Source organism: Ochlerotatus camptorhynchus, unplaced genomic scaffold (assembly GCF_037179485.1).
Source record: "Ochlerotatus camptorhynchus isolate MF236.1 unplaced genomic scaffold, CSIRO-AGI_Acam_v1.1 ptg000002l, whole genome shotgun sequence".
In the NCBI taxonomy this organism is placed as follows: domain Eukaryota; kingdom Metazoa; phylum Arthropoda; class Insecta; order Diptera; family Culicidae; genus Ochlerotatus; species Ochlerotatus camptorhynchus.
Window position 1 is genome coordinate 1045868 of NW_027040494.1, and position 246633 is coordinate 1292500.

The following is a 246633-nucleotide window of genomic DNA, read 5'->3' on the forward strand; positions in this document are numbered from 1 at the left end:
AAATTTAAACAGCACTTTTCAGTTCTAAATATTACCTTAAAATTTACTAAGCGATACGTGAATAATCTACATCCTTTTATACTAGCAACCCTGCAATCTAATGCTATCGTAATTTTCAGCAATTTCAGGAATGCTCACGAGACCCCGACATTGGCTTGAAAACTTACTGCTGGTTCACAGCATCTTCCAAATAAGCTGAAAAGTTATTTATTTTTTAAACCAAATGTTAAATTCAGTCCTCTATATCTGTAATACTTCGAAACTTCAAGTGCACAAATATCAGCTTCTACGACACGTGCAACATTTGAATTGTTACTCCACGTTTGCTGCACTGCAGCATACATGAAGTAGCAATTTCAAATGAAATAAGGCACTGATTTCCGAGATTTGTGTAAATGAAAATTCGAAATGGAAGTGCATGTATAACCTACGTGGCGACCATCTGTGCACTCTACAAGGAATCACCTTAATTAATACTAATATTACAAATCCATCATCACCATTTTGGCGAACGGTACTACAATAATTATTAAATAGTCGTTATGACAGCTATCCATACAAAACAATCCGTTAGAGAAACAAAATGCATAATTTGTCAGGTTTTTAAACAAAAATCACTGGATAACTGTCCAAAACACAGTTTTAATGTGTGAAATGCAGTGTCTGTTAAATTATGTAAGTGTTGTTGAACGTTTGATATATCTAGGCATCGAATTGAAAAGATTTGTTCCTCTAAATTATAACGAGTTTTGTGAATCATTATTTAAATATTTATTTATCATATCTACACACCAAAAAATTCTGAATTTTACTGGCGATGTAAACATCCATGCATGCAAACATTCATTCATGTAAACTTCCTTTTCATGTAAACTAGCAGCTTGCAAGAAATGTTGCAACTAAAAGTGGACAGTTGCACACAATATTTGAAATATAGCATGACATGTCTCATAAATTTACACGTTCTTTAATCTAAACTTGTATGATATATGACGCTCCATTTATGTGCATCATAGTAACGGAAATTTACACTACTTTTTTTATCTGTGTATGAAAGTAATTTTCTCATTCAATTCGGTCCATGGGAATTTTTGATGAACAATTTGGGGATAAAAAGAGGATAGCAATCAAATCCGAGAAAACTTCCAGGAGAACTTTGAAGAGAGGTCGAACTGGAATGACGCACAATTTTGAGGAGTAATTTAAAAATGAGTAATTCAAAGGGAATTTTGGATTGGATTAAACGAATATTCTAAAAATATGTTTTTTCCTTGCTTTGTTTTCCGTGCTAAGCACCAATGCTACCGACGCCGGGGAGGCAGCTCCCACACCTGAACCCTACCACCGGCGGCACAGACTGGGATTGAACCCAGGCCTGCTGGGGTGAGAGGCCACGCTTACCACTACACCACCGGCGCCGCTTAATTCTGTAAATAGTTTCAATAGATTTTACGCAGCATTTCATAAGATTTCTTATGAAAGTTTGAAGGTAATTCCTAGAAAAATTCCATGAGAATTGAATTCTAAATATAGAGGATAATTGAGGCAAATTTCATTTGAATTCCGAGAAGAATTACAAGGAAATTCCGGTGATAAATTTTAGTTGCAAGGAAATTATGTGGAGTATTGCAAAGAATTAATGAGAATTCCGCCAGTCCGCATCGTGCTCTCTTGCCGTGCGGATCTATTTCCTTTTTGCTTAAGGAAGTGTTACTACTACCTAAAGCTACAAAAAATTTAAACAGCACTTTTCAGTGCTCAACCTGTAAAAAAATTTCTACCTTGTTCAACTCTTATTCCTCTTCGATCCTTGTTTGGACCCTACCTGAGATAATCCTTCTTGGATATCGATTTGGAAAATTCCTCTTCGATCCTTCAGATTCTTATAGTAATCTGCTTGGAAGTCGATTTGGATAAAAATTTACTGCCGCCATGGCGCCTAAACGCAAAAGAAAGGGGCAAACTCTTGACCCCCCTTCTGATGAAATTAATTTGAGTAATCAATTTGATTTGCTCATGGATGATGAGAATGATCCATCATCCAAGAAAAATTCTAGTAAACTTTCCCGGCTTAATGCCAAGAAGGAAAAGATTCCCCCTATTGTGATAACCACTTCCGATTTCCATGCTCTTCGCATGGAACTTTTGAACTTCGTGAATGTTAAGTTTTCTCTACAAATTGGACGTCGGGGTGAATGCCGTGTATTGGCTGAAACCTTGGACGTATTTAAATGTCTTCTCAAGTATCTTACTAAGAAGAAGCACAAATTTTTTACTTACGACACCAAAACTGAACGTGTGTTCAAGATTGTCATGAAAGGACTGCCCAGTGGTGAATCCCTGGATCAGATCAAAGATGAACTGGCAAAATTACTTGGAGTTGTGCCACTCCAAGTAATCAAAATGAAAATGAAATCCCGTCCTGGCGATTCGCGCAACGGGATTTCTAATGATTTTTATTTAGTTCACTTCAAGTCTAGTGAACTAAACAACCTTAAGGCCTAAGAAAAACCTAGCCTTATGCTCCATGTCCGAGTTAAGTGGGAACATTTCAGGAAGACTGGAGGAAATTTCCAAAACCTCACTCAGTGCCGTAAGTGCCAGGGTTGGGGCCACGGAACTAAAAATTGCTACATGCCAGCTAAATGCATGAATTGTGGTGATTCCTCTCACGCAAAGGACGACTGTCCTGTGAAGGAAGATCCTAAGAAATTTAAATGTTCAAATTGTGGTGAAAACCACAAATCCAATTTTTGGGAATGTAAGACTCGCAAAGCGATCCTACAATCTCGTTCTAACCGTCAGGTAGGAAACGCTCCACGTTTCCGACCAGGTACAAATTCCTCTGCTGTTAACAACGGTCAGCGAGGAACAAATTCTACATTCGTACCCGTAGGTACAAATATCACCCCTGCTTCAAATTTTTCATCTGTACCTACTCCCCTCGCTGCTAACAATGTTCAGCGAGTTAATGGAGCTACCTATGCTGCTATTGCAGCGGGTAGAAATCAAAATACTAACCAAAGTAATTCTAACGGAAATGTTGACAATTTTGACTTAGGAAGCATTACTGCCCCTAAAATGGAATTTTTACAGAAATCATTAATTGACATGATTTCTGATATGCTTAAATCTAACTCCATGTTTGATGCTATTCAAACTGGAGTAAAATTTGCAAATAATATTGTCATGACTTCAAAATTCAGTAATGGATTTAAAGCATTAAATATTGTAAATTGGAATGCTCGATCTCTTAGAGATAATGAAGACGAGCTATTTAACTTTTTGAGAGTTCATAACGCCGTTATAACTGAAACGTTCCTTAAACCTGACCTTAAGGTTAAGAAGGACGCAAATTATTTGATTTATAGAAATGATCGTCTTGATGGACCCTGTGGTGGCGTTGCCATCATTATTCATAGACGAATCAAACATAAAATTCTTTCTTCGTTTGAAACCAAAGTTTTTGAAACTTTGGGAGTTTCTGTTGAAACAAAATTTGAACAACTTACGTTTATAGCTGCCTATTTGCCATTCCAATGCGTAGGCCAGAAAAAGAATTTTCTTAAGGGTGACCTTCAGAAACTTACCCGTCATAGGTCTAAATTCTTCATTATTGGTGATTTTAATGCAAAACGACGCTCATGGAATAATGCTCAAAGCAATTCCAATGGTAATATTCTGTTTGATGATTGTTCTGCAGGTTATTACACTATTCAATATCCAAACAGTCTAATATGCTTTTCTTCAGCAAGAAATCCCTCAACTATTGATTTAGTTTTAACTGATTCATATCGACTTTGTAGCCAATTGGTTACCCATGCTGACTTCGGTTCTGATCACCTTCCAGTAACTTTTGAAATATCCCAAGAAATAAATTGTAATCCCAACAGTTCAACTTTCAATTACCATAGAGCTGATTGGGAGCAGTATCGAACATTTATGGAATATAACTTCGATCCAAACATTCCTTTGCAAACCAAAGATGAAATTAATTATGCTCTTGAATCTCTGACTACTTCTATAGTTGAAGCAAGAGCTGCCTCAGTACCAAAATGCGAGGTTAAATTCGATTCAATTATAATAGACGACGATCTTCAGCTCTTGATCCGTCTTAAAAATGTCCGTAGGAGACAATATCAAAGAACACGCGATCCTGCCATGAAAGTTATCTGGCGGGATTTGCAAAAACAAATTAAAAAGCGATTCTCTGCCCTGAGGAACAAGACTTTTGAAAATAATATTGCTAAATTAGACCCGAGTTCCAAACCCTTTTGGAAACTCACAAAAATTTTGAAAAAACCTCAAAAGCCTATTCCAGCGCTTAAAGAAGGTGGTAAAATTTTGATCACAAATTTGGAAAAAGCTCAGAAACTTGCTAAGCAATTCGATAGTTCCCATAATTTCAGTTTGGGTCTTACTAGTCCTATTGAGAATCAGGTTGCTCGGGATTTTCTGAATATTTTCTCTCGGGAAAATATTTTTGATGATTCCTGGGGGACTGATTTGGACGAAGTAAGGTTTATAACTAAAAAGTTTCAAAATATGAAAGCACCAGGTGATGATGTAATTTTCTATATCCTCATCAAAAAACTCCCAGAGAGTACCTTGTCTTCCTTGGTAAAATTACTTAACAGATGTTTCCATTTGGCATACTTTCCTGATAAATGGAAAAATGCAAAAGTTGTTGCAAAATTTTGAAGCCGGATAAAAATCCAGCTGAAGCTTCTAGCTACCGCCCAATAAGTTCGCTTTCTTCAATAAGTAAACTCTTTGAAAAGATAATTTTAAATAGAATGATGCTTCACATCAATACGAACTCAATTTTTGCAGATGAGCAGTTTGGATTTCGCCATGGGCATTCAACTACTCATCAACTCTTAAGAGTTACCAATTTAATTCGTTCAAACAAATCTGAAGGCCACTCAACTGGAGTTGCTCTTCTAGACATAGAAAAAGCATTCGACAGTGTTTGGCACGAAGGTTTGATTGCTAAATTGAAAAAGTTTAATTTTCCACTTTATGTTATGAAATTAGTTCAAAATTATTCAACTGACAGAACTCTGCAGGTAAATTATCAAAATTCCAAATCTAATTGACTACCTGGTAGAGCAGGAGTTCTTAAGGGTAGCATTTTTGGGCCTATATTGTATAACATTTTCACTTCGGACCTCGCTGATTTGCCTCAGGGTTGCCACAAATCTTTGTTCGCTGATGACACAGGCATTTTCGCTAAAGGAAGAAGTCTTCGTGTTATTTGCAGCAGACTGCAGAAAAGTTTAGATATTTTCTCTTCTTATTTACAAAAAATGGAAGATTTCTCCCAACGCTTCCAAAACTCAACTTATAATATTTCCACATAAGCCTAGAGCTTCGTTTTTGAAACCTAGTAGTAGTCACATAGTCACTATGAACGGAGTTCCAATTTCCTGGTCAAACCAAGTGAAATATCTTGGATTAATACTTGACCAAAAATTAACTTTTAAAAATCACATTGAGGGCATTCAAGCCAAATGTAACAAATATATTAAATGTTTGTATCCTCTTATAAACAGGAAAACCAAACTTTGCCTGACGAATAAACTTCTAATATTTAAACAAGTTTTTAGACCGGCCATGCTTTACGCTGTGCCAATATGGTCTTGTTGTTGCACTACCAGGAAAAAAGCACTTCAAAGGATTCAGAACAAAGTTCTGAAGATGACTTTGAATTTGCCTCCCTGGTACAGTACTACTGAGGTACATAGAATTTCGAATGTTGAGACTTTAGAACAAATGTCCAACAAAATAATTAATAATTTCAGGCAAAAATCGTTGCAATCCTCAATTGCAACGATTAATTCCCTTTATACTTAGATAAGATTAATTTTTAGTTTTTAATTTTAAGATATCAATTGTTATACTGACATGCAGGTTAAAAAACCTGTTTAAAATACTGAATTGCCAAGACATGAACAATGTAAAAACACTTAGATATATATCATAACAATTAAGGCTGGTACGTTACTGCAGTAACTGGAGCACCTAGGTCTAAATGAAATGTAATTTATTTTGAATTTGGAACAAATAAAGAGGTAAAAAAAAAATGAGAATTCCGAGCAGAACTAAACCGAAATTTCGATGGTAACTCCATCGAATTCTGAGGAGAACTTACAGTGATTTTTTTTTCAGAAATGCAAGATTTTTTAATAATATGAACAGCATTGCTGAGTGAATTCAGAGAATGTTCTGCAGAAGATTTTCATGGAGGAAATTACACGGGAATTCCATTTCGAGGATTATGGCTTTTATTTTACACAGTAGTTAACTGTCATAACATAGTACGCCTGCCCCGGTGTCGTGAAGCGAACTTGTACGCAACATCGCCACACGTTTTGCAGGTATGGTATTATGGCTGTAAATAAACACAGGTATACCTCGATTTTACATATTTCGATTTAACGCAAATTATTTATTGATGATTTTTATTCTTGATTTGGCTTAATTAAAAGGATGCGAAAATTTAAATAGGTATATTTATATGCTTGAAAACGTATTTGGGTAATTCCGCGCCAAGTGACCGAGAAAAAATACAAAAGTGAAACTGACCTCTTCCGATTTGGACAAAATTTAGAAGAGATGTTTATTTTGTTCTAACTTTTATGAATCCAAATTTTTGTGCCGATTGAAGCACCCCTTGGTCCAGAGGAGCATTTTCTATATTTTCGTGACAATTACTTTCTTTTATCAATATCTTCGGAAAAAATAAACCTTCAATTAACATCTTCGAGTGTTTTTTATGAGGTAATTAAACAAGAAATCTAAATATGATTTTATTATTTTTTTTACAGTATTGCCAAGTTTTTTTTTATATTTGCGATTCAACCAATGAATACCAGCGCACAGTGAAGCCAGGCCGGACAATAATCATAAAGTCAACTTTAAGTTTTCATATTTTTTATATTTTTTTCTTTATTTTACTATGTTTGAACTTGCAGGTACGAAGTTTGCAGGTAAATCAGATAACACATGAAGCTTCTAGATATTTTTTTAGCTTCTAAGGTATTTAAATTTTGCAAAAAATCATAATGCAAAAAAAAACATTTGAGGTTTGTCACGTATTTGTTGATTTTAAATATTAAATATCTGTACACCAAAAGATTGTTTTTCATAGCAACTTTTCTCAAGAATCCATCAGAGCATTTGGATTTTTTTTTTTGAAATTTAATGCATTAAAAGTTACACTCAGCTATAGCGTAGTTTTGCGCCAATTTGCGCCAAGGTATCAAATTTGATGTTTTCTATATTTTTTATGATACGCAAGTCATTTTGTCAAATATATTTGTAATACATCTAAGATGTTTTTTACCAGCGTGACACTTACACTGAACATTTAGTGCTGAATTAGAATATGAATGAAAAATTAATGTATCATATCAGGCATAACATTTGATAACGGCATAAAAGCATTTGTAAACAAACCTTCTACGGCCCTCCACACGCGATCCAAAGTACGCTCACGCAAACCAACAACATCATCGGATAGGGGCAACAATCACCTTCCCGAAAGTGGTATTGGTTTTCGTGGGCGTACTTTGGTTTGCGAGTAAAGGGCCTTAGAAAGTTTGTTTACAAATGCTTTTGTGCCGTTATCAAATGTTATGCCTGATATGCTGTTTATGTAAAGTAAGATAGAAAGAACTTAAATTTTAAAACAAACTATATTGTTTTTTTCCTTTGGATGAAGCACCAAATTTACTTATCGTTGCTACCTCCCCACCCCCCCGGGCTACGCTCATGGTGAACACTGATTTTAAAGTGACCATCATCTTTATTTTAAATCACATTGCGCTCTGCTGTTGCAACGCGTTGTGTTGACTTCCGCAAAGCAAAAGAATTTACGTTGTCGTTCCCCAGCTAAGCATCGATAGAGTGTACAAACCATTCTATTCACAGTGAGCAAAACAGCTGACTGACGTTCATTTATAGTTTGACAACAAAGTCATTCAGTAGTGTTTCTCGGAATTTAAATGCTGAAATGGGTTCCAATCCTCTGGTGGGTTATTTTATGCAATGAAGTTATGTTTTGCTTACCTTTTGTATTTTCCAACATTTAGAAATTTCCTTAAAAAGAAGAGATATCTTGGAATCTACGTATGAAATATCAGATACTGCAGAAAAAAGGAAGTCGATCGTGAAGTTCATTCGTGATCGGGTGAATTGCGATGTTGAAGCTACAATCAACCTGTTCTGGCGTAAATGCCAGCGTCGCTGGCAGAAAACTCAACGCAAATTGGACCGAGCTAGTCAATAATGACTGGCTCGAAGATGTTGTAGTTTTCCAAGGACCCTCTTCTTCACCCGGTATCACCAACAAGCGAGGACGGCCAGCAAAAGAGTCCGACGAAAGTTGTGATCGTAGCAAGCGCCGTAAGACCGAACTTCTGTTGGTCACTCTACACAGTGTGCCAAAATCAAACTTGGGCACCCCCGGGCGAAGTCATTGGTGCTGTTTGGCACTCATGGTTAAAATTTTTATGATCTGTAAAGCTACTGGCAACACTGAACTTTTTCTGCGCTTGCGAAGTGTGCATGTGTCAAAATTTGTTATTTATGTTAGACAAAAAATCCTGACAAAAATGTAAGCACTTTCACGGATTACCCGGAGTTGCGATAGTGAAGGTATGATCACAGACAAGCAGACATAACATGCTTAAGATGTTAATCGAAATCGCTTTTAACGGTCAATTTAAATGTTTCCCACCGCTTGTGGCGCACATAACTAATTTCTTTGCGATTGACGTTTACACACTACAGCCATCTGTTGAGTGTATTGCCCATCACAGTGTATACGACAGATAGCGGTAGGGTTTACAATGATAAATGTTCAATGTGTTGTGTCTGTTTGTCTGTGATATAACATTGAGGTAACGTTAGGATAAAATCAAAACATTGAGAAATATAACGCATCACTTTCAGGAATACTTCACTTCGCAACCGATGAAGCATTCTGACGACCATATGAGTACCCAAGTAACCATTTAGTCGCAATATAGCTTGTATTTACTCAGTGGTGTCCAGTAACCTCACTTTTTACCTGTGCACCAACTTTCAAAACTAGATCTAATGCCATATTCATACTTAAAGTGAAAAATACACTTAATCTTCTAGTTTACTCAATATCTATCCATTGCAAGCAATATTTTGATAAATGTTTATGTTTTGAGAGTTGTTGCACAGGTGGATTGACGTTAAGGAAACACCATTGTATTAACTTGCTTTGCTTCAGTATGGTTATTTGGGGAATCGGATGAAACTAACATTTTTTGAAACTAATCCGTTTCGTATTCAATTCATTCTCTTTTCACACTTTGCATATAACACCAGGGTTACTTCAACTCACTTCGCTATAAAAAATGTTTTTCGGAATTATGGAACCATTGGATGCTATTATGAAAGTTTGTACTTGTCAGAAACAAGAAGAGGTTGGAAGGTATGTATCTGACACATAAAACCTGTCAATTTTGCTTTCAGTACGTCACAATCAGCGAATTTATGACTCGTGAGCGTTCACTCAGAGTGAGCGCTCACGAATCGCAAAATCGCTGATCGTGACGCACTGAAAGCAATAATGACAGGTTTAATGAGTCAAACACCTAGTTTACAACCTTAGCTTGTGACTTACAGCTACTAACAATCATTATAATATCTAATGATTTCATAATTCCGAAAAACATTTTTTTATAGCAAGTGAGTGGAAGCAAGCCTGTATAACACCATCTCATACTAATCTCTACATTGATTAAATGAATCATTCCGAGTGCTCGGTGCACCAGCGACTTAACACGCGAGCCTTATGCCAGATGACATGGCAATACAGTAACAGATGGTGGACATGAGATCGACCACACCAACCAACGAGGAAGAGTAAACATTGAAGCAGGTACGGAAATTAGTGCGGATTTATCTTCCACGGAAAACAAGAAAACCCCGGAAAAGTGTAACGTCGTGCGTTTATTTTGTTTCAATTTTTAGTTTAGTTTAGAATAACTATGGTTAGTATTAGAACCTTGTAATTAATTAAGAATTTCAATGCAATTAAAAAAGAGTCACTTCTTTCCAATGCAATGTAGCTAAAAGCTTCGTGATACGTACATTTGATGGGATTTTTATGGCAAGATAAAAGTGAACTTGTAGATATGAAGCTTTTATAGCAAGCTAGCAGATGTAGCTTTTGTTTATAGATTGGGAAATACGTGAAAGAGATAGGATTCAAATGAACACTTGAGTAAAATGGCTAAGCCGAACAATAAATGAACGGTGTGGTTGACGTTTTCTCTCATAATCGCCTAGCGCCTCTACATTGGTGGTGCATAGAAACAGCATATAGGAGAACGTCAAAAAGAGTGTTGTGAGCAGAAATGTTAGCCGTTAGAAACAACTTGTTTTACACTTGAAATTTTTTATTCTGTATTGTTTTTTTCAAGGATCCTGTAAGTGTTCAGTAATATTTTTGATGAGAAAAATGGAAAATTAGACTAGAGCCTTAATGGTTATGATCTTCCGAATTTTTTGGGTGCAAATCAGTTCAAATCTGAGGAAAATCGTAAAATAAAACAATTACCGATAGAAACTGGCACGATGTTCAATGAAAAATGCTTTAATTTGCGTTGTGAAAAATCGTTATTCTCATGTAAACAAACGGTTTGGTTGAAGTTTTCTCTCAAACTCGCGTGGCGCACTCTACGTTGGTGGTGCATTAAAAAGGCCTGTAGAAGAGTGCGCAAGCCGATTTTGAGAGGAAATGTCATCCAATCCATTTGTTTACATCATAATGACGACTTTCAAAACTCAAAATATGTTTATTTTATTGCACAACTTGCAAATTTCCATCGAGAGTGGTCTTATTTGTCAATTATCTACAGATCTGAACTGATTTACAGCTCAAATAACCACACATTATAAATCTGGAAGATCATAACCGCTGGGACAATTTTATAAATCTTAATTTTTCTCATCAAAAATATATGGAAGTACCAGCCGGATCACTGCAGACCCGATACTGAATACAAAATATTCCACGTGGATGATGATTTCAAGCACCTGCGGTGGATAAATTAATCAGGAAAGGTGAATTTTTTTTTCCACTTCCTATGCTTCACTCTTTTCAGGGTTCCCCTATTTACCACTAGAGGCTGAATCAATCGCTTAGTTTCTATTGGATTCGCCTATTAACAAATACCATAAATGAACTGTAAACTGAACTAAACTGATGGGTAAAATATCCCACAAATAGGTTGGATGATACCCCGAACACTTCGTTAAGCTCTCTTTTATGGTTATTTTTATTAGGGAAGGTTGTGGAAAATATTTCCACTTTTTCTGATTAATTTATCCATCATATGAGAAAAATAAGATTTATAAAACTGTTCCAGCGGTTGTGATCTTCCGGATTTTTAATGTGTGGTTATTTGAGCTGTAAATCAAAACGCCTTTTTAATGCACCACCAACGTAGAGTGCGCCACGCGAGTTCAAGAAGAAACGTCAACCAAACCTTTTGTTTACATCAGAATAAGTATTTTCCCCTACGCAAATAACAGCATTTTTCATTCAAAATCTTGCCAATGTCCATCGGTAATTGTCTTATTGAACGATTTTCCACAAATCTGAACTGATTTGCACCTTAACTATTCACACACAAGAAATCCGGAAGATCAAAAATATTCCTGATCAGGATCTTTTCAAAAACGTTACAGAATTAAATTTTTCTACTGTAAATTAAGTTTTGCAGCATCTCAGATGAATCAATGTATCAGGAAAAGTAAAAAAAAAAGTGTTCCGCTTCCTATGTCTCAAGGCAAAAATGTATGCTCACAACACTCTTTTTGACGTTCTCCTATTCACCACCAGAGGCTGAATATATCGTTTAGTTTCTATTAAAAAGGCCTATTCAGATATGTAGAAAATCGTAAAATAAGACAACTCCTGATGATGTGCAATAACATATACATTATTTTGAGTTTTGAAAATTGTTCTTTTGATGTAAACAAACGGTTTGGATGACATTTCCTCTCAAAATCGCATAGCACAAAGTCTTCATTCTTCTCAACAAAAATATATGGAAGCACCAACCGAATCATTGCAAAACCGATACAGAATTCGAAATATTCCACGTGGATGACGATTTCAGGCACCTGCGGTGGATAAAGTAATCAGGAATGGTGAAAATATTTTCCTCTGACTATGATTCACGGTGAAAATTTCCATCCTCATCACTGTTTTGAGGGTTCCCCTATTCACCGCCAGAGGCTGAAACGATCGCTTAGTTTCTATTGGATCCGCCGATGTTAGGAAAAGGCGAAAGGGAAAAATGGTCCGCTTCCTATAGACTCTTTTCATGCACCATCAATGTAGATTACGCTAGCCGATTTTGAGAGGAAATGTCTTCTAATCCATTTGTTTACATCATAATGACGATTTTCAAAACTTAAAATAATGTACATTTTATTGCACAACTTGCAAATTTCCATCGGGAGTGGTCTTATTTTTCGATTATCTACAGATCTGAACTGATGTACAGCTGAAATAACCACACATTAAAAATCCGGAAGATCATAACCGCTGGGACAATTTTATAAATCTTAATTTTTCTCGTCAAAAATATATGGAAGCACCAGCCGGATCACTGCAAACCCGATACAGAAAACAAAATATTCCACGTGGATGATGATTTCAAGCACCTGCGGTGGATACATTAATCAGGAAAGGTGAAAGTATTTTCCTGTTCCTATGCTTCACGGTGAAAATTTTCAACCTCATCACTCTTTTGAGGGTTCCCCTATTCACCGCCAGAGGCGGAAACAATCGCTTAGCATCTATTGGTTTCGCCTATAGGCTTTTTTAATGCACCACCAATTAGAGGGCGTCTGGCGAGAGGCAGCGTCAACCAAACCGTTTGTTTACATCAGAGTGAAGATTTTTCACAACGCAAAATAAACGAGGGGGGCGACTCTATCTACAATGCAGGAAAAATTGTGTTTTGCTGTGGTTAGCTGCACGCACGCTGAGTAGATAGAAAGAAGATTGATGATGATTCTGAAGATTTCCTGCAAAAAAATGATGTGCGATGCAAGTAGATGCGAGAAATGAAAGAAGATTTTTCGAAGATCGATTCGCTAGTGTGAGCATCTATAATTGAGATTTAGATGTGTCGCCCCCCCTCGAAAATAAAGCATTTTGCATTGAACATCTTGCCAATTTCCATAGGTAATTGTCTTACTTTACGATTTCACACCGATCTGAACTGATTTGTACTTCAACTATTCACACACTAGAAATCCAGAAGATCATAACCACTAAAGCACTATTTTAATTTAACATTTTTCTCAACAACAAAATTCGTGAACACCAGCGGGATCCTTGCAAAAACGATACAGAATCAAATTTTTCGACTGTAGATCAAGTTTTGGATCATCTCGGATGAATCTATTTATGAGGGAAAGTTAAAAAGTGTTCCACTTCCTATATCTCACGGCAACAAATTCTGCTCACAACACTCATTTCGACGTTCTCCTATTCATCACCAGAGGTTGAATCGATCGCTAAGTTTCTATTAAAAAGGCGTATATAGAATAGTGACGTTTAACGTATGCACACTAGCGGGTGCATCGCCGTGTAAAGTTGTTTATTATTTTCCTCTGGCTAACCTAGAAAATGTATGAAATTAGATCTATCACAATGAGTTTGACAGCGATTTGTTATGTATTTTCCTCGGATTTTTTCTAACACGCTCTCACATATCGCACCAATACAACAGGACGTGAAAATCTATGTCTCACGGCAGAAATTTCTGTTCACAAAACACTTTTTGACGTTCTCCTATTCACCACCTGAGGTTGAATCGATCGCTTAGTTTCTATCAAAAAGGCGTAAACCATCCCGTGAAAACATCATCAACAAAATCATCATCACTTTCATAGTCCTTCTATTCTCCACGGGGGCCAATCGCGGCTACTGATATGAGTCATGTACTTTGCGCTCACGGCATATAGTTACAGTTGAATCACAAACGAAGTGACAGACGGAGCGGCTCGAAAACTTTGGTGACGAACCTGCTATTGTAATTTTTCAGTGTACCACATGGCAACACCACTACCAACAATCAATTCGAAACTAACGATTTCAAATTGGCTCACTACTTGACTAGCCTATTGGTCCCATTATAGTGGCAACACTTCTACTGGATTGTACTAGAATGTTTTGGTTCTATCTCTTTCACTCTACTCAAAACTGAAATGCATAACAAAAAATGACAAAATGGTACACTCTTTGCACACTGTCAAAGATCATTGCACACAAAATCAACTTTTTTTCAAATCAAAACAAAAATACTAGCCCATCTGGTGGCTAATGGCACAAGCTTCTAAGAAAATTCTATTACAGCAAACCACATTATTTTCATTGATTTCTTCGTCAGTTAGTCGTCTGTCGCTTCGTTTGTGGTTAAATGAAATCTCGCGTGCATCGGAGTTGTGAGTATGGTTGATGCTGATGTTGCACACTATGCAGTGGATTTAAAAACGGGATTCTGGCTAAATATGGGACGCCTACGACACTACGATCATAGAGGTAACTCTAAGACTAGAAGGTCCCGAAATAACGTGCTCAACTTTTTGGCTCAGCTCTGGTACTCTCTTCGGTCCCAAGCTAATCGATTCACCCCTCGAAACATAGGAACATCCACTAACCCCTCATTTTATCGGTCAAACTTTCATAGCAAATCAAAACAAACATTGTGTAGTAGTAAAACTTCGACTAGAATGGGGTACGTTAATCGTTTGCTTGGGACCAATAGACTAGTCAAGTAGTGAGCCAATTTAAAATCGTTAGTTTCCACAGGTTGCTACGATCTCGGTTCGGGTTTTTGCTGTTTTCCAGCATTTGCCTCAAACGGACTTATGCGGTTTCTCAAATAAATGAATCAAATGTAGAGTGAATTTTCAGAGTATTCTAAAGGGAACTCCTTAAGTGTTTGGAACTTTAATTTGGCGTCTAACTGCCCAATAGGACGTTCACTTACTACTAGTGCTAGTAGCGCAAAGGAGGTAAAACATTGAGTTTGTGCTATCCAGCACTACGTGGCAGCAAATTCGTTTGTATTAATTTCAATCATGCGCATCACTCTCGGATAGTTCCTACTTTCCAACCCGCATAAACGCGAACCATAACTTGACCTTACCGAAAATGGTTTTTTTTTTTCCTTTGGTTTGTTTTTTCCGTCGATCTTGTTTTCCGTGCTGAGCACCAATGCTACCGACGTGCCAGGAAGGCAGCTCCCACACCTGGACCCTACCTATCGACCCATCAACTCATGAACCGGGGACCAACGGCTTTACTTCCCATCCGAAGGAAGACGTGATCAGAGATGTTATGCCTCAGAACATCCCGGCGGCGCCGACTGGGATTGAACCCAGGCCTGCTGGGGTGAGAGGTAATCACGCTTACCACTACACCACCGGCGCCGTTACCGAAAATGGTTAAAAATTGTTTATAATCCCTGCTAAACTTTAACTGAAATGGTTATGGAACTTTACATAAACGTTTGTGTGATAAAGTTTTAACTTTATGTATTATGGTTATTTGTAAGTGAACCTTACAAATAATGGGTTGTTAAGAACAATTACCATTCAAAATAGTTGTTTTCTCCGTACATTTTCGGAGAGAGGACTATATTAGAACCTTTATACTTATGGTTTTAGAACTTTAATGGTAATGGTTATGGTAGCCAGTTATCCAGCCAACAATTTTGTTCACATTATTGAATTGTTGCTCTGCTATGTGAATCTTTACTTGGTAAAAATAAATCGTATAAAGTGCATAAAATTCAACTATACGTACACATCTGGAGGCCTTATGCGTGCATGTGGAAAATTAATCCTACATTGTACGATTTCATATGATTCAATACGGTACTTTATACAACTCCATATATAACTTTATATTGCATCGAATATGGTTTCGTACACACTAATCCAGGCCTCCGTCGTTCGGTAAATTTTGAACTACAGAACTGTTCGGTAAATGTTTAAAAATCAGCAAAAAATCCAATTATTAAAAAAATTATCCCGAACTTGTACAGAAGTTGTTCAGTTTACCCCATTTATTGATGAAAAATAAAATTTATAAATTTTCTTGATTTTTCACGTGTAACGGTCATTTGAAAATTTTACCGAGTTGTTCTGCTGTTAAAAAACCCGGTAAATTCATACCGACTTCGGTGATCTGAATTAAGTGTGTATATGCTAATATCTTATGTTAAATGTTATTTGTACGCCTTTCAAATTACATCTCTAAATTATGGCAGACCAAAAAGCAAAAAGCATGAAACAAATACCTTTTAAATTAACCTTAAATTGTTTACAGTTGGTGGTACCTGGTGATATTGATTTGAGTATAGGTTGGAAATTGAAGTTTAATGAGTTATCTTTTGAAATGATGAACATATTTAAAGCTTTAAGTCAATATTACCTGCAATACCTAGTTTCGAACCAAAGATCTTAAGCTCCGTAGTCGAATATTTAAGTCCTTTAGCTGGTGCATTTTGGACACCTGAAAACTTTTTCAATAATTTCGCATGTGTTTATTAGTGTTGTGTTTGGTTATTTAAAAAAAAATAGGATCGAAAGAGTTTCCAAGATTACCGCGAGTGAACAAACCGGGTTTTTTCTTCCTTCGCTGCCGCCGTGAAACGTTGCGAAAAAGCAGATCTCCGCTGAATTTTCTAATGTACGCTGTTGAATCGTGTCCGTTTGGGTTTAGTTACAAGTGCATAACGATCCGGAAGCCGGAAATTACAAAATAAGTCCAGGAGGTAACGGTGATATCCAGTGGAAGTGGGTTAAAATCGAACGTGCAAATTTTCTCCTGCAAAGTGCTGCTGCCTGCAAGCCAAAATGGGCACGTATCTATCGGAACCACTCACAACGAAGGATTCCAGCGAGGAGGCAACTGATTTGCTTGCTTGCGGTTCCAGCTCGATGCAAGGCTGGCGGATCAGCCAGGAGTAGTAGTTTCTAGTGAAAGAAATGATCTCCATCACATCACTAAACATAACCACGAGCAATGACGAGGAACTACATCCCAAACCCCATGATAAACAAGGAGCGGATGCATCCAACGAAACTTTTAAGCGCAAAAGAATCATTACCAACATAGGAAAAAAATCGGTAAGTTCCTTCCATTACATTATTTTATGATTCTTCAATATTGTACAAATATTTACACGTTACACACAACTACACATAGTAACTCGGAGCGTTTGGTACGGTATGTCTACGCATCCTTCTACCCCTGTAGATTCAAGAAATGTTCCCATTCATTTCCAAGAATCATCTTTGCGGCAAATACAACGCAGTAGGCCTGCTCGTATTGATGTTTTTATCATATGAAGACCAACAATTGAAATGGCCTTAAACCCATTTCGTAAACAAACCTTGTAAGGCCATTTTCTCACGAACCGAAGTCCGCAAGGCAAACCAACATAATGAACAGGTAGGAGAAATTCTCCTCTATCCGATTGTGGTTTAGGTTTGCAAATGTAGGTTTCGGTTCGCGAGAAAATGGCCTTACAAGGTTTGTTTACAAAATGGAGTTAAGGCCATTTCAATTGTTGGTCTTGATATCTCAGATATGCTATAAACATCAATTAAACAAGAAAAATGATTAGACCTCATCTAACCTAATCATTTTCCAGGATGCTTTCTCGTACTGGCTGCGTTTGTATTAGATTAGATTAGATTAGATTAGATTAGATTAGAAAGATCTTTAGCTCCGTAGTTCTGCTGCGATCCTCGCTAGCATATGAGCACGTATTCGTGATTAAATCTAATTCGATCTGGTATGATATCATTCCTCCTCTAGCTGAAACTGCTTAGAGCAGTGCAGTTTGCATTATACAATCTTGTTCTGCATGATATATGACTTGTTATCTTATATAATTTCAACTGTACATGAACTATGCTAATTTGCAACAAACATGGTTACCAGAGAAACAGCAATGAGTATAAATTTGGGTTTGGTTGGTTGGTGTGAAGTGCTCGTAATATCTGGAAGGTAGGTGATATTTGAGCAGAATTACACTTACATAGTTGAGAGAAATTATGTATTGCAAGCCCATTCAAAGAGATATGTGTTCCAATGAGCGCATACGACGATGAATTTCACTTGGAAACCTCAATATTTCTCAGCTCCGCATCTACTTTTGGAAACACCATGGGTCTCGTATCTGAAGAATATTTCCCCTTGGTTGTGCATTTAATCCATATTTACCGTTTATCCCGTTTATCTAACGCTTTTTATAAATTCTCGAATTTTAAATGAAATCCGGTGGTTATTTATGAGTACTCGAGGATCCAAAAGTAGCAGTAGTTCTTGTATCATTGCTGAAAAAAAAATCCTCAGCATCAGCATCGCTCCAAAGCATATTTCGATAGTCATTGGCTGAAGGTGAGGAAGCTCATGAATATTGGCAACAATTGGCTGTTACTTTTTGTTTGTTATGGTCCAATATTTTGTTTTGACAACTAACCATATGACTGAAACTGATCTTATGTACACATACATATATGAAATCAACAACATTTTTAAAATACAACGCGTTAAATAATTCCTTATTGACATCAAACGAGCTCATATATAATTGGAAATTGGAATTTGGACAATTTGGAATTGCATCTTATGGAACTTCAACTTGATTTGGATATTTATACGATTTTAAATGAACATCATTTGTGGTTTGCTGGGTAGGTTCATTAATAGTTTTGTATATCGGTCAGCTTTACGTGGAATATATTGCGAATTGGTAATCAGTAATTTACAGGCAACCAATTCGCGATATATTCCACATAAAGATGATGGATGTTACAAAACCATATATGAACCTTACCGTATGAAGAAAACAAGAGTTTGGAATGGTAATGGTTCTTAACAACCCACTTTTTGTAAGGTTCATTTCCAAAAAAACTTAATAGGGTAGAGAACTACTTCGGCCTAATCGCCCATTTTGGGCCTATCGAGCAGAAAACATTTCATAGTTAACAAGTCAATTATGCGTCAATGAGAACGCGCGGTATGAAAGTTTGCACCCATTATTCCCAAAAACAAAAGAAGCGCTCCGACCGAATTAATTTTATCTTCATCCGATAGGCCGAAGTGAATTCATTGGCGTTTCAATGCGTTAGGTCGAGTTTAAAATTCGTACACGGCGAATGAGAACGACTCAAATTTGAGTTTAGTTCACTCATAATCGTCAAAAGTGCAGGGAGACAGGAGATCAACTATCCGTCGTGATTGGATGTGCGTCGACTTAGCTCCCATTTTTACGTTTGTTTTGAGCGAATTGAGGTGTTTCAGTGCTTGTGGTTCTAGTTAAATCTAGGTTTCAAAGGCTTTATTGATCTGGTCCGGTTCACAAAGTTTAAAATCGTTCACAGGAGGTGTTTTATTTGTAAATTTTACCTAACGCATGCTGGAAAAAGTTCGAAGCGAACGAAGAATGGAAGTGCTACAGTGTGTATGTGTGCTATGTAGCAATCCCGTAGTGTTAAAGTTCGCGGTGTGTGTATGCTTGTTTCCTGTGTAAAAAAATGAAATGGAAAATGGCATCCGAATTGATGCCTTGTCGTGAATGAGATGGCTATGGTGAACGAAAGAGTTCAGGTAGAGGTGCGAGGAGTGAAAGAGAACCTCAGTCAACGCAACGCCTTGAGGAATGTGGCGAAACAAAAATGTAGCTGCGAGAACACACTTACAGACAAAGCTAAGTATAATCATACATTTTCAGAAATTATGCACAGTGGAACTGCAATAATTGTATTTTTAATTATTTTTATTTTGTATTTAAATTTTGTTTTCTATGGGAATTATACTTTCATTTTGGGTGTTGAGGTTGTCGAGATGACCTGTAGTTTTGTCCAACTTTGCGGGACTTATATTGATGAGTGATCAATGTTCATTCGTTTATTTAGATTCGCCTTATAAAATTTCAGTTTCAACTCGCTTCATGCCCTCGGGGTGCCGTTTCACATGGTACAGGTGTTGGTGCTTACCATGTTTATATTCTAGACGGGGATGTGTTAGAGGATGGACGGCGTGGGAAACCATTGAGCAGTGTTGCAGTGTGCGTGTGAGGAGCGTTCGGGCGGGTTTTGTGGTGTTTAGAAAGACGCAACTAGCTCTAGAAGCAATGGTGGACGAAAACATCAATTCTAGACCAACGATTGAGGTGTGAGCGGTGGATTTAGTCGTGGGTTCTCGAGGGTCTTCTGCTTTTGTATTTTTCGAGGAGGCATAGAAGTGGATTGAACCTTAAAGCGTTTAAAGCGTGTAGTGGGACCACTTTACTACACGGAATCCGCAAAATACGCAAAAAATGACTATAAAGTACTTAATTTTTACTATGAGGTATGCATATTCGGGGAAGGCGGGGATACCCCTAGAATCTGGGTATTTTTATTTTATTTATTTTTTACGCCTCTTATGAGTGTCTCTTGCTTATAAATGAATAACTTTTATTCATTTGTGTACTAGCAGCTACTCATAGATGCGTGAGATTTTAGTCATTATAAGAGAGTTTTTGCGGTTCCGTTGATTATGGAGAAAATGGTTAAAATATAACTCGGCTAGTTGCATGTAAGATTGTGTGTAAGCGACAGAAAAGCGTAAACTAACCCAGGAGAGTACGAATGAGATGCTCCATGAGGAACAAGCATAAATTTACGATTCCAGATGTTGCCAGATCAGCTGAAATGTGTTAAAATTTATCATGAATTAATTTAAATTAATATTTTTCAATCATGATGGTCGAGGTGGTCACTTTGTTTTTAGTTTTATGTTTTGATGCTATGATGCTAAGTATTTTTCATAATCGTATTATCTCACTAACTAACTTTATTTCAGGCGTCAGCAGTGTGGATCAGATTATGGCAACACGTATCCAATGTATTTTTGTTGTTGGTGCTCGGTACCTAGCGCTCTATATATTTTTCTTTCAATGTCATATTTTAAATGCTACTATATAATATTAAATCATATGACATAAGTCTATTCCGTATTCCATGCTGTTGATTCTTTCGATTGAATTATCAAATTACAGGATTTAGATTCATGACTTGCCCTAAATGTGGATCCAGACTCTTACTACATACTTCAACTTAATCTATATTAGTTGGAATATTTATATTCATATATTGTTTTGCATTACTTATGATGTCGGTATTGATAATATTTTTTACATTATTAAATTATATTCAAAATATTTATATGTTTTACATTTTTGAAGTATGCAAATCTTTGATGTAATACTTCAGGTCCAGTTGCGATTATTGATGCACCAGTTTAATGTATAATTCTAATGTTAGGTTAAACCACTCTTCTAAATTATCGGGTTGTGGCATGCGGGATGTATGGATTTTAATTATTTAAGTTTGCTTTCAGCTCTTCGATGATGAAACACCTCTAGGATTGTATTATAATATTTCATTTGTATTATTGAATTTTGCATTTATATTATAAATATTCACTTTTTCAGCTAAGAGATGAACTACCCTACAGAAGTTAAAGTAAAGTTAATGTAAAGTTTAAGTAAAGTTAAACAAAAATTAAAGCTAAGTTAAAGTTAAGTTAAAGTTAAGTTAAAGTTAAGTTAAAGTTAAGTTAAAGTTAAGTTAAAGTTAAGTTAAAGTTAAGTTAAAGTTAAGTTAAAGTTAAGTTAAAGTTAAGTTAAAGTTAAGTTAAAGTTAAGTTAAAGTTAAGTTAAAGTTAAGTTAAAGTTAAGTTAAAGTTAAGTTAAAGTTAAGTTAAAGTTAAGTTAAAGTTAAGTTAAAGTTAAGTTAAAGTTAAGTTAAAGTTAAGTTAAAGTTAAGTTAAAGTTAAGTTAAAGTTAAGTTAAAGTTAAAGTTAAGTTAAAGTTAAGTTAAAGTTAAGTTAAGTTAAAGTTAGGTTAAAGCTAAGTTGAAGTTAAGTTAAAATTAAGTAAAGTTAAGTAAAAGTTAAGTTAAAGTTAAGTTAAAGTTAAGTTAAAGTTAAGTTAAAGTTAAGTTAAAGTTAAGTTAAAGTTAAGTTAAAGTTAAGTTAAAGTTAAGTTAAAGTTAAGTTAAAGTTAAGTTAAAGTTAAGTTAAAGTTAAGTTAAAGTTTAGTTAAAGTTAAGATAAAGTTAAGTTAAAGTTAAGCTAAAGTCAAGTTAAAGTTAAGCTAAAGTTAAGTTAAAGTTATGTTAAAGTTAAGTTAAAGTTAAGTTAAAGTTAAGTTAAAGTTAAGTTGAAGTTAAGTTAAAGTTAAGTTAAAGTTAAGTTGAAGTAAGTTTAAAGTTAAGTTAAAGTTAAGCTAAAGTTAAGTTAAAGTTATGTTAAAGTAAAGTTTATGTTAAGTTAAGTTAAAGTTAAGTAAAAGTTAAGCTATAGTTAAGTTAAAGTTATGTTAAATTTAAGTCAAAGTTAAGTTAAAGTTAAGTTAAAATTAAGTTAAAGCTAAGTTCAAGTTATGTTAAAGTTAAGTTAAAATAAAGTTATAGTTCAATTAAATATCATTTTATATTCTGTTTATACTCACGAGTGCGTGTGTGTGCGTGTGTATGCGTGCGTTTTTGTGTTTGTGTACCTATTATAAATCACTACAATCAGCATTAGTTTACCAAAAACGATCCCTGCTGCTGCAAACCTTTCCCCACATCCAACATCCCAGTGATTTCTCGTGGAAGCGCAGAGGATTTCTCGGTTTCCTTCACAGCGAGTATCACGTCAACACATTCCTTCCCATTCCCTATTGGACCTGCATTCGGACACGGCCGGCGCTGGTATTGCTAAATATTAGATCTTCAGTTTTTACACATTGAGGATGAATGTTAGTCCCAAACATCATCTGTTGGTTCTCTGTGTAATTGCAGCTGATCTGGTAATAACAGAGTAGCAACCGTGGGCGGTCAATAATGCTAATGCTAATGCTAATAATCGTCAAAAGTGCAGGAACTCAGCGATGAGTTAATTTGCCTCATGTTTTCCCAGGTTTTTCCAGGATTTTCCAGGGAAAAATTCCCGAATTTGAGAAAAGTAAAGATTGGATTCACTCAGTCTATTGGTACTACTCCGAGACTGAATAAAATTTCCGTCAATTTCCTCATTTTCCGGCAGATATTTTAGGTTTTCCACAGGAAACCATGGGACAAATTTTACTCATCGCTGAGTTCCTGCACTTTTGGCGATTATGAGTGAACTAAACTCAAATTTGAGTCGTTCTCATTCGCCGTGTAGGCCGAGTTTGGCGTCAAGAAGCAGCGTTAGACTTTCGACAATATCTCAACGATTGGTTTCTCTTTATCAAATCTTACGGTACGTACGAAAAGGTAAATAAATTTGGAAGCCATTAATAATAATAACATTCCGTTTGGTGCTAAGCTGCGCTAGATTATGAAATATTAAGGGCGGGTTGTGCTTAATAGGCCGGAAATGGGGTAGTTAACCCTACATAAGGTTTTAACCTTTATCACACGGACGTTCATGTAAAGTTCCATAACCATTTCAGTTAAAGTTTATCAGAGATAATAAACAATTTTTAACCATTTTTGGTCATGTCAAGCACTGGTTCGCATTTATGCGGGAAGCTCACGGAAGAATGCTTGACTAACATTTGAAAGGGGCGGAAGTGCCAAAATGTAAACAAACCATATTTTGCCACATATAGACAGAACAGCTCACAAACTACTCGATAAACACGAAGAAGCAGAAGAAAATATCACTTCAAATAATCAAAAACGTTGTATTTTGTGGCGTATTTCCAATTTCCAACTCTATGAAGCATCTGGTTGTTACGTCTTGCACTAGAACTACGAATTATATTATTTTGATATCCCAAACGTATCTAATCACGCCCGATTCGTTTCGAATTGCTCCGATTGATATTTCACTTGTAAACAACGAACAAAAAGAAGACCAAAAAAATCTCCGAACGTAATTCCATTCTCACAAAATTTTCGATTGAAGAACCAAGAAAAATCAACAAACAATAAATCCCGAGGTTGTATTTCCACGGCGTAACACCAGTGCACAGTGGTCCAGAATGCAGATTTAGGTGGAATGATATGTTTTGAGCCTGAAATTAAAACTTTAGACTAAAAGTCTATTCTACAAAGTTGTTTCTTATAGTTATGCCCTCATTTTTATGACAATGAATTCTAGGGTGGTTCCTATTATCATTAAAATCAAAAATCTAACTTATTTTTTTGAATAAGTTAAGGTATACATTCTCCGGCAAAGTTATAGCTGAGCTAATTTCAAGCAACTTTGTACAAAACAACTTTTTCGTATCTCTTAAATTGGCCGATTTAGAGCTATTTTCTTGAATTGAGTTAGGATGGCTCTAAAAAAAGCAGTTGTTTTGCTCTAGTTTTCTTATTTCGAATTTCTCAGCAAAAGTGTCTTGAAATAACTTTTAGATCATAAAAAGGCACAAATTTTTGCCGCACAAAGCTTGTCAATATCTTTCGCCGATCAAGAGTTATTGACGTTTTTATACTAAAAATATGCACTTTTCAAATGTTAATATCTCTGGTTGGAGCAAACAAAAAAAAAAAGTTTTTTTACGGCATTTGAAAGGGCGTATGTTATTCTCAATAAAATGAAAAAATGGAGGTATTTTATTTTTTAAACTCGTATAAGGGGGGCGACCCAGTGTTCACTCGGCTGTCGACAAAAGCAGGCCACTCTCGATGTGTGCTACGCGATCGTCAGCAACTCGGCAGCAACCATTGTGTGGTCCTCCTCATTGTTCTTCATCAGCAGTTCTTTCGGTCGATGCGTCGTCGACTTTGGAAAGCAACCGTTTCGTGATGAGTGTGTGAGTGCTGACCACGTTTTGCGTCCATTGCTGCAATGGACGCGCTCTGACCCTCGTTGGCGTACAACAATTTGCCATACAATGAAACTACTGGAAGCGGCTCCAGTTCTGATGGAGGAGGCTTTTTGGATAGCGGAAGATAAAGTGTTTATTGTGTTGTACCTTTTGACTATAGTTTTAAGATGTATTGTATAGTGATCAAGAATCCTCGGCTCTATAAAGTTAATTCGGTTGAGCCTTATCAAATAAATAAATAAACACAAATAACGGGGGCGACACCGGCGTAGTGGTTAACATCCATACCTCTCACGTCAAAGTCACGAGTTCAAATCTCACCCCGGACAAGTCACGAATGACCCAAGAGTGTTAAAGTGACTATAATTAAAAAAAAAATCGTATAAAATTTATTTGAATTAATTAATATATTTTACTATATTCGGGTATATCTTTTTTATTAGAAGAGATACAGGTAACAAATTTCGCTGTAAAACATTTGTCTGTAAGAGTTTTAAAAGTCTCTACAAGATGACTTTCATTAGAAATTTAAAACAAAATAAATATTGGCAAAATATGGATTTCATAGGACCACTCTAATGACAAATTTAAATAAAATGTGCTAGTACATTTGTTTCAATAGTTGGACATTTAGTGTCTTCGAAGAAGTTTTTGTTCTTAAAAATTCCTTTCTTTTGGTGTTTGCAAACGTCAGGGTGGTCCTCAAATAAGGGAATTTTGAAAACTAACTTTTTTTGTTTTACAAAATAAAAACTTGTGTTTTTTGAAAAAGTTGTAGCTTAGTTTATTGCGAGCAACTTTGTTGAAGAAATTTTTTTTTTCTATCTTTTAACGTTCTCATTTTAGAGCAATTTTTCGGAGTTGACCTAGGGTGATCCTGGAAAAAAAAATAGTTTTTTAGCACTAACTTTTTTTATTTGAAATTTTTCATGAAAGTCATCTTCTAGATACTTTTAAAACTCTTTAAGGCGAATGTTTTATAGCGAAATTTGTTGCCTGTATCTCTTCTAATAAAAAAGATATACCCGAATATAGTAAACAATATTAATAAATTCAAATAGATTTTATGCGAGTTTAAAAAATAACATGCCTCCAATTTTTTTCATTTTATTGAGAATAACATACTCTCTTTCAAATGCCGTAGAAAAACTTTTGTTTTGTTTGCCCCAACCAGAGATATTAACATTTGAAAAGTGCATATTTCTAGTATAAAACGTCAATAACTCTTGATCGGCGAAAGATATTGACAAGCTTTTTGGGGCAAAAATTTGTGCCTTCTTAAGATCTAAAAGTTATTTCAAGACACCTTTGCTGAGAAATTCGACATAAGAAAACTAGAGCAAAACAACTGTTTTTTTTTTAGAGCCACCCTAACTCAATTCAAGAAAATAGATCTAAATCGGCCAATTTAAGAGATACAAAAAAGTTGTTTTGTACAAAGTTGCTTGAAATTAGCTCAGCTATAACTTTGCCGAAGAATGTATAACTTTATTTTATTCAAGCAAATAAGTTAGATTTTTGATTTTAATGGTAATAAGAACCACCCTAGAATTCATTGTCATAAAAATGAGGGCATTACTATAAGAAACAACTTTGTACAAGAGACTTTTAGTCTAAAGTTTCAATTTCAGGCTCAAAACATATCATTCCACCTAAATCTGCATTCTGGACCACTGTGCAGTGTTGGCAGTTCAAAGGGTGGAAGATCCGGGGGGAAACAACGTGTAAGAAATTAACGTATAATGTTTTCTTCGCAATTTCATGGCAAATTTTTTTTTTTTTTTTGTTGTTAGGGGCTGTCCATAAGCTACGTAGAAAGTTTTAGGGGGGGGGGGACAGTTATCCACGGCCCATACAAATTTTATTTTTTTTTGTATGGACAATTGTCTACGCAGGGGCCCTTAGTCATGCACGGTGATAGACTACACTATTAACTATATGTCAAGCTAATATAATGATCCAGAAAATGGAAAGTCGAGAAATAGGATTAATTTTTAGGTCATCAAAATTTGGAAGCGATTTTCTCGATATTGTGATTTTTGATTTAGGCCCTTTTCAAATTTTTACTCTAGAATGGTAGTAAATAACGAAGGAAATGTATGTAAATGTGTTGTTTTCTTGCTGAAAACACAAGCATTAAAAATTTCCACTATTGTATTGCCACTTTTCAATAGTTTTTTGCTTCTGAGTATGCAGGATTATTGGTAATATTTCGCATTTAACTATGGCAGTAGTTTTCACTTCTTTTAGTTAGCGTTTATTAGGCTGCCAATTATAAACCAATTCTATCCAACGTTTTAAAATTAATTTTCTTTCAAAAGTTTATGAAAACGCTCACTTTCAAAATTCGAAACATGGTAAAGCTTCAAGATTAGATTTGTTTCATCAAGATTTTATCATTCTGAAAATCATTACCTGAAGCAATAGGAGCTGAGAGACTGATGTATTTTGTTTCCTCGGAACAGAAGTACAATGTTGACAATTCTTCATCTTCCAAAACGTGTAAACAGTACTCTTTCTGACCTATTAGAGAGGCCTCCAAAGAACGCACGTAACCAGACTGCAGAAAAAAACGATGTGCCAATTTTATAATTTGCATATGATTTTCAGCAACGCTTCACTTACCGCATTCATGTTCCACTCGTTAGGTTTAGCATCGAATAGCGTACAATCTCCACCGAAAACTGCCATAAAAATGTTGTCTCTTGTAGTCAAGTCCACCTTTTCTGCTACATCCGTGTCATCAATCATGTCAACAACCAACGCACCCGTAGCATTAAAACTACTGCACGTGGGAAATTCACCGCGATATGAAATTTCATCTAGCTGGCAGCACAACCAGACGCAGTTTTTCACCTGGCAGACACACCCTCGAGTATGCTCTGCAACCGCAATCTTTTCTCCCGTCTCGTCGTAGCTGTAGTTAACCATCGCATAATTGATCGGATCGTAATAGACTCCTCCGTGTTTAATTCTTCCACTATAATCGCGTTCACCATCGCTGATGTTAACGGAATGGAGAAACTCACAGGGCAACTCATAACCTTTGGCTCTCGCATGAAACGACGCCGTCGATAGTAGAACGAAAACACACCAAATCAACACTATTTTGGAAGTCACGACTGCAGTAAGAAGCACTGCACAGAAAGAGCACCATCCAGCTTATCCAGTACAGCAACGACTGAAACGCGTTGTTCAACAATTCGTTTAAAATCGGTATGAACGTGCAAAGCATCTTTATCACATTCAAACGCATTTGACGATACATTCTCTAGCCTTATGAATTTTGTATTATGATCAAATGGATGTCTGAAATGAATCATTTTTCGTCATGCCTATACTAACTTTAATATGTTAGTTGAACTCCTGATGAGGGATGGATGCCCACATATATGTGCATGAGTGTTTTTATTTTTATATTATGTCACGCAATTGCACTTACTTAGCATAATCAATACTATCCCGCGGCTGTGCACCCACTTGTGTGCTTCGAGAATAATGTACTCCTTTGAACGCTTAGCTCTAATCTGTAATTGTAATCAGAAGGAATTTCCTTGCAAAAACTAACTGCGGAGTGAATTCGGTTGCTGCACAGTAGGGGGGAACATGGGGTGAAATGCATCCCTGGGGCAAAATTACTTTTTTTTTTAATTTCAAATACATCTCCAAAATATTTCTACGATCAAAAAGACCTGTAATTCGTGATTCAATAAGTTCAATAAGATTTACAGTACTTTTATTAAAACTTCAAAGTAACAGCATTAGATGGTTACATTTCTCCAGTTCGAACGAAATCTCGAACCTTCCTCTTGAAGGAGCCCATCAGCGCCCGCACGGTAGAAACGGACACGAAATCAGCGCATTTATTCCATTTTGCCCGCATTTGCTGGATGTTCTTGACTGCCCCGCCGCTTCGTCGACGTCGCTGCTTTGAAATTGCCCAGTATTCTTCGATTCGTCGAAATTCCGGGCAATTCGAAGGATTCATTAGCTTGGGAACAAAATCGATCTTGTCGGCAGCATACCACTCCAGAACCTCCTTGGAGTAGTGGCAACAGAGTTATTGTACACGTGCATCGATCGCGCGTGATAGAGACACGCTTTCTATCAGATCTTAGGTGCCTGGTACATTTCGAGACGAATTATTTCGCGTCTCTTTTTCGTTCCTACGTGCCTCATTCGTGTCACATGTGCTGTGACTCATGAGTCAAGCTCAGCGAGCTCCAGGGAGATCGGCAGCGTACCTACGTCCTGCGTGCATGCTAAAAGTGGCTGGTTGGTGATAAAGAAAACAACGGAGAAAACTGTTGATCGAGTAGTCATGTCACATTCTCGAGTTGCTGGTACAGCTGATTGATTTGAATCAGTTGGTATTCAGTTTTTGAATGTTTAGAAATTGCGGTTTTAGAGAAGTATTTCAAGCGGAAGATTACGAACCAATTACCGGCGGGGTTATTTGTTACCGATCCATGCGCACGGAATTTTCATCGTTCAAAATATTGATTTTGCTCCACCAAGTTCAAACAATTTCAAATCAGCTCCTGATCATTCTCACAAAATTAGATCTCATTAGGATGCGAACTCATTCTGCACTTGGCCCTTTGTAGTTTATGTAGGAATTGAAAAATTGAACGTTAGGATAATTAGCTATAATAGGACATAATGGGACAAACAATCCAGGCTGTTATGTCATAGAGAAAGATGCAGTGTTGCCCTGAAAGCAGTCGATCAATCCTACCAGAAAGTTATCAACTTAGAAATTAATTAATAACTAATTTTCTTGACATTCAATTGAAAAGTGGTTTTCAACAAAGTTGTAGCTGGGAAAATTTTACGTAGGAGGGGGGGGGGGGGGGCGATGGACAACTTTTCTTAAAGTAATTCCCATATAAACTTCAAAGAGCCAGTGCAAAATGAGTTCGCCATCAAATTAGCACAATATTTGGGATATTGATCAGCCTGATTTGGACCGATTGAGCTTGGTGGATCAAATTGAAACCATTATATTATGAAAAGATACTTTGCAGCTGGCAGCGAACCAATAGTTCAGAGAGCCCTTTAAAACAATATCTTCGTTATTGGAATTGATTCGAGTAACTTCATCCAGCTGCAATTTCAGCCTTTCAAGCTGTAGCCGATAACATCACTAGTTAATTCAAACATGTACTTAAATTTGAGAACTGTTCAAATATATTTAGAAAAAAAGCATGCTGTGTTCGTCCCATCTAGTAAAGATTGTACCGTTTTAAATCCACACACACTCACTCATATTGCTCTAACTATTGATCCTTTTGATGAGAAATAAGAAAACTCTATTGAAAGTTTTGGGGTGAAGCCAACATATTTGTCAATCTCAACAGTCGGTATCTGAATCGAAAACCATGTTTTCCAAAATGTTTATTAAGTAGGCTGAATATCTTTGAAAGCTCTGCGGAGCTGAAGGACTAAGCAAATAGTGCAATGGAGATCTAAATCGGATTCCTATATTTTTTGCTCGAAACGCATCGAATCTCGACAGATCCGCAAACCGTTTCTGCTGAGGATGCAGGGCTTCGTTTTTGCATGCTTTATCGGTCTCCTGAGGGCACGTCCATTGTCACCACCTCTTCATGCACTTTCTTTAATTGTAGATTTTTTTTAAGTTCACCTAACTTTGTAGAAGCTAACCGAACTTCAGTGAGCTTCATAGAGTTTCATCGAACTACTACGGTAACTCTTTTTCTACGCACCTGAAAAAGTTATATGACAGCTACACTTCATACACCTTGCAGCTCGATATTAATCATGTTTTGATGTTTTTGCCATCATCCACATCCAAAGGGCCAGTCACTTTCGAATGTATGGGAATGGTAGGAAACCATTTGGAAATGCATGAAAATTTTCATTTTTTATTCATTATCGTCTTTATGGGCAGTTTTAGATGCACAAAAATTGAACGAGTACATTACTATGGTGATAAGGTAAACACTCGTTTATTTGTTTCCTTCTGTGAAAGCATGTTTAGTCACAAATTGTGGAATTTCTGATATTCTCCATACTGCAAAAATGATTTTCCTACCACTGAAGGGGCGACATCTCTCGGATCTTCAGTATAGCTACTACTCAAATCATATAATTAATTGACAGTATGGGCTGAATGAGGCTATTCATGCTGTCGCTAATGTGATTAACAGCGCCTATGCTTTGTTTGACACTAATGTTCCGCTAACTGTTTTAACTGGAACACTGACCTGATTTTGAATGTTTCTTTGGTATTATTTTTACATTTTGTTTTATGCATTAAGGCAAACATATGTCAGATAAATCATGAGCTAAATTTAGTGAAATTATTTGAAGTTCTGAGTTCATGGAAAAGTTCATAAAACTTCGTAGAAGTGGCAACTTTATACAAGCTAAGGGATCTCCGTAGAAGTTAATTGTTTGATGTCAGGAAACCTCTTTACTATTCAGTGACCTTTTTCATAACTTCAAAGCACTTTGATGAAATCTCACGGACTCGAAATAGTTCAGATAATTCCGCACAAATTTAGGAAATTTCTTAGATTTCATAGAAGTACAGGGCATTTCGAAAAAGTTCAGGGAATTTCGTAGAGATAGTCGACTTCAGTGATTTTTGTTTCAGTTTAGGGATCTTTATAGCGGTTTGTCAGAAATCTTAAAAAGCTCAATGAACTTCCTGAAGATGCATAAGTAACAAGATATTCTTTCATATATGCCCCCTAGACAGTCAAGAAGTATTGAAATACCAGCATTAGCTGATGTTCTTCTGATCTGAATTAGAGAGATGCTAAAAAACAAGGATGACTTAAGAATGTGGTTAAGTTTTTGAATATCATATTTTTTTCAAATGGATCGATCAACTTTCAACACGGTATTTTCCAAATGTATGGTTTAATACATTCTGGCAATCCGGCGAGCGGATGCGACGAGATTTTGAATCATATTCCGGTGCTGCGCCGATTCTGGTGGCAACATAGTGATTTGATTGGTTGATCTGTTGAAGGTTGTACGACTTTCTGGTCAACCGTTTGTTGTAGCGTTGGTATACAAAGGCAAGGTCGCCCATTATCGAACCGAAGAGGTTATTTCTTCTTAGTGATTAAGATGCAATAGGCCTTGACGTCTATGTATAGTTGACTCAGAAGGCACCTAGATCGTACCGTGCCAACCAGAAAACAATTTGAAGGAACGGAACAAAAGGTCGGTAGACTTAATAATTGGAATTGTAAATATATCACTGCACTGGTCTACATGCTCATCTGAGTTAAAAAAAAATTCTGCATAAAATTCTTCCACCCATTGACTTATCATAACATTGCTGCATTCGTAGCATTCCGATATAATCTATTCAAATTACGTAACATCCATTCTAACAATGCATACCAGTTGTGTTGTCGATGCATGGTTAAATTACGTTGAACATTTGTGAACGTTTTGCAACGGTCAAATCCCCGTTCTAAACAATACACTTTTTGTAGAATTTGTGTCCATTACATATTTTGAAAATAACGTGGCAAAAGATGTTAGTCATGCAAGTGCATTTAAGTGTTGAACCGGAAAAAATAAACAAAGAATATTCTAATTGACCGGCAAATAAATGGCTTTGGCTATTAGAGGATTTCAAGAATAAAAGCACTGCAAACATATCAAGCCCAACAATTGAAATGGCCTCAACTCCATTTTGTAAACAAACCTTGTAAAGCTATTTTCTCGGAAACCGAAACCTACATTCGCAATCCTAAACTACAGTCGGGTAGAGGAGAATTTCCCCTACCTGTTCATTCTGTTGTTTTGCCTTGGTGGACTTTGGTTCGCGAAAAAATGGCCTTACAAAATGGAGTTGAGGTCTTTTCAATTGTTGGTCTTGATATGCTACTTTTCCTCTAAAATAGGAATGGTTTGTGGTAACGCATATGAAATGACGGTCAAAGCAACCAAGTTTCAACAGCCTGTATTTCGTTTACCTACACCTTCCAGAACTTCGAGCGCTGCAGTTCTAACATTAATCGTAGCACATGAGATGAGGCACATGAGATCAGCGCGAGCCTCGCGCACGCCAGGATTGTTGGGTGTCGCATTTGTTTCTCGCTCGTATCTTATTCTCGCGTGTTTCTTTCTCTCTCGTCACATGTTGTTTTCGTTGCGACGGGAGACGGTTTGTTGAGAGTCTCGGCAGCACATTTTTGCACGCACGAGGAAAATTTAACTCTGAGTGGCAACTAGCCAAATCGGGCCAAAAATATGACTTTGCCCCTATGCTTGCGGATGAACGGCAATACACGCTTTTTCAGGCATTCTTCGATGTAAACTTGGGATGTCATCGTCGAGGATGTGACGAATGGTTCCATTTTCAGGCCACAACTGCAAATCGCTTGCCAAAGCATGGCCTTTTTCGTGAACTTATCAGCAAACATGAACTTGAATCTTCCCGGTACATCTCCACGTCCATTTGCGATGTAAAACTTTTGACCGGGAAGCTGCTTAAAATCGAGTTGACGTATGTTTCGTCATCGATCAAAGTACAGCCCTATTCTTCGTCAAATCACGGTCGTACAAGAGCCTTGCACGCTTTTTGGAATTCTGCTTCATGTGCCGGTTCGGATGTTTACTGGCTTTGTACGACTTGTATCCTTCCCTGGCAAGGATGTTCCGCACCGTTTGAAAGTTGGCGTTGTACTTTCTGGCCACATCTCGAATCGATAGACCAGGGTTGGCTTTAACGCACCTCAACGCGCGCAGCTGACGATCCCTGGTTCCAGTTTTTTTCGTAGGTCCACGGATTCCTTTCCACACTCAGGGTTTCCTTGTAGGTTTTGAGCACTCGACAAACTGTTGCTTTCGGCATCTTTAGCACTTTAGCCAGCTTGGAACCGGACCACTCCGGATTTTCCAGATGGCACAATATTTTTTCTTCTTTCGAGTTCCATTTGTCGCTATTTCTGAACGCGATCGACTACTTTGATCAAACTTGCACTAGTTGTTCTCTATAGAAGTGTAAACAAAGCACTGTCATAGATTTTCGATTCCCAACACTAGAGACGTGCTAGCAGCGCGCAAGAGGCGTACCAATTTACACTTAGTCAGCCTTTCTGAGACATTGACCGAGCAATGGTGAATCACACATCCTCGAAAAAGGTGCATTTTACCCCAGCAGCTCTTACTTGTGCTGCCAAGTTTAATACGATATGAGTTCTCCTATTTGCGTCATGCTTTTGCTCCACTCTCAATCGTGAATAACGTCATAGCATTAAAATAAAAACCGTTGCGAGCGGTGCATGAGCCATTTTTATCAATTTTGATTTGTTTGCATAAACGGCATCATAATGCTAGGATCTACTAGCATAAATCACAAAAAAAATGAAGTTTGGAATTTTAAATACATGTTATGGACAATTTTCAATGTTTGGTTCATATCGCAATGGGCATTTCGATGCGAGGAAAAGTGGTACATGTCCATTTATAATTTGACTTCATTGGATTAAACGTGAAATATCACGTGATCCTGGCCATCAGCGTTGCCAGATATACCGATTTATCGGTATTTATACCGATTTCCGAACTAGATACCGATATACAGATAAGGTTCCTCAGAATACCGATTTTTGAGGTGTGATACCGATTTATACCGATATTTTTTTTAATAATCAAAACGATTATTGCCTGCCCGCGCTAAGAATTTCGGAGGAAATTATTGTGTGAGACTTTTGTCTTTACAATTCTAAAAAAAATCATCTTCAAAAATGTCGTATGGATACTCTTTCGATTAATGTTTCAATTTCCTCACCGTTTTTGCATTCCGTGAATCGATAAACAGTCGATGGCTCTTTCTGGTAATTTCGGGGGAATCAGGAAATACTTTTTAAACATTATTTAACTTCCTGGATTTTCTCCCAACTTTCCTCTGGAATTTTCTATTTACGATTCCTCTCGGAAACTTATTTCGACTTCCCTTGGAAGCTTCTTCAGCCTTCGCTCGAATGATTCTTTCCGGAACTTCAGGGATGCTTCCACATTTTGATTGCGGATCCACTGCGGAAACTTCAGAAAAGTCCAGAATTTTGAGTAAGTTTCGATTAATTAAAGAATGTTTTAATAACTTCTGTTAAATTTCTAAAACCCGGTCCAGCAAACACCAGTGAGCTTAAGGAAACATCATAAATATTTTGGATACTTCTCAAGTTCAAAGAACTTCTGGAAAATGTAATGGTTTTCAGAACAGTTCCATTAGTTTCAGGAGAATTAAGACAACTTTAGGAAGCTCCGAGAACATCAGGACAATCAGATCAGATCAATAAATTTCAAGGAAATCGGCAATTTCCGAAAACTTCAGCAATGTTCCGAGGGGCTCATTATCACATTGTGAAAACATGTTATAGGAAGTTTCGTGCTTATTAATGGCGGTGCAAATTAGAAAAATCGGGAAGATCAGAGAACTTCAATGCTGATGTTACAATTCAAGATAATTGTGAGAGCGCATAAGACATTTCGTAATCTTCAAGAAAGTCTAGAGACCTTCAAAGTTGATTAGAGATATTCCGGTAGTCTCATTATAATCAGGGAAGTTCCAAGTATTTCAAAGATGATCAGAGTACTCCAAAACATCCCAAGGAAATATGGAATATTCCTAAGTACATTTCAGGAATGTTCCAAAAACTTCAGGGGCATTGCGGGGTCTTCAGGGATGTTTTATGACCATTTGGAACATTTCCGGGATCATTAAAACATCCCCCAAAAGCTGTTTCTTTCGACTGTTTCGTTAGCGCTCTGGCTTCCGCCTTTCTCCAGATTTTTTTTTTCCAATCTACCTTAGGAAGTTTCTGCCAGCGTCTCCAGGAAGTTTCTTCCGTCTTCTCCAGGAAGTTCAATTGAACTTCTCCTAGAAATTTCATTCGTCTAGTTCTGGAATTTTGTCCAGTTGGTTTTTTACTTCTTTTAGAAGGTTTTTCCGAGTTTCTTCTGGCTTCCCCTGGAAATGGCTACTTCTGGAATTTATTTCCAATTTCCAAAACTTTTCTGTCTTTCTTTGAATGTGAAATCCGATTTTTTTTTCTGAAAGTTTCTTTAAATTTCCGCCAGAAGTTTCTTAATTTATGTCTTGGAAGTTCCGCGGATGTTTTTCCGACTCCTCTCAGAACTTCCCTCAAATTTCCTCCAGGAGAGCTTCTTTCTTCGTTCTCTGGATATTGTTTTCAGCTTCCTCCAGAAGCTAATTCAAGCATTCCCGGAGTTTTCTTCCGGAATTTTCCGATCATAGTCCAAAAATTAAAATTTTCGTTTTCAAAAACGGCAAAAATATAAAATTTATTAAAAAAGAAAATACCGATAAATACCGATTGTTTAAAACCTTTGATACCGCTAAGCTTTAAAACATTCTGGCAACGCTGCTGGCCATATAGAAGGTTGTTATCTTTGGGAAAGTTATTCAGTAGATCAAGATCTTCCGGATGTTGGGAAGATTGGTTCAGAATTTTCTCACTACGTGGCGGTACTGTGCTTGTGAACTTGATGTATAAGATGTGCCTCGAGATCTTGGCCATCTAGGAAGTTGGCGTCTTCAGCTGTTCTTGACGTCAGTTCCTTTCAGATGGTGTAGATAAGAATTATTCCACTACTAGGCATTAGCGTTCATGTAAACTAGGTATAAAAGCTTAATTGTGAAATCTTGATCATCTACAAAGTTGCTGTCTTACGAAAGGTTTTTCAGGTGCAGTGCTGTGTTTCTAAAATTTGAGCTAAGTTGTCGCTGTCCGTCCGCCTCATGAATTATGATTTTTCCGTGGATTACAAATGATGCTACCAATCCTAAAGGATCAAAAATACTCATAACGAGTCGCAACATCTCCCGTTTTGTGGGAATCGTAATACCGTCCACCAGGTCTCTCACTTTCTCACAAAACTGCAACGAGAATACGAAGACGTCCTTTTTTTGCAACCACGCCATTCCCAGCACGCGCTCGAATCTAGCTTCCTTATCCGGCAACATGACTTTCGATTGCTTCAGGATTTCCTCTCCTAAACTGTCAAGTGCGGTTCTGTCGCTTGACATCCAGTTGCGGATATGGAATCCCGCGCGCCTGTGCACCTCGATAACTTCCTTAGCCAGTTCGAACACTTCTTCCGCTGTATCGAAACTGTCCACGTAGTCATCCACATATTGTTTCTTCTTCACTGCTGCTGCTCCTCTAGGTAGCTCCCGTTCATGCTCTGATACGTTCATGTACTTAATGTACTGCGAGTGCGTTGGAGAACAGGCCGCTCCGAATATTGCCACATTAGAGACCATGATGGTCATCGGTAAGAGTCCCTGTAGGGGAACAGCAAAGCGCTGCGGTCCTGTTTTCTGATCAACATTTGTAGAAACATCTTCTTGACGTCTGCTGCTACGGCAACTTGGCGTTCCCGATACGGAAACATTACTGTGTATTACTATTGCTTTGTGAAGAAATCGGACTGCTCCGATTGCCGGTTGCGAAAAAAGAGAATTTGGAGCATCATCGCCGGTGACAGTTAGCGGTGACGTACTAGCTTGCATTGCCTTGTTTAAGTACTAGAAGAGCGTCAAAAGGAATGTAGTAGTAGACAGTTCTTACTGCCCAGGGGTGATACAATAGACTACAATGAAAAACTTGTTTATGATTAATAGGGTTTATTCAGCATTATTCATTCCTCAACAATTACTGACAGAAACGGCGTCAAAAGATCCGGTCCTTTGAGCAGCATTGAGCTCAACGATACGCCTTCCACTTTCGCTGCTGTATCCCAGATTTCTCTTACTTTGCCCGGTTTTTTCTCGACCATGTTCACAAAACCATGTTCGTCGTAGGTCGAATTCTTCGACTTCCTCCTCCGTTGCTTCGTGTATGTAGCCCTTGGATTTGAAGTCGAATATTTGTCGACGGACGCTGTCACATAGGTCTGGATTCCAGGCCAAACGTTTTTCAAGACATTTGAAGCGTCGTTCGGCCATAAGCCTGCTGTCTGGAAACTCTACATAGTCATGCTTCCAGAGCAGGCCTGTTTCGTACCTAACCAGTCTAACCGTCGCGTATTTTCTTCTAGAATCTTGTAAGTGCGCTGTTCTACTCCTTTCACAGTTGCTACAACCGCTACACCCAGACTCTCGATGTCGAAGAAATGCCGAACGTACTCGTGAAGATCAACATTTGTCGATTCAGCATTCATATAAAGTTGTCTATGCAGAGTATTAGCTTGTGGCTTCCGCAGACTGCCGCATACTGCCCAACCAATTCTGGTCTTCGTTTCAATCGGCTCGTTTGACTTGCCCTGCCGCAGTTTCAGTGTAGCTAGCATATGAGCATTACTCAGCCCAATAAGTATTCCTGGCGCAGCGGATTCGAAACTCTTCACTGAAAGGTTGCTAAGATGAGTGAACCGTGTTGCGAGTTCTAAATTCCCTCTTTTTTTTTCCTTATCAAATTCTCTAAACATGTGTATCAGATACAAAGTTTTTTTTTATTTGTCTTCCAGAACATTTTTATTAGGCACAAGCTATTTAAAATTTCACGATGTTTTACCCCTGAAAATGTTTATCAATATTTGAATTTTAAACTTTTTTTTTTGATTTTAATTTTTTGTAAATTTTAACTTAAACATGTTTGTCAGAAGCACTAGTCATTTCAAATTTAAGAATTTTTTTCATTCAATTTTTCCCTAAACTTGTCTAGCAGGGGCGCTAGTCATGTCAAATTAAACATTTTCAATTTTTCCATGAACTTGTCAACCGCGCCCCAAACCACTTAAAATTTACGATTTTATTTATTTTATTTTTATTTTTCTAAACTTGTCTACTAGGGAAATTATTTCAAATTTCTATTTCTATCAATTTTTCCCTGATTATGTTTGCCAGGGGTGGAAATTTTTTTAAATGTGGGTACAGCACTTGTGGTCGATGTCACCGATTTGAGCCAAACTTGGCCAAAACACTTATTTTGGCATTCGGAACAAACGCCTTTTTTATTTTGCTCTGAAGTGCTTAGATCCCTCTCTGCTACAACCCTGGATTTTCTAAATTTTTTATAATTTCATCTTTCACAAGAGATTACTACAACCAAATGAGCTATTCGTGATCTTAGAACAAAAATTTGAATCCTCATGAATGTGGGCGTCTTAGTGGAATAACTGTATAATGAGAGAGAGAGAGAAGAATTGGTATTTTCCATTTAAGGACCCACCGGAATGAAAAAATCTGAAACCTGACTTCATTGCACGTTTGTGCATGAATTTTAAAAATCATGATTCTCATTGTAATCAGATATAGTCTATTCCCTTAATTGATACCTAAGGTTAATTTGAGCCCAAATTCATGGCTATCTGCCCACTCATGCAAAAGAAACTCTCTGGAGAAAACTAGTGAAAGTTATTATTTTTTTATTTTAAACCATACCCCGCTTCCTTGTAACGGTTATAAAACCATAATGGCTAAAAGGATCACCTAATAAATGAGTCTATTCCCTATTCTATACCATACGTTTTAATCGATTATTAAATGTTCGAGCATATTCGCAAAGAATTTTGAGAAACTCACGAATGAATTTCAAATACGAATTTATAAAAATCATAGCCATAATGGCAACCATGCGGCAACATAGATTTGTTGCTTGCACAATGTGCTATCCATAAGATTAAGGTCTAAATCAATATTTATTCCTAGTTTGAAAAATACGCTGCACATATTCATATATATTTGATACCCTTTCTATTGAAATACTGTTCGAATACTCAAAACTAATTTTAGAAACATTATGTATGAATGAAAAGTCGAAGTAATGTTTCTTATTGAAACGTAATAATTTGGACGATTCATTTATCCGATTATGTAATGTGCACATTTTGTTGCTTCACTGTTAGACCAAACATTTGTAGTGTTCACAATACACAAATATGTCACTCGAACATGTATATGCAAAACTAAACTAAAAATCATACATGCAGGCGTTTCGGAAGGACTGTTTGTTACTTTCGGCACTATTTTCCTTTTATCCTTAGATACTAACTCGTTAATCAATTGAAAATGATAAGAAAAGTGTTTTAATCTTTATTTTAGAGATTTTTAGCCCAAGGCTAGTTCATCTCTAATCCGTAAAATTTATTACTTTATAGTTTTATTGTAGTATGCCTTGATTTTTCTATATATCAATATTTTTTATGTAGCAAAATACTGATTGTTAAAATATCAGGTAGTCAAAGACTCACCGAATGGTCCTAGGAACATCCATAAAATAAAATACTTCCTGTATTTGGTTCTGATCATTATGCAATGTAGTAAAGCACTGAATTTATATTCATCAGCTGGTATTAGACTCTGAGTGATAGATTAGATTGTAGTATGCGTTGATTTGTATCTGTAACTGAAAAGTATAAAAATGCTGATTTTTGACCTGGTCATACTGAGTGGTCACCGGATGGTCTCCTGGAAGATCCGGATCATCCTGAAAATTAAATACTTATTGTATTGGATTGTATTATGTACACCACAATTCGTCTCTATGTAATTAATAATGTAGCAAAATGTTAAATTTTTAAACATTAGCTGGTGCTCTCCTTCAGTGATATTTGGGTTGGAATATATTTAGTATTCAGTATTTTTATGACCAACAGAATCCTCCCGGTACAGAACCTTGAAAGATGGTTCATATGGCTTTTTCTGAGAGTTACAAAAGTTTAATTTTTATTGAAATTTTAATGAACGATCTGCACTTATATTTGGGATGAAATAAATTTAATATCAGACTGAGGAAGTTTTGAAATTGTGGGTGTTTACATTTTGCAAATTGTGGTAGCACAATTCAAAAGTTGCTGCGGTTTGGAATCAAATTTTTTTTTTTTTTTTACTTAGATGCAAGGGGACGCAGACATGTTTTCTACAAATTTACTGGCTTTTCTGATCAAAATCCAAATTCTATTTATGAAAAGGTTTTCTAATATCTTCTTGACAAGTGGAACTGAAGGGAAACATTTTCATGAACAGAAATTCGGTTTTGAATGAAAAAAAACTGCTTTTGACATTTTTTTTTGTGTTCAGCACGGAAAACAAAATCGGCGTAAAATAAATCCAAGAAAAAAAAATTTGTCTCACGAATTAAATTATGAATGCTGTAGAGAAAAACTGTATGAAATAAGGTATACTGAAATAGAGCCGCACCCATCAACCAAAAGAATTTCTAAAGTATCCATGTACCATAGAGCAGGTATATGATCTTCGAAAGGTCTTTGGAAACATCCCTGATAAACGTACACTTGCTATAATTCCTAAAATACATGGTTGGATTTTTTTAATTATTAGGGGTCTTCAGAATTATAATTAACTAATTAAACATATCCAGATACCACAGTGCAGGTCTATGATGTTCTTTAATTTTTGGAAAAAATCATAATCCTTCTTTCTTGCGAGAATATCTAAAAGTCATGATTTCATTTATTGAACAATTAGAAATCATCGGAATGATTACAAATCAATCAGGAAAATAACCAAAATAATCAGAGACCATAGTGCTGAACGTCTTTGAAATAAAAAAATCGTGATCAACCTACTCTTGGGAGACTTTCTAATATACATTGATTGATTTATTGAACAATTAGAGGTCTTCTGACTATTAAGTAACTAACCATAAAAATCAAGACGCCATAGTGCATGTCTATAACCTTCTTAAGTTCTTTGGAACAATTTCTGATCAACCTACTTTCTTGCGAGAATAGAAAATAAGATTAAGATACAAGATTTGCTTTATTGAGCAATTATAGATGTTTAGAGTAATTACTAATCAACCAGTAGAATTACCATGATAATAAGAGAACATAACGCTGGTCTATGGTCTTTTAAAAGTCTTTGTAAATTTTATGATCATCACCTCTTGGGAGAATTTCATAATTGATCAACCAACTTTGGCGAGAGAGTGAGAGAGATATTAGATTAGAATAATAAGTAAATAACCAGAAATATAAAAAAATACCATAGTCCAGGTCTATGATCTTCTAAAGTTCTTTAGAATAATGTTGATTAACCTTCTTTCTTGTGAGAATGTTCTTTTTCTTCGCATTTCAAGCTTATTGCATATTGCATATTAGCTTATTGCGTTCTCTCATCTTAGTTTTCTAGATGCACTTCCACAGTTATTAATTGAGAGCTTTCGATGCCTGTACCATTTTTGCATTAGTATAATTTTGTGTATATTGTAGCATCATACTCTATGCCAAGGGAAGTCAAGAAAATTTTCAACCCGATACATTCCTAGATCGGACTGGGAAATGGAACCCAGCCACCTCCAGCATGGTCTTGCTTTGTAGTTGCACTTTTACTGTCTGAGCTAAGGGAGGCCCGTTTCGAGAATATCTTAGTGTCATTATTTGATTTATTGATGATCTATGGAATGAAAACCAAATAACCAGAAAAATTGCCAACATATTCAGAGACCATCTTTCAGGTCTATGATCTTCTGAAGAAATTTGGTCAAATTCATGATCAACCTATTGTACGATAATGTCTAAGATGCTTGATTGGATTTATTGATCAATTAGAGATTATCAGAATAAGTACTTATCAACTTGAAGATTTCCTAAAATATTCACAGAAAATTATGCTGGTCTATGATCTTCTGGTTTATGAATAATTTCTGATCAACTTACTATTTTCCGAGAGTATCGTATAGTCATGATTGGATTTATTGAACATTTAGAGATCTTCCGAATAACTATCATTCAGCCAGAAGAATTTCTAAAATACCGAGAGACCTTAGTGCAAGTCTATGATCTTCTGAAGGTATATGGAAAAAAAAATATCAACCTACTTACTTGCGTGAATGTCTAAAAGACATGATTTCATTTATTGGAAGATAAGAGATCTCCAAAATAACTACCAATCGATCAGAAGAACTACGAACTCTTGCGAAAATATCTAAGATTTATTATTTGATTTATTGAACAATTAGAGGTCTTCAGAATAATAAGTGACTGACCAGAAATATCCAGACACAAACAAACATCCAGAGCAGATCTATGATCTACTGATCTTCTTTGAAATAATTTCGGATCATCCTTTTTCTAGCAAGAATATTTAAGAGATATGATTTGATATATTTAACAATTAGTGATCTTAAAAACAATTAATAATCAACCATAAAAAATGACAAAATATTAAGAAAACATAATGCTGGTCTACAGTCTTCTGAAGGTATTTGAAATAATTTCTGATGAACCTTCCTTTTTGCGAGAATGTCTAAGAAGCATGATTTAATTTATTGAACAATAAGAGATTTAAGAAAAAATATCAATCAACCAGAATAATTTTCAAAATATCCAGAGACCATACTGCAGGCCAATGAATTTCTGAAGGTCTTTGGGAAAAATCCTGTTCAACCTTCTCTTGGGGGATTTTCTTACAGTCCTAGTGTGATTTATTGAGAAATTAGAGGTTTTCAGAATAATTAATAACACTTGGAATATCCATAGACCTTAGTGCAGATGGATGCAGATCAGGAAGTTCTTTGTAATAATTTTGATCAATCTACTTTCATGCTAGTATATCTAAGAGTCATCATTTTATTTATTGAACAATAAGAGAGCTCGAGAATATATTCCGAAACATCCAGGTCCATGATTTTCTGAAGGTCTTTGAAACAATTCCTGTTCAATTTATTCCAGATATAAGGAGGAATCATCAATCCATCAACCAGGATGAGCAGGTGTATGATCTTTTGAAGGTCTTTAGATGCATTTCCTTCCTTTATATGCAGATAAACCTACTCTTGCGAGAATTTCCAAGAGACATGACTGGATTTATTGAAAGAGGTCTTCATAATCATAAGTTACTAGCCAGAAATAACCAGAGACCTAGTACATGTTTATGATCTTCTGATGTTCATTGTAATAATAATTGCGGATCAACCTACTTTCTTGCGAGGCTAAGGATTGTTCAAGTTATAGAACGAACACACACTACCAGCCCCATTTTTTTATTTTACTACTTAGTTTAATGCTTTCATCGGCAAGTTTTAAACTCTTCTTATAAGCAACAAAGCAACAATAATATACTATATTTTTGAAGCAGAATATTTGAAACACATACAATAAATTTCGTTCTGATTATCAACATTGTCAACATACCTTTTATCACATTTTGTTCTAATTAAATGATCTGACAAATGTAATGGTTATTATTTTGTACCTAAAGTGTATAAAGTGGATCTCATTGAAAAAAAAAATGAAAAATAACCTTGTTCATTTACGCAAAAAACAAAAAGGGTTAAATATTTGTTATAACTTAAAGCAATGAATATATGTTTTTATCATAATCTATACAAATACTGATTAAAAGAATACGGATGCAGAGAAAGATTAAAAATTAACAGACTATTTTTGGTAACCGTTTTATAATATGAAAAGTTCTTATCTAAGAGCCATAATGTCAGAATAATTATCGATCATATAGAAAAAGCTCCAAAATATAATGTACAAATTGCGTTTCAATCTTCTCTTGGGAGAAATACTAAGAGACAAGATTTTATTTATTGAACAATTAGATATCTTCAAAATAATAAGTAATTAATCAGAATGCAGGTTTATGATAATCTGAAGTTCTTTAAAAAATTTGCTCATCAACCTTAATCCTTGCAAGAATATCTAACAGCCATAATATCATTCAGGCTTGCAGCCATTCGTTTGCTATAAAACAAATGTTTTTCGGATTTATGGAGTCATTACATCATATGATATGATGTATGATGACATGATATGATGATATTTTGCACATATGAGAAACAAGATGAGTTTGTAAAGTATGTGTTTTACACATGAAACCTGTCAATTTTGCTTCCAGAGATTCATAATTTGATAATCAATGATTATTAATTACTCATGAAGAGTGAATTTTCACCGATCATAAAATTGCTGATTGTGACTCTCTAAAAGCATAATTGAAAATATTCATGTGCCAAATATATAAATTACAACTTCTTCTTGTTAATTACAAGTATAAAATCAATTGATTTCACAATGCTGAAAAACCAGTTTTTATAGAAAACGAATGGCCACAACCCTGGTAAATATGCTCTCTTCATGAAGAATGAATGTTCAACGATCATAAAATTGTGCCTCTCTGAAAGTGAAACTGACAGGTTTCATGTGTCAACCACTTATTATACAATCTCTTCTTTTAACTGACAAGTGCAAAATATCTTCTGAAGATTTAATGATTTCATAACACCCACATGGTATTATAAATGGTAAATTAATAACAAAAACCTTAGCCAATATGTTACTACAAAGCCACCTAGTTATTGTTAACATGGTTTTCTGAAATATACAGATCGATCACTTCCTCCATATGGTGTACCAGCCATTATCAATTGACCATGCCTGTCACGTCAGCAACAGGAAATGGGATATTAATCAATATGATATTATAATATCCAATCTCTTATGTAAAGCATGGTTCATAAGAATTATTGCATAACCTTAATATGTCTGTATCTGTATAAAGGTATGAATTATGAAACTTGAATCCCCCATCAACCATAATATTCACCCATCACTAAATTCCCAATATATGTTTTACCCCCGAATGTATATGCAAATATGTTAGTGCAACATGTAGAGAATCGCACTACATGTCGCAATACATTCCCTTGATGCCAGATGATTTTTTTACAAATTCACCAATTTTCTCATTCCGGTGGAGCCTTAATTCCACTACTTTATTTGCTTATCCTTGACAGATACGCGTATTTCGTCTACAATGTGCAGAATTCTTCCGTGTCTTGTACTAATACTCGACTGAAGAAAAACATCGCATTTACCGAATATATATTAACACAGGTACAGCAATTGATTGAATAGCGCAGTGCTTTCACACTCAGCCTAGGCAGTCAATATAATTTTACACTCTGTAGAGAAGCGCTGGGTTGTACTCTTTACATGCATGACAAGCCGAGCGGTATACCTAGAAGTGGTTCCTTCCGATACGAGCTACTCCATAATGGCCATACGTTGTTTTATGTCAATTCGTGGTGTTCCTCAGAAAATCCTTACTGACAACGGAACGTATTTTACTGGAACCAATCAAAAGCTGAAGAGGATGGTAAAGGAGCTTGACCAGCAGCAGATAGACGATACAATTAGCGTGAGAGCCGTAGAGTGGTCCTTTATACCTCTCCAGGTGCGCCTCATTTTGGAGGGTGCTGGGAGCGTTTAGTGCGTTCGGTAAAAACTGGCCTACGTGCTGTGCTAAAGGAGAGAAACCCTACTGATTTGTTTCTGCGAACAGTATTATACGAAGTAATGAACGTTGTCAACAATCGACCATTGACACATTTGTCAGATGATCCTCATGATCCTGAGCCGTTAATGCCTAATATGTTATTACTTGGACGAAACAACCATTTGCAGTACGATCACGATTTTGATGAAAGCAGTTTGGTGACTAGAGCCGCCTACAAACATGCACAAATTTACGTTGACTGTTTTTGGCGTAAATGGGTTTCCGCTTATCGCCCAGAATTGATCACACGACATAAATGGAAAGACAAACGAAACTACTACGAGTACGCGGTAGGTGATTTGGTGATGGTCATCGTGGATGCTGGCCCAAAGGTATTATCGAGAAGGCTTATCATGGAACCGATGGCAAAGTTCGGACAATGAAGATACGCACTTCAAGCTCAACGTACCTTAGACCGATAACGAAGATAATTCTACTGCAGGCCCGGAGGATGTTGGAAACTAGTAAGCCATGAGCAGATGAGATGTGTGGTCATTCAAGAGAAATCGACGTTCAAAGTTATTGTTTACGTTTCGAGTTATACCTTTCTGACATGTTTCCCCAGATTTATTTTCCGAGAGTTCCGCGAAAGAGTCTGCCCCTCAGGGTGGCCAGATTATTTTTTTCATTATCGGTAGCTTCTCAAAACTTTTATCGGTAGTTATCGGTAGGCCGTCTGAAGAAGGCTTTCCTGATACTTGAAACCTTTGTGAGTGGAGGGGACTGTCCTTCAGTTCTTCTGCTTTAAACGTGTCGAAATCAATATTTGTTATTATTTTAATGCTAATTCTGACTACAAGGAAAACAACACATAGGTATGGAACATTTTTCAAGATTACTAAAAATCTGTGATTCTCGGTAGCAAAAGTGAAAATCGGTAGTTTTTAACCTTTTGTCTGTGAATCGGTAGGCATCCCGAAAATCAGTAGGACTACCGATAAATCGTTAGGTCTGGCCACCTCGCGCCCCTCATCTACAGACATATCTAGATAGAGCTGGAATTAGGGCGTAACAGCCTTTGTAAAAAATGACTTCCCTCGTTAATTTCTAGGAATTCAAGGCACACCTACACAAACCAACATATCCATCGGGTAGGGGAAGTCTTCCCTTACTCGCTGGTTATGTCGATTTGCCGGGGACAGCCATGAATTTCGAGAAATCATCGAGATAAGTGATTGTTTACAAAAGCTGTTACGCCCTAATTCCAGCTCAATCTAGATATGCTATGGGTGAGAAAAGAGAATTGTGAAAGTCCCTGCGCTTGGACCAGAGAGCGTATATGGCGTAGTTGTGCCAGGTTGGTCGATGCACATTTCGATTATGAGAGGGTGATTGCAGGTTGCCCAGAGGTGCCTGAGTGAAATGCAAGTACTTTCAATGATTATCCGACGTTGTGATAGTAAAGATGTAGGGTTACGGTATGTAATGTGGGTCTAGTCCTTTCATTCGGCCTATCACGCAAATAAATAATTAATTAAGGAATATTACACAAAAAATAAGGAAAATATTGATCACTGATGGTTGATAAATGTGTACCACACACAAATCAATTTATATCACAACATTTCAATACATTTTCAGCTCTCGTAAGTAATAAAACTGGTTGAGAATATCACAATGTTCGGAGTTTTTAGCCGCCATGACTTATAAGGTTAAGATGGGAAGGTTGACTGACGATCATCAAATGGCCTGATTATGGCATTTATTGATTGGAATTACCTGATAATACACACTAGACGTAAAACTTACAGTTGCTGTTTGAATATTTTATGTTTATTTTAATTGTTTAACAACGTTTTCACAAGTAAAACATGGACCCAACTTTAGGGACACATTTCTTTTCTATGTTCCTAACTATGGCCCATGAAATTCATTTGACAGCATATAGCAATAAGAGTAACGTCAACAATGTTGTTTTGCATTTGGATGATAAGGAACGAACAGGAAGGGAGATTTTTTCTGCCAAACCTGTATAATGAACATCACAATGTTCTGATTTAGATATTCTGCGGTCAAAAGACGATAAGCGAAATTTTTAATTTTTAATTTTTAAATTGAGTGATTTAATGTAGTTTTCGTAAAATTTTCTCTAAGAAATGTTTTGAGGAATGAAGAGCATTAAGTTAACAGTGATAGTGATAAAAAAAAATACATCAGAAAACGTTACCAAGAGCGTTTTTTTGAGGATCAAACAAGATAGGACGAAGTTGCATCCATAAATAGACCCAATTTGGGGACAATAGACCCATATTACATACATTTCCCTGGTGAGTTATTGTCTCAAAAAAAGTAAGTTTTTCAACTTTTCGTGGTTTCTGGTAGCAAACGACATAATAAGCATATCTAAGCATACCATTTAGCAGTAGAATATCGTTTGCAGGTAAATTCATTGATGAGTTATGATTAAAAACGTAATCGATGGCTGCATATTAGACCGAGGTTAGGGACGTATACCCTATAACCATATTCTCGTTACGGCTGCCCGAGCAAAGTCTGAGATCAAATTGAAATCTAAATTTGTTGTTGTGATTTCACTGATAATAATTGCTCAGGTTACTGTCGTTTTGGTCGTTTTAACGGTTAAAATATCAAAATTGAGAGCAAAAAAATCTTCCTGTGACATCACTTTGAAAACTATTTCTGCTATCAGTGAGAGCAAACTGAAAACTCAATTTGATATCATTTTTTTCCTGTTGATAACAAAACAAGTATTCAATTTGATGTTATGCTAAGGCAATGAAAACAAACCCGTAACAACATATTTTTGAAGAGCAAATGTACAGCAAAATGAAATCAAAATTTGGTATCAAATTTGTCAATTGCGTAAACTGAAATCAAATTATGATTTCAGTTTGATGTTGATATCAAAACTTGATTTAAATTTGCTGTCATTCTGATGCTGAACTTTGCTCGGGTGGGTTTGATATACAGAAACCTTATTATTTGATTTGGTGTGGGGGATGGGGTTAGGGCTAAGACGGGCATATGGGTAATAATATTACGTTAGGATAAAGTTGAAACAATGAGAGATGTATAGCTTCAATTTGGGAAATATTGCAACTCGCAACCGATGAACCATTCTGACGGCCCACATTACCGTGCAGGTGCCGTGTGTTGGCAGAGTCCAATATTGGACAGTTTGATGTTTATAAAGTACTATCAGTTAAAACTGTGTTTTTGAGATTAATCTCTCTATATTCTTTGGTGTTTCCTAGCGGATAATCAAGTTGGTATTTGTAGTGAGACAATTTCACTGATGCAGAATATGGTAACTTGGGTATTCGGATAAAACTATTCCTTATACTTATAAAAAAATAAAAACAAAACTAATCCTGGTTGTATTTCTTTTTCGTTTTTTATGCATTCCGGGTGGTGAGTGAACATGATGAAGAAGAAGATGGCTTTATCACAAAGCCCCGTCTCGGAAGGAGTGTATTGTTGATGGACCTGGTCTACGATTCAAGATTGGTTTATGTGATGATAAGTATCACACAAAAGGTAAAATAAGTAGCACGATCTTCATCTAAACGTAGGTATTATTGACAATAATCATAACAATTGACTCGTATGTACATTGAAATACATATATGAAAGGGAAGGAACGGTCCAACAGCCCGATTGAAGCGATTTGGACGGGGAGAGTGGGAATGCCAACTCCCGGTCGATAACATTTCGTGAATAAAGGGCGGGCTCTTCTCCCCACTCATTGGGGCATCTTCCTGTTTGGGGGCTTGTCTTTTTGACCAATTGGCTGATCAAGTTGCTGGAAGGAGATACTTTGTTGTTCCGTAGATGCGTATAGGCGACTTTGCATATCGATCTACCCAATCCGTTTTTGGCCCTTCATACAGTGACATGTTGAGGACAATCAGAGGTTATTAAGCTTGATCAAGACAAACAGACGAGAGAGCCCACTGCTGTCGCATTTATTTTCCGTGCTACAATGGGTGGTAAACCACTAACATCATATCATCACTTTCGGTATCAATTTCGGTCAAAAACACTTATTTTTTCGCAATAATAGTTGCAAGCGATCCAACATCAACACCGACCGTGCCGAGCTCTTTCACGCACCTAAACATTTCGTTATTATTTGTATGATCACATTTATTCAACTCCTCTGCAACACATTTATGAAATTTAGGTGAGAAAATTGTATGTATATAGTTTATTATTAGAGTATTTTCAGCGTCTCCTGTAAGATTTACTCTAGTGGATTTCGCTCGCAATGGTTCATAATATGTTTAGATGGGTTGGTAATTCTAAACAATATAATGGTGATATAGAATAAAAATAACCTCAAGCGAAGATGAAATGCACATTTATTTAAGGCTAATTGCAATACGTGTTTCACAAACAGGACGTAGAATAATTACTTCGGTAACTAGCATTATTTTTAATATATCTGCTCTAACTGTAAAATGCACAATCTACAACGACGTATATTAAAAAACCAGCACGGAAAAGGATTGACAATACCTTATTGGTATTGACGGTCAGAAGGTCCTTACAATGATTCGAAAAAAAATATGTACAACCTTGCTGTATCTAAAATGCTTTCTCAGAAAATATTTTCCATCGTACTTAAATTTAGGAAGCTACCGTATCTTATAGAATACGTCCCATCTAACCGGTTCAGTTAAAACTAGCTGCGCTAAATGCTTTGTACTAGTAGACCTTAACACTTCTCATATCTTTGGTTATCTTCCAACATCGTTCCAAATATGTACCATCCACACAATTCAATTCGCCAGCTCACTCTCTTCGGTGGTACGATCGACGCTGACCGACCTCGGTACCAGCAGCAGCTGCGTTTCCACGTTCAACCGAACTTGTTGAGCTTCAAGCGCTTTTCCGAGGTGTCCAGCACCGTTGGAGTTGGAGTCGGAGGTGCCGTATGCTGATCCAGACTTACTCGATGTACCAATGGTCTGTCCATTTTGGAACCGTTGAACGAGGACGTCACTGTGGTGGTCGTCGTACGCGTGCTGGAGCTTGATAACGACATTTCCGCTTCGCCCAACGGAATCCCGAACCTGCGAGGTGGTAGCCGAAGGAGGATGGGAAATGAATTAGTGAATTTTATCTTGGCGGTTCAAAGCATTGACAGAAGCTTGGGTTAGCAAATGGCAGAGTGTACTTTGCGATAGGTAAAATTGAATGATGAAAAATTGTAGACTGTTTGTTAGTAAAAACCAGATGGGATCGTTTTTTATCATTCAAAAAAAATTTTTGAGATAATGAAATTTAGACTTTGACCGTGATAAATTTTTAAATGATATGATTAGAGTTATCAATACTTTGTTTTCATGGATTTTTGTATGCCAAAATCGATCATTTAATCTATTATTTTTCATCATTGCATTATCTAAAAACTACAGATAGTTCACAAACCAGCATGCTTTAAAGAATGTTGAAACCGACCAAGGCTTCTAAGCTCATGTAGAAAGTTCTTAACCCAAGTAGCCACCAAGCCCGGTAAATATCCCGATAAGGGCTGTCTTTGCAATATACGGCTGATTTACGTATTTAAATGTTTAAATCAGCATTATATTATGCTTTTTGCATTAGTGGGCTTGACGGTTACTCGGGAAGGTCCAGCAGCTTAAGGTGGTTAAGATGCGAAGTTCATACGAATCAAAATGTTAAGTCAGTTCAGCGGAATTATTAGTTGATTGCCAAGCCAAGCCAAGTATTACGTAAACCAATGTAGAAATTGTTGCGGCTTAAATCAATCATTGTTAAAGAAAGGCAAGCAGTGCTTGAAGTAAACTACTACGTGCAACCAGTAGTGATCAAAATTAAAATGTGCTAAAGCGATACACACCCGTTCAGATGGAAATAACAAGAATATTGTAGCTTGTTATTATTTCGGCAACCGATTTATGTAACAACCGTATTTACAGGGTGATTCAGAATAACCGTCACCGATTTCACAATGGGTATATGCAATTCTCTATGTTCAAGTATTTTTGGTTTAAAATGTGTACAAATATCAGCTTTTATTTAAAGAAGGATTTGAAATTTCATTCGTTTTCGATTTCAAACAGTCATGTACATACACACTAAGATTATTTTACCGAAATCTGTGAAATTTTACCGAAATCTCAACAGCTGAATGTTAGGTAAACAGATCGGTGATTTTTTCACAGATTTCCTGTGATTTTTCAATGAATATCTTTGAAAAATCACAGGAAATCTGTGAAAAATCACCAAACTGTTTACCGAGCGTTCAGCTGTTGAGATTTCGGTAAAATTTCACAGATTTCGGTAAAATAATCGTAGTGTGTACAAATTGAGCATGCCATAAATCTGCATAAATTCGTGTGTTATCTTTTAGAAACTGAAATCTCATCGAAAGAATGAAACATTTATTTTTCGCATCATTATAGAGGTGAAAAGGAACCATGCGTGGAAAATCCGATCAATATCAGAGCTTAGATGCATCACCAGGACTCCAAAATGTGATGGAACTAAAACGTGCATGCCAGCTGTAGTTTATGTTCGTGACAAATGTGGCTGGTAATTAAAAGTGAAGGGAGAGAGAATGAATTAAAGTATGCTAAGTTGAAGGTTATATATGTAGTATATCTGGAATATACTGATGTCAAAAAATCATGCCAGAGTTCGATCGTTACGATCATTTTTAAAAGGTACAGTTATTCCGAATCACCCTGTAGAATTCAGATTCCGGATATGGATAAAATAACAAAAAATGATTCAAAAAATCTTCTTCTATCAAGATCATATTTCTAACCAAGCTTGATAGAAAATTTTCATTAGGGTATATACTAAATAAAGTCTGGAACGCGCAAAAATTGGTCATCTTAAAATTGGTGTATTTCTGTTAAAAAAGCATAAAAAATCTTGAAATGCTGCATTTGGAAGTTGAGTGTATATACAATGTTTGCTATGATGAGTTTTCACCGTTTGCTCTCCAGTTTTGAAAATGACGTCTGGATGTGACCAAATCGACCAAGAAAAACGTTTTAAAAGTGTTCAAGCTGTTGACCGCCAGGAAGCCTGAAAGCGGCATTAATCGTAATCCGGACGTGGCAGCGACGACGAAGAAGATGGCGGTGAAATATAAGCGGAATCATAACCTCTCCGTCCGGGACGTCGCTGGCAAGCTCAATGTCTTCCATACTACTGTGCAGCGGGCCAAGAAACGAGCCGGGTTGTCGACGATTAAGAAGGTGAAAGTGGCGAACCGAGATTACAAACAAAACACGTCGGCAAAGCAGCGGTCCCGAAAGCTTTATACGAATCTGCTCACAAAGTTCGACTAAGTCGTCATGGACGACGAAACTTATGTGAAGGCGGCTTTCAAGCAGCTTCCGGGACAGGAGTTTTATACCGCATCAGGAAAAGGGAATGTGGCTGAAATTTTCAAAACCATCAAACTATCGAAGTTCCGGAAAAAAAATATCTCGTCTAGCAGGCCATATGCACGTGTGGTAAAAAAAAACGGCATTTTCATTACAACGGGAACCATCAATCAAAAGATCTACGTCCAGGAGTGCCTGGAAAAGCGGCTGCTACCATTCCTAAAGCAACATAATAGACCTGTGCTGTTCTGGCCGGACTTGGCGAGCTGCCACTATGGGAAAAAGGCAATCGAGTGGTACGATGCGAACAACGTGGTTGTGGTACCCAAAGACCTCAACCCTAAAAAACAGCCCAGAACTCCGCTCTATCGAACGGTTTTGGGCCTTGGTCAAACGGAATCTCAGCATAAAGGGTGATACGGTCAAAATTTGGTCAAGGGAAAACGCGTGTAAATCGGTGAAATCGTTTATATAAAAAATCAAATTAAATTTCTTTTTCAAGTTCAATTAGTATAAAATTCAGGAAAAATATTCAGTTAGGCTTCCGCTTTTCCAAATCCGAATTGCCGGGCCTTACGCTTGACCCCTGCCATCAGATTTTGTACAGCCACCTTGTCCACCTTCTTCGCCGCAGAAAGCCAGTTTGCCTTGAACTGCTGCTCGCCCTTAGCAGTTTTTTTGGTCTTCTTTAGGTTCCGCTTGACAATAGCCCAGTATTTCTCAATTGGGCGGAGCTCTGGCGTGTTGGGAGGGTTCTTGTCCTTGGGAACCACCTGCACGTTGTTGGCGGCGTACCACTCCATGGCCTTTTTACCGTAATGGCAAGATGCCAAATCCGGCCAAAACAGTACGGAACAACCGTGTTTCTTCAGGAAAGGCAGCAGACGTTTATTCAAACACTCTTTCACGTAAATTTCTTGGTTGACAGTCCCGGAAGCTATGAAAATGCTGCTTTTCAAGCCACAGGTACAGATGGCTTGCCAAACCAGATATTTCTTTGAGAACTTTGACAGTTTCATGTGCTTGAAAACATCTGCTACCTTTCCCCTTCCTTTTGCCGTATAAAACTCCTGTCCCAGAAGCTGCTTGTAGTCGGCTTTGACGTAGGTTTCGTCGTCCATTACCACGCAGTCAAACTTCGTCAGCATCGTCGTGTACAGCCTCCAGGATCGCGCTTTGGCCGTCGTATTTTGTTTATCATCGCGATTTGGAGTCACTACCTTCTTGTAAGTCGATAGTCCGGCTCGTTTTTTGGCTCGATGCACGGTTGTAGACGATACACCCAGCTTATTTGCGGCATCTCGGAGAGAGAGGTTAGGGTTTCGCTTGAAACTACCGGCAACTCTCTTTGTCGTCTCAGCGGCTTCCGGTTTTCGATTTCCCCCCGATCCAGACTTCCTGGCTGTCGACAAACGTTCCCCAAACACTTTAATTACATTTGTAACGGTTGATTTGGCAACTTTTAGCGATTTTGCCAACTTTGCGTGCGAGTAGCTCGGATTTTCGCGATGCACGAGCAAAATTTTGATACGCTGCTCTTCTTGCTTGGACGGCATTTTGACAACTGAAGAGTGAATTCCAAAATCAAAATAGGAGCAACATTCTACACACACACACCTTCAAAATGAGGGGTGTTCAGGTTTTTTAAATGCAAAATTGAAAGAAATACGTCAAGTTGGTATTGACCAAATTTTGACCGTATCACCCTTTAACTAATAAATCCATGGAAAACGAGCAGCAGTTTAAATCTAACTGGCGTTCGGCGGCGAATAAGGTCGATGAGATCACTGTGCAAAATTTAATGGAGGGGTTAAGCGGAAGGCACGGCAGCTCGGATTTGGCAAACCAAAAAAATAAATTACCATTTTTTCCTTTCAAAATATGTAGTTCAAAAAAAAATAAGAAGATTTTTGTGATATGAATTTTGACTGAAAAAAACGATTTTTTTGTCGACCAATGTTTGTGCATTCCAGTCTTTACTACTTTTTTAAACTGAATTTTTCGACACAATTTTTGAGAATTTTATTTGATGAGTGATTTTCTATTTATAGATTGTCATGAAAATAATAAAATAGTCCACCTCAAGAGTTTTCAACGCTGCACATCTCTATCTGTGCCGAGTTCTTTATCTGTGCCAAAAGCTGGGTCTTGCATTGTACCAAACGTGCCGAAGTATGGCAATCAAGGTATCAATCTCAGTATCCCATGAGTTTGGCATCCCTGTAGTTATAACTTTTGAGATTTATTTGTTTACAGTTTCAAGTTCTCGCAGATGAAAAATGGAAAATATTGAGAACATAAATTTAAATATTAAACGAACTCGTTGCCATTCATCCACTTCAAGGAAGTTACACTCGAAGTTCAGCCCCTCTGTTAGAAGGAGAAGTGTGAGTGATGACAGAAGCTGCAGCAGGAGAAGAAAGTTATTAACTGTGCGTCGTTCTGGCAGACGTTTGCTGAAACCAAGTACCCAACCGACCCGTGGAAGATTCGCTGTATTATCACCATGCTACTCCGGCAATGCTACAACCTAGACCTGCTGTAGCTTCCCAGTGCCAGTCGTGGTTGGGTACTTTATCTGAACTTACTTCACCTTTTTTATGGTGAAATGAAACTACTTCGTCCACGGTTTAAAACTTTTGAACAGGAGACCTATGAAACCGCAGAGGTTGGTCATTTACGAAAAAGATCCCCTTCTTTCTCATCGTGACTCTCAGCTTTTTACTTCTAATACATCTACATGTATTTACATGTACACATCTTCCATCGAATAATTTCTAAAAGCATCCAAATGTCGGTCCAGGAGCTCGATACTGGTTGCAGTCGTTTGATGACTACCTAAGGGCTGTTCATTAATGAAAGTAGACACCTGTTTCTCAAAGGAAAATATACCGATTTCACGTGAGTTTGAATGTTTACTTCTAATTTCTAAAGAACGTTCGGACTTTTCTCTTGATACCGCCCATTAGATTCTACACAACTGTCTTAACTTTTCGTTGTGCTGGAGACCAAATTTTCTTGAAGCAGTCAAAAGAGCTTGCTTCTCTTCCATCTTTCTTAAGATGCCGTTTAATTATTGCCCAGTATCTTTCGATAGGACGCAGTTCAGGTCAGTTTGGGGGATTTTGGAATTTTTCGACCAAATCGACTTTTTTCTTCTTGAGCATCTACAACGTAGCAGAAGCATAGTGAGCAGATGCCAGATCCGGGAAAAACATGCTTTCGGTAGATGGGTAGCAGCCGTTTTTTGATGCATTCTATTCTGTAATTTTCACCATTGATTGTGCCCATTGTGAAATACGAAGACTCTTCAAGCCACAGGAGCAAATTGATTGCCACACCAAAACCCTTTTGACGTAGGATTACATCTTTAGGCAACATATTGGGGGTGCAATTAAAGAAAAAAAAACAAAATCGACCGCGTTACGAAAAGTGGTCAGGTTTTGACTACCTATAACTCTGTCAATAGCGGATGGATTTTAATTCTAAACAAGCCAATCGAAAGTTAATTTTTCTATGCGTCAGCTAAAATGAATACTTTATCAATTTTTAATAGGTCACTATTGAAAATTACACAAATGTCCAACTGATGCAATGGTGATCAAAATTATCACCTATTGCCTGCAAATAGTGGTTTCCCTAACATAGTCGCCAAGTATTGATACCAAGCACGTAATCTTACTTTTCTTTAATTGTTCGGTTCTGATGTATCGCACATCCTCAGGCACATCTGTCCTCTGCTCAGCGTTGATAAATTACGACCCGGGAAGTGTACTGGAATCCAATGTGACGTACGTCTCGTCGTCCATCGAAAGGCACCGGTTCGGCTTTTGAAGGAGAACGTCATACAAGTTCCGTGACCGTATTTTCGAAGAAGCTTTCTGTGAATCCGTCTTTTTGGGAGATTGTTGCTTCTTTTTGATATTGTTACGTTTTTTATATGTCCATTATTTTTAGAAATTTCACGAACGGAACTCGGTTTATGCGATTTCAAAAGGCGAACTACTGCCAGCTCCTTTTTTGGTCCGATGCCCCCTTTCTGCACCCCGATTTCGGGAAATCTTTAATAGAACACGTTTCTCCAAACTTCTTAACAATCTTGAACAGATTTATTGCACTTCACGCTTTTTACCAATTCTCGAAATGACAACTTTTCGGAAAACCATTTGTGCAGAATTAATCTGCGAGTTGATAAGATGATCCGACCCATCGTTCGAAATTTCTCACTTTTTTCTGGTGTGTTGCCAAAATAATCAATGTTTTTACACACTGCGCAAAAATTCACAATTTTTCGTTACGTTTTAACCCTACATCATGGATAAACAGGTGTCCACTTTCTTTAATGAACAGTCCTTACTTATATCTGCTTGTTGTTCCTTCATATTTTGGATCCTCTTGGTCATGCCGGAAACACATATTAATCTCCGTGAAACTGCTGGCGGTTCCGTTTGCCTTCAATAATACCGTGCTTAAGATTGTCTCTGTTACCTCCGGTGTGGTTACCTTTACAAGTCTGATAGCAGCATATTTTTTAATACTGTGAATGTGCGTAAAGATACTGTGAACCGGTTATCACGGGATCCACTGACTCCACCAGCCTCCACAGTCATAGTTCGGCACCGGGCTGTTGTTGATATCGTACATTAGTGCTGCAGTCGGAAATGCATTCTGCAAATCTCGTTGCCCATACAATAAGCTCTCGGTCTAGATGCAATGGCCATCTGGGGGTAACACGTATTCTGGTCTATTTTACGTGGCGTTGTGACTCTGTCTAATTCGTTTGGATTTCCCAAAAATCAAAAATTCTTTCGAAACTATGGGCTTTTGTCAAAAGCCATGTGGAGAGAATTATCCCGCAAAGGGCATATACACACGGAGGGTCTCGTCAATTATACAATCTATTATTACTATTGTAACCCATTTCGCTGGAAAACCGACAAAAAAAATAAAAATAGCACTGACAACAAAATTTTCCTTTCTCCCTTACTTTGAAGTATACTAAGTAGTAAACCTTAGCAACGATTGGCAAAATGTCAACACAAAACAGTGATGCCATTTTATATTATACTTGTCGTGTGCCATGACGCGCCGATCAGCGTGCCACGATGTGTTTCGGCACGGTGTGCACAGTTGATTACCCCTTCCCTCACACTCCAGCACCATCCTTCAAGCTTGTTTAACAGATAACCCTTTTGCAATACAAATCTGATATACGTCTGATATTAAACTTGGAAACCGCACCAGATTTTTAAATTGTAAAAAGTACCCGAATCGGGCTGTTAGGGCTATCGGGGCTTCGTGATTACTTTTGTAAAATGCCGCCGGAATTCGAACCCAGAAGTACATGTTTAAACTGATTTTTTCCAGTTTGTTTGGACGCATCCGGTCAAACAGTAAAGAGCCATTAGATCCGGAACTGAAGCGTTGCGGCAAAGTGACATCTATTGTCTAACTGTCAAGTTTATGTCAACGCAACGCAAACGGATCTAATGTGGGTGGCCCTTAAGCAATAAACACACAGCGTTTTTCACGACAGGCTTTTTATAAGTGATTGATGCGTGTCCGTAGTGTTCACACGGAACGATTTATTTTTTCATCAATTGCATCTAAATCCATCTACTCACACCTTTTTGCAGGAAATCTTCAAAATCAATCTTCTCTCTATCTATTAAACGTGCGCGCATCTCACAACAGCAAAGCTGAAATTTTTCTGCATTTTAGATAGAGTCACCCCTTTCGGGAGAAAAACGGAGTCGGAAATAAGTGATATTTCGAATCGCAATGGGTTTTCATGAACTTGACAGAAGCTCTATGAAAATCTCGAAAGTTCTATGAAAGCCTCGGAAGTTATATTAACTCTTCAGAAGCTCCATGTACTGCTCAGAGGTTCTATTAAAACATCAGAAGTTTTTTGAACTGCTGGGAAGTTGTATGAACTGCCCGGAAGTTCTCATAAATTCCTTTGGATATTGTTTTCAAGACTGATCAGATATTGTTTTGAAGATCTTCAAAAGTTCATCAATTCAAGTTCTATTCTGTAAAGATCCATGGACAGCTCGGAGGTTCTACGATTACCTCGGAATTTCTATGCTCACCTTGTAAGTTCAATGAACATCTCGGAAGTTCTATGAATTGCTAGGAATTTCTATTAAATTTTCAGAAGTTCTCTGAACTGTCGAAAAAAGTGATTTTGGATACCCTTCTCGAAGCCATCTTGGAAGAAAATTTTACCGTTCGTACACGCGGTGAATCTTAATAATCCCACTAAGAACCGATACGTTTCGTGGCACGTTTCTCGGTGTCATGTACACGCCATATCACGGCCTCCTCGGTCGGGAAACGGGTATCTTCAGAGCCTTGGTGACCCCAGATTGCCCGTTCTAACCCGGTAACGCCGTCGCTCGAGATTCTGCCCGCTCGTTGAGGAAAGTCGGCGATTGAAGAGCTAGAAGTCGGAAGTCAACGTGGGACAATCAGAAGATTCTCTGTGAACCGCCCTTGTCGGTCAGTCATCGGAGCCACGTGGGAAGAGTGAAGATCGTCGTTTGCCGAAGTGAACCCTAATGTGCTAGGAGGTCCAGACTGTACCACGTGAGTCACGAAAGCCCGAACTAAGCCCCATTCGGCCCCGAGAAAGCGCCAAAGGGCCCTTAACACACGGACGTAATCCCCATCCTGGTTGCGGGTTGTTGCTGAGACCCTCACGCCATTTCGGTCGGCTACACACGGTTGTGGAGCGGACAAGCGGACGCTAGGGAGGTGTCAGCTTAGTGAGGTCCGGCGGGTCCGCCTCCGCTTGCCAGTGCATGATGCCGATGTGCTTCTCCCCCTTCCGTGAGCATCCCACCATCGAGTAACCAGCAATAGGTATGTCGCTAGAAGGACTCTCTCTCTCTCTCTCTCTACATTTGCATGACGTCAACGGGAGCTGAACGGCCGCATCGTTCCCTTTACCCTATGTCCCCTCCTTTCCCTTCCTTCATGTATATTTAAATAAAACAAAAAAAGATAAAATTAATGTGAACGTCTCCTTATTTCTTAATTTCTGAGCCCTAGGTGCATGAAAGTCGGTTTCCAGTTATTGTTCATTTGGTGATTGATCCACCTTGTCCCCCGACGAGTCTACCGATAGTACGTGGGTAGCCGGCCCGAGGTTAAGAGAGCGTTGAGCTAGCCGTTTCTTTCAATTTTTAAGTTCTATGACGAGCTGATTGCAGACAATTTTTACCCGTACCCTTCTTCTTCTTCTTCTTGTTCACATTTCAAGCTTATTGCTTATCGCTTATTGCGTGCTCCCAACTTAGTGTTCTAAATGCACTTCCACAGTTATTAATTGGGAGCTTTCGGTGCCTGATATCATTTTTGCATTAGTAACGATTGCATTTAAAAAATGAACAAAAATTGTAGATTTTTCATGGGTTTAACTTCACCCGCACTGACGAAACTACCCATGCAGCATCAATCATAGTAACCCATGAGTCAGCAGACAAAATTTGACAGCTCTATCAGTCGAACTCTAACCGTGATGGCAAAAACAGTGAAGCAACTCCGTTCAAAATTGTCCGCGTTCAAATAACGGGACCCCGCCGCGTCGAAAATGGACATCGTGCGGCACTTTGTGGACGCCGGGTACGCCCGATCCGGCATCTACAACATCTTGGCACTATTAGGTAACAATCAGAGCATCGAAAGAAAGCCCGGTTCCGGACGGCCGACGACTCTGAGCGACAAGAAGCTCCAAAGGATGTTGAAGAGGAAGACCGAGGGAAAAGTGGCCACATCGCTTGGCCGGGAGGTCAGTGCAACCGGCCAAACAATGAAAAAGTACCTGGCGAACATGAACATACATGTAAGGAAGCGGAAGCCAGCGGCAGCGGCTGAATAAGATGGTCAACTCGTTTTTCCCGGCGAATCGCGACGTGGCGGTGGTGATGGACGACGAGACCTATCTCACCCTGGATGGCAACGACTGGCAGGGCACTTCGTATTTTACTTTCCCCACGAAGGAAGTGAGCTCCGAGGTGAAGTTCATTTCACACACCAAGTTCGCCAAGAAGGTGCTGCTGTGGCTGACAATCAGCGAGAAGGGGATGTCAAAGCCACTCTTCTTTCGCTCCGGACTGGCCGTGAACGGTGAAATTTATAGTACGAAATGCCTGCCTGAAGTTGCGTCGTTCATCAAGAAATACCATAAGGGTTAAGACGCGGTGTTCTGGCCGGATCTGACGTCGGCCCACTACTTGAAGCGATCGTTGGAGGAGATGGAGCGGCTGAATATCGATGTGGTACCCAAGTCAGCGAACCCGCCCAACGTCCCCCATCTGCGTCCCATCGAACCTGAAGCGTAAGATCTGCTCCAACAATTTTGTCGCGATAAATAAAACGAAGAAAGAACTCAAAAACTTATTCCGGTTAACTGTCGGAAGGCCGCTCGCAAGTACAATTACACTCTATGCCCAGAAGACTGATGCAAAATTTGAAATTTTCGCTCCACAGTGCTCAAACGGTTCCAAATTGGCTCCTGATTATCCTCCCAAAATTTGAACTCCTTTAGTAAGAACCTGACTTGGCACAAACCATTTGAAGTTTATATGTAAATTATTATGGGGAAACCATAATTTTGGTTCATATCGATCTCAAAACTCACCAGTTCACTCTGCTTTAGAAAATGAGCGCTTTTTGAAAATTTTCTCAGCTACAAATTTTTTGAAGACCACTTTTCAATCAAATGTAAGGAACAAAAGTTATTAATGATTCAAGTCACTGATGTCTAATGATTATGCTCAATCAACTGTTCAGCAGCCAACATCGGTGTTTATGGCGCGTAGAATAGAGGACAAAAACTACTATGTCACACTGCAGAATACAGTGTTGCTCACAGAACAGCTGCTTGATCATGCCACAAGATTATCAATCTCTTAAACAATTAATAACTATTTTATTTGACGTTTGGCTGAAAAACCATTTTCTGCAAAGTTGTAGCTGATAAAAATTCCCATGAGAATAGCAATAGAACTTGTTAACAGTACAATATGGAAAAGGCTAGAAGACAATGAACAAAAGTTTGGTTTTCCCATAGCAATTTCCATAAAAACTGCAAATAGTTTGTGCCAAGTCAGTTTCTTATCAAATGAGTTTAAACTTTCAGAGGCTAATCAGGACCCGATTTGAAACCGTTTGAACACTGTAGAGCGAAAATTTCAAATTTTGCATCAGTCTAATGCCCAGGGAAGTCGTGAAATTGTCCAATCCGAAAAATTCCTGGACCGAACTGGGAATCGAACTCAGCTACCTTCCGCATGGTCTTGCTTTGTAGCTGCGCCTTTACCGACTGAGCTAAGGGAGGCCCCGTTACCCGTACCCTACACAGTTCGAAAAAGTAGCGTAAATTTGTGTTCAATATGGAATAATGGAGCGTCACATATCATTTAAGTTTACATTATAAATAGTGTTAAGTTCTGACATTGCTTACAAGCTACTCCTTTGCGTGAAATTAAATACAAGTTTACGTGAATGAATGTTTACATCACAATTAAAATGCAGAATTTCTTGCTGTGTAGTTTTAATTAGAGGGAACTAAATTACAACCCATAAAAGGAGCGCATAGATTTGAGATGAACGGGAGCGTAATGAAAAATTAGTTAGTAACACGCTTTGCTGGTGACTGAATTAATCCAGTAAAAATAAAATACAACAGCAATAGCACACCTGTAGTCAGCAAACCGATTCGATGTACTGGCAGTATATTACTACTTCCTTTGAATCACGCGCAAATCTTTTTTTCAGATTGTATCCAGAAGAAGGCAAGGCTATTCACCAGAACTACTGGTTTGATTTCAAATGTCAATACCGTATGCGTGATAATGTTTGCACTATCGTACAAATAAGGTTCCCGTTTCACCTATGCATACAATGCCTTGGTTTTCTTTGCATGCACGTAACCTATAGCTTATACCGTAGTAGGCTGTGTATAAAAGAAAATGATTTACTTAGTTTGACAGTTGCAGCATGACAACTATCCGCAGAGGTGAAAAGAAAGGACAACTATCCGCAAAGGTAGCCACAGGTCGTCCGAGGTCAGCTCGAGTTCCGAGGGTTATCGCTGCTAACAAAAGGAAGATTCGGGTGAATCCAGTGCGTTCAATAAGGAAAATGGCAAAGGAACACGGGATCAGTGACTATACGGCACGGAAGATCGTAAAGGAAGATTGCGGGGCGAAGTCGAGGGCACGGAAAAAACTCACATGATTACCAACCGAATCTGGGAGCTACGAATCGAATGATGCAAGAAAATCTTGAACTTCCTTAAGCGAAAAAATCCGGTAATCCTGTTCACCGACGAGAGCATGTTTACCGTCGATCCCGTATCAAATTCAGGAAACGACCGGTATATTAGTTCTCTTTCGGTAAAAGACGTGGTCGACGAGCACAAGAACGTGTATCTGACCAAGCATCCTGCTAGCGTTGGTGTTTGGATTGGTGGCTTCCGATGACAAAAAAATGGACCCGGTGTTCATTCCAGAAGGTGACACGGTCAACACGGAGGTCTACATCGGAATTTTAAGTAAGTATGTTCTTCCGTGGATCAAAGAACAGTACGGTCCGAAGCCAAATGTTGTATTTCAACAAGATGGGGCTCCGTGCCACACCTCGAATCGCACTCAGAAGTGGTTGCAGGAACATCTTTCGTTCTGGGCGAAGGATATGTGGCCGCTATCCAGCCCCGATCTTAATCCGGTGGATTACTCAATATGGCGCGTCATGAAGGCCAAGGCCTGTTCTAAACGCCAATCGAGTACAGCAAGCCTCAGATAAACATTGACCCGTACCTGGAGAGAAATGGATCCAGACTACATTAACCTGCCGTGCATTCCGGCAGCGTGTGGAAGCCGAAATTACAGCAAATGGAAACTCGATCGATGATTAAAATAGTTTAAGACTCTGAGAAACATCTCCCCTTTGAATAAATAAAAAAAAACTCGAAAACGAAATTTTTGAGATTTTTTTAATTTTGACATTGCTCGATGGTGCAAACATTATCACGCATACGGTAGATAGTATTTCATACTGATTTTAAAACAACTCAGAGATTTACAAGGTAACATTAATAGTATCATATTATTAAATAAAGCACTAGGAATGGGAAAGACAATGATCAGTCGATTATTTATAAGGAACAGTGAGAGTCAGCATCTGAAAAGACTAGGGATAAGAGCTGAAGTAATGAACTCAGATCACCGAAACCATAATTCGAATATTGTTACTAAAGTTACAGAATTACCTAACGATTGCATAATCCACAAAAAGCCTTAAAACCTATATTGATCGATCACGGATGAATTAATGAAGACAATTTCAACTATCAGTAATCCAATTTGATCGTGTGAGATTATCGTGATTGAAGATTCCCATAGAAGTGGCGAATCCACAGCAGTAACGAGGTTAGTAAGCATTAAATATCCCTACAGTAACAAGACAGTGTCACGGTGTCTCTGGTAGAATAACATTATTGTTAAAAAAAAAATCAGTATCGCTGAAACACCCACCAAACGAAATCTTAGGTGCCCATATTTCTTCAAAATTTTCTATCGGGGGCTTAGTTACTTACACTTCTATCGGGGGCTTAGTTAGTTACACTGAAAAATACGAAATAAATAAAAATTGTTCAAGGCACCCCCCTCCCACCCGATAGAACGTTTCCATACTAGTCTCATATGAAAGAGATGACCCCATCTTTCGTTTGGTGGGTGTTCTAGCGATACTGATTTTTTTTAATGAGGAGATTAGAAGGAAAGGGGTGTAAGTGACTTGGATCGACTTTCTCTTTCGTTAAGAATTCAGCTGCAAATGCATTCCTTGATTCGTGTGCCATTCTGGTTGCTAGATGAGAACCTCCTTTATCAAACTATATCAAAAGAGAAAGTCGATGAAGAGAATCGATCAAAGACACTTACACCCCTTTCCCCCTCAAATAAGTTGTTCTTCCAGAGACACCGTGAGTACAAGGAGATTGAAATTGAAAAGTATTCCGTCAGTAGAAAACTTATGTTATAAAGGGAAGACTATCTACAGTGCTCGATTATGTCATGGCCATGGGTGAGAGACATTGACTACCTTAATTCCGCTTATTAGTAGCTTCGACCAGTATGCATTGGTAAGTGAATGATAAGTGTAACGAAAGAGCAGTTTACCTAAGCCGACGACCGCGAAATTACGACCAGAACTGGAGATACCAGTCCTGCTAATTACATTAATTTGGCAGCACACCTTAATGGTTTGGCAGGACCTGTTATAAATCATGCTTCTTTCTTTCTTCAATATTGTCACAAGATTGCGCTAATAATTAACAACGATGTCTCAGTCTTTTGCGTTACCATGTTTGTCCGCGGGAGGAAACACGTCCTCTCCATGACAATGCCTAGGGTTCGTGTAGCGGACTCACAGAAGTGCTACACGGTGATTAATTTGAAGAAAAAGGAGAAAACAAAACAGAACGATAAAAATTATGACACTACTTTGTCAACCAGACTAGTCGTTGATCCCCAATTTGGATGATGTAAGTTTCCGTGTAGCGGGAAAATTAGATAGAAAATTAACAGAAATGACCGCATTTATGAAAAAGAGATCAGCAAAGATTATCTAAACTGGCAGCACTGTTGATGCGGTGATGCAGAGCAAGGAGGAGAAATTTTCGCATTCCAGAGTAAAACACGTGCTTAGAAACAAACTGTCGCTACATACATACTTTTTGTAGATAAGTCGTTTGATTTTCTGCTTCCACACGAACAGCATGAAAATCAGGAATCCTTGCATGCAGTTGCAGATGTCCGAGATGTAGAACATCCAAGCGACGTTGTTCACGGCCCACGAGACCACCTCCAGGGACCAGGTCACTCCCATCACGATGAACAGTCGCAGGTATAGGCCGAACCTAAAATGACGGTAAACGCTATATTAGGGTTAGTGTGCAAAGCCATAATCATTATCAACGGATTGAACTGTAAATGTAACAACTGTGACGATGAAGTGCAAATAAAACCGTGACATGTATAAGTAATTATTTGAACAAGTCGAGTAGTTCAAGGACAATAAGAGAGGCGATAAAATCAAACCAATTGCTGTCGGTAATCAGTAGTGGCTGGAAAGCGTTTTTTTTATTGCCATGAACTTCAATAGTTTAGCGATAAAACATGGGTAGACATCTGGCACTGCAGTTTTATTTGCTGCGAGCAACATCTATTTGTTCGCTAGCTTGATTGCAATACACGATTCTGTACTTTCATAATAGGGTATACGTCCCTAACCTCGGTCTAATATGCAGCCATCGATTACGTTTTTAATCATAACTCATCAATGAATTTACCTGCAAACGATATTCTACTGCTAAATGGTATGCTTAGATATGCTTATCATGTCGTTTGCTATCAGAAACCACGAAAAGTTGAAAAACTTACTTTTTTTAAGACAATAACTCACGAGGGAAATGTATGTAATATGGGTCTATTGTCCCCAAATTGGGTCTATTTATGGATGCAACTTCGTCCTATCTTGTTTGATCCTCAAAAAAACGCTCTTGGTAACGTTTTCTGATGTATTTTTTTTTATCACTATCACTGTTAACTTAATGCTCTTCATTCCTCAAAACATTTCTTAGAGAAAATTTTACGAAAACTACATTAAATCACTCAATTTAAAAATTTAAAATTAAAAATTTCGCTTATCGTCTTTTGACCGCAGAATATCTAAATCAGAACATTGTGATGTTCATTATACAGGTTTGGCAGAAAAAATCTCCCTTCCTGTTCGTTCCTTATCATCCAAATGCAAAACAACATTGTTGACGTTACTCTTATTGCTATATGCTGTCAAATGAATTTCATGGGCCATAGTTAGGAACATAGAAAAGAAATGTGTCCCTAAAGTTGGGTTCATGTTTTACTTGTGAAAACGTTGTTAAACAATTAAAATAAACATAAAATATTCAAACAGCAACTGTAAGTTTTACGTCTAGTGTGTATTATCAGGTAATTCCAATCAATAAATGCCATAATCAGGCCATTTGATGATCGTCAGTCAACCTTCCCATCTTAACCTAATAAGTCATGGCGGCTAAAAACTCCGAACATTGTGATATTCTCAACCAGTTTTATTACTTACGAGAGCTGAAAATGTATTGAAATGTTGTGATATAAATTGATTTGTGTGTGGTACACATTTATCAACCATCAGTGATCAATATTTTCCTTATTTTTTGTGTAATATTCCTTAATTAATCATTTATTTGCGTGATAGGCCGAATGAAAGGACTAGACCCACATTACATACCGTAACCCTATATATATAAATATAAGATTGGCGTTTCTCAATCGATGGGTAGGCTGTCCGCAAGAATTCCGATAATTTTAAAAGTTTATGCAAAATACTAAGATTAAATCGTGATGGGATAGTCAAGCATAAGCTGTATACCAACAGCTCCATTAGTTACGCGACGATTTTTAGAATAAAGAATCAAGAATCAAAGTGATAGACAGCAATCAATTCCAAACCTGTCAAGGAAGAAGGGGCTCTCATACCGTAAAAGGCCTTAAATATTTTGTCGTTTCAAGACCATTCGGGAGTGTCTATTTTGCCGTTTTCACGGTTACATAATGCCTTAATATTAGCCACAGCGAGGAACAAGTATGAAGAAACAAGGTCGTTCAGGATGACTCAAAATTGAGACTAAGTCCACTCAATTTCGGAAAAAAAGTGGATTAACGTAAAAGTCAGTTGAATTTTCCGGGCTATGCCAGAAAAAAATTATTTGATTATGAGAAAATCGACAGAGGATTCACTCATTCTATTAGTATCAGGGTCCAACAAAGTCATTTTCCAGCGAAAATCGTCAATTGAAAGTCATTCTGTCTTCTCTTCGAGCAGAATAGCATCAATAGAACAACTTTCGATCAGTTTTCATGCTGTTTGGTTTGGCTTGACTCGTGTTCATTTCGTCTGTCATTGTCAAATAAACTTACTTTCGTATTGAAGCGAAGCTGTTTGATCCAAATTTTGCTGACTTTTTTGTTTTAGCGCATCCGCATATTTCTGTGCACGTCAATGTAAAATTTATCATTTTCGGGTGGTTTGTTTTGGCTTCCATTTGTTTCCACCTATTGCCTTCACTTTTACTCCGAACGAGAACGAGAACAAAACGTGATCTATAGAAAATGTACACAACAGTACGGGTGTCACATGCTGCCGAAGTTTTTTTTTTGCTTACGGCAGACGTTTGCGTGTTTTAGTAGCTGGAAATAAAATTGAAAGCAGCTGAGGTGATCCGGGAGAACTTGTGATCACATTTCGCTTCCATATGTGGGTGTCCAACGACATGCCTTTCCCTGCTGCTAGTGGATCATATGCCATGCGCTCATGGCATCTTACTCGAAGCAGGCTGCGAGTTAGTGTCATGCATTAATTATATCACGCCAAATTGAGGAAAAATTTGCCCCCCAGGGAGAAGCTGTTCTGTTTTTCGTATACATAATATAAAATCTTACACCCCCTTCCCCCTTAGAGCGTGACATAATATATGCATCAACCCTAAGTTATGGATTGTCACCATAATTATCTGAATCTCTCACACAAACTACCCTGCCTAAGTTTAACTCACTGATATTAACTAGCAGTGATTTGGTATCTGCTAGCATATAAAACATCAAGTCAAAGTCGTGGGGTGTGTGGCAAATGTCGATGATATTTTGAAATGCTAGCAGATGCCAAACCTCCGCCACATCAGTGGACGCCCGGGCAAAGGAAAGGTGCCCAGTTTTGTGGCGGCGGTGCGGCATCCACTAATATGTCAAAACATCATGACGACATTTCTTCACTCCTCACGACATCGATATGTTGTTTTATACCACACAGCCATCAGTAAAGTCTCAAAAAGTCTTCATGATCTTTAAGAGATCGAGCCTTCCTATTCAAAATATTTCATGATTAAAAATCCATTGGTGTATTTCAAAGTCATGATGATATTGTTCGCAAACTTAACTCCAGTTTGAATAAAAATCATCAAACATGGAGATAGTTTTGAGCATGTCTGTAATCATGGCGATTAATGATTTCTGTAAAAAATTCATTTTGGGAACAATAATGCTACCAAGTCAAAATCATTAACATTTCCGTTAGAATTATGTTTTCTAGAATTTTTAATTCGATATGTACTCTGATCAATATCAGCATAGGTAGCTCTATGTACTCGCTGAACATGTGGTACCTGGTTTAGAATGTGGAGCGTTTCCTTCCTGTCACTTAGAACGAGATTGTAAGATCACTTTGCGAGTGTTACATTCCCAAAAATTGGATTTGTGTTTTTCACCACAATTTGAGCATTTAAATATCTTAGGATCTTCCTTCTCAGGACAGTTATCCTTTGCGTTAGAGGAATCTCCACATGCATTTAGCTGGCATGTTACATTGTTTTGTTCCGTGACCCAATCCCTGGCACTTACGGCTCTGGGTGAGGTTTGGTAAATTTCATTCATTCCTCCTGAAGTGCTCCCACTTCACTCGGACATGGAGCATAAGGCTAGCTTTCTCTAAGGCCTTAAGATTGTTTTGTTCACTAGACTTGAAGTGAACTAAATAAAAATCATTAGAAATCCCGTTGCACGAATCGCCAGGACGCGATTTCATTTTCATTTCGATTACTTGGAGTGGCACAACTCCAAGTAATTTTGCCAATTCTTTTTTTTTTTGATCTGATGCAGGGATTCACCACTGGGCAGACCTTTCATGACAACCTTGAACACACTTTCAGTTTTGATGTCGTAAGTAAAAAATGTATGCTGCTTCTGCTTGAGAAGACATTTGAATCCGTCCAAGGTTTCAGCCAATACACGGCATTCACCGTGACGGCCAATTTTCAGTGAAAACTTGAAATTCACGAAGTTCAAATATTCCGTGAGAAGAGCATGGAAATCGGAAGGGGTTATCACAATAGGGAGATTCTTTTCCTTCTTGGCATTAAGCTGGGAAAGTTTACTAGAGTTTTTCCTGGATGATGGACCATTATCATCATCCGTGAGTAAATCAAATTGATTGCTCAAATTAATTTCATCAGAAGGGGGATCAAGTGATTGCCCCTTTCTTTTGCGCTTAGACGCCATGGCGGCAGTATTTTTTTTTATCCAAATCGACTTCCAAGCAGATTACTATAAGAATCTTAAGAATCGAAGGTAGCAGTAACACTTCCTTCAGCAAAAAGCAAATAGATCCGCACGGCAAGATAGCACGATCCGGACTACAAATTTTACAAATTTGAACAGTGCTCTTTGAATTTGTTACAGCTTTAGGTAGCAAGGGATGGAAAATCATATATTTATTTCCATTTCGTCAAGCCAGTGTAGACTACATACAATGATTATTACAATGTTTACTTACATACTATACATTAATTCTATTCTGTTTTAGCTTAGTTTTTATTTGCTGCTTGGACATAGTGATGTCAATAGTTCCGCAATGCAAATTATATAGGCGCATCATTCGATTGATTGGGCTATTTTTTGCATAGTTTGTTCTGTACGATTTTTTTGAAAATAAATTCCGTGTTCTAAGATATCGACAAGGTGTGTAAAAGTTTAATTGTGCGAGAATTTCTGCCGAATCTATGCGCATTGAAATAATGTCGTTGATGAAGAAAAGCATTGCAAATTGGTGGCGCTCTTTAAGTGTTTGTATATTGATGAGCATGCAGCGCGCTTCATAAGATGGCAATGGAAATGCAGTCCAATTCAATTCACGTAAAGCATATAAAAGGAATTGTTTTTGGACAGATTCTATGCGTTCTTCGTGTATGGAAATGTATGGATTCCCAGTAATTTTTGCAGTAAATGGCATATTTGAGAAAAAATACACCAGTTAGTTATTCTAGCAATGAATTTTGTGCGATTTATTTTCTTTCGCAACATATGGAAGTTGTAAGTAAATTTATTCAAAAAAATTGCCTTCCCTTTCGACGACTGTAGTTAGACGCTTCCGGAAACTGCAGTATGCACGTTTTAAAATGTTTCGATCCATAGATGTCATCACTGCCTTGATTTTAGCTTTTAGCGACTTAAGTGTGGTATGATGGGTTCTATTGGTATCCCGTTGGACGACGCCCTATACAAAATAATCCAACGGATTGATATCGGGACTGCTTGGGGCAAAATTTCTTCCTCCCAAATTTACGAAATATTTTCCGTAAGCCATTTCTGTGCTTTATTAGCAGTATGAGCAGGTGCTCCGTCTTATCACTTTCCCAAGCCTTTTTTTAATATTATACACTGTTCTTTCAGACGCATTTACCGACCGAATTATTTCTTTCATGCATACTCCGGCGCGCAACAAAGCGACAACGGCTGACAAATTGCTCTCTTGTTTCGACATCTTTACGTTTACTCAACATTGTTTGTTTAAATCTTACACCTAACAGTATAAGCTATCCAGTGCTGCCAAATATATCTAAATCATGATGTACAAGCATGAGAAATTACTATTTGAAATTTACTGCAAAAATTCGTCACGCACCCTGTATGTGGTATATAATAGCTTAATAGTGTATGGGTCTTCGAAATTATGACTGAACCTTTTGATGAAGCCTAGCATTCTGTTTGCTTTTCTAATGATAGTATTATAATGTTCTATAAAAGTTAGTTTGGAGTCTAGGATTACACCTAGATCTCTTACAATATTGCTTTTTTCTACTATTTGGTTGCCTAATGATATTTCAATATGCGGTGTTTCAATTTTTCTGCTAAATGCTATTGCAGTACATTTTTTTATGTTCAGTTTAAGTAGACTTTTACTACACCAGGTGTGGAATATATTGATTTCATTCTGGAATTCTTCTGCATCGCTAGAATTACTTATTTCCATAAAGAGCTTCATGTCGTCTGCATATACAAGCAATTTTATTTTTTTAAGTATGTAGGAAATGTCGTTTATGTACAAAATAAAAAGAAGTGGGCCTAAATGAGAACCCTGGGGTGCCCCAGAGGTGACTGAAATTGGTTCTGAAAGTTTATTTTGAAAGCGGACTATTTGTTTACGATGTGTTAGGTATGATTGAAGCCAATTCAAAAGTCCAGGCTCCATTCCTATTTTCTGCAATTTGAGGATTAATAATGGTATGTCGATGCGGTCAAATGCTTTACTGAAGTCGGTGTATAGCGCTTCAACGTGCTTGCCACTGTCCAACGCTTTAATAATGAAAGATACATATTCTAGAAGATTAGAGGTAGTTGAGCGACCTTTAAAAACGACGTGCTGTTTACTTGTAATTAGATTTTTCACCTGCTTAAAAATATTGCCGTTTACGATTGATTCAAAAAGTTTTGGAATGCAAGAAATAATAGCAATTCCACGATGATTTCGAATGTCTGATTTCGCACCTGATTTGAAAATAGGTACCAAATAAGATGATTTCCAAATTTCAGAGAATTTTCCATTTTTCAGAGACATGTTGAAAAGACGCTCTAGAGGAAATGCGAGTTCTTCAGAAAGGTTTTTCAAAAATATGGGTGCGATGCCGTCAGGTCCAGACCCTTTCGACGCGTTTAAGTTTTTTAGTGCATTGAGGACTTCATGTTGAGAAAGTTGGTTGACAGAGATGTTTTTAGAAATTTCAAGAATGAATGCAAAGAAATCGCGGTCACGATCTTCTTCGGAAATTTCGTGTTTGCATAATTAAAAAAGTTCTTAGGACATGATTTGACTTCATTTTCGACTTTACGGTTGTAGTCCTCATATGCAGAGTTGATGGCTGTATTTAATTGGTTGCATAAGTTGTGATAGTTTCGCAAATTGGTTTCAGTTTTTTCTTTTTTGTATAGTTTATGAGCTTTCTGTTTTTTATTCTTTAAATTTTTCAGTTGTGGATTGAACCATGCGGGTAGTTTATTGTTTTGTGTTCGTCTTCTTTTTTTTTGATGGTACAGTTTCTAAAATTAGGCTTTGAAGAATTGAGTGAAATTTTTCTACTTCAGTATCGACATTTCCTTCAATACTTATTAAATTTTACCAATTTATTGTACATAGTCTACGTTTGGCTTCTTCGTAATTTGCTTTATGGTATTCCGGCACTTCCTCGTATTCCCAGTCGCTGGAGGAAGAAGAATTTTGTACGAAGATTGAGTATTCAATTGTTGTGTGAAACACTTCATTTTTCCATAAAGGTGCTAATGATGTATCCACACAGAAGTCTTCAGTACAATTTGTAAATAAAAGGTCTAAAAATGAGTTTTGTTGTTTTTTTACATGGTTAATTCGATTAAGACCAAAATAAGATATTTTGTCGAATAATAATTGTAATGTTTCGTCTTCACCTATGACCGGGAGTAAAAATGGTTAATTTTCAATGTCTGTAATAAAGTCTGCGTTTCGTTGATTGAAGTCGCCATAAATATGCAGTTTTACTTCTGGTTCCATATTTGACATTATAGTTTCAACAATTTGAATAAATAGTTCAAAAGACTGCTTGTGGGCATGTTTAGGTGGAAAATACACAGAAGAAAAAATGTGTATTTCACCGGCAATAAGTGCTTTGACCCAGACATTTTCGAATTCCTTGTGCTTATTTGTTATGATTTCTTCAGAAGTAAAGTCAGCATTGAGGGCAATGAGCACTTCACCACCAGACCTTTTATTACAGAGTTGAAAATTCCTGTCGTGCCGGAATACATTAAAATTGTTTCCAAAAATGTCTTCGCTTCTGACGCTTTCGTCCCAGCTTGTTTCAGTTCCAAGAATGATTTGAAAAGAAGAAGATAGAATGTTCTGGTGGATTTCTTTCATTTTAGCTGGACTTTTCATGCGATTGAAATTTTGGCAATACACCAAAATTTCAGTCGCATTCTGTTGAGGAAGTGAAGAGATTTTTGGAGGGTCAGTATTACTTACATTAGCAGGGTCTACCTCATGTAGAGTGTCGTCATTCGATAATAATAATTCCCTTGCATGGGAATAGTCGTCGTTACTTCCTTTAGTAGAGTGCGTCAGTGCCGTTGAAAATTTTGAGGACTGTAAAATTTGCGAGCGGCCTCCCTAGTTTGCTGCAGTCGTTGTGTGCGTTCACTCTACATTCATTTCATGCATTCATTTACATTCATTTACCTCTAACTTTTTTCATCAACAAAATTCCTAATTTCAAATAACAGACTGTAGTGGTAATCTTTTATACGATAGATGGAGTAGATGGAAGCATAGAGTTGATAGTTCCGTTAGAGTACGGCAGTGTGAAGATTGTATATAGATATTAGATAAGCGAGCTAGGACAACTTTTAAGGAAGGTACAAATCGGTTTTTTCATCTCTCTTTACCAAACTCCCCCTTTGGAGAGGGATGCCTTCCTTCAAATAACAACTGAAGTGCGGTAAAAAATCGGTAGAACTGTTTCAAACACACAGTTGGTACTTGAGCGGGTCGGTTTTCATCTCTTTTTGCCAGTGGTGGCGGGGGTGGACACCCCTCACCAATTGCATTCGACAGGAAAAGTAAAAAAATTTAATGCAACTAGTTATGAATAACGTCAACACAGGTATCAATCTTCATGATTTTGCTGCTCGATATCTCCAGAAACATTTTCAAAATCACGAGTTGCGATGGTCATCTTAGAGCAGGTTCTGGGTTTAAACTTCATGATTTTGCTTGACTATGGCAATGGAAGTTCAATCAGGTCCACAGCTTGCTCCGGTTACCCTGGGAACCAACTCCGGTCGGTAGGTTGTGGCCCATTTGCATTCATTTCGTGCATTCATTTACATTCATTTGCCCCAAACTTTTTTCATCAACAGAATTCCTCAAAATGTTGTATGGAACTTTTGTAGGTTTTGCTATTGTTAACAACTCAAATCCGTATCTCTTCTGCATGACGAACCAGAGCGAAAATAAGCCACTACTGTTTTTCAGTGAATGTATTTTACATTCACTGAAAAACAGTAACAAGTTCTGCCCGAATTATGGGCAAAAGTTGTAGCTAATAACAAAATCTACTATAGCTTTAAAAAACATTTTGCGGAATGCTGTTGATGAAAAAAGTTAGAGGCAAATGAATGTAAATGAATGCATGAAATGAATGCAAATGATTTTCCATGCCTGGTTGTGGGTGCCCCGGGGGATTTGATCAATTGGGGCCATGACCGGAACCATATCAATATTGGTGTCAAACCTCATGGAAGTTTATCAGATTCACTGTCTGCTCTGGTTATCATGGAGCAGGTTCTGGGTGCTCCGGGGGATGTGATCAATTGAGATCATGACCATATCAGTATGGGTGTTAAATTTCATGATTTTGCAAGCCCATGCCAATGAAAATTCGATCGGGTCCACAGCTTGCCCTGGTTACAATGTAGCAGAACTGAGCGCCCCAAGGAAGTGTAAAATTGGAGACAAGACCGGAACCATATCGTGCTGTGAACTACCACAGTATATTACATTGAATCGTCCAGATGCAGTAGCGCCAATAGCAAACTGCGGTGGGTTCCCCAAGTAGCACATGTTGTCACATAAAAGTTGCTGCCACTGTTTTGTGACCAAACTATGTGTCGTAAAATCATTACAGCAACCATGAAGGCAACAGCAATGCAACCATAAAGCGCAAGATGCGAGTTTAAATGTAACCAATTCAATGTTACAAAACTAGTTACACAGCAGTAACGAAATAACAATATTGGATTACATTCAATCATAAATAAGTAAAATTGTAATTTCGGCGATGAATATTGTTTTACAGAGTACTTTTATGGCATAAACATTTTCAACCAATTGATAACATTAGATCGGCAAAAGGGAAAAAAAGACAAAAAGGTTAGGTTAGGTTACACTGTGTCATCATTGCGACCAGATAAGTCGGATTTTATCTCAACATCGTGACAATCTGATGCATGTAGTTACCAATGACCATTATGTGACATTAATGTGTCCTGTTAGTTAGAAGGTCTTGACTTGCTATGTAATTGCATATATTTCATGGTAACCTTTATGTAATCATTGTGTAATATTTTCCTCTTTCACTATTATAAAAAGATGCTACAGGTGCTGCTTGGGTCAAAACTCAGTCATCTATATTGGACGATTCAACTCACTTTTACTAGTAGTAGAGCCATTGAGCCTAAGAACTAGTAGTTGTAGTATTAGTGCCTTTCATCGTAAATAAAAGAACGATTAACATTGTCTTTCTTTCGCTCTTATTATGCTGAAAGGCAAAGTAAAGGCCACTGATTATTAGCAAGTTCTAGACGACCAGGTATGTGAACAGAAGATTCAATTTGGTTACTAAACAAATCAATTTGTTGAAAAACTACTAGGTGCTGCCCATGATGCAATCAGGGATGGAAAATCATTTACATTCATTTCGTGCATTCATTTACATTCATTTGCCTCTAACTTTTTTCATCAACAGAAATCCGTAAAATAGATTTTGATATTAGCTACATCTTTTGTAAACAACTCAAATCTATATCTCTTATGCATCATGAATCAGAGCGATAAGAACCCACCATTTCTTTTCAGTGAAGGTAAATTGCATTCACTGAAAAACAATAACATGTTCTGCCAGCTCTATTTTATCATGCATAAGAGATTCAGATTTAAGTTTTTAAAAAAAGTTGTAGTTAATATCAAAAGCTACAAAAGTTTCATACATCATTTAACGGTATTCTGTTGATGAAAGAAGTTAGAGGAAAATGAATGTAAATGAATGTACGAAATGAATTTAAACGATTTTCCATCCCTGGATGCAATCCATCTTCCCGGGAGGAGACGGAATCTTTCAAGATGACAATTGGCCTCATCCCCTGGGTCTCAATTGACTACATCACTCGGGGCACCCAGAACTTGCCCCAAGATAACCATCGCAGCTCGTGATTCTGAAAATTCTTTTGGAGATATCGAGCTGCAAAATCATGAAGATTGATACCTGTGTTCAGGGATGGAAAATCATTTGCATTCATTTCGTGCATTGATTTACATTCATTTGCCTTTAACTTTTTTCACAAACAGAATTCTGTTAACTAGTGTTTTAAGCTTTTGTAGGTTTTGATATTAGCTACATCTTTTGCAAACAACTCAAATCAGTATCTTTTATGCATGATGAATTAGAACGATAAGAACCCACCATTGTTTTTCAGTGAATGTAAGTTGCATTCACTGAAAGACAATAACATGTTCTGTCAGCTCTAGTTCGTCATGTATAAGAGATTCAGGTTTTAGTTATTAACAAAAGTTGTAGTTAATATCAAAATATACAAAAGCTTCATACAACATTTTACGGTATTCTGTTGATGAAAAAAATTAGAGACAAATGAATGTAAATGAATGCACGAAATGAATGTAAATGATTTTCCATCCCTGCCTGTGTTGACGTTATTCATTACTAGTTGCATTAAATTTCTTTACTTTTCCTGTCGAATGCAATTGGAACCATAAAATTTAGACTTTGAAAAGTTATGATTTGAATTTTGACAAAATTTTGCCTTTCTCATCATTTTGTCTGCCTCCTGACAAGTTTATTTTACGTGATTACAGCAGCCAGTTTGCCTGGCATAACTGATAATATTGTTGTTAATTCTCTCAGCGGGTCAGTACCCAAATAACCAAAAGTTCTGATAAAAGGCTATTTGTGGCTTAAGCAGCTTAGTTGAAGGTGGTCTATATAATTCTAAGCAGCCTCATTTTTTAATCGTTATAAGAACTTGAAAGTTCCGGTACCATTATTTAAGAGCATTCTAATCAGCTTCTGGCGGAACTTGGACGGAACTTTTAGAAAATAAATTAAAAAAGGTTTTTGTCCTCTACACCAATTCTGTATTTAGTTCGCACTTATATGAAAGCTGTTTCTAAAGGCAGGTATTAATTTGAATTGATTTATCAGCATTAGTAGTAGAATTGGAGCTGTTTGAAGAATTAAACCCAGTCCTTCTTCGTTAGAGCCCCAGCACGGACCGCTACGTCATCTGAAATATATTAAAGTGAGCTGTTGTCCCGCCTACTGTTGGAGTTTTCAGCGCCAGCTGGCTGACTTGACTACGAAACATAACATGATGAATTTTAAATTGGTGTTTGCCCGCATGGTATTCCAACACATTTGTGGCGCAGTGGTTAGCATTCGTAGATTGCATTCCGAATACACGGGTTCGAATCCAGGAAATTACTTTTTATTTTTTTTTATGTTTGGAAAGAATGTTGATTCACTGCATACATATAAGAACTATTATTTATTCGGACCACTGATCATTTCATATTTTAAACATTAAATTTTGTTACTAATAAAGACTTGTGCGGATTGCTTCATGTGGCTTGAAAGTTCTGTCGGAACTTTATTCGAACTTTATATACCTTGAAAGTTCTATCGGAACTATATTTGAACTTTATGGAACTTGGAAGTTCTGTCGGAACTTTATTCGAACTTTATGGAACTTGGAAGTTTGGTCGGAACTTTATTTGAACTTTATGGAATTTGAAAGTTCTTTATTCGAACTTTATGGAACTTGAAAGTTCTGTCGGAACTTTATTTGAACTTTATGGAACTTGAAGGTTCGGTCGGAACTTTATTTGAACTTTATGGAACTTGAAGGTTCGGTCGGAACTTTATTTGGACTTTAAGGAACTTGCAAGTGATTTTAATCGTTGAATGCGTAATTTTTGGTTACTTGGGTTACTTGCCTCCTTTAAAATTTCATTCACGAATTCAAAATCAGGTGATCAGAATCGTCTCGTAAAATTGTCTATTTTGCCCAGAACATACACCGTATGAAAAAATCATGTTAATTTCTGCGATATATAGCGCACACCCTATTATCGCATAAATCAACAATGTTGTATGCAAGCTTGTCGCTGTTTATGCGAAATATAGATCAAAATTAAACGAGTGGAGATTTTATGCAAATATCAAAACTTCAATCAATTCTGAAATGGACTTCAAGTCTCCGCGTACATCGTACGGGTTAGGCAAAAGATGTGCGTCTATCTTCAAAAATTGTCGCATTAATGGCTCTTCGCTCATTTTCAACTTCTATTCAATTTTCATACTGCCGTACTCTAACGGAACTATCCATCTACTCTCTTCTAAAAAAAAATAATAATAATAATAAATTATCACACTAAAGCTTCATGTTAGCATTTCCAACCAACTCTGAAAATCGCTAACTTCGCGTATGAAGTAACATAAAAACACTTTGAAGTTAATCATGTTGTTTAGTGCAGTGCAGTGCATTGTAGTGTAGAGCAGAGTTAATTACCCACTGGCTGTTATGTATATCTTAACATAAGACACATTGTCTATTGTTGTACTATAACAAAAACATGAGAGGCATTTCTTAAACTGTTGTGGTAGTTTCAAATGGTTTTCCTAATATCAATATAAAGTTATTAATAAAATTTCGTAGGCCATAATTAGAAACATGTCTCAAAATGACGTGCCAATAGTTAAAAAGCACAAATGAAATTATCAGGTTTTTTTATTACCACCGCAGTGTAGATTTTCGTCAGAGCAATAATATGGCAAGATCATGGCGCCTAGAAATCGAAAAATATGACAATTTCACTGTACCTTTTGTTTGATAAAGAGCAATAAATGTTTTAAATTTGTGATATTAGTTTCTCATTACTGTTGTATATTATTGCTGAATGAATGAGCTATTTGCTTGATAGGAAAAAGGGAGGGGCTAGGCTGACATTACACCCTTTAACCCTAGTAATCGATAATGACGACTGGGTTTGAGGAAATCGTTTATTTCATGGAAACAGTGATACAATTATCAGTTTTTATTTAAAAAATGCACAATTGGAAAAGTATTTATTAAAGCAGATTCGTTGAGGGTTATTTCCTATCGATTGGTATATTTGGATTTGAATTTCATCTATAAATGACAAAGTTATAAGCCTTCAAAACCTAACACCTTTTCGTGACGGTCCCGGTACCTTCCCATAAGACGTAGTCTACGTCAAACGTATTTACCTTTCAGAGGACAGCACATTGAAAGATATGTTTTCACGTGCTATTGCCAGTTATCACTGTTCTAAATTAGTGCTAGAGTGGAATACAGCAGGTGATGTCGATTTGAAAGTTTTCATTAAAAGATAACTTGCACGTATTTAAACGCTCCAAAATGATAAATGATGTAAGCCAAACAGATGATTGACGCCTCAAATGTAAGTGATTTTATTCAGCATTCAAATGAGATAGACCAATAAATTAAACATTTTGGTTATCTTGAAAACACACCACGAGTGATTCTCCTGGTTTTTGAGCAGAAAAAAATTATGTTATTTCAAGTTCCGTACACTAAAACTTTGAAACGTGTTGATCAATGATGAAGACTTTTGCACCACCTACTCTACTATTTTAAAATGCTGCTGCTGCATTCAGAAATTAGAACGGATTAAAGCAAAGTTTGTTTGAGTTAGCGGATGCATAGACTCTTAAAGAAAAATATATTTTGCGCCACCAGGCACAAATAATGGATTTCCATAAGAGTCCCAAAAGACACACTTGCCGTGACTAGCAAATCAACACACCCTTCAAAGACGGATCGTACAAAGCTCTTGAGCGTTACCATCCGAAGACAGCAAGCAGTTCACTCTAATCAGCTATCTAACAGCTATGCAAATTTATGTGGGCACACCTGCCGCAACATGTCACCATCTGATTAATCATCCCCAGAGCCTATAATGTGTCACGTTTTCCGCTACCGCAACTGCGGAGAACCTTAGGAACTTTCCGTATGAGTTTCCATTATCTGCCCTTTCATTGTACGTTTCGCACTTACCTATCTCGATCGTTGTCCAGCTTTGAGTGGCGCTTGGAATCTCCACGCCTCACCATGGAAGTTTCCCGTTGGATTTTGATGATTCGCGTCGCGGTAATTACGAAAAAGACTACATTGGCAAGCACCAGCAGCAACAGCGGCAGGTACAGGTAGAAAAATTCCACATATTTGTCTTCTGTAAAACGAAAGAAAGTGCATTGAAAATCCATGGCCTTTTGGAAGAAAGAGAAACATTACCTGCTACTAGACAGCGCGTAACACCTATGCTAGGCCTATAGCTCAAGGGAAGCAGTTCGGTGTTATCGATAATTAGAGCAATTGATGTCAGAAGCAGCGGACAGCCCCAAGCATACAACGAGTACAGGGCAAACTTTTTTCGCTCGGTACTTTTGGCACCACGGACTCCCCTGTAAAGAGTAGACCAGATTCGAACAGTGAAACATTGCAAACATTTCAAAACTCACGCACCTGAAAGTCCAGTAGATGTCGAAGGACATCACGTTCAGCCAGAAGAAGCTAACCATGAACCAAAAATACACCATATATCCGAGAAACATGCACGGCAAGGACTTTCCCTCAAAAATGGCCATCTGAACCAACGACAGAACCGTGTAGCCAACGGCCAATCCCAGAACGTAGCACATCAGCGATTTTCCGTGCATATTTCGCAGCTCCGGAATGCAGGCATAAACGAAGAACGTGACCAGCAGGAACGGAACCGACAGAAGCATTCCTAACGGGGACCGAAAGTAAATGGGAGCGATAAATAACATACAATTTAGATACTAATCATCATAGTGATAACGCGCCAAAACTAGCGACCGACGACGACGACGACGACAGCGTGGGCGGTGGCACTAGCAGGTTTGCGCCCGTTTTGGATTTCCATCATTTTTTTTTTTTGGTTTTTGGGGAACGCCCTGATGGCGCCATATAGCATGCTGTGCATTGGCCGTGTTGTTTCGACTAATTGGCTTATCAGCATGACCTATTGATGATGTGGATTACAGACGGTTTGATGGTTCACCTAATGGTTGAGTAAACAGTGGCAATTCGATAGGTTTTCAATATTGGCTGTTAACCGGCGATTATTTCCTTTGCGCAAGGATCGTCATCTATTTTGGGAGGAAGGTCGATTATGCCACACATTTGAATTGGTCCTGCGGCGATAAGGAACACTGGACTGCTGGACATTTGACTGCACGATGAACGCAATCACAAAATTTAGGGCTAACGTCAAGTGGAAACTATGTTATGGAAGTAACCACATTTTAATCCATTGGTAATGCAGAAGTAGTTGAGTACATCATCTTCAATGCCACGACACCATGATTCTAATACCATGGAATGTATTGCCATTGTCGCATATTAATCGTAATTAATCAATCAACTCATTAAAAACTCTGTTCGGTTGGACTCACTAAGAACCATCACACTCAGTTTGTGCGAATTTTACCCACGCTCTCGCTCTCTTTTCTGATCATACTATCATTGGAACATTTTTTGAAAATTCAGTCCGAACCGTAAACACTAGGTCCACAATCAGTGTTGCCACATTTTTCCTATTTAAATCTGTATTTTCACGGTAAAAAATCTATTTAATCTGTATCTGGCTGACAAAAATCTGTAACATAATCTGTATAGATTCTTTAATATGATCTTAGTGCGGATTTTCGTAACCTTCCTTTTCAAAGTTCAGAAAGAATTTGTCCAAAGCTTAGAATCTTGCTTTCTAAAGAGTTAATCTATATAAATTTCTCCAAATTCTAAATTAGTGATTTGTATCTTTTCTAAAAATACTAAAATTCAAGTACCAGTAGCGAGAAACAAACCTGCTAATTTTTTAATGAAGTAACAATCACATTTCCTTAAAACTTGAATTTTTATGTCCAAGACTACGAACATTTTATCTAATCATTTGTATTTTTTCAACTGAGCATTTTGAGAAAATTAAAAAAAAATAATTTTAATGTTCAATGTTTCATTTACTCAAATTCTTCTTATAAAATCAAATTTGTTAGATGGAAATGATTTGAATTCGCTTGTTGTTGCTCGAACCATTATATCTAACTGTACTCAGTATTGATTGTCAGTAAACACCGTATGATTTTGCCATGTTCCTATCATTCCTATAATCAAAAGGTAGCCATATTGATTTCCAATGGCATAGAGAATAGGTCCAGCAGTGAGCATTTGTCGTCTCTTCCATTCTCTCCCTGTTCTTATGTAGCGACGAGTGTAACGTTAACTCGTCCTTACTTCAGAACTGCGGGAGAACGAAAGAGACGACTCATTTGGTTTTCTAGTCCACGCGGAGAAAAAAAAATAAAGGGTTGTGTCCTATACACGACCGCAGTATGACGTAGAACCACGCAAAATTGATGTATGTCATGCATTTTTGACTATTATACTTTATCTTAAATTTTTCAAATATTTCAATGTTTCGGTTATGGTTCTCTTTTTTTTTTTCCTTGATTTGTTTTGCATGTATAACTTTTCCAAGTTCCTCATTTCCTCATTGTGATAGGTGGTCACGCCATGATCCACCTTGATCCGCTGACTTGCTCCTACTTGCTGCAGGACCAAGTGCCACGCCGTCCGAAGCAGTAATGAGCAGAGGCATAACAGCAGCGCTGTTTTATATATTTTCAGGTTCAAGCAGAACGATGTACAACCAAATGGTACTCGATTATGACGACTGGGTTAGGGAAAATAGTTTATTTCATGAATACAGAGATAAAATTATCATTTGTACATTTGTCTAATGTTTTTTGTGGAAATATGACAAAAATATTTATTTCAGCAGATTTGTTATGTAATATCCTATCGATTGGCGTATTTGGATTTAATTTTCATCTATAAATGACAAAGTTACAAGCATTCAAAACCTAACACTATTTCACCGCACATATTTTTTGATTTGCACCCCAGTATAGTCGACAAAGACGTAGTTCTACGTCAAAATACTACCCAAAATTTGAGTTCTTTTTACTTAATATTGAGTTCAGCCTCTCACTTGCACTCTTTATTGTTCGAATCTTTTATTTTCAAATTTCCGTGAATGAAACTTAATTTTGGGAAGAATATACTTAAAAGTAAGTATTGTTTTGCTGGTGTTAAATGGAAACTACTTCATCTAGATAGAGCTGGAATAACGACGCGTGATATTGGAACAAAATATCATGCTTGATATTGAATTTACAAGCTCCTTTGATGTCGCGAGACTATTCACAACGTGCAAAACTCAAACGGAGAGTTGACAAGACACAAAAATCATTCCGTTGCACATCGTTTTCTTAGAAAGAGAAAGTATAGCATGCTATCTCTTTTTACTGTTCACCCATGGCAGACACGAAGTGACTGCTGCCAGCCGTTATGGAAGTTTCAGTTGCGTTCGGGTTTAAAGCAAGGCGCCATGATACGACGAAGTAGCGCGGCTCCCTATTGGAAGCTAAATAGTATAAAAGTTACGCTAAATCGCAACTCCCCGTGCCGACGCAAAGGTCGGTAAAAAGGGAGAGAGTACAGACTAAGTATAAAAATGATTTATACCTGCCATAGTATAAAATCAAAATATGCTTGCAATGCATACATACGGTTTATTCGAGGGAATGTATTTTCTGCTTCTTTTTCGTTTAATGCTTAATATAATTGTTTTCAAATCAAAATTAATGTTTTAATTAAAGCAAAAGCATACCATAAATTATCATTATCGAAACCCAGGTTTATCATTACCCGCCGTTTTGATCTTTGATAAGCGGCTAAAACTTGGGTCCACTGGAATTGTTATATGCAACGCTTTGGCCGTTAAGTCGAACAGATAGAAGAAATTACTGTGCATCAGCAGTTTATCGGCTAATCGATACAGGGTTGCCATTGATGGCATGCTCTGATTCCACTTCCGGCAGGCTTATATGCTTCTTTCGATCAATGAGCGGACGATGTTTGTAGAACCATTTGAGAACGTTATCACCTTCAACGTGAACTGAAAAACGACTACGAGTGCCATCGTGTTTGACATTGTCACATTCTTTAATTAATCGAAACTTACTCAAAATTCTGGACTTTTCTGAAGTTTTCGCAGTGGATCCGCAATCAAAATCTAGAAGCATCCCTGAAGTTCCGAGAAGAATCATTCGAGCGAAGGCTGAAGAAGCTTCCAAGGGAAGTCGAAATAAGTTTCCGAGAGGAATCGTAAATAGAAAATTCCAGAAGAAAGTTGGAAGAAAATCCATGAATTTGAATAATGTTTAAAAAGTATTTCCCGATTCCCCCGATATTACCAGAAAGAGCCATCGACTGTTTATCCATTCACGGAATGCAAACGATGAGGAAATTGAAACTCTAATCGAAAGAGTATCCATACGACATTTTTTTGAAGATGATTTTTTTTTTAGAATTGTAAAGACACAAGTCTCACACAATAATTTCCTCTGAAATTCTTAGCGCAGGCAGGCAATAATCATTTTGATTATTTAAAAAAGATATCGGTATAAATCGGTATCACACCTCAAAAATCGGTATTCTGAGGAACCTTATCTGTATATCGGTATCTAGTTCGGAAATCGGTATAAGTACCGATAAATCGGTATATCTGGCAACGCTGTTGGGAGCTTAGGTGTGGAAAGATTTATTATGTATTAATTTCTCCGTACATAGAGACATTTTAAAATTGCATAGAAAGATTCAAAGCTGCATCTAAAATCTCTTGTACTTGGACGTGGAGTTCAAAACATAAGTAAGCGGATGAATTATTTTACAGAGATCTTCGTCTCAGTGTTGAATCATTTACTTTTAACAAGATATCGTGAAAATCTGGAAAGCTCAAAGAATATTAATAACATTAACTTTTCAAAATTATTGGCGCCCTCAAAGCTATGAAGCGCCCCCTTTTGGTAGGCGGGCCCCTCAAATGAAGAGGGCTGCGCACGCCAGTGGTTAATTGTGACAGACTAGAAGACTAAATTTTGACAACCGTGGCGGAGTTCTGTTTGGAAACCGATCCATCAATAACACCGAGATTTTCGAACATTGAATCTGTCACTTTTGAATTGTCACTTTTAACCACGAGTTAAATTTAACTCGGCAATTGGGTTACAGCCTTAGTGTTTTAAGAGCACTTACACAGTTATAAATTGAGATCTTTCTCGCTTGTACCATTTTTACATTAATTTTATAAATCATACTATATGCCCAGAAAAATCGAAAAAAATTCCAACCCGAAAATTCCTAGACCGAACCGGGAATCGAACGCAGCCACCCCCAGCAAGATCTTGCTTTGTAGCTGCACCTCTACCGACTGTGCTTAGGGAAGCCCCAGTGAAACTTATCAATATGAAAACAGTGGTATATGCTACTACCAACGGTTGTAAGCTGGAAGGTGTGGATTCTTAAGCAATAATTCCTATAACGATCATACGGCAAGATAAAGAGCACAGAAGTAAATATTTTGGTACCCACGAAAATCGACCACCTTTGCTCAGTAGCTAACGATAAGAAGTTTCCAAGAACTCGTCAAAACTCATGACAAACAAAATTGTTCAAACAAATAACAGGAAGCTACAAATGCCTCATATGTTGCCGCCACAATAGGATACTGAACCAACTGAGGCAGAGCCAAGCAGCCGTTATGTATCGATAGTCGTTTATCGGCTGAATCTTTTAAGCGAATGTGGGTGCCATTACCACGCTCCAATAATAGCTTACTTGTATCGATTTCGAATGGAAAACTTATTTGCACATTAATGACACTTTTTGAGCCATTAACACACGCGTTTCTGTTTTAATGCTTCCTCACCGACAATTAAATAATAACGTCCAACGTCCAATAAAACGGCTATTTAAAGAAACCGCACTGGACGATCAGAACTCCCAAAGTCGTAAACACTTGCTAATAAATATACAATCTTCCACCACCCGTAAAACAGTGTTGATAGCTCTCGCATAGGTGGGGGTAAAATAGGCACGTACTTGTTTCGTCAGGTTAATATTAAATATCTTGGCAGTGGCTTCATAAAACCGTCGATTTAGGCGAAAATCATACCCAACATCAGCAGTTCCATTTCAAACGACGAATTTTTTTTTTTTTAATTTTTTGATCGACCTTCTACGATTGTTTTGAAACTTTGCACAGTTGTTTGTTATTGTCCAACATGCCATTTTACATATTTCAATCAATCAATAGAAAAACATATATCTTGCGAACGATTTGTTTGATTGAGATGGTGTCTTCGAAGAAGTTGCGGACAAGTACTGTGCCTTTCAAGAAAAAATACACCTTGTAAAATTTTTTTTTTGCAAAACAAATAAAAATTATCAACAAAAATAAAGTTACTCAAATTGCATATTTTTTATATTTATTTTGTAGCTTAGATAAAGAAATACCTATTGACATTGAGTATTTGCTGGGCAAATCATACATAAAAAAGTTATGAATTATTTAAAAAATAAGTATTTTCCAAAATACTACCGATAGTTATCGAATATCTTTGATATTGTGTTAATTTTAAAACACCTTAAATTTACAACAAAAAAGCTCGAAATGCTTGAATTGCCCAAAGTTGTTATTTTCGAGATCCTCGTAGGTTAAAATTCACTTGTCGCATAATTTGAGTAATTTTCACTCTTTTGAGATGTTATTCGTGAGTGTTCAATCTTAAAAGTATTTTTAACAAAAAGCCAAATTAATTTCCTTAAACTTTGCTGTTCACAGTTTTTAAATCATACGCATGAGTTAAGATATAATTAATTATGGGTAAGAGACGATATTGGAAAAATGTATTTTTCTGTTTGGCTCCATATACGGCTAGCTAGTTTAGCTAATTAATTATATCTTAACTCATGCGTATGATTAAAAAACTGTGAACAGCAAAGTTTGAGGAAATTAATTGGGCTTTTTGTTAAAAATATTTTCAATGTGTTTTGAAATAAAATTCAGCATGAGACATTTTTATTGTATTACACTCAATTCTGTAAAGCGATTTTTTCGTCTCTATTTTTAATCATGTAATCTCAAATTGCTACCAAGTGTAATGCAACATGTTTCAAAACATAAAAAACCAAGAATAATATGATGGAATTAAAACATGTGTACCCATCCTGTATAAGGGCAAAATAAAATATAAAATAGCGTAAAAGCATAATTGAGTGTTATTTAATTACAATTTAATTACCAATAATCATAGCCTACTTAGATGCCACGCTTGTATTTGCGTCGAATCATTTTCTTTTTTTTTTTCATTAGACTTGATATAAAAAAGATAATTTTGCACTAGCTTTCGAAAGATTCCGAAACATAGGGATGCGATTTTTTAAAAGCTGATAAAGATTCCTTTAGAAAATGCCAAATTGGAAGAAAAAAATTATCTGTTTTTAAACATCATCAGAAAGAGCTTTGTTTTCTGAGCACAACGATATTTTTTCGATCCCACAGACTTTTATCTCAAGTTTTAAATCAAGATTTAATGCAAGATAATAACTTCACTGTTTGACACTCAACTATCAAATTAACAGCTCGCTCCCATACAATGTCCCACCGAGGGGCGCTAAGATGGTGATTTTTGCGAATGTAATCGCTCTATTTAAAATTGTTAGAAGACACGGTTTTTCGAAGGTGCCATCAACGCCAATTGAATTAGAGTGTGAGCACCGAAATTACGATTCGCCTTGATATGAGTGGTCCCTTTCGGTCCCCCGTTGTTTGGATGGAAGATGGACTTTGACGTCAAACTCCGTCATCCGTTTGATCGGTCTTTGTCATGAAGCAGGATCTAAACTCCATTGATGATGATGATATTAAACTTCTTTCGGTTGCTCTGCTACAGTCAACACTCCATAACTCAATGATCCCTTCAATGTCAATGTTCATTTATTTTAGATTTTATTAGATCATGAAGTTTCCATTTTGGATCTTGTATTTATTTAAAAATGGTGTCGTTGACATTTTCAACAAATTGTAGCACGAAAACGTCACTTCTGAACAAAATGACGGGATTAGTTGAAATAGCGATGCCAGTGGTGTAGTGGTAAGCGGGAGTGCCTTTCACTCCAAAGGGCCTGGATTCAATCCCAGTCAGCGTCGACGGGATTTCTTGGGTCCATGAGTTGATTTATCGATAGGTAGGACAGGTGTGGGAGCTACCTCCCTGGCGTATTCAGTACGGAATACAACCCTAAGATTCTAATAAGTTTCTTCAGTTTTCCTGAAGCGATCTTGTTTTCCGTGCAGAGTACCAATGCTACCGACGCCAGGGAGGTAGCTCCCACACCTAGACCGACCCATCAACTCATGAACCGGAGACCAACGGCTTTACTTTTCCTCAGATATGTTATGCCTTAGAACATCCCGGCGGTGCCGACTGGGATTGAACCCAGGTCTGCTGGGGTGTGAGGTAATCGCGCTTACCACTACACCACCGGTGCCGCTGTCTGAAGCTCTTTGATATTCATTCAATTTCTAGAAATTTCCCTTAAATCAATCGAACTGCCCTTAACCTGTCGGTTCTTTTCTGAAAGAACTTAAAATTGCCCGTAGTTCTGGACATTGTTGAACTTTCGAAAATTCCCTAAAAAAACTTCCTGTAAATTCTTAACAATTTCAAGAAGTTCTTATTCTTTAAGGTTTTTTCTAATTTTAATGAAACTACCGATAATTTATCAAAATTTTCCTGAAGTTCTCGCGACTTCATTTAAAATACCGCAATTTTTCTGACGAACCTCAGACTTTAGAGATTTATGGACTTAATTATTGGAGAATCTGCAAAGCTCCTGCATTTCTTTCAGAACTTAATTGAACGGTTCTTAAGTTTTCGAATTTTTCCAGTTCCAGAAAATATGCTTGCAGTCAATCAAAATGTCACTGGTCTTCATCTTAGTTCACGTGCTCTTCCTGAAATTTATTTAACAGCCTGTATTTTTTGGAATTTACGCTTAAATATCTCAAATTTCTGAACTTTTCTGTAACTCTTGAAACTTACTTCAAGTGTTTAAAAAATCTCTGAATGGTTCGGGTATTCTGTAAAATCCTTGCCGTAACGCTGAAGTTTTCAAAATTGCTCTAATAAGCTTCTACTTTCTTGATTTTTGCTGGACTTCCCAAATTTTCTCTGAGCTCTAAAAAATAGTATAATTTTCTAGAAATTATTCAATGCGGTCTGAAATTCCTCGTTGCAAAATTGATCTAGTAGGCAAAAGACGGCTAACAACTAAAAAAAAAAAAACACAATACACTGTGAACACACCCACAGTACACCCCTAAACGCTGGTTTTTTTTTTTTTTTTTAACTCTTTATTTGTTCCAAATTCAAAATAAATTACATTTCATTTTAACCTAGGTGCTTCAGTTACTGCAGTAACTTACCAGCCTTAATTGTTATGATATATATCTAAGTGTTTTTACATTGTTCATGTCTTGGCAATTCAGTATTTTAAACAGGTTTTTTAACCTGCATGTCAGTATAACAATTGATATCTTAAAACTAAACACTAAAACTAAATCTTATCTAAGTATAAAGGGAATTAATCGTTGCAATTGAGGATTGCAACGATTTTTGCCTGAAATTATTAATTATTTTGTTGGACATTTGTGCTAAAGTCTCAACATTCGAAATTCTATGTACTTCGGTTGTATTGTACCAGGGAGGCAACTTCAAAATCATTTTCAGAATTTTGTTCTGAATCCTTTGAAGTGCTTTTTTCCTGGTAGTGCAGCAACTAGACCATATTGGTACAGCGTAAAGCATGGCCGGTCTAAAAACTTGTTTAAATATTAGAAGTTTATTCGTCAGGCAAAGTTTGGATTTCCTGTTTATAAGAGGATACAAACATTTAATATATTTGTTACATTTGGCTTGAATGCCCTCAATGTGATCTTTAAAAGTTAATTTTTGGTCAAGTATTAATCCAAGATATTTCACTTGGTTTGACCAGGAAATTGGAACTCCGTTCATAGTGACTATGTGACTACTACTAGGTTTCAAAAACGAAGCTCTAGGCTTATGTGGAAATATTATAAGTTGAGTTTTGGAAGCGTTGGGAGAAATCTTCCATTTTTGTAAATAAGAAGAGAAAATATCTAAACTTTTCTGCAGTCTGCTGCAAATAACACGAAGACTTCTTCCTTTAGCGGAAATGCCTGTGTCATCAGCGAACAAAGATTTGTGGCAACCCTGAGGCAAATCAGGGAGGTCCGAAGTGAAAATGTTATACAATATAGGCCCAAGAATGCTACCCTGAGGAACTCCTGCCCTAACAGGTAGTCGATTAGATTTGGAATTTTGATAATTTACTTGAAGAGTTCTGTCAGTTAAATAATTTTGAACTAATTTCATAATATAAAGTGGAAAATTAAACTTTTTCAATTTAGCAATCAAACCTTCATGCCAAACACTGTCGAATGCTTTTTCTATGTCTAGAAGAGCAACTCCAGTTGAGTGGCCTTCAGATTTGTTTGAACGAATTAAATTGTTAACTCTTAAGAGTTGATGAGAAGTTGAATGCCCATGGCGAAATCCAAACTGCTCATCTGCAAAAATTGAGTTCGTATTGATGTGAAGCATCATTCTATTCAAAATTATCTTTTCAAAAAGTTTACTTATTGAAGAAAGCAAACTTATTGGACGGTAGCTAGAAGCTTCAGCTGGATTTTTATCCGGCTTCAAAATTGGAACAACTTTTGCATTTTTCCATTTATCAGGAAAGTATGCCAAATGGAAACATCTGTTAAATAATTTTACCAAGAAAGACAAGGTACTCTCTGGGAGTTTTTTGATGAGGATATAGAAAATTCCATCATCACCTGGAGCTTTCATATTTTGAAAATTTTTAGTTATAGACCTTACTTCGTCCAAATCAGTCCCCCAGGAATCATCAAAAATATTTTCCCGAGAGAAAATATTCAGAAAATCCCGAGCAACCTGATTCTCAATAGGACTAGTAAGACCCAAACTGAAATTATGGGAACTCTCGAATTGCTTAGCAAGTTTCTGAGCTTTTTCCAAATTTGTGATCAAAATTTTACCACCTTCTTTAAGCGCTGGAATAGGCTTTTGAGGTTTTTTCAAAATTTTTGTGAGTTTCCAAAAGGGTTTGGAACTCGGGTCTAATTTAGAAATATTATTTTCAAAAGTTTTGTTCCTCAGGGCAGAGAATCGCTTTTTAATTTGTTTTTGCAAATCCCGCCAGATAACTTTCATGGCAGGATCGCGTGTTCTTTGATATTGTCTCCTACGGACATTTTTAAGACGGATCAAGAGCTGAAGATCATCGTCTATTATAATTGAATCGAATTTAACCTCGCATTTTGGTACTGAGGCAGCTCTTGCTTCAACTATAGAAGTAGTCAGAGATTCAAGAGCATAATTAATTTCATCTTTGGTTTGCAAAGGAATGTTAGGATCGAAGTTATATTCCATAAATGTTCGATATTGCTCCCAATCAGCCCTATGGTAATTGAAAGTAGAGCTGTTGGGATTACAAATTATTTCTTGGGATATTTCAAAAGTTACTGGAAGGTGATCAGAACCGAAGTCAGCATGGGTAACCAATTGGCTACAAAGTTGACATGAATCAGTTAAGACCAAATCAATAGTGGAGGGATTTCTTGCAGAAGAAAAGCATGTTGGGCTGTTTGGATATTGAATAGTGTAATAACCTGCAGAACAATCATCAAACAGAATATTACCATTGGAATTGCTTTGAGCATTATTCCATGAGCGGTGTTTTGCATTAATGAAGAATTTAGACCTATGACGGGTAAGTTTCTGGAGGTCACCCTTGAGAAAATTCTTTTGCTGGCCTACGCATTGGAATGGCAAATAGGCAGCTATAAACGTAAGTTGTCCAAATTTTGTTTCAACAGAAACCCCCAAAGTTTCAAAAACTTTGGTTTCAAATGAAGAAAGAATTTTATGTTTGATTCGTCTATGAATAATGATGGCAACGCCACCACAGGGTCCATCAAGACGATCATTTCTATAAATCAAGTAATTTGCGTCCTTCTTAACCTTATGGGCAGGTTTAAGGAACGTTTCAGTTATAACGGCAATATGCACGTTATGAACTCTTAAAAAGTTAAATAGCTCGTCTTCATTATCTTTAAGAGATCGAGCATTCCAATTTACAATATTTAATGCTTTAAAATCCATTACTGAATTTTAAAGTCATGACAATATTATTTGCAAATTTTACTCCAGTTTGAATAGCATCAAACATGGAGTTAGATTTAAGCATATCAGAAATCATGTCAATTAATGAATTCTGTAAAAATTCCATTTTGGGGGCAGTAATGCTTCCTAAGTCAAAATTGTCAAAATTTCCATTAGAACGTTGGTTAGTATTTTGATTTCTACCCGCTGCAATAGCAGCATAGGTAGCTCCATTAACTCGCTGAACATTGTTAGCAGCGAGGGGAGTAGGTACAGATGAAACATTTGAAGCAGGGGTGATATTTGTACCTACGGGTACGAATGTAGAATTTGTTCCTCGCTGACCGTTGTTAACAGCAGAGGAATTTGTACCTGGTCGGAAACGTGGAGCGTTTCCTACCTGTCGGTTAGAACGAGATTGTAGGATCGCTTTGCGAGTCTTACATTCCCAAAAATTGGATTTGTGGTTTTCACCACAATTTGAACATTTAAATTTCTTAGGATCTTCCTTCACAGGACAGTCGTCCTTTGCGTGAGAGGAATCACCACAATTCATGCATTTAGCTGGCATGTAGCAATTTTTAGTTCCGTGACCCCATCCCTGGCACTTACGGCACTGGGTGAGGTTTTGGAAATTTCCTCCAGTCTTCCTGAAGTGTTCCCACTTCACTCGGACATGGAGCATAAGGCTAGCTTTTTCTAAGGCCTTAAGGTTGTTTAGTTCACTAGACTTGAAGTGAACTAAATAAAAATCATTAGAAATCCCGTTGCGCGAATCGCCAGGACGGGATTTCATTTTCATTTTGATTACTTGGAGTGGCACAACTCCAAGTAATTTTGCCAGTTCATCTTTGATCTGATCCAGGGATTCACCACTGGGCAGTCCTTTCATGACAACCTTGAACACACGTTCAGTTTTGGTGTCGTAAGTAAAAAATTTGTGCTTCTTCTCAGTAAGATACTTGAGAAGACATTTAAATCCGTCCAAGGTTTCAGCCAATACACGGCATTCACCCCGACGTCCAATTTGTAGTGAAAACTTAACTTTCACGAAATTCAAAAGTTCCATGCGAAGAGCATGGAAATCGGTAGTGGTTATCACAATAGGGGGAATCTTTTCCTTCTTGGCATTAAGCCGGGAAAGTTTACTAGAATTTTTCTTGGATGATGGATCATTCTCATCATCCGTGAGCAAATCAAATTGATTACTCAAATTAATTTCTTCAGAAGGGGGGTCAAGAGTTTGCCCCTTTCTTATGCGTTTAGGCGCCATGGCGGCAGTAAATGTTTTATCCAAATCGACTTCCAAGCAGATTACTATAAGAATCTGAAGGATCGAAGAGGAATTTTCCAAATCGATATCCAAGAAGGATTACCTCGGGTAGGGTCCAAACAAGGATCGAAGAGGAATAAGAGGAGTTGAACAAGGTAGAAAATTTTTACAGGTTGAGCACTGAAAAGTGCTGTTTAAATTTGTTGTAGCTTTAGGTAGTAGTAACACTTCCTTAAGCAAAAAGCAAATAGATCCGCACGGCAAGAGAGCACGATGCGGACTGCCATAAACGCTGGTAATTATGGTAGCAGTACTGCCTGATGGGTGGATGCTACCTACAACAACCACAGAAAAAGGCCTATTCGCCAGTTTCCGAGGATTGCAAGTCTATATGCTCGGTCACTTGCTTGAGCTCCAGACTCGACTGCCATATTTGAATAAAACGGAAAGCTACACCGTCATTAAATTAACGAAGCCACACAATAAGGATGTGAATCAAGGCTCCACCGATGGTATTCCCGTCGTAACACGTGTCGGCGTGGAACCATCTACGTCCCGGGGAACCAGACGAGTGCAATCTGCACAATAAGCCGTTCGACGTACACGGCGCAATCGGGGCAATCGGCACAATTGGTGCAACCATCCCACCAGATTCGGAGAAGCCAGCTCCGCGTAATCGACGCGAACGGCGCAATCGGGGCATACGGCACGATTGGCGTGAACGACAAGGAAGGAGACAAAAGTCCGTAGCATCCAACCAGGCACGGAGTCCTCGTGCCAGCCGTGACGGAATCAGCTAGCTAACGTTCATCGACGGGCCCGACACTGACACCGCACACAAACTAAAATCGTGAGTAGTATACTTAAAAGGAAAAGATAGGGCTGTTAGGGACCGTTAGGGCTAAAATAGCAATAAATCGCCGTCCATAAGCAAATTATGTGTCTTGGTTTTTCCTCTAATTTCGCAAGCCTCGGCTGAAAGAAGCTGACCTTGTCACTTGTGGGCTGAGTGGGCGTTACAAAAGGGATTGTTACACGCTAATGATTTGAAACTGGTGTATCTTTGCTATCTTTGCTTCTACTTGTCCAAATGTTGAAAAAAACAATAGGTTGCCTATTGTTGTTACGATCAGTAGTACAGCGTACCAAGAATGATAGAAATGCGTAAAAAATGACAAAATATGATACATTGACCGATGAATATGTACGAGATAAGAACGCTAATTTCATTACCATAACAACAAGCTTGTTGATCATTGTCATAAGAACCACATATTACTGTTTTTTAACGTTTGGATAAATACAACTAATGTTAGAGCAATGCAAGTGAAAATCAAAAATTTTCCATACTAATTCACCTAAATCTCTATAAAAGCTTCAAAAATCATTGGCACGACCTGTAAACCTTCATCAATTTTTATCATTGTTTGCACAGGCTCATATTGTGGGGGTTTGAATTGAACTGGAGGACTTTTGACGTAGGATTACGTCTTTCGGCAACATATTGGGGGTGCTATTTCAAAAGACCAAAATCGACCGCGTTACGAAAAGGGATCAGGATTTGACTACTTATAACTTTGTCAATAGCGGATGGATATTTATTTTCAACAAGCCAATCGATTGGAATGTCATCTACGAATCTGCTCAAATGAACATTTATCAATTTTCAATAGGTCACTGCTGTTGTTATAATAATGAAAATTATCAACGATTGATTGCAAAAAGCACATTCCCTAACACGGATTTTAAAACCGAATTCACTCCGGTCTCACCGAACGGTGTTTATTCAATACGTGTGGTGAGTGGTGGTGTCCGATCGTCATCATCATCAGCAGCAGCAGCAGTGCTTTCGACGCGAGCACAAGCACGAGCCTGCAGCCCACTGAGCGGTCCATTCACCGAACAAGGAGGAAGAAGTTGCACCACTACTGAACGGATTCAGCAGCTCGTCGTGAGCCGCTGTGGGCCATCTATGCCAAGCGCGTCACCCTCTTTCCAAACAACATACAGCTCGTCAGCCTCAGCCGTGTTTAACACCCTAATAGCTCAGCATTACTAAACCATTACGACCAAACGGCATACATTATTGTTGTTTAAGAGTTAATTTGCGTTGAACGTTCGCTCGTCTTGCTGCCAGCCAAAGCTCATCGATAACTTACCCAGCAATCAAACGTTTGTGGTCAAATGCGTAACAGTATTAAAGTGGTACATACAAATTCTCACAATGACCGAATACCACATGACCATGTCAATTAGCCAGAAACGCTTCAAATTAAGGTAAAGCTTTCTCTAGGATGCTAGAAAAAAGCAACAAAAACTCGAATTTATATATATATAATATGAATATGAATATCTCGCGATTGGAAAAATTTAACAAAGAAATTCCTCCAATCAATTTTAGCTTTTTTTTTTATTATCTTGGGGAAATTGATTTAATTTCGACCTAATTTGGGCCCCATAAATTCAGAAATCGACAAAATTTTCAAATTGACCAGAAATATCCAGTAGTACCGTCCCAATGACGCGTTCATCCGTTCATCTAGATAAAATTACATAGTTGAAGATGCTAATTTCAAATAACAGACTGTAGTGGTAATTTTTATACGATAGATGGAGTAGATGGAAGCATAGAGTTGATAGTTCCGTTAGGGGTCGGTTTTCATCTCTTTTTGCCAGTGGTGGCGGGGGGGGTATACCCCTCACCATCCCTCTCCAAAGGGGGAGTTTGGTATAGAGAGATGAAAAAACCGATTTGTACCTTCCTTAAAAGTTGTCCTAGCTCTCTATTCTAATATCTATATGCAATCTTCACACTGCCGTACTCTAACGGAACTATCAACTCTATGCTTTCATCTACTCCATCTATCGTATAAAAATTACCACTACAGTCTGTTATTTGAAATTAGCATCTTCAACTATGTAAATCGTTGACTTCACGTAGAAGTAATACTAAAACATATAGTCAAAGTAGATAAAATTGATAAATAGCAGATTTTTAGCGATGGGCCCAATCTTAGATCCATAGGTCAACATTATAGCCATTTCCCCTATGAATACTCAAAAATTCCGTACGTTTTATGCACGAAAATGCGTAATTTGTCATCAGAAAACGAGGCGTTTCCGTGATAGGAGAAATTGGTTTCCCTAGCACAGTCGCCGAGTATTGATACCGAGCACTGAACATGCCAGACGGTACCTATCTTTATGCCTTTTGATGAAAATTTTAAGCCCCTCATATTAAGAGAATTATTAAGCCAAAACAAATTTTTTTTGCTGCCTAATTCTCTCAATAGAAGGGGCTTAAAATTTGCATCAAAAAGTATAAACGAATAAACGTCCGGTATGCTCAGTTTCTGTGATTGATGTATTTTCCCTAATACATATTTCATTTCCGCACCGCTATCTTCTCCAAGAACATCGAGGAAAAAATTCCACAGCATTGTTCTAAACTGGCTTCCAAGCTTCTACCCCATCGGTCCTTTTAAAACCACAAATGACTGATAAAAGAGTTCAAGTAAGAGCTTCTATTCAAGACATATCGTCCAGGAGACCGACAGAGCACTTCAAAAACAGAACTCTCACATTGCTTTCGAATTTCAACCTTTCGAACTTTTTCACTGATAAAGAGTTAAGAAATCAATTTAATATTTACTATGCTTTGCTGAGACATAAAAACTACCTTTCGCAATCCTACGTCAAATCTACGGACGTTTCTTGGATACAACCTATAACTTTTTTTGCTTCTCAAGTATTTTCATCAATGCGACCATTTTCCTGATCTTTAATTCTGTTTTTCCGTTCTTGATTTTTAAATTCATATTCATATTTTTGTTGTACCCTGACCAATGAAAAGCATACCTCTTCTATGATTGACATTTTCACCCTCTTTTAACACCCATTATCATTATCTACTGATTCGAGCACTGTAATATATGTTGAATTATATGCATCTGAAAATGGTTCTCAATAAAACTTGGACCGAAAGTCCGTTTCACAATTCCCAAAATTCGTAAACATAATTTGACGTATTTTAACCGTTGCCAACTTGTCCAGCATATATTTCAGTATACCAAACAAATATTTTTTTCCTAGATTTGTTTTCTGTCGATCTTGTTTTCCGTGCTGAGCACCGATGCTACCGACGCCATGGAGGCAGCTCTCACACCTGGACCCTACTTATCGACTCATCAACTCATGAACCGGAGACCAACGGCTTTACTTCCCTTCCGAAGGAAGGCGTGATCTGAAATGTTATGCCTCAGAACATCCCGGCGGTGCCGACAGGGATTGAATCCAGGCCTGCTGGGGTGAGAGGTAATCACGCATACCATTACACCACCGGTGCCGCTGAAATCAAACAAATATAGCAACATAGAAAATCCCAAAAAACGTTTTACTATTTTGGCTAGATTTCTGTTCTAGGTGCAATAAATTCTAATTTTACGAAATTTTTATTATTTTTAGCTTTTGCCCTCATGCATGATGATAACAGCAATTTTAAAACCACCTTATATTTCTTTGATTTTTTAGATTTTTTTTAATAAGTTGCATTAAATTTGGTTGAAAATTGAGATCACACGAATTAAGTGTACTCTTCTGTGCGATTGGGTAAAATTAACAGATATATGGGACAAAGATTTTGCAAATGAGATAAATTTTAATATTACTTCTAATTTCAGGATTTTTAACGATGCTCATTCATACATAAGTAACTAGTTGAAATTTACCGAGATTTATGAGTAAAAACAAATTTCCAGAAAGTCTGAATAATTCTGAATACTTTATGTTTTTTTTCAGCTGAGGCCTTTATCAAATGTTATGCGAATATTTCAAGCATACTATCCAGCTCCTAAGGCATCCCTTTTAGCTACTTCACTACCAAATAATCATCGGAAAATGCTTTTTCCAAACTTACCATTGAATGTCCATTTTACCTCCTTGCCTGTTTACCTTCACCTCCAAAAGCAAACTAAACAAGAAAGCACTTTGAGATTAAATTAAAAATGATCAAAATTATTAAACTTCTAGGTTAAAATCTGTCCGTAACACCAATGAACGTTAGTAAACCCCGCATTATGTCGAACAACGAGATGCCCAGAATACACTTATTTTCCCCATAAATAACGTCATTCTCCTTAGGCTGCCCATTTTACCCCTACGCTTTCACTTTTCAGCAAACGTTCTTGAGGCATGTGGAATCTCTTACCCATTTGTGGGTGCGTTGGTTTTGTTGTTTTCCCCGCAAAACCTTGTGTTTATTTATGCTAGTATTGAGCCAGTGTCTGGTATGTTGATAGAGAGAAAAGGAAGCTAGCATAAACAGATCGATTGGTTGCCAGTGATCAATCAAGGAAGCAATCAGCGGCCTGGTGGGTGGTTTTTTTACGACTCTATTCGTCAATTAAAAGCTAATAAGACTGGTTCACAGTGTTTTATTGTGAATTGGTGTAATCTGTTATCACAGACAATGACAATCCCAACCGACGCAGAATTCGGGAACCAAATAATAATGAGGTATGTTACAAACTACAAATGTACAGTTCATATTGTTGCTACTGTATTTAAGTTTTGAAATTACGCTTTCATAATGTCTGTGACATCTGGGCCGTCTTAACTACCCTTGGGGCCCCTGGTCTACCACTGAATAAACTAAATCTTTTTAAGACTCCTCACTCTTGCGAATTTGTTAATAGAAGAGTTGATATCAATTATCGTTGATAGTTTGTACTCAAAATTCATGATCAGTAACCAATAAAGTCTGGTTCATAGCATCCCTTAACTTATGTTTCACTCATTTTAATCTATGATGAGCAGAGGTTGATCATCATTCAAATAAATATCCTGAGGACTATTTTCACATTTGGGAAAACCAATTTCTCAAATAGCAATTTTGGTTTTATCACAGCCTTGTTGCCCATGATTATAGAATGCTTGACCTTCATTAAACTTGCAATACTACATGGGTTTCTTCCATTTATCAATAATTAGCAAAACTTAATTTTTTGAAACATACTATTGAGAAGGATATTGTTTATGGCTCGGAGCCGGGGCCCTGGCTTTAGCCCACCATCGCCCTATCGTTAATACGACACAGCAAGACCTACATACTGGTTCCAATGCGTGCACTATTGACACAGACTAAATGCCAAAACACGAAACCCTACGCATCCCTACGGTTGAGTAAACTAACCGTGTCTAATCGAATCGACACCCAAGATCAAACGGAGTAATATCCAGTTTCATTAGCCAAGTAAACATACCATTACGTGTGACATATATTTGCCAGAGTACAAACATATTCCATCCATAAAAAGTAGAATGCGCAGTCGTCGCCGTTGCCGTCGTTTTCGTAGGTACCTAAGCCTGTCGTAAAAAATGTATATGCTCGCCGCTTGCCAAATATTACCAACCTATCGGATATAGTGCGTACTTGAACTCCTCCTGCGTTTCAAAGCACACGAACGGCATGACAGGTTCCGAGAGATTGTTTTGCATAAAACAGTATCGGTTCCTGGTGTACAGTTTGTCATCGTAAATGATGCTGCCATTCTGAAAAAAATGAAAATGAAATCGAAAGACACGGAGATTAATTACCAGTGGAGTGGAGGTGGTGACCTGAAAATGATTTAAACAGTATGTAAGTTTGTAGGTTAAGATTAACGAGCGCCATATGCAAACATAAACGATTATCCAAAAATATTATTCAAAGTGTATCCTTCGAGTGTCCAAATATGAAATTTGCAATCAAGAACTTCCACATAATGTTCAACTTTGGCCATCAGAAATACAAGAATTTTAAATGTATGGCATTTGGTCGATCGACTGAAGTATGATAGTGGTTTGCTTTTAACGAATTCGTTTATTTTTGGAACTGATTTCAATCCCGATAAAAAAAAAACGAATTACCTATTGTATTTTCCTCTGACCATTATTTCCACACTCTTATCAGAGATCTAATGCAGCTATCTTTCCATATATGCGGATTCCATGTACAGTCAACTCTCCACAATTCGATATTCTATAACTCGATATTTTCAATAACTCGATGAACTCGGTGGTTCCTTCATTTTTCCATGTATCTTAATCTCCATAAGTCGATATTTCCACAAGTCGATGTTCGATGGTAGTGTTGTTTTGATTCTATAACGCGATACGTCAAAGCCAGAGCTTCTGAACTGTGTGATTTTGATATGAAAATCAAAGAGACATTGAAAACATTATTGCTGGTGGACATTAGACCTGTTCATTTTAACTGAAATGTTCGGGATGCACCGGGTCCACCATGATTACTGTGATGTTGCATCGTGGTTTACGTTCTCTTTAATTCTAACCATTCCACACGGGAAAAAATCCGATTTCCTAAATGCGAAAAATGACTCATGATTTCATGAACAAAGCGTATTTTCATGTTATGAAAATACACCATGAATAATATTCATGATATCATGAGCAACTTTTGCGTAACGCAGCAAACATTCCCAAAATCATGAATCATCCGATTTCAAATCATGATCTAAAATTCATGGGTTTAACTTTTACCAAAAAAATGTAAAAAGAATAGAATAAAGCATCAGACTGGATTCGAACCAAGAACCTTGAGATTATTAAACCCATTCTTTGACCACTAGACTATCAGTACTTGTATAAGACGGAAGACAAAAGGCGTATAAGAGATACCTATGTAGTGCGGTTTATGAACACGGTTTGCCAAGTACGTGTAACGCTTGTAGCGGCCTTGATTCCACTGCATTATGAAATTATGAATTTCCATGACGAAATCATGAATCATTGTTATGATTTCATGGGATGACAAGTTTTTCCATTTCATGATTTCTTATTCATGAAAATGGAATCGGATTTGTTTCCGTGCAGACATTGCTCGGTTTCCCCCTGTGAAAATGGAGCTTTAACCTTTCGAACGATGCACTTTACATTATTATTCTTAAAATCTCGATTATTGGTGGCTAAATCGAAAATATATGATATCATTGGTAACTATGACCCTTGTTACAATTTCTCTGAATCGAGAGAGGAAACTTGTATGTGGATTACTCCTGCTCCAACTACTATCTCACCTCGATAGCTCCTGGGCTAAAGGTTCTACCAGGTGTCCACAGACTCGGGATTAGAGACTACGAGATTTCACGACTTCAACATATGGCATTCATACATTCATATAATAGCCGAAACTTACTTGAGAAAATAATACGATGCGGTAACCATAGTATAACGGCATAAGACATACAACTCACAAATAAAGATCAATGACGTATTGTATTCAGGTACTTCTCCTAACGTCCCTATCCATCCTAACCTTTCATTTTCAGGGGCGTCCCCCTTAATCCTACACCTCGCAAGTATGCCGCTGAGTGCCGCTTCCGTCTGCTGTTGGACAACGCTTTCCAATGGCGTGGTCGATCGAACGCCTTTGAAAATCTTCAAGGCTGGGCCTAGCCGCCCCCGACGTAGTCGAGACCGTCACCGACCAGTGCTTCTCGGTACGAACTGCAAAGAAACTAAAATGCAGAAGAAAAGGCCCTTGGAAGGCCTTTTCTGTTCGCGTTTTGGTGATCACAAACGTCTGTGCAGTTTTGTAGCCTCGATGTGTATTCGCACTCGAGGAAATCTGCGTGTATAGGTGATCTCGTGATATCGTTAGCGTCAGCGAGTGATGGCGATTTGAGCTTTTCGTGCGTCGGAGATCCTCGACGAGATGAGGGATGCCACCCACGATTCCTGTTCTAGTGTGAATCTGGAATTCTCGCTTACGCCGAACGATTGTTTTCGCCGTCAGTGCGTCGTACCGAGGCCTTACAGTTTGCTACCCTCGTGGTGAGCTCCTTCCAGTGGCTAGATTGGCGTAGTTCCACTGTTGGCTCTCGTCGATTGGTCTCGGATGTTGAATCCAGTGGGTGTTCGGAATTTTCCTGTGCTACGGTCCGATATTTTCGACGCACAAAACGACACACGTTCTAACGTGCAGCCGACTGCTAGCAAGCGACTACTTTTTCTGACCGGATATTATTATCCAATCCGAGAGCTGGTGGCGATCGCAGCTGATGGGAGTCGCAAAGTTTGCGTTTTGGTTGCCGCTTCGCTTGCAAAATGCTCATAATGGTTACGCCCTTCCGAGCATGCGTGAGATGTCAAATATTTTTAATTTACAATATGGTCCACTTCCCGAATTTTCATATGCTTCTGAAAAGACGCAACAGTAATACTAACCGGTGGAAACTAACGATTTAACATTGGCCACTTTTTGACTAGCCTATTGGTCGCAAGCAAATCGATTAACGTACCCCATTCTAGTCGAAATTCTAGTACTAAACTATTCTTATACTACAAATTTTTAAAGAATAATGAGGGGTTCGTGGATTTTCCTAGGTTTCAAGGGATGCATCAATTAGCTTGGGACCGAAGAGAGTACTAGAGCAGAGCCAAAAATTTGAGCACGTTTCTTCGGGACCTGCTGAGTTTAGAGCTACCTCTATGATTATACTTCGTTTAGGCAACAGCGTAATGCAATATGATATCAAGAAAGCCTATACAATGTGATATCAGCTATAGTCGGAACGTACCATTAGCTTAAAGGCAATCCGAACAATTAAATGCAGAGGTAGATTATATCTTTATATGTAACTGACAGGAAGCAAACAGTCAACACGCTAAGAAACGTTAACTTAAATTAGGGTAATTGATTTACACGGCCATTCAGAAACAGTATTAGCTTTCCCATGCAATCTTACACACCTACGCTGACTTCCTTGACATTATACTCCGTTTAGACTAATATTGATATCACGTAATATAATATTATATCACGATGGCCTATATTACGTGACATCAGTTATAATAGTAACGTACTATTAGCTTAAAGGTGAACCGAACAAATAAAGGCAAAGGCAGATTATATCTTCCATCCCTCTTTTCATACAAGATTGGCAACTGACAGGAAGCAACTTGTCAACATGCTAAGAAACGTTAACCCAAATTGGGGTAATCGATTTACACGGCCACTGAGAATGACTCAGAAAGAGTTCCACTCAAATGTATCGAGAAGTTTCTAAAAACTGTGGGAACTCAGCGCTGAGTACCTGCAGATTTTAGTTAGCTACTAGCATCTTCCATCAAAACAACAACGATAAAGTAAAGTGTTGTGAACTCAACCTGGTCTGGAAAGGTGTGAAATAGAAGGGCTGAATGTATTTTTTTTTCTTTTGGTTTGTTTTCCGTCGATCTTGTTTTCCGTGCTGAGCACCAATGCTACCGACGCCAGGAAGGCAGCTCCCACACCTGGACCCTACCTATCAACCCATCAACTCATGAACCGGGGACCAACGGCTTTACTTCCCTTCCGAAGGAAGGCGTGATCAGAGATGTTATGCCTCAGAACATCCCGGTGGCGCCGACTGGGATTGAACCCAGGCCTGCTGGGTTGAGAGGTAATCACGCTTACCACTACACCACCTACACCGCTTAGGGGCTGAATATATTGGTGCATTTCGTTTTTCACTCGGCTTGCATTCCGCTTCGCACGATTCGTTTTTACAGTTCGCTCAATCAACCTTGTAGTGACGTCATAACGCTTGATTTGACAGGATAGGAAATTTTATATGGATTAGAGAATGTCTGTATGTTAACAAAAGATATTAATTTTCTTCCATTGAATGTTGAGGTAATTTATTGAGTATTGTATTATCACACTATATACAATAATAATAAATCTCAATCCTAGATGCTCAACAAATCTCACACTAGCGAATCAATCTTCGAAAAGTCTTCTTTCATTTCTCGTATCCACTTGCATCGCGCATCATCTTTTTGCAGGTAATCTTCAGAATTGTCATCAATCTTGTTTCCTGCATCAGAGTCGACCCTTTCGCCTGCCGGTGAGTTTTTGCTCATTTTCAAAGGGAAGAGTTATCATAAAAATTTAAAAAAACACCTTCTTCTTCGTCTTCTTCTTTCCTATACATAACGCCGGTCTCTGTTTGCAATCTAGTGCCAATCACCGACGGACATCGATTGCCAGCCATTGACGGCAATCGAATGCGCAGGAAGGCAGCTTCCACACCTGCGTAGTATATCGCACCCATTCAAACACACATGGGAAGATGTGATGTTTATGCCTCAGAAAAATCCCACATACCTCGGCTGGGATTGCACCCAGACGCATTGGAGTGAGAAAGCAGTCACGCATACTACTACACCACCGGTGCCGGCCATTGAAAACGCCAGCTAACATTTCCCGGGGACTTTACAAAAGCGTATAATCAAGCGCAATTATCATGTAAACATATTTTGGATTTGTTTTACTTCATATTTCACAAAGATGCTTTCGAGTGTTATTTATTTATTTATTTGTAATTCATCTGACATATGTGGTCTTATTGAATATGAGAATACATTTTCAAAACACCTACAAAATTGACAAACTAGTAATTCTATTTTTAAAACGACCAGAAGTTTCACCGAACTCAAAGAGATCCTCCACCACCGAAAAAGCTCGAATCATCGACGATATTGGTTCATTATATCCAAACAAAGTACGGTGTAATCTGTCCTGTAGTAGTGACCGCTTCCGAAGAGGACGCACGGAAGTCCAACATAGAAAGTAGCCAGGGAGAATCGACTTCACCATTTAGCAACTTCGCCACGAATATCGCCTGTTGTAGTCTTCGCCTTCTTTCAAGGATGTCCATACCCAACAGTCTACATCGATCGGGATAGGCAGGGAGGTTCAACGGATCGCGCCAAGGTAGATGACGCAGTGCTAGCTGGATGAATCGTCGCTGGACACGTTCAATCCTTAAGATCCAGGAAACATCATTTGGAGTCCAAACAACAGAAGCGGTTTCGAGAATTGGCCGTACCAGCAAGCAATACAAGGATCTCAAGCAATATGGATCCGTAAAATCCTTTGCAATTTTCGAAATAAAGCCCAACTGTCGATTCGCCTTGGCAATTATCGAAGTGTAGTGAGACTTGAGCGTCAGTTTTGGATCCAGCACAACTCCGAGATCAGTAATCACTTCCACTCGTATAAGTGAAGTACCCTTGATGCGATAATCGAACAATATCGGTTGTTTTGAACGATGAAAGGTCATAACAGAGCACTTCGGTACGCTAATAATTAACTTGTTCCGATGGCACCAGTCAGAAAATAGGTCTAGAAGATGTTGCAAACGGTGGCCAATAACTAAATATATTTTCAGGTCATCGGCGTAGATGATCACGCAGTCCAAGCCTAATTTCGAAGCAATGTCGTTGAAAAACAGTGTGAACAATAATGGTCCCAAGTTGCTTCCTTGGGGAACACCGGATGTATTGCAGAAGGTCGAAGAAACACAGGAGTCAAATTTAACGCGGAGTTTCCTTCCCGTTAGGTAAGAGTTCAGCCAAGACACTAGCTTAGAGCATGATCCGAGACGTGACAGTTTAGCCAACAGCACATTGTGATCGATCTTGTCGAAAGCCGCCTTCAGGTCAGTATAGATGACATCAACTTGAGTTGCTTTCCATAGCAGTTATGCAAGTGTTGGTGAAGCTTAGTAGATTCGTCGTGACCGATCTTCCAGGCATAAAACCTTGTTGAACGGTAGAAATATAGCTGTGCGACTGACGTATAATAATATCGCTGACAATTATTTCAAACAGCTTTGACGCAGCTGATAAGCTCGTTATTCCTCTGTAGTTCCTGACGTTTTTCTTGTCACCATTTTTGAAGACGGGAAACATAAATGACTGCTTCCATACCTCAGGAAAAACCCCTTCATCGAGCGACCGGGTGAAAATTGCAGACAGTGGCTCAGCTAAGTCAACAGCACAGCGGCAAAACAAAATCGATGGTATACCGTGGGGACCAGCAGAAAGCGAACTTTTCAACTTTTTGGCAGCAGATATGATCATTGCAGGAGTAACTACATATTTCGACAGACTAATGAAGTCCATGGGAATGTCTAAAGCAGCAGACTCAGCTTCGACTTCAGAGGCAGGAGTTTGGTCAAAAACAGAAGCAAAAAATCTGGCAAACAGTTCGCAGCTTTCAGTAGAAGATTTCGCTTCGACGTCGTCAAAAATCATGTTGCTCGGTACAGATGAACTTTTCCGCTTACTATTGACGAACTTCCAAAAGCTTTTTGGATTTCTCCGAAGATTACTCTGCACTCTCATGACATGAGCCTTGTACAAAGCTGAATTCAAATTGCGATACGCCTTACTAGCACGTTGGAATCCAAGCTTGCTGTCAGACGGCTGTAGAGCACGATGCTTACGTTGTTTGGCATTTTTCTCACGTTTCAACTTCCGCAGCAGTGGCGTACTCCAGGCAGGCGAAAATGGACGTCTAGTGGGTGGAACATTCCTCTGCAACCACTGTTGAATAATAGAGCAGAAGTTTGAAGCCATTTCATTAACATCCTTACAATTCAGACAAGCCCAGTCAATCGTAGAAAGGTACTCTCGAAGCATGCCGTAGTCAATCTTGCCAAAATCAAGAGTAGGCTCACAGTCAACATGGTGCGGATCATCAATCTGGCACCTGGCTTGAACGGGAAGAAAAATTTCCAGCGGAGGATGGTGCAAATCTATAGGCAACAGTGCAACAGCAGCCTCATTTACGGTTACCCCACAGTTGGTCGAACAAAACATTAGATCAAGCGTTCGATCAGAATGGTTACGAATCCAGTTAGCTTGATACAAATTCAAACAATCCATTCCATCAATCAAAGCAGCACTTACTGGAGGTACAGTTGACGTTGCAGCCAGAAACACCTCGCCGTCTGCATTCTGCAACCACTGTAGGCGGGGCTGGTTGTAATCACCACATATCAGCACCTGGTCATCAAACGAAGCGCTGTCACACACTTCACGAACGGAGGCCACATGTTCATCTATCAGCTCTGCATCACGGCTACGGTCAGGAGGGATGTACACAGCACCAATCAGCAAACGATTACGACCAATAACAGCATCAACAAACACCTGTTCCAATCTTTCACCGTGGCGCGTCTGAACTTGAGTACAACGGTAACGGTGATGGACTGCAATCAGTACACCTCCAAAGCTCGATTTATGACTGTTCCTGCGGAAGCGATCACAGCGAAATACGGTGAACGATGATCCGAAAATTTGCAGAGAATCGCTGCAATCATTTAATCCAGTCTCTGTCAGTATGATGACGTCGTAATTGCACTCCATAACAGCCAAAAGCAAATCGTCAATTTTAGTCCTAACACCTCGGACGTTCTGGTAGTAAAACCATACATGATCGACTGGGGATATACCAGACTGCAACATAAAACGGTTGAGTGTATGAGGAGACGAATTTACAAAACAATACTCGCCTGTGATGGGAACCCTAGGGTTCCCACCGTCCGCAGTACAGAGTTCCAAATTGGTGTTCGATCGTTGTCCACTGGCTAGTTCAAAGTTTGGCGAGAGTTTTTTTGGCTGGTCCACAAATTCCCTGAATACCAGCCGTCCGGCCAAGTCGACGAAAGGAGCGCACGTTGTTCTAACGATGGATCCAGACCGATCTTAAATGAAACGAACGACATGTTCGAGACATCTTATGACGTTGTCAACATCGTCTCCCGCAATGTTCACATTTTTCCCTATACGTGAGGGCTAGATCTCCACACCATAGAGGTAACTCTAAGACAAGAAGGTTCCGAAGAAACGTGCTTAACTTTTTGGCTCAGTTCTGGTCGGTCCTAAGCTAATCCATGCACCCTTCGAAACATAAGAAAATCCACGAACCCCTCATTTTATCTGTCAAACTTCCATAGCGAATCAAAACAAACATAGTGTAGTACTAAAATTTCGACTAGAATGGGGTACGTTAATGAATTTACTTGAGACCAATAGGCTAGTCAAGTAGTGAGCCAATTTGAAATCGTTAGTTTCCACCGGTTGTCCACACTGTTGTGGACTGGACTGCGAAGTTTAGAGATTTTCACGTCCGGTTGTATCAAAGAAGAATGCTACACTGATAAATTTTCAAAGATTGTTTTTAGGTGTCCCACAGGGATGCATGATGATATGTTCTATGTCAAGCTAAAAAAAATCATCCAGAAAATGGAAATTCGGTAATTTTCAGGTCATCAAAATTCGGAAGCGATTTTTACGATATGGTTATTTTTGAATTCCGCCCTTTTCAAATGTTAGTCTAGAGTTAATGATTACTTGGCATGATATAACCGATTAAAAATAATTGATTTTTCGGTTCGTTAATCGATTAATCAATTATTCGAATTAAAATCTCACACCACTAGATTAATGTGAAACGTCATTTTGACATCCACCATCAATGTGAAATATTGTAAGTGTCGTTCACAAATAATGAGAAAATTAGAAAGCGACCGGGGCTTATCACAAATGACGTCCCTACGATAACTGAAAAAATACAAGTGCTTACCAGTTGGTTGTACATGCAAACATTTATTTGTACAACATAACATTTAAGATAAGACATAATTAACAAAAGTACGCCACAATACTTGGTTTGCCGCTGCTACTCTTCATCCTCGGTCATGCCCAATACTCGCTAGATCACGTTCTATCTGGTCCGCCCATCGTGCTCTCTGCGCTCCACGCCTTCTTGTGCCAACCGGATCAGTAGCGAACACCAACTTTGCAGGGTTGTTGTCCGGCATTCTTGCAACATGCCCTGCCCACCGCATCTTTCCGGCTTTGGCCACCTTCTGGATGCTGGGTTCGCCGTAGAGTGCAGCGGGCTCATGGTTCATTCTTCGCCGCCACTCACCGTTCTCCTGCACACCGCCGAAGATCATCCTCAGCACACGTCGCTCGAAAACTCCGAGTGCTTGCAGGTCCTCCTCGAGCATAGTCCATGTCTCGTGTCCATAGAGGACCACCGGTCTTATTAGCGTTCTGTACATGGTACATTTGGACCGTAGTTTCTTCTGGAGCCCGTAGTAGGCACGACTTCCACTGATGATGCGCCTTCGTATTTCAAGACTCACATTGTTGTCAGCCGTCAGTAAGGATCCAAGGTAAACGGATTCCTCCACTACCTCGAAAGTATCTCCGTCTATCGTAATATTACTATCGTAATATTAAGACTAGAAGGTCCCGAAATAACGTGCTCAACTTTTTGGCTCAGCTCTGGTACTCTTTTCGGTCCCAAGCTAATCGCTTCACCCCTCGAAACATAGGAAAATCCACGAACCCCTCATTTTATCTGTCAAACTTTCATAGCGAATCAAAACAAACAAAGTGTAGTGCTTGAATTTCGACTAGAATGGGGTACGTTAATGGATTTGCTTGGGACCAATAGGCTAGTCAAGTAGTGAGCCAATTTAAAATCGTTAGTTTCGTATTGATTGACGAATCCTGTCATGTTCGGTTCCGCCTACTAGCATGTACTTTGTTTTTGAAGCACACACCACCAGTCCGACCTTTGCTGCTTCGTGTTTCAGGCGGGTGTATAGTTCTGCCACCGTTCCAAATGTTCTTGCGATAATGTCCATGTCGTCCGCAAAGCACACAAATTGACCGAATTTCGTGAAAATCGTACCCCGGCTGTTGAGCCCGGCTCGTCGCATTACACCTTCTAGAGCGATGTTGAAGTGCAGGCATGAGAGTCCGTCACCTTGTCGCAGTCCCCGGCGACATTCGAATGAATTGGATAGTTCACCCGAAACCCTTACGCAGTTTTGCACACCGTCCATCGTTGCTTTGATCAGTCTGATCAGCTTCCCAGGAAAGCCGTTCTCGTCCATGATTCTCCATAGCTCTGTGCGGTCGATACTGTCCTATGCCGTCTTAAAGTCGATGAACAAATGATGCGTTGGGACCTGGTATTCACGGAATTTACGATGAAGATCTGGTCCGTTGTCGATCGGCCGTCGATGAAACCGGCTTGATAACTTCCCACGAACTCGGCCAATTTAGTTGATAGACGACGGAAGATGATCTGGGATAGCACTTTGTAGGCGGCATTCAAAATGGTGATCGCTCTGAAGTTCTCACATTCCAAATGGCAGATTACCCGCTCCTTCCACTCCCCCGGTAGCAGTTCTGTTTCCCAGATCCTGACTTTCATCCGGTGCAGGCAGGTTGCTAACTTTTCAGGGCCCATCTTGATGAGTTCCGCTGCAATACCATCCTTTACCAGCTGCTTTGTTGTTTTTGAGCTGCTGAATGGCATCATTAACTTCCCTCAGCGTGGGAGTTGGGTCAGTTCCGTTTTCTGCTGCACTGACGAAGTCGTTTCCTCCATTGCGCTGGTCTCCCGGTCCTACGTTCTCCTCGCCATTCAGGTGCGCATCGAAGTGCTGCTTCCACCTTTCAATAACCTCACGTCTGTCCGTCAAGAGGCTCCCGTCCTTATCCTTGCACATTTCGGCTCGCTGCACGAAGCCGTTGCGGGATGCGTTGAGCTGCTGGTAGAACTTTTTTCTCCCGAAAGATGCGGATCTGCTGTTTCCGCTTCTGTTTATACCGTTGCACGTTCTGTCGGGTTCCATGCTGCAGCATTACCGCCCGCGCTGGGTTCTTCTCCTCCAAAATCGCTCTGCACTCCTCGTCGAACCATTCATTCCGTCGACTTCTTTCCACGTACCCGATGGTGCTCGCGGCTGCGTCGGTGATGGCCTTTTACTGTACTCCAGTAGTCCTCTAGAGGGGGTACATCGAGCTCGCCCTCCTCTGGCAACGCTGCCTCGAGATTCTGCGCGTATGCTAAGGCGACATCCGGTTGCTTCAGTCGCTCTAGGTTGTACCGTGGCGGGCGTCGGTACCGTACATTGTTGATGACGGAAAGTTTTGGGCACAGTTTGACCATCACCAGGTAGTGGTCAGAGTCAATGTTAGCGCCACGATAGGTCCTGACATCGATAATGTCGGAGAAGTGCCGTCCATCAATCAGAACGTGGTCGATTTGCGATTCCATCTCTGTAGTGATCTCCAGGTGTAACGATAAGGGAGGCTGTGTTGGAAAAAGGTGCTCCGTATGGCCATGTTCTTGGAGGCGGTGAAATCGATGAATCGTAGGCCGTTCCCGTTCATCAGCTGGTGGGCGCTGAACTTTCCAATCGTCGGTCTGAATTCCTCCTCCTGGCCTAACTGAGAGTTTAGGTCTCCTATGATGATCTTTTTTTTTTCTTTTTTTTTTTTCCTTTATTATAGAGATTTTTAGCCATAGGCTAGTTCATCTCTTCCTATGATGATCTTGACGTCGTGGCTTGAGGAGCGATCGTACTCGCGGTCAAGATGCGCGTAAAATTCGTTCTTATCATCAGTGCATCCGGAGTGAGGGCTGTACACGTTTAATATGCTAAAGTTGAAGAATCGGCCCTTGATCCTCAACCTGCACATTCTTTCGTCGATCGACCACCAACCGATCACGCGCTATACTATACTATACCAGTTGGTTGTATTGGTACGATATGTGAGAGCGCGCTAGTGAAAATCCGAGGAAAACCGCTGTCACCCTATTTCTCACAGATCAAATTTCATAAAATTTTTTAGGTTAGCCAGAGAAAAATAATAAACAACTTTACACGGCGAGCCACCCACTAGTGCGTGCCTTAAACGTCACTAATCTCTATGCGTTTATGTGATATCGGTGGCAAAAGTAACGCAAGATGTTGTAAGTAATTTATAGTCTAATTTTTCACAATACTGAGTAAAATTATACTCAATTATGAGTTGTTTTCGATAGCCTTGTTGAGATTGAGCTGTCAACTGCTAAGCGCTCAATTTACAGTGTACTAGTCAACTTTCGTGTCACTAGTGGCGCTAGTGTCAAGGGAAAATCATGTCTTGGGGATAGAAGGAGAGTGGACCATACTGTACCATCAAAAAGATTAAAAATTAATCAAAAATTATTAAAATACAATCAAAAATGATTAAAATGTATCTCGGTTATTTGAAGATGAACATTGTACAGCTACTTTTCATAAAAGTTTACGTTCTACAACTTCACAACAGCAAACCTCTATCTTAGGAAAAAAAAAAAAAAGTTCGTATCGCTGAGCCATCTGGCCAAAACATGAACATGAAGTTCACCTGGAAAAAAATAATTACGTTTTGTTTATTAAAAAATATTGGAAAAGATTCAAAAATCTTAAAAAATCGGCTATTTTTTATTTTTTTAAAGAAAATTTCAGTAGAAAAACATGTTTTGTAAGTCATCGTGGCAAAAACTTGGCTTCAAAAGCCACAAAGCATAGAGTTTTCTGTTTTGCTGAGAATCCAATTTTTTATTTTTTTTTTTTTTATTGTTAAGTCAAAAGTTGGTGAAATGTTGAAAAATATTTATTAACAACGTATTTTGGTCAAACCAAGTAAGGAAAGTTCCAGAAATTGAGAAAAACTCATGGAAATATTTTTGTCCGCCTGCTTGTATGAAAATCTTCCATAGTTCGGCACCGGCATTTCTCAGAGTTATCTCAACTAATATGCTACAATGAACAAAGACAGCGGCGCCGGTGGTATAGTGGCAAGCGTGACTGCTTTTCACTTACAAGGGCCTCGGTTCCATCCCAGTCGGCGCCATAGGGATTTTCTGAGGCAAAAATCTCTAATCACGCCAATAGGTAGGTAGGGTCCAGGTGTAAGAGCCGCCTCCCTGGCGTCGGTAACATTGGTGTTCATTACGGAAAACAAGATCGACGGAAAACAAATCAAGGGAAAAAAGAAACAAAGATAATTATAAGCTTGTTTCTGGTAGAAAAGCGGCCAAAAAAACAATACATGTTTTTCTTATGAATGCCTCTACCTAAATCTTTTGCAAACATTTGCTGTGTGCGGTCACAGGTCAACTCTATACGGTTAACCTGTTGGTATTCGCCAAATATCAATATACGATATACAGTTGTATTTTCCAACTATATATTCGCATTGTTTGACCAACAACTTCCTTTTGTCATTTTGAGACCCAAATAAATCACAGCGTCACACAAATCATCAAAGTGTGCCTAAACAACGCGATTAACGCAAACATGCATGGAACACCCAGTGGCAGAGCTACCGTCTACCTACCAACCGCATCACGCGGCAAACGATGCGGTGACGTCTGCTAAATACGCCGACCGGCTGCGTTTACGCCCATAGGTGCGGTTCAGCTTCAGTAACTTCACTAATTGAACAACGAACGCTGTTAACACACGATAAACAGTTGTACTCACCCGTCAACAGCCGGTTGCTCTATTAAGTTTGACAAGCCGATCGATTTGATTGGAAAACTGCCGGCGTCTGACTTTCTTCACACCGACAGCCGGCTGTCGGCAGAACTTACGCACTTCTGCCAGAAATAAGAATTGATTTGCCGACAAGAGTGAAATGGTTTGATGCCATTGCATTTGAACAACATTTTAGGGTAATACAATGTGGCTGCAAGGCAACTATAAATAGTGAAGCACACTCAAGCTAAACTCATCAGTTGCATCGACCGTTTCAAACAATATAGTTAGTTTTGCAGTAATTAGATCCCAATCAAAATGCTGAAGTTATCAGTTGTTATCGTAGCTCTGTTTAGTTTGAGCATTGCCTACAAGCAGCACAGTTATGTGACACATGTGAAACATATTCCATACAAGAAGTACGCGGGGATGGAAAGCATCCAGGAAGAAGGTCAGCAAGGCGGAATGGAAGGACAGCAGGAAGGTGAACAAGGAGAAGGGCAAGAAGGAGGAATCATCATGGGAGACGGTCAGGAAGGGGCCGATTTAGGAATGGAGATGGGTGCCGGTGAGGGAATGGGAGAAATCGGTGGAGAAATGGGTGTTCAAAATCAGATGCAAGGAGGACACCAGCAGGATGAATTTGGTCAGGATTATTATACCTATCCAAAGTACAAGTTTGAGTATGGAGTTAAGGATTACCACACCGGAGATGACAAGAGCCAGTGGGAGATTCGCGACGGTGATTTCGTGAAGGGAGAGTACAGACTGGCCGATGCTGATGGTACACACAGAATCGTCAGGTATAAGGCCGATGACCACAATGGATTCCAAGCTGAGGTGAAGCAGATTGGCAAGGGATTCGAACATCATGGAGGGCAGGACGATGAACAGGGAGACATTGGCGGTGGGCATGCGTACAGCTACACCAAACTCAAACGGTACTTGTAAACTACTGTTACATTCTTAGATTAACAACATTCGTAGCAATATAATAATTAGAATAGATAAAATTTAAATAAGACAATAAAATGGAAATTGCATATATTATGAAATCACATTAACCATTTCGAGTTCTTCAGATTATTTGTACCTAACCCACTTAAGAAACACTTAACACTTAATAAAATTGATGGTTCTTGGATCATTGATGATTTATTATTTTGAGCAGCTTAACAGATAGCGCTGAATTTGACATTCTGTTTAAGATCGCTAAGTGGTTTGGTACACTTAAATCTTGATTTGCGAATCAAACCAGGGGTTTGTACATCGAATTAGTGCGTAAAAACTGGTTATTTGGAATTTATATTTATATAATTGCATATTGTTCAGGGATAATAAACAGCTCCTTTGAAAAATAGAGTATTTAGTAACTCTAAAAGTATTTTGCGTCTGATATTAAACTAACATTGCAAAATTTTATTAAAATTATGGGTGCTCAATTCGACCCTTGTGGACATTATGCCCCGATTCCCAAGCATGGTAAAAAAAAATTGAAAATATTCTTCTTCATTCCTTTATTTAACGCCGGTCTCTGTTCCGCAATCTACCAATCACCTACGGACATCGATTTTCATCCATTGACGGCAACCGAATATGCAGGAAGGCAGCTTCCTCACCTGCGTAGGATATCGCACCCATTCAACAACACATGGGTCGGGACCAACGGCTTTATTTCCCTTCGTAACCACACGAAAGGGCGTAACCAGAGATTTTTATGCCTCAGAAAAATACCACCATGCTTGGCATACACAGATTTGCATACCAGCGGCTTATTTGTTAACAGCCTTTCAATCAGTTGTTGAAATTAGATTTTCCTTGAAGTAATTGATAGAGAAGGATAATAGTTTACTATAGACATGCAAAGAGTAGATAAATCTTAACTTTTGAATCAACACCATTGAATTTTTAAACTAAAAGTACGAGATGCAAGCATTTCTCACTTCATTTTGGCAACGCAAAAACAAAAGCTGATTACTAGAACTAAAAGCTACTATTTTTAAAGTAACTATAACAAGCTTAAGCTCTATTCTATTGACTGTTGAAAAAATAACCATATTTCGTCTACTGTGTGCAAAGTTATTAGCAAATGACCAAAAATGTGCATGCCAAGCATGAATCCCACCGACTTCGGTTGGGATTAAACCCAGACCCATCGGAGTGAGAAAGCAGTCATTCTTACCACTACACCACCAGAACCGGCATTTTTGACGTAGGATTACGTCCTTATTGTGGTGCAATTTAAAAAAAAATGTAGATAGGGCTGGAATAAATGCGTAACAGTTTTTGTAAACAATGCTTTCTCTCGATGATTTTTAGGAATACAAGGCATGCCCATGCAAACCAACATTACCGTCGAGTAGGGGAAGTCTTACCCTACCTGATGATGATGTTGATTTGCGTAGGCGGGCCTTGACTTTCAAGACATCATCGAAAGAAGTCATTGTTGAATAGATTTTTCTCCTTTAGTTTACTTAAATCTTTGGTTTTAATTAGTTAGCTAGGTTCCGATTCAACACATTGTAGTTTCATTTTTATACCTGTGATCTTGATTTTTATACCTAGGGGATAAGTACTTAAGGAGTTAGTTTTTGAAAAGTTCTTTAGTGGGAATGACACTGATGAAGACTGCACATTGTAGTCGAAATACGTATCTGTCATGGATACCTAAATTAATTAACTGGAATTAAATGGAAGATAACCATTTTTTTATTGCTGTTTTATTTAAGCATTCCGCTAACAACCCAATTTCATTACTTCATTAAGTCATTGTTGACAAAAGCTGTTACGCCCTAATTCCAGCTCTATCTTGAATAGACTGCATTACGAAAAGTGGTCAGGTTTTGACCACATGCGGATTTTGTCAATAGCGGATGGTTTTTAATTCTAAAATGAAACCTTTATTAATTTTCAATAGATCTCTGCTGAAAATTACACAAATGTCCAACTGTTGCAAATTTTCACCGATTGCCTGCAAATAGCGCCTTCCCTTACACAGATTTCAAAACCGAATTCAATCTTGTCTGATGTGTGGTGGTGTCTGATCGGCCGTCAGCAGCAGTGCTTTCGCCTTGAAGCGTTGAACAGTGTACACAACGAAAGGCTGCCCGCAAGCAGCGAGCTGCAGCCCACATGACCGTCTATTCAATAAAGAAGCCTCACCGCTACTGATCGGAATCCATCTTCGTGAGTCGCTGTGCCAAGCGACCTCGTTCAAAACAACATACAGCTCGCCAGACTCACCCATGTTGAACACCCCAATAACTCAGCATTACCCAACCATCACGACAAAACGGTTCTTTTCAGGACCACCATAAATAATTGTTGTTTAAAGCTGGGTTTAGACAGGGCAAGTCAATTGATCAAATCAGTTGAATTAAACTGACTTGAACGCGAATTGAACGTGTAAACCATGCCATTCAACTGACTTGATCAACTCACTTGAACTGAAAAAGTTGAACCAGGCTCAACTTTTCAAGCCAATTGAAATCAACTGAATTGATCAAGTGACTTGCCTATTCTAAACCCAGCTTAAGAGTTAATTTTCATTGATCGTTCGCTCGCCTTGCTGCCAGCCACATCACCCCCAAAGCTTGCTAGAACAGGCGAGTACATAATTAATAGCGCAAATACGATGTCTGATGCCGATCCAAATTTCAGCACCTTGAATGCCGCCGAATCAACTCTCGTACCTCGGAGCCCGGAACGCAACGTAGAAAGCCTCGTGGAAGCCCCTGATCCCTCCGTCTCAGTCCAGCCATTTGCTGCCGCCGCTCACCATAGTTGTTCCGGACCTGTAGTCGGATGTGGAGAGGGGGTCTTCCAACCCAGTCACTATGGCGAGTATCCGTATGGTATTGTTAATGTTCATTCGCTGCCTGATGCTTCCGTGATTTCTAGGGAGAACAGACGTTCGATTGTAAGCCGCAAGCAGGACATCGTGATTCTCTTCCAAAACGCCGGCGGAATGAATTCTGATGTTGACGACTACCGGCTTGCTGTATCGGATCGTTGCTATGATGTGATTGTCCTATGCGAGACGTGGCTCGATTCACGAACGCTTTCCAGCCAGGTGTTCGGATCCGATTATGAGGTTTTTCGTTGCGATCGGAATCCAAACAACAGCCGAAAATCTACTGGTGGTGGCGTTCTTGTGGCTGTCCGTTCCGGATTGGAGGCGAGAGCAATCGAAAATGAATCGTGGAACAGTGTGGAACAGGTTTGGACAGCCATTAAACTGGGCGATCGCCCATTATTTTTGTGCGCATTGTACATGCCACCAGATCGAGTTCGTGATCTTGAACTCATCGAGACTCACTGTCAATTAGTCTTCACAGTAATGGAAAGAGCGACTCCAATTGATGAGCTATTCATTTTTGGGGTCTTTAACCTAGCAGGCGTTTCGTGGAGACCATCCCATAGCGGCTTCCTCTATCCAGATCCAGAACGTTCTGTATTTCATGCAGGAGCTATCGGCCTTCTCGATAACTATAGCGTAGTAACGCTTTCTCAAATTAACTACGTAGTCAACGAGAACAACCGTAGTTTGGACCTCTGCTTCGTGAGCACTCAGGACAATGCTCCGTTCATTTCCACAGCACCTTGTCCACTAGTTAAGCTTGTTCCGCACCACCCTCCTCTGATTGTCACTGTTGAGGACAATCTCGTTCGTGATTTCGATAGTCTTCCTGCTGCGGTTTCTAATGACTTTCGAAAGGCCGACCATCGAAGCATTGTAGATGTGTTGTCAAACATGGACTGGGAGAACATTCTCGATCATGAAACTTTTTCTCATATCTTGGCATATGTCATTGACAGACACGTCCCGAAAAGAATTCAACGCAAAGACTCTCACCCTCCCTGGCAGACGATTGAGCTGCGTAGGTTGAAGTCGATCAAAAGAGCAGCATTGAGAAGATTTACGAAGTATCGCACGCTTCCTCTGAAACATCACTACGTGAGGCTTAATCACGAGTATCAGCAAGCCAGTCGTCGATGCTTTCTGCGATTTCAACGAGGTATTCAGCGTAACCTTAAACTTCACCCGAAATCCTTCTGGAACTACGTGAACGAGCAACGCAGAGAATCTGGCCTCCCATCGTCAATGGAATTGAACAGTGAAGTCGCTTCCACTCCGCAGGATATTTGTCGCCTTTTTTCTGTCAATTTTGCCAGTGTGTTCACTGATGAGAGACTAAGTGACGACCATGTTTCACTCGCAGCCAGGAACATCCCACTAAATGGTCAAACGCTGAGTGTAATTGATGTCAACGTTGAGATGATTTTTAACGCTGCAACGCAGCTCAAATCGTCCTTCAACCCTGGACCCGATGGAGTTCCGTCCGTGTTTTTGAAGAAACATATTGCTTGCTTGTTAACTCCACTTCACCGTCTATTCCAGATGTCTCTCTCCAGTGGTATATTTTCATCCTTCTGGAAATGTGCACACATGTTTCCTGTCCACAAAAAGGGAAGCAAACGAGCCGTGGATAACTATCGTGGAATTACATCGCTGAGTGCTGTTTCGAAACTATTCGAGCTTGTTATTATGGAACCGTTGCTCTCTCACAGCAAGCAGTATCTGAGTGCTGATCAACACGGGTTTACTGGCGGTCGCTCTACAACCACCAATCTGCTATGCCTCACATCCTACATTACCGATAGTATGACTGAACGGGTACAGACGGACGTTATATATATACCGATCTATCCGCGGCATTCGATAAGTTGAATCATGACATTGCGATTGCTAAACTTGACAGGCTTGGGGTGAGCGGTAATCTCTTGAGTTGGTTCCGTTCGTATCTTACTGGTCGCCAACTTATGGTTGCTATAGGAGATTGCAAATCAGCTAGCTTCTTTGCCACATCAGGTATACCGCAGGGAAGCCATCTGGGACCGTTGATTTTTCTACTCTACTTCAACGACGTGAACCTAGTTATCGAAGGACCTCGATTAGCATATGCAGACGACCACAAAATATTTTTACGAATTTGCTCGATCGCTGACTGCCACAATCTTCAACATCAGCTTAATGTCTTCGCCAGTTGGTGTACTTTAAATCGAATGGTAGTGAACCCAGCAAAGTGCTCTGCCATAACGTTCTCACGAAAAAAGCAACCGATTGTATTCAGCTATGACCTGCTTGGAACGACACTCGAACGCGTGAATCAGGTGAAAGACCTGGGTGTGGTGTTGGATTCACAGCTAACATTCAGGCAACACATTCCTTATGTCATCAATAAGTCGTCTAGGACTTTAGGATTCATCTTCAGGATAGCTAAGAATTTCACCGATGTCTACTGCTTAAAATCTCTTTACTGCTCCCTCGTACGATCGACGTTTGAGTATTGTTCTGCGGTTTGGAATCCGAATTACAACAATGGTGCCGAGAGAATCGAATCTGTTCAACGTCGCTTTCTTCGTTTTGCGCTTCGTAGACTGCCCTGGAGAGATCCGCTTCGACTGCCTAGCTACGAGAGTCGCTGCCAACTGATAAACCTTGAACCTCTCCGGATTAGAAGGGACACCAATAGAGCTTTGATTATCGCCGACACTCTACAGGGACGAATAGATTGTGAGGCTATCGTAAGGCAAATTGACCTAAACGTGCAACCCCGACCACTCCGTAACAACCTCATGCTGAGACTGCCACTGCGTCGCACGAACTACGGGGCATATGGTGCGATTTGTGGACTACAGCGTGTGTTCAACAGAGTCGCATCTGTATTCGACTTTCACCTCACATGTGATGCGCTTCGTCGGAGATTCTCATCTGTTTTCGCCGGCCGCAGTGACTGATAGAGAAAATTAGTGTATTTCCATTTATGTTTTTTTTACATTCTGACCATGTTGCTTTGTATTTCTTTCTGTGATTATTTGACATGTAATTTTACTATTATTATTATTATGATTAGTATTATTAACATCATTTGGGCTACAGCCAGCCTGTTGATGTATGGCAACAATAAACAATAAACAATAAAGCTCTTTGATTATGTACCGCAACCAAACGTTTGTGATGAAATGCGTCAAATATTGAAGTGGTACACAAAAATTCTCGCAATGACCGAATACCACATGATCTTGTCAAATAACCAGAAACGCTTCGTAAGGTTTTCTCCAGGATGCTAGAAAAAACAAATCTCGAATTTATATGATTGATCGCGAACATCTCGTAATTAAGTCATCAGAAAACGAAGCGTTTCTTTGGTGGGAAAAGTGGTTTCCCTAACACAGTCGCCGAATATTGATACCAAGCACTGAGCATGCAACAGCTTTGTCTTGCGATGAAAATTTTAAAATACGAGAATTATGCCAAAAAAAATCTTGCCGATTTCTCTTCATAGAAGAAGCATAAAATTTGAATCAAAAAGCATAAACGTTGGTACCGTCCGGTAGGCTCTGATTCTGTCATTGGTGTGTTTTCCCTAATAAATATTTCATTTCCACATCGCTATCATTTCCAAAAACATCGTGGACAAATTTCCACCTCATTGTTCTAAACTGGCTTCCAAGCTTCCAACCCATCGGTCTTTTTCAGGACCACAAATGACGGATAAAAGAGTCAACTCTTTAGTACGAGCTTGTTTCCAAGGCATGCCGTCCAGGATTAGCTTGTACTACATGGACATCGACAGAGCACCTCACAAACAGAACTCTCAAATTGCTTCCATATTTCAACCTGTCGAACTTTTTCACTGATAACGAATTAAGAAATCAATTTAGTATATAGGGTAAATGTCGGATTTGGCAATACCTTAACCTATTATCGTCAGGGGGAAAAAATGTCCTAGAGTTATCAAATTTGGTCAATAGATGCTCTGAAACTCAACGTATCCACATGCTTAAATTGAGCTCTCAATGACGTTGTTTACACCCTGACGATAATAGAATAAGGTATTGCCGAAGCCGTCATTTACCCTACACACAAAATATAAAAATTGATCTATTGTATATTTTACACTTTTGTTTTAAGAAGTGGTTTGTTTTTATTGAAATAAAAGTGAAATTTTTTAGTATGAAAGTGATTTGTTTGATTTAACCGTGTCGGTTCTGTTGTCGATTTAAAAGTGTTTTCTTTTAACGTGAAAATTGTAGAACTGTCAAATCGTACAACACAACCTCAATATCACATATTTCGGGTTTGACCGTATGGAATTCGTTGTCTCTTTCGTTCCTCTGCTTCTTATTTGATATGCAGTGTATGACATCACATAAGCTGGCTCATAAGAACAGTACATATAGGAATGAAAGGGACAAACAACTCACAGTGCCCATACACGCGAGTCGTTTTGGTCAGCGTTGGCTCACATTTACAAGTTGCGTGTCCTGTGTAGTGGTTCGTGCCCGTCGATATAAAAACTGGATGTTTTCGCGTTTCGGATGTTTTAAATGTTGCCGCTGTTCGTTTGATGATTCATAGTAAGTAAATATACATTCAGTACAAGATTAAGAGTAGAAGTGAAAATAAACATGATACCTCAGCCAGAATTTCTGGACGTTGAGATGTATGAAGAGGAAGCCGAAGAAGAAGAAGATGTAGGTGAGAAGGAAGAGGTTGAAATTTCTGGAATCTCTAGATGATTCCGATTTCTCTGAAGGAGGATGATCCAAGCTTCGATACATTAGCTGGTGAGTAATATTAATAAATAATTTTGAACTTAGAACATAAAAAGAATAACTGACACAACCTTTAAGACAAAGCAGCCATTGACAAAAAATGCATAACCTTATTTTTTTTTCTTATTATTTTTCTTTTACTTCACAGTAGATGACACGCCATCCGGACTCCGACCATCAGATCCTGTTATTATCAAACAACAAACTCAAATAGGGTCCGAGCCCATACCGAAAGGTAAGTAGCAAGTTATTTTTGTACACCTAGACTGTAAAATTTTCGACGATTTTTCTCACATTCGAGCAGATTTTTTAGGAAAATACCTGAAAACTATCTCAGTCAGTCCAATAACGACATATTGGCGAATTTGAGTGAACAAAACTCAAATTTGAGTTGATCTCATTGGCCGTGTAGGCATAAAGTTAAAACATGAAAAAAAATCCAATTTCTATTGATATTCAAGAGTAACTATGCAAATCGACGTATCTGATTTCGTAAACAATCACTTCAATCGACGATTTGTGGCAACTGCTAGCTCAGTCACAGAAACTAACAACACCAGATAGTAGGAGAGAGATTCCCCTTCCTGATGATGGTGTTTACGTGGGTGAGTTAGCAGTTAAAACAAATCGTCGATTGAAGTGATTGTTTACAAAATCAGTTACGTCAAATTGAATAGCTACGCTTGAATGTTTGTTTTGCATATGCGTGGTAAGCCAAAAATCCAAAATAAAAATCGATCGAGACATGTTAAACCTTGCAATAACTCTTCTAGAAATTTGGATAGATTTCTATTTCCCTTTGTATATTGTTTTAAATGTTGTTATTTTATATTCTACAGCTGAACAAAACGTATCCACACCAGTCACTGAAACGGCCGTGGCAGCTCCTGAGTCATTTCACCGATTGGGGCTGCATGAGGCTGTGGAAACATTAATCAGTTCTGTAGCTCCAGGAACCGTTCCCAGTAACTTCTATCCCAGAACGTCTGAGATGTCAACGGATCCATCTACTGGTTCTCCTCTAAAACAGATCTTGACGATTGAATGGAAACTGGCTCCTAGTATATACGTATTGTTGAAAGGTAATCTATATTTTTTTCACTTATATCAATGTCCTTAAAACACGTATTAAGGGAAAAGTCAATTTGTATGCCTGTATCACAGAAAAACAGACATAACACTCGCAAGTTGTTCATCGAACAAGCATTTAACAATTTAAAAGTGTCGTAGTTGGTAGTACCACCACCTATGGCGTGCATAGTCAATTTCCTTCAGTTTGACGTTTAAACACTACCGCCATCTGTTCAGCGTATTCTGATATATCTTGGTATTTTTAAAAGATAATTAGATCATTCCATGAACTTCAGCAGAACTTCCCTGAACTTCAGCAGAACTTCACTGAACTTCGGCAGAACTTCTCTGAACTTCGGCTTGACTTCCCTGAACATCGGCATGAGTTCCCTGATTTTCAAGAATGGAAATGAAAGGACTTTCCTGAACTTCAGCATTTCCCTGTTTTGATTATCCTAGACTGAGAAAGCCATATAAAAGAAATCTCCAGTCGGCAAATCTTATCAATCACCTCGGCAGGAATTCCCTGATCTTCGGCAGGATTTCCCAGAAATTTGGCAGGACTTTCCCGAAGTTCGGCAGGCCTTCCCTGAACATTGGTATGACTTCCCTGAAGTTCGGCAAAGCTTCTCTGAACTTCGGCAGAACTTCCCTGAACTTCGACAGAACTTCTCTGAATTTCCGCAGAACTTCCCTGAACTTCAGAAGGACTTCCCTGAACTACGGCAAGACTTTCCTGAGCATTAGTAGAACTTCCCGGAGCTTGGAATCTTTAAATTGAAGTTGTCATTTCAGTAGTAGAACTATTATAACTATACAAGAATATTGTGTTTACAAATACGGTCAAAATTTTGATTCTTCTCATTTTCCTAATTTACAATGTTTGTTGGTATTGGTGCATTTTGAATTTGGGTGTGGTTCGAATGGGTGTGGATTCAGTATCAACGGAAAAGCATTAACTTTCACCTTAATGATTATGAGAACCTGTAATTCCAAAGTTTGTAACTGATGTTATGATGATGTTATTATTGCTCTCTAAAAAACTAGAAAGATTTTGTTTCGGGCAAGTTACCAGAATCTTTCGTCTAGATTGATGGTAGACTTAAGGTTCAATTTACTTTGATGTATTTTTTAAAAATTCAAAAGCAGTTTTTTTCGACGCATTATTTTGGATTGCAAAAAGCTTGCGTCATTTTGTGTAAAATATCAAAAGGAATCGAATAGTGCGAGCTTTTTGTAATCTGACATAATGCGTCGGAAAAAATTGCTTATGAAATTTTCCAAAAAACATTAAAGTAAATTGAACCTTAAAGTGACATTTGTATCAGTTAGATCAATAAATAATTTTTTGAGAGCAGTTTCTATGTTTTCACTGCCTTGAATGTAAAGTTAGTCAACAGGAAAATGTTTAACAACTTGTTGTGTCTAGAACCAAATCATAACCAAATTTTCCATAAACTCGTAACAAAAAGTTCAAAAATTTTACCATAAGTTCTTCATTCTACGATTTTTGTCAGTTTTCAAGTATCCATGATTTTGAACAGCTCAACATTTTTTATTTTTTATAAGTTTTAATTTGAAAACAACGATGTTTGAGTTTTTTTTTATGTTCACTTAAAATTATAAAAAAAAAAAACATTTTTTGTTTATTTTTGACGGAAAATCTTAATTTTTCTAAATACTATACTCAGGGCTGGTAGCGAGTCACTTTTTAGTGACTTGGTCACTTTTTTCAAGCCAGTCACTTTTTTCAAGCCAAGTCTTTAAAGTCACTTTTTCTTGTAATCAGTCACTATTTTCAACTTTTTTAGCGTGAATTTATTTTAAGATTGATCATTCTTTGCTTTGTGACGTTTAGTCGTCTTTCTCTATCTACAGGGTGTCTACTCATCTTTCTAAATAAAATTACCTTAGTTTTTCAGAACTTTAACGGATAAATTCCAGACTTATAATAAGAAATTTGCTATTTTTTAAAAAACATGCTTTTTTGTAGATCAAAACAATAGCAATTTACCCAAACGTTTTAAAAGCATGGCAATCAGTTTTAAAGAAATAGCTTTACAATCAAATCCATTGAATGTTGAATTTAACACTTAATTGATTTCTCAGTTTATAAAGTTAAAAAAAAAACTTACATAATTTGAGTAAGTCCAAGATCTAAAAATATGCAATCTATTCCATGTACAAGTACTAGATATTGAAAATTTTCAAAGTGTCAGAGTTCACGAAATAAAAAATGATTTATTTCAAGTTCGTAAATAACATTAAGAAAGATTAGAAATCTTCATTGCAGTCCATTAACTTCACAACAATTGTAGGAACTTTGGAGAAGTTCTAAGGAATGAAAGGAAATGCTGAGAATTTCAGTGAAGTTCCATAAACAAACTGCGGGAGCATAAGAGAAGTTAACACGCTAAAGCTGGAAGCTTTAAGACCCTCAAAGCGGTTCTTTAGCTTCCTAAATTTCCAGGAACTTTTATGAAGTTCGTAGAATTTCAGATAACTTCACAGGTGTCAAGCAAACTTCAGAAATATAGAAAACTTGAGGGTATTGTGCAAATTTTTAAGAAGTTCTAAGCACCTCAGAAAAGCTAGATCTAGAGATCTTTGGGGAATTTCAGATTTTAAGAGTAGTTCCCGTCTTTTGGAGCAGTTTTAAAATCTATAATCGTAAATTTAGAAATTCAGGATAGTTCCATGATGTGCCGAAAAAAAAAATCGAGAACCTTCCGATTCAGGGATGTACAGAGGCCTTCAGAAAAATTAAGAAAACATCGGAAACATTGCAGGAACTTCACAGAAACCCAAATAATTTCAGGGAAATTTGAAGGTTTTTTCGGGAAATCCATTTATTTTCGAGCTAAACTGAGATCCTCAATAGAATTTAGAGCATCGGGAACATCAAGACAGATTAGAGAATCACAGGACAGTTAAAATAATTTCAAGGAATTGTAGAAACCTTAAAGAAGTTTCGAGAAGCTCAGAGAATTCCCGGAAACTTCAGCAAAGCTCCAAAAGAATTTCTGGAACGTGATAAAAATTATATGAACATCCGGAAAACGTGAGAATATTTAAAGGATGTTATATCATGGAGAATTCAAGAACTTAAATATGCGAAAATTTAGCTTAGTTGATTAAAGAACATCAACGAAGTTCCATTAATTAAAAAAAATGCGAGAACTTTAAGCAAGCTTCAAGGAAATCCAGAGAATTTCTAATACATTTAGATGGTTTCATAATATTCAGCGAAGTTCCGAGTACTTCGACGACGATCAGATAGCTTCAGAATAATCCCATTAACTTAAGCAAATTTGAAGCGACTTACGTAGTTCCGTGGAATTATGGGGTATTCCAAGAATTCTATGATTGATCCGAAAACGTCAGAAGCGTCAGGGAATTATGAATATGTATCAGAAAATTTGAAGGATTTTCAAACAAATTTAGAGAACTTCAGGTGAGCATAGAAAAGTTCAGGGAAAACTAATGATAAGTAATAACTATTATAATACTTCTGAAAAATTGTCAAAACTTTTTTTTTTAATTTCAGTAAAATTGTGGGTTTTTAACAAAAATTCTGATAAATTCAGGGCAGTCTAGATAACTTTGAGAAAATTCAATAATGGTTTAGGCAGTTTTAATACCACTAGGAAAGTCTAGACTATTGAAAAAGTTTTAAATTAGTAACAATTATTTACGGGAAGTTTCATGAACTTCAGAAAAATCTTGAGAACATCAGAGAAAATCATAGAACTATATTAATTATGTCGGTCTAATTCCTTGAAAATTGCGGGAGCACAAAAGTTCCACAAATTTAGAAAAAACTTTGAAATCTTCACAGAAGGACAGTGATCTTCAAAAACGTTTCGAGAACTTCAAAGAAATCTATGGAGCTTAAAAGGAGATCCGCGAACTTCAGGAATTTGTATGAAGATTAGCAAAATGCTGGAGCATTTGAAAGAAGTTTTTTTAGCTTCGGAAATTGGGAAAATATCAGGTGGAGGTCAGTTCCATTAGTTCCAGAAAATAAGTGAAAATTTAAGGCAGTTCCCAGATTTTCAGATAACTTCAGACACACTAAAAATTTAATTCTTCCCATTAGCTTAGAAGCTCAGTGAAGCTTAAACATTTTTAGGTTACTCAATTAAATTCAGCGCAGTACAACAAACTTAATGAACTGCAAAAACCTTAGAGAAGTGTTGAGAATTTCAGAAAAGAACAGAGAACCTCAGAGCAGTTAACATTAGAGAAGTCACATTTTAAAGAAGTTTAGAGAACTTCAGTGAATTTTTGAACCTTTAAAGGAGATCCATGATTGTTAGAAAAATTGAGGAAACTTTAGGAAGTCCTATGAAGTTCAGGGAAATTTAGGAATTTAATGATAAGTTTTGTGAGCATCAGGCTAGTTTCTCAAACAAAAACGAACTGCAAACCAGTTTCATTTGGGAACCACAAATTTGGGAACTTCAAGTAGTTCCAAAGACCTCAGAATAGTCCATTCTGATGTGCATTGAAATATACCTCAACATTTCGATGAAGCTTCGAATTCAAATTTCTTTTAGTTTTCCTCGGAAATATCTTGAAATTCGTCACAATAAGAAACCCTTTGGAAAGATTCTCCGAATATACATTGAATTCGTTTCAGATTTCTGTTTGAATCTCACTCCTTCCCTTGGAATTCCACTACTGAAAGTCTCCTAACAATTCATTGGCATTTCTCCTCACAAATTCTTTAGAACTCTTCTCATAATTTGTTTGGCAAACTCTCCTGAATTTATTTTCTGAATTCCTTTGAAGATGTTCTGGAGTTATTCTCATATTTAATTGTAATCCTCCTTTTAGTACTTTAAAAAAAAAAATCCAAGGACTTATGCCGGATTCGTTTTTTCGCACAAACTTCATGAAATTATCCTCAGAAGACCCTTGGAATTTTCCTCTGAAAGAGTTGCTCCTCAGATATTACTAAGAGTTTTCAATCCTTTAAATTTGTCGAACCTCTTAACGGAATCCCTTTATGAAGAGATTTGAGTGTGTTGGTTTATTTCCTTTAAGGGGGTATTCCCAATCTTTTGCCTTTTTTCGGCCTGTTTTTCAAATAATTTTTTTCAAGGGAAATGAATAGTAATGCGCCTAACTCTTTGGGATTCTTGTTTATTGAACATTAAAGTTTACAAATAAATTTTTTTCGACACAAAAAAAGACATTATTGACGTCACAAAATGGCGGCAAACAGACCCCTGTTCGCCGCAAACGCCTGGACGGGCGAAGACTTTTCTTTGGACCGCTTCATCTGAAACAGATTTCGTGATGAAATTAATAATCTGCATAAGATTCTCTGGAGCTTCTCCCGTTGGCAGCAAAAAATCTTGCAAATTAACAAAATGGCGGCCATATGAAAAAACAGGCGATTTTTAGCCCGCTTTTTTTCAGCTTTAAGGTGCTTCAAACAATGTTAAATGTTAATATTTTTGACTTAAAGTGGGAGAAGCTCCAAAGAATTTAATAAGGAACAAAATGCGCAAAGATTCAAGTCAATATCTCTTATAGTTTCAGAGAAAAATCTTCGCCCGATAAAAAAAATGTGGTTTTGAGAAAAACGCGTTTAAAGTTTTGACTTTAGTTAAAACCATTTGGGGGTTCTTACCATTAGTCAGCTATGCCTGGACACCGAATTCGCTGATCGGAAAACGGCTTGGGGGGATGAAAGTATATAGTCTAAAGTACAAAAAAACGTGAAAAAAAAAATTTGATTTTTTGAAAAAAAAAAGATCGGGAATACCCCCTTAAATTCCGTTATAATTGCTGTGGTGTTGAGTACTTGGCACTGATGAAGTCGGCAAGTAGTAGACGAAATACGCGTATCTGTCAAAAGATAAGCAATTATAACGGAATTTAAAGGAAGTAAACCAACACACTCAAAGCTCTTCAGAAGAGCTTTCATTAAAATTTACTTTCAATTCAATTCAGGGGTTCTACTCAAAACTATCAAGCTTCACAAGAAATCTGAATTTCCCCAGAACTACCTTGAAAGCAGATTGCATTTTATGTTTTTCTGGAAGATTTTTTTCCCCATAACTCGAAATGAGGTCCTAAGAAATTTTAATAAAATTCCGCAAGTTTTTAAAACTGTGCATGAAATTTGACTCGAGATTCTTGAAAATTTCTTGAAGTATTATCGCTTTTAAGTCCAGAACTAGTTCATATTTAAAATTTCTAGGAAATGCATGTTCAAAAACAAAACAAAAACATTTCAAGTCTCGTTTTTTTATTTATTACTGAAGATTAATCCACTCTATCCATGTTCAAAATGTGAATTAAAATAACGAGAAAAATTAAATGCTTGCATTTTAAATTTTCTGTAAAATATCCTTAGTAATAAAAATTTCCTGAGGTTTCCCAGTTTTCCAGGTTTTTGCAGATATTAGAAACCCTGACTAATACCGTGGGTTTGGTCATAAACTTTCTATTGAATCTTTCGCTTTAAGGGTCATATCGTACCTAGGTGTTATGAGATATTTATTGAATAAGTCTAAAACATCAAACATTTATTTGGTGTGCCATCAGAACAACTACTTTTCTTCTCTTAGGTCACTTCTAATTCACTATTTTTACATCTATTTGGTCACTTATTTCATCAACACGGTCACTAAAATCACTATTTTTGACAGCAGTGATCGCTACCAGTCCTGTATACTGGAAAAATGCAACAGATAAAAATGATCACAAAATAAATCATTTTAAGTTGGATATTGCTGAAACTTTCAGGGAATAAATAAACACATAAGCTACGTTTTGGCAAAGTTGGTTTATTCAACCTCCTCTCTTAGGCTAAATTCCCGAACCGTAGACTTAACTCTACCCATCAAATCATGTGTAACACTTGCGCCATCTTTCTTACACACTTTCATCCACTCTTTCTTAAAATCCCAGTCGTTTTCGAAGACCTTCCCTGTTTTCCGGAGCTTGCCCTTTACAATCGCCCAGAATTTTTCTATTGAGCGAAGTTCTGGCGAGTTTGGCGGATTTGTCTCCTTTGGCATAAAAATAATATCGTTGGCTTCGTAACACTCCATCACCGGTTTCGCATAATGGCACGATGCCAGATCCGGCCAAAACAGTTTTTCTTTAAAGTCCAATCTATTCTCTACAACTTCTTCTCAGACACAATGTTGATACAATAAACGGTTTTAGAGTTAACATTTTTAGAAAAATTCAAGTGTGAAAACACATACGCCCTTTTCTAAAATTAGTCTTGAGTCAAAATGATCTCGTGATCTGTGAAAAAATCATAATCTCCCATACTGAAGACATGTAGAAAGTTTCCTCCAAATCGGAGGGGCTCGTGCCAAGTGTTTTACCACTAGGGTGGTTCAAAAGTAGGGTGGCCACAAACAATGCAATCTGATTATCTCCGTTATTAGCACGAATCGAGACATACTGTAGAACAATTGTTAGCATGGTATGAAGCCTTTTTTCACCCTGTTTCGGATTGACCATGGCTATCAGTCACCCCAGCCACTGGAAGCATACCACCATAATACGTTGTGTGGAATTCAATATGCCTTCGATGTGGTAGTCGACGTCTAAGTGACTTGAAAGCAAACAGAAAAATAGTAGTATATCGATCAACCATCTGAGAGGTCAGTTGAAATGTTTATTTGACGTATTTTTGCTGTCATCGTCAACATCAATCACAAGCAACACAGTAATTATGAATTTCAGTGGAGAAAATGAAGTTCAGCTGATTCGAACGTTATCTATATGTTTCCCAAGAAATTAGCGTTCCCAGGAAACGGCAATTGTGTTGAGAGTCCCAGGTAATTGTTCCCGGGAATAGAAACTCTACTATTTCCCTGCTTGATAGGTATTCTCGTAGAGTTGCCACTTTTTGATTCGGATCGTTTATAGTGTAATGCATATCATTTATTTTCTAGAGGATACCAATTTCCTGCTTAATATCTGAGCTATCTCAATAATGAAAAACAACCCATATCAGTACTTACCCTAGCTAATGACCATTTATCTCCCGGATGGTCCAGCTCGTACACGTGCTGACAGGGTTTTCCATACAGAAACCCGTACATATTGTGCTGCGCCAAATCCACCAGCTCGAATTTTCGCTGCTCGTTGTACAAACTGGTGTTCAATAGTACCTCCATTTTGACATCGAAGGGTTCACATTTTCTGTTAAACAGCATTGTTCCCCGGGGGCAGCACATTCTAACGCACAACCGCACCGCGCAAGGACATCCCCGGATGTACTCCTGTACGTATTTTTTCGTGGAAAAATTTTCGTAATCGTAATCAATCGTCCTGTAGTACTTTGGTTTGTACAGGATGCTATTGTGAATGATGTTGCCCAACGCATCGCGAATTCCATCGGTAATGTTGAGCGAATCCATGAAATCACACGGCAAACTATCACAGCTAATGTACTTCACACTGAAAATCGCCAACAGGGCACACACATATTTTGCATTGATCTTCATTTTGATTCTCTCTTGCTTGAATATACTGACTGACACACTTTTTTTAACGGGAAAGGTCTTCCAAAATGACACACTTTCTTTAATCACATGTTAAATGACATAACAAGACATCGCATCCCACGCCCTGCAGTGGGGTATTTGTACGTTTATAATCGACTAACAAGCTCCGTCAGCTAACCACCGCATCAAAAAAAATCTTCTTGCGATACAACTTTATGCGAAGAAATGTTCGACCGTCTAGTCCTAGGTAGTCGCTGACTGTTGTGATGAAATGCTGGAGCTAATGCTGAAAAGAGATACAAGACGATGGCTAGCATTAGTGTACCCACTAAATAGATGAGAGGAAAATTTGAAACAACAAGAAGAGTCGCAGCCGGCAGCTTTTACGATCCCACAGCTCTAAAATTAACCGAAAACACGTGAAATATTTGCAGCTGAGTTTATTTGAACAACCGGAAAAGTTATATTCGAAAAGCTATCAAGACCACGCCGGAATAGTCAACCAGATTTTCGGCTTTCGAGTAAACAAACTGTCTTTAGTAGGTGAGAGGCAGCTGGTGGCAGTATAGACTATGCTTTATTACTAGTGTTATATGGCATCCGAACCGAACCACTAATGCAGAACGATGCTGAAAGATCGGCACCAGGTGTTTTAGTCACCGAATATCGGTAGCAGATTTGTTCGACGCCAAACGCGTTTCCCAAATGCCGGTCTGGTCTGTATTATATTCGTTTGAGTTTGAATTGAAATTGAAACTCGAACGGTCTTTGGGATAACAAATGGCACCTGTCCATATGCCGTTTATGTCGTGCCTTGACGAAGAGACATCAATCCATCAGGTGAATTGGAAGGAATAATGATGGGTCATCGCTAAAAAAAAAAAGCCTTCAAATGGTGGTCATCAGAAAAATGTACGGTCAACATAACAACCCCCTGCTCCCCACTACTTTTTCGATCTGTATTGAGGTCCACATCAAGTGTGCCAAATTTGGACGAATATGGCTATGGTATGGATATGCGGAAGAATTTGATAGTTTGTATGGGAAAATTAATGGGAAACGGAACAAAACTATTCATTTGATTGTCAAAAATTCAAAAATTGCTCAATTTTCACAAACCTTGTACTTAGATGGGGAAAACTTGCAAAACAACTTGGGATCTATTATTATTTTAATCAATCTGCGATCCTTAGAGAATATTTTGAATCATTAGCTGAGCTATTGAACAATAGAGATCTTCGAAATATTGTCTGATTAACATGTCACGCCTTTCTAGAAGACTTTATAAAGGTTTTTGATCAAAAGTAACTCTGTGCAAAAAAATCCTTATAAACCTGCTTTCTGAAAGAAATATATTAGGAACAAGATTTGAAAAACTGGAGGATTGGAGATCTTCAGAATAATTCCTGATCATCCTGATGTCGTGAAAAAATATCCATAGGACTTTTTGAAGGTCTTTGATCCATTGAAGTTTTAAGAAATACTTCCTGATTAACTGCAAGATTTACTATCTTGGAGACATGATTTGATATGATGAATAATTCAAGATTTTCAGAATGAAACAAGATCAACCAAAAATCTTCACAAAATATCCAATGGACTTTATGCAGGTCTTTGATCAGCTAAAAGTCTGTGAAAAGATTGCTGATGATTCGGCAATCCTGATAAACTTTCTGAGAAACAAGGTTTGGATTATTAACCTGTTATAGATCGTCAGAATAACACCTGATCATTTTCTTGATAACGTATCCAAAGTACTTTATGCTGGTCTTTGAAAAATTGAAGGTTTCTGGAATAATTTCTGACTATGCTGCTATTTTGCAAGAATATCTCAGAGACATTATTTTATCTATTGAACAAAGGGAGATCTTCAGAATAATTCCTCATCTTTCCTGAAGTCTTGCGAAAGGATCCAGAAAACGATATGGAGAACTTTGATCCACTGAATATTTTGGAATATTTCCTAATCATCCTTCTTTCTTGAAAGAAAATCTAAGAAATGTAAATTAATTTATTGAACAGTTGGAGATCTCCAGAATTTAACCGGATCAGCGAGAAGCTTTGACAAATTATCCAAAGAACTTTTTGGAGATCAATGGAGGAGATAGCAAGCCGTGCTTGTGACCGAACGTCACGTTAATTTTTGCTGTACTAATTTTTTTTCTCTACTTGGGTGTTGCTTGAGTGATTTTTTTTAAGGATATCAAGACTATGGCTCTACTACTAGAAGTCAAGCAAATAGAGATCTGAAGTTTTTGAAGTGTGAATCTGAACCATGACGTCTGAGCAGTGATACTCAAATTGGATAAATCTGCTGTGATTTTTGTCTAGGCTGGTTCCACATTTCCTTTGTGGTTCGTTTTCATAAGGGTTGTACTGCAATGGCTGCTTCTGAGTCCCGGGAAGCGTGTATTTTTACAAGTGGCTTTGAAACCAACCACCTTTGAGTTCGGACGCGCGTTCACAGCGTTCTTGTATATATTTTACCATTCAAACTTTATTTTATTTTTCATACCTTTTAATAACTGACCCGTGCGCGAGCCCCGCGTTAGCATTTTCAAGTAGCAAATTTTTACTTTTTTTATCACCCGACGCGAGTGCAATGAAGTGCGGTATCGTGAATTGCGTGCAAAATGACAATCGTTTCCTATGGCGCTGCCATGGTGCCTGCAATCGGACTTTCCACGCAGCTTGCGTAGGCGCACAGCGGAATCATGAAGAAATTTTGCGGACCTTCATGCTGCCTCTTTGCCAAGACTGTCAGGAAAAGTTCACCGCTGAACTTAACATGAAGGAACTGTCCAAGTCTTTCCAAAATATCACGGAAAACATCGGACATACATTGGCAGCAAACCACAAACTCCTCATGAATTTCAAAAGCCTAAGCGCGACTCATGACGAAACGCTCGACCACATTGAGAAAATGCTTGTCGACGTAAAACAAGCCATTTCAAACCTCGCCAGCAGCAGCAAGACTAGTTCCACTGAAATAAAAAGTAAACTGTCAGCACTTTTGGACACACCTCCAGCAGACGCCTGTATCGCTGTAGAAAAGGCGGTCAACTCGGCAGCAACAGCAGCAGTAGAAGCCATCACATCAACAACAACAGCAACAGTGCACTCAATTGACCTAATTCCACAATTAATTATGGAAATTAAGAACGACTTAGCGGACTCAAATGCTATTCTAGCTTCCGATGTAAAAGCACATATGGAAGAAATGGCAAAAACCTTTTCTGAAGCAGCACATACTGGCAATCCAATTGCATGTAACAACATAGAAATTGAACTGCAGAACGTCGGTGCCGAACCAGCCCCCAGCTGGCGAATGCTAGGAAATAAAAAAATATGGAAACGCGACTGGGCTGCATTTGACACCAAACAGCGTTCCCGTCGCCTTCAGGAAAAAGAAAAGGAAAAAGCCAGACGTAGGCGAAAGCAACGAAAGGAACATCACCAGGAAAATTCATATCAGTACAACAACAAGAACAAAACAAACAACTACAACAATAACAACAACAGCAATAATAACACCCCCACCAACAACAACAACAACAACAACAACAACAACAACATAAACAACAACAACAACAACAGCAATACCAACAATCATAGCAATGGAATAAGAACGTCGACACTTATTAACTCCACACATGCACATACGGCATTACCTCTGGACAAAGAGCTTTTGGCTGCTGCACGTATACAATTTTCTCGTCCACCAAGCACAGACAATGGACTAAAATTCATTAACTTCGAAAAAGGGGAAACTATTCACCCTTATCGCGCCGAAAGGCCAACCGGACATGAACACCCTCCAATCCTGGATCCAATGCGTCCGCCTATAGTCAGACTCACGGAACAGTCTGCAATTGGCGACCGACGCTTTTTGAAGGCACGGCTGCGGGACCCCAAAATTATGGACATTGTGCGGACTTATCTTTCATACTTGCACGAGCAGCCACCTTCAGTATGTATTCGCGGAATCACTAAAACTAGTGCAACTTTAATGCTGGCAGCAGAAGGACTACCAACGGAAACAGCCCTTTTACGCGAAATTTTCCTGGACGTTCACGAAGAACTCGGAATTCCACGCACCGAAGCTTTGGCAGACCTGAATTCACACCGCGCTTTCCTACTTAGTGAACGCACACAACGACTGCAGCAAACTAAGGAGGCCGCTCGCAAATTTTACAGTCCTCCAAATTTTCAACGGCACTGACGCACTCTACTAAAGGAAGTAACGACGACTATTCCCATGCAAGGGAATTATTGTTATCGAATGACGACACTCTACATGAGGTAGACCCTACATGTGCTCATTGCCATCAATGCTGACTTTACTTCTGAAGAAATCATAACAAATAAGCACAAGGAATTCGAAAATGTCTGGGTCAAAGCACTTATTGCCGGTGAAATACACATTTTTTCTTCTGTGTATTTTCCACCTAAACATGCCCACAAGCAGTCTTTTGAACTATTTTTTCAAATTGTTGAAACTATAATGTCAAATATGGAACCAGAAGTAAAACTGCATATTTATGGCGACTTCAATCAACCAAACGCAGACTTTATTACAGACATTGAAAATGAATCATTTTTACTCCCGGTCGTAGGTGAAGACGAAGCATTACAATTATTATTCGACAAAATATCTTATTTTGGTCTTAATCAAATAAACCATGTAAAAAATCAACAAAACTCATATTTAGACCTTTTATTTACAAATTGTACTGAAGACTTCTGTGTGGATACATCATTATCACCTTTATGGAAAAATGAAGTGTTTCACACAGCAATTGAATACTCAATCTTCGTACACAATTCTTCTTCCTCCAGCGACTGGGAATACGAGGAAGTGCCGGAATACCGTAAAGCAAATTACGAAGAAGCCAAACGTAGACTATGTACAATAAATTGGCAAAATTTAATAAGTATTGAAGGAAATGTCGATACTGAAGTAGAAAAATTTCACTTAATTCTACAAAACCTAATCTTAGAAACTGTACCATCAAAAAAAAGAAGACGAACACAAAACAATAAACTACCCGCATGGTTCAATCCACAACTGAAAAATTTGAGGAATAAAAAACAGAAAGCTCATAAACTATACAAAAAAGAAAAAACTGAAACCAATTTGCGAAACTATCACAACTTATGCAACCAATTACATACAGCCACCAACTCTGCATATGAGGACTATAACCGGAAAGTCAAAAATGAAGTCAAATCATGTCCTAAGAACTTTTTTAATTATGTAAACACGAAATTAAAAAGCAGCCATTTTCCTTCGCGAATGAATTTGGATGCAAATGTAGGTGAGAATTCTTCTGAAATTTGCAATCTCTTTGCAAATTTCTTCCAAGAAGTATACACCACATTTTCCGAAGAAGATCGTGACCGCGATTTCTTTGCATTCATTCCTGAAATTTCTAAAAACATCTCTGTCAACCAACTTTCTCAACATGAAGTCCTCAATGCACTAAAAAACTTAAACGCGTCGAAAGGGTCTGGACCTGACGGCATCGCACCCATATTTTTGAAAAACCTTTCTGAAGAACTCGCATTTCCTCTAGAGCATCTTTTCAACATGTTTCTGAAAAATGGAAAATTCCCTGAAATTTGGAAATCATCTTATTTGGTACCTATTTTCAAATCAGGTGCAAAATCAGACATTCGAAATTATCGTGGAATTGCTATTATTTCTTGCATTCCAAAACTTTTTGAATCAATCGTAAACGGCAATATTTTTCAGCAGGTGAAAAATCTAATTACAAGTAAACAGCACGGCTTTTTTAAAGGTCGTTCAACTACCTCTAATCTTCTAGAATATGTATCTTTCATTATTAAAGCGTTGGACAGTGGCAAGCACGTTGAAGCGCTATACACCGACTTCAGTAAAGCATTTGACCGCATCGACATACCATTATTAATCCTCAAATTGCAGAAAATAGGAATGGAGCCTGGACTTTTGAATTGGCTTCAATCATACCTAACACATCGTAAACAAATAGTTCGCTTTCAAAATAAACTTTCAGAACCAATTTCAGTCACCTCTGGGGCACCCCAGGGTTCTCATTTAGGCCCACTTCTTTTTATTTTGTACATAAACGACATTTCCTACATACTTAAAAAAATAAAATTGCTTGTATATGCAGACGACATGAAGCTCTTTATGGAAATAAGTAATTCTAGCGATGCAGAAGAATTCCAGAATGAAATCAATATATTCCACACCTGGTGTAGTAAAAGTCTACTTAAACTAAACGTAAAAAAATGTACTGCAATAGCATTTAGCAGAAAAATTGAAACACCGCATATTGAAATATCATTAGGCAACCAAATAGTAGAAAAAAGCAAAATTGTAAGAGATCTAGGTGTAATCCTAGACTCCAAACTAACTTTTATAGAACATTAAAATACTATCATTAGTAAAGCAAACAGAATGCTAGGCTTCATCAAAAGGTTCAGTCATAATTTCGAAGACCCATACACTATTAAGCTATTATATACCACATATGTAAGGCCAATTCTGGAATACTGCCACCTAGTATGGAATCCATACATTTCCATACACGAAGAACGCATAGAATCTGTCCAAAAACAATTCCTTTTATATGCTTTACGTAAATTGAATTGGACTGCATTTCCATTACCATCTTATGAAGCGCGCTGCGTGCTCATCAATATACAAACACTTAAGGAGCGCCGCCAATTTGCAATGCTTTTCTTCATCAACGACATTATTTCAATGCGGATAGATTCGGCAGAAATTCTCGCACAATTAAATTTTTACACACCTTGTCGATATCTTAGAACACGGAATTTATTTTCAGAAAAATCGTACAGAACAAACTATGCAAAAAATAGCCCAATCAATCGAATGATGCGCCTATATAATTTGCATTGCGGAACTATTGACATCACTATGTCCAAGCAGCAAATACAAACTAAGCTAAAACAGAATAGAATTAATGCATGTAAGTAAACATTGTAATAATCATTGTATGTAGTCTACACTGGCTTGACGAAATGGAAATAAATAGATTGCTATTCTGAAAAGTGGCATAGCGTCTTGTTGCAGTCTAGGTGAGATCGTTCTTTTTATCGTTTTTTGTCAGTTTGTTCTTTGTTTCCGTGAATCCATGTTTGAGGTTGATCATGTGCCCACGGTTTGAGAAGGAGTAGACTGTGCGTGTGATCGAACGTGACGTTTTTTTTTTGTGGAGTTTTTTTAATCTATAATCGGTAGATGATTTGGTCAAAAACAGGCCCAGGAGACGATGTCTAGTTTGTCAGCGAGTTCATTAAGACAGAAGAAGTCCTGCGAGAGATGCGTCTCATTGTATCTATTTCTACCTCCCTGTTATTTCCCGCTGAGAAGCTGATCCGAAGACAAGTAGAACCTCTATGAGGCGTCCCATCATGAGTTCCATCATTCATCTCAGCATTGAGTCGCTGCGCTGAACCTGACAATTGGCCACGAAAAGGCTTGCCAATGCACATAAACTAAGAAAAATTAATGTAAATTTAGGTGCTCTGCTAGCGACATATACGAACGTAAATTTTAGCATAAATTTGAGTCATAACAGACGCGAAATATAACTCAATCAAACTGCACACTTAGAAATAACTAAATTTTACACGTGACGTAATCCATCTTTGACTTAAAAGCTTAGACGTAAACAAGCATGTCATGTAATATTAAGTGCTCCGAAACTGAAAAATGCGTTGCTTGACAAAAAATACGTTTGATAAAGCTATATTTCACGTATTTTATGTCTCAAATTTATGTCAAAATTGATGCTCGTATATGTCACTCTCAGAGCACCTAAATTTACATCCAATTTTCTAAGTGTGTGGGTACGTAATATTACATGACATTTTTGTTTACGTCTGATCTTTTATGTCAAAGATGGACATTTTTATCTCAAATCGAGGGAAGACGCTCAACTACCATAGACCAGACTAGTCCATGTTGATCTTCGTCAAGCTTCATCTACAATTTGGACTTCTACATCAACACATGTCAAGCTGCCTTCAGGTTCAATTGGCTAAACTTGGTGAATTCGTTCCATTTTTTAATTTTTATCTTTTCAACCCAGTAACGTTGGGAGATCACCTTTTTGTGGTGCGTTACTGGTATTAGATCTACCACCGAACCAGTCGTGATAACTTCAAACTGGGGAATCAGGATTTTTTAGTAATCAGAGGATCACATTTTATTTCTTGTTACTTTTTATGACTTGAGAATAGTGACAAGACTCGGGTAGTGACTACCGCCATTATGCGTTTCTATTTATATTGTATATTTCAATTCAAAAATATTGTTTATGTTCATAGAGTTTGCATAATCCTTTTTCCTTTGTCCTTCTCCTTTTCCTTCCCCTCTTCTCTTTTCAGAAAGCGAGTAATGGCGCTATAGCCATAATCCATAAAAGGCTAGAACAAGAGTTAGTGCTCATGTCCCAACCGTCAGAAGAAAATGAACATCACTTAACCTTTCTAGCTTTGATGCTTCCAACGTCCAACCAATCATATAATTACCAAAATTGGAACGTACGGTACGAGATGTCCACGTTTCTTCCATTTATTAAATTCTGAAGCATCGTGTTTAAATCTTCGATTTAAACAGGCCCAATGTTTTCTGAATCATCTTGCCCCTTAAATTTAAATTCTGCACAGTAAGCCTGGCCGTTTTGACATGTGTGACGCATCTTCGACGTGAAACATATATTAAATAGACAAGAAGAATGATGGAGGTTTATCCATCATTTTCCAGGATGCTTTCAAGAACTGGCTGTGTTGGCATTAGATTAGATTAGAAAGGAGATCAATGATTAACAGAAGTTCTTTGGAATAATTCCTGACCAACCTAATGTCTTGACAAAAAATCCAGAAGATTTTATGGATTTCTTCGACCATTGAAGGTCTCAGGAATAATTCTGATTCATCCTGTTTTCTGAAAGAAATATCTTAGATACATGATTTGAAATACAGATTAGTTTGATATCTACAAAATAAAACCAGATAAACTAGTAGTCTTGAATAATTCTCCGTTTTGTGATTCATGGTCAACCTGCATGACAAGATAATCATTAATCAACCAGAAGAATTGCCAAAATATCAAGAGAACATTATGCAGGTATTTGACCAGCTGAAGGGCACTAGAATAATTCCTGCTTTCCGAAAAATATTTGAGATTTGAAATACTGGATAGTTGGAGACCACCAGAATACAAACTTTTTGACCTCAAGTCTTGACAAAATATACAGAGATCATCCTTTGGTTTGTTTTTTTTCCGTCGATCTTGTTTTCCGTGCTGAGCACCAATGCTACCGACGTGCCAGGAAGGCAGCTCCCACACCTGGACCCTACCTATCGACCCATCAACTCATGAACCGGGGACCAACGGCTTTACTTCCCATCCGAAGGAAGGCGTGATCAGGGATGTTATGCCTCAGAACATCCCGGCGGCGCCGACTGGGATTGAACCCAGGCCTGCTGGGATGAGAGGTAATCACGTTTACCACTACACCACCGGCGCCGTTACAGAGATCATCATATGGTATCTGAAATAATTCCTGATCAACCTACTACGGTACGAGAATATCTAACAGACATGATTTAAAGGGTGATACGGTCAAAATTTGGTCAATATCAACTGGACGTATTTCTTTCAATTTTGCATTTAAAAAACCTGAACACCCCTCATTTTGAAGGTGTGTGTGTGTAGAATGTTGCTCCTATTTTGATTTTGGAATTCACTCTTCAGTTGTCAAAATGCCGTCCAAGCAAGAAGAGCAGCGTATCAAAATTTTGCTCGCGCATCGCGAAAATCCGAGCTACTCGCACGCAAAGTTGGCAAAATCGCTAAAAGTTGCCAAATCAACCGTTACAAATGTAATTAAAGTGTTTGGGGAACGTTTGTCGACAGCCAGGAAGTCTGGATCGGGGAGAAATCGAAAACCGGAAGCCGCTGAGACGACAAAGAGAGTTGCCGGTAGTTTCAAGCGAAACCCTAACCTCTCTCTCCGAGATGCCGCAAATAAGCTGGGTGTATCGTCTACAACCGTGCATCGAGCCAAAAAACGAGCCGGACTATCGACTTACAAGAAGGTAGTGACTCCAAATCGCGATGATAAACAAAATACGACGGCCAAAGCGCGATCCCGGAGGCTGTACACGACGATGCTGACGAAGTTTGACTGCGTGGTAATGGACGACGAAACCTACGTCAAAGCCGACTACAAGCAGCTTCCGGGACAGGAGTTTTATACGGCAAAAGGAAGGGGAAAGGTAGCAGATGTTTTCAAGCACATGAAACTGTCAAAGTTCGCAAAGAAATATCTGGTTTGGCAAGCCATCTGTACCTGTGGCTTGAAAAGTAGCATTTTCATAGCTTCCGGGACTGTCAACCAAGAAATTTACGTGAAAGAGTGTTTGAATAAACGTCTGCTGCCTTTCCTGAAGAAACACGGTTGTTCCGTACTGTTTTGGCCGGATTTGGCATCTTGCCATTACGGTAAAAAGGCCATGGAGTGGTACGCCGCCAACAACGTGCAGGTGGTTCCCAAGGACAAGAACCCTCCCAACACGCCAGAGCTCCGCCCAATTGAGAAATACTGGGCTATTGTCAAGCGGAACCTAAAGAAGACCAAAAAAACTGCTAAGGGCGAGCAGCAGTTCAAGGCAAACTGGCTTTCTGCGGCGAAGAAGGTGGACAAGGTGGCTGTACAAAATCTGATAGCAGGGGTCAAGCGTAAGGCCCGGCAATTCGGATTTGGAAAAGCGGAAGCCTAACTGAATATTTTTCCTGAATTTTATACTAATTGAACTTGAAAAAGAAATTTAATTTGATTTTTTAAATAAACGATTTCACCGATTTACACGCGTTTTTCCTTGACCAAATTTTGACCGTATCACCCTTTAATGGACATTTAAAGATCTTTTAAAAAATATCTTATTCACCATATGAATTGCCAAACTATCCAGAGAACATTATGTAGGTCCTTGATCATCTGAAGGCCTTTGGAATAATTCTAGATCAACCTACTTTCATGCGAGAATATTGTATAAATAAAGAATTTTTGAACCCTTTCCACTCTGATGATTAGCGATGCGTGATGAGGTGCCCAAACGGAAGCCGCGTATTCCAAAATATATTACGAACTAGGGCGCAAAACAAAGTTTTCTGGGCATATAGGGGAAAAGTTGGCTTAGGCAATACCTTAACCTATTATCGTCAGGGGGGTAAACAACGTTCTTGGGAGCTCAATTTTGGCATGTGGATACATTGTGTTTCAGAGCAACTATTGGCCAAATTTGAGTGCTCTAGGACTTTGTTTACCCCCTGACGATAATAGGTTAAGGTACGGCCGAAGCCAACTTTTCCCCTATATATATATATATATATATCGGTGATCTGACAGGCAAGGTCATGAATCAAGGACACTCGCTCCAGAGGCACAGGTCCAAATGTATGTATATTGGTGGTTGACAATGGTGCACCTACTTGTGAACGAAATCAATTTACCTATATTTACATTTGTACCCCTTATCTCATTTGGTACGTGATATTAAAAGAGATACTCACACCTCTATGGCTGACAATTGAATGTCGTTTATTTTACGGTTTTAACTTAACCTAAGCTTTTCATTTACTTGAGCTGGAGGCGCTTAAAGTCGCTATGTACTAAATTAACCAATCACCGATCAATACCTAATGGAGAAGGCTCAAATGAAATAAAAGAGAGAGATAGGGAGATACTGCATAGTCAGTGCATAAGGCGCCGCATACGGCTTGGAAACAGCCATGGGATAATTACTCTGTAAACTGGTATTTTTGTTTGTCGTGAAATAATGCTTGGGAAAATATTTATGCAGCACAACGACCGATTGCAACATACCAGTGCAATGGGTCGATAACTGACGAAGGTTAGAGAACTTGACTCTTCAGCATAACGCAATGTGTGTTCTGCTAGAATTGTCGAAGGCAAAAAGGATTTGATGACATGTGAAATGCACATGTCACACATTCATCTTATTCTCATTACACCACAGCAATAGTTCGTTTTTATCGTTATGTAGGGCGAGGCAGTCGAGAACGGTCGTGATGACTCTGTACATCTTCAAATCATCGGCAAACAACTATTTGAAAGAAGAAATACGAGGGCACATATCGTTCACGAAAAGAGCAAACAGCATTGGACCGAGGACACTACCTGGTGGCACACCTGATGTAACGCGTGGAGATAATCGAAACGAAGGACTTTCTGTCTGTCAAGTACGAAATTATCCACTCAGTTAACCAAGTAGGGAATCCCATGACTTTTAGTTTCTTCGGTTGCGTACAGATGCGGTACAGTGTCGAAGGCTTTTGAAAAATCCACGTAGATGGCGTCAATCTGTTTCCGGGATTAAACCTCTCGAAACAGTGTATTAGTGTAGCACAGTAGATTTGTAGTTGTCGAGCGATGATGGACAAATCCATGCTGTAATTCCGATTTTACTGGATGAACCGCAGTATAGAGAGCATTGTGGACTTATAACCTAAATACCTTGCTTATACAGCTGAGAAACGATTTTGTCATAATGTCTACTCTACGCGAATGAAACCATGAAAATTTATTATTGAGTTAGGCCCTAGGACCACAAACAGGAGCATTATTACCATAACAGGCTCACTTAGACTATATATCGCAGAAATTTACATGAATTCTACATAAGGTGCACTGTTTCCCCTCATTAGACCATTCGACCTTTTATCCTTTTGACATTTTGTCTCTCTTTGGACCATTCGACCTTTTGTCCATTGTACTTTTTTGTCTCCATTCTATGTATTCGAACTTTTGTACATTCAACCTTTGGACTCTCTTTGTATCATTCGACCTTTTGTCACCATTCGAAGTATAGTTTATTTGGCTTTAAGTGCTTCTTTTGGCCCCGTAACGTGGGTAGATCACCTTTTCGTGGTACGTTAAGATCTACCACCGATTCCTAGTCTTGTCTACTTCAAACTAGGGGAACAGGATTTTTCAGTAATCAAAGGAACACATCTTAGTCCTTGTTACTTTTTATGCCTTGTTGATAGTGATAAGTCCTCGGGTTGCCTTGACCGAGGATGATCTTGAAACAAGGAAAAAAATGAATTAGTTAGTCTTCACATATGTGATTCCTAATCTTCTATTCGTTGTTCCCTAGTTTGAAGTGGTTAAGACTAGGGTTCTGATGCATGGTCATTATCGGTGTCATTGCTTGTTTTTGTTGCTAAGGAATCCAATTTTGATTGACAAAGGAGCGCGCCTTTGGAGAGTGTTTCAATACTCCGAAGGGTATAAATAGCGGGACCTTTCAATTAGAATCGATTACTTGCGATGAAGACAAGAATGACAACTGTATCAAAACCGAATACTTCATCATTTCTCAATAGTGATGGAGTAATACGACATGAACTTAACTAAGGACACGGGATATACTACAATAGATCAAATTACTGGTCGGGCGAAAAAAAAATTACTATGGAAAATTTGGCCGAATGCCATTTCACCGAACGCCATTTCCCCGAAAGCCTTTGTGTTGCTGAGTTTATGGAGAGCAGTCACCCCCCCCCCCATGCACCCCTCTGGCTACGCCTATGTATGTCAGTTAACAACAACACAATTAAACAGGTCAATGAAAAAAAGTGCAGGTTTTCAATCAATCTGTTAAAAGGAAACCAATCAATGCAGGAGAACTAACTAGAAGTAAAACAAGGGAAAAGTGATAAAAATTGCGAGTTGGAACGTAAGAGGCGCAAAACAGAATCAAAAAGGGAGAAAATTGATGAAACATAAGATACATATGACATAGAAATTGCAGTACTGCAGGAAGCAACTACCCTGGAAGTAGACAAACACACTGATAATCAATCACTGGTATAACATTTGATCACCGACAAACCGACATGAAACTTAAACTTAACTCTTGATCGGGAATCCATAACTGCCGATTCAAATGTGCAGCGATCCCACCTGTCAAAACCATAGAAATGTTTTATCTAGATAAAAATAATGTGTCCAAAATGGATTAGACACGAACCAACTCATAAATTTTGTACGCGTGTTCGTGGCTAGGATAAATATTTTCCACGAACACGGCGGGAGATGTCAGATTTGTGCTTTGATCAGAAATTTATTTTTAATTTGTTTGATCATTCATGTCGGTTTGTCGGTGATTTGATGGCGGCACGGGGGCATTTGTGGACGAACTTTCTAGGGCCCTTTACACGCGAGCCGGGGTGTGCCCACGCAGGCCGATACCACTTTCGGAAAGGTAATAGTTGCCCCTATCCGATGGTGTTGTTGGTTTGCGTGGACGTACTTTGGCTCGCGTGTGAGGGGCCTTGGAGGTTTTGTTTACGGGTGCTTTTGTGCCGTTATCAAGTGTTATGCCTGATATTTGGTCAGTGAAAGACAATGAGATAAATAAATCAAGGGGTTCAGCGATTTTAATCAAGAAAGGATCAGCCATAAAAATTAGCATATTAAAGAAACAAAAGTAGGTGTGGTGTAAACTATGGATAAGAGGAAAGAAGCTTGAACTGGTTAATGTGCATGCTCCCAATGATAAACAGAATACGCTTTTAGCTACTCTGAGAGATTTAGTATCAGACCATAAATACAGGAGAAGCTTGTTGGTACTAGGAGATTGTAATGCTCAATAAGGGTTTTTTAGCGGCTCCAGTGGTGTGGTGGTAAGCGTGAATACCTCTCACCCCAGCAGGCCTGGGTTCAATCCCAGTTGGCGCCGCCGGGATGTTCTGAGGCATAACATCTCTGATCACGCCTTCCTTCGGAAGGGAAGTAAAGCCGTTGGTTCTCGGTTCATGAGTTGATGGGTTGATAGGTAGGGTCCAGGTGTAGGAGCTGCCTCTCTGGCGTCGGTAGCATTGGTGCTCAGCACGGAAAACAAGATCGACGGAAAACAAATTAAGGAATGATTTGTTTTCCGTGCTGAGCACCAGTGCTACCGACGCCAGTCAAATCAGATTAATAGTTAATACATATTGCAATGGGAAGTCTCTAGGTTCAGATATAGTTTTTGTAGAATATTTAAAAAATGCAGATGAGAAAGCAATAGATGAGTTGGTTAGAATTATTGAAATGGTTTGAGTGGAAAACAAAATGCCCTCAGATTAGAATAAGTCAACGCAGATACCCATCCCAAAAAAGTCAGGAAGCAGAACATTTTCGTAGAATTTCGCTATGTAACGTAGCATACACAATTTACGCTAAATGGATAGGTAATCAGCTTCGATGATTCACAGGAGAACCAGGATTTCATCAAGCTACATTTACTAGAAGTAGATCAACAGATGACCACATATTTGTAGTTAGGCGGGTCATGAAAGAATATTGGAATGCGGGGGAAGATTTAATTATTATAGCGTTAGATACATGTAAGGCATTTCATACTGTAAAAGTGCAAACTTTAAGAGAAGTGTTACTTTGACGCGAAGCGCTATGGATTATGAGATGATCGATGGAGGGATCGATTTTGCTTACTGAGCAGAAAATCATGGATTTAACCCCAAGCTCTTCCACAACACAATAAATCTCCACCATCATTTGTATATTTGATATTGAACATTAACCTCGGAAATTATTTGCATATCAAGCGAAAACGTAGTCCTGTATTGTCGCGAAGCGTTATGGTTCTGAGATGCTCGATGACCCTGGAGGGATTGTTTTTGCTTACTGAGCAGAAAATCATGGGTTTAATCCCAAGCTCTCCGTCAAGACTCTTAAAATTCATGATCACTAAACAAAATTAATATGTTCTTTCGATAGCCGGCTATCGAGAGATTAAATAAACAACAAATAAACAATACATACTTCTGGTTGCATCGCCAACTTGAGGTGAATCCTAACCGAATACCCTACCCAACCCTCCAACTCCGTAGCACTTATGAGGGTGTCGCTAAGTCGGTGGCCTCTCGTTAAGTAAGTACTACATCAACATTTCCTTCCCTATCCCTAGTTATGGTAAAGATTGGCGTGTCCGGGAATAGCGACAGTCATGCTTCTGTTACTCTTGTTTAGATTGGAACCAATGTTTACTCCCCAGCATTATTCCTGAAAGTAGTCTAGCTGAGAATTTCAGAAGAGACGTGAGTGTCGCTAGTATCCAATCTACGAAGTATATCACAACAACGCTAACGCTTTGGGCCATTCGACCTTTTGTCCCTATTTGAACTATCCGAAAATTAGACACCTTCTTACCCCCTTCGATCTTTTGTTTCTTCGACCTTTAGTCCTTTAGATCTTTTGTCCTTTGACCATTTGTCACGCAACCAGAATTTGAATTAATCATTTCAGGTTTACTGTGGTTTCTTATTTACTGTTTTGTTTTCCACTGTTTTTTTAGTTAGATGAGCGCAACGACGGGCAAGGGCTATCCAGAAGACACTTACCCGTCGCTGCCCAAGTAATAATTTTAGTTTTATGAGGGTTCAGACGATCATAATTTAGACTTGTAGAGTGCTTTAAAACTATGATTAAACTTGCAATGTTACTTGGGTGCACTTCTCTAAATAAAAAAAAAACACGGGAAGAACAGTGAATCTGAGAACGTAGTAACCCTACAATGAGTATTTTACTTTTAGCATATTCTGATTCTTGAGTTGTCTGAGTTAACCCGCACCCCCTCGGTATTAACATTATTGGCGGTAAGCTCCAACTCGGATTAACTTTTAATACCGTCCCTGTTTGTAAGATCTGCAAAATGGTTGCTTTGAGCCGTGTTGATTAACTCTGATGTCGACATCAAAGCAGCCAGACATTCTTGATCGGGATTTAATCCGAGGATAATACCGGTTGGAGCTTACAACCATAAATCTAGATTTTCAAAAATCTGGATTACATCACGCGTTATCCTCGGTGGAGCTTAAGGTGAAAGTGACCCAGTGAGAAAATAAAAATTTCAAAAAGGATTTTCTTTCAATTTGCTCACTTTCACTTTAACGCCATAAGAGGAGGTGACGAATCGTCTATTCCTGCAATACGTGGAAAAGAGCAGTGGTAATATTGCACTTCCGATTGAATAAATAAAATAGCACTACCTAGCAGCCGGATATGCGATAACGAGTTTTTTATTCATAGAATTTTCCCCTTGCGATGTGATGGGGTGAATGGGGGTTCAAGTAATCGACCTAAGTGTAAAGCAAATGTTTAGAAACTGGGGATTTTCATTGGTTTTGCTCAGATATATTGCGCGTTTCACACCAAATTGGACTAATAAGCGCGTTTTCTCTTATTAAAAAGTGTGATAAAACTGCAAGTTTACGTCTAATCGTCTTGGTGTCTTCGGTGCACTTATTTCTTATGATGCAAGCAATAAATCAAAACGATTTGACGGAAACGTGCACTTTTATCACACTTTTTTGCATTTTTGGGACAGTCCAGTTTCAGATTCAATCAGCAATAATACATTGTAGGTCGAATGATGTTGAAAAAGAACGCATTCTTACGCCCTGGAACAACAAAAATATTGCATTTGAAGAAAAAAAAAATAAAATATACCCAACATGGAAATGTAAGTTTCTAGTACAGATTTGAATGAAACATATACAGATTTTCTAATGATTCACCACGTGAACAGAAACTGTAATATGGTTGTCGAAAGGTTTTTTTCTCAAAAATTTGATAACAGAATCATTTCATGGAGGTTTTAAACGAAAATTGTCATTCTTTAAATTTTGTTTAGTAAACAAAATTTTCCTTTCAAATCCGTAAAAAAGATATGATTTAATAAAAAAAAAGGATCACCTCAGATCATGTATCAGAACACCAAAATAGCCGACTAGTTTCCATATGTCACACCTTTTGATACCACACATCGACTCTTCCCAAGGAAATCACTTTGAAATAATTTAAATATTGTTACCCGGGTTATAAATATATTTACTCTGCATGCATTGTTCAAATGGTTTCAAGCTTGAATCTGTCAAACCTAAAACGGTAAGCATTTGTAAGAGTAAACCAAACATACAGGTCGTTGTCTAATCCAGCAAATAGTTCTTCGGAGACTTCAAGTTAATAATCCTAGCTAGTGGAGAGACGTTTACAGTGTGCATTCCAGACGGTCCTGGTGGGAATGCTAAGAAGCAGATTTAAAAGGATATATGGTAGAGAACTACTTCGGCATAAGCGCCCATTTCGGTCATATCGAGTAGAACCATCAAATATATCAATGGATTTTGACATGAACGAACCAATCATACAATGGAAGTATTTCACATTGGCCCTTTGCCCAGGACACTTAACCTTATTTATAAATCAGAAGATTCTAACCACAGGCAAACAAACGTAACTCTTTGAATAAGTTTATCTTGAAAACATTGTACCTCAATAAATAGGACATCATTAACGTCATCTCTCGGGCTTCTCACGGGATAAAAGCTTGGCTCCATGTCGCTAACAATGTTGCATGCAAGGTAAACAAAATACATAGAAACGTCAAAGTGATCCGATTCCAGCGCTGCAGTGAGCAATTCAAATCAATCGTTAAATGCGTGAACGATGACCCACAATTAAGTGCTACGTCTGTTTGTTTGTGCTCTAACGTTCAGTGATATATTTATAGATCAGTTACATTTTTGATTACTGCCGAGAAACTACACACTTAGAAAAAATCATGTAAATTTAGGTGCTCTTAGAGTGACATATACAAGCGTCAATTTTGACATAAATTTGAGTCATAACAGACGCAAAATATAGCTCAATCAAACGTACTTTTCGTCGAGCAACGAACTTTTCAGTCTCGAAGCACTTAAGGTTCAATTAACTTTGATGCATTTTCGAAAAATTCAAAAGCAGTTTTTTCGACGCATTATTTCGGATTGCTAAAAGCTCGCGTCATTTTGTTTCGAATAGCAAAAGGAATCGAATAGTGCAAGCATTTTGCAATCTGAACTAATGCGTTGAAAAAAACTGCTCTTCAATTTTTCGAAAAAGCATCAAAGTAAATTGAACCTTAATATTACATGACATGTTTGTTTACGTCTCATCTTTTCTGTCAAAGATGGATTCCGCCACGTGTTAAATTAGTTATTTCTAAGTGTGTAGAGCTAAAAATTTGTACATGTCGTTCTAGAAAATGATAATCAATTTAGTTCGGAATTATCAATTATTTGCAAAAATCTAATTTTATCAACTTTTATAGAAGGAAGTTCTAGAGGTATGTGTAAGATTGGAGGATGCAGTCTTCTGCAATGTTGTTTAGATAACGAAGCTCTCAGATATTTTTTGTATGATACCAGGTTACTTAGAAGTTACAGACCTCCAGAATATCAAACCACTCAAGAAAGATTTCTGAATATTTTCCAAACACTTCAGGGTGATTATGTGTTATTCAGAAGATCTTGAACTGTCCAACAATTCAAGTCACATCCCTCAGATATTTTTTCCATGATACCTGGTTGCTCAGAAATTATTTTACAGTATTTCAGGACAAGAACTTCTCTGAATATTTTCTCAAAGCTACAGAATTACCAGGTGCTAGTCTGTAGATTGCTATTCATCAATTCATATCACGTCACTCAGATACTCTTTCGTGATACCAGGTTGCTTAGAAATTATTCTACTGAACTTCAGGGTATCAAAGGTCTCAAGAAGTTCACTGAATATTTTCTCTAGACTTCAGGATGATCAGGAATTATTTTGAAGGTCTTCATCTGTGGAACATTTCAAGTCACGTTTCTCACATATTTTTTTCTTTATTGCATCAGAATATTAAAGATCTCAAGGAGATCATCTGAATAGTTTTTCAACACTTCAGAATGACCAGAAATTAGTCTAAATGTCGTGAACTGCCCAACAATCCAAATTACGCGTCACTCAGATAATTGTTTTCAACATACCGGGTTGCTCAGAAATTATTTTAAAAATCTTCAAGATATCAAAGATTTCATGAAAGTCCTTTTGAATTGCTACAATCGGGTAAAATAATATTGTTAAAAATATTGATGTGGGGAGTAGGGCCAATAAATTGTAGTGAAATAACGGCCGATTCAAAGTGGGGGGCGATCGGTTTCGAAATGTGTGGATCTTGTGTAAGGGTTGTATTAGTAGCTATTTAGGAGATAGAACTGAAAGCTGCCTACGATCGGGGGCGGATGGAGAGAAACGCAACACCACGGTCGATGAGAAGAGATAAGAGAGAGCCCGACGGTCAGTGGATTTAGTGAATAAGTCGTGAGCCCTCGTAGAAGCGACAAGGAAAGTTTGTAGCGTGTGGTGTGAAATTTTAGTCCCCCTCGCCATCGGTCCAAGCCACGCGGTGTGTGAACGCTTTGTTTTCTGGACCGCTAGGAGACCTGACCATCACCTGTTACCCGGCCAAGTTATCCGGTCATCAAGGGGTCCTGAGTTTCGGACCGCTTGTAATTCAGTCCGACGACTTTCGACGCCGTACTGCCGCTCCAGGTTTAATCTATACCCGGCTTCACGGTCAGCCCACTATTAGTCGCCTCTGGCTTATTCTATCGTCGGCCGAATCAACCTGGCACCGGCCAAGTTACCCGGCTATCCACGAATCTGCCCGGTCAGTCCGCCAGCTTGCCAGTCGATGATCAGTCGGACATAAATCGCCAGTTCTTCGTAGTAGGTCCGCCATTGTTCGTCGTCGGACCCTGCTATTGCAGGTTGACTACCCCATCATCACCCCGGCAATCCAAGTTTTCACGTTGCCCACCCGGCAGCCGATCAGCACCCGATATACCTCCCGGGCTACCTGAGTCGCCGTTCAGAGCCAGGATTACCGGCAAACTCGCACGGGCGTCTACCATCGCCGTATCCCGGTCAGGATCGGTCAGACCACCTGCTATCATAACCGCTTACCGGCCAGATTTAGCTGACCCACCAGCCGATCACCGTTCGATACTGCCCCACCACCACTGTCATCGCCGGCCAATTAAGTACAAGGTAATAAAAAAAAAACATAATTTCCGGTCTCCTCACATCCGAAAACTCTCCCACGCCAATACGCCATGAGACTCGGAACCTACAAGGGACTTGAGTGCCCATCCCGGGAGCTGCCGTTGGTTAAGACCAGCAGCTTGGGGCTTTTGGGAGTTTCCTTCAGGGACTCAGTGGTTCCGGAGCTGAAAGAAAATTTTCTCAAGACTCATGAAGAATTTGAACTGTTCAACAATTCAAGTCACGTCCTTCAGTTTTTTTTTTCTAGAAAAAATAGCATAGAAATCATTCCAAACCCTTCAGGATATTGAAGATCTCAAAGAAATCTTTTGAATATTTCAAGACTTCAGGATTACCAGGAATTATTCTGAAGATCTTGAACTATCCATCAATTTCAGTCATGTATCTCACAATTTTTTTCGTGATTCCAGGTTGCTCAAAAAGTATTCTGTAGACCATCAGGATATCAAAGATCTCAATGAAGTTCTCTGAATATTTTGATTTGCAGTTTAGCGACATTGCAGTCAATCCAATTGTTTATAAGATAGTTTGAACACACTGAGAGAAAAGCACATATCATCGGTAAGAGACGTGTATCTGAGCAAACTGGTATCATGAAGAAAACAAAATGTCTGAGAGATTTGACCTCGATTGCTGAACAGTTTAAGATCTTCTGAATTAATAATGATCATCTTGATGTCTTGAGAAATTATTAAGAATACTTTTTCGAGATCTTTGATAACCTGAGGTCTTTGACAAGATTTCTGATCAACCTGATATCAGCCTCCTGCCTTGAGTAAAAGTTTGCGATTTTCAGAGTTGGTTGGAAATGCTATCTAACATGAAGCTTTAGAGTGATAATTTATTAGCAAGAAAATGGTCTTAGAAGAGGTTTATGACCAAGCCAAGCGCACACTTTTTTGCCTGTTGTTTTGAAGGCATACTTCGAATTGTGTGTTTGGCTTGTACTGTCGCATTAGTGGCCCTTCGCTCATTTGCAACTTCTATTCAATTTTTAATACTGCCTCACTCTAACGGAACTATCTACCCACCCTCTTCTAAGACCATTCTCTAGCTAATAAATTATCACACTAAAGCTTCATGTTAGATACTATCTAATAGATAGCATTTCCAACCAACTCTGAAAATCGCAAAATTTTGCTCAAGGCGGGAGGCTGGTTGATCAGAAATCATGTCAAAGACCTCAGGTTATCGAAGATCTCGAAAAAGTATTCTAAATATTTTCTCAAGACATCAAGATGATCATTATTTATTCAGCAGATCTTAAACTGTTCAGTAATCGAGGTCAAATCTCTAAGACATTTTTTTTCCATGATACCAGTTTGCTCACATATTATTCTGCAGACCTTCGGGATATCAAAGATTGCAATGAAATTCACTGAATATTATCTCGAGACTTCTGAATGACCAGGTATTATTCTGAAGATCTTGAACTCTCCAACTATAACATAAAGTTGATGAGCTTCCTGAGAGTTCCCTGAACTTCAAATCTTCTTGGAAGTTCGTGAACTTCTTGGCTGAGTAAGTTATTCAATTTGTGCAATTTACTACACAAATCCATACTACGAATATACCATTCCACTTTAGACAAGAGGCACAAGTATCGGAAACGGATACTGCTAACATACAAGCCAAGGACCTCAGGTCCAAGAGTAAGACCGTAGCTGGAGACCATAAATATTCTAATCCATGTCCGAGCTGGGTCGAATATAGAAATAAACTCCAGAACGCCTTTCCTAGCCAAGATAATGTGAAAAAAATCTGTTATACTCTTCAATATACAAAATTGAATCCGAAAAAAATGTCATCTAACAACAGAAGATAACATACAGCTAATTAAATATTAAACATACGCGAATGAACTCACCCATAAACGGACGTTCTCTACTGTATGAAAGAAATTGACTGCGTGCTCTCGAAGTTTTATCCTCTCTCTTGTTGCCTACCAAATCGAGGATTATCATATAATCCAGATTTTCGAAAATAAGGATAAATTCGCGTATTATCCTCGATGGAGCTCACCGCTACTAATGTCTTCAGCAAAGTTTCTTGTTTTGATATTTTCTAAAACTTTTCTGGTAACACCTATCCTGAATATGAAATTTTTGAATAAACATACTTTGGATCACACTTCTAGAGGGATTAACCATTGATCTGTCAATGTCACCAAAAAGGGCTCTTTATATCCAGAAACTTTCTCGAAGACACCACTTGTTTAAAATGCAAGATTCACGATATACTGGCTTTTGACAGCCTTTTCGCAGTTTTGGACCACTGTGCGGCGCACAGTGGGATGAAATAAAAAAGTGGGACATGGCCATTTGCGACAAAACTATTGAGTGTAGCATTTTGATGTCTTGTAGAGTGTTTCTTCATTTTTTGAATACTTTATTTGAGTGGTGAAAATTTAATCTGATTTATTGTGGTTTTATAACGGCAATAAGCAATCATTTTAGTTTAAATACAGCATATAAAAGTGCAAAACATTCTTGATTAGCAGTTCAGCTTTATGATGTTTTAAAAACCTCTCAAAGCCTGACGAGAAGATCAGAAAGTGTTTGGTTTTAAAAATGAATTTAATGCAGCAATCTATCCCTTTAAAAAAAACTGTTGAGTAAGTCAATCATAAACCTGCTCGGTATTTGTTTTATTAATGTCACGACAAAATATTCATTAGAGGTGTTTTGTCATTATAAAAGCAATTATAAAACCGTTCGGTTTCAAACGGGATCAAAAAGCATATATTGATGCGTTTTGGTGTCAATGGAAAGTATCACAAAACCTTCCAATGTTAAGAAATAAAACTAAAAAGATGGATCCGCCTACAGACAGAGAAAAAAACATAACCGCGTGGGGCTTTCAAACGCAGAATCACAAGGAAATGCCACAGGATAATCGGGTAATAATTCTAGCAAAAATCGGTCAACAACAACGAAGTGAATACGGCTTACGAAGCACTAGAAGCCGTCAAATTAGACGCTTAAAATTGATGGGAATACACAGCATATTTCCAATGGTAGCCTTCTCCAGACATAACGTTGCGATGATGATCCGAATAGAATCAGTGCCAAACTGGGACTGCGGAAAACTGCTGACAGGGAACTTTAGAAGCTGTCCGTCAGCTGAAAATTGACTGCCTTCCAAACCATAGCAACGATTTCATCCAAGCAAGCGCACATAAACTTCATCGCATCATCCGGAAGACGGAAAACTTTTCGGAAACGATTGAGCGCTTCCACCTGTTCCAAGTTACGTATGTAGATACACTTCCTGAGTAACTGTTTCCAATAGATGAATCGCCCTTATCAAGGATATCACGCAACTTGTTGATTCGACGCTGGAGTAGAACATCGTTGCAATGATCGCACAACAAAACTATCGGAAGATAAACGAATTTTGACGTCTAACTTTTTCCAGGCAACTTTGCCACCATTAATGCCGTCATAAAACTAAACGGAATAGGATCAAGCAAAATGGCTTCAGATAAAAACAATTCAGTCTGCAAAATATCTTCATAAAAGCCGCATTTAAATGTTTGCATTTGTTAGCGAATTCCAGAAAGCAAAACAGCTTTTCACAAATGGCTTTTGGAAAATTAATGTGCCATCGCCAGTTTGTTATTATTTCATTTGCATTTTAACAATCTTCGTTTTTCAAGATGTTTTTTCTTTTGAAATAACTTTATTCTCATCGATTCATCAATGAGCAGTAAATCATCAAATTGTCTCGGCTGGGAGCAATGATTAACATAACAAATAACTTTATGTTGTTTCCTAAATTAAAAATAATTAGTGAAGTCAAAGTTTTCCGAAGGCGGACTTGATTTTTTCGATCTTGCCAAGCACATTTCACATTAGATTTAATCTGTCACCTAAAAATAGACCACAATATGAGTTTCGATAATTCTTTCACTTTAATGATGAGGAAATTTATGAGGATTTTTGACAGATTCATTTTTGAACAATGAATTTGAGCAAGATCGGACGATATTTATGTATTCCTTTTTATCTTGATTGATGCTTTATTTTTAGTGCGCTCAGCAAGCGTCAAAGGCAAATGGCACAAGTATTGGTGCTAAATGGCTTTAATTGTACTTTTAATAAGGATTTCAAATGGTTCCCAATGCATTCGTCATATGACCTTTTTGCAGCAAGTCATGTCTCGATAATGCACTCTTTAGAACCTTATTCAGGATGGACAATACAGATTCTAGTCTTAATGAGGTTTTGGTGGATGTAACAAAGGCAAAGCTATCTTGACCAGGGTTAGTATAGTATAGTATAGTATAGTACAGTACAGTATAGTACAGTACAGTACAGTATAGTATAGTATAGTATAGTATAGTATAGTATAGTATAGTATAGTATAGTATAGTATAGTATAGTATAGTATAGTATAGTATAGTATAGTATAGTATAGTATAGTATAGTATAGTATAGTATAGTATAGTATAGTATAGTATAGTATAGTATAGTATAGTATAGTATAGTATAGTATAGTATAGTATAGTATAGTATAGTATAGTATAGTATAGTATCAAGCGCAAATTGAAGAAATGTGGCAAAACACCATCTGATTTGGAGAAGTAGTGGAAAAGGATGATAGATGAGGTTGACAGTAGGTACATGATGAGAGGTATTCCGTGAAAAGTTCCGAAATTCATCCGAAAAGCTGACGAATAATTTTTGTTGTATTTTTCCCTTAAAGTTAAATAAAAATCCTACAAAATGATACCTTTAGCGTTTATGTACTTTATTTCCCCTTGGAGAAATGACCTATTTTGTGCGGCCAAATTCTAAATGGAACAGACTTTATCTTGACCACGGTTTTATGAATGTTGTTTTATAAAAACCTTGTAGTACTTCATAAACGATAAATGTTACTTGGGATAGCTAATAACTGAAACTGCACATGAGTGTCAATTGACAGTTGGCAACGGGTTGGTACTCAGTTCAATTCACAAGGATCAGACAGGAATTTCCAGGGTTATACCCCGTTCACATTACAGCCTATATCACGTAATATAGGCTGTCTTGCAATGAGCACTCATACATAGGATTTCCAGTGAAAACTAGATGAATGAGTTCTCATTGCAAGACAGCCTATATAACGTGATATAGGCTGTAATGTGAAAGGGGTATTATCCTTTTCCTACGAGTAATCAATTTTTTTTTTGCTAGGATCGCTAACACAATTTCTTAAAATTTCACTGCTACGCGTAACACTACCAAGCACCCCTTTCCTCCCCCTCAACCAAGTGTTACAACTCATTTCTACCATCCTCTCTGTTCCTATTGCGTTGCGCAAATTGCGTACAATTGTGTAATTATACAAAACCAGACACTGATTAAACCTACATAGAAAAAAACAAAGCACGAAAAAGTGAATAGATATCTATGGACATCAAAGTTCTTCAAATTTGTGCGTCATTTGCATACACAATTGATCACTCCTGGAATATTTCAAATTGTAAAGAATCTTAAGAATAAAAAAAAACAGCTTCAACCAAAGCCACAAGTTGCCAGTCGCAGGTGAGCGCAAAGGTTAAGAGCAAAAACACGGAAGATCCAAACTAGTTTTCTACCAACCGATCAAGGTGATGAATTTATCATCGTTGTATTTCGATTAACTGGTTTTCAAAACTCACATTAGCTTCTATCAAATTGGCGGCTTCCACTTTCGTACGTTAACGAGATCTGATTGAAGTCCTGAATGACTGATTTTTCTTTATCACGGATGTACTACATGACTGAACAAATCACTCGTTAATTACGACGATTTAAAACCTTTTGCCACGCGTAATCGGCTGAGTTCCATTCATCATTCCAATCGCCATAAAATGAGCAACGTCAGATACTGAACTGTTTCGCGTACCACTTGGATCCTGTTTTTTCGTAATATCTTCACACCTCTGTATCGGAGTAGGTTCAACGCACTTTTACCTGAATCAAATATAAATCCACTTAATGCAATTTACCAGCTAGATTTTCGCTACTACTTAGTCAATCAAGTTACACAAACACTGACTCTAAAGATTCCATTCATCTTAGTAAAAACGCTTGATAAGTAACGTCGTATCTTATCGTGTATGGCGCGTCGAGTCGATTTCTTCCAATACCTAACGCTATCGATAAGCGAGCTTCCGTTCGCTCTGGCCTGGGACAACCGAAGGCTAGAACGAATCAAAACGATGCAACACCATATCATGGCTTCACCTCACACCGTGGCCTACATAGCTAAACAAATCATTCTTTATCATTTCGACGATGTCTCTTCCCATATCCATTCAATTGTATTGGGAAAAAAAATCCTGCCGATAGGAGCGCCATCCGTCGAAACGTGTTTCATGTCAATTTATACATTGGAAATCTTGACAATCCGGTTTCGGAAAAGAATGGCAACCGCTCACCTCAAAGGTGCGGGATAAGAAAATATTTAGTGGGATTGGTATGATTGTTGAATTCCACTAAGCAAAAAATATCAACTCAGCTAGATCACGGCACTAATGGATGAGATGTTTTTTTTTGGGTTTTCACCTGAAGAGCTTGAACTCAAGAGCACATTGTTGAAGAAGTTCAACGTCGTTTTTTGCAAAACTGTGCGACAGCAAACTACCAACGAGATTTGAAGCCGTAGCACAGAGGGACGGATTTTATACGCATTTATTTTAACACCTCATCATGATTGAACGTTTAGCACATTAAATCAGCTTTTTTCTTCTTCTAGAAACTGGTAGAATTGAAAAATTGTTAGCATCCAAGTTGTTCAGCAAACGTTTACTTTCAAACAATTTATTGTCAGTTGTTCCAAGCTACTGCCCATAAAAGCATATCAGTCGCATCTGGAAAAACAGCAATTCGAGAAAAACGCTGTTGAAAATTTATTTCTCCGTAGACTTTTATGGATGGGACAACCTAGTTTTGGTATTTTTCACGATATTTTCTGAACAAAACATGTAGCTTTTAGTGCGCAGTGTAAATTCCATATGGGACTGTTATGCTTTTATGGGCAGTTTAGGAGACCACAATTTGGCGGATTTCTTATTGCATAATATTTGAGTAATTTATTGAAAAAATCATCACCATAATATCCCGAAATCTATTGAAATTAGCGTCATAAACGTATTCCCAATATGCTAATCAGGATGCAAGCCCATGTGCCTTATTCTTGTACTGTTCAATATCACAAATATCAGTCAGCAATAAGTACACTGTGTTTGCTTACTCTCCGGTATCATACTAGTCTGCCATCACCAACGAACCAAGCGCAAACCATTTGAGCAAACAGGTAAGCAAACGCATCCCTCCCACATTTTGCGGTAAATATGTATAAACTTGAAATTAGCCCAACCACAGAGATTGTTCGGCTCGTGTCAGTCATGAGGATGATTCATGCTGGAATTTTCGATGCGAACTTGTTTGATCAAGTATTTACGTCGATCGATGCACACTTCAATTTCAAAACATCTTCTCGCATAGCAGAAGACAGGAAAGGCCATCAAATTGTCATGTTTCAAACGAGTCTGATAACGCACCCGATATCTTCACACAGCCACCGTACAACATCGGTCGTAGCCTAAAACAGTCTAGTCAGTTTCTTGGGAAAACCGTCCATAATCTCCCGTAGCTTTTCACGAACAGTAGCATGAAATAAGTGGAGGATCTGCCAATTTGTAACGTATGACTCGGAACCTGCGAGACTTTGACCACAGAATACGCTTCCTGTATCAGGAACGAGTGGCTTAAGCGCCACCTCCGAAGAGGACCACTCATCAAGGTTTGATTTGTCCGGCAAGAAACCCAACCTCAGGGCGAAACTTACTTCCCTGCGCTTTGATTAGAGAGCGTCGTTGTGCCATTTCGAGTATGAGAGGGTGATTGTAGTTTACTCAAAAGTGGCTGAGTAAAATGCAAGTACTTCCAATGATTACCCGTAGTTGCGATAGTGAAGATGTATCCCCATATTCTCGTTTATGTCCGGGCGTGTTTGTCATACAGAAACATTTTTAATTTATTTTGAGTGGGGCTTGGGTATCGCATGTGGACGGCCACCTGGGTGATAATATTAAGTTTACCTTAGGATACGTTAGATTCAGTTTGAGAAGTACTTCACTTCGCAACCGATGAACCATTATGGGGCTACCACACCGTTACATTACCGTTTTCCTTGATTTTTGTTATGGCCACTTTAACACTCTTGGGTCATTCGTAACTTGTCCGGGGGAGGGGCACTTTCTGAAATATTTCAAAAGTATAATTCCCGTGCCAACCCAAATAAACCTATATGTGTAAAAATAAATAACATAAGAGTGTTTTGCGGAAAAACCCGCCATTATCGCACCCAACGTCAGTGCCTATACGTAAGCGTACCGTATGCGTGATAATGTTTGCACCATTGATCAATGTCAAAATATATTTATTCAAAGAGGGATGTTTCTCAGAATCTTAAACTATGTTAATCATCGATCGAGTTTCCACTTGCTGCAATTACGACCTCCACACGCTACCGGAATTCACGGCAGGTTCTAATAATGTAGTCTGGATCCATTTCTCTCCAGGTACGGGTCAATGTTTGTCTGAGGCTTGCTGTACTCGGGTGGCGTTTAGAACAGGCCTTGGCCTTCATGACGTGCCATATTGAGTAATCCAGCGGATTAAGATCGGGGCTGGATGGCGGCCACATATCCTTTATCCAGAACGGGAGATGTTCCTTCAACCACTTCTGAGTGCGGTTCGAGGTGTGGCACGGAGCCCCATCTTGTTGAAATACAACATTTGGCTTCGGACCATACTGTTCTTTGATCCACGGAAGAACATACTTACTTAAAATCCCGATGTAGACCTCCGTGTTGACCTTTTCGCCTTCTGGAATGAACACCGGGTCCATTTTTTGCCATCGGAAGCCACCAATCCAAACACCATAATGCTAGCAGGATGCTTGGTCAGATACACGTTCTTGTGCTCGTCGGCCACGTCTTTTACCGGAAGAGAACTAATATACCGGTCGGTTCTGGAATTTGATACGGGATCGACGGGAAACATGCTCTCGTCGGTGAACAGGATTACCGGATTTTTTTTTCGCTTAAGGAAGTTCAACATTGTCTTGCATCGTTCGACTCGTAACTCCCGGATGCGGTTGGTAATCATGTGAGTTTTTTTTTATCGTGCCCTCGACTTCGTCCGCAATCTTCCTTTACAATCTTCCGTGCCGTAAAGTCACTGAACCCGTGTTCCTTTGCCATTTTCCTTATTGAACACACTGGATTCACCCGAATCTTCCTTTTGATAGCAGCGATAACCATCGGAACCCGAGCTGACCTCGGACGACCTGTGGCCACCTTCGCGGATAGTTGTCCTTTCTTTTCTCGGTCTAAAACCCTTTTGACGGTCCAACGGGACACTCCCACGGCGATTGAAATCGACATTTGCGCGTGGGACAAATCACGAATACGCTGCCACTTCGTCATGGTGCAAATGTCAAACTAAGTAAATAATTTTCTTTTATACACAGCCTACTACGGTATGAGCTATAGGTTACGTGCATGCAAAGAAAACCAAGGCATTGTAAGCACAGGTGAAACGGGAACCTTATTTGTACGATGGTGCAAACATTATCACGCATACGGTACTACGACGCGGCTCTTAAAAAAAGGAGTAACAGGTGTGATAATATCACTTCAGGCTAGAACTTTGGTTACCTCATGCAATGGTTCATCATAGAGGGGAAGCTCAGTAATCCTCATCGCATGCTCATGACACTATTCCGCCACGGCATGAGCCAACGATGCCCGTCCTAAACCAACCGTCTCCAACGCTCCTCTTAGAAGCATAAGATTAGGCCCGCCCACAAACGTCCAGGTTAAAAACTGAAATTAATCGCATTAAGCAACAATTGAGACACATTTTGGAGATTAGCTTGGTGAAGTCTTTGATATCGAAGAATACATCGAACAGGAGTAATGCGTTGCATCAACCTCGGCCTCAGGAACAAGACGTGGAAGAGCTTCAAAACCTTTCTCGGATTTGAGCGAAAGAGGAAAACGTCGCATCATCGATAATGAAGCAGTTGATCATAAAGTCAATACCGTCGAAAAAACATTGTTATTAGCAAGACGGACCGCTTATAACCGAAAGGATCTGAATCTAGTTAAAGTTATCTGCACACTTCGAAAGAATCATGTAAATTTAGGTGCTCTGAGAGTGACATATACAAGCGTCAATTTTGACATAAATTTGAGCCATAACAGACGCGAAATATAGCTTATTCAAACGTACTTTTCGTCGAGCAACAAACTCTTCAGGCTCGGAGCACTTAATATTACATGCCATGTTTGTTTACGTCTCATCTTTTATGTCAAAGATGGATTCCGTCACGTGTAAAATTAGTTATTTCTAAGTGTGTGGGCATATTTTGAAAATCCAAAATAGTTCTAAAAACAATGCTGACTCAATTAACTGATCAACGGGGAATGATGTCAGCAGAAGAAGCTTTTAGTCTACTTATCAAAGATGGATTGAGTAGATTTATATATTAACTAATGCTTAGAGAGGCACCTTCAAGATTTCCACCTTTCGATGTGATCGGAGCAGTGAAAAAAAAAATGTGTGCCCTCCCTAGTAAATTCATCAAAGAAAGTGCATCGAAAGTATTCGATTCTTCAGGCCATTCATACTTGAATTTATCAAGGAGAGTAAAAAAGTAATTCAAGCTACTAAACACACCATTAGAAATACCTAATCTTACACGTGACGGAATCCATCTTGGACATAAAGTATGAGACGTAAACAAACATGTCATGTAAAATTATGTGCTCCGAGACTGACACGTTCCAAAGAACGTTTGATTGAGCTGAATTTTGCATCCATTATGACTCAATTTATGTTAAATTGACGATCGAATATGTCAATCTAAGAGCACCTAAATTTACGTTATTTTTTCTAAGTGTGCAAGATGTAGATAAGGAAATGAGTGAATTAACGCCAGTGAAAATTGAACTTTCGAACGGCAATACTCGTTGATTTCGATTTTGTCCTTAGTACGATAGACGGAAAAGTCCTAACTTGTATTACTGGAAATTCATCGATATAGAATTCTAGATAGAGCTGGAATTAGGGCGTAACAGCTTTTGTAAGCAATAACTTCTCTCTTCTTCTGAGATTTCCGCTAATCGATGGATATGTTGCTTTATGAAATCATCGAGAGAAGTCATTTTAACCTTAAGGCCTTAGAAAAAGCTAGCCTTATGCTCCATGTCCGAGTGAAGTGGGAACACTTCAGGAAGACTGGAGGAAATTTCCAAAACCTCACTCAGTGCCGTAAATGTGGTGATTCCTCTCACGCAAAGGACGACTGTCCTGATAAGGAAGATCCTAAGAAATTTAAATGTTCAAATTGTGGTGAAAACCACAAATCCAATTTTTGGGAATGTAAGACTCGCAAAGCGATCCTACAATCTCGTTCTAAGCGACAGGTAGGAAACGCTCCACGTTTCCGATCAGGTACTAATTCCTCTGCTGAGGCATTCCACGAAGGTTCGCAAATTGATCCTGACCGATCATTTCCAATTAAGCTGAAACTTTGCACAGTTGTTCCTTTTGAGTAAAGATGCCAATTTGTTTTATCAGTTCTTCAAATTGAATCATGACTACTTTTTGAAAAGGGCCTGTGTAAAAATAGTACTAATGTGTTTAAAAATATATATTGCCGAAACGCTTTGTTCGATTGATTTGGTGTTCTCAGCAAAGTTGTAGATATTATTTTGGCAATTGTGTAAAAAATAGACACTGTAAAAAATTTTGTTTGTTTCAATGAAAAAAATTATATTTATTATTAAAAAAGTTAATTTCTCAAAAAGTGCATTTTTTTTTATTTTTGTTTTAAGTCTCATTGAAGCTCATAGAGTATGCTACTAACTGGCAAAGTTTGGTGATGGTGATAAGTTATGATTTTTTGAAAATTTCACGATTTTTACATTTTTATTTAAAACACATGTTTTTCAACCGTGTATATTTTTGCAAGTTTGAAGCAAACAATATGAGCTTCAATAAGGTATAAAACGAAAATTTTCAAAAATGTACGTTCTGAGAAATTAACTTTTTTCATTGAAACAAACGATTTTTTTACAGTGTATATTTTTAACATTATTGCTAAAATTATATCTACAATTTTGCTCAAGAAACCAAATCAATCCAACAAACCGTTTCAGCAATTTATATTTTTAAACTCATTAGTACTATTTTTACACAGGCCCTGTTAGAAAAGTAGTCGTGATTCAATTTGAAGAACTGATAACACAAATTGGCATCTTTACTAAAAAAGAACAACTGTGCAAATTTTCATCAAAATCGGAGCCGACAAATTAAAAAAAAATTAAAAAGTTCGTCAATCTGTAGTGAATTGCTCTGACTGTTAACAACTGTCAGCGAGGTACAAATTCTGCATTCGTACCCGTAGGTACAAATATCACCCCTGCTTCAAATGTTTCATCTGTACCTACTCCCCTCGCTGCTAACAATGTTCAGCGAGTTAATGGAGCTACCTATGCTGCTATTGCAACGGGTAGAAATCAAAATACTAACCAAAGTAATTCTAACGGAAATTTTGACAATTTTGACTAAGGAAGCATTACTGCCCCTAAAATGGAATTTTTACAGAATTCATTAATTGACATGATTTCTGATATGTTTAAATCTAACTCCATGTTTGAAGCTATTCAAACTGGAGTAAAATTTGCAAATAATATTGTCATGACTTTAAAATTCAGTAATGGATTTTAAAGCATTAAATATTGTAAATTGGAATGCTCGGTCTCTTAAAGATAATGAAGACGAGCTATTTATCTTTTTGAGAGTTCATAACGTGCATATTGCCGTTATAACTGAAACGTTCCTTAAACCTGACCATAAGGTTAAGAAGGACGCAAATTATTTGATTTATAGAAATGATCGTCTTGATGGACCCTGTGGTGCCGTTGGCATCATTGTTCATAGACGAATCAAACATAAAATTCTTTCTTCATTTGAAACCAAAGTTTTTTAAACTTTCGGAGTTTCTGTTGAAACAAAATTTGGACAACTTACATTTATAGCTGCCTATTTGCCATTCCAATGCGTAGGCCAGCAAAAGAATTTTCTCAAGGGTGACCTCCAGAAACTAACCCGTCATAGGTCTAAATTCTTTATTATTGGTGATTTTAATGCAAAACATCGCTCATGGAATAATGTTCAAAGCAATTCCAATGGTAATATTCTGTTTGATGATTGTTCTGCAGGTTATTACAGTCCAACATGCTTTTCTTCTGCAAGAAATCCCTCAACTATTGATTTGGTCTTAACTGATTCATGTCAACTTTGTAGCCAATTGGTTACCCATGCTGACTTCGGTTCTGATCACCTTCCAGTAACTTTTGAAATATCCCAAGAAATAATTTCTAATCCCAACAGCTCTACTTTTAATTACCATAGAGCTGATTGGGAGCAATATCGAACATTTATGGAATATAACTTCGATCCAAACATTCCTTTGCAAACCAAAGATGAAATTAATTATGTTCTTGAATCTCTGACTACTTCTATAGTTGAAGCAAGAGCTGCCTCAGTACCAAAATGCGAGATTAAATTCGATTCAATTATAATAGACGATGATCTTCAGCTCTTGATCCGTCTTAAAAATGTCCGTAGGAGACAATATCAAAGAACACGCGATCGTGCCATGAAAGTTATCTGGCGGGATTTGCAAAAAAAAATTAAAAAACGATTCTCTGCCGTGAGGAACAAAACTTTTGAAAATAATGTTTTTAAATTAGACCCGAGTCCCAAACCCTTTTGGAAACTCACAAAAAATTTGAAAAAACCTCAAAAGCCTATTCCAGCGCTTAAAGAAGGTGGTAAAATTTTGATCACAAATTTGGAAAAAGCTCAGAAACTTGCTAAGCAATTCGAGAGTTCCCATAATTTCAGTTTGGGTCTTACTAGTCCTATTGAGAATCAGGTTGCGCGGGATTTTCTGAATATTTTCTCTCGGAAAAATATTTTTGATGATTCCTGGGGGACTGATTTGGATGAAGTAAGGTCTATAACTAAAAAGTTTCAAAATATAAAATCTCCAGGTGATGATGGAATTTTCTATATCCTCATCAAAAAACTCCCAGAGAGTACCTTGTCTTTCTTGGTAAAATTATTTAACAGATGTTTCCATTTGGCATACTTTCCTGATTAATGGAAAAATGCAAAAGTTGTTCCAATTTTGAAGCCGGATAAAAATCCAGCTGAAGCTTCTAGCTACCGCCCAATAAGTTTGCTTTCTTCAGTAAGTAAACTTTTTCAAAAGATAATTTTGAATAGAATGATGCTTCACATCAATACGAACTCAATTTTTGCAGATGAGCAGTTTGGATTTCGCCATGGGCATTCAACTACTCATCAACTCTTAAGAGTTACCAATTTAATTCGTTCAAACAAATCTGAAGGCCACTCAACTGGAGTTGCTCTTCTAGACATAGAAAAAGCATTCGACAGTGTTTGGCATGAAGGTTTGATTGCTAAATTGAAAAAGTGTCTATATTATGAAATACTAAGTTCTTTAGTGGGAATGACACTGATGAAGACTGCACATTGTAGTCGAAATACGTATCTGTCATGGATACCAAAATTATTTAAGTGGAATTAAATGGAAGATAACCCTTTTTTTGCTGTTTTATTTAAGCATTCCGCTAACAACCCAATTTCATTACTTCATCAAATAACTGTCAACAGCCTCATTTATAAAACGGACACACACATAAGGTCACAACTTTTATAGAATTTTTAAAAATGGGTGTAATATTCAATTGCCAGAGGATTCATAAATAAAACCCTTGCGATCTTATGTCCAATGGAAAACTATGATAACTATAATAAGTTACAGTGATCTAGTCCAACGCATAAGTTTGCCTTCGTATTACTCTAAACCACATTCTTATTCCGTTTTGTATCGAGTGTATCGTCAGGCTCGGGAATATAACGTTCCATTAAAATGCTCACGTGCAAAGTACACAGCAAAAAATAAATTTTAATATTACATCCAAGAGGATGCACTTCAATCATGTCGAAAATCTCATGTAATTTTTATGGCCACAACAATAAACAAACGCAGTAAATGCAGCGTAATGTCCGTTCATGCACTGTATTAATGATATTTTTTTCCTTTTTGGCAAGTAATATAACACCATATTTTCAACACGATTGAAGTGCATTCACTTTGATGTGATATTAAAATTAATTTTTTTGCTGTGATACTTCAACACCGTCGTGTGTGGGAATCGGCTGACGAAGATAATTTTATTTATTTATTTATTCATCAATCAATCAAATCGTAGACTACATATTAACATTAGAACTTATGTTCAATGACTTCTCAGGATTCTGAAATATATCTTTAATTCTGTTGAGGGCATATTTCGGTCAATCATTTCACAATTATGATTATAAACAGTCATCATCTGATTTACCGGTCCAAATTTAGCGTAATTGGTCCGATGGCGATCTACTGCTAACAAGTGTCGATTGCGTAATTGTCGGGAAGGTGCATACAAATTTAACCTTGACAATAGATCAGCTGAGTCAATGCGTTGCGAAATGATATTGTTTAATAAAGAAATCTTTGCGTAATCCCGACGTTCTTTCAATGTGTGAATGCTGATCAACAAGCAACGTACTTCATATGACGGGAGAGGAAAAGCCGTCCAACCTAACTTACGTAGTGCATATAATAAAAATTGATTTTGGATTGACTCTATCCGTTATTCATGCTTTTTCATATAGGGTGACCAAACAACGCTACAATATTCTAACATTGACCTCACATAAGCAAGGTAAAGTGATTTTATTGTATAAGGATCTTTAAAGTCTAAATCTCTTACATTTTCACATTTTTGAACATTTTCATTACCTAATGTAATCCTACGAAGATTTTGTTTGTTTAGTTTTCTACTGTACGTTGATTACATTTTTAAATATTTAGTTTCAATAAACTTTTACTACACCATCTGTTATAAATACCATGTATTCCACTCTGAAACACATTCATACCGTTATCGCGTTATATCAATGCGATAACGTGATAAAACATTGCCAACTGGTTTACAAGAACCAAACCATTCCGGCCAGCAATTGTACTCAACAGCAACAATGTACCAGTACTTCACCCAAGAAGAAGAGTTAACGATACACCTACAAAATTCGACCTTCTCCGAGAAGGATGTTTCATGGAAAGGTATTTTTAGGTAGGCCATTCCCATTTAGTTTAGAGTATCGACCGTAGGCCACTGGCATGCGTAAACAGAAACTGATAAAAATATACACACTGGCAGGTAACACCTCGACAGGAATCTTGAATTAGACTGCTTCACGTTCATATGCAGGCAGTAATTGCTGAGTCATCAACGACCAATGAGGTAGGATAGGAAGCATGCAAAATGGATTGAATGAAACTTGTAGATACAAGCAAAACAATACTCAAGCATTGTTGAAATTTGTTTCACTTTAACCATATTCACGTTAAAAGCAATTGACATGATTCATGGGCAAAATTTCATCATTCATCAAGGTTTCGTTTGAGGCTGTATTACCAGACCGCTTTATTTTGGACCTCCAGGTAGAGTGACTAAAGCTAATTGTAATTAGTCCGTAATGATGTTTACTCGAGAAATGGGAATGAGAAGATTCCTTGCCCCATAGCGAGGGCAGAAACCGATGTAAACTCGACGGTCTGGAGGTTTGTATACATACATGACGATTGGCGTTTGCTTCGGGTGAAAAACGACCAGCAAAGTGGGCGCCAGAATCACGGGAAAACAATGAGCTCAAAGAAAAATGGTTCGATTTTCCAATGAAACTTGCGCAAGCCGATACGGTGGATGATAGATCTCAGATGCTCTGGATACGGCTGCCTATGACGGAAATAGGAGCCAGTTTGTGTTTTACTACCAATGATTCTCAAAAGTTGAAGCAATCGTATTTTGGGTGAAAGCTCGATGACGTCATGTAAAGATTCGGTTTCTGGAAACTTGCAAGTATAGCAGCTGATTCAAATATATCGAAAACGTGTGAAAATTCGAAAGTGTGAAAACCTACATGTGTGAAAATTTTACAACCGACGTGATTTGGAGGCAAGTGGATCACTTTTGGATCGCTCCCAAGTGTGAGGAGGACTGGATATTCGTCCTGGATCATTATTTTTTTTTAAACAGACTGTTCGAATCAAGATAATATGGTGGGTGCTGGAATAACCGACCCTGAGGTGTCGATGAGAAAATGACCCACGGTATTTCAAGATGAAACATATGCCATCTTAGAATGTGTGGTAATTTGCATAAAATTTATAAAAATTCAAATATATGCATTTGCTCAGATAGTCCCTCCCCTTGGCTAGTTTTTGCATCTTGCTGTTGGTGGGCGGGCTTAATTTCATGCTTTATAGTGGAGTGTTGGAGACGGTAGGTTTATGGCCGGCGTTGCTGGCTCATGCCGCGATAGAATGGCGCCATGGGCAGGCAATGGGGATTACTAAGCTTCCCCTCTCTGATGAACCACTGCATAAGCAAACCAAAGATCTAGTCTAGCAGTGATAGCATCACACTTGTTACTCCTTTGTTTGAGAGCCGCGTCGTAGTACGCTTACGTATAGACACTGACGTTGGGTGCGATACTGGCGGGTTTTGCCGCAAATCACTGTTATTTTTTTACGGAGATAGATTAATTTGGGTTTGCAAGGGAATTAAACTATTGAAATATTTCAGAAAGTGCCCAACAGTGCTCCTTCTATTTACGTGACAAGCTTTAATTGTTGTTTTCATTGTAATTTTTGTAATTTGACCATAGACTGTTTGGTAACAGGACATTGTCCTTTTAAATATCACCTGAAACTCATTGGTAAACTGCATGAGAACAAATGTCGCTTTTGTAGCTTAAAGAGTGAAAGCTCTGAACAATGGTTATGTGACAATGTTTCACTATTTCATAAACGATGCAGGTAGCTTGATAAGGCTCTTATGGAACTTTGGGAAATCTGGGCTGCTGCTCCAAATCAGGTAATAAATTTCATATGAAAGTTTTGGCATCAATAAAAAGAGGATATACTGCAATAGATGAAAGTAATGGTCGCGGTGGTCTACACACCGGAAAAAACCATATCACGCATAGCCACGGACCCCCGCTCTGGGCTCGCTTAGATTGGTATGTGTTCTCGTTTTTATGATGGCTATGAAAAGATGCTGCTCAGGTAGAATCTAATGAAGCTCAATATTTCTGGTTCGTTTCTAGATAGTGATTCCGAGTGTTCAGTGTTCAGCAAAGTTGGAGTATGAGTCAAGAGCTATCCAGAGTTGCCATGAATGAAGTGGAATTCAACCAGTAGATGCTCGAGTAGAATCACGGTATCGTTTCAAGGTAGCGACTTAAAATGTTTACCATAGTTACAATATGAGTCACTGAGGAAAATACTGAATCACTTCCGGAAAGTTAGGAATCTCTTCGAAAAGGACTGAATCGCTTCATAAAGTTTCGGAATCACTTCGGTAAGTACTGTAAGTAAGTACTGAATCACTTCAGAAAAGTTTGAGGTCACTTCGGAAAGTTCTGCATCATTTTTTTGTAGTGCTAGTTGATTGCACGAGTGGTTCGGTCGGCCTATTAAAAGGTTCAATCGAATATTTAAACACAATGTTTCAGAATCCAACAACAGGATGAAACGTGGACATCTCGTACGGTACATTTCTGATCACGCCTTCCTTCGGGAGAAGTAAAGTAAAGCCATTGGTCCCAGGTTCATGAGTTGATGCGTCGATAGGTAGAGTCCAGGTGTGGGAGCTGCCTTCCTGGCGTCGATAGCATTGGTGCTCAGCACGGAAAACAAGATCGTCGGAAAACAAATCAAGGAAAAAAAGTACATCCAAACAATTTAACACCATCATCTTATAGATCAAACTTCCTTTATTGAATGGCAATTTTAGTTTAAGTGATAGTGTTTTAATTCTCGAGAATTTTGTGTTTAAAGCCATTGCTTACGTTGGGTAGCTCCGCCTATTTCAACTGTTGGCCCAGAAATATTTCCGAGCTACCGTGTGTGCAGCGAGGGTACCGAATTGAATGAATGAACATGTTAAAAGGCAACAGAAGAATACGAAAACATCACCAAGGGATAATCCATAAACAGAGTAATTAGTGCTTTTACTAGTTTTTCCCTCGTACATTCTAAGTCAGAAATATAATTTCGTTTATCCACTCATAAAGCACTTAGCGGAAAACCGATTAAAGATTTTTGTGACTAAGTTTGAGTAACCCAAAAAGTGGTCCTCATAAAACTCTCAAAATGTTACATTCCCTGGAAATGGTCCTATAGTCCATTGAATGTATTGTTTTGTATCAAAATATTGAATGGAAGAACCATTCATCAATTAAAGGCCGTGCGTGCTCTCTCTGAATGCATAACGAAGCTCTATATTTACGGTTTCACTGAGTTCATTCCAAAGTTCAAAATGTTCTTTGGTCAGCAGAATCGATGTAAATCACGCCTCACTGATTTTCCACCCCTGTCTATGATAATTAAAATTATTACCGATTGCTTGCAAAAAGTGATTTCCCTAAGACGGATTTCAAAATTGAATTCCATCCCGTCTGTGTTTATTCAATCACCGCGTGATGAGTTGTGGTGTTCTCGAGTACACAACGAAAGGCTGTTTGTAAGCAGCGAGCTGCAGCCCACATGAGCATCTATAGAAGGAGGAAGAAGCCGCACCGCTATTGATCGGAATCAGTAGCTCTGCGTGAGTCGCTGTGGGCCAGCTATGCCATACTAAAAAGTATAAACAGAGAGAACCATCGACAAACCGACATGAAACTTAAACTTAACATTCGCTCGAAAATCTATAACAGCCGATTCAAATGTGCAGCGATCCCATCTGTCAAAACCATAGAATTTTTTTTATCTAAAACCAACTCAAACATTTGTACGCGTGCTCGTGGCTAGGATACACATTTTTCGCGAACACGGCGGCAGATGTCAGTTTTGTACTTTTATCAGAAATGTCATCGTTATTTGTAAGGTCATTCATGTCGATTTGTCGGTGAGAGAACCATTGGCTCAAATTCCTATTCCTACACAAAACACAAGATCTTTCTGCAGTTAACATTCCTTATTAGAGATTTGAATAGATTTTTCTCCTTTACTTAAATCTTGGGTTATTATTAGTTAGGTAGGTTCCGATTCGACATGTTGTAGTTTCATTTTTATGCCTGTGATCTTGACATTTTTACCTAGGGGATGAGTACTTAAGGGGGCTAGGTTTTTGATAAGTCTTTAGTGGGAATGACACTGACTGCACATTGTGGTCGAAATACGTATCTGTCATGGATACCAAAATTAATTGAGTGGAATTAAATGTAAGATGACCCTTTTTATTGTTTAAAAAAAAATAAGATTTATTATATATTACGACCACTTAGTCCTACGTCACCATTGCGTACAACCCTTGTAGGGCTGTCCCTTGATTTTTCTATAACAGTTGAAGATCTTCAGAGCTTTACAACCAGAAGTCTTGAAAAAATATCCAAAGAACTTTACAGTTATCTTCGTCTATCTGGAGATTCTTCGAATATAACCTGCTGTTTAGGAACGATGTCTGAAAGAAATATCCTGTAGCCTAACCTACGCATAATTTTTTAACAACATCTGCAAAATTCCCTTAAGTTTTACAAAATTTCTTCAACTTCTTTGAAGCTCCCTGAATTAATTCAAAATTCCATATTTTTTCCATCTCTCTTAATTCTACGATTGTTTTTGAAAAGCTCCCAACATTTAAAATATTCATGAAAATGTGGATACTTCTTTGAAATTTAACGAAGTTTCCAAAACTTCCAAGAAGTTCCTTGAGCTTTTCAGAAGTAAGATCTCTGATAAACTGCAACGAAGTTCCCTAAACTGAAGCGAGGATCACTGAAGCTCTAAGAATTTTGCTAAACTATTTTTAAATCTTCTACAAAATTCCCTGCACTTATATAAAGTTTTATGCAGCTTCTCAAAATGCTACAAAATTCTCAAAACTTCAACAAGGTTTGCTGCACTTTTACGTTTCTCGATGATTTTCCACGAAGTTCCACGCACAAAATTTCTTGAACTTCCTCGTAATTCCCTGAACTATTACAAGCTCATGAGGCTTCAAAAAGTATCTTGGTATCGTATGAAGATCCCCGAACAATAATAAGGTTCTCTGAAATTAAATAATGTTTAACTTCTACAAAACTTTTCCAAAGCTCCCTGAGTTTCTACGATGCTCTATTAAGATCCCAGAATTTATACTAAGTTTCGTTAATTTGAACGATGTTCTCTGAACTTTTAAGAAGTCCTTACAGTTCTACAAATTTTCTTGAGGTTCAAGAAACTCTCTGAACTCTTGGCCAATTTGTAGACCCTGAATACGTCTTATTATACTATCAATTAAATGTCGATGTAATATAAATTATCGAATCAAGTCTAGAACATTAATAAAAGTAGACGTTCATAAAAATCAATACCAATAGAAAGTAACCTTGACAAAATTCCGGTGTGTAAAAAGAACATGCAAAATTCCTTGTGGGGCCTAGATAATTCTGAAGGTAGCCTGGCCCCCTTCCCGATCAGAAAGGCACAACAAACTTATAACAACTGGAGTTATTTATTTAACAAAATTTAAAATGTAACAAAATGTGTTATAAATGTGTCAAAAATCATAACAAAAATTCGTCTAGTGGTAACAAAATTATAACAGACGTTGATATGATTATATCAAAATTATTACAAAATTAAATATAATCTATTGCATTCAAAAATATACATCTATAACAACCGGTGTAATAAATTAGATATAAAATTTGCCATATTTTTGGTTATGCCATTTCGATTTCACTTTTTTTTAACCTTAGTCAAATAATTAATTGGAATTCATCAACTGTAAGTTATTTAAATTAATTAAGAACCATTTTCTTGGCTTCTTTTTCCATAATATGTCAGAATTCGCTTCATAATGTGTAGTGTTTCATCAGCCAAAGATTTTGCAGCAGCTGGTTTGTCTCCCCGATAAATGCGGAGTTCCAACAACTGATCTGAGAGAAAAATTAGCTGTTTTAGTAATTCTGAATGAATGAATGAAAAATTAAAGTTACCTCGCACATATTTCACATCTTCCACATGGATTGTTAGAGGACCTTCCATCAAACCATGAGATTCCTATGGTGATGGAATTTCATTCATCATCTGGTTCAGAAGCAGTAGGCAGCCAATCTATTTCGGATCGCGGTCGGTAGAGTTTTCTGATGACGAATCAGAAAAATCGGAAGATTTTATACAAGCAGAATTCTTTAAAGGATACGATGAACGATGTTCCAGATCGGTATTTATTATCTTATTTATTCAAGGTAGACAAGACTGAGAACATCCTATCTTTTTTCAGGAGCCTTCGAGTTACAATAAATAGGCAAAATTTCATGACAACATTCGTATCAAAGACATAATGTTTATGGCACTGAATTTTTACATAAGGCACAAGCTTACCCAAGGAGGTTTGGAAGACTTTATGAAAATGTTGAATGTTTTCACGATAGGCAAAACTTTTCCCGAAAACTTTACCACTTTTACTTATGCTTTCCCAGCTCCGAAAGGGTTTATTTTTGTGTGAATTGTTATTATTGGTATGTCGTCTTCTTGTTCAATAATGACAGCACACTAACAACCTATTTAATTTTAAGATATGAAGCTGCTCTACAACCTGAACCTCTATGCCCTGTGGAAAACTGTGGATCAATTAAAACGGACTTTTTTGTTACTTTTCCCATAGAGCAGCAGATCAGATAATCTTTTTTGAAATACTCCAAAGAGATAGCTGAATACGAGACACCGGTTATTACTGAATAAATTCGCGATTTAAGCCGTTTATGATTTAAACAATCTTTGACAATCATTCGAAAATCTTATCATTTCTTACTATTTATACACATGATGATCGTCTAATAAATCGTCTAATCGTCTAATGATCGTCACTTAGAAACAGAAAATAGTGAATAAATTTATATTTTGGAATCATTAGTACATATTTCATGCATTGATAGTAATTATAACTGACTTTGTTATAATTCTGATATGATGAGAAACTTCGCACAAACCACTTTTCCCTAATATATCAAAATATAACACACGTTGATATAAATATCAACCATTGATATAATTGTGTTATATTTTTGTTATGCCCTTCTGATCGGGTTTGCACCCCCGTTAGCTACGCCAATGGTCTTACTGAACTATCATTGTTAGAATCTGCGCCGCAGCTAGAAAATCACTTAAGGTGCCCTGATGTAAAACTAGTACGTATTTATGCAACTTAAACAGTATTACCCTAGGGGTATCCCACTCTAAACTTTGTATTTTTCGCTTTGTACATATAAAGTTCTTATTGATATCTAAGATACCAGGAAATACTTAAAAATACTTAAGAAATATTTAGTGTCAGATTGTTACCACCGTTGCTAGACAAATTTAATTTGTTTGTTCACCCATAATAACAATTCAGCTGTGGAAAAAACAGTGCTTGGAATATTTACATTCTGAAAACAATATGTTTTCTTTTCAATAGTGCTACTTATACCTTGAGCCATATGTACTTTGATATTTTTACAAGAATTGCGCTTATTTCTACACCTCTATAACGTATGGTAAAAACGAGTATTTTCAACCAAGGCCCCTAAATATTTAGGAAACAAATTGCCGCCGTGGCTTATTTGCATTATGCCTGATATCACTGATCGTATCATCGGAATCTTTGAATCGTTTGCTCATTCTGTTTTAATTCATTCGTTTCCGTTCCCGATTGGGAAATTACTTCATTGTGTTATAGATGTATTTTTCGTCCGTTAGGATCATGACCGTGTAACTTAGGACAATTAGCTTAGGATTGAATCTGAATCATAAGTTGTGCAAGCTATCCGCACCATACTTATGGAATTCGGAGTGCCACATCTCATGCACACTCAGTACACTTTAACAATAAAATAACTAAAGTTTTAACTGCTGAGCACTCAGCGGTCATTTCAGTCAATAACTTGTCACACAACTGCAAGAATGTGGAGAAATTCAATGGAGAATAATTAAATAAATGGTGATAATTTGATATTATTTTATTTATTAAAATTCATTATAATTTATAAAAGGTAAGGAACCTACCGACAGACAGACGCGAACCTGTAAAACATACACATGGGTATAGGTCAGATTTACAAATTCAAATCCGGCAAAGTCATTCCCAACAGGGAAATGTTTCTAAACAAATTTAGCACCTAGACCGAATTCAATTCCTTCACAAATGAGACGTCTGTGACAACTTTGGGTTCCCCTCATTCGAGATAATTTCATTAAACGTCTGTTCATTTCTTAACCAGTCCGTTTAAAGTATCGCATTATAAATACTTTTTTTTCCTCCATTACTTCGCTCTTGGTAGTGGATGGACTTCTTTGCAAAGTATAAATGATTTGGATTCGTCAACCATTGCTTCATCTTCTCCTCCTTCAGCATATATCGGAAGAAATCCTTGAAAAGCATGCCTGAACATAATCAGCTCGAAACATAGGTAGTGCCAAATCCATGTAACTAAAATGTTGGTGTCACAGGTTGCATCCTTCTGACTAACACCCAGGACAATACGATCCAGGGTAACGTATGAAGACGTGTCCACATTGAATTCTGAGGGTTACTTCTTTGTTCTTCATGGGGACATAGAAATGAGCTTCCTCCTGCAGCAACTCGCCACTCGCGGTGTCCAAAAAACCTTGGAGCTGCAATCATGCAGAAAGAACATGAAATCAAACGCAGTATACCCAATAGCTTAGAACTTACGTACACATCAAGGAACTGCTTCAAGCACTACCAACACATTTCTGTGAGAAACAACAATAAACAACTGCACTAGCAACCGGTCACTATGTGAACATAAGGCAAGATTTAAAATACTTAAAAATACTTAAGAATACTTATGAGCGATTGGAAAATATTTAATGTTTCTTAGAGCTAAAGTTTAGAGTGGGATGCCCCTAGGTATTACCTAAAACATTTTGTGTATCGAAAAATAAAAACCGAAAACATTGAGGTGAAATCTGCTTTGTAATACCGTAAAATTATCATATAATTTCATACAGTGTAACCAAACATGCTGCTAGATTTCGCTTCCTTTATCTCACTTCTAGTTCCAAATGGCAATAAGTGAAGACCACTTCAATCAATAAAACAAATAAATAAAACAGTCACACTTTGATCGACTTCTAGCGTACTCGAAAAAATATCCAATCATTGTCTTTGATTCAATAAAATAATACATGTTTTATAAAATATCACTACTACACTTCCAAATTAGAAGTCTTTTGACACATATTGGATATTTCTCCCACATCCGTACGCTAGAAGTTTATCTAAATCCTATACGTAAATCACCAATAAAAATTAACATACATCATTTCCAACTCAATTAGCAATTCCACTAACATTCCAATGTATCCAGATTAAAGCTTCTAATGTTGATAGAACTAGCATTTCTCAATCATGAATCCATGACGATACAAAGTCGCGATCACGCGCCCCATCCGACGTAGGCCCCTCTCGATAACCATCATAATTACCTGCTTTGTTTTGTTCTGGAAATTCTGTTCTGCGAAAAACCCACACCGACAATCTTTTCACACAGCACTCAAGCGAGATCCAAAATCAGCAAACAGGAAACCGGAAATTTATACACGGCCAACACAGCATATCACTTGTTTGATGAGATTCTTGGGGTCAAAAACAATCAACTTATCAACAACTGGTTTATGACCCGTTTAGCTGCTATTTAATGACAATCCCATTCATCCACTGATGTAATTTAAGTACGTTACAATCTTTGAAACTGGTTGCGCGCCTGGCTCACTCAGTCCTCGATGAAAGACCTACTCTATTGAACACTTATTGGCTCATATCGTCACTCTCTGGAGGTGGAATGATGTATGAATTTTGCACTTTCAACACCGGCAAAGCAAACTCGTTTGCAAACAGTTAACACACTTTTTTTTATTATTTTCTCCGGCGAGCGATTGGGACCGCTAGAGCTGTATTTTCATTCATAACAACCACCAGGAAGAAGGGTGGTTCCTTTCGCTTCACACCTTCCTGGACGATGCAGAACAAACACCGTGTATTTCTTTTTATCTGCCTTCTTGCAACACGCTGCAGCACGCGAAGAAGAGTTTTTCACACGTTGTTGGAACACTCTTCTCTTCCTGTTGGTTTAGGATACCAAACAGATTTAAAACCGCGCCGAAACTACGTTACAGATCCCTCAAAGACACTACACAGAACAAGAGATATCTATTTGAAGCGAGCTATCGCGGCCAAGCAACCAAAGACAACTGAACAACAATCTGTTGCTGCTTTAGCTACTACCCAAAGGTGGAGACTCTCACTCTCGACTGTGGAACTTGATCGGGGCCCATGGGCCGATATGTATATCCGTTTGCATGCAGGGGAGAACGGGGTCGCCTGATATGCGAGTCGGAAGCCGGTACCAAATGTCCGATCAGGAATGAATTCAATATGGAAAACTGAAGTATTACAGAGTGTTCCATAATGGATGCTACTGACAGGCCTGTCACCAGCGTTGCCAGATTTATCTGGATTTTCCAGATTTTTAGTCGTCTTGCCAGGTACACAGACAGACCACGTATATGTTACACATTTTACCAGATTTTTTAAACATGCTTTAAAAATATCACTGCAATTCATTTACCATCTAATCAAAAAATAAAAAGCCAAACTGGCTACTTTATTAAAGTCCATCAACGTTGGACATTATTGTAATTTTAAGGTAATTCTGAAAATAGTTCACAGTGAAGTGTAAGGTGAATTCCTTGTAAAATCAAACGAGAATTTCAAGCTAATTCTGAGTAGAGTTCCATCCATCTTTGTGGGCTTCGTGGTCGTGCGATTTCACCCGTCGTTCAGGCGTAGTGCGAGTGCCACGAAGTGAGGGTTCGATTTCCGCTCCAGCCGGTGCAAAATTTGACTACCTGAAAATGTCCCTACTGATCTACTGGTTCTGGGTGTGGTGTGTTGTCCGTTGTCTAGTGTTAAATATACAGTCTGTGCAAATTCTGGTTGAAGATGGTGTCAATTGTCTTGTCAACGCTGATGACAATTGCATGGAAATTTGTGAATAAAGGAAATACAATCCGGAAGAGAAATCATAGAAAATTAGTATGATGAAACTTAAGGAGAATGCTGATACGAATCGTGAGAATAATTTCAATTGAATTCTGGCCAATGTTTCTATGGAGATTCATTTTAAGACATTTCAACGGAATTATGCGCAATTTCTGGGAAACATTCAAAACCATTTTGACAAAGTACTTGAATAATAAGGAAATACTGAGGAAGATTTCAAAACAATTTTTACCTACAAAGCAGTTCAAAGGGAATTATCAGATGAGTCTGAGAAGAGCGTGGTGGTTATTCTGAAGAGTGTACCAAGGAAATTATTATTATTTTTTTTTTCGAGAATTTCATAGAGAAAAATTGACACAAAATTGTGCCAATTCTTGGGAATTATTACCAGTTTGAGGGAATTGTGGAATTGGAGATTGATTTATAAGAGATTACAAGAGGTAATGCGAAGAACTCCTATAATGTAACTGGAAAAGTTTGGATATTATAAAGATTATTTTAGGGGAATATAGAAAAGAAGTATGATGGTATTCTAGGATGATTCAAATGGAACTAAAAAAATGGTGAAAATATCCTGTGAAGAGTTCTAAGTAAATTCAGAATAACAAAAAATGTCATGATCGGGAACCGAGGAAAATCCGGAATTTAGAATTATTTTAAGATCCTGAGATTTCCAAAATAAAGCTATCAGACTTTCATTTTAGTAATTATTAAATTAATAATAAGTAAATTATTCTTTGGCATAAAATTATTCGTAATGGTCATGCGAAAAGTGGAATAACCCGTAGTTTAGGTAAACTGTGTGTGAGTACCACTATGATAGACTTTGATTCCCATTTCAGCCAGGTGAGTTTTGCTTCAAAATAAAATTGCCTACTGGTCTACTGGGTGCTGTGCGTTGTATGATGTCAAGAATTAAATTTTAAATCTGAACCTCAGGGTAATATTAGAATTATTATTAGGGGTGTGTTAAAGTGACTATAATAAGAAAAAAATTAGAATTATTAAGAACTAATAAAATCTTTAAATACTGGAATTGCAGCAAATAGTAAGGATCGATTATTATTAGTCAAAACAAATCCATCCCATGAAATTTGCTTGATTCTTTGCTTTTCATTCTTTTTAAAAAAGATACAGTTTAAAAAACAAATCTAAACATATTTTCTGCAGTATTTTATCCACATTTGACTAAATTTTTGAAATGCTGCGTAATGGATATTTGGATGACTTCAGCAATGCTAACAAGTTATTTGATTTATATAATTAATTTAAACAAGTAATTCATAACCATTCTAGTACTTTAAATAAATTCCAGGTGATCATACTGACCGATTTTTACGGGAGATTGGCACATAACTTGGATTTCAATAGCATATTACTTCACGATGCTATCGTATCATGAGTTATGAATTTTCAAAATACAGGATGGTCGGGAAATCCTAAAACTTCATAAAAAATCAGCTAAGAAACTTGTTCCAGTAACTCCCGGTATCGAAATGAACAACTTTTATCATACTTTGACTATATGTTTAAGTATTATTTCTACGTGAAGTCAACGATTTACATAGTTGAAGATGCTAATTTCAAATAACAGACTGTAGTGGTAATTTTTATACGATAGATGGAGTAGATGAAAGCATAGAGTTGATAGTTCCGTTAGAGTACGGCAGTGTGAAGATTGCATATAGATATTAGAATAGCGAGCTAGGACAATGTTTAAGGAAGGTACAAATCGGTTTTTTCATCTCTCTTTACCAAAACCCCTCACCACTCCTCTCCAAAGGGGGAGATAGATGCTATCGTATAAAAATTACCACTGCAGTCTGTTATTTGAAATTAGCATCTTCAACTATAAAACTTTTATCATGTATGTACAAAAATCGATAGCAGTGGCATTAAAGCATTTTAGAACGTAACTAGGACCAAGAGATGTGCATATGAAAGAACAGCCAATAAGGCCGGAACAAACCTCAAGTTTTTCTTTTGTCAACCCCCCCCCCCCCCTTCTTCAAAATTTTGGAATATCACAAAGGATTATCATGCACCAGCTGACTTTCATTTGTGTTTTTCATGGCTTTTACGCAACTTTGTTGTTGTCTTATCAAGCAGCACTTCTAGCATAGCATCTGTACTCAAAATCCTCCATGATAAATCCTAGAATTGGAATGAAAGTTCAAAGAAAAACTCAAAATAAAATGAAAAAGTGCATCTTACTCCCGGGGTGCGTTATGTACTGTTCTCCCCTAGATTTATTTGTCATGCACTGGGTCATCTGTCATTCGTTTTTGCGCGTTTTCTTGCAACGTATCTCGTACAGAACAGTCATTCAGCTATACAAAGTGTCAAAATATTTCACGGCGGTGTGATCTCGTGTTTTAACTCTTGCATCTCGAGTCGAAGCTTAGATTCAATAATGATTAATTGTTGTTACGTTGTTGTTTACAAACTTTTATTTGTAACCGACTTGGGTAGAACAATATTCGCGTTCGGAAAGCGTCGTATGACAATATCACGGAACATCACGGACACCTGGAGCTGCGCCGATTTGGCTTCCCATCGATACACTCGTGTATGGCACGGATCAGACGAATAACAGAACAGGATCGAGTATCGCTAAATCAGTTGGGTATGGATACTCGCTTTGTTTGATTTTTTTATGTTTTAGAATATAACCTTGCTATTTTAAGGTATTTTTACATAAATTTGAACTAGACCGGTACGGCATGCCAGGTTCTTGAAATCGGATCAGCCGGATTTCATCGAACATCATTCCAAATCTTGTTTGGCAACTCACTAGGTAAGCCGCCTTCAATTTGATCGATCCCCTTGTTCGCTGCACACATCTTCGTTTTATTTCAGTCGGTTCGCTACCAAGAACCATTTTCATTGGGTCGTTATCCGACATTGTTACAATATGCCCAGCCCACCGTAGTCGCCCGTTTTTCGCATTTGATCTAAATTTCTTAACTTACAAACAATGATTCAATTCTTTTCTACAGTGATTCAACAATTTCCGAGCTAAATCCAATCTTTTCAAAATTGGTTTAGAACTGAGACCAAATCCGAAATTTCTAATTGAGGTGACACTTTTCAAAGCAGATTCAAAGCTGAGTCTGAACTTTTTTGAAGTGAGTTCAAACTTTCGAATAAGTCATCAACAATGTTTCTACCTGAGTCTAAACTTTTCTGTTATGTTATTCAATCCTTTTCAAAGTTGTCAAAGCTTTCCTTAAATGATTCCAAATATCCCGAATCCAAGCTTTAAATAATTGGTTTCGCATTTTCTGAAGTGAGGCAACATATGCTGATTCATTCCCTTTCGTAAATAAATCCAAAGTTTCCTGCATTGATTCAACTTTTTCCTAACTGAATCCAAACTAGTCAGAAAGGGTTTGACATTTCCTAAGTGATTCTCAGTTAACTGCTTTGGCATTTGGTAAGGACACAATCTTGTTTAGGTCATCTAGTTTTTCTTAAAGTGTAGAAAGTTGTCCGATGCGAAACGACACTTTTTTGAGCTTAAATTTTCCAAATGGAGTCAAACCTTTTCTGAAGTGCTTCCATACCTTCCTTAGGGAGTCCAAAATTTTCTGTTGAGTGATTGAATTACATTTAATGTTAGTCTGAGCTTTCCTGAAGTGATTTAATAACTTTGAACGTGGATTCCGGTCCCCTAGACCCCTTTCTCGTTCTTGTGAAATGCACATTCTTCCAAAATTAAGCTGATATTTTAAAGAATGTACCTTCGTGTGGTAGATTTTTTTAAGCAACCACAATTGTTGTGAAAACTGGGTTTACATCAACAAAAGTACGTATTTTTATTGAAATTTGCCAAGTTGGATTTTGGCTCCATCCTTTGAAAAACAGGCTTGGATTTTAAAGACTAGACCTATGTAAGTTCATTGGTGATGGTAGATTTTTTTGAAGACTGGTCGAACTTCGGTTCTATCGTTTGAAATTTGTGCTTGGATTTTATAGAATGCAGCTTGCTGAATCCATGCGTGAAGGTTGAATTTTTAATTTTTTGAGAAAATCGAGTTCTCAAAAGCACGTATATTCAAAAAAATGTGGGTTTCCTGTTCAGTCAAGTTGAATTTCGGCTCCTTCCTTGGAACATAGGCGTGGATTTTTAAGAATTGCTGAATCCATACGTATTTTCGTAGGTTTATAGATTTTATGGAATGGAACTTGCTGAATCCAAACGTGAAATTTAATTTTTCTGCTCTGCCGAACTCAGTTTCGGGTCATATCTTTGAAAAATAGGCTCGTATTTTAATGAATGAACCTTGTTGAATCCATATGTGAAGGTTGAACCGGGTTTGTGATTTTATAAATTTAATTATAAATTTTATTTTTTTTTTTATAAATTTGGGTTTCCTTTTCAGCTAAGTTGGATTTTGATACCGTTCTTTGAAAGTTATGCTTGGATTTTATAGAATGGACCCTGCTGAATTCATACGTGATTATTATTTTTTTAAGCACACACAAAGACAGGTTTGTATTGACAAGAGTACGTATTTTTCATAAAATTTTGTTTTTATATTCAGCCAAGATGTATGTTGGCTCCTTCCTTTGAATATTAGGCTTGGATTTTGTTGAATAGACCTTCCTGACTCCATGCGTCAAGTTAGATTTTTTTTTAAGCACGCACAATTGTTGAGAAAACTGGGTTTAATTTTACAGAATAGGTATTTTCAAATCAATTTGGGTTTCCTGTTCTGCTTTGTTATATTTGAATAAGAAGGATCTATCGAAAATAGAACTTTTTTTTTCGAGAAGAACTATTACGTTCGTGGTATTCCGCTTGATGGTTTACCCGGAATTTACCAAAACCCAAAAATTAGTTGCTTTGATCCTATTCATCTACATTATAACCAATGGCCTTCCTTGAAAGGATACAAAAACTTATGTCTTGTTGATAACCCATGTGTTACACATAATAAAGTCAACATTTGTGGCTCCTGTTATGCATTAGTGTCAAAAACCACAGCTTCAAAGAAGTATAAGGCTAAATCGAAGGCTAAGAAGTAATGTAAACGTTCGAAATACACAGCTTAGATGTAATGTAAACAGAGTTTTGAATGTTTTATTATTTTTTTTTTTTTGGCTTTCTTTTTATTCCCTCCCCTCCCTCCTCCCCCTCGACTGGTGTGAACATTGAGTGACAAAATAAAAACTTCTGATTTGTTCCAGCCTAATGGGAACAAAAAAAAATATCATCATGCTTAGAAAAATAAGTTCTGGGAGATGCAGTGCCAGATTTAGGATTTGGGGGGCACCTTGTGGTTATCCTTAAGGGGATCCCATAATATCTGCGTTCAAAGTTGGAATTTTGAATGCGCCATCTTGATAAGAAAAAACCTGAATTTATCCACCTATGGTGTGATCAGACCCTTCTTACTTATTCAAGTTTAGTTATTTATTGTCATTATCAGTGACCAAGCCCCCCACCCCCGTGTCTTCCAGTGACGCTACGCCACTGCCTGGGGGTACCCGGAATATATCCGGGTGTAGTCTATTTGGTGAGGCTACCAAACACCTTATCATCGTATTTTAATGTGATTTAATGGGTTTTAATTCAATTCATATTCAAGCAACTTCCCCGGGGTACCCGGAACATGTCCAAGTGTGTCCAATGTGGTCTGGAACACTTAACACGACTTGCATTGATCTTATTTTTGAATTCTGTAGTAATTTGATGTGTCGCATGATGGTTTTGATACGTTTTCCGTTAAATCCAGCGTGAAGGCCCATATTCACCGGATCTTATTCCGGCCATATCTCCGAAACCGGTTCACCGATTCCAAAACCAAAGTTTGTCCAAATCGGTTGAGCGGTTGCTGAGAAACGTGAGCGCATTCATTTCGTTACATACACACACACATACACACATACACACATACACACACACACACACACACACACACACACACACACACACACACACACACACACACACACACACACACACACACACACACACACAGACATGTTCCGATCTCGTCGAGCTGAGTCGAATGGTATATGACACTCGGCCCTCCGGGCCTCGGATCGATAGTCGGTTTTTCAAGTGATATCTATACCCTTCTTTGTAAGAAGGGTAAAAACGTCCAAAAACTGAACAAAACGCTGAATATAATAATTAAAATCACACCAATATTAATTTTAATTATTTATTTATTCATCTGACTTATTGTCGTCTTAATGAATGTGATGGGAAAAAGCGTTAAAACACCATATCTTTCCACAATACAGTAGAAATATGGCTTCAAATATCAACTGTAGTCAAAACATAAAAACTTATAATTCAATCGCCTCCATTAGACATCCATCATCCGAAGCAATCCTCGGCTTTCAAAACAACGAATCTCACTAGGTCCATTACCGCAATTCAGTCAGTCTACGTTTAAATATTGCCACGGTAGAGTTGAAGTCGAAGGCGATGTAGACTTCGTTGAACCTAGCCGACATGAAGCGGACTGGATCATGAAGGAGCTCCGAGGCTCAAGCAGCAAAAAGTTCCGTTGGTGAAGTAATCGTTCAGGATTGTAAAGGTTTCGGTCCTCACCTTCCTTTCTGAGCTTTGACAGAGTTGATTTTATGTTTAGAGGTACCTCAAGAGAATTACGCACTTCATCAATCGTTCGCAGTACCTCTGCAGCAGTGTTTTGCTCCCTTTCAAGAAACTTGATTTTTTTTTCACTGAAAATGGCCACCAGTGAGTGCGTAAAAAGCAAGTTGCATTCACTTAACTCATCGTGGACAATTTGTCGATAATTTTTGGTGCAGAATTCGATGAACAGCTGGCAGAGTGTTTTACTGTGAGACTGCAGGCTACGATACTCGATTTTTACGAAATCGCAGAATTGCTTCAACTCAGCTGTTCTCACGGTGTAGATCGAAAGGTAGTTGAAAATTTTTTATGACAATCGAGTCCATGTCAAAAGCTCCCAACTGATAAAGACCGTGGTGAAGGGTATTGGGCAGAACGTGAACAGGGCATCCTACACCAATAATATTGGAATTGAATGTCTGTTTCAGTAAGTGAAAGATGTTCTCCTTTCGGTTAACGCCACCAAAATTCGTATAAGAGTTGTCTCCACTGAAAGCTTCTAATTTGGTGCTTTTTGGACACATGATCAATTATTTCAGTGATCGTTCCAGCTTTCTCATTAGCCACTTCATGGAGATCCAAAATCCTCAGTTGAATGTCTAGGGAATAGCTTTATGGTTTCCATGGTTGCTCCCGTCTGCACTTACACTAACGAAAGGAGTTCCGGAGAGTTCTTTCAAAGTCGATTCGGGGGCAACTTGAAAACTCTAGTATATTTCCAGTGTACCCCAAAAATATCGTGCCGGTGGTTCTGTCAAACTCATGAATATATGAATTGCCTTCTGAATAGGACGAATACGGAAATGATGTACAGTAAATAAAATGCAGGTTTAAATTCATCTTGCATAATCAGTTTATGAAACTCATTTGATTATTTGGGGTAGCCTCGTATGTCTTTGAACAGTACGGAACCGAAACATATGATTTGTAAAACGAAAAAATGTGGTTGTTATCCAATTAATCGAATCACATTGAGCGAGGATACTTTCGGTGTTTTCGAGACTTTTGCAGCGAGTAAGAGTGTAATAACAACAATAAATTCGAAACTAACGATTTTCAATTGGCTCACTACTTGACTAGCCTATTGGTCCCAAGCAAATCGATTAACGTACCCCATTCTAGACGAAATTCAAGCACTACACTATGTTTGTTTTGATTCGCTATGAAAGTTTGACAGATAAAATGAGGGGTTCGTGGATTTTCCTATCTTTCGAGGGGTGCATCGATTAGCTTGGGACCGTAGATAGTACCAGAGCTGAGCCAAAAAGTTGAGCTCGTTTCTTCGGGACCTTCTAGTCTTAGAGTTACCAGAAGTTACATAGGTACAACTGAAATATAACTCACTAATAAAATTTTAAAATGAGTTATCATGATTCTAAAACTGAGATATGAAAACATGTTGTATATAAGTCTGGCAAGTTTTCACCAAATACAATCACTTATAAATGTTTTATAAACAGGTTATTGAGTCTTCAAATACTGAAGTATAACTTCAAGAAAACAAGTCCCTGTCGGAAAGATTGAATATTTCACAAATAACGGGTATAAAACCAATCCTCTGGAACTGTCATTGCTTTTTGAAGCCGCTACTTATGATAGTGGGGGCGCCGCTATCGGCATGAGTTTAAGCTACGTAAATACGTCCTGTGATGCGGCACACGCGGCAAACATATTTACCATATTTGAAAGTTTTACATTTATCGAAAATATGTAAATGTAAAAAAATGGATTTGGAGACGACTATCTTTAGCAAGATTTGACCATTTTTCCACTGATGCCGTAACGTTGCTATGACAGTTCAAACTATCGCATACGATGATGATGATGATGATGATGATGATGATGATGGTCCCACCTCTTACCCCTACAAAGGTTTGAGCTGGACGATTTATCTTTAAGATAATTGAATATGACATTTTAACCAGGTTGGCAAACAAAATCGAACTGGTTTCAGTTACAGATATAAATTCCCTCTAAAGTTTACAGTTGCTTCACAGCGATATAAATGTGGAAAAGCTCAGGCGTCCACCTCTTAGTTTGCCTTTTTGTCCACCTAAAATATTCATAAGTATTACAAGCAATCAAGAGTTAATGAACAATCAACAAAGCATCCTATTACACTAGCAACCCCGCAATCTGATGCTATCATAATTTTCAGCAATGTCAGGAATGCTCACGAACCCCCAACATTTGCTAGAAAACTAACTACTAACTCAAGGTATCTTTCAAATAAGCTTCAAAATTGCATTTTTTTTTTATCAAATGTTAAATTCAGTCCTCTATATCCGTAATACGCGCGCGAGGCTCAAACCTTTGTAGACTACTTTTTTTTTAAATTAATCTACTATTTAATCATATATTAAAAATCCATCATCATCCTCGTGGCGAACAGAAATAGTTTTTGCAGAGCTACAATAATTATTAAAAAGTCGTTATGACAGCTATCCATATAAAATAATCCGTTAAAGATAACTTCGTCAAGATACATAATTTGTCAATTCATAAAAAAAATCACTGGATAACTGTTCAAAAGACAGTTTTAACGTGTGAAATGCAGTGTCTCTTAAATTCTGTAAGTGTTGCTAAACGTTTGATATGTCTAGGCATCGAATTGAAAACATTTATTCCTTTAAAATATAATGAATTTTGTGAAGCACAAGTCAAGAAATGTGGTGTTCTTATTACAACCGCGTTTCTAGTATTATATCTATGAAAGTCTCTTTCAATTCGATCACACAAATATCGAGGCAGCAAACCGTTAACTACTTTAAAAATGAACACCATAGTCAAATATACAATTCTTTGCTTCACCGACAACCATTGTAAGGCGTCTAACATCAAAGTTGAGGAAGTGAATCTATTACATCTCAAAATCAAACGTATTATTTTACTCTGCAAGCGCTGTAATCTCGATATTTGTGTTGCATTGGACAGAAATAAAATGGAAGGGCAAAAGTCAAGATGAGGAGAGATGATTGATTTGTATAGCTGTGTTTTACTGGCAATAGTTAAATCGTTTTTCAGTCGACATAGAATTCCATACTTCTAGGCAATTTTCTTGATGACATTGTCAATGTGAGAGTTGAACTTAAGTGTATCATCAATAATCACGCCAAGATATTTAATCTCCCGAACGCGATCAATAGTCTCATCATCAATTACAACAGAGACGTTCTCATTTACTCGATTCCGCGAAATTACCATAAATTTAGTTTTACTTGTATTCAATTTCAACTGCTTATACTTCAACCATCTACTTAGAGAACGCAAATCTTCAAGTGTAAAACGGCATCATCTAAATCCTTAGCTGCAATGAATAACACAGTATCATCTGCAAAAAGATTAATGTCGCAAAATCGTAAAACACGTCGCAAGTCATTAATATACATAATAAATAACAGTGGCCCTAATACACTTCCCTGGGGCACTCCAAGGGTATTCCCCACGGGACTGGAAACAGAATCATTAAAAACAGTGCGTTGAGTTCTGTCAGACAAATAGCATTCAAACCATTTATATGCAGTACTCGTAATTCCAAAGCGCTTGATTGATCTTAACAATAAGGGCCTAGAAATTGTTTCAAAAGCGCGTCAATACCGAACTTTAAGCTAATTTATTCTAGTTATAATCGAATTTCCATGCGGGTTTAAAAAGGGCTAATTTATGTTTTCGAGTCCTTATATACTATGTCCTTTTCGAAACCGGGATTTCTCAATATGCTCATGAATTTGTTACTTTTTGTAGCTCAGATCCGATATGGCTCTACAAATAAGAATTCGAACATTTGTAACGTTTAAACATTAGATTATTATCCTTCGTGAAGGATGAACAAAGAGGGAAAATTAATCTCAATCTACATGCGCAGATCTGTAACGTGTGGGCGTGTTTATCCTACTCGAGCGCATATGCATCCTAAGTATATAGTTCAGTCAGATTATGTAAGCATGCTGTCGTTGTTTTGCCCTTTTCATTTATTTTCCTTGGCCTTGGTATCGACATCAGCTAAGACTTATGCAACTATGCGGGTTGATCCTAAATTAATTGCCTCGCGGTAACAATGAACGATGTTACAAGTGTTACTTGGGTCCTCAAATCCAGCTTTAATTATATTTTGTACTGTCAGATACAAGAAGTAGTTGAAAAGTATGCATTTGACACATAAAACTAGACTGAACATAAATTTTCGTTAACATAACGATTTTGATCACTGCGACCAGTACTTAGATCTATTGTGATATATTACCCGTTTTAATATTGCTTTATCAGCATGTCGTAACACCATTTTATGAAGCGACCGACATAGACTGACCGAAAGCATTTTCCCAGTCAGGTATTACATTTCGAATGAATTGCACTACTTGGCTGGGAACTGAATTCCAAATATCAAAGGGTTCTGTCAGCCCCTTATCCAGAAAAATACGCCTCTTTTTGTAAGATTGCTGTACAAGAGTATAGCAGGTGTTCAGAGTTTTCTATGCCACATAATCGACACATGTCATCTTGAAGTTTTTCTATTAGGTTCAAGTGATATTTACATGGACAGTGCCCTGTTATTAAACCAGTGTAAATACTGAGATCTTTCTTTGATAGTAAAAGAAGTTTGCTAGTCATTGAAATGCTCGGATTAATAAACCGTTTCGACTGTCTAGCAATGAGAGTGTTGTTCCAATTGGTCTCCACTTTCATTTTTTCCCATTTCTTGAACTCCATTCTAAGAGAGCAAGCAGAAACTCCACATAATGGTTCTGGTCCTATAAATTGTTGAGATGATCCAAGCCTAGCTAGTGTGTCGGCTTTCACATTCCCTTGAATTCCACAGTGACCAGGAACCCAAAATAAGTTCACTTGGTTTTGGCGGGCCAATTTTTGGAGTGACATTGCACATTCCCATACATGTTTAGAATTACATGTTGCTGATTTCAAAGCATTTAGTGCTGCTTGGCTATCAGACATAATGCAGATATTCGAATGTCTATAATTTCTACGCAAGCAAATTTTAGAACATTCAAGAATCGCTTGGACTTCTGCTTGGAACACGGTAGGGCAGTGACACTTCCGTGATTTCGATTAAATTCCCCAATTCGGTAACGTCCAGAGAATGATGGAATGCACATACGAACCAAATCGTTCGATCTTGTAAATTATCGGCTAAGATTGAGGTAGAAACAAAAGGTTAGTTTGAACAGGAATCACTAAACGGTAAGAAATTACTCACCATCTAGCATCGTGAACAGGTCGGTTTAGAGATATTCCTTACATAACTCAGGAGACCATCGTGTTGATCGCCCTATCTCAGGTAATAAACCGTATTCAGCACCGGGTTCGCGTGAGGAATTTTTGCTCTATGATTCTCCATGATTAATCTTCACCAACAGCTGCAGAGCGTCATCGACGCAGGGGATCGTGTTGATAACAAACAACACCGTCACAGATTGTGTCGAATTGAAAAAAGTCGCTTTCTTCACAACCGTTGCAATCTCATTCACAGATAAAAAATTAATCTCACTGGCTATTAATTCGTAACGCAAACCGAATCTGATAAAACCAAAAACGAATTGTTTCGTATTACACGCGTGCTAGTAGCTAGTATGCACCAGAGGTTTTCGAAGGTGAACCAATAGTTTCGTAGAATTTAAGAATCCACGAATAATGTTTAAATGCAGTGCACGAAAGTCAGTTCGTATATTGTACGAATTATTGATATGGAGCCTGCCAATATGTAATATGAATTTTCGTACAATTTACGAAACAAATGTTTATTTTACGAAACTCATGTTAACGAAATGCTCTGCAGAAAATCAGCGAAAAAAAAATATTTTCAGTGTGGTCAATTTCGCTTTCAGAGAGTCACAATCAGCGATCAGAGTGAGTCATAATCATATATAAACATCTTTACAGCGGAGTGAGTCAAATCAATTCCAATCGTACTAGAATATTTACTAGCCTTTCGCAGAAATTCATCGATTCATTCGAACACCGTTCTCCCCTATATCGCAATCAACAGTCGGCGACACATACACCGATAATGACGGGCGTTAAACTTTTTGGGATTCCCTCTATCTCCAGACCGGTACTAGAGGTATGTAGGTAGGCATGCAGAGTCAGCAGCGCAACAGCCATAGCAACGGCAAAGTCAGAGAGTGGTTGTTATTTAATTTGCCTGTGTTTCTCTCGCTCGGCCGAACCCTAATCGCTTCGTCGATTCAACGTCGTCGTCGTCGCCGTCCGAGCATTCTAAACAGTAAACACAATACTTACGGATGGGGAAGACGCGGTAACCAGACACTCATAAACCAGGCAATTGAGCAGTGTGGATATCATATGATCGTTTTCAGATCGGCGGGCGTGAGAGAGGTGGTTATTGTTTACACTTGCCGAAATTTATTACAAACAAAGAGAATCCAAATCTACAAGAATTTAGTGCGGAGTGGGAATCTTAACCCATTTTTACTCGTGGAAGAGGATCGAAGGAAAGAGTTTTTATTTTGAAATCTAGTAAATAGATGTAATTTATGGAAAATATACATGATTTTGAAATAGAAAAATTATACGAAAGGATATAAAGCCTTCAAAATAAATTACACACCAACTATCAGGGTTCAGTAAACTCAACACTTTCCACTCCACTTAACAAATGTCGGCTTCTATACGAAGAACAGCAAACGCATGATTGTTTTTCCGAAAACGCTCAATTTGCATGGAAATCAGTTCTCCCACTGCCCACCCGCATCATCGTCAACTTTTCAATTGAATTTCCCCTTCTTTTTTTTTCGTCTTCTTCGTAATAATTACGTTCCAACAGGAATTTTACGCCTGCCGTCAACCTAAAGTTCATTGAGCAATTTATAAGTTGTTGATTGCGAGATTTCTAAGCCTGTAACAGTTTTTTCTTTGTGTGGCAACCACAGTGATACTCTGTGCCTCTAAATATATCCTAGTCTGACTGCACTAAGGGAAGCCCCCGTTCAACCAGTCTTAGGGGACACTGGGCAGGTTTTCAGAAAAATTTCCACGTGATTTTTTCATCAGATTATGGAACCAATATATTTTTGAGAACAGTTCGTATGTTTTCACTTTCTTAAAGCCAGCATGCAAATTCTAATATTTCTAGGAAATTCAATCAAAACGTACAACTCAAAGCTATAAATAAGTAGAATCAATTAAAATCATTGAATTCGTGCTGATTATTTTGATTGTTTCTTTGGTTAGGGGAGACTTGATTCCCCAAGGCTAAGAAACACTTAATCCTTAAAACTCTGTTCTGATCCTCCAGAATGTTCACACATTCGATCACGAGATGTGTGTAAAAAAAATATTCAAATAAACGGCATAAGGGATCAAGTATCTCCTAATTCTTAAAAATGCAGTTTTAGACATATTTCAGAAAAAATAGTTTTGAGAATTTATGCATCACATTTTAGACTTTTGAGTATTTAAAAACTTACAAAAGATACGTTCCTGCGAACCTGTCCAAAAACCATAGCTGATATATATCCAAACAGTCCAAACAGGGGGTCAAGTGTGCCCTCTCTCCCCTACTGTTCAAAAGGAAACTGGGAAAATTCCAAGCAGCGCAGTGGAAGATAGTCATCTGTGAGCTTCCAGTAATTCACATTTACATTTTTATTCACCCGCGCTGATCAACGTTCACGCCACTCATTTACTCCACCAGCGAAACTTTAGATTGTTTATATGTGGGAAATATTAAAACTAGTAATTTACATTTGTCGTGATAGAGCAGTGAGTGTTAGATTATTTTATTGTGAACAACTAAGGTCAGCAAGTTCCAGCTTAATTATTGCATTGATTGAATTTACTGATATATTCGGTTATTACCATGCGACGACGCAAAGTGCAAAAATAGCCTAATAATTCCCAAATTATTTTTAGTCGATTTAGATCGTTATCAGTTACTATTAGAATGCATCAAAATTAAAGAAATGATTTGAGTATACGATACCCATTCAAAGCCAATGACTCGACTGTTTCTGTGAACAGCTTCACCAACAGTTTATTTCACCTGATTATCAACCGTCGTGAAAATAGTGGCAGAAACCGGTTACCACATCGGAGTGAATATTCGACCAAGGTCGTACATATATCCATTCTATTAAACCAAGAATTTACTTCCTTTTGAAGATGCAGATTTTGGAAAACACATCAGCCACACAAAATAAAACGCGTGATACAAAATCGATCCAACTACTGGCACCGGTGGTGTAGTGGTAAGCGTGATTACCTCTCACCCCAGGCAGGCCTGGGTTCAATCACAGTCGGCGCCGCCGGGATGTTCTGAGGCATAACATCTCTGATCACGCCTTCCTTCGGAAGTAAAGCCGTTGGTCCCCGGTTCATGAGTTGATGGGTCGATAGGTGGTAGGGTCCAGGTGTGGGAGCTGCCTCCCTGGCGTCGGAAGCATTGGTGCTCAGCACGGAAAACAAGATCAACGAAAAACAAATCAAGGAAGAAAAAAACGATTAAGTCACTTAAACGCCCTTGAGTCATTCGTGACTTTTCCGGGATAAGACTTGAACTCGTGACTTTGGCATGAGAGATATTGATGGTGACCGTTCCCTGATCTAACACAGTTCTTAGCATCATTATTCAATCATATGGATGAATAGCGACAAACAAAGATAATATTCAGCAGCGAAACCGGAAATTTTAAAGGTCGTCGACTCCAAGGCAGATTTTGACTTTTTGCAGTTGAGGACGACATTAGCATCAATGCCGAACGGAAGCGATTGACTCAGCATGGAGATAAGTGGAAATGAATTCATCGTTCGGCGTAGATTCAATCAAGTGGACTGCAGTCCATGATGTATTAAATCAAGCGCACCCTTAATCAGCCGAGTATAATTTGACTAAAAAATGATCGATTTGAAATCGATTCAGATGCAAGGACGACAAAATGTATGTCAGAAAGTCCTATTGTAAGACGCAACACTCTGAGTAAAATTTTGCAACGTTGCATCCAAAACTAACTGTTACATCATGAATGTTGTAGGGTCCTTAGAGGCATGAAGTAGTTCGCCTCCTCGTGGTGTGCCCTAAAAACGCTAATTATCGAACCCAAGGGAGAGATATTGCGGCTAAACGAACTACCGCAGAGTAGGGACGCTGGAACCCCATCCAGCTCGTCACAGGAGGTTGAGAAGCCCTGCACAAACCCTCGTTGTGCAAAGGCAGGAGTGACGCCGGGTTCTTAGAGTGCTTAGCACACGCAGCTGGTAAGCGGTCACATCTGTCCTAAGCTGCCCTGTTGGACAGTTGGCTGGCTATCACGTCTGCTCTAGAACTCGGGCGAACAACGAACAGCGAAAAACAAGAGGAAGGCCCTGCACAGCTGCTCACTGTGCAGTAGCGAGTGTCACGTCGGACACAACACTAAGTGATGCGCCATAGCGCAACCGGCCCCCTCCCATGACGTAATGCTTTCGGGCGGTTCCGGGGAGGGCAAGGGCCTAGAGCACAGGGTATGGTTTAGTGGGTCGGGAGAGCTATTTCTCCCATCCCCACACCCTGAGTTATCTTCTCAGGAGTCTGGGAGCAGATTCCTCCCTGTATAAAAAAAAGGATCATTAGGCCGGTTGCCATTAGGCCATCTATTATCAGTCGGAAATCCACTAAGCCGAATGGGTAATTATTAGGATGGGTCATCATGATCATTTTTTTTTCAGAAGTCCCAAACAACTATACAAAATTTGGGGACGATCGGTTTTAATCCGGCTTTCCGCATTGCGTTTGAAATTTGTATGGAAATTGGTATGGGAAAACCTACTTTTTTGCATCTTTATAACTAGGGACCACCATTTTGCTCAACCACGCATCTAAATACGTCGAAGTGCCTAACAACTTTGCCAAAGGATGTATTGTTCTAGCATGCCTCAAAAAAGTTATAGCTGTTCATAGATCAATGTTTCGAATTAAATGCCAAAAATCCCTTTTTCTGCCAACACTGCCGGTGTACCAATGAAAGACAGACTTCAAACTGAAATAATTTCGAAGTTGATTATTTTATCGGTATGGTACGTTCTGGTTAAATATTCCAAAACAATAGATCTATCTCATATGCGTAGTCGAAGGGTGTGTCTCTCATATCAATAGAAGTAAAGTTTCAAAATGAAATAACGTCAGAGTTTCTTATCTTATCGATTTGGTATGTTCAGATGAATTATTCAAAAAACAAAATTCAACATTCAATGTGTGGACTTTAGGTAGTGATGAAACGTTGCTAAAACTATTCCACAGCCGCAGTCAGTTATGAGCAGAAGGAGGACGCACATCTTTTGCCTGTAGACTTGAAGACATACTTCAAGTCTCCGCGTACATCGTACGGGTTAGGCAAAAGATGTGCGTCTGACTTTAAAAACTGTCGCGCATTAATGGCCCTTCGCTCATTTTCAACTTCTATTCAATTTTCATACTGCCGTACTCTAACGGAACTATCCACCTACCCTCTTCTAAAAATCATTCTCTGGCTAATAAATTATTACACTTAAGCTTCATGTTAGCATTTCCAACCAACTCTTATTTTTTTTTCAATCTCATAGGAATATTAAGGGAGATAGTTGGCCGCCTCCCCCCCTTCACTCATATAAATGGAAGTAAGGCTTCAAACTGCAATAACTTCGGTGTTTCTGATCTTGTTAAGTTGGTATGTTCAGATGTATTCAAAAGCATGAGCTACATGAGGGGGGCTTACCCCAAGTAACATTGCAAGTTTTATCGCGGTTTTAAAGCATTCTACAAGTCTAAATCATGGTCTACAGAACCCGCATAAAACCCAAATTGTTACTTGGGACTCTATCCTTTCCACCCCTCACTTATATCAATGAAAGTAAACATAAAGACTAAAACACTTCGGAGTTTCCCATCTCTCGAGTTGTTTTGATGAGTTATTCAAAAAACATTTGCTCAATCTCATAAGAGCAGTTTGAAAGCGAGTACCCCCCCTCCCCTTACTCTTTTGGTGCAATACACAAATGTCATTGGATTGTAATGATTATATTTCATTTAAAAATATTCTACGATTTCTCAATGTAGTCTTTTCGATGCTGTTCTATCCCCTGAAGTAAATATTGCTGTTGACAACCATCAAGGAAGCAACTCGTTGTATCGCATTGAAATAATCTGTATCATTCTTCTTCTTCTTCTTCTTCTTCTTCTTCTTCTTCTTCTTCGCATTTCAAGCTTATTGCATATCGCATATTAGCTTATTGCGTGCTCTCAACTTAGTGTTCTAGATGCACTTCCACAGTTATTAATTGAGAGCTTTCGATGCCTGTACCATTTTTGCATTGGTATAATTGTGTGGCAAGTCCAATCATACTTCTATGCCCAGGGAAGTCGAGAAATTTTTCAACCCGAAAAATTCCTAGACCGGACCGGAAATCGAACCCAGCCACCTCCAGCATGGTCTTGCTTTGTAGCTGCGCCGTTACCGACTGAGCTAAGAGAGGCCCCAAATCTGTATCATTACTCCACTCGTTTGCCGGTTTTTGCATGAAGCCGGTCGAAATTTCGAAAAGAAATCTGCACTGTTATAAATGACGTTTTACTTGGGAGTCCAACTGAAACGTAGCCCACTTAAAGTTAGCCCAACAAGCGAAATCCGACTGTACCTGTGTCTGAGACGAAACTGGTGAAGACAGTTTCCGTTTTCTACTGTTTTTTGGTTTTTGGCGTACGACTACTTCTGTGTTTTTTTATATGCGGGTGGCCCGAATGGTAGCTTAATATTTCAAATAAAAGCTTTATATAAAGTCAAAGTCAAAGTCTTTTTTAACACAGTTTTTTTACGCGGTTTTTACACGGTTAGTGCCGCTGTGTCGCGATTTATAGGTACATTTTTAACGATTTCTCGACAATCATACAATCTATCGACTTGATTCCAAACACATTATCCGTTTAAAGCTATAGGTAATTGAATGGCATCCTTTAAACAAACCACAGTTTTTTGTGTAAATACAGAAATTTTAAAAATATGTCTATGTGGACCATAGCATGCCATAATTACGAATGGCATCAAAATACGATTTTTTAAAAATTTTAAGCATGAGAAAAATCAAAATCTCGGTAGTTTTTTTTACACGGTGTAAAAAAACCAGAGTGTACTAAAATGTTATGTTTGTGCATTCTTTTAGGCAAAATAAAGTTATTATCAAAAGCAGATGTCCACCTTTTAAAGTGAACAGCCCTTTTTAGAGAAAAATGGCAAAGAAGATGTTTTTACCCTTCTTACAAAGAAGGGTATAGATATCACTTGAAAAACCGACTATCGATCCGAGGCCCGGAGGGTTTAGTGTCATATACCATTCGACTCAGCTCGACGAGATCGGAATATGTCTGTGGATGTGTGTGGGTGTGTACGTGTGTATGTGTGTATGTGTGTGTGTATGTAACGAAATGAATGCGCTCACGTTTCTCAGCAACCGCTCAACCGATTTGGACAAACTTGACGCCAAATGATAGATCTTGGGGTCCCATTGAAGGCTATTGAACGGTTTTGGAATCGGTGAACTGGTTCCGGAGATATGGCCGGAATAAGATCCGGTGAATATGGGCCTTCACACTGGATTTAACGGAAAACGTATCAAAACCATCATGCGACACATCAAATTACTACAGAATTCAAAAATAAGATCAATGCAAGTCGTGTTAAGTGTTCCAGACCACATTGGACACACTTGGACATGTTCCGGGTACCCCGGGGAAGTTGCTTGAATATGAATTGAATTAAAACCCATTAAATCACATTAAAATACGATGATAAGGTGATTGGTAGCCTCACCAAATAGACTACACCCGGATATATTCCGGGTACCCCCAGGCAGTGGCGTAGCGTCACTGGATGACACGGGGGTGGGGGGCTTGGTCACTGATAATGACAATAAAATAAATAAACTTGAATAAGTAAGAAGGGTCTGATCACACCATAGGTGGATAAATTCGGTTTTTTTTTCAATAATGGTTAACTATTGATCGTTCTCCAAGTTGGAACATTATGAAGCCTGCAGATGAGTTTGCATTGTACTTCATAGATAAAATCGAGAAGTTTTTTTTTTTCCTTTGGTTTGTTTTTTCCGTCTTGTTTTCCGTGCTGAGCACCAATGCTACCGACGTGCCAGGAAGGCAGCTCCCACACCTGGACCCTACCTATCGACCCATCAACTCATGAACAGGGGACCAACGGCTTTACTTCCCATCCGAAGGAAGGCGTGATCAGAAATGTTATGCCTCAGAGCATCCCGGAGGCGTCGACTGGGATTGAACCCAGGCCTGCTGGGGTGAGAGGTAATCACGATTACCACTACACCACCGGCGCCGTTAAAATCGAGAAGTTAAACACTCATGACTATATTTGTAAAGAACAGTCTTCCTTTCTAATAAACAGGTAAGGTTATGTGTTTTTTTTTTCTGAAAATTATTCATTTATTATTCAGAATGCTGCTCAGAGTTACAACTGAAATAACTCTCAGGCAACAATTCACCCTTCTAAGGTAGGACAGTAAAATTGAAAACGTTAGGTTTATGATTATAACAGAGGTATTGACTTACGACACAATAGCAGTTCAAATGCTCATTTTGAAATTGATAGAACTCTCGCATACAGGCTTTCACAAATTGACAATTTTCCAAAGGCTTAGGGAGCATTTGCGCTTTTAAATGATACGGAACATAGCTGCCCAATACAAATGAAAAACATTTCGGCGCTTTTCATTCATCTGACTGAACTAAAGCAGCACCAGAATAACGTGATTTCCGTTTTATTGCATCAGTTCAAGAACAAATGTTATATTTTCATCGCCATAGGTAATAAAGTGCATCAAATTTATGAGTTTATTCGTCTCGGTTGTAATCATTTTCAAAATAGCATGAAACAAAATATGATCGTAATGTGGCCGAATCACGTATTTACATACAATGTTTCACGTGGCAACGCTTGGTACTTAGAAGGGGAGTCGAGCGGCGTCGATTTTTTTTTGGAAGATTGAACACTCTGGATTCAGCAATACGGCAAAAGTTCACAAGTTCATTACTTGTACACGGTCGATCAGACCAACCTAAAATTGAGTCGGGTGGACTCAATTTCTTCAAACTGAGATTTTTTTCAATGTGATTAATTTCCCGAGGTTTTCAAAATATGAGGAAAATCGATAAAGGTTTCACTCAGCCTTTGAATATTGTCCTAGAGTGAGTTTATCACCGCGATTCCACAACTTTTGTCCGGGGAACGTCGCGTGAAAGTGGAACTTAATGAAGGCCTAAGTACTTTTTCGTAGTTTTTAGTTTTCGGATTTGAAAGATCGTCGGTTACAGTGGCCTGCTTACTGAGCAGAAAAACGCGGTCCCAGGTCCTTACATATCAAAGAGATTTATGGTAAAATCGCTTGTGTATCGTGTATTTTGCGAAACTCGTTGTTGTCGTTGGTTCCGGGTTTGAATGGATACACAAATTTGAGCAACGGTATTATGTGATATGAGGGGCTCGGTGGCCTTAGAGCAACCGTTTTTGCTTACTGAGCAGAACATCATGAGTCTAATCTTAGGCCCATCCACATTCAAGATTCGTCAATCGTTTTATTTGTTAATATGACTACATGGTAATAACAGCAACTCGGTGATTAAAAAGGTGCTCGTCTGCCTAGTGGCAAACGTTTTTGCTTACTGAGCAGAAGACCGTGGGTTTAGTCCCAAGCTCCTTCGTGTTATATGATCGTTAGGACATCAATTCAGCTTATCGTGTACCAAAACGAACCCTGCTGCAAACCCAACCCTCTTATCCAACATCCCAGTGATTCCTCGTGGAAGTGCAGAGGTGTTCTCGGCTTCCATCAAAGCGAGTGTCATGTCAACACAATCCTTCCCATTCCTTTCTTGACCTGTGTTCGGACGTTGCCGGCGCTGGTATTGCCTAATATAAGATCACCAGTTTTTACACATTGAGGATGATTGCTAGTCCCAAGCATCGTCTATTGGTTCTCTGTGTAATTACAGCTGATCTGGCAGTAACAGAGTAGCAACCGTGGGCGGTCAATCAAGCTCAAGCTCAAGCTCAAGCGATTCCACAACTTTTGTCCGGAAAATTCAACTCACTTTTGAGTAAATCCACTTTTGACGAAATTGAGTCGACTCGACTAAATTTTTAATTTGGTCGAAAGTGTATTTTTGCCACTACAAAGTGTTAAATGCCGCACTATGATGTGAAGGACATAAAAACCACTGGTTTGTGCCCAGCTATTGTCAGGAATTGGCGTAGAACCCCGTTAGTTTGAATAGCTATTAAATCAGTTTGAATCGCAATTAAATGGTGCACATAAAGGTTGAACACGAGGGGGACGACTCTATCTACGATGCAGGAAAGATTGTGTTTTGCCGTGGCTAGCTGTGTGCACGCTGAGTAGAAAGAAGATTGACGATGATTCTGAAGATTTTCTGCAAAAAGATGATGCGCGATGCAAGTAGATGCGAGAAATGAAAGAAGATTTTTCGAAGATTGATTCGCTATACAGAAAAAAAATTCTAAATTTTAACTATCGCCTAAAATCTCTCTTCGTTTAATTTTGAGCTATACTTGGCATAGACAGCGAAATCGTTTACAATCTTGCATACACTATTGCTCATTTATGCGATATTGCGCTTAAATTTACATGAAATATCGCGTAAATTTATGCCAAATCTAGCCTTAATTTTATGTGCGCTATATCTCGCAGAAATTTAAATGAATTTTTTGAACGGTGTAGTTGGAGATTTGTTAAGCATCTAAACTTGAGATTTAGATGTGTAACCCGCCTTGAACACGAAAAAATCTGGACACGAAAATCTTGTTGGGGTTTAAAAATACGTTTTATTTTTCACAGTTCAATGTAACAGCTGTACATAAGATCTGTATCCACATTAGTCCGGACACCTTCAAATCACTGTAACTTTTGAAATATTGCACGTAGGAGTGAAAAATTTCGTTAAAATATAGCTGGGAATCATTGATGAAAAAGACTATGATTGGTGTTTACATTCCATGTTTAGTATTCAAGATGGCGTATTGATAAAAATGCTTCTCAATGCGTTTGAGAATGCACTTTCAACACTAATGCGTTGAAAAATGCTCGAAAGAATGTGAGTGTTGTTAACCATTTTGGACTGACAGAATGTTTAATGCACGTGCATAGTAGGGTAGGGAACTACTTCGGCCTAATCGCCCATTTTGGGCCTATCGTGCAGAAAACTTCAAATAAATCCATGATATCAGAGTTAACAAGTCAATTATGCGTTTGGTACGATACTTTAGTTAATAAGCAACCGAACGAAGTCAATGAGAACGCGTGGTATGAAAGTTTGCACCCATTATACCCAAAAACAAAACAAGCGCTCCGACCGAATCATTTTTTATCTTCATCCGATAGGCCGAAGTGAATTCATTGGCGTTTCAATTGCGTTTCAATGCGTTAGGCCGAGTTTAGAATCCGTAGGCCGAGTTTGGCGTCAAGAAGCAATGTTGGACTTTTGACAATATCTCAACGATTGGTTTCTCGTTCAAATCTTATGGTACGTACGGAAAGGCAAATAAATTTGGAAGCCATCAGTAATAATAACATTCCGCTTGGTGCTAAACTGATCTAGATTAAGAAAGCCTAAGTGCGTGTTATGCTTAATAGGCCGGAAATGGGGTATTTAACCCTACGTTTTAATGTGTGTAGTGGTGACCACGGTGGCGTTTTGAATAGCTCAACTAACAATAACGCAAACTGATCCTTAAATCGCATCGTGGCACATCGATAATAGCAATTTTTCATTTTATTTATTAAATGTGTGCTGTCCTGGCAGATACTCTGTCAAAATTCCATAAACAGCTGTCATTCTGTGCGTAAAACAATTTATATACGATTTTTTTGCTCTCTTTCACTTCAACGGAAAATCTCATAAAAATCTGTCACTTTGCGAGAGAGAAAAACAGTGCAGCCTACACACATAATGTTTTCTACTCAACTAAAATCATAACAAATGCACTTTAAACTCAAAATACTAATTTTTTTGTGTTATACAAGCCAAAAAACTCATTACTAAAAACGGCAATGCGTAACTATTAGTAAAATGCGTATCTTAATGCATCATTGCGTAGTAATATACACCAATACATAAATGCGCCATCCAATGCTTAATAAAATGCTCCAATGCGTACATCCTAAGGTTACGGCCAGGGTAGAAGCAATTCGCGATGCGATCGATGCGGAAGCGATCGATGCGGAAGCGATTTTTATCACGACTTGATAGCCAGAGTGAACGCGATCAGAAGCGATGTCGTGCAATGAGATGCAAACAGGAGTGGCCCAGAGAATTTGTCGTTGCTTTCTTTCTCCCACTGATCACATGGGTGATGGAGCTTGACGTCACATTCCGTCAACGATTAATAGAGAGAAAGAACGAGCGAGACGACGAATTCACCTGTTTACCGCTCATTGGATGTCTTCATATGTCAATGTCATTGCCAACGCACTTCAGTTTACAAGTTAATTGAAATTGTACAGAAATGGATTTCTATCAGGATTCTGATGAAGAAGATTTCGCTTCTGATTCTGTGCAACGATATTTTTTTCGAAGATGATCGAGAGATATGGGTACACCCAATCAACCGGAAACGGCAAATATACGGGGAATATCATCATTTATATCCAGACTTGATGAAACACAGGTAGTAAGTTTTTCCAGGAAGTTCTATAAAGTTCCTGCAAGTTCTTCCAGAAAGATCTGGGAAATTCTGGGAACTACCTAGAACTTCCTGGAAATTCTTCTAGGAAGTTCTGGGATGTTCAAGGAAGAATTTCCAGGAAGTTTTGGGAAGTTCTTGTTTGTTCTTTCATGAAATTGTAGAAAGTTGATTTCCTGAAAGACCTTTCCAAAAAATCCTGAAAGAACTTTCCAGAATTTCCAGTAAGAACTTTTTAAAACTTCCTAGAAGAACTTTCCAGAGCTTCTTGAATGAACTTCGCAGATTTTCCAGGAAGATCTTCCCAGAACTTCTGAGAAGTTTTCAGAACGCAAACCTAATGATGACGAAAAAAAACTTTAAAGCTTTTGAGAATGGTTGAAACTTTTGAAAAGTTCGTAAAGGATTTATGAAGCATGTAGAATTTATGAGGAATTCATAGAGGTACTTCCTGAATATTGGAGGTTTTATTTATATTTGTGTCATGGATTGAAAGTTAAAAACCATAACATTATCCATTCTCGTTTATAATATATTCTAAAATATCTGACTACACTAAAAAAGAACAACATCTTCATCGCGATTGTTCTCAGCCTTTTTCTCAAGCAGTTCAAGCTTCATCCCTTCGATTTCCAGCAGCCGCTCAGCGTGCTGCCTTCTCTCCGAAGATTTTTTGATTTTTTTGGCCGGAGGTTGCAAGGGTTAGTCCGAAGATCCAGCGATAGAAGGGTCGGCTACTTCAAACCACCCTTCTGTTTCCTCCAATGCCTCCACTTCGCCATAATCGATTTCATCGTCCTGGGTGGAATCTTAAGGTTTCCGGTTGATTTTCTGGGTTTCCTCTGCTGCAAGAACTGCATGCTGGTAAAATATGACCAAGTGCTGTGGCAGGTTTTATCTCTTGCATCACCGGATTTAGGTACCGGCAGCTTGCGCAGTTCCCTAGCGTAGGTATCTCGATTCATTTGCTGAAAATACAATATCAATTAAGAATTACAAAAAGAGTCGAATCAGCCATGAAAATACGTGCTGCTATAAATAAGGCGAATGCACCAAATTTGTGAAGTTTGCTCCCCAGTACACACTCAAAGATAAAGTAAATCAAAAAAGCTTAAAAAGTATGCAGATTCCCGCTTCACCTCATTGAGTCCGAGCCATGATTACTTTGGCAGTAGTCATGCATGATTAAATTCGATATAATCTTTCCAGTATTAAATTTTATTCTTTTTCAATACTGATATATAATCAAAAAAGATTAAAATTCAATCAAAAATTATTAAAATAGAATCAAAAATGATTGAAATTTATTCAAAAAAGATAATCTTCAATCTAATCAACCATGATTAAACTGGGATTAATGTCAGATGCTTATTTTTTAGAAAGAGATTATTAATTTTTAATCGTTCGATATGATTAAACTGAGTTCAATGCCAAATTGATTAAATTTCAAGCAAAATGGGAATAGTTTAATTTATCAGTGCAGCGAAAATAAAATATTAAACTTACCGGGAATCGAAAACTCCTTCTCGAGTTCCTTCCACCCTTTCTCCATCAGAACACGGTACCGGTATTTTCGGGATGTTTGATCCCACAATTCTTCCCACAAGAAAATAGCACCGATAAAATATTCTGCATCCATTCCGGTGGTAGCAGGTTCTGTTTCCGCCATCGTGAATTCAGAATTGATTTTTTTTTTTTTAAATTTAAATTACGAGAAAAAAAACTGAAATCTGTTTGCAGAAGAAAAAAAACATAAACGACTTTTCGCGCGGAAATTGAGCGACAAACCTGTGCATGCTGCAGTGTTTGGTCGCATGGTAATCGCTCATCGCATCGCATTCGTTCGCGTTGACCGTGGCATGTCAGGCTTGTTATTGCTTTGTTTAAATGTGCGAAGGCCGGTCGCTTGTCAAAATTCGCATCGCGTCGCGTCGCATCGCGAATCGCGTCTACCCTGGCCGCCACCTAACTAACATCCTAACTAACATCCTACCTAAATCCACTGTTCACGGTGTGCTCAAATCGTTTTTGGAACGTTTAACGGTCGAGAGGAAACCGAGAAGTGATAAAAATATTGGGCGTGCTGATCCTGTCATGGACCGAAAGGTATATTGAAGGGAAACCCGAACCTCTCTCTTCGAACGGTGGCTCGTAAAATAAGGATATCACCTGGTTCTGTCCAAAAATCAAAACAGAGTTTGGGGCTGAAGTCGTATACAGTAAAAACAGTTCTGAATCACAACGACAACAGAATTTGAACAGAATCATGCCATTATGCTAAAACTGTGATGCAGTGGTATGAAGCAAATCAAGAGAATATTGTACCAAAAACCGCCAAATTCTCCCGAGCTATGTCCAATCGAGAGATATTGGGCTCTGAACTAGCGGAAGCTTTCTGGAAAGAAACAAAGAATCAAAGATATCAAACATTTCCAACAAATTTGGACAAAAATGGCCACCACGGTATCTGAGGAGTCTCTACAAACCCTAATGGATGGAGTTAAGCGTATAATTCGAAAATTTTATACAAATACCGAATAATTATGTTTTGAATTCGTGAGTTTTTAAATCATATCCCATGAATCTGAAATAAACAACTACAATCAACTACTACAAATATAATGCGAAATGTGTGTTTTACTTAAGTTTTTATGTGTCCGGATTATGAAGGATACAGACCTTAGTAGATTTGATGCTTATTGTAAAACCATTGTTTTGGACCGAAGGTTTTTCTTCGCCATCAAAACGGCTGCCAAAAGGGCCAGTAGAATGGCTACACTAACTTGCACTTATTTTTGCTATCTTCGCTCTTTCACTAGAGCGCAAGACTTGCACACATCGATCGCGCACCGTTGAAGGAATTAAATAATATTCTGCTTTCCCACTTTGCACTAAAGTCGCGGACAAGCACTAAAACCTAGCGTTACCATATGGTATCCTAAAGGAGGACATGTCCTCCTTTTTCAGTAATTTTTCTACATCCTCCTTTTGCCCGAAAATGTCCTCCTTTTTAATCCTTGCATTTTTTTTTTTTCTAGATTTATGAATATGTATAAAATTGTTTTCAAAGAGCGTTGTTTGCAGAGCTTATTTATTTAATTATGTCGCAACCTCATCTAATCTAGCAAACGTCATTCGATCGTGGGACTAGAAGTATACTATAGCTGTCAACCGCCCTACATTTAGGCTTCGGTCAATTGGGTGAATTTTCACTTAAATTTGACAGATGGAAAATTTGCAAATAAGCCTGCTATTCTACCAGACTTATTTCAGACAGACCAAGAATCAATTTTGATAAACAATTTCTCGAAAATCGGGCGGTCAACGACAGAGGGATTTTCGAACATTATAATTTATTTTCGAAGTGTTAGTGAACATAAATGAAACATAATTTTTCTGAATTTTTACTTAAATTTGACTTTTCGAAAATAAATTACAATGTTCAAAAATCTCTCTGTTGTTGATCGTGTGATTTTCTAGAAGGTGTATGTCAAAATTGATTCCTGGTCTGCCAGAAATAAGTCTAGTGCAATAGCAGGTTTATTTGAAAATTTTCCATCGGCCAAACTCAAGTTGAATTTCATCAAATGGAACACAGATTGTTCCCAACATGGGTTCGATTTTGACGTTCTGGTTCTATGGGATTTTAGGTATTTCAAGCATAACATTTCAAATCGACGAATCTGATTTTGTAAACAATCACTTCAATCGACGATTTGTGGCAACTGCTAGCTCACCCACAGAAACTATCAACACCAGCTAGTAGGGGAAAGATTCTCCTACCTGGTGATAGTGTTTGTTTGCGTGAGTGAGTTTGAAGTTACGACAAATCGTCGATTGAAGAGATTGTTTAAAAAAGCAGATACGTCGATTTGAATAGTTACGTAATATCAATAATAGGAATTTTTTGTATAGAACGCTAAGCGCGCCTCTTCGCTCCCACTATGGCAGCGACATTAGAGTCCCATGCTGAATCAATTGCTAAATTAACAGGTTGCTTAGATGTTCCATGTTGGGATATGATTGAAACATCAGCGATGACATGTATCCTGATTTTGGTACATGATAAAAGTTGGAATGGTTTTAAGGCTGTAAAACCGTAGTTTTCGTGCAAAGCAGCTGGACTAGATCATTCCCAAGTATCAAACTGGATTATAAATGCTAGTTTGATGCATTTTTCAGAAGTATAACGAGAAGATGAATTGACTTGATAACGACTACAAGTTATGAACAATCTCAATTAAACCTTTGCATATTATTAAAACGTTGAAATGTCCTCCTTTTCATGTTTTTGATATGGTAAAGGGTGATACGGTCAAAATTTGGTCAATATCAACTTGACGTATTTCTTTCAATTTTGCATTTAAAAAACTTGAACACCCCTCATGTTGAAGGTGTGTGTGTGTAGAATGTTGCTCCTATTTTGATTTTGGAATTCACTCTTCAGTTGTCAAAATGCCGTCCAAGCAAGAAGAGCAGCGTATCAAAATTTTGCCCGCGCATCGCGAAAATCCGGGCTACTCGCACGCAAAGTTGGCAAAATCGCTAAAAGTTGCCAAATCAACCGTTACAAATGTAATTAAAGTGTTTGGGGAACGTTTGTCGACAGCCAGGAAGTCTGGATCGGGGGGAAATCGAAAACCGGAAGCCGCTGAGACGACAAAGAGAGTTGCCGGTAGTTTCAAGCGAAACCCTAACCTCTCTCTCCGAGATGCCGCAAATAAGCTGGGTGTATCGTCTACAACCGTGCATCGAGCCAAAAAACGAGCCGGACTATCGACTTACAAGAAGGTAGTGACTCCAAATCGCGATGATAAACAAAATACGACGGCCAAAGCGCGATCCCGGAGGCTGTACACGACGATGCTGACGAAGTTTGACTGCGTGGTAATGGACGACGAAACCTACGTCAAAGCCGACTACAAGCAGCTTCCGGGACAGGAGTTTTATACGGCAAAAGGAAGGGGAAAGATAGCAGATGTTTTCAAGCACATGAAACTGTCAAAGTTCGCAAAGAAATATCTGGTTTGGCAAGCCATCTGTACCTGTGGCTTGAAAAGCAGCATTTTCATAGCTTCCGGGACTGTCAACCAAGAAATTTACGTGAAAGAGTGTTTGAATAAACGTCTGCTGCCTTTCCTGAAGAAACACGGTTGTTCCGTACTGTTTTGGCCGGATTTGGCATCTTGCCATTACGGTAAAAAGGCCATGGAGTGGTACGCCGCCAACAACGTGCAGGTGGTTCCCAAGGACAAGAACCCTCCCAACACGCCAGAGCTCCGCCCAATTGAGAAATACTGGGCTATTGTCAAGCGGAACCTAAAGAAGACCAAAAAAACTGCTAAGGGCGAGCAGCAGTTCAAGGCAAACTGGCTTTCTGCGGCGAAGAAGGTGGACAAGGTGGCTGTACAAAATCTGATGGCAGGGGTCAAGCGTAAGGCCCGGCAATTCGGATTAGGAAAAGCGGAAGCCTAACTGAATATTTTTCCTGAATTTTATACTAATTGAACTTGAAAAAGAAATTTAATTTGATTTTTTAAATAAACGATTTCACCGATTTACACGCGTTTTCCCTTGACCAAATTTTGACCGTATCACCCTTTAACCTTAATAAAATCCCACTTTCGGACCTTGGATCAAGGAAATTTGTCTTTAATTTTGTCGCGCACAATCAACCGTGTTTTCACGCTATGAGTTAAGTTTGGTCTCATTGTTTTGATCGGGTTGACCAATGTCCTCTCATCGATCGGGTAATCAAGTGTAAACTATAGTCGCTATATTCATAGTCTGGCGGATAGAATTTCGATCTACCGTAAAGCAGAACCAATTCAATATATTTTAGACCAACAATTGAAAAGGTACTATGAACTTTTATAAACAAAACGTTGATTATTCTTTCCTAGCCAATCGAACGCTAATTACCGGCATCGTCGGATAGGGGAAACTTTCGCCAACCCAAAGATGGTGTTAGTTTAGGTAGGCGAGCCTTGAGTCACGAGAAAACGGTTTCCGAAGTTTTGTTCGCAATAGCTGATGTACTCTTTTCTATTGTTGGTCGTGATTTGCTCGATTGGTTCCGCTATTTGACAGCTCAATTGGTTCCCGTGATTCTATCCGCCAGACTATGAATATAGCGACTATAGAGTAAACTTGTGTTTGTACAATGGTATTCGTTATCACTTTATCAAGATATCATCTCTTATCACACATGCATCTTTAGGGTAGGTTTGGCAATCTTTGACTTACGTATATAGAATTTAGATTTAGGTTTACGGTAAGGCCTCAACAGTACCCAATCCTTGTTTTGAATGACTGAGCGTACATTTTAGATGGAAAAATGCCTCAATTACATGCTGTGTGAGCGAAGGCAAGCGTTGTTTCAAGAATTAATTCATCAAAAGAGATGAGATTCTAGGGCAAGCGTTGTGAGTCACCTGTTTGTGAGTGACTGATTTTTTTTTGTTGGCTCTTTCATTGCCTCGTTCTTTACCGTCTGGTACAAACGGTCTGGACAGATCAATGGATTAAATAGTTCAGTGCTTTCACACTCAGCCTAAGCAGTCAATAATTTTGCGCTCTGGTTCTCACTGGTTTGGCTGCCAAATTCCATTTGCGCTTGAAATCCTTCAGGTCAATTGCAGTTCTACCCTTTTCTTGAGAATGTGCTTCACAATTGACCAGTTTTCCTCCATTTGCCTTAGTTCCGGAGTATCAGCCGGATTAATCTTCTTGGGAACCACTGTGACGCCATTTTCGCTGTACCACTGTGTGGTGGAATTTCAATGGTGGCAGCTTGCCAAGTCCAGCCTGAATAGGCAATCCACCTCATGCTGCACCAGAAAAGGCAGTAGTCTCTTCCGTAGGCACATCTCCTGGTAAATTTGCTGGTTCATGGTCCCAGAAATTAAGAAAGATTCGCTTTTCAGCCAACAACTGCAGATTGCTTTGCCAGACAAGGTACCTTTTGAGACATTTCGAATACTTTTTGACCTTACATTCCTCCGGGGCACTCTTCCGGTCAACCGGAGGATAAAATTCCTGTCCAGGAATTTGATCGAAAACTGCCTAGAGTGGATTGACTGGGATTTTCGTTTCGAGCGTGCAGGATCGAATCGCAACGTGCTTTATTCATTCATTTCATTCATTCCTTTATTTAACGTCGGTCTCTTTTTTCCCTTTTTGGTGCATACCTGTTGGTCCATATTTGCTATGAACGTCGGTCTCTGTTCCGCGATCTAGTTCCAATCAGCGATAGACATCAATTGCCATCCATTGACGGCAATCGAATGTGCAGGAAGGCAGCTTCCACACCTGCGTAGGATATCGTACCCATTCAACATACATAAGCAGGGATCGAGGTAGTTTTATGACAGGTGGGCAGGAGCTCACGGTCTCCCAGTGTTGGTGAGTTCTTTGCCGTTAATTTTCACGAAAAGTTCACTATTTTGCCATACAGAAATTCAAAACAAAAAAATGTATGGGCGAATTTGGACAGTTTTTGACTTGTTTCATGCTGGTCACAAATGTCGTGCCAAACTGATTTCCTACGCAATTAATCAATCTTTGATGTGAATTTCGCTAATAAACACGATGAGCATTTCTTATAGCAAAACTTGCCATAACAAAATGGGCATCGTTCATTTTAGTAAACAAACTAACACTTCTTCCTTGTGTATCACCTTTGTATCAAGCGCCTAGGGCAGGGATCAACAGCTTTACTTCCCTTCCGAAGGAAGACGAGACTAGAGATTGTCATGCCTCAGAAAAATCCCACCGAACTTATCCTGACAACCAATACCTACTGTCATTCTATGCACTCTTAGTTTGATTCATGGAAATTTTGATAAATTTTACTCAAAAAATGGCTTAATGACAACGTATTTAATGTGTCCGGATTTTTTCGTATTCAATCTTTATAGAATTTGTTTAACTGGTACCCCTACACTGGTGCGCAGTGTTCGGAAAATCATTCTTAAATCTCATTCATTGAACCTCCCTGCGAATGCGTTAAAAAAATCACGCTTGAGATTGTTATGCATATTCACGAACTCACACTCACAACGCCGAAAAATCATTCCAGCTTTAAACTCATAAAAACCACTCAAACGTCAATTGATAGCATGCCTATGCATGTTATGTTAGTTTTCCAACAACTGATGCACTAACAATAGTAATAAAAATGAATAACACTAAAATATAAAGCAATAGGTTTTTGAACCTGAAAACTCATAGGTGATTTTTGCGACGTTGAATTTTGCTAGGCAGAACTCATACGCGCATAAACTCATGCATGAGATTTGAGTTTTTGAGTTTTTCCACTTTACTTAAGGCACCACTCAACGCCACTAACGCCATTGGGAACCTCTGTAGAGGCATCAGTTGAACACATTCTAAAGGAACGCCGTTTCATAGCAATGGATCAATAAAAATACTGAGGATTTGACAGAACTGTGTTGTGGCTACCACAAAATTTTACATTTGATCATCCATATACAGTAGCGCCAAACGCATGCTGTGGTGGGTTCAAAACTTGACCATCTAAATTGATCAATTTATGCTGTTCATACTAGCGGGTAATGGTTTTCCACAATTCCTGTAAATTGAACTTTGCTCGCTTTCTACTCTCTTTATACAATTTTCTCACTGCCGTACTCAAACAGAACTATCAACTCTATACTTTCATCTCCTCAGATATCGTATAAAATTACCACTTTAAGTCTGATATCTGACGTTATGCATCTCCAACTATGTAAATCGTTAATTTCACGCATGGAGTTATACAAACATTATTAGTTAAAGTATCTTATGATTCCATAATACCTTAAATGCTTATGCGAAATGAATGGCAGTAACCTTGCTTAAGAACCACGCACAATCCGGATCTAATCCGTTGCGACAAAATGACTGCTAACTGTCTAACTGTCAGATTAGCAATAACGGATCAGATCTGGATGCATTGCGCGTGGTCTTTAGTTTTGTTTGCCAAATCTCGGTGAAATTGACAGCGTCTAGCAGCTCTGCAATAAGGTTTACTGAGCAAAAGTGACATTTGGTCGCTAAGTCCCCCAAAAATGTTCAGCTCAATTTAAGTAAGCAGCTGTCGTTTTTCGCTGAGATATCAGTAAAACATATTGCGAGCTGCTTTATGTGCTAAAATTACTTAGATTTGGTAATTTAAACTCAATAAGTGATTTTTTTTATAAAAATCGACTGATCCACGGTTGAAGCACAGATAAACAGACGTAGCTTTTGTTACCGTTTGGATACTTTGCCCTATGGAAAAGAGCGAGCACTCAACCGAACGAGACAGCAATCCACTAGTATACTGCTGTTCGGTGCGCTCATGGCTGAGAAGCATGATAGTATATAATCAGTAATGATTGATCTAATGTTTGCTTATAATTAATGATATTATTATTCATATTGTTGCTAAAACTAAACAGTGAATGAATAGTAGAGCACTAAAGGCTCATTCATATACTTAAAACAGATAGGAATTAGGGAGCTGAATTACATGAACTCCAGCATGAACGGTCGAATTAATTATATGATTTGAGTAGTAGCTATACTGAAGATCCGAGAGATGTCGCCCCTTCAGTGGTAGGAAAATCATTTTTGCAGTATGGAGAATATCAGAAAATCCACGATTTGTGACTAAACATGCTTTTACAAAAGGAAACAAATAAAAGAGTGTATACCTTATCACCATAAAAATGTACTCGTGCAATTTTTGTGCATCTAAAATTGCCCATAAAGACGATAATGAATAAAAACTGAAAATTTCCTTGCATTTCCAAATGGTTTCCTACCATTCCCATACATTCGAAGTGACTGGCCCTCTGGATGTGGATGATGCCAAAAACAACAAAACATGATTAATTAAATACAGAAACACACCAACTGTTATACACCTACACTTAGCATACAGAAAACAACACCCACCACCCGGATCATGAAGGAGAAGGGAAATTTGGAATGGAACTAATGGATCAAGAAGGAAAGGGACATTTTGGGAAAAGGGAAATATATGGTCTGCTACCGTTCCGAAGAATAGCACCACCAACCAACCTTTGAGTTAACAAGTTCACCAAGTTGAAGAACAAAGTTTATAAGTTCACATAGAGTAATAAATAGTGAACATTCGAATACGGGTGGAAAAACAAAGCTGCCTAATCCTTTGAAACCGTAGAATCAGGTAGGAAAATATAAAACGGACTCCGAAAGCATAACCATCAATCAGACCCTTTTCCTATTTCCCACGTGCCCGCAGGACCCATTGAGTTTTACCTTAAAGCCGGGTGTAAAGCCTGAGTGAGGCCACGGTCTGTGAAATCAGCCCGAGAATGCACTGGCCAGGTAGTGCTCGATCGACCGGCTATACGTACCAACGAGCCGACGTTCAACCTTGGTAGGAAACCAGGTACCGCGAGGAGTACGCAGTGACAGAACCTCGTGCCATCCTGCACTGATACCACTGTCCGTGGCAACCGTGCTATTCATCGCACTCATCCAGCAGTCCCCTGCGTCCAGCGCAAGTGACACCGACGCCGCCGACGTGCAGCAATATCAGCGATCATCCGCTCGCACTCGTAGCCGCCCCGTCCGATTCCCCGCAGCAGAGATCCACGTGCCGGCCGGCCCTTACACACAAACACACCCCCAGAATTTGTAAGTAGGTTTTAATTAATAAAAGTTAATTATAACACTCTTCATTCTGAACCATCTTTCACGCCTTTAACAATTGGTCAATTTAGATGGTCAAGTTTTGAACCCACCATAACATGCTTTTGGCACTTCTGTATATGGACGATCAAATGTAAAATACTGTGGTAGTCACAGCATAGTTCTGTCAAAACCTCAGTATTTTCATTGATCCATTGATTTGAACATTAGCATTTCCGCGAACTACTCACCGCAGCACCGGCATCGGATCGCTTTGACGTTTCTATATGATCTCTTTACCTAAATGCAACATTGTTTATGAATTTGTGGGCTAGCTTTTGTTTTCCGCGAGAAACTCGAGATGCCGTACAATGTTTTCAAGAAAAACATATTCAAAGAGTAACGTCAGTTTGTCTGTGGTAGAAGTTTTTTTTGTAAATAAAAACTTTGCGGAACTCAGTTATCATTGTTATTATACATTAATTAAATCTTAAAACTAGTGTTAAGGGAATTGTGCCGAATACTCGCGGTAGTCACGAGGTTAGCGGAGATTTAAAATCTTATGGATGGGGAGAGGGAAAAGGAGATTTTAAATGTGATTTATGATAAAAATAAAGTACACTGCAAAAAGTTTTCACTTAGTTTCTATTAGGAGCAGACATAATATTTTTTCCAATTACAAAAATAATTATTTTTATCTGAATATCACATAGCATAAGAAATTCTATATGAGAAATCATATAGATTTCATTGGACACATAAAGCTCATGTGATTTAGTGGTGCAATTTTCAATAATGGGATCACATGAAAGTTATGTGAAATTCACATGGATATTTTCCACTGGTTATGTGATTTATGATAAAAATAAAGCAGAAGTGTTGGAGTCAATTCACAGTGCACAATCAAATAAGCGTATAGCAGAACTACTAAACACACCTTAAAAAGTACCACAGTATATTGAAATACACTGTGAAATTATTCATACACCCAAAACAAAACGTCAAATATTTGTTATTCTTTCTCTTTCCATCACATCCATCACACTTCCCATTCAAGCATACAACGTTAGAGCAAGAGTGATCCCTCTCCCATTCATTGCCGTCTACCGAATGAGTCGATTGTCAATTCCCGTCGTGTACGTTGCTCCGCTGTTGTCCGTCGCACTGATAAACAAAAGCATCATTTTCCGGAAGAAAAACATGCATTCCGGTGTAGAAATGGTGCTCCCATAGTGTAAAGTGAATCGGGAAGATGTAATTACGTATCGTGGGTGTTGGGAATCCAGTGGAAAAGGTGAATTGGGTCGGATGAAAATCGGACAATTTTCATTCAGCATTACACTTGAGGAGAGCTGGCGAAAAAGAGGAACGACCCACCGTCGTGGTATTGGTGGGCGTGTGTTGCGTGAAAACAAATACAAACCATACCACGCTGGGTGGTTCGGTGTGAGTGTGGAGTGTATCACAACATAATGTTTCGTGTTGGAGAGTGAGAGCGTGTGTTGGAACCGGCGCTGCGGGGGTGGTGGCATGCTGGAATGGAGGAATAACAGTGGCAGCACTGCTAGCAATCAGTTATCTTACCCAACGATCGGGTGGCCCCTATGCATCAGTGGTGGTTGTGTACTGTTGATAATGAATCCATACAATGATGGCAATTTGATCACTGTTTAACGTTAATATTGAAATATATTTCATCCGAAAAGGGCATTGACCAGCTAATGGAATTAAACATAGAAGCTATGTCTCACACGATAACTTGTCATATTAGTTGTTTTGTTTATTTTTAGGAAATTTATGAAATCTCAAATTTGAAATTGTCGATATGCAGTAAAAATACCACTTCCAAGGTAATGACAACATTTGTTGAAGCCCTTCAATGGGTCGTTTGAATGATGATATTGTAAGCTATTGAACGTTAGTAAAATAAAATTGAAATGTATACACAAAAGAGTTCTTTTTTGTTCATAATAAAACTCATCAAAACAATCATTGGAGTTCCTTGGTGATACACTATACAAAATTCTCATGAGATCTTAAATAGAAAGGTTATACGCCACCGGGACAGCTAAAAATGGAAGGCATTTTGATCAATTTGCTCCCGGATTACGGTACTGAAATTAGTAAAGTTCAAAGGAACATATCTTAGTCTTTGTTACTTTTTATTATAGATACTATAGATTCCTTAGATAAGCGGAGGAAAAGTATAATGTAGCCAAACGAGCATGACGTCATCATGGTGTTATTTGAGGGAGAAGTATTGTAATATTATGAGCACAAAACGCTTTCCACACTCCATATTCCGATTTATTTCGTGGACAACGGAATAAGGAAAGATAAAGCAAACCATTCTTCGATACATTGTTGCAAAGATTTGCTTTGGACTTCATTATGAACCTTTACGCACGAAACAAAACAAAACTGCACAACGAAGAGGTCTATGATGGCATGAACTTTTTTCACGGATGCCAGTAAGATCATTTATTTTTCATGGTTGCCAAAACAACTTTAAGTGCCATAGAATCTATAGTATTTATACTTTTTATGTCTTGTTGATAGTGACAAGACTCGGCTTAGTCCACCGAGGATGATCTTGAAACAAGGAACACATGAGTTAGTTAGTCTTCATCTAGGTGATTCCTTATCTTCTATTCGTTGTTACCTAGGTTGATGTGGTTAAGACTATAGTTCTGATGCATGGTCATTATCGGTGTAATTTCTTAATTTTGTTGCTAAGGAATCCAATTTTGACTGACAAAGGGCGTGACTTTGGAGGGTGTTTCAATACTCCGAAGGGTATAAATAGCGGGATCTTTAAATTAGAATCGATAAATGCAAGAATGACAACTGTAAGAAATCGAATACTTCATCATTTCTCAATAGTGAGAGACCTCTTTGATGGTCTGTAACGATATTTTTTCGGATTTGGACGACATTTAGGCTGTGTTCCATTTGGTGAATTTTTCACAGATGGAAATTTTTTAAATAAACCTGCTATTGCACCAGACTTTTTTTTACCGATCAGAAATCAATTTTGACAAACACCTTCTCGAAAATAGGAAGATCAACAACAGAGGGATTTTCTAACAACTTAATTTATTTTCGAAGTGTCAAATTTAAATGAAAATTCACCAAATCAGTGTCAGCATTTCAAAGGGGCTTAATTGCTTTTGTAAACAATAGCTTTAGCCATCGATTTCGCGCGATAAAAGCTCACACACGAAAATTAATGACACCAACAGGTAGAGGAAAGATTCATCTACCAACTAGCATTGTTAACATGGAGAGGGGAGCTTTAATATGCGAGAAATCAACGGCTAAAGCCATTGTTTACAAAAGCAATTACGCCTCTTTGATATGTTGACACTAAAATGGAACACAGCCTTACTTTATAGTCCATTTTATCTGATTGAATCGCAAATCAATGCCAGATTATCATGTTTTGGGGTGGTTCTATCTACGATGCAGGATAGGTTGTGTTTTGCTGTGGTTAGCTGCGCGCACGCTGAGTAGATAGAAAGAAGATTAATGATGATTCTGAAGATTTCTTGAAAAAAGATGATGCACGATGCAAGTAAATGGGAGAAATGAAAGAAGATTTTTCGAAGATTGATTCGCTAGTGTGAGATTTGTTGAGCACCTAGAATTGAGATTAAGATGTGTCGCCCCCTCGCATATTTTGATGTTATCTAAAACTTTCTAGAACTTATTAGACTGATCAAATATGAATAAAATAGTGAATAACTAAAAAAAATAGTTTCGAGGAAGTCTTGCGAGAACACCAATCATACTTTTTTAGGGTTAACATGTCAAAAATTGGAGATTTTTAAAAAATGTCTTATAATTATGAATTTTACAATTTTGTCGGTGGAGGCGAACCAGCCCAAGGCTGAAAGATTCCCTAATAAAGATAAATAATAATAATAATAATAATTTTGTCGAAGACAAGAACCAGTTATCTCAAAAATGCAGAAAGTTATAATTTGGTTGTGTAATACTAGCTTAATAATGGTGAATTTTTCAAGAGATTCGGAAGAACATTTTAAGCAACTTCGTAGAAGACACCTAACCTTCAAAAAGGAGAGAAAAAGGTTTTGCGCGTCTATTTTCAAAATGGCCTTCCCGGAAAATCGTATTTCCATATGGAGACTGTTGGAAACGTTTTTTTTTTCAAAAGAACTCCCAGCAAACTTCCGGATAAAGTTGGAAGAAACATCTGGTGGAAGCTCTGACAGAACCATGGTACAAGACGTACGAAACTTTCGCAGGAAGTCAGAAGATACTTTCAGGGCAAGACAGTAGGACTCCTGGTGAAGAAGAAACTTCTGGAGTAAGTCTGAAAAAACTCACAGATGGTGTCGGAAGAAGCTTTAGAAGGAAACCAGAAGCACTTCTGAGAGGGAGAAGTCGAAAGAAATCTCGACCAGAAGTTGGAAGAATCATCCGGTGGAGGTCATAAAAAAAAACATCTAAACTGGAACTTGCTTCTGTGGAAATATGGAATAAATTTCCCGGGAAAATTGGAAGAATGAGACAATAAATTCCGGGAGTATTCGGAAGACATTTTCATGGGAAGTCATAAACTTCCAATTTCAAAAATTTTCTGAAGATTGGATACTAAAAACATAGGGGAAATGCAGGTAATGTCGGCCTAAGTGTCCCTAATTTGGGCCCATACATAAATTCAGCAATCGACTTAATTTTCAATAGCAACCAAAAATATCCATTAGTAACGTCCCAATAACGCGTTCATCTAGATAAAATTTATAAATAGCAGATTTTTTGCGATGGGCCCAATCTTAGATCCATAGGCCAACATTAGAGACATTTCCCCTATGTAACATTTTTAAATGTAAATGCTTTTAGAGAAAACTAATATTACCTAATTTTGTTAAAAAAAAATCCGTATTTATGGCACCTCTGTACGAGAGTCCTATATTGACCTTATATTGCAAAAAAAGCGAAAATGCTTGTTGAATATGGATCACCTTCAATTGAGAGATGCCTGGTGTTTTCGGTACTAATTGCATTTTGTTAATATTTTTTCATGCCTATCGATAATAGACATTATGTGAGGAAAATACTTTTAATTAAGATGCACATGACAAATGAGAACGAACCAAATTTGAGTTTAGTTCAGTCATAATCGCCAAAAGTGCAGGAACTTAACGATGAATATATTTACCTCATGATTTTCTGTGAAAAACTTCAAAAATCTGCCAGAAAATGAAGAAAATTGACGAAAATTTTACTCAGTCTATGAGAAGTACCAACTGAGTGAATCCAATCTTTACTTTTATCATATTCGGGATTTTTATCCTGGACAAACCTAGAAAAAGCTGGAAAAACATGGGGCATATTTACTCATTGCTGAGTTCCTGCATTTTATGTGATTTATGAGTAAACTAAACTCAAATTTGGGTCGTTCTCATTCGCCGTGCAGTTGATCTACAACATCCTAAACACATTTCACTATCGATCGCATTCCGCATATTTCTAAAACTTCAATCGAGACTGAATTTCTCAATTACCTACTATGTATTTCGCACAAAATTCATCCCAAGCAAAGTAAACCCACCATAATCGCCAATAATGCTGAAGCATAGGGGCCACCGCCAACATAATGGACTATGTATACCGTATCGCATGCCGCTCATGTTTCTCATCTCGTGCGGATTTTTGTTTAGCAGCGGTAGCAGCTTGGCGACATCGACGAGAACGAAGCACGACAGCCAGGAAGGCGGCAGCAGCAGCAGCAGGAGTTTACCGACTACCACTCAGATCGAACCAAAAGTGCGCGCCAGTGTATGAGTGACTGAGGAGAACCATGCTCATGGCTTGCTTCCACGGCAGTGCCAGTGTATGTTGGGGGGTAATAAAAAATTAGAAAAGCAGTTAGAGGAAAAGCGGAAAAAGGCACCTCTGGTGTGGAAGTTCTGTTGTGTTTTATGGCAACAAAAGAGTCGTAAAAAAACATCTTGCGTCTTCTGGTGTGCCGGAGTGGAAGAATCATTTCTCGGTGCGTGCGCGGCAGAGAACAAGGAAAAGTGGAACGCAGAACGGTTCTGGCTGGCGTTCCTAGCGAGGAATTATGTTAGCAGCTATTTATATTGTGACAGTAGTGTTTTGTTTACATCACCAAGTGACGTATGGAGCGACGGCAGGCGCGCTGGATGTGACGAGTAATGGGTAAATACATTTTGAATGATACTTTTTCTTTCGGTCAGTTTCATTGTTACGTGAAAGGTGTATGGTTGTAGTGTGTTCACGCCTTCTCACGCGGATGAATGGTGTGAGCATGAGCTGAATGAACAAAATGTCAAATAGTAAACAATGGCAAAACTTCATAGATTTTATTTTATATTCATAGGAAATTATTATACAACCTTTACGACATGGATTACTTTTAATCGTCATAACCTCCGTCTCGGCTTTTCCTACTCCTATACTAGGGAACACGCATAAATAACGCAAGAGAAAAAAAGTTGATGCTTGTTTAATCAACAGCAGATGTTCAAACTTAAGTAATTATCACGCTCTGATGGATGTTAGGAGGGTGATATGCTTCCTGTTTGGTTTAGTGTTTTCTGATGTTTCGTTTTCTAAACGTTTAGGGTCGAGAGCTATTTCAACCTAAGCGCCTATTTTCGACATATCGAGCAGAGAAGACCGAATATACATATCTATGATTACGATGTGAACGAATCATACTTTCTTGTTCTGTTCACTGTTCAATTTTCGATTCTCAACAATCAATGAATCAAACATTGTTGTAGTGTAAATATTTAAAATCCACTTGTCCGTACAGTTGTTAGTGAGGTGATGTTGTTAAATATTAAACTGCCATTAGAGCCACCCCCATGAAGAAAACACAGAGGAAGTCCTACGTCAAAAAAAAACAAGAAAACGAACAACCAAACCGGCAAACGAGTGGAGTAATAATACAAATTATTGCAAATGCGATACAACGAGTTGTTTCCTTGATGGTTGTCAACGATGTGGCTGAACGTGAGGTGAAGCTAATTTCTGACTTTATCAAGAATTCCACCCGAGACCCAGTTCAACAGCAATATTGCTTCAGGTGATCGAACAGCATCGAAAAGAGTACCCTTAGAAATCGTAGAATATATTGAACTGAAATATAATCATTACAATCCAATGACATTTATGTGAATATGTCTGACATTGTATATTAGGTACCGTAAAACGGGGTAACATTGATAGTTTTTTAATGTATATTCTAAATATTTTTTACAGTAATGAATTTTTTTCAAATTTTATATTTTTAAAACAAATACTGAGGATCCAAGAGATAATTCGTTAGTAATATGTTGAACGAAAATTACGGGGGTAGTACACTTTGAACGTCCAAAAAGTAAGGCATTTTCGTTAATTTTTTAAGCAATAAAACACTCAGGGAGGGCAAATATGTTATAACCCATTTATTAGTCATCCTTCGAACTACAATTTGTATTTTTTTGAACTCGATTGGCGTCTCCCCGTGGCCGGTGCACCAGGTCGCGCGGGCGTCCTCGCGTGGTAGTCGGAAAACGGCGTGGGAAAATACTCCTTTCCATGTGATCCTGGAACATAAATCGAACAAAAATCCTGATTAGTAATGAAATTTGGGTTAGAAATACGTATTCCGATTTTTTTTCAAATTAATTTTTTCAAAAGTTGTGTTTTCACCCTAGAAATGCTTACAAAATCGTGGATTAAAAATCCATTTTTGACAAAATCGAAAATGTGAATACGTATTTCTAAGCAGAATTTAATTCTGAACAAGAAAACCTAGGCAATATCCAAATTTGATGAAAACTGGTTAGAGTTATTTACAACGCCAGTTTGAAAAACCCCGTTTCGAGATAAACGCGTTTAAAGATAAAAATGCTCTCTCAGCGCGTCGGTACATGTTTTAGGAAATCGCTTTGTAAAGCGGTAAGGAATATTCTGGCGGACTTGGAGTCTTTTTTAAATTAAAGTATACGTCCCAAGGAACATTTTCAGCCAAAAAAATGCATTTTTTTGAAAAATCATAGTGTACTCCCCCCTTAAGGCATTTGCACTATTTTTTTAGTTTTGTGACCGAACTTCAGTATTTCGATTTGGGGTTACTTTGATAATGCTCGATGAATGTAGAAAAAAATGGATGAAACTCAAACAATTTAGTTCTTTAAATATGAAACTTTGAATGAGTATATAATCAGAAAACATCATAAGCAATAAGAATACAATATTGAATTTATGATGGCTGTATCGGAAATACATCTCATAAGTGATGGTTTGAGTGCTCAGTCCTTCAACAAAAACCAAGAATCATGAGGATTTTCGTAGTCTGTAATTATCAAGAAAAATCATTATAGTTATTTTTTTTCGAATTTTCTGAAATAATGAATCTATCTTCAATCTGATGCGGAAACTCAAGCAAAGGCGAAACTCAAACATTAAAAAAAGTTGACATAAGCTACTCAAACTAAAAAATTAACCTTTTTTTCTAGATACATGCAATCTAAATACAAATTGCGGCTTAGTTAGGGGGGACACTTCCCCCTGCCACCTTTTTTTTCTTTTTCTTTTTTGCAAGGAGGAAACCTTCAAAAAGCCATCGTGCCACTGCTTGATGACTGGGCGCATAGTCGCGGTGACATGGTGTGTGGGATTCTTACCGCACTAAAACCTCCTTGAACGCCTTGCCCTTTTCCTCCGGAACCACTTGCCGTATTACTTCGGAGAGGGTCCAATTGTCCAATTGTTTATTGTTTATCAGTCAACAGGTAAAATGTTTACCCCAATGACACCTGTTCTACAACTAAATACAAAACTAACGAATAACATAAATTAACATAAAACTTGTTTAAAACTACGCTTGTTTGTTTCTCGTGACACGTTGAAATCGTACACATAATAACACCGGTTGAATACACGGGACATGCTTCGCAAAGGTTCGTGAAAGCCATAATTAGTTCTTGCCGGAGGGATGGTGATAAACGAGTGCGACCGAAGATTGCGACGACGTGCGTTGATGTCCAAGAAACTAAGAAGCGTAGGACTGTGTTGCCTTGCAGAAGATCCCCAACAAAGCACGCTTTTGCCACGTTGCGTCTTGCTTCTAGTAATTCCAGATTTATAAGTAGACAACGGCTTTCATACCTGGGCAGGTTGAATGGATCTCTCCACCTAAGATGACGTAGAGCGAACCGGACGAATTTTCGCTGAACAGCTTCGATGCGTTGAGTTTCATTCTGGTAATAAGGAGACCAGACGATAGACGAATACTCCAAGAGGGCGCACAATTGAGCAGTATAAAGCTTTTAGGCAGTAAACGTCCTTGAACTTTTTTGCAAAGCGAAATAAAAATCCTAGTTGCGATGAGGCTTTAGACACAACGTACGCGACGTGATCCTTGAAGGTTAATTTTGTATCAACCAGAATCCCCAGGTCCTTGACTGTCGAATCACGTTGTAGATTCACGCCTCCCAAAGCATAGCTAAAATGGAAGAGTGATTGCTTGCGGCCAAATGAAATAACCGAACATTTGGACACGTTCAGCGACATTCGATTAATATGACACCATTCAGCGAAGGCTTCCAGTTGTTGTTGCAGAAAAAACGCGTCTTGTGGTTGCTTAATCGTGTAGTAAAGCTTCAGGTCATCGGCATACGAGAGTTTTAGGCATTTCAAGATGAAATTGACATCGTTCATATACAGCAAGAATAGAAACGGCCCCAAGCGACTTCCTTGGGGAACACCGGACCAAACAGGAAAGGAGGGCAAAACGTGGTCTCCAATTTTGACGGACATACTTCGACCGGTTAGGTAGGATCGAAGCCAGGAAAGCAATTTACTGTTCATTCCCAGCTTGTCGAATTTAGCAACTGCGATTTGATGATTCATTTTATCAAACGCCGCGGATAAGTCTGTGTAAATAGCGTCTACTTGTTGACCATTTTCTATTTGGTGGATCACGAACGAAGTGAAACAAGTCAAATTAGTTGTCGTCGAATGGTTAGGCATAAATCCGTGCTGATCAATCGAAATGTAGTGTGCGTAGTTCTGAACCAGCTTACGCAGAACTATCACCTCAAACAGCTTAGAAGTGGCGCTCAACGCAGCTATGCCCCGATAGTTCGAAACAATCCGCTTGCAGCCTTTCTTGAAAACTGGGAAAATATACGACTGCTTCCAGCAGTTTGGAAATACACCAGTAGCCAAAGATAGGTTGAATACTCCTGCTAGTGGTGTTGCAAGTGTATCCGCGCAGCATTTGACGACAAGCGATGGAATCCCATCCGGACCACATCCCGTGGAGGATTTTAAATCCTTTCCGGCCGATATAACCATATCGTTCGTGATCACGAACTGTAGCCCAGAGGCCGAAAGTTGCGGAACATTTCTGGTGGCGACGGCTTCATCCTGCGGGTCGATGTGTTCATTAGTGAAAACATTGCTGAATTGAGAACGGAACAGGTCGGCGATGTCAGTGATGGAATCAGCTTCGAACAATCCGTTGGTCATCGTAGAGGGCAGTCCGGATTCCATCCGTTGGTCATGGACGTAACGCCAAAAACTTCTGGGATTTGTCTTGAAGCGCCTTTGCAAATGGTCCTGATATGCGTTGTACAAACGATTATTAAGTTGGTTGTATTCAGTGCTCACCGCCATATATCTAATTCTCGTGGAGTCCGTGCGATACTTGCTATGTCGTCTGAGAGCTGCCCGCTTCACAGTCCTAAGATGCTTGAGGTTAGCATTTGACCAGGCTGGCTTAGCCGGTTCGTGTCTAGACTTCACGGGAACGAACTGATCGATGGCATACCACAGGATACCAGATATGGTCGACGCAGCGAGGTTGGCATCACAATTTTGAAGCACCTCGTCCCAATCGACATGTGCGAGGAACTCGCTCATGCTGTTGAAGTCAGCCTTTCTGAAATCATAGGCGATGCTTTCAGAGGTATCTTGGAAGCGTTGCTGTGGACTTATCTTGAATTCCATCAGTACAGGAGGATGATGCCTGCAGATTTTAACGAGCGGTGATGGAGCTTGCATAACTGTGCTGTGCTCGCAAAGTTCCTCACTGACGAAGCATAGATCAAGCGTACGATTGTTTTCATTTGCAATTCCACTCATTTGTCTGAGTCCAGCAGTGCTATACGCATCAAGCAGCTTCCGTGATGCCAGGCTAATCGAGGATCGTGATGTAATCGGGTACAGGGAACCATGTGGACTACGCTGCCAAGAGATCGAGCTCAAGTTGAAATCGCCTAGGATGATAACGTTGTCTCTTGGTCCTAACTGCGAAACCACCCAGTTAAGCGAATCGATATGCTTTTCGATCAAACATTCATCGTTTACTCGATCAGGGGGAATATACACAACGCATAGGTAGAGTGTTGCATCGACAGTGGCAATTGCGATCCATATTTGCTCAACCGCCGAGCCATCAGGAGGGTCGAGCGTACGGGATTTAAAACTCGAGCGAACAGCCAGCAAAACACCACCTCCAGTGGTTTTGTTGCTATTCGAAGGCGACCGGTCTTGTCGATAAACGGAATATGATTCGCCAAACAACTGATTCGTTGAGGTATATGTCCATTGAGCCAAGTTTCGGAAAGTGCGTAAACATCATAGGAACCGTCGCTGAAGGCCAATTGGTACTCGGCGAGAGAGCTGTTGATCCCACCAACATTTTGGTAGTACATCAGGACATTCGAAGAAGCAGGTGCAGCATTACTTGCTAAAGGCGCAGTCCTAGGGATTGAACATTCGTCAGAGCGGGGATTGCCGTTACTAATAGGTTACTTGCCATGATAGGCAGCTTGGAAGACCCCATCGCCAGCGCTAGACTCAGGGCCGGGACGACTTGGATGGCAGGAACGAGAGAACTGCGACAGGTTTTCGATGATGGCTGGAGGCGCGACTGAGCTAGGCGGGTCAGGGGCTTCCGTACTGCTTTGTGTCAGGCGTCCCGGGTTCGATGGTGGTGATCTTGGTTGCGTTGGAGAATGGTGTGAAGAGGAAGCGTAGAAAAGTCGTGGAGGACTAAGTGTCGGTGTATTGTAGCCAATAGTGTCCTCGACGAGACACACGCTGGAAACGGAATGTCGACCAGGTAGTGAAAGCATATGATATTGAACGTACTTGCCTGGAAGAGCAGGCTGGAGGACCTCAACTGCAGACTCGACAACAGGACCGCGACGACTAAGATGATCGCTGGCAGCAAGAGACGGGACTGTGTCGGGCTGAGAAGAGGCCTCCAAAATGCTATCTAACATGCGTCGCGGGGTCCTTAGTCCATCATGGATTACTCCGTTAGTCAATAGTCGTGTTTCGTTGTCAGTTGATTTTTCCGGAAATTTGCGGTGGTCGATCGTTGATCCAGTAGAAACAACAGAAAGCATCAGTTTTTTGAAAAATTGACAAATTCCCGCAAACGGATACCAACGGGCCAGGACGAGAGTTCCAACGCCAATTCCTTGAGGTTAGGGTCCAATCCGATTTTGTACGATACAAACGTCAAGTTGGTGGTATCTTTGCCCTTCGGAACAAGGCGCACCACATCAGCAGCATCCGAAGTACACAAACAACGCGCAACGATTTTCTGCACGTCACTGTTACTGATTAGCGGATTTAAGCCAGTCATGTACAGCCAAAACTTTTCTGGTGCCGCAGCTTGCGCGGTAGATGGCACAGAAAGATGAATCTCGCCAAAATCAATCGCCTTCGTTCCGTTAACGGCAGGTACAGATATCTCCGGTCTACGGTCTTCACGGCGGTCTACGGGTTTTGGCCAAGGTAACGGAGTGGGAACGGGATTTGTCTGAGCAGCAAATCTTTCAATTTTCTGGCTCAGTTTTTCCACCACGATGGACAGCTCCTGTACTTGCTTAGGCAAATCAGCAAGCGGTGGCGTATCAATGTGTTGGCACCTTAGGTTTTCGGCAAGATAAGTTATGCCTAACGTCCATATGCCTAACGACCATATGCCTAACGTCCGTATGCCTAACGACCGTATGCCTAACGTCGTGTACCCGGCGCTTCCAGTTCGCTGATCCTCTCTCCAAGTTGTGAGCCATTTAGCTCCCAGCGTCACGTTCTACTCGGTTAACCCCAGTGGTGGATTCAGCCTACTCTGACGGAGAGTTCTCTCGGCTTCGGCTTTCACTACGCACTTGTGTAAGTAAATTACTACTTTCTAGCTGGTCCTCTCGCCATTTTTGCTGCAGCGCTGACATGATCTGCGTTACTGCTCTGCTGACGGCGTTAAAGGTGCCTCCTCTTGACACATTTTTTCGACAACATTCTCCGTGCTAAGGACGAACATCTCCTCTCGCACAGCATCAATTCTAGGACATTCGAAGACCACGTGCTCTGGTGATTCTTCCACATTCACACACTCCGGACAGAAGGGTGACGTTGTGTGTCCGAACCGATGCAGGTACTTCCTGAAGCAGCCATGGCCAGACAGGAACTGCGTCAAGTGGAAGTTGACTTCTCCATGCTTCAACCAGGTCGAAAGAATCGGTATAAGCCTGTGTGTCCATCTACCGGTCTCTGCTGCATCCCACTCCTGCTGCCACTTAGCCATCGACACCGTTCTCACAATTTTTCATACTCCTCTGGTTTCTCTCGTCATATACCACTCGTAGTCCTCCGCCAAGGTGATGCCGATTGGGATTATACCGGCGATAACGCATACTGCCTCCATCGAAATGGTTTTGTACGCACTCACGACTCGCATGGCCATGAGCCGGAACGTACTGCTCAATTTCCTTTGGTTCTGCTTCGTTTTCAGCGCTTCAATCCAGGTTGGACCTCCGTATCTTAGTATCGATGAGCACACACTAGTTAGAAGACGCATACCCCTTGGCTACGCCTATGGGTACATGTGTAATACTAATAATTGAATCCAACAAATTGTTTGAAAAACCTTCAACATGGGCAATGAGTAGTGGTCAGAGATCCATGTTCATCGTTATGTTGGAATTAATAATAGTTCAGGACTTTTCCATTGCGCGGCGCTTGTATGTATGTGCACTTCTGTATATGCTACATCTTAAGATGATGACAATCTAGGTAGTTGCTGTCTGCAGGAAAGTTGTTTAGGTGACCCAGGCCATTCGTATAATAAATAGATAAGTTGAAAATTCTCTCACTACGGCTCGGCTAGCTTGATGGCTGCTACTTTTGCTTACTGAATAGAATATCGTCGGTTTAAGACGTGTTGATCGGAAATCCATCTCAAATCCTTCTCAAGAACAGTTGTTGTCGTCGTCACACAGTGGGACCATTTTTAAAAAAGACGCTCAAAACCTAAGGGAAGGACAGCTCCAAGTATCAGCATCAATACCGATAGTGGAAATATTAAACATTGTAATATGTAATATGTAATAATAATCATATACTTAGTCTGTTGTTGTTTTTTTTTTTATATTTTTGGTTTTAAGTGTACATTTGACATTCGTTTAATCAAAAATGGATTTCACACGAAAGGCAAGTCATTTCTTGAAGATCTTGCTGGCCACCGCCGCCAAAATCCGCTCCTTGTTCTCATAAGTTCGGCATTACATATTTGCTAGCTGATCTCAGTGCACAAAATCGGCCGCACTTCCGTTCCCAGGAAGTAGTAATTAATTTCCACGAATTCTTCATCGCCTGCGAACCAATGTGCTGTCCTCCGATGGAACAGGAATCGACTAACTACGCCGCCCCTGTTGACGGAGTCCCAGAGTGATGGTTCCATGGTCGTATTACGCTCGGTTCGCCATGAGCCTACAACTTGTAGAGATTTGCTGCTGGAGGAACGTCCAGTACCGTTTTTATCATGAAAAGCCGAAGTCAAAATCGATCAGAGCTATCGAAAACGAAAATCTAGGCAAAAATGATGACAAACAGAAAGCTGTAGTAAACATAAACAACAACGGTGAAACGTCATTGAGTGTATGCGTTAAAGTTACAGTGTTTTTTTTTTACTTTGAAGCTTTCCGCTTGACAGTTAATATCATTAATATTTATACTAAAAATTATAATAACTATCAATTTGAGCAATTTTACACCAAATATTACTTCAGATTAAGTTGTACTTCCCTCAGGTCAAAACCCTTTTCTCGCTTTTCTCGATGTTTTAGCATTTAGGTGTTATCAAAGAAGTTTCTTGACACGTTAGTCTGAATCTTTTGAAATATCTTTATAAATTTTAAATGAGGTGGTATTACACTTGGAAAAACTAACTTTTTGTAATCACATGATAATATGTTTATGGCAAGGGCAAAGTTGTAGAACTATGAGTTTCATGAAACTTTGTTGAATACACCAAGTTTCTATGTCTATGTTTATTCCATAATACCTTCTATTTGTTGGATGATCCGTCCAGCTCTTGATCCGTCTGAAAAATCTCAGTAGGAGGCAATATAAGTTATCTGGTGGGATTTGCAAAAACAAATTAAAACGCGATTCTCTGCTCTGAGTAATACAATTTTTGAAAATAATGTTTCAAACTAAGAGCCAAATTCCAAACCCTTTTGGAAGCTCACAAAAATGATACCTATATATAGATACCTCTTCAGCCTATTCCAGAGGTTAAAGAAGGTGGTAAAATTTTGATCACAAATTCGGAAAAAGCTCAGAAACTTGCTAAACAATTCGAGAATTCCCATACTTTCAGTTTGGGTCTTACTAGTCCTATTGAGAGTCAGAATGCTCGGGATTATCTGAATATTTTCTCAGGACTGATTTGAACGAAGTAAGATCTATGTATAATTAAAAAATTTGATAGTATGAAAGCTCCAGGTGATAATGGAATTTTCCATATTCTCTTTCTTGGTAAAAATAGTTAACAGATGTTTCAGTTTGGCATACTTTCCTGATAAATGGATAAATGTAAAAGTTATTCCAATTTTGAAGCCAGAAAAAATCCAGCTGAAACTTCTAGCTACACACTTAGAAAAAATCATGTAAATTTAGGTGCTCTGAGAATGACATATACGAGTATCAATTTTGACATAAAATAGAGTCCTAACAGATGTGAAATTCAACTCAATTAAACGTACTTTTCGTAGAGTAACAAACTTTTCCTCTCTTGGAGCACTTAATTTTACATGAAATATTTGATTACGTCTCATCTTTTATGTCAAAGATGGATTCCGTCATGTATAAAATTAGTTATTTTTAAGTGTGTATCGTCCAATAAGTTTGCTGTCTTCAATAAGAAAAAATAATTTTGAAAAGAATGATGCTTCACATCAATAGAAGTCTTCGTGTTTTTTTCAGCAGACTGAAGATTTTTTTATTTATTTTTTTTATTTACAAAAAATGAAGATATCTCCCAACGCTTCCAAAATTCAACTTCTAATGGTCCTACATAAGCCTAGAGCTTCTTTTTTGAAACCAAGTAGTAGTCACGTAGTCACTATGAACGGAGTTCCAATTTCTTGGTCAAGTCAAGTGAAATATCTTGGGTTAGTACTTGACCAAAAATTTATTTTTATAGATCACATTGAGGGCATTCAAGCCAAATGTAACAACTATATAAAATGTTTGTATCCTCTTATAAAGAGGAAATCCAAACTTTTCCTGAAAAATAAACTTCTAATATTTAAAGGGTGATACGGTCAAAATTTGGTCAAGGGAAAACGCGTGTAAATCGGTGAAATCGTTTATTTAAAAAATCAAATTAAATTTCTTTTTCAAGTTCAATTAGTATAAAATTCAGTTAGGCTTCCGCTTTTCCAAATCCGAATTGCCGGGCCTTACGCTTGACCCCTGCCATCAGATTTTGTACAGCCACCTTGTCCACCTTCTTCGCCGCAGAAAGCCAGTTTGCCTTGAACTGCTGCTCGCCCTTAGCAGTTTTTTTGGTCTTCTTTAGGTTCCGCTTGACAATAGCCCAGTATTTCTCAATTGGGCGGAGCTCTGGCGTGTTGGGAGGGTTCTTGTCCTTGGGAACCACCTGCACGTTGTTGGCGGCGTACCACTCCATGGCCTTTTTACCGTAATGGCAAGATGCCAAATCCGGCCAAAACAGTACGGAACAACCGTGTTTCTTCAGGAAAGGCAGCAGACGTTTATTCAAACACTCTTTCACGTAAATTTCTTGGTTGACAGTCCCGGAAGCTATGAAAATGCTGCTTTTCAAGCCACAGGTACAGATGGCTTGCCAAACCAGATATTTCTTTGCGAACTTTGACAGTTTCATGTGCTTGAAAACATCTGCTACCTTTCCCCTTCCTTTTGCCGTATAAAACTCCTGTCCCGGAAGCTGCTTGTAGTCGGCTTTGACGTAGGTTTCGTCGTCCATTACCACGCAGTCAAACTTCGTCAGCATCGTCGTGTACAGCCTCCGGGATCGCGCTTTGGCCGTCGTATTTTGTTTATCATCGCGATTTGGAGTCACTACCTTCTTGTAAGTCGATAGTCCGGCTCGTTTTTTGGCTCGATGCACGGTTGTAGACGATACACCCAGCTTATTTGCGACATCTCGGAGAGAGAGGTTAGGGTTTCGCCGGCAACTCTCTTTGTCGTCTCAGCGGCTTCCGGTTTTCGATTTCCCCCCGATCCAGACTTCCTGGCTGTCGACAAACGTTCCCCAAACACTTTAATTACATTTGTAACGGTTGATTTGGCAACTTTTAGCGATTTTGCCAACTTTGCGTGCGAGTAGCTCGGATTTTCGCGATGCGCGAGCAAAATTTTGATACGCTGCTCTTCTTGCTTGGACGGCATTTTGACAACTGAAGAGTGAATTCCAAAATCAACATTGGAGCAACATTCTACACACACACACCTTCAAAATGAGGGGTGTTCAGGTTTTTTAAATGCAAAATTGAAAGAAATACGTCAAGTTGATATTGACCAAATTTTGACCGTATCACCCTTTAAACGAGTTTTTAGACCGGCCATGCTTTACGCTGTGCCAATATGGTCTAGTTGTTGCCTCCCTGGTACAGTACTATCGAGGTACATAGAATTTCGAATGTTGAGACTTTAGAACAAATGTCCAACAAAATAATTAATAATTTCCGGCAAAAATCGTTACAATCCTCAATTGCAACGATTATTTCACTTTATACTTAGATTAGATTTAGTTTTAGTTTTTATTTTTAAGATGTCCTTTGTTATACTGACATGCAGGATTAGAGAATTTGTTTAAAATACTGAATTGCCAAGGCAGGAACAATATTAAAGCACTTTGACATATATTGTAACAATTAAGGCTGGAAAGTTACTATAGTAGGTGGAGCACATAAGTTAAAATTAGAGGTAATTTATTTTAAATTTGAAACAAATCAAGAGTTTAGAAAAATAAGGTTTAGGCCTAGATGCTTAACGAAAATTTATTAATTCTTGTTTAAATTGATGAAATTGAAAAGGCATTCAAAATCCTATTTTCAAAACACTGAGGGGTAAAATGCGTATACTGATTTCATATCACGGAAGCATACATTTAGGCTTTATCTTTGCTCTACCTCAATTGAATATCAAAGGTTGTTCACGCCTAATGGTTATGTTTTTCACACAACAATTCGGGGAGCGCATAACAAATTGGAGCGGTGAAAATAACTACTATTTTCGAATAAGCATGCATGCATGCGACTTATTGAGCAGAAAGGTGAAGGATGTGTTGAATGACTTGCCTCAATTAAATCTTTAATTTTGGAAATCTAGACCAACAATTGAAATCGGCAGAACAACCAAACGTAAACAATGACTTTAAACACAAAATTCCAAAGAATCTAAACACTGGCATAAAGGGCGAACACGAAATTATTGCGACACCGAAAATGTCATGCCAATTTTCTTATAATGTTTAGAATCAAACCAAAATTTTAGGGTAGTTTTATACATATATTTACTTCAAAAATCAAAAGAAAAGTTAATCGATGGAGCCTTGAGTGTAAAATTGAACGCATTTTCGCTTGATACCCTCCATCAAAGTCTTTACAGTGTCATCCGGTACCAGTTTCTCAGTTTTTTTTTTCCATTTTCTTAACATGTCCTTCTCGTCTTTGACTGTCTTCTTGCTCTTCCGAAGTTCCCGCTTCATTATTGCCCAGTACTGCTCCACCGGGCGCAGCTCCGGACAGTTTGGCGGATTCATGTCCTTTGGAACAAAATGGACAGAATTGGCCTCATACCACTCCAGGACACTTTAAGAAAAGTGGCATGATGCCAAATCTGGCCAAAATAGCGGAGCTTCGTCGTGCTGCTGCAAGAACGGCAAAAGGCGCTTCTCGAGGCACTCAGATTTGTAGATCTCGCCATTTACTGTGCCCTTTGTCACGAAAGGCTCACTCCTCAGTTCGCAAGAGCAGATGGCTTGCCAAATGGGATATTTGGAGGCGAACTTCGACATTTTCTTCTTCTTAAATTTGTCGTCCACATCGAACTTGCTCTTGCCGGTGAAAAACTCCAACCCCGGAATTTGCTTAAAATCGGCTTTTATATACGTTTCGTCGTCCATCACACAGCAGCCATATTTTGTCAGCATCTTCTCGTAGAGCTTCCGTGGCCGAGTTTTAGCCGTCGATTGTTGCCGCTCATCGCGGTTTGGGAAGTTCTGTACCTTGTATGTATGTAGTCCAGCTCTCTTCTTTGCATTCTGGACGTAGCTCTGCGACATGCCGATCTTTTTAGCCAAATCACGGCTTGAGACGTTGGGATTTGCTTTAATCATCCGCTTCACCTTTCCCTCCGTCATTTTGTTCTCCGGTCCCGGTTTTCTTCCAGCTCCTTTGCCGTGGTCCAACGTCAACCGCTCCTAGAACCGCTTCAACACTCTGGAGACGGTTGAATGGTGAATGTTCAACATTTCTCCCAACTGCCGGTGCGACAGGTCAGGAAATTCCAGGTGTTTGGAAAGAATTTGTTCTCTCAACTCGCGTTGGTTCACCTCCATTTTCGTTGAATCGAAAAACACGACTTCGAGTTTGACAGCATGTACACAATACACATCAATGAGAAAGTGTGCAAAATTTGGTTGATTTTTACCCAATGGTAAAAAAGTTATGCCCTGTTGAATGTGTCGCAATAATTTCGTGTTCGCCCTTTACACAGTTTTGGTTACGAACTACACAATTGCTAATAACTTTGCACATAGTTGACGAAACATAGTTCTTTTTGAAGCAGTAGAGTAGAGGTTAAGCTTGGTATAGGTACTTTAAAAAAGTCAATTTCAATTCTAGTAATAATCTATATTTGATTTTGCGTTGTAAAAATGAAGTAAGAAATGCTCGCTGCACATCTCGGACTTTAAGTGTAAAAATTCAATGGTGTTGATTCAAATGTTAAGATTTACCTACTCTTTGCATATTTATAGTAAACTATGATCCTAATCTATGAATTATTTTAAAGCAAAACAAATTTCTACAACTGAGTTAAAAATTATTAACAAATGACATGCCAAGCATGCTTACAAGTTTGCTCTATCAGATGATGATGTTAGACTACTTGGATGTGTTTGATTCTCGAGGAATTTGTGTTAAAAGCCATTATGTATGTTTGGTTGTTCCACCTATTTCAATTGTTGGTCGAGAAATATGCAGAGGATAACAAGAAATTACTATTTTAGCATGGTTGTTTTTCAATTATATCAATTTCAAATTACTTTCCTCTAAAAGTGTTTAGCTTCCATTCATATAGTACGTTTAAGGAGTAATGTTTGGCAACGAGTTTTCGTCAACATATTAAATAGAAGCAGGGTGCAGTTTACCCCCTTCTTCTTCTTCTTCTTCTTCTTCTTCTTTCAAGCTTATTGCATATCGCATATTAGCTTATTGCGTGCTCTCAACTTAGTGCTCTAGATGCACTTCCACAATTATTAATTGAGAGCTTTCGATGCCTGTACCATTTTTGCATTGGTATAATTGTGTGGCAAGTCCAACCATACTTCTATGCCCAGGGAAGTCGAGAAATTTTCCAACCCGAAAAATTCCTAGACCCGACAGGGAATCGAACCCAGCCACCTCCAGCATGGTCTTGCTTTGTAGCTGCGCCTTTACCGACTGAGCTAATGGAGGCCCCAGGCAGTTTACCCCCGTTCCCTCTAAATGCTGCACAGTAAACAATGTGAAGTGTGTAATATTGGGTATTGTGGAACAACTGGCAAATCACTCTAAAGGTCAACTTTATTGGTGTGTCGCTGTTGATGGTGCATGAAACCATTTTTATCATTATATCTTTTACTTGTTTTGTTAGATTATTTTGCGATTTCCAATTCTATAGCACACCCAATGTTAAAGTGTCCTCTTGGCGGGTGTGGAGCGGAAGCAACACGTTTGACAGTAATCACAAATGGCAGCTTGCCGCGACAGATTAGGCTCTTAACTACTTGTTTATCCGATTTGTAGGCTTACACAAATAGGGTATTCAGCTGTCGCTGCGTTGAATTTTAAGCATCGCGTCATCAACCACGTTCATTGTGAGGCCTGCCTAAGATATGTACACGAAATAGATCTATAAGGATGTTGTGGTTTGGATATAATAGTCTACAATACAGCATAGTATATGTACAATGGATCGTCCGAATACCGTAAAACGGGGGGAAGTTGATCACTCTTTACCGATAAACCTAAATGTTTTTACAAATACATGTTTGGCACACAAACAAATGCCTCTCAAACCTGCAAATGCATTTCTAATGCATTAAATTAGTTTTAAAATAACATGTCTGTTTTATTTTTTTTAAACAAAATTAGATTAAAATTCAATATTCAGAGGATCACATGATTAATGATCGCTGAAGAAAAATCTGGTGATAACATTTCAACCACAGTAGTGGTTTGGGAAAAAAACTGCATATTTTGTCGCAAAATCATCATCAAATGAACAACAGTTTTTCACATACAATCATTTGTATTATACTAATTAATGTAATTAATTTGAACTAAATTTGATTTCAGATTTGAACTCAGCAACCCAAAACTAAGTATAATAAGTCATTTCGCCGAACACAGCTCCAGAATAAATCTTGATTTCTTTAAAATTTGGAAGAACAGTTAAAAGTTTCACATTTTATCATTTCCACAAAATTGTTAATTTAGAGCGTTATAATACATCGTTTGTTAGGGAAAACGTATCAAAACTTCTATTTAAAGTTACTTAATGAAATACTAAACAAAGTATCTTATAACAGTATCGTTGAATAGGATTGTTGAGAAATTAAAATTGAACCGTGTAGTGATCAACTTTACCTAGATGATCATCTTCACTCCGTTTCACGGTATATCAGCTCCAAATGCAAGCGTTGACAGATTTTTAACCAGTTGGATTCTATAGTTTGAACGTGATTTTTGGTCCTTATTTTTAACCGTTAGTACTGGAGATGCAATCTCTATTTAATAGAATTTGCTTCGGAAACAAATACAAATATGATGTTATTACTAATATGTTACTACATGTCAATGTGCAATGTATGAAAATGGAAATCACTTAAAAATAAAATTCAGTGCAAACTGTAGGCCTTAACATGTTGTCAGAATTTGTGTTTTTAACGAAATCAAATTGAAAACGTGCACTTTTTCAATTTGCAGCACGATATCAAAAATACCACAGACAAACACATAACACATTGAATATCTTTCAATATAAAATATTGTCAATAAAACACTACCGCCATCTGTTGAGTATACTGTGATGGGTAGTACGCTGAACAGATGGCGGTAGTGTTTAAACGTCAAACGCAAGTTTTATTGACTATGTGCGCCACAGGTGGCGTTACTACCAACTAAAAACATTTAAATTTACCGTTAAATGCGTGTTCGATGAATAAATTGCCAGTATTATGTCTCTTTGTCTGTGAAAATACCATTACCTATCGCATAAAATAGTAATACTCTCTATTTTCAATGAAAAAGTTTATATTTCAAGCTACCTTTTGGCTGTTTTTAGGTTACTGACAGTTTTGTCCACCATTACTTAAACTTGAAACCTTGATTTTGAATTGTATGGTTAATTTTCTATCCATGTGATATGAAAACGGCTCAGTAATATTTCTTCCGTCGTCTGTTGCACCATTTTCGCAACATATCTCTCCACCCAAACATATGGTCTTGTCTTCTGGTAACGTTTTCAAAAAAGTAATGATTAACCAGATTGAACGCTCAGGAAGCACTCTAGCGTTCTATTCGAAATGGAATACCTAATTAACAACAATCTACTAAATATTTAACGGCGCCGGTGGTGTAGTGGTAAGCGTGATTACCTCTCACCCCAGCAGGCCTGGGTTCAATCCCAGTCGGCGCCGCCGGGATGTTCTGAGGCATAACATCTCTGATCACGCCTTCCTTCGGATGGGAAGTAAAGCCGTTGGTCCCCGGTTCATGAGTTGATGGGTCGATAGGTAGGGTCCAGGTGTGGGAGCTGCCTTCCTGGCACGTCGGTAGCATTGGTGCTCAGCACGGAAAACAAGATCGACGGAAAAAACAAACCAAAGGAAAAAAAAAAATACTAAATATTTGTTCACTCTGGATGAATATAGGCAATAGTAAATTCCGTGGTGGTACTGTAAGACCGTAATATGAAAAATCTACGCAATCGCTAATGCAGGTCTTTATTTCTCGGTTTGATCCGATTTGATTAGATAACATTTGAGTTTCTATGGTTTGGAACTAATGCGCTCACTCTTCTCTCTCTACTCTACTTCAGGTTAATCCCACCGGAGGTTTCGGCCGATAAGTTCACTCGTCGAAAGAAAACGGAAAAGCTACCGTACCGAGATGAGGACGAAAAACTGGAGCTTGGCGTATGTCAAGTCTACAGCGGTACCACCTGTGAGGCATTTCTCAGGAATCAAACCGTCTTCATCACACCGGACATTACGATGGAAATTCTGGAGGAACGACTGAAAGCCGCCTATGGCGTGATTCGGGAATCCAAGGATATGAATGCCAACTGCCGGGTGTATGCATTGCCAAGCTTATGTTACAGTATTCTGCCGGTATGTCAAACGCCGGAAAAGACCAACCATCAGTATTTTGCCAATAGAGCGGCAGCGGAAGCCACCAGAAGAGGGAACAGCTACGGAAGATCAAAGCTCAAGCTGCACGAGAAGAAGAACAATCGGAAGGCGGCGGTGAAGGTCACGACTACGATGATGACGACCACGGAGCGGCTGAAGGTGTACTTTAGTGGTGGGGTAACTCCAAGTTTTAGTATAAATGATTTCAACGGGGATATTGTGACTGAGAACTCCTTGGATGAAGGTGGTCGACGACAACGGAGATCAAGTGATCGTAATTTTCTGCCTATGACTACCTTTGGAAACGATAACGGATACTATTCATCGTATTCAGCAAATACAAATAGCAAGAAAAACTATCCTCCGACGAGGAATACGGAGAATTTAAGGCGAATTTGTCGCAATGATTGTGAGCTGCTGGAGAATGAGTTGTGTCAGAAGGAGTATGCGATTGCCAAGAGGCATCCGACGATTGGCCAGAAGTTACCGTTGGAAGAATGTGATGACTTACCGCTGCAGAATTCCATTGACGGGACGATACTGAATGGGATCGGTGGTTTGGGAAGTTCTGGGGACATGGAATGTATGAGGCTTGGTATCGAAATGGACATTATCCCGGATGATGATTGTTATTGGGAGAATGGTTTCAGCTACAGAGGTATTCTGAACAAATCCAACACCGGAAAGCCATGTATGCGGTGGTCCAAATTGATGAGGGAGATATCCAACTACCCGGAACTTGCTGGACATAATTATTGCCGGTAAGATAGAAATGATTTTTTCGAGAAGATCCAATTTCACTTCAAAAATTCTCATTTCAGAAATCCTGGGGGAGAGCAAGCGTCTCCTTGGTGCTACGTTGATCTTAAGAAAAACATAGAATTCTGCGAGATAACCCGGTGCTCGGAGCGAATGTGGATCTACATAATCGTAAGCTTTGTTGCATTCTGCTCAATGATAGTTGTCGTCGTTACAATAATCTGTTGTAGGAAGTATCGAAAACACGGCGTGTCCAATATTCAAAATGTAAGTCTTTAATTCGTTTGGCCAATATGAACAATCTCAACATTACTTGTATTCATAGATCAACCACCCGAATGCAGACAAGAACATCTATGGTAATTCCCGTCACAACTCACCCATTGAGATGACCTCATTGATTGCTAATCAAAATTCAACCGGTGCTATCAGCCGGAATGCTGAGAATGGTGGCATTCAAGGATTGACCACCGGCCAGTCCGGCAATCAGGGACATTCTTCGCAATCTCGAAACAACGGAATCGCCCGAGTTCCACAGTACACACTGCAAGATGTGCGATTCGTGGAAGAACTCGGCGAAGGTGCTTTTGGAAAGGTGTACAAGGGTGAACTGACGCAAAAAGACGGTGAAAAGATCTTCGTCGCGGTGAAAGCTTTGAAGGAGAATGCCAGCGCTAAGACGCAAGCCGATTTCAAAAGAGAGATTGAGCTGATTTCAGATCTCAAGCACGATAACATTGTGTGCATTTTGGGTGTGGTTTTGAAAGAGGAGCCACTTTGTATGCTTTTCGAATATATGGCTCAAGGAGATCTGCACGAGTTTCTGATTGCTAATTCGCCGAATGAAGGCAAGCAGTTGACTCAGCTGCAGTTTCTGCTCATCTCGCAGCAGATCTGCGATGGAATGGAGTACTTGGCAAGTCACCACTATGTCCATCGAGATTTGGCCGCAAGAAATTGCTTGGTTGGGGATAATTTGACGGTGAAAATATCCGATTTTGGATTGTCACGAGATATCTACAGTTCAGACTATTATCGGTGGGTTGGGAAACTGTGTGAAACACAAAATGCATTTCATAACGGTTGATAATACCTTTTCAGAGTCCAATCGAAATCACTGCTCCCCGTCCGTTGGATGCCGTCCGAATCGATCCTTTACGGCAAGTTTACAACCGAAAGTGATGTCTGGTCATTCGGTGTAGTGTTGTGGGAGATTTACAGCTATGGATTGCAACCATACTATGGATATAGCAATCAAGAAGTCATCAATATGGTCCGAGCCAGGCAGTTACTACCATGTCCGGAGGCCTGTCCCAGTGCAGTTTATTCACTGATGGTTGAATGCTGGCACGAACAAGCCGTACGTCGTCCAACGTTCCCGGAAATCGGACATCGACTCAAAATTTGGTACCAAGCTCAGAAGAGAAGTATGTCGATATGGCGTCCAGTAGATTCTAGAATATTCGATCAATTAACTAATCGTTATTATTACAGGTGAGCAAAACGAGCAAACTTTTAACCGAAAAGGATCCGTCTTAAGTGTAAACAATCAACGAATGTCCTCGCAGGGAAACCTGAATGCGGTCACACCCTCATCTTCATCCAGTCATCAGTCCCTGAACCGAAATCCGCCGATGGAACTTCGTGACCAGCAACAACCCAATCAATCCCACCAGCCCCGTAAGCACCACCATTCATTAGAACGGGAGAAGATCCTTCGCACAAGCCAACAACAACCTCATCAGCAGCCGCCTCATCATCATCATCATTCCCGATCCCACCATCAGCATCACAACTCACTGGATCGATCCAATAGCAAAATGGAGGAATCCGAACAGTTTGAGACCCAAAGTAACCGCAGTTTCTACCACAATTCCGGCACTAGTCGTAGCAGTAAGAGCATTCACTCAATGCAAGACCAGACTCAGCTACCGCAGCAACAGCAGCAGCATCAACAGAACCAGCATCATCCCGGACCTCAATCCTACAAGAACTTCAGCCTGCCACGAAAAAGCATAGACAGTAACCTAGACTTCGGAGATGGTGATACGACTGCGGCCAGCAGCCCTGGAACCGGTTACTCCAACCGTGAATCGAAGCGTCCTCCCAAGGATCCACATCGCCATCACCACCATCATCACCATCACGGGTCGAGTCGAAGTCGACGGATGGACAACTCAACCGGAACAATATCGATATCGTCACTCAACAGTGAAGCCGATCTGAATCAGCAGACCCAAATCTTACCAAAGAATAGCACCCAGTCCCTGGCGCAGCCTCCAATGAGCCGGAAACCGAGCAGCAGTGGCAGTATCCTTAGTGTAGCCAGTGAATCCAACAGTTCCTTTGGAGGCAACATGAACTTTAATAACCTAGCAGCGACTCCGTCGAACGATAGCACAGGTGCACCGGCAGGGTCTTCTGCTGGACCTCCACTCATGCAGAATTCTTATCATGAAGGATAAACCTTGTTTTAAACTTTTTATTTATCATAATGCATGCATTTATCGTAGTACATAAGGCAAAACGCAAGAGACGCAATGAGCGAATAGGTTTTTTTTTAGATAAGTGAAAAAGGGAGGAATAGAAATTCCTTTTAGGAGAGGCATGAATAGGACAAATGGTTCTCAACACACGAACGGTATAATAGTTAGACAACAACGAGATGGGCTGATTTTATCTCAATGTGTAACAGTGATCTCTTATTTGGACTTGTAGAAGCATACACGGATGACTGCTTTTAGTTGTACTGATCGAAAAGACACAAAACAAAGTATTAGTTTCCAACTGAGCACAATTTTCCACAATCTTGGATTAAGTATGTGAAGACTGATTCGACACATTAGCTCCATACGTTCGATGCACTGATTCGAAGGTTAGATATCATTATTAATTTAAAATCAACTTAGTTGGGAATTTCAACGGTTTACAATTTCCTAACTCCATAATCAGCATTTTATTTATGTGTGTCAAGTCATCCATCTTAAATATATTCTCATCTTTTATGAACTAATCTTAACGAAAACAATGAGACATGGCTAAATGTCTAGTGAAATAAATTTAAGTATTACCGGAAAGTAATCGGTCTGCAGTGTACAATTGAAATCCGAAATTCTTTTCACCTAAATAGAGCTGGGTCCAATTAAAATTTTTCCCAAAAAAAAACTTTAAATTTTGTAATGTGATAAGCATTTTTATCAGTTAATCCTACTTTTTGCACGTGGTTTAAAATCTCTCATTAATTACCATCTTTGAATATCTGACAGATTTGCTGGAAAATCAGCAGGGATGACGACTTTTATAGGATATTTATTTAAAAAAGCGAGCATCATTAGTTTGATCTTTGATTTAAGCAAGCCAGATATTTCTGAATACTCTTGCCCCTTAATCGCTGCACAGTAGGCCTGGCTCCAATGCGCAACATACAGTTGTGTTCGATAAAATAACAGCAAATGCCGATTTTTTATACAAAATGGTCAACTTTGACATGATGTAACTTTGTTAACTTACTATCAATTGAGCTGAAATGTTCGCCAAAGATCTACAAATATGTTCCATTCTTCGATTACAAAATATTAAATTTTTGGAAGCACCTGCCGGAAAGTGAGACACCAGGTAAAATTGTTCAAAATACCACAGTATATATTGTTTACCGACCCCACAACTTCAGAAGTGCACGCTTAGATAAGATTACCTAGCCGATGCCGGTGATGTAGTGGTAAGCGTGACTGCTTTCTCACCCCAATCCTAGCCGAGGTCGGTGATAAAGGCATAAAAATCTCTGGTCACGTCTTCCTTCGGGAGGGAAGTAAAGCCGGTGGTCCCAGCCCATCTGTTGTGTTTGAATGAGTGCGATATCCTACGCAGGTTAGAGATGAACTAGCCTAAGGCTAAAAATCTCTTAAATAAAGAATTTAAAAAAAAAAAAAAATCCTACGCAGGTGTGTAAGCTGCCTTCCTGTACATTCGATTGCCGTCAATGGATGACAATCGATGCCGTCGGTGATTGGCACTAGATTGCGGAACAGAGACCGACAGAGAAAGAAGAAGTAGATAAGATTACCTAAAATTAGGTTTTAGTTTTACCACCAAAGATACCATAACATATTGAATATTTCTCGCTGTAAAACATCGTCGCTAAAACATTACCGCCATCTGTGGGCCTGTTCATAAACTAAGTAGACAGTTTTTTTGGGATTCTTGACCCCCCCTCCCCCTGCGTAGACAATTGTCCATACAAAAAAATTAAAATTAGTATGGGCCGTGGATAATTGTCAACCCCCCCCCCCCCCCCCTAAACTGTCTACGTAGTTTATGGACAGCCCCTGTTGAGTACACTGTGGTGGGTAGTACCATAGAGGTAACTCTAAGACTAGAAGGTCCCGAAATAATGTGCTCAAATTTTTGGCTCAGCTCTGGTACTATCTTCGGTCCCAAGCTAATCGATTCACCCCTCGAAACATAGGAAAAACCAATAACCCCTCATTTTATCTGTCGAACTTTCATAGCGAATCAAAACAAACATTGCGTAGTACTAGAATTTCGACTAGAATGGGATACGTTAATCGTTTGCTTGGGACCAATAGGCTAGTCAAGTAGTGAGCCAATTTAAAATCGTTAGTTTCGTATTGATTGTTGGTAGTACGCTGAACAGATGGTGGTAGTGTGTAAACGTCAAACACAAGGGAATTGATCATGCACGCCACAGGTGACGGTATTATCAACTACGATACTTTTGAATTTACCGTTAAATGCTTGTTCGATGAACAACTTTCGAGAGTTATGTCTGTTTGTCTGTGGTTTTACCTAAAGTTAGGTTTTGATACTAAAACCCAGAATACAGATAATATTTACCGATAAATAACGTTATTTTTTAAATAATATTATGAGTACAGTGGGTTTTCAAATATTTACTTTATTTTTTACCAGCTTGTTCCTGCTCCTGCTGCAATCCTTCCGAAAAGTCGCTGAGAGCTGGCTTGCGGAAACCAGGGACCAAACGAGAGTCAATCAGTGAGGTGAGTAAAATGAATTGAAGATTAAAGATTGAAAAGACCTCATCGGCTTTTGTACACAAAACATCTTGCGGCCTTTTCTCGTGGATCGGAGCTCACCTGTTTAAATCTGTGAAAGCTTCTCCTATCTGATAGCGTTGGTGGTATGCGTAGGTGAGCTCCGACTCACGAAAAAAGGCATCAGTTTTGTTTACAATAGCTGATGAGGCCATTTCAACTGTTGATTCTGAATTACAAACCGGATCAAGCATAATCACACTGATATATTGTTTGTTTTGACTATTCTAGTTGTCAGCATCCCTCGGCATCCCTCCCGTTCCTCTAGCAGGCATCTCCTCTGCTTCCTCCCGCTGCTGCTGAGTTGCGCTGAATTCAAAAAGAAGAGGTGATTTTTCTTATGGGTGCTTAAGAAATGGAAAATAAAATATCTGATTTCCCGCATATTAGATAACACCTTAAAAATCTTTGTTAAATTTTTCTCCGTGGTACTGTGCGGGACCGAAATCTAAGAATCCGTATGCGTGTTACGATATCATACATCTCTTATGCCTGCAATACACACTGCCAAAACCTATAAAACAGGGAGAAAAAAACATAATTTTCGGTAAAAAAAATAACGTTTAATAATAATAGGCTGTTGGGTCACTTTCTAGAACCATTTTCACTGGGTCGTCGTGCAGCATTCTTA

At 38.5% G+C, this 246633-nt stretch overlaps 3 protein-coding genes across 6 annotated transcripts; 2 read left to right on the plus strand and 1 right to left on the minus strand.

Moving 5' to 3' along the window:
- Window positions 1–50457: 50457 nt before the first annotated feature.
- On the minus strand, window positions 50458–180388 carry LOC135703890 (G-protein coupled receptor Mth2-like). Of its 3 annotated transcripts, none has more exons than XM_065225293.1 (8): window positions 179660–180388; window positions 132525–133296; window positions 101092–101230; window positions 81734–81998; window positions 81503–81672; window positions 81266–81440; window positions 66222–66411; window positions 50458–51188 (listed from the first exon to the last, which is right to left on the minus strand). In XM_065225293.1, the coding sequence occupies exons 2-8, from the start codon at window positions 133008–133010 to the stop codon at window positions 50895–50897; spliced, it is 1719 nt and encodes a 572-aa protein (XP_065081365.1). In that variant the 5' UTR covers window positions 133011–133296; window positions 179660–180388; the 3' UTR covers window positions 50458–50894. The 3 variants fall into 3 exon arrangements, with proteins under 3 accessions (XP_065081365.1, XP_065081426.1, XP_065081503.1); XM_065225354.1 differs by having other exon boundaries at window positions 50893–51188; window positions 66226–66411; window positions 179660–180384; XM_065225431.1 differs by lacking the exon at window positions 50458–51188 and adding an exon at window positions 65806–65929 and having other exon boundaries at window positions 66226–66411.
- Window positions 115150–115782, plus strand: LOC135708436 (adult-specific cuticular protein ACP-20-like). The gene has a single exon (XM_065230585.1). The coding sequence runs from the start codon at window positions 115150–115152 to the stop codon at window positions 115780–115782; it is 633 nt and encodes a 210-aa protein (XP_065086657.1).
- A 36940-nt stretch (window positions 180389–217328) lies between the features above and the next one.
- LOC135702636 (tyrosine-protein kinase transmembrane receptor Ror-like) lies at window positions 217329–244011 on the plus strand. 2 transcript variants are annotated; one of them, XM_065223700.1, is made up of 7 exons: window positions 217329–217512; window positions 221906–222407; window positions 239859–240932; window positions 240993–241197; window positions 241256–241968; window positions 242032–242357; window positions 242425–244011. In XM_065223700.1, the coding sequence occupies exons 2-7, from the start codon at window positions 222310–222312 to the stop codon at window positions 243393–243395; spliced, it is 3387 nt and encodes a 1128-aa protein (XP_065079772.1). In that variant the 5' UTR covers window positions 217329–217512; window positions 221906–222309; the 3' UTR covers window positions 243396–244011. The 2 variants fall into 2 exon arrangements, with proteins under 2 accessions (XP_065079772.1, XP_065079849.1); XM_065223777.1 differs by having other exon boundaries at window positions 221909–222407.
- The last annotated feature ends 2622 nt before the right edge of the window (window positions 244012–246633 follow it).

Excerpts from the sequence above, each read along its gene's own strand:
- LOC135703890 (XM_065225293.1), bottom strand. The coding sequence starts at position 133,010 with ATGAAGATCAATGCAAAATATGTGTGTGCCCTGTTGGCGATTTTCAGT. Across the intron at positions 81,673-81,733 it reads GACATCTACTGGACTTTCAG|GGGAGTCCGTGGTGCCAAAA; the intron begins GTGCGTGAGTTT and ends TACTCTTTACAG. Across the intron at positions 81,441-81,502 it reads TACGCGCTGTCTAGTAGCAG|AAGACAAATATGTGGAATTT; the intron begins GTAATGTTTCTC and ends TTCGTTTTACAG.
- LOC135708436 (XM_065230585.1), top strand. The coding sequence starts at position 115,150 with ATGCTGAAGTTATCAGTTGTTATCGTAGCTCTGTTTAGTTTGAGCATT.
- LOC135702636 (XM_065223700.1), top strand. The coding sequence starts at position 222,310 with ATGTTAGCAGCTATTTATATTGTGACAGTAGTGTTTTGTTTACATCAC. Across the intron at positions 241,969-242,031 it reads TACAGTTCAGACTATTATCG|AGTCCAATCGAAATCACTGC; the intron begins GTGGGTTGGGAA and ends ATACCTTTTCAG. Across the intron at positions 242,358-242,424 it reads GTACCAAGCTCAGAAGAGAA|GTGAGCAAAACGAGCAAACT; the intron begins GTATGTCGATAT and ends TTATTATTACAG.